Source organism: Elephas maximus, chromosome 11 (assembly GCF_024166365.1).
Source record: "Elephas maximus indicus isolate mEleMax1 chromosome 11, mEleMax1 primary haplotype, whole genome shotgun sequence".
In the NCBI taxonomy this organism is placed as follows: Eukaryota; Metazoa; Chordata; class Mammalia; order Proboscidea; family Elephantidae; genus Elephas; species Elephas maximus.
In genome coordinates this window covers 109,483,520-109,722,857 of record NC_064829.1, presented here as the reverse complement: position 1 = coordinate 109,722,857, position 239,338 = coordinate 109,483,520, and the positions used below count along the sequence as shown (strand labels likewise).

The 239,338-nt window shown below is 44.5% G+C and overlaps 1 long non-coding RNA gene and 1 pseudogene across 1 annotated transcript; one reads left to right on the top strand and one right to left on the bottom strand.

Annotated features, from left to right (window-relative positions):
* The first annotated feature begins 54,475 nt into the window (after positions 1-54,475).
* On the top strand, positions 54,476-192,847 carry LOC126084976 (uncharacterized). Its single transcript, XR_007519150.1, has 3 exons — positions 54,476-54,845; positions 185,706-186,229; positions 192,551-192,847. It is a non-coding gene; the product is annotated as an uncharacterized LOC126084976 (long non-coding RNA).
* Positions 192,848-228,387: 35,540 nt separating this feature from the next.
* Positions 228,388-239,338, bottom strand: part of LOC126086296 (serine/threonine-protein kinase ULK2-like) — a 13,900-nt pseudogene continuing 2,949 nt past the window's right edge.

The window sequence follows — 239,338 nt, the reverse complement described above, 5'->3', positions numbered from 1 at the left end:
TCTAGCCAGAGCAATTAAGCTAGACAAAGAAATAAAGTGCATCCAGATTGGCAAGGAAGAAGTAAAAGTATCTCTATTTGCAGATGACATGATCATGTACACAGAAAACCCTAAGGAATCCTACTGAAACTGATAGAAGAGTTCAGCAAAGCATCGGGATACAAGATAAACATACAAAAATCAGTTGGATTTCTCTACACCAACAAAAAGAACATTGAAGAGAAAATCACCAAATCAATGCCATTTACAGTAGCCCCTAAGGAATAAATCTTAGCAGAGATGTAAAAGACTTATACTAAGAAAACTACAGTACACTTCTGTAAGAAACCAAAAGAGACTTACATAAGTGGAAAAACATACCTTGCTTATGGATAGGAAGACTTAACATTATAAAAATGTCTATTCTACCAAAAGCGATCTATACATTTAATGCAATTCTAATCCAAATCCCAATGACATTCTTTAATGAGATGGAGAAACAAATCACCAACTTCATATGGAAGGGAAAGAGGCCCCGGATAAATAAGGCATTACTGAAAAAGAAGAACAAAGTGGGAGGCCTTACTTTACCTGATTTTAGAACATATTATACTGCCACAGCAGTCAAAACAGCCTGGTACTGGTACAACAACAGATACATAGACCAATGGAACAGACTTGAGAGTGTGTGGACTTGAGAATCCAGACATAAATCCATCCACATATGAGCAACTGATATTTGATAAAGGCCCCAAAACAGTTAAATGGGGAAAAGACAGTCTTTTTAACAATTGGTGCTGGCATAACTGTATAGCCATCTGCAAAAAAATGAAACAAGACCCATACCTCACTCCATGCACAAAAACTCACTCAAAATGGATCAAAGACCTAAATATAAAATCTAAAACGATAAAGATCATAGAAGAAAATTAGGGACAACGTTAGGACCCCTAATACATGGCATAAACAGTATGCAAAACATTATTAATAATGCAGAAGAAAAACTAGATAACTGGGAACTCCTAAAAATCAAACACCTATGTTCATCTAAAGACTTCACCAAAGACTAAAAAGACTATCTACAGACTGGGAAAAAGTTTTTAGCTATGACATTTCCGATCAGTGCCTGATCTCTAAAATCTACATGATACTGCAAAAACTCAGCTACAAAAAGACAAATAACCAATTAAAAAATGGGCAAAGATGTGAATAGACACTTCACTAAAGAAGACATTCAGGTAGCTAACAGATACATGAGGAAATGCTCACAATCATTAGGCATTAGAGAAATGCAAATCAAAAATACAACGAGTTTTCATCTCACTCCAACAAGGCTGGCATTAATCCAGAAAACACAAACTAATAAATGTTGGAGATGCTGTGGAGAGATTGGAACAGTTCTACACTGCTGGTGGGAATGTCAAATGGTACAACCACTTTGGAAATTGATTTGGTGCTTTCTTAAAAGGCTAGAAATAGAACTATCATACGATCCAGCAATCCCACTCCTCGGAATATATCCTAGAGAAATAAGAGCCTTTACATGAACAGATATATGCACACCCATGTTCACTGCAGCACTGTTTACAATAGCAAAAAGATGGAAGCAACCAAGGTGCCCATCAACAGATACATGGGTAAATAGATTATGGTATATTCACACAATGGAATACTACGCATCGATAAAGAACAGTGAGGAATCTGGGAAACATTTCATAACATGGAGGAACCTGGAAGACATTATACTGAGTGAAATTAGTCAGTTGCAAAAGGACAAATATTGTATAAGACCACTATTATAAGAACTTAAGAAATAGTCTAAACTGAGAAGAAAACATTCTTCTGTGGTTACAAGAGGAGGGAGGGAGGGAAGGTTGGAGAGGGGTATTCACTAATTAGACAGCAGATAAGAACTGTTTTTGGTGAAGGGGAAGACAACACATAATACAGGGGAGGTCAGCACAATTGGACTGAACCAAAAGCAAAGAAGTTTCCTGAACAAACTGAATGCTTCGAAAGCCAATGTAGCAGGGGCAGGGGTCTGGGGACCATGGTTTCAGGGGACATCTAAGCCAACTGGCATAATAATATCTATTAGGAAAACATTCTGCATCCCACTTTGAAGAGTGGCGTCTGGGGTCTTAAACACTAGCAAGCAGCCATCTAAGATGCATCAATTGGTCTCAACCCACCTGGAGCAAAGGAGAATGAAGAACACCAAGGACACAAGGTGATTACGAGCCCAAGATACAGAAAGGGCCACAAGAACCAGAGACTACATCATTCTGAGACCAGAAGAACTAGATGATGCCCAGCTACAACCGATGATTTCCCTGACAGGGAACACAACAGAGAACCCCCGCGGGAGCAGGAGAGCAGTGGGATGCAGACCCCAAATTCTCCTAAAAAGATGAGACTTAATGGTCTGACTGGGACTAGAAGGACCCTGGTGGTCATGGCCCCAGATCCTCTGTTGGCTCAGCACAGGAACCTTTCCTGAAGCCAACTTTTCAGACATGGATTGGACTGAACAATGGGTTGGAGAGGGATGCTGGTGAGGAGTGAGCTTCTTGGATCAGGTGGACACTTGAGACTGTGTTTGCACCTCCTGCCTGGAGGGTTGACAAGAGGATAGAGGGGGTTAGAAGCTGGCAAAATGGACACGAAATGAGAGAGTGGAGGGAGAGAGTGGGCTGTCTCATTAGAGGTAGAGCAATTGGGAGTATGTAGCAAGGTGTATATAAGTTTTTGTGTGAGAGACTGACTTGATTTGTAAACTTTCACTTAAAGCACAATAAAAATTATAAAAATAAAAAAACCGAAACTAAAAAAAAAAAAAGATGGAAGGAATACACAAAGTCACTTTACCAAAAAGAATTGGTTGATGCTCAACCATTTCAGGAGGTAACATATCATCAGAAACCAATGGTACTGAAGGAGGAAGTCCAAGCGGCACTGAAGGCATTGGCAAAAAACAAGGCGCCAGGAATTGTTGAACTATCATTTGAGATGTTTCAACAAATGGACTTCGTGCTGGGAGTGCTCACTTATCTATGCCAATAAATTTGGAAGACAGCTACCTGGCCAACCAACTGGAAGAGATCCATATTTATGCCTATTCCCAAGAAAGGTGATCCAACCGAACATGGAAATTATCGAACAATATTGTTAATATCACACACAAGTAAAATCAGTCAGTTGCAACTGAAGATCATTCAAAAGTGGCTACAGCAGTACATCAACAGGGAACTGCCAGAAACTCAAGCTGGGTTCAGGGGAGGATGTGGGACCGGGGATATCATTGCTGATGTCAGATGGATCAGAATATGAGAAGGATGTTTACCTGTGTTTTATTAACTATATAAAGGCATTGGACTGTGTGGATCACAACAAATTACGGATAACGTTGTGAAGGATGGGAATTCCAGAACACTTAATTGTGCTCATGAAGAACCTGCACATAGATCAAGAGGCAGTCGTTCTAACAGAACAAGGGAGTACCGTGTGTTTTAAAGTGAGGAAAGGTGTGCGTCAAGGTTGTATCCTTTCAGCACACTTATTCAATCTGCTTGATGAGTAAATAATTCAAGAAGCTGGACTATATGAAGAAGAACGGGGCATCAGGATTGGAGGAAGACTCATTAACAACCTGCGTTATGCAGATGACACAACCTTGCTTGCTGAAAGTGAAGAGGACTTGAAACACTTAATGATGAAGATCGAAGACCACAGCCTTCCTATGAATTATACCTCAACATAAAGAAAACAAAAATCCTCACAAGTGGACCAATAAGCAAAATCATTATAAATGGCGAAAAGATTGAAGTTGTCAAGGATTTAATTTTACTTGAATCCACAATCAACACCCATGGAAGCAGCAGTCAAGAAATCAAAAGGAGCATTGTTTTGGGCAAATCTGCTGCAAAGGACCTCTTTAAAGTGTTAAAAAGCAAAGATGTCACCTTGAAGACTAATGTGCACCTGACCCAAGCCACAATGTTTTCAATTGTCTTATATGCATTGGGAACCTGGACGATGAATGAAGAAGACTGAAAAGGAACTGATGCTTTTGAATTGTGGTGTTGGAGAAGAATGTTGAGTATATCATGGACTGACAAAAGAATGAACAAATTTGTCTTGGAAGAAGTACGATAAGAATGTTTCTTAGAAGCAAGGAGGGTGAGAATACGTCTCATATATTTTGGACATGTTGTCAGAAGGGATCAGTCCCCGGAGAAAGACATCATGCTTGGTAAAGTAGAAAGTGAGTGAAAAAGAAGACACTCAGTGAGTTGGATTGACTCAGTGGCTGAAACAATGGGCTAAAGCATAGCAACGATTGTGAGGCTGGTGCAGGACTGGGCAGTGCTTTTTTTGCATTGTACCTAGGGTCTCTATGAGTTGCAACTGACTAGATGGCCCCTGACAATAACAACAACATACGAGACCCATTCTAGCATGCTCACTTCTCTGAGCGTTTTGTTCCATTACTCCACAAGTTCCACAGAAATTCTGGTATCTCTACGTCATTTAGTAGGGGAGCTTGCTATCCAAGGAAGAACAATTGGCCTCTGTTCATCTGGAACAACACAGGAAGAAGGAGAGTCAGGATTAGGAAGAGGGTATGGAACGCATGGCTAATTGCCTCCATGAACAATTGCCTCCTTTGCCATGAGACCAAAAGAACTGGATGGTGCCTGGCTACCAGTATTGAACATTTTGATAAAAGGTTCCATAGAAGAATCCTGATCAAAAGGGGAAAAATGCAGAACAGAATTTCAAATTCTCATGGACTCCAGACTTTCTGGAGCCATGGAGGCTAGACGAACCCCTGAAATTATTGCCCTGAATTAATCTTTAAACCTTAACAAAAAAAAAATCCCATGAATTCTTCTTAAAACCGAATAATTGTTTAGCTTAGCTAGTAAAGAATGTCTGCCTCAAGTACTGTTCTCTTTCAAGATAGGATTAAACTGACAACAGCAATTCAAAAGACTAGATAAGAAATTTAGGGAGCAGTGAGTTTATGTTAATGGGGGAGGAACAATTCAAAAAAGGGAGTAAGAATGGTTGCACAACTCAAAGAATGTGATCAATGTCATTGAACTGTACATGTGGAAACTGTTGAATTGGTGCATGTTTTGTTGTGTGCATTTTCAATGTCAACAACAAAGTAAATTAAAAAAAATAGGGGCACTTATTTACTCTTAATTTCCAAGAACTTCAGCATTGTACTGCGCCTGCCTCCCATGGCCCTTGCCACAGGGGTAAATCCTGTGTGATAGGAGAGTGCCCTACATTGATGAACTCTCCTTTGTTTAGATTTGTGATTCATCATCCTCAGAATCTTTAGACTACTAGCTCCAGCATGGACCTGGTTCTGCATGTTAGCCAAATTCTGCAGCTCTTTTGAGGCATAGTCCCTCTTCTCTTTGGCAGACCCAGCAGTTCATCTGCATGGTTATGCTGAGATTTAATTGCGGGTCTGAGGACCTGGAGGGAAGGTGAGGTAGACCTTGCTGAGGAAAGCGCTGTCTTGTAAAGTACTTGCCTCACTTGGGGCCACTGCAGTCTTTCAGAAACCAGGGTGTATTAGTTTTCTACTGCTGCTGTAACAAACTACCAGACTTAAAACAACACAAATTTATTCTCTGACCGTTAGGGATGTCAGAAGTTGGAAATGAGTCTCACATGGCTAAAATCAAGGTGTTGCCAAGGCTGTATCCCTTTTGGCGGTTACAGGGGAGAATCCGTTTCCTTGCCTTTTCCAGATTCTAGAAGCTGACTATCCCTTCCTCCATCTTCAAAGTGTGTCACTCCAATCTCTACTTCTGTCACCACATTTTCTGACTTTGGTCCTCCTTCCTCCCTCTTATAAAGACCATTCTCATTACATTGGGCCCACCTGGGTAATCTAGGATAATATCTCTGCTGTGGATTGAAGTTTGTCCCCCTCTCGTCCAATATACGCTGTAGTCCTAACCGCTGTACCTGAGAATGTTACTGTGGTTGGAAAGAGTATGTTTGAAGATGTTATCAGTTAACATAAGGTCATACTGGAGTAAGGTGGGTCCTGATTTTATATGACTGGTGTCCTTGTAAAAGAGGAGAAGGTATGCAGAGACAGGAAGACAGCGGAAGGCCACCATGTGACACTGCAGCTGCAAGTTAAGGAATACCTGGAGCTACCAAAAGCTAGGAGAGAGGCATGGAAGAGATTATCCCTCAAGCTTCAGAAGGAATCAACACGACTGACATGCTGTTCTTGGACTCTCAGTCTTCAGAACTGTAAGACAATACATTTTTGTTTTGAAAGACACTCATTTTGTGGTATTTTGTTATGGCAGCCTTGGTGCAGTGTTATGGGTTTCTCTTTTTATATGGCCTTTCTGTCCTTGGGTTTATAGTTCTGCCAAAAATTATTGTCTAGGCCACGATCTTGCAAGGGAGTGGTTGATTACTATGAGATTCTTGTTCCCATTGCTGTGGAGTTGACTCTGACTCACAGTGACCATATAGAACGGAGCAGGACTGCCCCATAAGGTTTCCAAGGAGTGGCTGGTGGATTCTAATTGCCAACCTTTTGGTTAGCAGCCATAGCTAACCATAGCTCTTAATTACTGTGCCACCAGGGCTCCACTATGCAAATACCCAAAACCAGACCAAACCCGTTGCAGTCAAGTTAATTCCAACTCATAGTGACCCTATAGGACAGAGTAGAACTGCCCCATAGAGTTTCCAAAGAGCACCTGGTGGATTCAAATTGCCAATCTTTTGGTTAGCAGCTGTAGCTCTTAACCACTATGCCACCAGGGTTTCCACTATGCAAAAAAAAAAAAAAATGCAAATAGGGGCTTGAAAATTCACCCAGTAGGTCTGAGTCCCTTGCAGTCCAACTTGGAGATTGTTTGGTTTTGCCATACTGCTCAGCTTATATAAGGGGCAATTCCACAGAGGTTCCAGGGGGAGCTCACTACCATAAAGAAGAGTCTGGAGTGGAGTGTCTCCTTTGGACCCAGGGTCCCTGAGCTGAGAACCTCCTAGACCCAGAAGAGAGCCAAAACACTGAAGATGGCACAAGATAGTGGGAAACAGTGGCAAGCACAGCAGAGCCCAGCAACAGGGGCCAAAAGGGGCCCAGAGGCAGAGGCCGAGAGGGGGCTGGCCTGAGGGCATGGCTGAGAGAAGGGCCCAGCCTGCTGGCACAGCTGAGAGGGGCCATTGGCTAGCCTGTTGGAGAAGGAGTTGAATGCTATCCTGGTTGACGAATTTGATCCTGTCTCCTGAGTTGTATCCTGTTACTTCTAACTTGATCCTGATTCTGAGTTGTAGCCTGTTACTTCCGAGTTGATTCTAATTCCGAGTTGTAGCCTGTTATTTCCATAAGAAACCGCATAACTGTGAGTATGGTCTGTGAGTTCTGTGTGGCCTTTGCAACAAATTATCAAGCCTGGCAGAAAAATAGAGAGTGGGATGTGGTGGCTAGAGTGTCAGAAATGGTGAAAAAGTTGGAAAGTGGAAGTATGTTTGACCTCCACCTTATAGGAACCAGCTTTGTTCTGATTCTGGTTCTTATCCCTCTGGGATTTAGGCAAGTTCAGACTCTAGTAAGTTACACTTAGGAAACATACACTCTCCATCTCAAGATCCTTAACGTAATCACATCTGCAAAATTCCTTTTTGTCCAGCAAGTGACACTTGTTACCACCTCCAGGAGAGGAGTACCATCACATGGAGGATAGTAACTCCATAATTTGTTGGTGTTGCCAAGAAAGACATGACTCACACACAAGTATTAGATGGAACAATGCTTTACTCACACAGAGGAGAGACACAGTGAGTTAGCTTTAATAGTGTGCATTGGTCCCCCATGACCAGTGGGTCTCTCTCCATGGCTGATGTAGGGAGATGATCTGCATACTTGCCTCTTTTGTTGCAGGAGAAGGGCTCCACTCCTCCCCTGCCAGGGACAGATATAGAAGTGGGTTGACCAGGTGCTGTATGATGCACACGCTTAGCTAAGCAGTTCCTGAGATAGAACTCAGAGCAAGAGGGGAGGGATGTGCTGATAGGGTACCATCTGCTGTGGGATGTGTTTTGGGTCAAGATGGCCCAGAACAGGAGTCAGCTTACACTCACATCTTGTCCAAGAAGCCAGGCTGACACACCTGGTCCTTAGCATAAGGTTCATTCATGGGTCACAGGGAAAGGTGGCAGGCTGTGCTTGGACTGCACCTTTCCACACTTTTGTCATATAAGGTAACATATTTACATGTTCGGAAACCCTGGTGGTGTAGTGGCTAAGTACTAAGGCTGCTATCCAAGAGGTCAGCAGTTCAAATCCACCAGGCGCTCCTTGGAAACTCTATGGGGCAGTTCTACTCTGTCCCCTAGGGTCACTATGAGTTGGAATTGACTCGACGGCACTGGGTTTTTGGGTTTATTCATATGTTCTCTGGATTAGGACGTGGACATTTTTGGGGGGACCACTATTCTGCCTACCACAGTGTCTTCTCCCCCACTTGTCTGTCAGTGTGTCGTACTGTGGGGGCTTGTGTGTTGCTCTGATGCTGGAAGCTATACCACCGGTATTCAGATAACGGCAGGGTCACCCATGTATGACAGGCTTCAGCTGAGCTTCCATACTAAGACAGACTAGGAAGAAGGACCTGGCAGTCTATTTCTGAAAAGCATTAGCCAGTGAAAACCTTATGAATAGCAGCAGAACATTGTCTGATATAGGGCTGGAAGATGAGCCCCCCAGGTTGGAAGGCACTCAAAAGATGACTGGGGAAGAGCTGCCTCCTCAAATTAGAGTCAACCTTAATGATGTGGATGGAGTAAAGCTTTTGGGACCTTCATTTGCTGATGTGGCAAAACTCAAAATGAGAAGAAACAGCTGCAAACATCCATTAATAATTGGAACCTGGAATGTACGAAGTATGAATCTGGGAAAATTGGAAATAGTCAAAAATGAAATGGAACACATAAACATCGATATCCTAGGCATTAGTGAGCTGAAATGGACTGGTATTGGCCATTTTGCATTGGACAATCATATAGTCTACTACGCTGGGAATGACAACTCAAAGAGGAATGGTGTTGCATTCATTGCCAAAAAGAACATTTCAAGATCTATCCTGAAGTACAATGCTGTCAGTGATAGGATAATATCCATACGCCCACAAGGAAGACCAGTTAATATGACTATTATTCAAATTTACGCATCAGCCATTATGGCCAAAGATGAAGAAATAGAAGATTTTTATCAGCTGCTACAGTCTGAAATTGATTGAACATGCAATCAAGGTGCATTGATGATTACTGGCGATTGGAATGCAAAAGTTGGAAACAAAGAAGTAGGATTGGTAGTTGGAAAATACGGCCTTGGTGACAGAAACACTGCTAGAGATTGAATGACAGAATTTTGCAAGACCAATGACTTCTTCATTGCAAATACCTTCTTTCACCAACATAAACGGCAACTATACACATGGACCTCACCAGGTGGAACACACAGAAATCAAATTGACTACATCTATGGAAAGAGACGGTGGAAAAGCTCAATATCATCAGTCAGAACAAGGCTAGGGGACAACTGTAGAACAGACCATGAACTGCTCATATGCAAGTTCAAGCTGAAACTGAAGAAAATCAGAGCAAGTCCAAGAGAGTCAAAAAATGACCTTAAGTATATCCCACCTGTATTTAGAGACCATCTCAAGAATAGATTTGATGCAATGAACACTAGTGACTGCAGACCAGATGAGTCATGGAATGACATCAAGGACATCATCCACAAAGAAAGCAAGAGGTCATTGAAAACACAGAAAAGAAAGAAAAGATCAAGATGGATGTCAGAGGAGACTCTGAAACTTGCTCTCAAACGTCGAGCAGCTAAAGCAAAAGGAAGAATTGATGAAGTAAAAGAACTGAACAGAAGATTTCAAGGGGTGGCTCAAGAAGACAAAGTAAAGTATTATAATGACATGTGCAAAAAGCTGGAGAAGGAAAACCAAAAGGGAAGAACATGCTCGGCGTTTCTCAAGCTGAAAGAACTGAAGACAAAATTCAAGCCTCGGGTTGCAATAGTGAAGGATTCCATGGGGAAAATATTAAACGATGCAGGAAGCATCAAAACAAGATGGAAGGAATGCACAGTCATTATACCAAAAAGAATTAGTCGAAGTTCAACTATTTCAAGGGGTGGCATATAATCAGGAACCAGTGGTACTAAAGGAAGAAGTCCAAGCTGCTCTGAAGGCATTGGTGAAAACAAGGTTCCAGAAATTGATGGAATATTAATTGAGGTGCTTCAACAAATGGATGCAGGGCTGGAGGTGCTCGCTCATCTATGCCAAGAAACATGGAAGACAGATTCCTGGCCAAGTGACTGGAAGAGATCCATATTTATGCCTATTCCCAAGAAAGGTGACCCAACCGAATGCGGAAATTATAGAACAATATCATTAATATCACAAGCAAGCAAAATTTGGCTGAAGATCATTCAAGAATGGCTGCAGCAGTATATCAACAGGGAACTGCCAGAAATTCAGGCTGGTTTCAGAAGCGGACGTGGAACCAGGGATATCATTGTTGATGTCAGACGAATCCTGGCTGAAAGCAGAGAATACCAGAAAGATGTTTATCTGTATTTTATTGACTATGTAAAGGTATTCAACTGTGTGGATCATAACAAACTATGGACAACATTGCGAAGAATGGGAATTCTAGAACACTTAATTGTGCTCATGAAGAACGTTTACATAGATCATGAGGCAGTTGTTCAGAGAGAACGAGGTGATACTGATTGGCTTAAAGTCAGGAAAGGTGTGTTTCAGGCTTGTATTCTTTCACCATACCTATTCAATCTGTATGCTGAGCAAATAATATGAGAAGCTGGACTATATGAAGAAGAACAGGGCATCAGGATTGGAGGAAGACTCATTAACAACCTGTGTTATGCAGATGACACAATCTTGCTTGCTGAAAGTGAAGAGGACTTGAAGCACTTGCTAATGAAGATCAAAGACCACAGTCTTCAGTATGGATTGCACCTCAACATAAAGAAAACAAAAATCCTCACAACTGGACCAATGAGCAACATCATGATAAATGGAGAAAAGATCGAAGTTGTCAAGAATTTCATTTTTCTTGGATCCACAATCAACACCCATGGATGCAGCAGTCAAGAAATCAAAAGATGCACTGCATTGGGCAAATCTGCTGCAAAGGACCTCTTCAAAGTGTTGAAGGGCAAAGATGTCACCTTAGAGACTAAGGTGCACCTGACCCAAGCCATGGTATTTTCAATCGCATCATAAGCATGTGAAAGCTGGACAATGAATAAGGAAGACCAAAGAAGAATTGACGCCTTTGAATTGCGGTGTTGGCGAAGAACATCGACTACACCATGGACTGCCAAAAGAATTAACAAATCTGTCTTGGCAGAAGTACAGCCAGAATGCTCCTTAGAGGCAAGGATGCCGAGACTGCATCTTACGTACTTTGGACATGTTGTCAGGAGGGATCAGTCCCTGGAGAAGGACATCATGCTTGGCAGAGAACAGGGTCAGTGGAAAAGAGGAAGACCCTTAATGAGGTGGGTTGATACAGTGGCTGCAACAATGAGCTTAAGCATAACAACGATTGTAAGGATGGCTCAGGACCGGGCAGTGTTTCGTTATGTTGTACATGGGGTCGCTAGGAGTTGGAATCAACTTGAGGGCACCTAACAACAACGGTGTCTTCTATCTTCCAACAAGGGGAGTGGGCCACTTCTGCAAGCCCAGAGGTTTTGGGGAATCTGGATTCCAGAGTCTTAACAGCAGAGATGGGGGACGAGAGATGCCAAGCCACATGAAGATCGCCTAGGAGCAGAAGCTTAAAGAGACTAGGACCTTCCTCCATGGTCAACAGAGAGAGAAAGCCTTCCCCTCGAGCTGGCACTCCCAATTTGGACTTCTAGCCTCCTAAACTGTGAGAAAATAGATTTCTGTTTGTTAAAGCCACCCAACAGAATAGGTTTCTGTTACAGTAGCACTAGATAACCTCCCATGGAGTCCCACAGGCTCACCACCAGTCCCCATAGCAAAACCTGGGTCCAACCAGGGATTCCCCCTGAGAATTCTCTAGTAACAACCATCCCATGTTGATGACAGCCTAGCGGGTATCCTTATTCAGGCTCGTTGGTTTTAATTCTTGTATAACTTCTGCCAGCCCTGTGGGAGTTTGGGGGCTCTCCCCATCCTCTCCTGGCCTTCGCAAGCATCCAGTAGACTCACCACTGGTTCCCACATTGAAGTCTGGGGCCACCCAGGGATTTTCCCTTGAAGGTCCTCTTTTCCCCAGCCCATTTTTTTTCAGAATCCTACTCACACTGCCGTTTTCTGCACCCTACCAGACCAGCAATAGAAGTGGCTTTGAGGGGCATAGATCAGATTTCAAAAAAAAGAGGTCAAAAAGCCAGGTTGGTCAGACCCAGCTTTTATTAGGTGACTTACAGACAGAGGTTGGGGCCAAGATTTCCACATCAGACAGCAATGCACTGAGTCACCCAGGTAGAAGTCCACACACAATAGTGAGGGATGGGTATTTATATACCTAGAACTTATGTGCAAGGATACATGCAGGGGGACCAGGAAAACACATGTCTAATCTGTGATGAATGTGGTTGTTTTTGTACTCGTTGAAGTTACCATGAAGTCAGGTGTTTGGTATGTTTTTTCCTGGTCTAGGTCACTGCTCACTAAGGTACCCTGGTTCTCTTCTCAAGCCCTTTGCAGGCAGGATCCACCTTATATTGTTCAGGGTCCTCTTAGTATGTCTGTGTTTCTTCTTTTTCATAAAAGGTCCTTGAGAAGGGATTAAGTTTAAGGCCCACCCTACTCTGGTATGACCTCATTAACATAGAAGAAAGCTCCTATTTTCAAACAGGGTCATATTTAAAGGTACAAGGTTAAGACTTCAACATTACTTTTTGTGAGACACAATTTGACCCGTAACAGTTTCTTTGGTTTTGAATGCTGTAGAATGGAAGAGCATGTTTGGGGTGATGCAGAACCCACAGCTCACTACTGAATAATCACAGATGGCTAGTCATGATTCAGGCAGAGTGTGTGTTGTTCCTAAGGGGACAGGCACCTTGATGGACTGGATAAAAGCCACTGTAAAATTTGTTTACTCTGAGAAGGGGCGTTATCTTTTTCCCCCTATAAATACCAAGTGGAATTTACCAAATGAAGCGGGTGATATGCTGTATATGCAAGGCATGGTGGACTGGCTTTCTGATGATGAGGGTATTCATCCACTGAGTATGCCCCTGCCCTGGTCACATCAAATAATGTGATTAAGAGGGCCTCTTTTTCATGGACACCCCAAGTAACCAACCTTACTGCTGAAAAACTTGAACAGCATTCCAAGAATCCTTATTGGATTTGTTGTTTCAGTTCCCCTTATGGGCCTTAAGGAGACCAAGAAAATGGAGAGAGACAAAGGGGATAGTCAAAGGACTCATCTCAGCAGGGTGGAATTCTTTAGATGGTTGTTAAGAAATGGGCTGAATAAAGTGGACATTGATGAGGTTGAAACAAAGGTTTTAATGTAGCATTATCAGATGTTGGATGGACAAATGGGAGCCCCCGCTAGTCTCCCAACATTTAAAAGACCCTAAGAAAATGTGCCGTATTTATCTTAGCGTGGAGGAATATAAACATACACAGAAGGCAAAGATAACAATGAGAAACCTGGACTTGAATTACATGAGGTGACGGTCAAGCAGATTCATCGAGATGAGGATTGATGGAGGGGATAGGGTCTTCATCATGACTCTCAGCTGGGGGCCATATGCACGTATGGGTAAAATGGCCAGGGGGTGGAGAACAGATTTTTCTGGAACTATTTGACAGGGGAGCCTAACACGCCATGATTTTAGAATTTCGAAGCCTGTTGGAAAAGTCCTAACAGGGGCTACAGTCAGGTTGGGAGGAGATGGGAATACAATGAATGATGGGATTAAGCTGAAAGTTTGCATGAAAATTGAAATGTTTAAATGGAGTTTATGTGAAGGGGTTGCATCTTCTTTACCTGGACACATTATTGGGGTGGATGTTGTGTCTGACTGGGGAACATTTCTCCTACCAAGTATTGTAAAACTGAAGGCATGTAAGTTTACCCTCAGGCCGGTCTTGATTGAACATTCTACATGAAACCACTGGAACTTCCCAAGTTCACCACCAGTTGGCCTTGAATCTTTTTCAACTCATGGTGATTTGTCATACACACATGTCAGAGCAGAACTGTGCTCCACAGCGTTTTCAAAGGCTGAGTTTTTGAAAGTAGACTAGGCCTTTCTCCCGAGACACCTTTGGGTGGACTTGAACTTCCAGCCTTTTGGTTAGCAGCCAAGTGTGTAAATGGTTTTCAACACCCAGGATGGTGGAATTAACCTTATGGTTGTTAATTTGAAACTGTATAGGATACCTGGTGGAAAAAAGAGATTACAATTTTAAGTAATGACATATTAGAAGCTGGGGTGCTGGTACCAATTAACTCTTTGTATAATGGCCCTGTGTGGCCCAAGAAAAAAGCAGATGTCTCATCTAGACTAATAGTAGACTATCAAGACTTGAATAAAGCAGCGTCTCCCGGAACATCAGCAGTCCCTGATGTGGTTTGAACTGTACAAAAAATACATCAGGCTAAAGAAGACTGGTACTCAGTGATGGATCTTGCAAATGCTTTTTTTCTCTGTATCTCGGAGGAGAGCCAACCACAATTTGCTTCCAGGAGCCACCCATGACATTCCACAGAAGACTAAAAATAAACTACTATTTTTATCTACTTCTACTAAACAAGAAGCCCAGGTTTTGATTGATCTATCTGGATATTGGAGGATGCCTATTTCACATCTGGGAATATTGCTTTTTCCTATGCATAAAATGGCCCAAAAGAAGGTCATATTTGAATAGAGGCTTGAACAAAGGCAAGCCATTTTTCAGGTTTCGGGATTAATTTATGTCCTTAAGTCATAGGGGCAGTCTCAATTAAATGCCCAGTAACTATCTGGTAATTACCTCCCCAAAGGCATATATCATACCACGGCATTGGAAATTTTCTGGTCCAAATTTCCAGTGGCTGCCACTGGGTGGCACTCACAGGCTTTTGCCATAAGCTCCAGTCTGCATAAGTGTGTATTGTAGACACTTCCAAAGTCATGTTTGAGCTGGAGAACCACCCTAGCAAGGAAGCCAATCCCAGAAGATTTCCACAATAACATTGAAATGGTTTACGCTACTGGGGGCATGCAAGGAGATACTCATCGTATTCAAGGGCAAGTAGTCTCTTTTCCCCTAGGACTGACTTTGGAACCCCCTAAGAAGCTTCCAGATCCGACTGCCACCAGGACAGTGCCCTGTGAAAAGCTTTTACTGACCAAATAGGTGCTTGACTTACAGATGGCAGTTCCAAGGTAGACAGACAATGTCTTGTTTGGAAGGCCACTGTACTAAGACTGACAAATGGAAAGATTCTGATTGAGGAACGTAAAAACAAGTCAGCTCAATGGACTGAATCACATGTTGTTTTACCTGTAGTGGTGCAAGAATTGAACAATAATAAAAGAAGTATGGCCAGAATGCTTCTTAGAAGCAAGGATGGCAAGACTACATCTCACATACTTTGGACATGTTATCAGGAGGGATCAGTCCCTACAATGCTTGGTAAAGTAGAGGGTCAGCAGAAAAGAGGGAGACCCTCTATGAGATGGATTGACATGGCGGCTGCAGCAATGCGCTCAAGCATAACAAAGACTGTGAAGATGGCGCAGGATCAGGCAGTGGTTTCATCCTGTTGTACATAGGGGTTGCTATGAGTTGGAATCTACTCGATGGCATCTAACAACAGCAACAAAAGCCCCTATGTTGGGTTTTTTACTGACTCATGTATGAGTAGTGGCCGATGGCCTGGTCATGTGGTCAAGAAGATGGGTGATGGAAAATGGGACTATTGAAGAATGCCCGTATGTGGCATGGCCCTGTGCAAATCACCATGGAAATTTAAGGGAGGCCCTAAAGTAGGACATGGCAATACCCACCAGAAGAACGTCCTCCCCGTATTGGAATGTGATTGGAACCAGCAAGTGAATATCCTGGTGTGGTCACTTGAAATGGCCACGTAGGTTCATGAAATGAATGGGCGTAGGGTGCTGCAGCAATGCGGAGACGGGGTGAATTTATACATATTCCTCTTGCATCCTCTGAGGCACTGTTTCATAATCACATATTATTAGGTATGATTATAGGTTCTTTGAGGAGCCCTGATGCTGCAGTGGTTAAGCGCTTGGCTGCTAACCAAAAGGTGGCAGTTTGAACGCACCAGCTGCTCTGTGGGAAAAAATGCGGGAACCTGCTCCTGTAAAGATTTACAGCTTGGAAGCCCTATGGGGGTAGTTCTACTCTGTCCTATAGGGTCATTACGACTCAGAATTTACTCAACGGCAGATTTTTCTTTTTTTTAATAGCTTCTTTGATGATGGGACACAGCACAAAGACACTCAGATACATAAAAGGCAGAACTCTTTGTTACTTGCAGCTCCAAAGGAGAGAAGGCTACCATGCAGGGCCACACAGGAGGTTGTGCCCAAGGATAGGATAATAATGAGTTGGAACCGTAGGAAGCAGGTTAAGTGTGGCAAGGGAGGTTAGCTAGGTTTCTCAGGCTCCCTGTAGATTGGCTAATTTGAATAATTTTGTGAGTTCTGGGGCATAAGGGCTGCTCTTAGCTCTTCAGTGCCTGGCTCTGAGGCAATTAGGGTGGGTGCATGGTGGCCTCAGGATGTGAGAGCCCAACAATGGAAGAGGTTGGGGTATGGGTTTAATCATCTGCTCAAGAAGGGGAGCTGACTAGTCACTAGCCAGGGCCTCAAAACTGAGTCAAGAAACACTTAAAAAAAAAAAATCCAAACTATCTTATCTTTGACTGCTAGATGTCTTGACATTAGTTTTGAGCTTGATTACTTGGGGGGTTTGAGTGACCCAAATAGAAGGAAGCGTCCAGAGAGTAGGTCATAAGCCGCCCTGAACAATGTAGAAAATATTTTATTAAGAGAGGAACAAGAGGAAAACCAGTAGAAGTATAAGAAATCCTTGTAAGCTGACCCATAACCAAGTTCCTCATTTCTATGGCATTAGTCCAGACAGCAGATCTGAAATTTCCGGAGTTTCTAATAATATCTTGGTGGAGTTGTAAACTATGCTACAAGTGTGAGTTACATTTTTCTTGGCAATAGTATCTTGGTATATCTCTTGGGTCAAGGTGGCAGGTCTAGCAGTTTTGTTGTTGGACGGTATGAACTGAGTTCAGTAAGGTGTTTGTAAAAGTTAATGGTACTTGTCTGCAACCAAGGGGAAAGGGTAGTTGGTAGTCGTGGTCTGAGATGCAGGGTGGGAGGACATGACAGATAGCTGGACAGAGGAGAGCAGGAGAAGGTGCTGTGGATGGAAGGTCCTCTCCCCAGGGGGTAGAGGGGTGGACCAATACGAAGGGGCCTTGAATTAAGAGAGATGAAAGCCTGAAGTCCCTTTGTCATTTTGTAACTTAAATAGATTTTTTTTTTTAAAGTATACCTGTAGGCTTCTCATTTAAACCTGCTGCCTAGGACCTATCAGGGAGATGAAAATTCCACTGGATGTCTTTTCCAAAAGTCTAGCATTGCGTATTCTGAGAAGGGGTGTTTGTGCCTTGGTCACCATTAGTAATGCCTGTAACTCTGAAGAAGAGAAAGGAGTGTCCTGGTAAGGCCTTGTATTGTGGCCTTAATATATGTAGAGACATGTATTACCTTGGTTTACATTTTGGATATCTGAGAAACAAGAGATTCCCAGAGTTCTTTACCCTGAAGGAGACAACAATTCGGAAATGGACCAAGAGATTGTGAAAAAGTACAGATGGGGCTAGAACACACACAAAAAGCAACTAAAAGGTGTTAGGCCTGTATGTCCTTAATGAGTCTGTCACACAAATCTCAGAGGAGGGTGTCATTGGTGTAATGTCACCTCTGTGCTCCTGGAGAAGGGTGGATGCCGTTAAGGTGATGGTTTCAAAGACTGTGTGTGATGGCAAAGCTGTGGAGGCAAGCCAATCGAGTTGGTTCTGACTCATAGCAACCCTGTGTGCAAGAGAGCAGGCTGCCTCCGCAGTTTTGCTATCGCACACAATCTTTGCAGGCAACACCTTAACTGCATCCACCTTTCTCCAGGAGCACAGGTATGATATTCCATTGACGACACCTCCTCTGAGGAGATGGGCAGCCTAGTAAAGGTATAATGTGCCCTTTCGGAGGTGAAGACAAACTACAGCTGAAAAGCTGTTGAAATAGGCACTGAATAGAACGTATTAGCCAAATCTGTAATAGCAAAATATTTACTGGTTGTTAATCGGATGGAGTCAGTAATTTCAATAATATTGTATATTGGCTCTGGTGGGCCTTAATGGATGAAACCGCAGTATTAAGGTTGCAGTAATCCACCATGAGGTAACAGTCATCTTTTCCAGGTTTAAGAACAGGAAAACTTGGGCTGTGAAATGGATAAGCAGTGGGCATAAGCACTCGTTCACTTAGATTTTATATAATAAGTTTCAATCCTTGAATGCCATATTAACTATTTTAACTGGGGATCAGGGAGGTCCCATTTTGTCAAGCCAATTCATAAGTGCCAAAAACTTAATTTAATTTTAATATATTACTCATTGTGTTAAGGAGCCCTGGTGGGGCAAAGGGTAAGTGCTTGGCTGCTAACCAGAAATGCCGGCAGTTTGAATCCACTAGAAGCTCTTCAGGAGAAACGACTTGGTGATCTGCTCTTGTAAATGGTACAGCCTAGGAAACCCTGGTGGCGTAGTGATCAAGTGCTACAGCTGCTAACCAAAGGGTCGGCAGTTTGAATTCGCCAGGCGCTCCTTGGAAACTCTATGGGCAGTTCTACTCTGTCCTCTAGGGTCGCTATGAGTCGGAATCGACTCGACGGCACTGGGTTTGGTTTGAGGAAACCCTATGGGCACTTCTATTCTTGTCAGGTGGAGTCGCTAAGAGTCAGAATTGACTTGACAGCGTACAACAACAACTCATTGTGTCATAGCCTCCATGCCCAGTGTGGCTATTTTAGGGCAATTGTTATGATGACTGGGAAATTTAGGGAAGGCTTTTTTTTTTTTAAGGTGAGGCATGCCTATTGGCCCTCTATTTTATATTTAATTACTCTCCCAAGATTGTAAGGAGTACCACACTTAAATTTAGTGGGATCTTCAGATATAACTATGAATGAATCCCAGTATTGGTTAAATCTATAAGGGTTTGCCAGTTGAAGCATTTTGGCAGATGTTAAAGTTAATACAGAACTTACATTGTAGAAGCACAAAAGCCAATCAGTGTAGCTTTATCTTATTGCTGTATATATATTATTTTAGTAAATTTGCATTTCTAATTAAGTCAAATTATGGACTGTCTTAGTTATCTAGTGCTGTTATAACAGAAATAGCACAAGTGGATGAATTTAACAAACAGAAGTTTATTCTCTCACAGTCTAGTAGGCTAGAAGTCCAAATTCAGGGCGCCAGCTCCAGGGGAAGGCTTTCTTTTTCTGTTGGCTCAGGAGGAAGGCCCTTGTCATCAACCTTCCCTGGTCTAGGAGTTTCTCAGCGCAAGGATCCCGGGTCCAAAGGATGCCTCTGCTCCTGGAGCTGCTTTCTTGGTGGTGTGAGGTCCTCATGTCTCTCTGTTTGCTTCTCTCTTTTATATCTCAAGAGATTGACTTAAGACACAACCTAATCTTGTAGATTGAGTCCTGCCTCATTACATTCAAGAGCCACTTTCTTGAGATAAATCTCCCTGTCTCTGTGTATATATATAACACAAAACCAAACCAAGCCCGTTGCCGTCATAGAACAGAGTAGATCTGCCCCACAGGGTTTCCAAGGAATAGCTGGTGGATTTGAACTGCCAACCTTTTTGTTAGTAGCCAAGCTCTTAATCACTGTGCTACCAGGACTCTCTCTCTCTATATATATTCTTCACTAGTTTTGGTTCTCTAGAGAACCCAGACTAAGACATTTGGTACCAAGAGTGGTTCTAGAGAAACAAAATAGTAAGAATGAGTTTTCTAAATCGGTTCTCAAGTCTGATTAGTCTTAATGGGGGTGATGACTGCCTCCAGTAGTAAAGAGGGTGCTGCTAATCCATGACATAATGTGGCAATATTAATATGTAAAATATCACCACCAATAGATCAAGTATTGGTGAGAAGCGAGGCTCTGGGTGATTGTATGTTTGATGCTTTTCTACAATTTTGTCAGAACGAGAAGAATAAGGAAGCTGGCTGGTTGGTCCTACTTTCTCTAGACAAAGTGGTGAAAGAAAGACATGATCTCAGTGCTTCAGAGTCACAGCTCAAGCACTGCATAAAATACCTCAAAGTTGCTATTTGTGCCCTGAAAGAAAGCCTTACTTCTTATAGTAACAGCTGATATTGCTGAAAGCCAAACTCAGAGTGTTATCGTAAGAGTGACACAATTACAAAGCCAGCTGAATTTTCAACCTTGAATGGTGTCTGAACTTAAAGTTAGGGTACTGAAGAAGAAAATATTCCTTCATGGTTACAAGAGTGGGCAGGGAGGGAGAGGGATATTCACTAACTAGATAGAAGACAAAAATTTTTTTGAGGTGAAGGGAAGGGCAACACATAACACAGGGATAGTCAGTACAACTGGACTAACCAAAAGGTGAAGTACAAAGTGTGACACAGGAGGAAGTAAACTACACTCCAAAATAACTGCTTGACTTTTCTAATATGTACAAACAGAAACCTGGAAAATATGTGTAGGAAGGGTGGAGGATAATTGTACAAGGAAGATAAAGTTGATCAGCCTGAGCTTCTTGATGTGAGGCCACTAAGCACAGATTCTTTATTCAGTGTTTCAGCTCAAGAGGTTATAAAAGGATCTAATAGTCTTTTTGATTGGCTCACTGAAGCATGGATTAAATGGTGGCCTACACCAAATCAAGTTGAAGTACCAGACCTGCCTTTGTATACTTAAGAAGATGGTATCCAAAGGCTTAGGGAAATTGGCATGTTAGAATGGATTCATCAGGTTGGACACACAGACCCACCCATGGAGTGCTCAGAGGACATGTTTTTTACCACAACAGTGAGGAACAAATTTGTGAAGAGAGGCCAAGGATCCTTGAAGTCTGCTGTGATTGCTCCTTTATGTAAGTCAGATTTGACAGTGGGAACTGAATTAAGGCACCTAACTGCAATGGGGCTGATTGGACCTAGTGGTGTTAGGGGCTGAGTGATGGCACTCAATCAACAAGGACAAGGTGGGCATCGTTACCATAATGGACAGCAGAGTCAAGGCAGTAATTAGAATAGTCTGATTTGTATGGACCTATGGCATTGGCTACTTAGTCACGGTGTCTCTAGGAGTGAAGTAGGTAGGAAAGCTTCTAAATATTTACTTGTCTAACTCAAATCGCCAGAATAGAGAGTCAACACCCTGCAATCACATACTTTGGACATGTTATCAGGAGGTATCAATCCCTGGAGAAGGACTTCATGCTTGGTAAAGTAGAGGATCAGCGAAAAAGAGGAAGACCCTCGACGAGATGAATTGACATGGTGACTGCAACAATGGGCTCAAGCATAACAAAGATTGTGAGAATGGTAAAGAGCCAGGCAGTGTTTCGTTGTGTTGTACATAGGGTCACTATGAGTCAGAACTGACTCGACAGCACCTAACAACAGCACAACAGGAAACTTCTGCTTTTGCTTTGGTCCAGTTATGATGACGTACCCCATATTGTGTGTTGTCTTTCCCTTCACCCAAGTTGACACCTATCTACTATCTTGTTAGTGATTTCTCCTCCCTCTCCTTCCCCACCTTCATAACTAGCAAAGAATGCTTATTTCTGTGTGTAAACCTTTTCTTGAGTTTTTATAACAGTAGTCTCATATAATATTTGTTTTTTTGTGACTGACTTATTTCACTCAGCATTAATGCCTTCCAGATTCATCCATGTTATGAGATGTTTCATGGATTCATCATTGTTCTTTATCACTGCATAGTATTCCACTGTGTGTATGTATCACAATTTGTTTATACATTCTTCTGTTGATAGGCGCTTAGGTTGTTCCCATCTTTTTGCTACTGCGAACAATGCTGCAATGCACATGGGTGTGCATATGTCTATTCGTGTGACGGCTCTTATTACTCTAGGATATATTCCTAGGAGTGGGTTAGGTGGATCATATAGTATTTCTATTTCTATCTTTTCAAGGAAGCACCATATGTATCATTTTACATTCCCACAAGCAGTGCATAAGAGTTCCAGTCTCCCTGCACCCTCTCCAACATTTGTTATTTTCTGTTTTTAATTTGTGCCAATAATATTGGGGTGAGATGGTATCTCATTGTAGTTTTGATTTGCATTGGCATAGTGGTTAAGAGCTACTGTGTGCTACTGCTGCAAATCAAAAAGGTTGGCAGTTTGAACCCACCAGCCACTCCTTGGAAACCCTATGGAGCAGTTCTACTCTGTCCTATAGGGTCGCTATGAGTCGGAATTGATTCACTGGCAATACGTTTTTTTTTTTTTTTTGGAATGGCTAGTGATCGCAAGCATTTCCTCATGTGTCTGTCAACCAGCTGTCCGTCTTCTTTGGTGAAGTTTCTGTTCATATCTTTTGCCCATTTTTAAATTGGATTATTTGTCTTTTTGTTGTTGAAGCACTGCAGTATCTTGCATATTTTTTAGAGGTTAGATCCTTGTCAGATACGTTGTAGCCAAAATTTTTTTCCCAGTCTGTAGGTCCTATTTTTACTCTTTTGGTGAACTCTTTTGATGAGCATAAGTGTTTAATTTTTAGGAGCTTACAGTTATCTAGTTTCTCTTCTGGTGTTCATGCATTATTTATTTATTTATTTCTGTTTATGCAATGTATTAGGGGTTCTAGCATTGCCCCTCCTCCATGTTTTTGTCAGTTTGGTGTTCTGTGGGGGCTTGGGTGTTGCTGTGATGCTGGAAGCTATGCCACGGTATTCAAATACCAGCAGGGTCACCCATGATGAACAGGTCTCAGCTGAGCTTCCAGACTAAGACAGATGGGGAAGAAGGATCTGGCAGTCTACTGATGAAAAGAATTAGCCAGTGAAAACCTTATGAATAGCAGTGGAACATTGTCTGATATAGTGATGGAAGATGAGTCCCCCAGGTTGGAAGGCACTCAAAATACGACTGAGGAAGAACTGCCTCTTCAAAGTAGAGTTGAGCTTAATGATGTGGATGGAGTAAAGCTTTCGGGACCTTCATTTGCTGATATGGCATGACTCAAAATGAGAAGAAACAGCTGAAAACATCCATTAATAATCAGAACATGAAATGTATGAAGTATGAATCCAGGAAAATTGAAAATCATCAGAAATGAAATGGAACTCATACAGATTGATATCCTAGGCATTAGTGAGCTGAAATGGACTGGTATTTGTCATATTAAATCAGACAATCATATGGTCTACTATGCCAGGAATGACAACTTGAAGAGGAATGGCATTGCATTCATCATCAAAAGGAACATTTCAAGACCTGTCCTGAAGTACATGCTGTCAGTGATAGGGTACTATCTATATGCCTGCAAGGAAGACCAGTTAATACGGCTATTATTCAAATTTATGCACCAACCACTAAGGTCAAAGATGAAGAAATTGAAGTTTTTACGAACTTCTGCTGTCTGAAATTGATCAAACATGCAGTCAGAAAACACTGATGTTTGCTGGTGATTGGAATGTAAAAGTTGGAAACTAAGAAGAAGGACTGGTAGTTGGAAAATATGGCCTTGGTGATAGAAGCAATGCCGGAGATCGCATGACTGAATTTTGCAAGACCAACGACCCCTTCATTGCAAATACCTTTTTTCACCAACATAAACAGCTACTATATGTATGGACCTCACCTGATGGAATACTTAGGAATCAAATCGACTACATCTGCGGAAAGAGATGATGGAAAAGCTCAATATTATCAGTCAGAACAAGCCCAGGAGGTGACTGCAGATAAGACCATCAATTGCTCATGTGCAAGTTCAAGTTGAAACTGAAGAAAATTAGAAAAAGTCAAGGATAGCCAGAGTACAACCTTGAGTATGTTGTTGTTGTTAGGAACCGTTGAGTCGGTTCTGACTCATAGTGACTCTATACACAACAGAACGAAGCACTGCACCATCTTTACAATTGTTGTTATGCCTGAGCCCACCGTTGCAGCCACTGTGTCAATCCACCTCGTTGAGGGTCTTCCTCTTTTCCACTGACCCTGTACTTTACCAAGCATGATGTCCTTCTCCAGGGACTGACCCCTCCTGAAAACATGTCTAAAGTATGTAAGACACAGTCTCGCCATCCTTGCTTCTAAGAAGCATTCTGGTTGTACTTCCTCAAGACAGATTTGCTCTTTCTTTTGGCAGTCCATGGTATACTCAGTATTCTTTGTCAACACCACAATTCAAAGGCATCAATTCTTCTTCGGTCTTCCTTATTCATTGTCATGCTTTTACATGCGTATGATGTGATTGAAAATACCATGGCTTCAGTCAGACTCACCTTAGTCTTCAGGGTGACAAAAACCAAAAAGGAAGAACACACTCAGCACTTCTCAAGGTGAAAGAACTGAAGAAAAAATTCAAGTCTTGAGTTGCAACACTGAAGGATTTTACAGGAAAAATATTAAACAATGCAGGAAGCATCAAAAGAAGACGGAAGGAATACACAGGGTCACTACATCAAAAAGAATTGGTCGATGTTCAACCATTTCAGGAGATAACATATGATCAGGAATTGATGGTATTGAAGAAAGACATTCAAGGTGCACTGAACACATTGGCAAACACAGCCTCCAAGAGTTGATGGAATATCAATTGAGATGTTTCAACAAATGGATGCAGCACTGGAAATGCTCACATGTCTATGCCAAGAAATTTGGAAGATAGCTACCTGGCCAAGTGACTGGAGAAGATCCATATTTATGCCTATTCCCAAGAAAGGTGATCCAACGGAATGTGGAAACTAGTGAACAATATCATTAATATTACATGCAAGCAAAATTTTGCTAAAGATCATTCAAAAGTGGCTGCTGCAGTATATCAACAGGGAACTGCCAGAAACTCAGGTTGGATTTAGAAGAGGACTTAGAACCCAGGATATCATTGCTGATGTCAGATGGATTCTGACTGAAAGCAAAGAATACCAGGAAGATGTTTACCAGTGTTTTATTGACTATGCTAAGGCATTTGACTGTGTGGATCATAACAAATTATGGATAACATTGCTAAGAATGGGAATTCTGGAACAGTTAATTGTGCTCCTGAAGAATCTATATACATGGATGAAGAGGCAGTCGTTCAAACAGAACAAAAGGGTACTGCATGGTTTGAAGTCAGAAAAGGTGTGCATCAGGGTTGTATCCTTTTACCATACCTATTCAATTTGTACGCTAAGCAAATAATCCAAGAAGCTGGAGAAAATGGAGAAGAACGGGGCATCAGAATTGGAGGAAGACTCACTAACAAACTGGTTTATGCAGGTGACACAACCTTGCTTGCTGAAAGTGAAGAGAACTTGAAGAACTTTCTGATGAAGATCAAAGACCATGGCCTTCAGTATGGATTACACCTCAAAACAAAAATTCTCACAACTGGACCAATAAGCAATATTATGATAACTAGATAAAAGGTTGAGATTGTCAAAAATTTCATTTTTATTGGATCCACAATCAACACCCATGGAAGCAGCAGTTAAGAAATCAAAACACATTGCATTGGGCAAATTAGCTGCAAGAGATCTCTTTAAAGTGTTAAAAAGCGAAGATGTCACCTTGAGGACTAAAATGCGCTTGATTCAAGTCATGGTGTTTTCAATCATCTCATATGCATTTGAAACCTTGACAATGAATAAGGAAGACTGAAGAAGAATTGATGCCTTTGAATTGTGGCGTTGGTGAAGAATATTGAATATACCATGGACTGCCAAAGCAAGGAACAAATCTGTCTTGGAAGAAGTACAACTAGAATGCTCCTTGGAAGCAAGGATGGCGTGACTGCGTATCACATGCTTTGGACATGTTGTCAGGAAGGATCAGCCCCTAGAGAAGAACATCATGCTTGGTAAAGTATAGGGTCAGAGAAAAAGAGGAAGACCCTCCACGAGATGGATTGACAGAGTGGCTGCAACAATGGGCTCAAGCATAGCAACAATTGTGAGGATGGTGCAGGACCGGGCAGTGTTTCATTCTGCTGTGCGTAGGGTTCCTATGAGTCGGAACTGACTCAAGAGCACCTAACAACACCAACAGCATTGTCCCTATTTTTCCTTTCACGATCTTTATCGTTTTAGATGTTACATTCAGGTCTTTGGTCCATTTTGAGTTAGTTTTTGTGTATACTGTGAAGTATGGATCTTGTTTCTTTTTTTTTTTACAAATGGACATCTAGTTATGCCTACACCATTTGTTAAACAGACTGTCTCTTCTCTGTTTGATGGACTTTGGCCCTTTGTCACATATTAACTGCTCATAGAAGGATGGATTTATATCCGTGTTCTCAATTCTGTTCCATTGGTCTATGGCTCTGTTGTTGTTCCAGTACCAGGCTGTTTTTTACTACCATTGCTGTATAATAGGTTCCAAAACCAGGCAGTGTGACATCTCCCACTTTGCTCTTCTTCGGTAATGTTTTACTTATCTGGGGCCTCTTTCCTTTCCATGTAAAGTTGGCGATTTGTTTATCATGTTAAAGAATGCTGTTGGAATTTGTATTGGGATTGCATTGTATCTGTAGATTGCTTTAGGTAGAATTGACATTTTCACAATGTTGAGTCTTCCTGTGCATGAACATGTTATGTTTTTCCCCTTATGTAGATCTCTTTTGATTTCTTGCAGTGGTGTTTTGTAGTTTTCTTTGTATATGTCTTTTGCTTCCCTGGTTAGATTTATTCCTAGGTGTTTTATTTATTTATTTTTGTCCACAATTTTTTTTATTGTACTTTAGTTGAAGGTTTACAGAACAAAGTAGTTTCTCATCAAACAGTTAGTACACAGGTTGTCCAATGACATTGGTTAACAACCCCACAACATGTCAATACTCTCCCTTCTCAAACCTGGGTTCCCTATTACCGACTTTCCTGTTCCCTCCTGCCTACCAGTCCCAGCCCTAGGGCTGGTGTACCCCTTTAGTCTTGTTTTGTGCCATGGGCCTGTTCAATCTTTGGCTGAAAGGTGAGCCTCAGGAGTGACCTCATTACTGAACTGAAAGGGTTTCCGGGGACAATGCTCTCAGGCTTTCTCCAGTCTCTGTCAGGCCAGCAAGTGTGGTCTTTCTTTTTCAGTTAGAATTTTGTTCTACATTTTTCTCCAGCTCTGTCCAGGACCCTCTATTGTGATCCCTGTCAGAGCAGTCAGTGGTAGCCAGGCACCATCTAGTTATACTGGACTCAGTCTGGTGGAGGCCGTGGTAGATGTGGCCAGTTAATCCTTTGGACTAATTTTTTCCTTGTATCTTTTGTTTTCTTCATTCTTCTTGCTCCCAAAGGGGTGAGTCCAGTGGAGTATCCTGGATGGCTGCTCACAGATTTTTAAGATCCCAGCCGCTACTCGCCAGAGTAGGATGTAGAACATTTTCTTTATAAACTATGTTATGTCAATTGAGCTAGATGTTCCCCGAGACCGCGGTCTGCACAGCCTTCAGCCCAGCAATTCAGTCCCTCAGGGAGTTTGGAGGTGTCTATGGAGCTACCAGTGGAAACCCTGGTGGCGTAGTGGTTAAGTGCTATGGCTGCTAACCAAGGGGTCAGCAGTTCAAATCTGCCAGGCGGTCCTTGGAAACTCTATGCGGCAGTTCTACTCTGTCCTCTAGGGTCGCTATGAGTCGGAGTCAACTCGACGGCACTGGGTTTGGTTTTTTGTTTGATGCAGCTACCATGACCTTGCATTGTACAATTTGTGGTGGCTTCCCAAGTATCGTGTACTGTCTTACCCTTCACCAAAGTTTCCACTGATCTATTGTCTATTAAGTGTTTTGCCATCCCACCCCTCCCCTCCCTCGTAACCATCAAAGATTGTTTCTTTTTGTATGAAAACCTTTTCATGAGTTTTTTCAGTAGTGGTCTCATACAATATTTGTCTTTTTGTGATTGACTTATTTCACTCAGAATAATGCCCTCCAAATTCATCCATGCAATGCATGCTTCACAGATTCATCATTGTTTTTTAATCATTGAATAATACTGCATTGTGTGTATGTACCATGGTTTATCCATTCATCTGTTGATGGGCATCTAGGTTGTTTCCATCTTTTTGCTATTTCGAAAAATGCTACAATGTTCATGGGTGTGCATATATCCATTCTTGTGACGACTCTTATTTTTCTAGGATATATTCTTAGGAGTGGGATTGCTGGGTCATATGGTATTTCTATTTCCAGCTTTCTAAGGAAGCACCCTACCATTTTCCAAAATGGTTGTGTCATTTTGCATTCCCACTAGCAGTGCATAAGAGTTCTGATCTCCCTGCAGCCTCTCCAACATTTGTTATTTCCTCTTTTATTGATTCGTGCCAGTAGGACTCGGATGAGATGGTATGTTATTATGGGTTTGATTTCCATTTCGCTAATGGCTAGAGATTGTGAGCATTTTCTCATGTGTCTGTTGGCTGCTTGAATGCCTTCTTTTGTGGAAGTGTCTGGTCATTTCCTTTGCCCATTTTTTATTTGGATTATTTGTCTTTTTGTTTTAGAGGTGTTGGATTTTCTTGTAGAATTTAGAGATTAGGCTTTTGTCTGATTTGTAATAGCCAAAAAAATTTTCCCCAGTCTGTAGGTTCTCTTTTTACTCTTTTGGGGAAATATTTTGATGAGCATAAGTGTTTAATTTTTAAAAGACCCCGGTTATCTAGTTTAGTCTCTGGAGCTTGTGTGTTGTTGGTTGTGGTTTGTATCCTGTTAAAGCCATGTATTAGGGCCTCTAGCACTGATCCTATTTTTTCTTCTATGAATTTCATGATTTTTGGCTTTATATTTAGGTCTTTGATTCATTTTCAGTTAGTTTTTGTATATGGTGTGAGGTATGGGCCCTGTTTCATTTTTTTGCAGGTGGACATCCAGTTTTGCCAGCACCATTTGTTAAAAAGGCTGTCTTTTCCCCATTTGATGGACTTTGGGCCCTTGTTGAAGATCAGGCGACCATGGGTGGATGGATTTACATCTGGGTTCTCAATTTTGTTCCATTGGTCAATGTATCTGTCGTTGTACCAGTACCAGGCTGTTTTGACTGCCATAGCTGTATAGCAGGTTCTGAGGTCAGGTAGTGCAAATCCTTCTACTTTATTTTTCTTCTTCAATAGTGTTTTACTTATCCAGGGTCTCTTCCTTTTCCGTGTAAATGATAAGTTTTTCTATCTCTTTAAAGAATGTTTTTGGTACTTGGATCGGGATTGCATTGTATTTTTAAATAGTTTGGGTAGAATTGTCATTTTCACAATGTTAAGCCTACCTATCCATGCGCATGGTATATTTTTCCATTTATGTAGGTCTCTTTTGGTTTCTTGCAGTAGTGTTTTGTAGTTTTCTTTGTATAAGTCTTTTACATCACTGGTTAGGTTTATTCCCAAGTATTTTATTTTTTTAGGGGCTAATATAAATGGCATTGTTTTCCTGATTTCCTTTTCATCGTTCTTTTTGTTGGTGTATAGGGATCCAAATGACTTTTGTATGTTTGTCATGTATCTTGCTACTCTGGTGAATCTTTCTTTTAGTTCCAGTAATTTTCTCGTGGAGTCTTTTGGGTTTTCTATGTATAGTATCATATCATCTGCAAAAAGGGAGAGTTTAACTTCTTCATTACTAATTTGGATGCCCTTTATTTCTGTTTCTTGCCTTATTGGTCTAGCTAGGACTTCCAACATAATGTTAAATAGGCGTGGTGATAAAGGGCATCCTTGTCTTGTTCTCAAGGGAAATGTTTTCAGCCTCTGTCCATTAAGAATGATGTTGGCCATTGGTTTTGTATATATGCCCTTTATTATGTTGAGAAATTTTCCTCCTATACCTATTTTATTGAGGATTTTTATCAGGAATGGGTGTAGATTCTGTCAAATGCCTTTTCTGCATTGATTGAGATGATCATGTGATTCTTTTCTTTCTTTTTATTTATGTGGTGGATTACGATCATTGATTTTCTGATGTCGAAACATCCTTGCATACCTGGTATGAAACCTACTTGGTCATGGTGTGTTATTTTTTTTGATATGATGCTGCATTGTATTGGCTACAATTTTGTTGAGAATTTTTGCATCTATATTGTGAAAGGCTAAAATGTGTACATATCAAACTATTAAGTCACTACCCTCTGAGGAGGAAGACAGGGTGTGTATACTTTTGTAAAGAAGGACCCGCTCCTTTTTTTTCTGTTTATATTCAGTACATCAGCTCCAGGAAAAGGCTTTCTCTGTCTGTCGTCATTGGAAGAAGGTCCTTGTCCTCAATCTTCCCCTGGTCGAGGAGCCTCTCAGGCTCAGGGACCTCATGTCCAAAGGACACGCTCTGTTCCTGGTGCTGCTTTCTTTGTGGTATGAGGTCCCATTGTCTCTCTGCTTGCTTCTATCTTTTATATCTCAAGAGATTGCCTCAGGATACAATCTAATCCCATAGGTTGAGTCCTGCCTCACTAATGCAACTGCTGCCCTTCCTCTCTTATTAACATCATAGAGGCAGGATTTACAACGTATAGGAAAATAACACAATACCCGGGGAATCATGGCCTAGCCCAATTGATACACACATTTTTGGGGGGACATTACTCAATCTGTGACAGCTTACATCTGTTGTTGCGCGTTGTCTATTTTATCCATTAGAGCCCTTAACATTAAATTACTTATCCGGTAATTCCAAAATCTGTGTCTTACCTGACTCTGGATCTAATGCTTGCTTTGCTTTCTTCAGATTGCATTTCCTCATGCCTTTTAGCATATCTTGTTATTTTGTGGAATCCCTGGTGGCGTAGTGGTTAAGAGCTACAGCAGCTAACCAGAAAGTGGACAGTTTGAATCCACCAGGGGCTCCTTGGGAACTCTGTGGAGCAGTTCTACTCTGTCCTGTAGGGTGGCTAAGAGTCAGAATACACTCAACTGCAACTGGTTTTTTGGTTGTTGTAATTTTGTGTCAAAATCTGGACACAATGTATAGGAATTGAGGTAGTCTTTAATATGAGGCTTTATTTTAGTCTGGCTAGGAGTTGGGCTGTGTTTAAAGTTTGCTCCAGTTATACGTGCCAGAGTCTTCAGATTCCTCTAATGTCCTTGTTTTTGTCTCCCCTCTTAGCTTTAACTTTGGGTTTCCCTAAGTATGCTTCCTCAGAGAGAGATATTCGTCTGTAATTTTCTTTTCTTGTGGTACCTTTGCCTGGTTTTGGTATCGAGGTTATGCTGGCTTCATAGAATGAATTTGGAAGTATCCTTTCCTTTTCCATGTTCTGAAATAGTTTGAATAGTACTGGTGCAAACTCTTCTCTGTTTGTTAGAATTCACCAGTGAAGTCATCCAATCCGGGACCTTTTTTTTTTTTTTTTAAATTGGAAGTTCTTTTTTTTTTTTTAATTACGTTTTCAATCTCTTCTCTTGTTATGGGTCTGTTCAGGTTTTCGACCTTAGTTTGTGTTCGTTTAGCTAGGTAGTGTGTTTCTAGAAATGTTTCCATTTCCTCTAGGTTTCAAATTTGTTGGCGTATAGTTTTTCATAGTATTATATTATGATCCTTTTTATTTCAGTTGGGTCTGTTGTAATATTTCTCATTTCATTTCTTATTTGGGTTATTTGTGTTCTCTCCTGTTTTTCTTTTATCAGTTTGGCCAATGGTTTGTCAATTTTGATGATTCTTTCTCAAAGAACCAACTTTTGGTTTTGTCGATTCTGTATATTGTGTTTCTATTCTCTATTTCATTTATTTCTGCTCTAATCTTTATTATTTTCTTTCTTCTGGTGGCTGTGGTCTACTTTTGTTGCTCTCTTTCTATTTGTTCAAGTTGTATAGCTAATGCTTTAATTTTGTCCCTTTCTTCTTTTTTGATGTATGCATCTATTGCTATAAATTGACCTCTGAGGACTGCCTTTGCCATGTCCCAAAGGTTTTGGTATGATGTCTTTTCCTTATTGCTGGATTCTAGGAATTTTTTGATGCCATCTTTGACTTCTATTACCCAGTGATTTTCAATCAAAGTGTTATTCAGTTGCCATGTATTTTATTTTTTTCCTTGCTCTTCCTGTCATTAAATTTTACTTCTATGGAGTTGTGATCAGTGAAGATGCTTTGTATTATCTCAGTGTTTTGGATTTCCTTGAGGGCTGCTTTGTGGCCTAAGATGTGGCCTATTCTGGAGCACATCACATGTATGTTGGAAAAGAATATGCACTTTGCTGCTGTTGGGTGGAGTGTTCTGTATATGTCTATGAGGTCAAGTTGGTTGATTGTGGCCTTTAGATCTTCTGTATCTTTGCTGAGTTTCTTTATAGATATTCTGTTCTTGCATTTTACTTTGTGTATGTGTGTGTGGTATTGATGGTATCTTTTTTTCGTTTAATTTTCTGTGTTGAATTCTTTTTTTTATGCATTTTCTTTTCATGTCTTTCATTACTGTTGACTTTGTGTTTGCTGAGTCTTTATGTTTTTTCTGTTTTTTATTTTGATAGGTAGGTTTGTTAGGTTCCTTTGTGGTTACCTTGAAACTTATCTTTAGTTTTCTAAGTTTAAGCCAGTCTTTTCTTTCTCAATATTGCCTTAACTTCGTCTCCATATGGAAGTTCTATGACTACACCATTTATTCCCTCTTTTTTACTTTGGTGTTGTCATCACTTACATGTCGACCTCTCTGGTTCCCGATTTTCAGGCTTTTAGCTCTGTTTTGTTTTTGAGAATTCCCTATCTGGGTTTGTATCTAGTTGATATGTCCTGTGCCCTAGTCTTGGATTGTTGTCTTAAGTTGTTTGTTCTCTAACCAGAGGACTTCCTTTAATATTTCTTGTGATTTTGGTCTGTTTTTTACATATTCCCTTAATTTCTGTTCATCTGGAAATGACTTAATTTCATCATCATATTTGAGAGACATTTTTGCTGGATATATAATTCTTGGCTAGCAATTTTTTTCTTTCAAGGCTTTATATATGTCTTTCTATTTCCTTCTTGCCTGCATGGTTTCTGTTGAGTAATCAGAGTTTAGTCTTATTGCTTCTCCTTTGTAGGTGAATTTTTCTTTATCCCTAGCTGGTGTCAGGAATCTTTCTTTGTCTTTGGTTTTGGCAAGTTTGTTTATGATGTATCTTGGTGACTTTCTTTTGGGGCCTATCTTGTATGGGGTTCTCTGAGCTTCTTGGATAGATATCTCCTCATCTTTCATATTATGGAAGTTTTCTGCCATCAAATCTTCAACAATTCTCTCTGTGTTTTCTTTCATCCCCTGTTCTGGAACTCTGATCACTCAAAAGTTTTTCCTCTTGATGGCATCCTACATAATTCCTAGGCTTTCTTCATTCTTTTTTTCTGATTTTTTCTCAAACAAATTGGGATTTGTCTTCAATCTCACTAATTCTGACTTCCATTGTTTCAATTCTGCTCCTAAGACCTTGTATTGAGTTGTCTAATTCTGATATTTTCGTGTTAATGTTTTGGATTTCTAGCTGATGTTTTTATGGTTTCTATTAGCCTATTTATTCTGTCGTTTTGTTTTTGTATTGTTTTCCTGGATTCTTCTATTGCTTTGTCTATGTGTTCCTTGGTTCTGTCTGTGTTTTCCCTGATCTCCTTGATCTGTTTGAGAGCTCTATATATTAGTCTTTTGAATTCTTTATCAGTTAGCCCCATTGCTTTATCTTCCTCCAGGAGGGTTTTGGTTTGGTTCTTTATTTCGATCACTTGCTGGAACCATCTTGTCCTGCTACTTTATGTGATTTGACTGTTGTCTCCGAGGCCTCAAAAAGTTATCATATTTATTATTGTATGTTTACTGCATCCTGAATTTTTATTTTGTTTAGATACATCCAAATAAGTGTGTGCTACTCTTTTTTTTTTACTCTGGTCATTAATCTGGCCATGTTGAAGCTGTCAACTCCTGTCTCCAGGTAGGCAGAGGAGCTGCTAAGTGTGTGAGCTCAGGGTCCTATTCACTGTTCTTGTGGGGCTGCAGAGGATGTAGGTGGTGTTTCTGGTGAGGTGATATATCTGTCCTGCTGGTCACCTGGCTGTGGGTGTTGGTAGAAGGTGTTCTCCCTGGTTGTTGGATTGTGTGTTCTGTGTTTGCTCCACCATTTGCCAGATGGTAGGGGAGAAGGTGCCCGGGTCGTCAGTCACTGAGTATGCAGTGTGGAGACTCTCACCTACAGTCCTGGGTGGGCAGTGCTGTGTGGAGGTGTTCAGAGTAGGCACAGGTCTCTGGTTGCTGTGGGGGATGATGTAGGGGGTGAGACAGGGAGCTGTCGGCTGCCTCTGTGTGCCTGGATGGAGGGTGTGCCCCTGTCCACTAAAGCACATAATGGGGGGTAGTGTAGCCAGCACTTGGACGCCTGGTGCCATTTGCTGGAGGGATTGGAGGGTGCCACTCATTCTCAGGCCTGCATTGTGGGTGGCTGAAGGGAGTAGGTGGTACCACTGGCAGTTTAGGCCTCTTCTTAAGTGGTGGGGTGTTGTTGAATGCTATTGATCTGCAGCTCCCACTTGGTTGCCACTGTGCCAATGTGGGCATGCTGTGCTGACTCAGCCAGCAAGGCACTGGTATGGGTGATTGGAGGGGGTAGAGGGCGCTACATGCCTGTGGGACCCCCACTGCCAGTGGCTGGGTGAAGAGGCTTATGCTTCCGGACCGGGGCCATGAGTTCCTGGCTTAGGGGGTGTGGTAGTGTTGAATGCTCTGGAATGATGTTGAAGCTGTGAGGGGAATTGTTGAGGGGGAGAGAGTACTCCTTGGCCTGTGGAGCTCTGTTGGGGGAGGGCTGTGGTATGCATGATGGGTTGGGAGTGTGCACTTAATTTTGCAAGTCTAGTATCACGCCTGTTTGATTCTGGAGATGTGTGCAGTCACTCCTGCTTAACTGTTCCAGGTGGGGTAGGTTTTGCCTTGGGATGCTTCTTCTTGTCTCCGTATGTGCGCACTGTGCAGGTTCAGCTAGCAGGACACCAGTGATCTGGCAATCCGTAATTCCCCATTTCCGCTGTTTTTGAATGACCTCTCCTCCTACCTGTCACTCAGCCTGATTTTTCAGCTTTGTCTGATGCTTACAGTTCCTAGATTGTCGTATATATCCAACTCACTTGTTTTTTTTGAGTCTTTGTTGTAAGAGGGACAACATAAACCATCTGACTATTCTGCCATCTTGGCCCTGCCTCATTATTCTTTTGAGAAACAGCTTTTGGCTTGTTACTGTGCCTTAGTAGAGACTAAACCCCTAACCATGGGCCATCAAGTCATCATGCAGCCTGAGCTGCCCATCAAGAGCTGGGTTTGTCTGACCCACAGTGCCACAGAGTCAGATGTGTACAGCAGTACCCCATCATTAAGTGGGAATTGTATATACAAGATCGGGCCCAAGCAAGATGTGAAGGCACAAGTAAACTGCATGAGGAAGTGGCCCAAATGTCTATGGTCTCCACTCCAGTCACGTTACCTGCCCTCTTCCAGTCTGTACCTATGGCCACATGGGGAGCTCCTTCTGATCAGTTGACTGAGGAAGAGAAAACCCTTGCTCAGTTTACAGATGATTCTGCACGATATGCATGCCTCACTCAAAAGTGGACAGTGGCAGTACATCAGCCCATTCCTGGAACCTCCCTGAATGACAGTTGTGAAGGAAAATCCTCCCAACGGGCAAAATTTTGAGCAGTGCACCTGGTTATTCACTTTTCTTGGAAGGAGAAATGGCCAGATGTGTGATTACATGCTGATTCATGAGCTGTTGCCAATGGTTTGGCTGAAGATCAGGGACTTTGAAGGAATATGATTGGAAAATTGGAGACTAAGGAGGTATGTGAATAGATCTCTCTGAATGGACCAAAAAAGTGAAGATATTCGTGTCTCATGTGAATTCTCACTAAATGCTGAATTTGGCAGAGGACGATTTTAACAGTCAAGTGGATAGGATGACGTTCTGTGGGAACCAGTCATCCTCCTTCCCCAGGCTCTGCTGTCATTGCCCAATGGGCTCATAAGCAAAGTGGCCATGGTGGCAGGGATGGAGATTATTCATGGGCTCAGCAACATGGACTTCCACTCACCAAGGCTGACTTGTCCAACCTGTCAGCAGAGACCAACACTGAGTCCCCAATGTGGCATCATTCCTTGAGGTGATCAGCCAGCAACCTGGCAGCAGGTTGATTGTATTGTGCCACTTCGATCATGAAAAAGGCAGCATTGCATTCTTACTGGGATAGACATTTACTCTGCATGTGGATTTGCCTTCCCTGGGAGTGGCACCACTTACTGTTACCTCTAGTGACACACCGTACTCACAAAATTTTTGCTTCTTGTCCCCATAACCCTATCCTCTGTGGGTCTAGAGGTCTTAATTCCAAAGGGAGGAATGCTTTCACCTGGAGATACAACACTGATTCCATTGAAATGGAAGTTAACAACACCACCTAGGCACTTTGGGCTTCTCATGCCTCTGGATCAGCAGGCAAAGAAGGAAGTTACCATATTAGCTGCTGTGCTTGATCCTGACTACCAAGGTGATATTAAGTTGTTGCTGCATAATAGAGGTAAAGAAGAGTGTGTGTGGAATACAATCTATCCCTTAGGGCGTTTCTTAGTGCTACCATGACCTGTGATTAAGGGCAGTGAAAATTACAGGAACCCAATTCTGACATGACTACTAATGGCCCAGTTCCTTCAGGACTGAAGGTTTGGGTCACCCCATCAAAGAACCACAACCAGCTGAGGTGCTTGCTGAAGGCAAAGGGAATATGGAATGGGTGGTAGAATAGGGTAGTTCTAAACACCAGTTATGACCACGTGACTAGTTGCAGAAGTGAGAACTGTAACTGTTATGAGTATGTCTTCCTTGTAAGTGTGCATCAAATATTTTTGTTTTCTTATAAAATATAGGATGTAAATGGGGCTAGTGTGTTTTCAGTTGTATCATGTCAGATGCAGGTCTGATTTTATAATTGTCTTTATTTAGAGATAGTGTATGGTATAAGATGTGTACAGGTGCCAAGTTGACAAGGGATAGACTGTGATGGCTAAGGTTGTGTGTCAACTTGGCCGGACCATGATTCTCAGTTTTTTGGCAGTTACGTGATTATATAGTTTGACAGTTATGTAAAGATGCAGTTTAACAGCTATGTAATGATGTAGTTTGGTAGTTATGTAATTTCGTAGTTATCCTCAGTGATGTGATCTGATGTGATCAGCTAATAAGTTGTACAGGGAGTTTCCTCGGAGGCGTGGCCTGCAACCAATATATATATGGACATTCAGGCAAAGCTTGCTTGCTTGCTCTGGATCCTGCACCTGGGTCGTCATCATCGGACCTGTGGTTCTTGGGACTTAGCCAGCTGCCTGCCATACTCCTGGACAATGTTGGGATTTGTCAGCATTCACAGCCTGTAACCAAGCAGCCTGCTATCTGACCTGCTGATCTTGGGTTCATTAGCTATGTGAGTCAGGAGAAGCTTCCAGTCTGACACCTGGCCCATGAACTTGGGTCTTGCCAGCCTCTACGATCACATGAGCCATTTTCTTGAGATAAATCTCTCTCTCTATATATGTGTGTGTGTGTGTGTATTTACACTTCCTTGGTTTTGTTCCTCTAGAAAGCCTAGCCTAAAACAGCTGCCATGGGTATTTTCCTCTACAACACCAAGGATTAGGATTTTTGTTGCAATAGAACCATAAGTTGCAGTGTAGCACAGCTGAAGAGTACAAAGCTCACAACCTAGAGGATGGCAGATGGAATCCACCATCTGCTACCCCTGAGTGGAATTTTCAACTTTTTTTTTCCTGTTTGGATGTCTACCTCCTGTTGTGAGGGCTTCCCTACCTTTTTTATTTGCTTTGTTTTGGGTTTCTAGCTTTCTGAAGCCATTGTCTTTGTTTTTACTGTCTCCCTGTGATAATTTACAGTGTGCACCTTCTAAAAAAAAAAATCTTTTTTTTTACCTTCTAAGCAATTATGGGGAGGGGGTGGGATGAGGCCAATCTCACCTTCAAAGGCTTACCAGTCCACCTCCAAGGGGCCAAGGTTTGCCTCTCCCTGGGACCAGTGCAGTTAGGCCCCTTGCTCAAAGTATCAGTCTTTTGTTAATATGTGACAACACTTAATAAGACCCATGAACACCGGCTAGGGTTCATGCATTGTTTAGGCAATTGTGTAACATCAGCAGGAGTCCTGGGGGCATACAAGGATGAGATGATAGTCATTCCTTTGCCCCCTTTGGATTAAACATGGGATGTTGGTCTTCAAGGACACAGTTTGAGTCTTAATGCTTAAAACCTTACAATTTTTTTTTCTGCTGGCCTTATTGATATTTGTATTAGCTTCCCACAACAGCAAGCAAAAACAGCTAAAGCTTAAGTTCACCAAGAGGCAGCAGTTGCATTCCAAGCTGTTATCTTGATGTTCAGGAAACAATCAGTAAACCAAAGGCAATCTCTTCCAAGAAGCTATTTAAAAATCAGTGGTCATGGCCATGCAATTCTGCTCATCAACCATATGATATTACTCCAGACATGTCATTGATTTCTATGTTTGAAATATCCTTATCAGTGAGAAAAGCATCAATAAATTCTGATAGAAATTAAATTGCTTTGTTTTCTATAATAAATGAAGTCGGGGGCAAGGCCAAGACGGAAGAGTAGTCAGATGCTTCCCATGATCCCGCCCACAACAAAAACCTGAAAAAACAATTTAGAAGCCGTGAACATCAATGGTAAAGTTGAGGAATTGGACTGAGCAGCAGGAGGAGGGAGAGATGGTTCAGAAGCAGCAAGGGGTTGCCAGACCTGACCTGGCAAGAACTGGTACCTGGCAGGCCAGATTCACTGGTGAGAGCATGGTGAGACAAGCAGTGGTGTTTGGGATGAATTTTCCACATCAGAAGAGAACAAGCAGCAGAGAGCTCACTCACACATTTAGAATCAGCAAAAAGTGGTGCTCTCAGCATAAAATAAATACTTGAGTCTAATCTACCATGCAGACAAAAAAACACCTGTTTGGAAAAAACTCTCTCCCATTTAACTGATCCCTCCCCACTCTGCACCGGGTCCTGAGCCGGCTTCAGTTATAGCTGCTTTTCCTGGACTGGAAATAAGACCTGTCTAGAGCTCTGAGCCATCCTCCCAGCCTTGGAGAAGGAACAAATTAACAAACGGGGAAAAAAATAATCTGCCATCTCCTCTAAAATGGGAACTCAGGGCAGAAACAAGTCCTTTGCCTAGGCACAGGCACAAGTGGTCCATAGACTTTTAATGCCTTTCACCCCTGCATAGACCTGTGTGGGCCAGTTTCAACAGTGTAGGCCCTCATTAGCACAGTACAATAGGGTATATACCTGAAGTCTAATGTCAACTGTTTCAGCTATATGGTTGAGAGGTAGGTTCATGATGTCTGACACCATTCTGCCTATTGAGAAGGGTTCTCACCTACACACATCAGGGGCCTGAGGACTGGTGGCTTCACCTACGCCTCCTAGCTACTCTTGACAGGGGTCCAAGGATAAGTGGTGCCTCCCACTCCTTACAGCCAACAGCATTGGGTGCCCATAATCTAGCTGCAAAACCCACCCACCTAGGGGCTCTAGGGAACAGGAATATACTTTCCTCACAGAACTCAGGGGAGGATGTCAGTCACCTGCCTTGCTCAGAGTGTGACCCCCTAGTGCAGCCAGATACCTATACCTACACCAATCACCTCTGCTCTTCTTAGACTGTAGGTGAGAGCCTGCACCACACACTTGGTGACTGACTTTGTGGACACTTGAGCTAAATCCATACAAGAAAAGTAAATGGACTCCTGAGCTCATATTCCTAACAACAGCTCTAACCACCTGGTGACAGGATGTTAGAGATTCAAAGGTGCCAATAATCAAGCTAGCTTGCTGGAACAGCCTATTTTGGGCATATCAAAACAAAACAAGAAGCTAGGACACAGTAAGCAAACATAAAATAAATAAATACAATAACCCACTGTTGGCTTGGAGTCAACAGTCAATATCAAATCACATAAAGGGGCAGACCATGATGGCTTCAACAAGTTCCCAAAACAAAGAATCAAGAAATCTTCCAGATGAAAAGAATTTTCTAGAACTACCAGGGGTAGAATATAAAAGGTTAATATACAAAACTTTTTAAGAGATCAGGAAGAAGATCAGGCAAAATGCAGAACAAGCCAAGGAATGCACAGACATAGCATTAGAGGAGCTTAAGAAGATTAGAGAAGAACATAATGACAAATTTAATAGGCTTTAAGAATCCATAGAGCAACAGCAAACAGAAATTCAGAAGACTAACAATAAAATTTCAGAATTAGACAACTCAATAGAAAGTCAGAGGAGTAGAATTGAGGCAATGGAAGTCAGAATTAGTTGAAGATAAAGCACTTGACACTAATATATTTGAGGAAAAATCAGATAAAAGAATTAAAAAAAAGGGAGAAACCCTAAGAATTTTGTGGGACTGTATCAAGAGAAATAACCTACGAGTGACTGAAGTACCAGAACAGGGGGGTATAACAGAAAATACAGAGGGAATTGTCAAAGATTTGTTGGCAGAAAACTTTCCTGATATCATGAAAGATGAGAAGATACCTGTCCAAGATTCTCATTGAACCCCACACAAGGTGGATCCCAAAAGAAAGCCAACAAGACATATTATAGTCAAAACTGCCAAAGCCAAAGATAGAGAATTTTAAGAGCAGCTAGGGATAGATGAAAAGTCATCTACGGAAGTGTCAATAAGACTAAGCTCGGACTACTCAGCAGGAACCGTGCAGTTAAGAAGGCAATGGGATGACATATATAAAGCCTTGAAGGAAAAAAAAAAATTGCCAGACAAGAATTATATATCTAGCAAAACCGTTTCTCAAAAAGAAGGTGAAATTAGGACATTTCCTAATAAACAGAAGCAAAAAAAAAAAAAATTATTTTTAGGGAATTTATAGTAAATGAAATCATCAAATTCTTTTTTTCCCCAATTTTTATTGTGCTTTAAGTAAAAGTTTAGAGAACAAATTAGTTTCTCTTTCATTACTTAGTACATAAAGTGTCCCATGATATTGGCTATATTTCCCTCAGAATTAGTGAGATTGAAGATAAAACACTTGGCACCAATATATTTGAAGAAAAATCAGATAAAATAATTTTAAAAAATGAAGAAACCCTAAGAAGCATGTGGGAATCTATTAAGAGAAATAACCTACGAGTGATTGGAATACCAGAACAGGGAGGAATAACAGAAAATACAGAGAGAATCGTTGAAGATTTATTGGCAGAAAACTTCCCTGATATTGTGAAAGATGAGAAGATATCTATCTAAGATGCTCATTGAACCCCGCATCAGGTAGATCTCAAAAGAAAGTCACCAAGACATACTATAATCAAACTTGCCAAAAACAAAGATAAAGAGGGAATTTTCAGAGCAACTAGGGATAAATGAAAAGTCACCTACAAAGGAGAGTCAACAAGAATAAGCTCAGACTACTCTGCAGAAACCATGCTAACAAGAAGGCAATGGGATGACTTATATAAAGCATTGAAGGAAAAAAATTTCCAGCCGAGAATCATATATCGAGCAAAACTGTCTCTGAAATATGAAGGCGAAATTAGGACATTTCCAGATAAACAGAAGTTTAGAAAATGTGTAAAAAACAAACCAAAACTGCAAGAAATACCAAAGGGAGTTCTCTGGTTAGAAAATCAACAATATCAGATATCAACCCAAGACTAGAACACAGGACAGAGAAGACTGATACCAACCAAGATAGGGAAATCACAAAAATAAATCAAGATAAAAAATTCTCAAAACAGGGAAATAGCAATGTCATTATGTAAAAGATGACAACATTAAAATAATAAAGAGGTACTTAAAAAATGTAGTCATAGATCTTTCATATAGAGAGCAAATCAAGGTGATATAAAGAAATAAAAGTTAGGTTTAAACTTAGAAAAATAGGGGTAAATATTAAGGTAACTACAAAAGTGACTAACAATCCTACACATCAAAGTAAAATACAAGAAAAACATAAAGACTCAGCAAAAACAAATCAACAACAATGAATAAGAGGAAAAAACAATATATAAACTACTCTGCACAAAAAATTGAGTGGAAAAAAGAAATTGTTAACAACATTAAAAAAAAAGACATCAAAATGACAGCACCAAACTCTTATCTATTCATAATTACCTTGAATGTAAATGGGCTAAGTGCACCAATAAAGAGACAGGGAGTGGCAGAGTGGATTAAAAAACACGATCTGTCTATATGCTGCCTACAAGAGACACACCTTAGACTTAAAGATACAAACTAAAACCCAAAGGATGGGGAAAAAAAATGTATCAAGAAAACAGCAATCAAAAAAAAAGTAGGAGTGGCAATATTAATTTCTGACAAAATAGACCTTAAAGTTAAACCTACCACAAAGGATAAGGAAGGACACTATATAACGATTAAGGGGACAAGGAAAAAAAAATTTTTTTTTTATACCAGGAGGATATAACCATATTAAATATTTACACACCCATTGACAGGGTTTCAAGATCAATAAAACGAACTCTAACAGAATTGCAAAGTGAGAAAGACAGCTCAACAATAATAGTAGGAGACTTCAACTCACCACTTTTGGTGAAGGACAGAACCTCCAGGAAGAAACTCAATAAAGACGTGGAAGATCTAAATGCCACAATCAACCAACTTGACCTCATAGACATATACAGAACAGTCCACCCAACAGAAGCCACGTATACTTTCTTTTCCAATGCACATGGAACATTCTTTAGAATAGACCACATATTAGGTCACAAGGCAAGCCTTAACAGAATCTAAAACATGAAAATATTATAAAGCAATCTTCTCTGACCATACAGCCATAAAAGTAGAAATCAATTACAGAAAAAGCAGGGAAAAGAAATCAAACAGTTGGAAACTGAACAATATCCTGCTCAAAAATGACTGGATTATAGAAGACATTAAGAATGGAATAAAGGAATCATAAACTCCAATGAGAATGAAAACACTTCCTATCAGAACCTTTGGGACACAGCTAAAGCAGTGCTCAGAGGTCAATTTATAGCAATAAATTTGCACATATACAAAAAGAAAAAAGGGTCAAAATCAAAGAATTACGCCTACAACCTGAAAAATAGAGAGTAAAAAAAAAAAAGAAAGAAAGAAACTGCCAGGCATCAGAAGAAAACAAATAATAAAAACTAGAACAGAATTAAATGAAATAGAGAACAGAAAAACAATCGAAAGAATTAACAAGACCAAAAGCTGTTTTTCTGAAAAAATTGACAAAATTGATAAACCATTGGCCAAAGTGACAAAAGAAAAATAGGAAAGGAAGCAAATAACCAGAGTGAGAAATGAGATGGGCGATATCAAAACAGACCTAACTGATATTAAAAGAATCATATCAGATTACTAAGAAAAATTGTACTCTAACAAATTTGAAAACCTAGAAGAAATGGATGAATCTATAGAAACACAGTACCTACCTAAACTAACACAAACAGAGATAGAAGGACTAAATAAACCTATAACAAAAGAAGAGACTGAAAGAGTAATTTAAAAAACTCCCAACAAAAAAAAGCCCTGGCCTTGATTGCTTTACTGCAGAGTTCTACCAAACTTTCAGAGAAACACTAACATCATTACTGCTAAAGGTATTTCAAAGCATAGAAAAGGATGGAATTCTCCCAAACTCATTCTATAAAGCCAGCATATCCCTGATACCAAAACCAGGTAAAGACACCACACACAAAAAAAGAAAACTATAGACCTGTATCCCTCATGAACTTAGATGCAAAAATTCTCAACAAAATTCTATTATTGAAAAAATAATTCACCATGACCAAGTGGGATTCATACCAGGTATGCAAGGATGGTTCAACATTAGAAAAACAATCAATGTAACCCATCATATAAATAAAGCAAAGGACAAGAACCACATGATCTTATCAACTGATGCAGAAAAGGCATTTGACAGAGTCCAACACCCATTCATGATAAAAACTCTCAGCAAAATAGGAATAGAAGGAAAATTCCTCAACATCATAAAGGGCATTAACACAAAGCCAACAGCCAACATCATCCGAAATGGAGAGATTCTGAAAGCATTTCCCTTGAGAACGGGAACCAGACAAGGATGTCCTTTATCCCCACTCTTATTCAACACTGTGCTGAAGGTGCTAGCCAGAGCAATTAGGCTAGATAAAGAAATAAAGTGCATCCAGATTGGTAAGGAAGAAGTTAAAGTATCTCTGTTTGCAGATGACATGATCTTATACACAGAAAACCCTAAAGAATCCTCAAGAAAACTACTGAAACTAATAGAAGAGTTCAGCAGAGTATCAAGATACAAGATAAACATACAAACAACAGTTGGATTCCTCTACACCAATAAAGACAACGTCAAAGAGGAAATCACCAAATCAATACCACTTAAAATAGCCGCCAAGAATATAAAATGCTTAGGAATAAATCTTACTAGAGTTGTAAAAGACCTATACAAAGAAAACTACAAGACACTAGTGCAAGAAACCAAAAGAGACCTATATAAGTGGAAAAACATACCTTGCTCATGGATTGGAAGACTCAACATTGGGAAAATGTCTATTCTACCAAAAGCGATCTATAGATACAATGCAACTCTGAACCAAATTCCAATGACATTTTTTAATGAGATGGAAAAACAAATCACCAACTTCATATGGAAGGGAAAGAGGCCCCGGATAAGTAAAGCATTACTGAAAAAGAAGGACAGTGTGGGAGGCCTCACACTACCTGATTTTAGAACCTATTATACCACCACAGTAATCAAAACAGCCTGGTACTAGTAGAACAACAGACACATAGACCAATGGAACAGAATTGAGAATCCAGACATAAATCCATCCATACATAAGCAGCTGATATTTGAAAAAGGCCCAAAGTCAGTTAAATGGGGAAAAGACAGTGTCTTTAACAAATGGTGCTGGTATAACTGGATATCCATTTGAAAAAAATGAAACAAGACCTATACCTCACACCATGCACAAAAACTAACTCAAAATGGATCAAAGACCTAAATATAAAATCTAAAATGAAAAGATCATGGAAGAAAAAATAGAGACAATGCTAGGAGCCCTAATACATGGCATAAACAGTACATAAAACATTACTAACAATGCACAAACACCAAAAGAGAAACTAGGTAACTGGGAGCTTCTAAAAATCAAACACCTATGCTCACCCAAAAAAAAAAAAAATTTTTTTTTTTTTTTTTAGACTTCACCAAAAGAGCAAAAAGATTACCTATGGACTGTGAAAAAGTTTTTAACTGTGACATTTCCGATTAGCGCCTGATCTTTAAAATCTACGTTTTACTGCAAAAACTCAACCACAAAGAGACAAATGGCCCAACTGAAAAATGGGCAAAGGATGTAAACAGGCACTTCACCAAAAAAGACATTCGGGCAGCTAGCAGATACATGAGGAAATGCTCACGATCATCAGCCACTAGAGAAATGCAAATCAAAAATACAATGAGATACCATGTCACTCCAACAATACTGGCATTAACCCAAAAAACACAAAATAATAAATGTTAGGTTGTGGAGAGGCTGAAACACTTATACACTCCTGGTGGGAATGTAAAATTGTACAATCACTTTGGAAACCGATTTGGCACTTCCTTAAAAAGCTAGAAATAAAACTACCATATGATCCAGCACCCCCACGTGTCTGTCAGTTTGTCATACTGTGGGGGTTTGTGTGTTGCTGTGATGCTGGAAGCTATGCCACTGGTATTCAGATACCAGCAGGGTCACCCATGGAGGACAGGTTTCAGCTGAGCTTGTAGACTAAGACAGACTAGGAAGAAGGACCCGGCAGTCTGCTTCTGAAAAGCATTAGCAAGTGAAAACCTTATGAATAGCAGCAGAACATTGTCTGATATAGTGCTGGAAGACGAGCCCCCCCAGGTTGGAAGGCACTCAAAAGATGACTGAGGAAGAGCTGCCTCCTCAAAGTAGAGTCAACCTTAATGATGTGGATGGAGTAAAGCTTTTGAGACCTTCATTTGCTGATGTGGCAAAACTCAAAATGAGAAGAAACAGCTGCAAACATCCATTAATAATCGGAACCTGGAATGTACGAAGTATGAATCTAGGGAAATTGGAAATCATCAAAAATGAAATGGAATGCATAAACATCGATATCCTAGGCATTAGTGAGCTGAAATGGACTGGTATTGGCCATTTTGAATTGGACAATCATATAGTCTACTACGCAGGAATGACAACTTGAAGAGGAATGGTGTTGCATTCATCGTCAAAAAGAACATTTCAAAATCTATCCTGAAGTACAATGCTGTCAGTGATAGGATAATATCCATACGCCTACAAGGAAGACCAGTTAATACAACTATTTTTCAAATTTACGCACCAACCGCTAGGGCCAAAGATGAAGAAATAGAAGATTTTTATCAGCTGCTACAGTCTGAAATTGATTGAACATGAATCAAGATGTATTGATAATTACTGGTGATTGGAATGCAAAAGTTGGAAACAAAGAAGAAGGATCAGTAGTTGGAAAATACGGCCTTGGTGATAGAAACAATGCCGGAGATCGAACGATAGAATTTTGCAAGACCAAAGACTTCTTCATTGCAAATACCTTCTTTCACCAACATAAACGGCAACTATACACATGGACCTCGCCAGATGGAACACACAGAAATCAAGTTGACTACATCCGTGGAAAGAGACGGTGGAAAAGCTCAATATCATCAGTCAGAACAAGGCCAGGGGCCGACTGTGGAACAGACCATCAATTGCTCACATGCAAGTTCAAGCTGAAACTGAAGAAAATCAGAGCAAGTCCACGAGAGTCAAAAAATGACCTTGAGTATATCCCACCTGTATTTAGAGACCATCTCAAGAATAGATTTGATGCATTGAACACTAGTGACCACAGACCAGACGAGTTGTGGAATGACATCAAGGACACCATCCATGTAGAAAGCAAGAGGTCACTGAAAAGACAGGAAAGAAAGAAAAGACCAAGATGGATGTCAGAGGAGACTCCGAAACTTGCTCTTGAGCGTGGAGCAGCTAAAGCAAAAGGAAGAATTGATGAAGTAAAAGAACTGAACAGAAGATTTCAAAGGGCCTCTCGAGAAGACAAAGCATTATAATGACGTGCAAAAAGCTGGAGAAGGAAAACCAAAAGGGAAGAACATGCTCGGCATTTCTCAAGCTGAAAGAACTGAAGAAAAAATTTAAGCCTCAAGTTGCAATAGTGAAGGATTCTATGGGGAAAATATTAAATGATGCAGGAAGCATCAAAGAAGATGGAAGGAATACACAGAGTCATTATACCAAAAAGAATTAGTTGATATTCAACCATTTCAAGAGGTGGCATATGATCAGGAAGAAATGGTACTTAAGGAAGAAGTCCAAGCTGCTCTCAAGGCATTTGCAAAAAACAAGGCTCCAAGAATTGATAGAATATCAACTGATATGTTTCAACAAACAGATGCAGCGCTGGAGGTGCTCACTCATCTATGTCAAGAAATATGGAAGACAGATTCCTGGCCAACTGACTGGAAGAGATCCATATTTATGCCTATTCCCAAAAAAGGTGATCCAACCGAATGTGGAAATTATTGAACAATATCGTTAATATCACACACAAGCAAAATTTTGCTGAAGATCATTCAAAAACGGCTGCAGCAGTGTATCGACAGGGAACTGCCAGAAATTCAGGTTGGTTTCAGAAGAGGACGTGGAACCAGGGATATCATTGTTGATGTCAGATGGATCCTGGCTGAAAGCAGAGAATACCAGAAGGATGTTTACCTGTGTTTTATTGACTATGCAAAGGCATTCGACTCTGTGGGTCATAACAAACTATGGATAACACTGAGAAGAATGGGAATTCCAGAACACTTAATTGTGCTCATGAGGAACCTTTACATGGATCAAGAGGCAGTTGTTCGGAGAGAACAAGGGGGATACTGATTGGTTTAAAGTCAGGCAAGTTGTGTGTCAGGGTTGTATTCTTTCACCATACCTACTCAATCTGTATGCTGAGCAAATAATCCGAGAAGCTGGACTCTATGAAGAAGAACGGGGCATCAGGATTGAAGGAAGACTCATTAACAACCTGCATTATGCAGATGACAAAACCTTGCTTGCTGAAAGTGAAGAGGACTTGAAGCACTTACTAATGAAGATCAAAGACCACAGCCTTCAGTATGGATTACACCTCAACATAAAGAAAACAAAAATCCTCACAAGTGGACCAATGAGCAACATGATGATAAATGGAGAAAAGATTGAAGTTGTCAAGGATTTCATTTTTCTTGGATCCACAATCAACAGCCATGGAAGCAGCAGTCAAGAAATCAAAAGAATCATCGCATTGGGCAAATCTGCTGCAAAGGAACTCTTCAAAGCGTTGAAGAGCAAAGATGTCACCCTGAGGACTAAGGTGCGTCTGACTGAAGCCATGGTATTTTCATTCACATCATATGCATGTGAAAGCTTGACAATGAATAAGGAAGACTGAAGAAGAGTTGACACCTTTGAATTGTGGTGTTGGTGAAGAATATTGAATATATCATGAACTGCCGAAAGAATTAACAAATCTGTCTTGGCAGAAGTACAGCCAGAATGCTCCTTAGAGGCAAGGATGGCGAGACTGCGTCTTACATACTTTGGACATGTTGTGAGGAGGGATCAGTCCCTGGAGAAGGACATCATGCTTGGCAGAGTACAGGGTCAGCGGAAAAGAGGAAGACCCTCAATGAGGTGGATTGACACGGTGGCTGCAACAGTGAGCTCAAGCACAACAACGATTGTGAGGATGGCGCAGGACCAGGCAGTGTTTCGTTCTGTTGTGTATAGAGTCACTATGAGTCAGAACCGACTCGATGGCACCTAACAACAACAACAATGATCCAGCAATCCCACTCCTTGAAATACACCCTAGAGAAATAACGGCCTTTACACGAACAGATATATGCACACCCATGTTCGTTGCAGCACTGTTTACAATAGCAAAAAGACCGAAGCAACCAAGGTGCTAATCAACGGATGAATGGATAAATTAATTATGGTATATTCACACGATGTAATACTACCCATCAATAAAGAGCAGTGATGAGTCCCTGAAACCTTTCATAACATGGAGGAATCTGGAAGGCATTATACTGAGTGAAATTAATGAGTGGCAAAAGGACAAATATTGTATGAGACCACTATTGTAAGAACTCAAGAAACAGTTCAAACGGAGAAGAAAATATTCTTCGATCGTTATGAGGGTGGGGAGGGAGAGGGATATTCACTAATTAGGTAGTAGACAAGAACTATTTTAGGTGAAGGGAAAGACAACACACAATACAGGGGAGGTCAGCACAACTGGACTAAATGAAAAGCAAAGAAGTTTCCTGAATAAACTGAACGCTTTGAAGGCCAGCGTAGTAGGGGTGGGGGTCTTGGGGTCATGGTTTCAGGGGACATCTAAGTCAATTGGCGTAATAAAAGTCTATCAAGAAAACATTCTGCATCCCACTTTGGTGAGTGGTGTCTGGGGTCTTAAACACTAGCAAGTGGCTATCTAAGATGCACCAATTTGTCTCAACCTACCAGGAGCAAAGGAGAATGAAGAACTCCAAAGACACAAGATAATTATGAGCCCAAGAGACGGAAAGGGCCACATAAATCAGAGACTATATCAGCCTGAGACCAGAGGAACTAGATGGTACCTAGCTGCATCCAGTGACTGCCCTGACAGGGAACACAACAGAGAATCCCTGATGGAGCAGGAAAGCAGTGGGATGTGGACCTCAAATTCCATAAAAAGACCAGACTTAATGGTCTGACTCAGTCTAGAAGGACCCCAGAGGTCATAGTTCCCAGACCTTCTGTTAGCCCAAGACAGGAACCATTCCCAAAGCCAAATCTTCAGACAGGGATTGGAGTGGACTATAAGCTAGAACATGATGCTGGTGAGGAGTGAGCTTCTTGGCTCAAGCAGTCCTATGAGCCTATATGGACAGCTCCTGTCTGGAGGGGAGATGAGAAGGCGGAGGGGGACAGCAACTGGCTGAATGGACACAGGGAGTACAGGGTGAAGAGAAGGAGTGTGCTGTCTTGTTAGGGGGGGAGCAACTAGGAGTACATAATAAGGTGTATATAAATTTTTGTATGAGAGATTGACTTGATTTGTAAACTTTCACGTAAAGCAAAACAAAAAAATATTATACACGCAAAAAGGTGGCATGATGAGGAAGAAACAGCCTAAATATCCATCAGTAGATGAATGTGGTACATACAGTATTACTGGATCATAAAGAGAGATAAAGTCCTGATAACACACCACAACATGGATGAAACTTGAAAACTTTATGCTGAGTGAAATAAGTCAGTGACACAAGGACAAACACTACATGACCTCACTTACATAAAATATGGAAATATATAGAAACCAAAGGTTAGTAGTAATTATGGCGGTGAGGAGCAAGAGAATTTTTGCCTAGGAGGCATTGAGTTTATGCTAATGGTGGTGGAATAATTTGTAAAAGAGTAATGATAACAGTCGCGCAACACAAAGAATGTATTTAATGTCACTGAATTATGCATGTAGAAGTTGTTGAGTTGGCAAAAAAAAAAAGAGGATGATGTTGGCTGTTGGTTCTGCATAAAAAAAAAAGTTTTGCATAGATGCCCTTTATTATGTTGAGAAACTTCCTTTCTATACCTATTTTATTGAGAGTTTTTATCAGGAATGGGTATTGGACTTTGTCAAATGCCTTTTCTGTGTCGATTGTGATGATCATGTGATTCTTTTCTTTCCTTTTATTTATGTGGTGGATTACGTTGATTGATTTTCTAGTGTTGAACCATCCTTGCATACCTGGTATGGATCCTACTTGGTTGTGGTGAATTATTTTTTTTTTGATATGATGCTACATTATATTGGCTAGAATTTTGTTGAGAATTTTTGCATCTATATTCATGAGAGATATTGGTCTGCAATTTTTGTGTGTGTGTGTGGTGTTTTTGCCTGGTTTTGGTATCAGGGTTATGCTGGATTCATAGAATGAATTCAGAAGTATTGCTTCCTTTTCTATGTTCTGAAATAATTCGAATAGTGCTGGTGTGAGCTCTTCTCTGAATGTTTGGTAGAATTCTCCAGCGAAGACATCTGGGCCAGGGCTTTTTTTGGTTGGGAGTTTTTTTTAGTTACCTTTTCAATCTCTTCTCTTGTTATGGGTCTGTTCAGATTTTCCATGTCATTTTGTGTGAGTTCGGGTAGGTAGTGTGTCTCTGGAAATTTGTCCATTTCGTCTAGGTTTCAAATTTGTTGGAGTGTAGTTTTTCATAATACTCTGTTACGATCCTTTTTATTTCAGTTGGGTCTGTTTTAATGTCCCCCATTTCATTTCTTATCTGGGTTATTTGTGTCCTCTCCTGTTTTCCTTTTGTGAACTTGGCCAGTGGTTTGTCGATTTTGTTGATTCTTTCAAAGAATCAACTTCTGGTTTTGAGTCTTTCTATTGTTTTTCTATTCTCTATTTCATTTATTTCTGCTCTGATCTTTATTATTTCCTTTCCTCTGGTGGCTGGTGGGCCTCTTTTGCTGTTCTCTATTTGTTCAGGCTGTATAGTTAATGTTTTGATTTTATCCCTTTCTTCTTTTTTGATGTGTGCATCTATTGCTATAAGTTGACCTCTTATGACTGCCTTTCCCGTGTACCAAAGGTTTTGGTATGATCTATTTTCACTTTCATTTGATTCTAGGAATTTTTAAAATTCCATTTCTGATTTCTTCTATTACCCAGTGGTTGTTAAGCAGGGTGTTATTCAGTTTCCATGCAATCGATTTTTTTCCCCTTACTCTTCGTATTGTTTATTTCTGCTTTGATGGCTTCGTGCTCAGAGAAGATACTTTATAATATCTCAAAGTTTTGGATTTTGTTGAGGGTTGCTTTGTGGCCTAAGATGTGGTCTATCCTGGAGAATGTTCCATGTGTGTTGGAAAAGAATGTGTACTTTGCAGCTGTTGGGTAGAGTGTTCTATATGTGTCTCTGAGGTCAAGTTGGCTGATTATGCTCTTTAGCTCTTCTGTACCTTTGCTGAGTTTCTTTCTAGATGTTCTGTCCTTTACCAAGAGTGGTGTGTTGAATTCCCTTATTATTGTGGAACTGTCAATTTCTGTTTTCAGTGCTGTTAGAGTGTGTTTTATGTACTTTGGAGTCCGGTCATTGGGTGCATAGATGTTTATTATGGTTAAGTCTTCATGATGGATTGTCCCTTTAATCATTATATGGTGCCCTCCTTTGTCTTTTAAGGTGGGTTTTGTCTTTTTTGTAAATTTGGGTTTTTTTCCTACATTTCCCCCCACTCTGTTAGGGGCCCTCTGTTGTGATCCCAATCAGAGCATACAGTAATGGTAGCTGGGCACCATCTAGTTCTTTTGGTCTCATGACCTTGTAAGCTGTGGTTCCTGTGCTTCATTAGTCCTTTGGATAACTGCTCCTTGAGTCTTTGGTTTTCTTCACTATCCTTAGCTCTGGACGGGAAGAGACCAATAGCTATATCTTAGATGGCTACTCAACAAGGAAACCATCAAATTCTGGGAAAACATGGTAATAAATGTGCCTGTTGGCTTCAATCTCCAGCATGACTTCACTGATGATAGTAGTAACAGGAATGACTTAAGCTTGTCCCACACACAGGAAGAGGTCCTGGGTAGTAAGCAGAAGCCATGGTGTCGCTCACCATCATTTTCAATCCAGTGTCACCAACTTCTAGCCAGATAGGCAGCCAGGAGGTGTGATAGTGCAAAAGTCCAAAGGGCTAAGCATTGACTGAGAACCTCCTGAAGTGCTGGGGGAGCATCAAGATGCCAACGTTGTGGAAAACACTTTACCATGATCAAGCACATAGGACTTGAGCAGGATAGGTTTTAGAAAAGCCTTTTCATATAAATCTAGAACACTCTGAAGTTCTTTTCATATCCTGGGAGGCTGAATAATGACCTCAAAGATATCCAGAGCCTAATCTGTGAATCCGCCTTTCATATGACAAAACGGACTTTGCGGATGTGATGAAGGTAAAGGTCTGGAGATGGGGAGTTGATTTTGGAGCCTCTGGCTGGACCCTGAGTGGATTCACAAGTGTCCTTAAAAGGGAGGCAAAAGGACAGAGTGAGAAGGACATGTAAGGACAGAAGCAGAGGAGAAAAGTAGGTGTGATGCCTGGCCAGGAGCCAAAGAATGAAGACAGCCTCCCAGAAACTGGAAACGCAAGAAACTCTCCTGAAGGAACAAGGCCCAGTGATACCCATTTTGAACTTCAGGACTGTACAAGAAGAAATTTGTTTTGCTTTAAGCCACTAGTGATAATTTATTACAGAAACCACGGGAAGCTAATACAAGTACCAATAAAGCCAGCAAAAAATTTGAATCTGTACATTTTTAAGCATTAAGATTCAAATTGTTTTTTCTTTCAAAGCTTCTTGTTCCAGCAGGCATACAAGAGGATTTTCATTTTTTGGCAACAGGGCCTGAAAAGTAACTTCTGATACAATGAAAATAAGGACTCCTCTGAGACCCCGTATTAAATCGAGGTCAGTAACAGGAAGGAAAGAAACTGGGACCCAACCCAGAGGGAAGTGACCGAGTATTAAATCGCGGTCAGTAACAGGAAGGGAAGAAACCTGGACCCAACCCAGAGGGAAGTGACCAAGTATTAAATCGAGGTCAGTAACAGGAAGGGAAGAAACCTGGACCCAACCCAGAGGGAAGTGATTTCTCAGGGGGTCTCAATTAACTTTGGATGCACAATGCCAACGGGCTCTCCAAGTATGTAGTCAAGGGATCTCACCATCTCCAGCACTCTGGCATCTGGCAAGGGACAGAGGACAGGGAACTAGTCAAATGCCTGGGCATAAATCCGATGCCAGTGTGTTCTCAGTTGGGTAGCTTCTGGGGGAAGAGGGCGTGCATTCAAGAAGGGAGTGAGCCACAAGCGCAGACACAAATCTCAGGGGGGCAGAGGTGCGCTAATCTGTAGAGGGGGAGCAAGATGAGCGGACTCACAGGGCACGAGGCCCCGGGGACAAGGGCAAGAAAAAAAGGGCAAGAGGTCGATTGAAATCCATTGCGTGGGGCGGTGGGGCAGTGTAGACAATCAGGAGCGATTGAAGGGCGTCGGAACAGTGGAGGCAGGAAGCTTGAGCTCAGGGCATTACGCGAGCGATTCGAGAGAGGAAGGGAGTTTGCGCGCTCGCGGGCGTGCTAGCCTAACAAGGGGATCCGAAACTGCAACCTGGAACGGGTGGCGAAATCAGGGAGGAGACAAGAAGGGGGTCCAATTGAGGGGAGCAGTTTCCAGAGTGAGTGTCGGGGTTTTCCGGCGTCTAGCTCCGAACGCGGAGAGACGGGTGGAGCTGGCTCTCTAAACGTGACCTAGGAACCCACAGTTACGGTATCTTCTAATAGCGCCCTAGAAAAGCCAAATCTCGCCCTCATCCCCAAACCTACTTTGGCCAAGGCAGCAAGTTAAGAAGATCTTCAGCGGATTTTCAAGTGAGTGAAGGAGTCTGGGGCAGGTGTGGCGGGAGGGACCTATGTTTGTGGATTGAGAGCCGAGATGACCTCGGAGTGTGCCAGCCCAGAGGAACAGAGAAGGGTTGGGAGGATGCTAGTAGGTAAACTTAGGGATAAAGGTGACTTTCAACGGGTCGGGGCTACTTACACACAATTTGGTTTCTTCGTATACAAAACGGTTCTAGAGTACAGAATGATCAAGCACACTAAATATGGTTTTTGGACGCTTTTAGAATTGAAATTCACAACACTTTGCGAAGAGGGGCGAGTTTGCGACCTCTCGTGCTGTCAAGCGGTGGTGCCGGAGAAGCCCCGGGTACTGAAAGTGCAGCCTCTAGGAAGGGTGTGGGATAAGGGGCGGGGCCGGCAGGTGCCCAACGAAGGAGGGGCTGTATCCAGAGCGTGGGCCGCGGGGATTTCCACCGTGCAGCTTCGGGCCGCGGAGAGATGGGTGGAACTTGCGCTCAGAGCGTGGATTCAGGCCCGACAGATTTCCCAAGTCCTGGGAACGCTTTAGAAGCGCAAAATCTGCGTCCTGGTCTCCGGAAATCTCCGTCCCCGGAGCCTGCAAGGTGGCTAGAGCCCGCAGCCTTCGTTTGTAAATGACAGTTGCGGAGGCTGAGCGCAGTGGCAGAATAGGAACGTGGGGCGAGGAGAAGGGGCCAGGAACAGGCAGGCGGGGATTCGGAGCGGGAATGATCTGCCGGTAGAAAGAGCTCAGGGGATCCGAGAAGGGGAGTGAGTGCGCAGAGGGAGTTGAATGCGCGCTACCGTGAGCGTGGGCCACTTCCACACACTTTGGTTACTACTTAGAGCAAACAGACAAACAAGACCCCCAAAATGGCCTCTGTAGTATAATGCCAGGAGCTTTGGTGGTGCAGTGGTTAAGCGTCTGACTGCTAATGAAAGGGTCCGCCACTGTAACTCACCAGCCCCTCCGGGGAAGAAAGGTGTGGCAGTCGGTGTCCATAAAGATTACAGCTTTGGAGGCCCTATGGGGCAACTTCAGACTTCCCTCTAGGGTCGCTAAGAGTCGGAATCGACTGGACACCCTATCGATATAGTATAATGCTATGGCGACGGCATGTGTTACACAGCAGAACTGCTCCATGCGGTTTTCCTGGCTGTAATCTTTGCGGAGGGTCCCTTGCGGAGAAGTGGTTAACAAAAAGCTCAGCGGTTCAAACCAACCAGCCACGAATCTTCTGGGGAAATATATGGCAATTTCCTTCCATAAAGATTCACAGCCTTGGAAACCCTATGGGGCAGTCCTACTCTATCCTATAGGGTCACTAAGTGTTGGAATGGACTATAAGGCAAGAGTTTTTTGTTTGTTTGTTCGATTTTGGAGTATAACATGCTGTTTCAACTATAAACAAACATGGCCGTTCAGTAGGTCCCCCGCCCCACCCCCGCCACATAAAGTTCAGTTTTATGTGAAACCAACCAGAATTTTTAAATTGCACGTTGAAGCCAACTGGCAAGAATGAGTCCACCATTAAAGACATCTAAACATCAAGGAACTTGTCGGCACCCTGTTCTTCCAGCCATGTGACAGGAAAAGACAGTATTGTGAGAGGACCTACCTGTCACTGCTGAGTCACTGGGTGGTGTAAATGGTTGAAAGCTGGGCTGTAAACTGCAAGGTTGGAAGTTCATCCCCACCCAGAGGCAACTGGGAAGAAAGACCTGGGAATCTGCTTACGAAAAATAGGGCCTGGTAGTCTGTCTGTGCAGCTGAACACCCTGGAACAGAACGGCCCATCGAGTGTGGTTTTGAGTCAGGAGGGAAAAGAGCCAGAGCGCTGCAGGCTGTCAATGTCCAGAGATGTATAAGGGAGGGGTATCGATCACTTCCTCCATCCACCCAGATCTCTCTTTACTCATTCAGGGGTTCCTCTCACCCACAGACTTTATCACCTGCACAATTCTCTGCCTATCACATTTTCCTCTGGGATGTTTCCTCCCCCAGTAGACCCTCTCCTGTGCCCATTTCCCCACATTAGACCTCAGGGCTGACATCTCTCCTCTGGTCCTCTTTTTCCAACCTCCCCTCAAAGCAGGAAAATTGCCTTCAAACTGCCCACAGTTTGTATTATGCCCCCTCATACAGCTTCCCCTACTGAGACAGAAGTTCTCAAAGCTCCCCACAGGCTCTTAATTCCAGAGTTTGAAGCTCCCCCATTCATACTCAGGCCACTCAGCACACACTTCTTCCTTCAATAGAGGTCCTCCACCATCTTAGCCCTCTCCACTCCTCAGGGTCCAGAACAGAGACCCTGAGCCAAACCTGAGAAGGAAGTCAGCACAGAACCAGGCCAGGAGACTCCACGTCATGTACTAAAGAGAAATATGTGTACTTGCTCAGTTTCAAATCTGTATTCTGTGTCATGCATTCAGATTTGGCAAAATGAACAGAGCGAAGAGTTGAGAACAGAAATGCCCCCCCAGTTGTTGTTGATAGGAACGGGAGTAATTAGTGAGGAAGCAAAGACAGGAATCTCTCATCCACAAAAATATGGGTATTGTATCATGCTGGTTTAAACGTCATATTTCTGCATCAATCATTGCTGTTAGTCTCCAAAGCAGCATCTTTTAAAAAAGATATGCAATGCTATTTTGTAAAGGTTTCCCATTGATCTGCCTGTTTAGATATGTCCGCAGGCGATGATTCGTAATTAAACTGCAATCCCAAAAGCTGGTGGAGCACGTCATCTTCTTAACGAGATGTGTGATGCTATTTCCTGAAGGTGTCAAGACAAGTTGCTAATATAGGATGGGAGCAGTCTTGTAAAATATGTGGTGCCATTTTAGAATGATATTAGGACAATCCCGCAGTTAGATACCTGCACCATCCACAATACCAGCTGTTGTTTTCTATGCATTATCTTTTTCACAAAAAACGTGATAATGTTTCAGGAGGAACTGGTTGTATAGATTCACGGCCATCTTGCCCAGAACAAATATAAGAATCATCTCCATTAGTGATATAGACATCTGGTCTAAGAACAGCATGGACTGGTTCTTTGGACCTTGTCATTAATTTTTCAGTTAAAACGATCCTCATCTGATCCTCGAAAAATGCACTCATGATATCCCTTAGCATCCCCTTTCTCCATCCTATTCACATTATTGTCAGCTGAGTAGAGCAGTGTAGAGTACAGTAGAGTAGAGTAGAATAGCCTAAAGAATTGAGGACAGAAATATCCTCACCAGTGGACAGCAACACCAAAATCTCCTCTCCCACCAGAAGAGAGCGATCTCGCAGAGCTTATACTTAGCATTTAAGCACACTTGATGGCTAGTAGGATTCCAACCATCATCTTTTAAAAAAAAAAAAAGAAACTCTTTTGTAATGATATTGCAACAATTTACCTGTGTAGATACCTGCACCGTGGATATTAGTAATTGAACCATAGTCACATCTATTGGCTGACGACACATCCTCTTTTTCACAACATAGGTGATGACGTATTTGAATGGTGTCACAATAAACTTGTTGTGTAGAATGGGAGCAATCTTCTCCAGTACAAATGTAAGAAACTTCTCGTTAGAGGTGCAGGTATATGTTACAAGAACCCCATCCACTGGTTATCTCTGTCATTAACTGCTCTTGGAAAATGATCATTATCTTATCCGCAAGAAATTCACTCGTGATATCAAGGAGAACTGCAGTCACAATATCCCTTACTTTTTCCATTGTCCCATCTATTATAAATAAAATCCTTGGAGACCATAAAGCCTGTGTCAGTGGGCTTCAGTCCAGGATATGAAGCCAGCGAGAGTCAGCCTTTCTTAGATTTGCTGCTCCCCCTCCACAGGAAGTGAGCCTGGCCAGGGAGGAGAGCCACAGCGGCCTCCTGCCTTTTCCTCCCTCTTGGTTTTCTAACTCCAGGTATTTGCACATTTCATTAGGATACTTTGACTTCTCCTGCCACCTTTGAAATCTTCCGCTCAGCTCTTTTTATTCATCTTATCTTCCATTTGCTTTAGCTGCTCTATGTTCAAGAGCAAGTTTCAGAATCTCTTCTGACATCCATTTTGGTCTTTGTTATCTTCTTAATGACCTTTTGCTTTCTTCACGTATCATGTGCTTGAGGTCATCTCACAGCTTGTCTGGACTTCTGTCATAAGTGCTCACTGTGTTCAATCTATTCTTGAGATGGTCTCAAAATTCAGGTGGAATGTACCCAAGGTCTTATTTTTGGTACCCGTAGACTTGTTCTAATTTTCTTCAACTTGCACATGAGCAATTCATGGTTGGTTCTGCAGTTGGTCTCTGGCCTTGTTCTGACTGATGATATTGAGCTTTTCCAGCATCTCTTTCCACAAGTGTAGTCGATTAGATTCCTGTGGTTTCCCTTTGGTGAGGTCCATGTGTATAGTCACCGTTTGTGTTGTTGAAAAAGGGTATTTACAGAGAAGAAATTGTTGGTCTTGCAAAATTTATCAGGAGATCACCAATGTCCTTTCTGTAACAAGATCATATTTTCCAACTACACATTCTTCTTCTTTGTTTCCAGGTTTGTATCCTAGTCACCAGTCATTATCGATGCAACTTAATTGCATGTTGATCAATTTCAGACTGCACAAGTTGGTAAAAATCTTCAATTTCTTCAGCTTTGGCATTGGTGCTTGGTGTGTGAATTTGAATCACAGTCCTTTTAACTGGTCTTCCTTGTAGGTGTGTGGATATCTTCCTCTCACTAACAGTTATGCACATCAAGATAGATCTTGAATTGCCCCTTTTGGCAATGAAAGCAACGCCATTCCTCTTCAAGTTGTCATTCCTGGCATAGTAGAACACGTGATCGTCTGACTCAAAAAGGCCAACACTGGTCCACTGGATCTCATTGATGTGTAGGCCATCCACCTTTATGTGATCCTTTTCATTTCTGCCCAGTTCCAATTCTCCTAGATTCATACTCAATACATTCCAAGTTCTGATTATTAATGGCGGTTCACAGGTGTTATTTTCTTTTTGAGTTGTGCCACAAGAGCAAATGAAGCTCTTAAAAGCTTGACTCCATCTACATTATTAAGGTTGACTGTCTTTTGAGTGGAAACCCCGATGGCATAGTGGTTAAGTGCTATGGCTGCTAACCAAAAGGTCCTCAGTTTGAATCCACCAGGTGCTCCTTGGAACCCTCTGGGGCCATTCTACTCTGTCTTGTAGGGTTGCTATGAGTCAGACTCAACCGCAACGGGGATTCTTTGTTTGGTCCTTCGAGTAGGCAGCTCTTTCCCAGTCATATTTTCAGTGTCTTCCAAGCTGTTGGGTTCCTTTTCCTGCAACATATCAGACAATATTCCTCTGTTATTCATAAGGTTTTTACTGGCCAGTCTTCTCAGAAGTAGACTGCCACGTCTTTCTCTTTAGTCTATCTTAGTCTGGAAGCCCTGCTGAATCCTGTCCACCATGGATGATTCTTCTGGTATTTGAAATACCAGTGGTATAGCTTCCAGCATCACAGCAAAATCCAAGTCACCCCAGTGGCAAAAACCTTCAGATGCGTGGGGGCTAGTAGGCTAGGAGTCTGGATTCAGGGCACCTAGTCTAGGAGAAGGCTATCTGTCTGTATCTTCTCTGGGGGCAGGCCCTGGTTATCAGTCTTCTCCTGGTCGAAGGGCTTCACAGCCCAGGGACCTTGAGTGAAAAGGCTGTGCTTTGCTCCCGGTGCATCTTTCTTGGGGGTGGGATTAAAGTTTACAGACTTGAGAATCCTATGGGGGAGTTCTTCCCTATCCTATAGGGTTGCTATGAGTTGGAAATGACTCTAAGATATAGGCAGTTTTCTTTTTGAGAATTTAATGTGCTACTTCCAGAACTCACTAGATATTTGCCCCACCAGAGGTCTATTTTACGTTTAAAAAACTACAGGTTTCCATTTGTATATTGAAGCCACGGTGCACAGATGAGTCCAGTTTTGAAGATTTTTAACCTCCAAGGAACTTGTCAGTGCCCTGTTCTTCCAGCCACATGACAGGAAAAGACAGTATTGTGAGAGGAACTGCCTGTCTCTGCTGAGTGTCTGGTGGAGCAAAAGGCCGAAGGCTGAGCTGTAAACTGCAAGGCTGGAAGTTCATGTCCAGCCAGAGGCACCTGTGAAGAAAGGCCTGGGGATCTACTTCTAAAACATGGGGTCTCCAGGAGTCAGAGTCGGTTCTGTGGCAACTGGTGGTAGACTGGTGGTCTCTCTGTGCAGCTGAACGCCACTGAGAAAAAAGGGCCCATCAAGTGTGCTTCTCTCTCCATTTGTTCTCCACTGACAGGGTACAGTGGTTTCTGTCATAGGTGTTGGTAATGGGATGGTTTCTTTGAGTCAGGAGAGAAAAGAGCCAGAGCACTGCAGGCTGTCCATGTACACAGAGGTCCCTGGAAGAGGAGCTGTGTGCCTTCCACTTGGATTGATCTCAACCACTTTCACCTACCCCCGGTCAGGTCTCTCTTAACCCATCCAGTGGTTCCTCTTGCTACAGAATTTTTATCACCTGCAGCATCATCTGCCCGCAATGTTTACCTCTGCAATGTTGCCTCTCCTGTGCCTGTTTTCCCACGGAAGACATCAGGGATGCCATCGTTCCTCTAGTCCTCCTTTTCTAAACTCCCTTCAAAGCAGGAAATGCACCCTGTAACCGTCGAGCTTTCTTAAGAACCGCCCCCCAACCTTCGGCATCCCTTCCTGACACAACATGTTCTCAGTGCTCCCCCCAGGACTCTTAATTCCAGTCTGAAACTCCCCCATTCATGGTCAGCCCACTCCACACACACTTTCTCCCTCAACGGTGTACCCCCACAATCTCAGCCCCCTCCATCCCTAATGGTTCAGAAGAGAGACCCAGAGCCAAAGTGGAGAAGGAAATCAGCACAAAATCAGGCCAGGAGACTCCATGTCATGTACTAAAGATAAATCTGTGTATTTATTTGCTGCATTTCAAAACTCTATTCTTCGTCAGGCATTTAGATTTGGCAAAATGAGCATAGCAAAGGGTTGAGAACAGAAATGTCTCTCCAGTTGTTGCTGATAGGAGCGGGGAGTAACTGCTGAGGAAGCAAAGACAGGGCATCTCGTCCACCAATACATGGCTATCGTATCGTGCCGGTTTATACTTCATATTTCTGCGTCAATCATTGCTGTTAGTCTCCGAAGCATCATCTCTTAAAAAAGATATTCGATGCTGTTTTTTAAAGTTTTCTCGTTGATCTGCCCGTTTAGATATGTCCGCAAACGATAACTCGTAATTAAACTGCAACCCCACAAGCTGGCTGAGCACATCATCTTCTTAACGAGATGTGTGATGCTGTTTGTTGAAGGTGACATGACGAGCTGCTAATATAGGACGGGAGCAGTCTCCCAGAATATACGATGTTACTTTAGAACGATCTCTCGACGATCTGGCGGTTAAATGCCTGTGCGATACACAATCCCAACGGTTGGCTTCTACGCATCATCTTTTTCACAAAAAAAAAAAAAGTGATGATGTTTTGAAACGTTCCAGGAGGAACTGGTTGCCCAGAACTAATATAAGAATCATCTCCATTAGCGACATAGACATCTGGTCTCAGAACGACATCAACTGGTTCTGTGGACCTTGTCATTAACTTTTTCGTTAGAGCGACACCCATGTGATCCTCGAAAAATGCACTCACGATCCCCCTTAGCATCTCTCTTCTCCATCCTATTCACGGTTTTGTCAACAGACTAGACTACTGTAGAGGCGAGGACAATAGAGTACTGTAGGGTAGTGCAGTGTAGAGTAGAGTAGAGCAGAGCAGAGCCGAGCAGAGCCGAGCAGAGCCGAGCAGAGCCAAGAGCTGAGGACAGAAATATCCTCACCACTGGCCAGCCAGGTAGTCAGCGAACACCGAAATCTCCCCTTCCGCCAGAAAAAGGCCATCTTGCGGTGCTTTTACTTAGCGTTGAAGCCACGTGGATTGCTTGTAGTATTCCAAGCTTCGACTTTAAAAAAGAAAAAGAAAAAGAAAAAGTGAAGCTCTTTGGTAATACATTAGACACACACACACACACACACACATATGTATTACATGTAATATTATTTATATCACAATATCCCTTGTACATACCTGCGCCGTGGATAGTGGTAATTAAACTATCGTCACATGTATTGGTTCAGGATGCGTCCTCTTTTTCACAACGTAGGTGATGACGTATTTCCATAGTTTCACAATAAAGCTGTTGAATAGAACTGGAGCCGTCTTCTCCAGTACCAATTGAAAAACCTTCTTCATTAGAGGGGCAACCATGCGGTCCAAGAAACCCATCCGCTGGTCATCTGACTCTGCCCTTACTTGCTCTCTTATATTGATCTTTATCTTCTCCGCAAGAAATTCACTGAGGATCTCAAGGAGAAGGCGAGCCACGATATCCCTTAGTGTTTCCATGGCCTCGTCTAGTACAAACGCAATCCTTGGAGAGTGTAACGCCTGTGTCCGTGGGCTTTAGTCCAGGCAAGGGCGTCAGGCAGACAGCAAGTCTGACTTTCTTAGATCTGCTCCTCCCCCTCAACAGGAAGTGATGCTGGCCAGGCAGGAGAGCCACAGCGGCGCCCCGCGCCGCCCAGTGGCGCCTTCAATCCGGGGCTCACCACCCTCTGGGCCTCCAGGCAACCAGGAGGTGAGATGGCCTTTAATATCGCAGAGGCCAGAAGCAAGGAGGGTCCTCCCGCAGTGCTGGGGGAGCGTCCAGAGGTCCAACTTTGTGGAAACACTGTACAGTGATCAAGCACACTGAATATAGTTTTTCGGCGCTTTTAGAATTGAAATTCACAACACTTTGCGAAGAGAGGCGAGTTAGCGACCTCTCGCGCTGTCAAGCGGTGGTGTCGGAGAAGCCCGGGGTTCTGAAAGTGCAGCCTCTAGGAAGCGTGTGGGATAAGGGGCGGGGCCGGAAGGGGCCCAACCGAGGAGGGGCTGTTTCCAGAGCGAGGGCCGGCGGCGATTTCCACCGTGCAGCTTCGGGCCACGGAGAGATGGGTGGAACTTGCGCTCAGAGCGTGGATTCAGGCCCGACAGATGTCCCAAGTCCTGGGAACGCTTTAGAAGCGCAAAATCTGCGTCCTGGTCTCCGGAAATCTCCGTCCCCGGAGCCTGCAAGGTGGCTAGAGCCCGCAGCCTTCGTTTGTAAATGACAGTTGCGGAGGCTGAGCGCAGTGGCAGAATAGGAACGTGGGGCGAGGAGAAGGGGCCAGGAACAGGCAGGCGGGGATTCGGAGCGGGAATGATCTGCCGGTAGAAAGAGCCCAGGGGATCCGGGAAGGGGAGTGAGTGCGCAGGGGGAGTTGAATGCCCGCTACCGTGAGTGTGGGCCACTTCCACACACTTTGGTTGCTACTTAGAGCAAACAGACAAACCGAAACCCCCAAATGGCCTCTGTAGTATAAGGCCAGGAGCCCTGGTGGCGCAGTGGTTAAGTGCTTGGCTGCTGCTGGAAGGGCAGCAGTTGGAATCAACCAGCTGCCCCTTGACAAACCATGTGGGCCATTCCTACTCTGTCCTGTAGGGTCCCTATGAGTCTGGGACAGTACTGGAGGCAACTCCTTTTTTTGTTTGTTACTTTGTAACAACAGTACAGCGCGGGACCATGGTTTAAGGGGACATCAACGTCAATTGGCATAATAAAACCTATTAAGAAAACATTCTGCATCCCACTTTGGAGAGTGGCATCCGGGGTCTTAAATGCTAGCAAGTGGCCAGCTAAGATGCATCCATTGGTCTCAACCACCCGGATGGAGCAAGGAGAATGAAGAACACCAAAGACACACGGTAATTGTGAGCCCAAGAGACAGAAAGGGCCACATAAACCAGAGACTCCATCAGCCTGAGACCAAAAGAACTCGATGATGCCTGGCTAAAAACGGTGACTGTCCTGACAGGGAACAACAGAGAACCCCTGAGGGAGAAGGAGAGCAGTGGGATGCAGACCTCAAATTCCCCGAAAATGACCAGACGTAACGGTCCGACTGAGATTAGAAGGACCCCGGAGGTCATGGTCCCCAGACCTTCTGTTAGCCCCAGATTGGAACCATTCCCAAAGCCAAATCTTTAGAAACGGACTGGACTGGACTATGGAACAGAAAATGAAACTGGTGAAGAGTGAGCTTCTTGGATCAAGCAGACACACGAGGCAATGTGGGCAGCTCCTGTCTGGATGGGAGATGAGAGGGCAGAGTGGGTCAGAAGCTGGCCGAATGGAGCAGAAAATAGAGATTGGAGGGAAAGAGTGTGCTGTCTCATTAGGGGGAGAGCAACTAGGAATATATAGCAAGGTGTACAAATTTTTGTATGAGAGACTGACTTGGTTTGTAAGCTTTCACTTAAAGCACAATAAAAAAAGAAAAGAGGGGAAAAAAAGTAGTATTTTGCAAAGAGCCCCGGCGGTGGCAGTGGTTCAGCGATCGGAATCCACCAGGCCCGTCCACGGGAGAAAGATAGGACGGCGGGTTTCCGTAAGGATTTAGAGCCTGGGAAGCCCTATGGGGCACTTCTACTCTGTCCTCTTGGTCTCTATGAGGCGGAATCTACTGGATGGCAGCTGGTTATTGTATTGTGCCACGGAGACCCCATGAGTTACAGGGTAGGCATGCCCCATAGATCTTTCCTGGCTGTCATCTTTGTAGGGGAGCTCTTGTGGGAAAGTGGTTAACTGAAAGGTCCGTGGTTGGAGCCCACCAGCTGCTCTTCGGGGAAAGATGTTGCAGCCATCTTCCGTAGAGGCCGCTGCTGTTATTAGGGGCTGTCCAGTCAGTTGCAAAGCATCACAACCCTTGTACAACAGATCCAAACACTGTCCAGTCTTGCGCCATCCCACGGTCCTTGCTATGTTTGAGCTTATTGTGTAGCCACCGTGTCAATCCATCTCATGGAGGGCCTTCCTCTTTTTCGCTGACCCTCTACCTTACCAAGCGGGATGTCCTTTTCCAGTCCCTCCTGATAACATGTTCAAAGTATGTGAGACAAAGTCTCCTCCTCCTTGCTTCCAAGGAGCACACTGGCTCTGCTTCCTCCAAGGCGGACTGGTTGGTTCTTCTGGCCAGCCAAACCCATCGCTGCCCATGCATTCCCGCCTATGGCAAAACTATGAAAGGTCAGAGTAGAACCGACCCATAGAGTTTCCAAGGAGCAGCTGGTGGATTTCATCTGCCAATCTTTTGGGTAGCGGCACGTGCCAATCTTTTGGGTAGCAGCGAAGGCGTAAGCAGTGTACCAGCACGGTATATTCAGTATTGTTTGCCAGAATCGTAATTGAAAGGCGTCAATTCTTCTTCCGTCTTCGTTATTCATTCTCCAGGTTTGGCGTGCACAGGAGGCTATTGAAAAGATCATTCCTTGGGTGAGGTGCACCATTGTCCTCTAAGCGATGCCTTTGTTTTCAACACTTCAGAGAGGTCTTTTGCAGTAAATTTGCCTGGCGCAATACGTCCTTGGATTTCGTGATTACTGCTTCTGTGAGTGATGACCGCGCAGCCAAGTAAACAGAAATCCTGGACATCTTCAATATTTTCTCCGTTTGTCATCATGTTGCTTATTGGTCCTGTTGTGAGTTCTCTCTCTCTCTCTCTCTCTCTTTTTTATTATTGTCGCGGTGGAATCCATGCTGATGTTCACGAGTAATTGCTTCCAGTCTTTTTGATTTCAGCAAACAAGCTTGTGCCATCTACATATCGCAGGTTGGTAATGAATCTTCCACCGATCCTGATGCCAAGCTCTTCGTCATATCGTCCAGCTTCTGGGGTCATTTGCTCCGCATACAGATTGAATAAGTATGGTGAACCGATACAACCGTGGTACACACCTTGCCGGACGTCGAACCACAGAAGTATGCTGTTGTTGTGTTTGAATGACTGCCTCTTGTTGTAGGTGCAGGTTCTACAGGAGCAAAATTAAGTGTCCTGGAGTTCCCGTTCTTCGCAAGGTTAAGCATAATTTGTTATGATCCGCACACTCAAATGCATCTGCATAGCCAACGAAACACCCGCAAATACCTTTCTGATATTCTCTGCTTTCAGCCAAGATCCTCTGACATCAGCAATGATATCCCTCATTCCTCGTCCTCTTCTGAATCCAACTCCAACTTCTGGCAGTTCCTTGTCCCTGTGGTGCTGCAACTGTTTTATTAATTTTTTCAGCAAATTTTATTTGGATGAGATATTAATGATATCGATGGATAATTTCTGCATTCTGTTGGATCGCCTTTCTCTGGCACGGGCACAAATGTGGATCTCTTGCAGTTGGTTGGCCAGAGAGCTGTGTTCCAAGTTTCTTGGCAGAGATGAGGGAGCACCTCTAGCGCTGCATCCTTTCGTTGAAACATCTCAGTCGGTATTCTGTCAACTCATGGAGGCTTGGATTTCACCAATGGGTTCAGTGCAGCTTGGACTTCTTCCTTCAGTGCTTTCGGCTCATTATGATTCGCCACCTCCTGAAATGCTTGAAAGTCGACCAGTTCTTTTTGATACAGTGACTCTGTGTATCCCTTCCATCTTCTTTTAATGCTGTCTCTATCGTTCAACATCTTGCCCATAGAATCCTTCAAAATTGCAACTCGATGCTTGAATTTTTTCCTCAGCTCTTTCATCTGGAAAAAATGCCTGGTTTCTTCCTTTCTTTTGGTTTTCGTTCTTTCTCTTTCTATTTATTTCCTGTGCTTGAAGTGAAAGTTTACAATTCAAGTCAGTGTCTCATACAAAAATGTATGCACACCTTGCTGTGGAACCCTAGCCGCTCTCCCTCTAATGTGACAGCACACTCCTCCTCTCCTCCCTGTATTCCCCGCATGCATTCAACCAGCCCCTGTCCCCCTCTGTCTTTGCCCCAATAGTCTCCTGGGTCTACTTCAGCCAGGAAGCTCACTCCTCACCAGGATCATTTTCTGTCTTAGAGTCCAGTCCAATCCCTGCCTGAAGAGTTGGCTTTGGGAATGTTTCCTGTCTTGGGCTAACAGAGGGTCCTGGGGCCATGACATCTGGGGTCCCCCCAGTCTCAGCCAGACCATTAAGCCTGGTCTTTCTACGAGAGTTCGAGGTGTGCACCCCACTGTTCTCCTGCTCCATCAGGGATTCTCCGGTGTGTTCCCTCTCGGGGGAGTCCTCGGTGGTAGCCGGGCACCATCTAGTTCTTCCAGTCTCCGGCTGATGGAGTCTCTGGTTATGTGGTCCTCTCTGTCTCCTGGGCTCATATTTACCTTGTGTCTCCGCTTTCTTCGTCCTCCTTTGTTCCAGGTGGGTTGAGAACAATTGATGTATTTTAGACGTCCGATTGCCAGCGTTTAAGGCCCCAGACACCACTCACCAAAGTGAGATGGAGAAGTTTCCTTAACACGTATTTTGTTATGCCAATTGAGCTGTGCGTCCCCTGAAACCATGGTCCCCAGACCCCTGTCCCTGCGCTCTGGCCTTCCGAGCGTTTGGTTGTATTCGGGAAAATTCTTAGCTTTTGCTTTAGTCCAGTTGTGCTGACCTTCCCGGTACTGTGTGTTGTCTTTCCCTTCACCTAAAATATGTCTTGTGTACTATCTAATTAGTGAATACCCCTCTCCCTCCCTCCCCATCCTCATAACCATCAAGGAATATTTTCTTCGGTGTTCAGACTTTTTCTTGAGTTCTTGTATTAGTGGCCTCATACGACATTGCTCCTTTTGCAACTGACTAATTTCACTCAGCATAATGCCTTCCAGATTCCTCCACGTTATGAGATGTTTCACGGATTCCTCGTTCTTAGTCGTTGCATAGTATTCCATTATGTGAATATGCCATGATTTATTCACCCATTCATCCCTTGACGGGCACCTCCGCTGCTTCCATCTTTTTGCCGTTGTAAACAGAGCTGCAATGAACATGGGTATGCATATATCCATTCGTGCAAGGGCCCTTATTTCTCCTGGTTACATTCCAGGTTGTGGTATTGCAGGATGGTATGGTAGCGCTATTTGCAGCTTTTTATGGAAGTGCCAAATTGATTTCCGCAGTGCTTGGACCATTTTACATTCCCACCAGCAGTGTGTCAGTGTTCCGGTCTCTCCACAAGCTCGCCAACATTTATTATTTTATGTTTTTTGGGTTAATGTCAGACTCTTGGGGTGAGATGGTATCTCGTTGTAGTTTTGATTTGCATTTCTCTGATGGCTAATGATTGTGAGCATTTCCTCACGTATCTCTTAGCTGCCTGAATGTCTTCCTTGGTGAAGCGCCTGTTCCTATCCTTTGCCTATTTTTTCATTGGGTTATTTGTCTTTTTCTTGTCGAGTTTTGGCGGTATGGTGTAGATTTTAGAGATCATTCGCTGATTGGATTGGCCTTAGCCAAAAACTTCTTCCCAGTCTGTAGGTAGCCTTTTTACTCTTTTTGTGAAGTCTTTGGAGGAGCATAATTGTTTGATTTTTAGGAGCTCCCCATTATCTAGTGTCTCTTCTGGTGTTTGTGGGTTGTTAGTGATGTTTGTATACTGTTTATGCCAGGTATTAGGGCTCCTAGCGTCGTCCTTATTTTTTCTTCCATGATCTGTTTCGTTTTAGATTTTATGTTTAGGTCTTTGATCTATTTGGACTTAGTGTACGTGCATGGTGTTAGGTATGGGTCTTGCTTCCTTTTTCTGCTGATGGGTATCCAGTTATGCCAGCACCATTTGTTAAAGGGACTGTCTTTTCCCCATTTAACAGGCTTTGGGCCTTTGTCACCTTTTGGTTTTCTAACTGCAGATATTTGCACATTTCACTGACACTTTGTCTTCTCCTGCCGTCCTTTGAAATCTTCTGCTCAGCTCTTTTAGTTCGTCATGTCCTCTGCTCGCCTTAGCTACTCCGTGTTCAAGAGCAACTTTCAGAATCTCTTCTGACATCCGTTTTGTTCTTTTCTCTGTTTGCTGTGTTCTGAATGACCTTTTGCTTTCTTCACCTATGACGTGCTTGAGGTCATCCCAGAACTTGGCTGGTCCTCCGCTACTGGTGTCCAAGGCGTCGAATCTATTCTTGAGGTGGTCTTGAAATTCAGGTGGCATGTACTCAGGGTCCTAGCTTGGCTCTCCTAGACTTGTTTTAATCTTCTTCATCTTCAACTTGCGCATGAGCAATTGACGGTCTGATCTGCCTTTGGCCTCTGGCCTTGTTTGGGCTGATGGCATTGAGCTTTTCCGTGGTCTCTTTCCACAGGAAGAGTGGCTTTGATTCCTGTGATTTCCACGTGGTGAGGTCCACGTGTATAGTCGGCACTTATGTCAACCTCGAAAAAAGGTATTTGCAACGAGGAAGTCGTTGGTCTTGTCAAATTTTGTCAGGAGATCTCTGGAGTCCTTTCTACGGCAAGGGCATATTTTCCAACTACATATTCTTCTTCTTCTTTATTTCCAGCTTTGCATCCTAGCCACCAGTCATTACCGATGCATCTTAATTGCATGCTGATCAATTTCAGACTGCACAAGTTGGTAAAAAATCTTCAATTTCTTCAGCTTTGGCATTGGTGCTTGGTGTGTAAATTTGAATCACAGTCCTTTTAACTGGTCTTCCTTGTAAGCGTGTGGATATCTTCCTCTCCCTAACAGCTCTGCACTTCAGGATAGATCTTGAATTGCCCCTTTTGGCAATGAAAGCAACGCCATTCCTCTTCAAGTTGTCATTCCTGGCATAGTAGAACACGTGATCGTCTGACTCAAAACGGCCAACACTGGTCCATTGGATCTCATTGATGTGTAGGCTATCCACCTTTATGTGATCCTTTTCGTTTCTTCCCAGTTCCAATTTTCCTAGACTCATACTCAGTACATTCCCTACTCTGACTATTAAGGGGGTTTGCAGGGTTTTTTCTCATTTTGAGTTGTGCCACAAGAGCAAATGAAGCTCTTGAAATCTTGACCCCATCTACATCATTAACGTCGACTGTCCTTTGAGTGGAAACCCCGATGGCATAGTGGTTAAGTGCTATGGCTGCTAACCAAAAGGTCCTCAGTTTGAATCCACCAGGTGCTCCTTGGAAACCCTATGGGGTAGCTCTGCTGTGTCCTATAGGGTTGCTATGAATCACAACCGACCCCAAGGCAATGGGTTTTTTGTTTGTTTGGTTGGTTGGTTGGTTTGGTTCAATGATTAGGAAGCTCTTCCCCAGTCTTGTTTTGAGTGTCTTCCAACCCGATGGGTTCCTTTTATGGCAACATATCCGACAATGTTCCTCTGTTATTCACAAGATTTTTCCTGGCCAGTCTTCTCAGAATAAACTGCCAGGTCTTTCTTTTCAGCCTGTGTTAGTCTGGATGCCCCGCTGAATCCTGTCCACCATGGGTGAGTCCTCTGGTACTTGAAATAGTGGTGGCATAGCTTCCAGTATCACGAGAAAATGCAAGCCACCACAGTGGCACAAACGTTAAGATGCATGCTGGCTAGGAGTCTGGATTCAAGGCGCCAGATCCAGGAGAAGGCTTTCCGTCTGTATCATCGCTGGGGGCAGGTCCTTGTCAACAAACTGGCCCTGGTCTAGGGGCTTCACAGCCCAGGGACCTCGAGAGCACAGGCCGTGCTCTGCCGCCGGCACATCTTTCTTGACGGTGGAATTACAGTTCACAGCTTTGGAAATCCTATGGGGGAGTTCTTCTCTGTCCTATAGGGTCGCTATGAGTCGGAAATGACTCTAACGCTATAGGATTTTTTTTTCTTTCAGCATTTAATGTGCTACTTCGAGTATAAACCAAACATGGCTATTCAGTAGAGATTTGCCCCACCAGAGGTCGGTTCTGTGTTAAACCAACCACAGGTTTCTATTTGCATATTGAAGCCAGGGTGCACAGATGAATCCAGTTTCAAAGATTTTTAACCTCCAAGGAACTTGTCAGTGCCCTGTTCTTCCAGCCACATGACAGGAAAAGACAGTATTGTGAGAGGAACTGCCTGTCTCTGTCGAGCCCCTGGTGGTGCAAATGGCCGAAGGCTGGGCTGTAAACTGCAAGGCTGGAAGTTCATGTCCAGCCAGAGGCACCTGTGAAGAAAGGCCTGGGGATCTACTTCTAAAACATGGGGTCTCCAGGAGTCAGAGTCGGTTCTGTGGCAACTGGTGGTAGACTGGTGGTCTCTCTGTGCAGCTGAACGCCACTGAGAAAAAAGGGCCCATCAAGTGTGCTTCTCTCTCCATTTGTTCTCCACTGACAGGGTACAGTGGTTTCTGTCATAGGTGTTGGTAATGGGGTGGTTTCTTTGAGTCAGGAGAGAAAAGAGCCAGAGCACTGCAGGCTGTCCATGTACACAGAGGTCCCTGGAAGAGGAGCTGTGTGCCTTCCACTTGGATTGATCTCGACCACTTTCACCTACCCCCGGCCAGGTCTCTCCTAACCCATCCAGTGGTTCCTCTTGCTACAGAATTTTTATCACCTGCAGCATCATCTGCCCGCAATGTTTACCTCTGCAATGGTGCCTCTCCTGTGCCTGTTTTCCCACGGAAGACATCAGGGATGCCATCGTTCCTCTAGTCCTCCTTTTCTAAACTCCCTTCAAAGCAGGAAATGCACCCTGTAACCGTCGAGCTTTCTTAAGAACCGCCCCCCAACCTTCGGCATCCCTTCCTGACACAACAGGTTCTCAGTGCTCCCCCCAGGACTCTTAATTCCAGTCTGAAACTCCCCCATTCATGGTCAGCCCACTCCACACACACTTTCTCCCTCAACGGTGTACCCCCACAATCTCAGCCCCCTCCATCCCTAATGGTTCAGAAGAGAGACCCAGAGCCAAAGTGGAGAAGGAAATCAGCACAAAATCAGGCCAGGAGACTCCATGTCATGTACTAAAGATAAATCTGTGTATTTATTTGCTGCATTTCAAAACTCTATTCTTCGTCAGGCATTTAGATTTGGCAAAATGAGCATAGCAAAGGGTTGAGAACAGAAATGTCCCTCCAGTTGTTGCTGATAGGAGCGGGGAGTAACTGCTGAGGAAGCAAAGACAGGGCATCTCGTCCACCAATACATGGCTATCGTATCGTGCCGGTTTATACTTCATATTTCTGCGTCAATCATTGCTGTTAGTCTCCGAAGCATCATCTCTTAAAAAAGATATTCGATGCTGTTTTTTAAAGTTTTCTCGTTGATCTGCCCGTTTAGATATGTCCGCAAACGATAACTCGTAATTAAACTGCAACCCCACAAGCTGGCTGAGCACATCATCTTCTTAACGAGATGTGTGATGCTGTTTGTTGAAGGTGACATGACGAGCTGCTAATATAGGATGGGAGCAGTCTCCCAGAATATACGATGTTACTTTAGAACGATCTCTCGACGATCTGGCGGTTAAATGCCTGTGCGATACACAATCCCAACGGTTGGCTTCTACGCATCATCTTTTTCACAAAAAAAAAAAAGTGATGATGTTTTGAAACGTTCCAGGAGGAACTGGTTGCCCAGAACTAATATAAGAATCATCTCCATTAGCGACATAGACATCTGGTCTCAGAACGACATCAACTGGTTCTGTGGACCTTGTCATTAACTTTTTCGTTAGAGCGACACCCATGTGATCCTCGAAAAATGCACTCACGATCCCCCTTAGCATCTCTCTTCTCCATCCTATTCACGGTTTTGTCAACAGACTAGACTACTGTAGAGGCGAGGACAATAGAGTACTGTAGGGTAGTGCAGTGTAGACTAGAGTAGAGCAGAGCAGAGCCGAGCAGAGCCGAGCAGAGCCAAGAGGTGAGGACAGAAATATCCTCACCACTGGCCAGCCAGGTAGTCAGCGAACACCGAAATCTCCCCTTCCGCCAGAAAAAGGCCATCTTGCGGTGCTTTTACTTAGCGTTGAAGCCACGTGGATTGCTTGTAGTATTCCAAGCTTCGACTTTAAAAAAGAAAAAGAAAAAAAAAAGTGAAGCTCTTTGGTAATACATTAGACACACACACACACACACGTATTACATGTAATATTATTTATATCACAATATCCCTTGTACATACCTGCGCCGTGGATAGTGGTAATTAAACTATCGTCACATGTATTGGTTCAGGATGCGTCCTCTTTTTCACAACGTAGGTGATGACGTATTTCCATAGTTTCACAATAAAGCTGTTGAATAGAACTGGAGCCGTCTTCTCCAGTACCAATTGAAAAACCTTCTTCATTAGAGGGGCAACCATGCGGTCCAAGAAACCCATCCGCTGGTCATCTGACTCTGCCCTTACTTGCTCTCTTATATTGATCTTTATCTTCTCCGCAAGAAATTCACTGAGGATCTCAAGGAGAAGGCGAGCCACGATATCCCTTAGTGTTTCCATGGCCTCGTCTAGTATAAACGCAATCCTTGGAGAGTGTAACGCCTGTGTCCGTGGGCTTTAGTCCAGGCAAGGGCGTCAGGCAGACAGCAAGTCTGACTTTCTTAGATCTGCTCCTCCCCCTCAACAGGAAGTGATGCTGGCCAGGCAGGAGAGCCACAGCGGCGCCCCGCGCCGCCCAGTGGCGCCTTCAATCCCGGGCTCACCACCCTCTGGGCCTCCAGGCAACCAGGAAGTGAGATGGCCTTTAATATCGCAGAGGCCAGAAGCAAGGAGGGTCCTCCCGCAGTGCTGGGGGAGCGTCCAGAGGTCCAACTTTGTGGAAGCACTGTACAGTGATCAAGCACACTGAATATAGTTTTTCGGCGCTTTTAGAATTGAAATTCACAACACTTTGCGAAGAGAGGCGAGTTAGCGACCTCTCGCGCTGTCAAGCGGTGGTGTCGGAGAAGCCCGGGGTTCTGAAAGTGCAGCCTCTAGGAAGCGTGTGGGATAAGGGGCGGGGCCGGAAGGGGCCCAACCGAGGAGGGGCTGTTTCCAGAGCGAGGGCCGGCGGCGATTTCCACCGTGCAGCTTCGGGCCACGGAGAGATGGGTGGAACTTGCGCTCAGAGCGTGGATTCAGGCCCGACAGATGTCCCAAGTCCTGGGAACGCTTTAGAAGCGCAAAATCTGCGTCCTGGTCTCCGGAAATCTCCGTCCCCGGAGCCTGCAAGGTGGCTAGAGCCCGCAGCCTTCGTTTGTAAATGACAGTTGCGGAGGCTGAGCGCAGTGGCAGAATAGGAACGTGGGGCGAGGAGAAGGGGCCAGGAACAGGCAGGCGGGGATTCGGAGCGGGAATGATCTGCCGGTAGAAAGAGCCCAGGGGATCCGGGAAGGGGAGTGAGTGCGCAGGGGGAGTTGAATGCCCGCTACCGTGAGTGTGGGCCACTTCCACACACTTTGGTTGCTACTTAGAGCAAACAGACAAACCGAAACCCCCAAATGGCCTCTGTAGTATAAGGCCAGGAGCCCTGGTGGCGCAGTGGTTAAGTGCTTGGCTGCTGCTGGAAGGGCAGCAGTTGGAATCAACCAGCTGCCCCTTGACAAACCATGTGGGCCATTCCTACTCTGTCCTGTAGGGTCCCTATGAGTCTGGGACAGTACTGGAGGCAACTCCTTTTTTTGTTTGTTACTTTGTAACAACAGTACAGCGCGGGACCATGGTTTAAGGGGACATCAACGTCAATTGGCATAATAAAACCTATTAAGAAAACATTCTGCATCCCACTTTGGAGAGTGGCATCCGGGGTCTTAAATGCTAGCAAGTGGCCAGCTAAGATGCATCCATTGGTCTCAACCACCCGGATGGAGCAAGGAGAATGAAGAACACCAAAGACACACGGTAATTGTGAGCCCAAGAGAGAGAAAGGGCCACATAAACCAGAGACTCCATCAGCCTGAGACCAAAAGAACTCGATGATGCCTGGCTAAAAACGGTGACTGTCCTGACAGGGAACAACAGAGAACCCCTGAGGGAGAAGGAGAGCAGTGGGATGCAGACCTCAAATTCCCCGAAAATGACCAGACGTAACGGTCCGACTGAGATTAGAAGGACCCCGGAGGTCATGGTCCCCAGACCTTCTGTTAGCCCCAGATTGGAACCATTCCCAAAGCCAAATCTTTAGAAACGGACTGGACTGGACTATGGAACAGAAAATGAAACTGGTGAAGAGTGAGCTTCTTGGATCAAGCAGACACACGAGGCAATGTGGGCAGCTCCTGTCTGGATGGGAGATGAGAGGGCAGAGTGGGTCAGAAGCTGGCCGAATGGAGCAGAAAATAGAGATTGGAGGGAAAGAGTGTGCTGTCTCATTAGGGGGAGAGCAACTAGGAATATATAGCAAGGTGTACAAATTTTTGTATGAGAGACTGACTTGGTTTGTAAGCTTTCACTTAAAGCACAATAAAAAAAGAAAAGAGGGGAAAAAAGTAGTATTTTGCAAAGAGCCCCGGCGGTGGCAGTGGTTCAGCGATCGGAATCCACCAGGCCCGTCCACGGGAGAAAGATAGGACGGCGGGTTTCCGTAAGGATTTAGAGCCTGGGAAGCCCTATGGGGCACTTCTACTCTGTCCTCTTGGTCTCTATGAGGCGGAATCTACTGGATGGCAGCTGGTTATTGTATTGTGCCACGGAGACCCCATGAGTTACAGGGTAGGCATGCCCCATAGATCTTTCCTGGCTGTCATCTTTGTAGGGGAGCTCTTGTGGGAAAGTGGTTAACTGAAAGGTCCGTGGTTGGAGCCCACCAGCTGCTCTTCGGGGAAAGATGTTGCAGCCATCTTCCGTAGAGGCCGCTGCTGTTATTAGGGGCTGTCCAGTCAGTTGCAAAGCATCACAACCCTTGTACAACAGATCCAAACACTGTCCAGTCTTGCGCCATCCCACGGTCCTTGCTATGTTTGAGCTTATTGTGTAGCCACCGTGTCAATCCATCTCATGGAGGGCCTTCCTCTTTTTCGCTGACCCTCTACCTTACCAAGCGGGATGTCCTTTTCCAGTCCCTCCTGATAACATGTCCAAAGTATGTGAGACAAAGTCTCCTCCTCCTTGCTTCCAAGGAGCACACTGGCTCTGCTTCCTCCAAGGCGGACTGGTTGGTTCTTCTGGCCAGCCAAACCCATCGCTGCCCATGCATTCCCGCCTATGGCAAAACTATGAAAGGTCAGAGTAGAACCGACCCATAGAGTTTCCAAGGAGCAGCTGGTGGATTTCATCTGCCAATCTTTTGGGTAGCGGCACGTGCCAATCTTTTGGGTAGCAGCGAAGGCGTAAGCAGTGTACCAGCACGGTATATTCAGTATTGTTTGCCAGAATCGTAATTGAAAGGCGTCAATTCTTCTTCCGTCTTCGTTATTCATTCTCCAGGTTTGGCGTGCACAGGAGGCTATTGAAAAGATCATTCCTTGGGTGAGGTGCACCATTGTCCTCTAAGCGATGCCTTTGTTTTCAACACTTCAGAGAGGTCTTTTGCAGTAAATTTGCCTGGCGCAATACGTCCTTGGATTTCGTGATTACTGCTTCTGTGAGTGATGACCGCGCAGCCAAGTAAACAGAAATCCTGGACATCTTCAATATTTTCTCCGTTTGTCATCATGTTGCTTATTGGTCCTGTTGTGAGTTCTCTCTCTCTCTCTCTCTCTCTTTTTTATTATTGTCGCGGTGGAATCCATGCTGATGTTCACGAGTAATTGCTTCCAGTCTTTTTGATTTCAGCAAACAAGCTTGTGCCATCTACATATCGCAGGTTGGTAATGAATCTTCCACCGATCCTGATGCCAAGCTCTTCGTCATATCGTCCAGCTTCTGGGGTCATTTGCTCCGCATACAGATTGAATAAGTATGGTGAACCGATACAACCGTGGTACACACCTTGCCGGACGTCGAACCACAGAAGTATGCTGTTGTTGTGTTTGAATGACTGCCTCTTGTTGTAGGTGCAGGTTCTACAGGAGCAAAATTAAGTGTCCTGGAGTTCCCGTTCTTCGCAAGGTTAAGCATAATTTGTTATGATCCGCACACTCAAATGCATCTGCATAGCCAACGAAACACCCGCAAATACCTTTCTGATATTCTCTGCTTTCAGCCAAGATCCTCTGACATCAGCAATGATATCCCTCATTCCTCGTCCTCTTCTGAATCCAACTCCAACTTCTGGCAGTTCCTTGTCCCTGTGGTGCTGCAACTGTTTTATTAATTTTTTCAGCAAATTTTATTTGGATGAGATATTAATGATATCGATGGATAATTTCTGCATTCTGTTGGATCGCCTTTCTCTGGCACGGGCACAAATGTGGATCTCTTGCAGTTGGTTGGCCAGAGAGCTGTGTTCCAAGTTTCTTGGCAGAGATGAGGGAGCACCTCTAGCGCTGCATCCTTTCGTTGAAACATCTCAGTCGGTATTCTGTCAACTCATGGAGGCTTGGATTTCACCAATGGGTTCAGTGCAGCTTGGACTTCTTCCTTCAGTGCTTTCGGCTCATTATGATTCGCCACCTCCTGAAATGCTTGAAAGTCGACCAGTTCTTTTTGATACAGTGACTCTGTGTATCCCTTCCATCTTCTTTTAATGCTGTCTCTATCGTTCAACATCTTGCCCATAGAATCCTTCAAAATTGCAACTCGATGCTTGAATTTTTTCCTCAGCTCTTTCATCTGGAAAAAATGCCTGGTTTCTTCCTTTCTTTTGGTTTTCGTTCTTTCTCTTTCTATTTATTTCCTGTGCTTGAAGTGAAAGTTTACAATTCAAGTCAGTGTCTCATACAAAAATGTATGCACACCTTGCTGTGGAACCCTAGCCGCTCTCCCTCTAATGTGACAGCACACTCCTCCTCTCCTCCCTGTATTCCCCGCATGCATTCAACCAGCCCCTGTCCCCCTCTGTCTTTGCCCCAATAGTCTCCTGGGTCTACTTCAGCCAGGAAGCTCACTCCTCACCAGGATCATTTTCTGTCTTAGAGTCCAGTCCAATCCCTGCCTGAAGAGTTGGCTTTGGGAATGTTTCCTGTCTTGGGCTAACAGAGGGTCCTGGGGCCATGACATCTGGGGTCCCCCCAGTCTCAGCCAGACCATTAAGCCTGGTCTTTCTACGAGAGTTCGAGGTGTGCACCCCACTGTTCTCCTGCTCCATCAGGGATTCTCCGGTGTGTTCCCTCTCGGGGGAGTCCTCGGTGGTAGCCGGGCACCATCTAGTTCTTCCAGTCTCCGGCTGATGGAGTCTCTGGTTATGTGGTCCTCTCTGTCTCCTGGGCTCATATTTACCTTGTGTCTCCGCTTTCTTCGTCCTCCTTTGTTCCAGGTGGGTTGAGAACAATTGATGTATCTTAGACGTCCGATTGCCAGCATTTAAGGCCCCAGACACCACTCACCAAAGTGAGATGGAGAAGTTTCCTTAACACGTATTTTGTTATGCCAATTGAGCTGTGCGTCCCCTGAAACCATGGTCCCCAGACCCCTGTCCCTGCGCTCTGGCCTTCCGAGCGTTTGGTTGTATTCGGGAAAATTCTTAGCTTTTGCTTTAGTCCAGTTGTGCTGACCTTCCCGGTACTGTGTGTTGTCTTTCCCTTCACCTAAAATATGTCTTGTGTACTATCTAATTAGTGAATACCCCTCTCCCTCCCTCCCCATCCTCATAACCATCAAGGAATATTTTCTTCGGTGTTCAGACTTTTTCTTGAGTTCTTGTATTAGTGGCCTCATACGACATTGCTCCTTTTGCAACTGACTAATTTCACTCAGCATAATGCCTTCCAGATTCCTCCACGTTATGAGATGTTTCACGGATTCCTCGTTCTTAGTCGTTGCATAGTATTCCATTATGTGAATATGCCATGATTTATTCACCCATTCATCCCTTGACGGGCACCTCCGCTGCTTCCATCTTTTTGCCGTTGTAAACAGAGCTGCAATGAACATGGGTATGCATATATCCATTCGTGCAAGGGCCCTTATTTCTCCTGGTTACATTCCAGGTTGTGGTATTGCAGGATGGTATGGTAGCGCTATTTGCAGCTTTTTATGGAAGTGCCAAATTGATTTCCGCAGTGCTTGGACCATTTTACATTCCCACCAGCAGTGTGTCAGTGTTCCGGTCTCTCCACAAGCTCGCCAACATTTATTATTTTATGTTTTTTGGGTTAATGTCAGCCTCTTGGGGTGAGATGGTATCTCGTTGTAGTTTTGATTTGCATTTCTCTGATGGCTAATGATTGTGAGCATTTCCTCACGTATCTCTTAGCTGCCTGAATGTCTTCCTTGGTGAAGCGCCTGTTCCTATCCTTTGCCTATTTTTTCATTGGGTTATTTGTCTTTTTCTTGTCGAGTTTTGGCGGTATGGTGTAGATTTTAGAGATCATTCGCTGATTGGATTGGCCTTAGCCAAAAACTTCTTCCCAGTCTGTAGGTAGCCTTTTTACTCTTTTTGTGAAGTCTTTGGAGGAGCATAATTGTTTGATTTTTAGGAGCTCCCCGTTATCTAGTGTCTCTTCTGGTGTTTGTGGGTTGTTAGTGATGTTTGTATACTGTTTATGCCAGGTATTAGGGCTCCTAGCGTCGTCCTTATTTTTTCTTCCATGATCTGTTTCGTTTTAGATTTTATGTTTAGGTCTTTGATCTATTTGGACTTAGTGTACGTGCATGGTGTTAGGTATGGGTCTTGCTTCCTTTTTCTGCTGATGGGTATCCAGTTATGCCAGCACCATTTGTTAAAGGGACTGTCTTTTCCCCATTTAACAGGCTTTGGGCCTTTGTCACCTTTTGGTTTTCTAACTGCAGATATTTGTACATTTCACTGACACTTTGTCTTCTCCTGCCGTCCTTTGAAATCTTCTGCTCAGCTCTTTTAGTTCGTCATGTCCTCTGCTCGCCTTAGCTACTCCGTGTTCAAGAGCAACTTTCAGAATCTCTTCTGACATCCGTTTTGTTCTTTTCTCTGTTTGCTGTGTTCTGAATGACCTTTTGCTTTCTTCACCTATGACGTGCTTGAGGTCATCCCAGAACTTGGCTGGTCCTCCGCTACTGGTGTCCAAGGCGTCGAATCTATTCTTGAGGTGGTCTTGAAATTCAGGTGGCATGTACTCAGGGTCCTAGCTTGGCTCTCCTAGACTTGTTTTAATCTTCTTCATCTTCAACTTGCGCATGAGCAATTGACGGTCTGATCTGCCTTTGGCCTCTGGCCTTGTTTGGGCTGATGGCATTGAGCTTTTCCGTGGTCTCTTTCCACAGGAAGAGTGGCTTTGATTCCTGTGATTTCCACGTGGTGAGGTCCACGTGTATAGTCGGCACTTATGTCAACCTCGAAAAAAGGTATTTGCAACGAGGAAGTCGTTGGTCTTGTCAAATTTTGTCAGGAGATCTCTGGAGTCCTTTCTACGGCAAGGGCATATTTTCCAACTACATATTCTTCTTCTTCTTTATTTCCAGCTTTGCATCCTAGCCACCAGTCATTACCGATGCATCTTAATTGCATGCTGATCAATTTCAGACTGCACAAGTTGGTAAAAAATCTTCAATTTCTTCAGCTTTGGCATTGGTGCTTGGTGTGTAAATTTGAATCACAGTCCTTTTAACTGGTCTTCCTTGTAAGCGTGTGGATATCTTCCTCTCCCTAACAGCTCTGCACTTCAGGATAGATATTGAATTGCCCCTTTTGGCAATGAAAGCAACGCCATTCCTCTTCAAGTTGTCATTCCTGGCATAGTAGAACACGTGATCGTCTGACTCAAAACGGCCAACACTGGTCCATTGGATCTCATTGATGTGTAGGCTATCCACCTTTATGTGATCCTTTTCGTTTCTTCCCAGTTCCAATTTTCCTAGACTCATACTCAGTACATTCCCTACTCTGACTATTAAGGGGGTTTGCAGGGTTTTTTCTCATTTTGAGTTGTGCCACAAGAGCAAATGAAGCTCTTGAAATCTTGACCCCATCTACATCATTAACGTCGACTGTCCTTTGAGTGGAAACCCCGATGGCATAGTGGTTAAGTGCTATGGCTGCTAACCAAAAGGTCCTCAGTTTGAATCCACCAGGTGCTCCTTGGAAACCCTATGGGGTAGCTCTGCTGTGTCCTATAGGGTTGCTATGAATCACAACCGACCCCAAGGCAATGGGTTTTTTGTTTGTTTGGTTGGTTGGTTGGTTTGGTTCAATGATTAGGAAGCTCTTCCCCAGTCTTGTTTTGAGTGTCTTCCAACCCGATGGGTTCCTTTTATGGCAACATATCCGACAATGTTCCTCTGTTATTCACAAGATTTTTCCTGGCCAGTCTTCTCAGAATAAACTGCCAGGTCTTTCTTTTCAGCCTGTGTTAGTCTGGATGCCCCGCTGAATCCTGTCCACCATGGGTGAGTCCTCTGGTACTTGAAATAGTGGTGGCATAGCTTCCAGTATCACGAGAAAATGCAAGCCACCACAGTGGCACAAACGTTAAGATGCATGCTGGCTAGGAGTCTGGATTCAAGGCGCCAGATCCAGGAGAAGGCTTTCCGTCTGTATCATCGCTGGGGGCAGGTCCTTGTCAACAAACTGGCCCTGGTCTAGGGGCTTCACAGCCCAGGGACCTCGAGAGCACAGGCCGTGCTCTGCCGCCGGCACATCTTTCTTGACGGTGGAATTACAGTTCACAGCTTTGGAAATCCTATGGGGGAGTTCTTCTCTGTCCTATAGGGTCGCTATGAGTCGGAAATGACTCTAACGCTATAGGATTTTTTTTTCTTTCAGCATTTAATGTGCTACTTCGAGTATAAACCAAACATGGCTATTCAGTAGAGATTTGCCCCACCAGAGGTCGGTTCTGTGTTAAACCAACCACAGGTTTCTATTTGCATATTGAAGCCAGGGTGCACAGATGAATCCAGTTTCAAAGATTTTTAACCTCCAAGGAACTTGTCAGTGCCCTGTTCTTCCAGCCACATGACAGGAAAAGACAGTATTGTGAGAGGAACTGCCTGTCTCTGTCGAGCCCCTGGTGGTGCAAATGGCCGAAGGCTGGGCTGTAAACTGCAAGGCTGGAAGTTCATGTCCAGCCAGAGGCACCTGTGAAGAAAGGCCTGGGGATCTACTTCTAAAACATGGGGTCTCCAGGAGTCAGAGTCGGTTCTGTGGCAACTGGTGGTAGACTGGTGGTCTCTCTGTGCAGCTGAACGCCACTGAGAAAAAAGGGCCCATCAAGTGTGCTTCTCTCTCCATTTGTTCTCCACTGACAGGGTACAGTGGTTTCTGTCATAGGTGTTGGTAATGGGGTGGTTTCTTTGAGTCAGGAGAGAAAAGAGCCAGAGCACTGCAGGCTGTCCATGTACACAGAGGTCCCTGGAAGAGGAGCTGTGTGCCTTCCACTTGGATTGATCTCGACCACTTTCACCTACCCCCGGCCAGGTCTCTCCTAACCCATCCAGTGGTTCCTCTTGCTACAGAATTTTTATCACCTGCAGCATCATCTGCCTGCAATGTTTACCTCTGCAATGTTGCCTCTCCTGTGCCTGTTTTCCCACGGAAGACATCAGGGATGCCATCGTTCCTCTAGTCCTCCTTTTCTAAACTCCCTTCAAAGCAGGAAATGCACCCTGTAACCGTCGAGCTTTCTTAAGAACCGCCCCCCAACCTTCGGCATCCCTTCCTGACACAACAGGTTCTCAGTGCTCCCCCCAGGACTCTTAATTCCAGTCTGAAACTCCCCCATTCATGGTCAGCCCACTCCACACACACTTTCTCCCTCAACGGTGTACCCCCACAATCTCAGCCCCCTCCATCCCTAATGGTTCAGAAGAGAGACCCAGAGCCAAAGTGGAGAAGGAAATCAGCACAAAATCAGGCCAGGAGACTCCATGTCATGTACTAAAGATAAATCTGTGTATTTATTTGCTGCATTTCAAAACTCTATTCTTCGTCAGGCATTTAGATTTGGCAAAATGAGCATAGCAAAGGGTTGAGAACAGAAATGTCCCTCCAGTTGTTGCTGATAGGAGCGGGGAGTAACTGCTGAGGAAGCAAAGACAGGGCATCTCGTCCACCAATACATGGCTATCGTATCGTGCCGGTTTATACTTCATATTTCTGCGTCAATCATTGCTGTTAGTCTCCGAAGCATCATCTCTTAAAAAAGATATTCGATGCTGTTTTTTAAAGTTTTCTCGTTGATCTGCCCGTTTAGATATGTCCGCAAACGATAACTCGTAATTAAACTGCAACCCCACAAGCTGGCTGAGCACATCATCTTCTTAACGAGATGTGTGATGCTGTTTGTTGAAGGTGACATGACGAGCTGCTAATATAGGACGGGAGCAGTCTCCCAGAATATACGATGTTACTTTAGAACGATCTCTCGACGATCTGGCGGTTAAATGCCTGTGCGATACACAATCCCAACGGTTGGCTTCTACGCATCATCTTTTTCACACAAAAAAAAAAAAACGTGATGATGTTTTGAAACGTTCCAGGAGGAACTGGTTGCCCAGAACTAATATAAGAATCATCTCCATTAGCGACATAGACATCTGGTCTCAGAACGACATCAACTGGTTCTGTGGACCTTGTCATTAACTTTTTCGTTAGAGCGACACCCATGTGATCCTCGAAAAATGCACTCACGATCCCCCTTAGCATCTCTCTTCTCCATCCTATTCACGGTTTTGTCAACAGACTAGACTACTGTAGAGGCGAGGACAATAGAGTACTGTAGGGTAGTGCAGTGTAGAGTAGAGTAGAGCAGAGCAGAGCCGAGCAGAGCCGAGCAGAGCCAAGAGCTGAGGACAGAAATATCCTCACCACTGGCCAGCCAGGTAGTCAGCGAACACCGAAATCTCCCCTTCCGCCAGAAAAAGGCCATCTTGCGGTGCTTTTACTTAGCGTTGAAGCCACGTGGATTGCTTGTAGTATTCCAAGCTTCGACTTTAAAAAAGAAAAAGAAAAAAAAAAAGTGAAGCTCTTTGGTAATACATTAGACACACACACACACACACACACACACACACACACATATGTATTACATGTAATATTATTTATATCACAATATCCCTTGTACATACCTGCGCCGTGGATAGTGGTAATTAAACTATCGTCACATGTATTGGTTCAGGATGCGTCCTCTTTTTCACAACGTAGGTGATGACGTATTTCCATAGTTTCACAATAAAGCTGTTGAATAGAACTGGAGCCGTCTTCTCCAGTACCAACTGAAAAACCTTCTTCATTAGAGGGGCAACCATGCGGTCCAAGAAACCCATCCGCTGGTCATCTGACTCTGCCCTTACTTGCTCTCTTATATTGATCTTTATCTTCTCCGCAAGAAATTCACTGAGGATCTCAAGGAGAAGGCGAGCCACGATATCCCTTAGTGTTTCCATGGCCTCGTCTAGTATAAACGCAATCCTTGGAGAGTGTAACGCCTGTGTCCGTGGGCTTTAGTCCAGGCAAGGGCGTCAGGCAGACAGCAAGTCTGACTTTCTTAGATCTGCTCCTCCCCCTCAACAGGAAGTGATGCTGGCCAGGCAGGAGAGCCACAGCGGCGCCCCGCGCCGCCCAGTGGCGCCTTCAATCCCGGGCTCACCACCCTCTGGGCCTCCAGGCAACCAGGAAGTGAGATGGCCTTTAATATCGCAGAGGCCAGAAGCAAGGAGGGTCCTCCCGCAGTGCTGGGGGAGCGTCCAGAGGTCCAACTTTGTGGAAACACTGTACAGTGATCAAGCACACTGAATATAGTTTTTCGGCGCTTTTAGAATTGAAATTCACAACACTTTGCGAAGAGAGGCGAGTTAGCGACCTCTCGCGCTGTCAAGCGGTGGTGTCGGAGAAGCCCGGGGTTCTGAAAGTGCAGCCTCTAGGAAGCGTGTGGGATAAGGGGCGGGGCCGGAAGGGGCCCAACCGAGGAGGGGCTGTTTCCAGAGCGAGGGCCGGCGGCGATTTCCACCGTGCAGCTTCGGGCCACGGAGAGATGGGTGGAACTTGCGCTCAGAGCGTGGATTCAGGCCCGACAGATGTCCCAAGTCCTGGGAACGCTTTAGAAGCGCAAAATCTGCGTCCTGGTCTCCGGAAATCTCCGTCCCCGGAGCCTGCAAGGTGGCTAGAGCCCGCAGCCTTCGTTTGTAAATGACAGTTGCGGAGGCTGAGCGCAGTGGCAGAATAGGAACGTGGGGCGAGGAGAAGGGGCCAGGAACAGGCAGGCGGGGATTCGGAGCGGGAATGATCTGCCGGTAGAAAGAGCCCAGGGGATCCGGGAAGGGGAGTGAGTGCGCAGGGGGAGTTGGATGCCCGCTACCGTGAGTGTGGGCCACTTCCACACACTTTGGTTGCTACTTAGAGCAAACAGACAAACCGAAACCCCCAAATGGCCTCTGTAGTATAAGGCCAGGAGCCCTGGTGGCGCAGTGGTTAAGTGCTTGGCTGCTGCTGGAAGGGCAGCAGTTGGAATCAACCAGCTGCCCCTTGACAAACCATGTGGGCCATTCCTACTCTGTCCTGTAGGGTCCCTATGAGTCTGGGACAGTACTGGAGGCAACTCCTTTTTTTGTTTGTTACTTTGTAACAACAGTACAGCGCGGGACCATGGTTTAAGGGGACATCAACGTCAATTGGCATAATAAAACCTATTAAGAAAACATTCTGCATCCCACTTTGGAGAGTGGCATCCGGGGTCTTAAATGCTAGCAAGTGGCCAGCTAAGATGCATCCATTGGTCTCAACCACCCGGATGGAGCAAGGAGAATGAAGAACACCAAAGACACACGGTAATTGTGAGCCCAAGAGACAGAAAGGGCCACATAAACCAGAGACTCCATCAGCCTGAGACCAAAAGAACTCGATGATGCCTGGCTAAAAACGGTGACTGTCCTGACAGGGAACAACAGAGAACCCCTGAGGGAGAAGGAGAGCAGTGGGATGCAGACCTCAAATTCCCCGAAAATGACCAGACGTAACGGTCCGACTGAGATTAGAAGGACCCCGGAGGTCATGGTCCCCAGACCTTCTGTTAGCCCCAGATTGGAACCATTCCCAAAGCCAAATCTTTAGAAACGGACTGGACTGGACTATGGAACAGAAAATGAAACTGGTGAAGAGTGAGCTTCTTGGATCAAGCAGACACACGAGGCAATGTGGGCAGCTCCTGTCTGGATGGGAGATGAGAGGGCAGAGTGGGTCAGAAGCTGGCCGAATGGAGCAGAAAATAGAGATTGGAGGGAAAGAGTGTGCTGTCTCATTAGGGGGAGAGCAGCTAGGAATATATAGCAAGGTGTACAAATTTTTGTATGAGAGACTGACTTGGTTTGTAAGCTTTCACTTAAAGCACAATAAAAAAAGAAAAGAGGGGAAAAAAAGTAGTATTTTGCAAAGAGCCCCGGCGGTGGCAGTGGTTCAGCGATCGGAATCCACCAGGCCCGTCCACGGGAGAAAGATAGGACGGCGGGTTTCCGTAAGGATTTAGAGCCTGGGAAGCCCTATGGGGCACTTCTACTCTGTCCTCTTGGTCTCTATGAGGCGGAATCTACTGGATGGCAGCTGGTTATTGTATTGTGCCACGGAGACCCCATGAGTTACAGGGTAGGCATGCCCCATAGATCTTTCCTGGCTGTCATCTTTGTAGGGGAGCTCTTGTGGGAAAGTGGTTAACTGAAAGGTCCGTGGTTGGAGCCCACCAGCTGCTCTTCGGGGAAAGATGTTGCAGCCATCTTCCGTAGAGGCCGCTGCTGTTATTAGGGGCTGTCCAGTCAGTTGCAAAGCATCACAACCCTTGTACAACAGATCCAAACACTGTCCAGTCTTGCGCCATCCCACGGTCCTTGCTATGTTTGAGCTTATTGTGTAGCCACCGTGTCAATCCATCTCATGGAGGGCCTTCCTCTTTTTCGCTGACCCTCTACCTTACCAAGCGGGATGTCCTTTTCCAGTCCCTCCTGATAACATGTCCAAAGTATGTGAGACAAAGTCTCCTCCTCCTTGCTTCCAAGGAGCACACTGGCTCTGCTTCCTCCAAGGCGGACTGGTTGGTTCTTCTGGCCAGCCAAACCCATCGCTGCCCATGCATTCCCGCCTATGGCAAAACTATGAAAGGTCAGAGTAGAACCGACCCATAGAGTTTCCAAGGAGCAGCTGGTGGATTTCATCTGCCAATCTTTTGGGTAGCGGCACGTGCCAATCTTTTGGGTAGCAGCGAAGGCGTAAGCAGTGTACCAGCACGGTATATTCAGTATTGTTTGCCAGAATCGTAATTGAAAGGCGTCAATTCTTCTTCCGTCTTCGTTATTCATTCTCCAGGTTTGGCGTGCACAGGAGGCTATTGAAAAGATCATTCCTTGGGTGAGGTGCACCATTGTCCTCTAAGCGATGCCTTTGTTTTCAACACTTCAGAGAGGTCTTTTGCAGTAAATTTGCCTGGCGCAATACGTCCTTGGATTTCGTGATTACTGCTTCTGTGAGTGATGACCGCGCAGCCAAGTAAACAGAAATCCTGGACATCTTCAATATTTTCTCCGTTTGTCATCATGTTGCTTATTGGTCCTGTTGTGAGTTCTCTCTCTCTCTCTCTCTCTCTTTTTTATTATTGTCGCGGTGGAATCCATGCTGATGTTCACGAGTAATTGCTTCCAGTCTTTTTGATTTCAGCAAACAAGCTTGTGCCATCTACATATCGCAGGTTGGTAACGAATCTTCCACCGATCCTGATGCCAAGCTCTTCGTCATATCGTCCAGCTTCTGGGGTCATTTGCTCCGCATACAGATTGAATAAGTATGGTGAACCGATACAACCGTGGTACACACCTTGCCGGACGTCGAACCACAGAAGTATGCTGTTGTTGTGTTTGAATGACTGCCTCTTGTTGTAGGTGCAGGTTCTACAGGAGCAAAATTAAGTGTCCTGGAGTTCCCGTTCTTCGCAAGGTTAAGCATAATTTGTTATGATCCGCACACTCAAATGCATCTGCATAGCCAACGAAACACCCGCAAATACCTTTCTGATATTCTCTGCTTTCAGCCAAGATCCTCTGACATCAGCAATGATATCCCTCATTCCTCGTCCTCTTCTGAATCCAACTCCAACTTCTGGCAGTTCCTTGTCCCTGTGGTGCTGCAACTGTTTTATTAATTTTTTCAGCAAATTTTATTTGGATGAGATATTAATGATATCGATGGATAATTTCTGCATTCTGTTGGATCGCCTTTCTCTGGCACGGGCACAAATGTGGATCTCTTGCAGTTGGTTGGCCAGAGAGCTGTGTTCCAAGTTTCTTGGCAGAGATGAGGGAGCACCTCTAGCGCTGCATCCTTTCGTTGAAACATCTCAGTCGGTATTCTGTCAACTCATGGAGGCTTGGATTTCACCAATGGGTTCAGTGCAGCTTGGACTTCTTCCTTCAGTGCTTTCGGCTCATTATGATTCGCCACCTCCTGAAATGCTTGAAAGTCGACCAGTTCTTTTTGATACAGTGACTCTGTGTATCCCTTCCATCTTCTTTTAATGCTGTCTCTATCGTTCAACATCTTGCCCATAGAATCCTTCAAAATTGCAACTCGATGCTTGAATTTTTTCCTCAGCTCTTTCATCTGGAAAAAATGCCTGGTTTCTTCCTTTCTTTTGGTTTTCGTTCTTTCTCTTTCTATTTATTTCCTGTGCTTGAAGTGAAAGTTTACAATTCAAGTCAGTGTCTCATACAAAAATGTATGCACACCTTGCTGTGGAACCCTAGCCGCTCTCCCTCTAATGTGACAGCACACTCCTCCTCTCCTCCCTGTATTCCCCGCATGCATTCAACCAGCCCCTGTCCCCCTCTGTCTTTGCCCCAATAGTCTCCTGGGTCTACTTCAGCCAGGAAGCTCACTCCTCACCAGGATCATTTTCTGTCTTAGAGTCCAGTCCAATCCCTGCCTGAAGAGTTGGCTTTGGGAATGTTTCCTGTCTTGGGCTAACAGAGGGTCCTGGGGCCATGACATCTGGGGTCCCCCCAGTCTCAGCCAGACCATTAAGCCTGGTCTTTCTACGAGAGTTCGAGGTGTGCACCCCACTGTTCTCCTGCTCCATCAGGGATTCTCCGGTGTGTTCCCTCTCGGGGGAGTCCTCGGTGGTAGCCGGGCACCATCTAGTTCTTCCAGTCTCCGGCTGATGGAGTCTCTGGTTATGTGGTCCTCTCTGTCTCCTGGGCTCATATTTACCTTGTGTCTCCGCCGTTCTTCGTCCTCCTTTGTTCCAGGTGGGTTGAGAACAATTGATGTATCTTAGACGTCCGATTGCCAGCGTTTAAGGCCCCAGACACCACTCACCAAAGTGAGATGGAGAAGTTTCCTTAACACGTATTTTGTTATGCCAATTGAGCTGTGCGTCCCCTGAAACCATGGTCCCCAGACCCCTGTCCCTGCGCTCTGGCCTTCCGAGCGTTTGGTTGTATTCGGGAAACTTCTTAGCTTTTGCTTTAGTCCAGTTGTGCTGACCTTCCCGGTACTGTGTGTTGTCTTTCCCTTCACCTAAAATATGTCTTGTGTACTATCTAATTAGTGAATACCCCTCTCCCTCCCTCCCCATCCTCATAACCATCAAGGAATATTTTCTTCGGTGTTCAGACTTTTTCTTGAGTTCTTGTATTAGTGGCCTCATACGACATTGCTCCTTTTGCAACTGACTAATTTCACTCAGCATAATGCCTTCCAGATTCCTCCACGTTATGAGATGTTTCACGGATTCCTCGTTCTTAGTCGTTGCATAGTATTCCATTATGTGAATATGCCATGATTTATTCACCCATTCATCCCTTGACGGGCACCTCCGCTGCTTCCATCTTTTTGCCGTTGTAAACAGAGCTGCAATGAACATGGGTATGCATATATCCATTCGTGCAAGGGCCCTTATTTCTCCTGGTTACATTCCAGGTTGTGGTATTGCAGGATGGTATGGTAGCGCTATTTGCAGCTTTTTATGGAAGCGCCAAATTGATTTCCGCAGTGCTTGGACCATTTTACATTCCCACCAGCAGTGTGTCAGTGTTCCGGTCTCTCCACAAGCTCGCCAACATTTATTATTTTATGTTTTTTGGGTTAATGTCAGCCTCTTGGGGTGAGATGGTATCTCGTTGTAGTTTTGATTTGCATTTCTCTGATGGCTAATGATTGTGAGCATTTCCTCACGTATCTCTTAGCTGCCTGAATGTCTTCCTTGGTGAAGCGCCTGTTCCTATCCTTTGCCTATTTTTTCATTGGGTTATTTGTCTTTTTCTTGTCGAGTTTTGGCGGTATGGTGTAGATTTTAGAGATCATTCGCTGATTGGATTGGCCTTAGCCAAAAACTTCTTCCCAGTCTGTAGGTAGCCTTTTTACTCTTTTTGTGAAGTCTTTGGAGGAGCATAATTGTTTGATTTTTAGGAGCTCCCCGTTATCTAGTGTCTCTTCTGGTGTTTGTGGGTTGTTAGTGATGTTTGTATACTGTTTATGCCAGGTATTAGGGCTCCTAGCGTCGTCCTTATTTTTTCTTCCATGATCTGTTTCGTTTTAGATTTTATGTTTAGGTCTTTGATCTATTTGGACTTAGTGTACGTGCATGGTGTTAGGTATGGGTCTTGCTTCCTTTTTCTGCTGATGGGTATCCAGTTATGCCAGCACCATTTGTTAAAGGGACTGTCTTTTCCCCATTTAACAGGCTTTGGGCCTTTGTCACCTTTTGGTTTTCTAACTGCAGATATTTGCACATTTCACTGACACTTTGTCTTCTCCTGCCGTCCTTTGAAATCTTCTGCTCAGCTCTTTTAGTTCGTCATGTCCTCTGCTCGCCTTAGCTACTCCGTGTTCAAGAGCAACTTTCAGAATCTCTTCTGACATCCGTTTTGTTCTTTTCTCTGTTTGCTGTGTTCTGAATGACCTTTTGCTTTCTTCACCTATGACGTGCTTGAGGTCATCCCAGAACTTGGCTGGTCCTCCGCTACTGGTGTCCAAGGCGTCGAATCTATTCTTGAGGTGGTCTTGAAATTCAGGTGGCATGTACTCAGGGTCCTAGCTTGGCTCTCCTAGGCTTGTTTTAATCTTCTTCATCTTCAACTTGCGCATGAGCAATTGACGGTCTGATCTGCCTTTGGCCTCTGGCCTTGTTTGGGCTGATGGCATTGAGCTTTTCCGTGGTCTCTTTCCACAGGAAGAGTGGCTTTGATTCCTGTGATTTCCACGTGGTGAGGTCCACGTGTATAGTCGGCACTTATGTCAACCTCGAAAAAAGGTATTTGCAACGAGGAAGTCGTTGGTCTTGTCAAATTTTGTCAGGAGATCTCTGGAGTCCTTTCTACGGCAAGGGCATATTTTCCAACTACATATTCTTCTTCTTCTTTATTTCCAGCTTTGCATCCTAGCCACCAGTCATTACCGATGCATCTTAATTGCATGCTGATCAATTTCAGACTGCACAAGTTGGTAAAAAATCTTCAATTTCTTCAGCTTTGGCATTGGTGCTTGGTGTGTAAATTTGAATCACAGTCCTTTTAACTGGTCTTCCTTGTAAGCGTGTGGATATCTTCCTCTCCCTAACAGCTCTGCACTTCAGGATAGATCTTGAATTGCCCCTTTTGGCAATGAAAGCAACGCCATTCCTCTTCAAGTTGTCATTCCTGGCATAGTAGAACACGTGATCGTCTGACTCAAAACGGCCAACACTGGTCCATTGGATCTCATTGATGTGTAGGCTATCCACCTTTATGTGATCCTTTTCGTTTCTTCCCAGTTCCAATTTTCCTAGACTCATACTCAGTACATTCCCTACTCTGACTATTAAGGGGGTTTGCAGGGTTTTTTCTCATTTTGAGTTGTGCCACAAGAGCAAATGAAGCTCTTGAAATCTTGACCCCATCTACATCATTAACGTCGACTGTCCTTTGAGTGGAAACCCCGATGGCATAGTGGTTAAGTGCTATGGCTGCTAACCAAAAGGTCCTCAGTTTGAATCCACCAGGTGCTCCTTGGAAACCCTATGGGGTAGCTCTGCTGTGTCCTATAGGGTTGCTATGAATCACAACCGACCCCAAGGCAATGGGTTTTTTGTTTGTTTGGTTGGTTGGTTGGTTTGGTTCAATGATTAGGAAGCTCTTCCCCAGTCTTGTTTTGAGTGTCTTCCAACCCGATGGGTTCCTTTTATGGCAACATATCCGACAATGTTCCTCTGTTATTCACAAGATTTTTCCTGGCCAGTCTTCTCAGAATAAACTGCCAGGTCTTTCTTTTCAGCCTGTGTTAGTCTGGATGCCCCGCTGAATCCTGTCCACCATGGGTGAGTCCTCTGGTACTTGAAATAGTGGTGGCATAGCTTCCAGCATCACGAGAAAATGCAAGCCACCACAGTGGCACAAACGTTAAGATGCATGCTGGCTAGGAGTCTGGATTCAAGGCGCCAGATCCAGGAGAAGGCTTTCCGTCTGTATCATCGCTGGGGGCAGGTCCTTGTCAACAAACTGGCCCTGGTCTAGGGGCTTCACAGCCCAGGGACCTCGAGAGCACAGGCCGTGCTCTGCCGCCGGCACATCTTTCTTGACGGTGGAATTACAGTTCACAGCTTTGGAAATCCTATGGGGGAGTTCTTCTCTGTCCTATAGGGTCGCTATGAGTCGGAAATGACTCTAACGCTATAGGATTTTTTTTTTCTTTCAGCATTTAATGTGCTACTTCGAGTATAAACCAAACATGGCTATTCAGTAGAGATTTGCCCCACCAGAGGTCGGTTCTGTGTTAAACCAACCACAGGTTTCTATTTGCATATTGAAGCCAGGGTGCACAGATGAATCCAGTTTTAAAGATTTTTAACCTCCAAGGAACTTGTCAGTGCCCTGTTCTTCCAGCCACATGACAGGAAAAGACAGTATTGTGAGAGGAACTGCCTGTCTCTGTCGAGCCCCTGGTGGTGCAAATGGCCGAAGGCTGGGCTGTAAACTGCAAGGCTGGAAGTTCATGTCCAGCCAGAGGCGCCTGTGAAGAAAGGCCTGGGGATCTACTTCTAAAACATGGGGTCTCCAGGAGTCAGAGTCGGTTCTGTGGCAACTGGTGGTAGACTGGTGGTCTCTCTGTGCAGCTGAACGCCACTGAGAAAAAAGGGCCCATCAAGTGTGCTTCTCTCTCCATTTGTTCTCCACTGACAGGGTACAGTGGTTTCTGTCATAGGTGTTGGTAATGGGGTGGTTTCTTTGAGTCAGGAGAGAAAAGAGCCAGAGCACTGCAGGCTGTCCATGTACACAGAGGTCCCTGGAAGAGGAGCTGTGTGCCTTCCACTTGGATTGATCTCGACCACTTTCACCTACCCCCGGCCAGGTCTCTCCTAACCCATCCAGTGGTTCCTCTTGCTACAGAATTTTTATCACCTGCAGCATCATCTGCCCGCAATGTTTACCTCTGCAATGTTGCCTCTCCTGTGCCTGTTTTCCCACGGAAGACATCAGGGATGCCATCGTTCCTCTAGTCCTCCTTTTCTAAACTCCCTTCAAAGCAGGAAATGCACCCTGTAACCGTCGAGCTTTCTTAAGAACCGCCCCCCAACCTTCGGCATCCCTTCCTGACACAACAGGTTCTCAGTGCTCCCCCCAGGACTCTTAATTCCAGTCTGAAACTCCCCCATTCATGGTCAGCCCACTCCACACACACTTTCTCCCTCAACGGTGTACCCCCACAATCTCAGCCCCCTCCATCCCTAATGGTTCAGAAGAGAGACCCAGAGCCAAAGTGGAGAAGGAAATCAGCACAAAATCAGGCCAGGAGACTCCATGTCATGTACTAAAGATAAATCTGTGTATTTATTTGCTGCATTTCAAAACTCTATTCTTCGTCAGGCATTTAGATTTGGCAAAATGAGCATAGCAAAGGGTTGAGAACAGAAATGTCCCTCCAGTTGTTGCTGATAGGAGCGGGGAGTAACTGCTGAGGAAGCAAAGACAGGGCATCTCGTCCACCAATACATGGCTATCGTATCGTGCCGGTTTATACTTCATATTTCTGCGTCAATCATTGCTGTTAGTCTCCGAAGCATCATCTCTTAAAAAAGATATTCGATGCTGTTTTTTAAAGTTTTCTCGTTGATCTGCCCGTTTAGATATGTCCGCAAACGATAACTCGTAATTAAACTGCAACCCCACAAGCTGGCTGAGCACATCATCTTCTTAACGAGATGTGTGATGCTGTTTGTTGAAGGTGACATGACGAGCTGCTAATATAGGACGGGAGCAGTCTCCCAGAATATACGATGTTACTTTAGAACGATCTCTCGACGATCTGGCGGTTAAATGCCTGTGCGATACACAATCCCAACGGTTGGCTTCTACGCATCATCTTTTTCACACAAAAAAAAAAAAACGTGATGATGTTTTGAAACGTTCCAGGAGGAACTGGTTGCCCAGAACTAATATAAGAATCATCTCCATTAGCGACATAGACATCTGGTCTCAGAACGACATCAACTGGTTCTGTGGACCTTGTCATTAACTTTTTCGTTAGAGCGACACCCATGTGATCCTCGAAAAATGCACTCACGATCCCCCTTAGCATCTCTCTTCTCCATCCTATTCACGGTTTTGTCAACAGACTAGACTACTGTAGAGGCGAGGACAATAGAGTACTGTAGGGTAGTGCAGTGTAGAGTAGAGTAGAGCAGAGCAGAGCCGAGCAGAGCCGAGCAGAGCCAAGAGCTGAGGACAGAAATATCCTCACCACTGGCCAGCCAGGTAGTCAGCGAACACCGAAATCTCCCCTTCCGCCAGAAAAAGGCCATCTTGCGGTGCTTTTACTTAGCGTTGAAGCCACGTGGATTGCTTGTAGTATTCCAAGCTTCGACTTTAAAAAAGAAAAAGAAAAAAAAAAAGTGAAGCTCTTTGGTAATACATTAGACACACACACACACACACACACACACACACACACATATGTATTACATGTAATATTATTTATATCACAATATCCCTTGTACATACCTGCGCCGTGGATAGTGGTAATTAAACTATCGTCACATGTATTGGTTCAGGATGCGTCCTCTTTTTCACAACGTAGGTGATGACGTATTTCCATAGTTTCACAATAAAGCTGTTGAATAGAACTGGAGCCGTCTTCTCCAGTACCAACTGAAAAACCTTCTTCATTAGAGGGGCAACCATGCGGTCCAAGAAACCCATCCGCTGGTCATCTGACTCTGCCCTTACTTGCTCTCTTATATTGATCTTTATCTTCTCCGCAAGAAATTCACTGAGGATCTCAAGGAGAAGGCGAGCCACGATATCCCTTAGTGTTTCCATGGCCTCGTCTAGTATAAACGCAATCCTTGGAGAGTGTAACGCCTGTGTCCGTGGGCTTTAGTCCAGGCAAGGGCGTCAGGCAGACAGCAAGTCTGACTTTCTTAGATCTGCTCCTCCCCCTCAACAGGAAGTGATGCTGGCCAGGCAGGAGAGCCACAGCGGCGCCCCGCGCCGCCCAGTGGCGCCTTCAATCCCGGGCTCACCACCCTCTGGGCCTCCAGGCAACCAGGAAGTGAGATGGCCTTTAATATCGCAGAGGCCAGAAGCAAGGAGGGTCCTCCCGCAGTGCTGGGGGAGCGTCCAGAGGTCCAACTTTGTGGAAACACTGTACAGTGATCAAGCACACTGAATATAGTTTTTCGGCGCTTTTAGAATTGAAATTCACAACACTTTGCGAAGAGAGGCGAGTTAGCGACCTCTCGCGCTGTCAAGCGGTGGTGTCGGAGAAGCCCGGGGTTCTGAAAGTGCAGCCTCTAGGAAGCGTGTGGGATAAGGGGCGGGGCCGGAAGGGGCCCAACCGAGGAGGGGCTGTTTCCAGAGCGAGGGCCGGCGGCGATTTCCACCGTGCAGCTTCGGGCCACGGAGAGATGGGTGGAACTTGCGCTCAGAGCGTGGATTCAGGCCCGACAGATGTCCCAAGTCCTGGGAACGCTTTAGAAGCGCAAAATCTGCGTCCTGGTCTCCGGAAATCTCCGTCCCCGGAGCCTGCAAGGTGGCTAGAGCCCGCAGCCTTCGTTTGTAAATGACAGTTGCGGAGGCTGAGCGCAGTGGCAGAATAGGAACGTGGGGCGAGGAGAAGGGGCCAGGAACAGGCAGGCGGGGATTCGGAGCGGGAATGATCTGCCGGTAGAAAGAGCCCAGGGGATCCGGGAAGGGGAGTGAGTGCGCAGGGGGAGTTGGATGCCCGCTACCGTGAGTGTGGGCCACTTCCACACACTTTGGTTGCTACTTAGAGCAAACAGACAAACCGAAACCCCCAAATGGCCTCTGTAGTATAAGGCCAGGAGCCCTGGTGGCGCAGTGGTTAAGTGCTTGGCTGCTGCTGGAAGGGCAGCAGTTGGAATCAACCAGCTGCCCCTTGACAAACCATGTGGGCCATTCCTACTCTGTCCTGTAGGGTCCCTATGAGTCTGGGACAGTACTGGAGGCAACTCCTTTTTTTGTTTGTTACTTTGTAACAACAGTACAGCGCGGGACCATGGTTTAAGGGGACATCAACGTCAATTGGCATAATAAAACCTATTAAGAAAACATTCTGCATCCCACTTTGGAGAGTGGCATCCGGGGTCTTAAATGCTAGCAAGTGGCCAGCTAAGATGCATCCATTGGTCTCAACCACCCGGATGGAGCAAGGAGAATGAAGAACACCAAAGACACACGGTAATTGTGAGCCCAAGAGAGAGAAAGGGCCACATAAACCAGAGACTCCATCAGCCTGAGACCAAAAGAACTCGATGATGCCTGGCTAAAAACGGTGACTGTCCTGACAGGGAACAACAGAGAACCCCTGAGGGAGAAGGAGAGCAGTGGGATGCAGACCTCAAATTCCCCGAAAATGACCAGACGTAACGGTCCGACTGAGATTAGAAGGACCCCGGAGGTCATGGTCCCCAGACCTTCTGTTAGCCCCAGATTGGAACCATTCCCAAAGCCAAATCTTTAGAAACGGACTGGACTGGACTATGGAACAGAAAATGAAACTGGTGAAGAGTGAGCTTCTTGGATCAAGCAGACACACGAGGCAATGTGGGCAGCTCCTGTCTGGATGGGAGATGAGAGGGCAGAGTGGGTCAGAAGCTGGCCGAATGGAGCAGAAAATAGAGATTGGAGGGAAAGAGTGTGCTGTCTCATTAGGGGGAGAGCAGCTAGGAATATATAGCAAGGTGTACAAATTTTTGTATGAGAGACTGACTTGGTTTGTAAGCTTTCACTTAAAGCACAATAAAAAAAGAAAAGAGGGGAAAAAAAGTAGTATTTTGCAAAGAGCCCCGGCGGTGGCAGTGGTTCAGCGATCGGAATCCACCAGGCCCGTCCACGGGAGAAAGATAGGACGGCGGGTTTCCGTAAGGATTTAGAGCCTGGGAAGCCCTATGGGGCACTTCTACTCTGTCCTCTTGGTCTCTATGAGGCGGAATCTACTGGATGGCAGCTGGTTATTGTATTGTGCCACGGAGACCCCATGAGTTACAGGGTAGGCATGCCCCATAGATCTTTCCTGGCTGTCATCTTTGTAGGGGAGCTCTTGTGGGAAAGTGGTTAACTGAAAGGTCCGTGGTTGGAGCCCACCAGCTGCTCTTCGGGGAAAGATGTTGCAGCCATCTTCCGTAGAGGCCGCTGCTGTTATTAGGGGCTGTCCAGTCAGTTGCAAAGCATCACAACCCTTGTACAACAGATCCAAACACTGTCCAGTCTTGCGCCATCCCACGGTCCTTGCTATGTTTGAGCTTATTGTGTAGCCACCGTGTCAATCCATCTCATGGAGGGCCTTCCTCTTTTTCGCTGACCCTCTACCTTACCAAGCGGGATGTCCTTTTCCAGTCCCTCCTGATAACATGTCCAAAGTATGTGAGACAAAGTCTCCTCCTCCTTGCTTCCAAGGAGCACACTGGCTCTGCTTCCTCCAAGGCGGACTGGTTGGTTCTTCTGGCCAGCCAAACCCATCGCTGCCCATGCATTCCCGCCTATGGCAAAACTATGAAAGGTCAGAGTAGAACCGACCCATAGAGTTTCCAAGGAGCAGCTGGTGGATTTCATCTGCCAATCTTTTGGGTAGCGGCACGTGCCAATCTTTTGGGTAGCAGCGAAGGCGTAAGCAGTGTACCAGCACGGTATATTCAGTATTGTTTGCCAGAATCGTAATTGAAAGGCGTCAATTCTTCTTCCGTCTTCGTTATTCATTCTCCAGGTTTGGCGTGCACAGGAGGCTATTGAAAAGATCATTCCTTGGGTGAGGTGCACCATTGTCCTCTAAGCGATGCCTTTGTTTTCAACACTTCAGAGAGGTCTTTTGCAGTAAATTTGCCTGGCGCAATACGTCCTTGGATTTCGTGATTACTGCTTCTGTGAGTGATGACCGCGCAGCCAAGTAAACAGAAATCCTGGACATCTTCAATATTTTCTCCGTTTGTCATCATGTTGCTTATTGGTCCTGTTGTGAGTTCTCTCTCTCTCTCTCTCTCTCTTTTTTATTATTGTCGCGGTGGAATCCATGCTGATGTTCACGAGTAATTGCTTCCAGTCTTTTTGATTTCAGCAAACAAGCTTGTGCCATCTACATATCGCAGGTTGGTAATGAATCTTCCACCGATCCTGATGCCAAGCTCTTCGTCATATCGTCCAGCTTCTGGGGTCATTTGCTCCGCATACAGATTGAATAAGTATGGTGAACCGATACAACCGTGGTACACACCTTGCCGGACGTCGAACCACAGAAGTATGCTGTTGTTGTGTTTGAATGACTGCCTCTTGTTGTAGGTGCAGGTTCTACAGGAGCAAAATTAAGTGTCCTGGAGTTCCCGTTCTTCGCAAGGTTAAGCATAATTTGTTATGATCCGCACACTCAAATGCATCTGCATAGCCAACGAAACACCCGCAAATACCTTTCTGATATTCTCTGCTTTCAGCCAAGATCCTCTGACATCAGCAATGATATCCCTCATTCCTCGTCCTCTTCTGAATCCAACTCCAACTTCTGGCAGTTCCTTGTCCCTGTGGTGCTGCAACTGTTTTATTAATTTTTTCAGCAAATTTTATTTGGATGAGATATTAATGATATCGATGGATAATTTCTGCATTCTGTTGGATCGCCTTTCTCTGGCACGGGCACAAATGTGGATCTCTTGCAGTTGGTTGGCCAGAGAGCTGTGTTCCAAGTTTCTTGGCAGAGATGAGGGAGCACCTCTAGCGCTGCATCCTTTCGTTGAAACATCTCAGTCGGTATTCTGTCAACTCATGGAGGCTTGGATTTCACCAATGGGTTCAGTGCAGCTTGGACTTCTTCCTTCAGTGCTTTCGGCTCATTATGATTCGCCACCTCCTGAAATGCTTGAAAGTCGACCAGTTCTTTTTGATACAGTGACTCTGTGTATCCCTTCCATCTTCTTTTAATGCTGTCTCTATCGTTCAACATCTTGCCCATAGAATCCTTCAAAATTGCAACTCGATGCTTGAATTTTTTCCTCAGCTCTTTCATCTGGAAAAAATGCCTGGTTTCTTCCTTTCTTTTGGTTTTCGTTCTTTCTCTTTCTATTTATTTCCTGTGCTTGAAGTGAAAGTTTACAATTCAAGTCAGTGTCTCATACAAAAATGTATGCACACCTTGCTGTGGAACCCTAGCCGCTCTCCCTCTAATGTGACAGCACACTCCTCCTCTCCTCCCTGTATTCCCCGCATGCATTCAACCAGCCCCTGTCCCCCTCTGTCTTTGCCCCAATAGTCTCCTGGGTCTACTTCAGCCAGGAAGCTCACTCCTCACCAGGATCATTTTCTGTCTTAGAGTCCAGTCCAATCCCTGCCTGAAGAGTTGGCTTTGGGAATGTTTCCTGTCTTGGGCTAACAGAGGGTCCTGGGGCCATGACATCTGGGGTCCCCCCAGTCTCAGCCAGACCATTAAGCCTGGTCTTTCTACGAGAGTTCGAGGTGTGCACCCCACTGTTCTCCTGCTCCATCAGGGATTCTCCGGTGTGTTCCCTCTCGGGGGAGTCCTCGGTGGTAGCCGGGCACCATCTAGTTCTTCCAGTCTCCGGCTGATGGAGTCTCTGGTTATGTGGTCCTCTCTGTCTCCTGGGCTCATATTTACCTTGTGTCTCCGCCGTTCTTCGTCCTCCTTTGTTCCAGGTGGGTTGAGAACAATTGATGTATCTTAGACGTCCGATTGCCAGCGTTTAAGGCCCCAGACACCACTCACCAAAGTGAGATGGAGAAGTTTCCTTAACACGTATTTTGTTATGCCAATTGAGCTGTGCGTCCCCTGAAACCATGGTCCCCAGACCCCTGTCCCTGCGCTCTGGCCTTCCGAGCGTTTGGTTGTATTCGGGAAACTTCTTAGCTTTTGCTTTAGTCCAGTTGTGCTGACCTTCCCGGTACTGTGTGTTGTCTTTCCCTTCACCTAAAATATGTCTTGTGTACTATCTAATTAGTGAATACCCCTCTCCCTCCCTCCCCATCCTCATAACCATCAAGGAATATTTTCTTCGGTGTTCAGACTTTTTCTTGAGTTCTTGTATTAGTGGCCTCATACGACATTGCTCCTTTTGCAACTGACTAATTTCACTCAGCATAATGCCTTCCAGATTCCTCCACGTTATGAGATGTTTCACGGATTCCTCGTTCTTAGTCGTTGCATAGTATTCCATTATGTGAATATGCCATGATTTATTCACCCATTCATCCCTTGACGGGCACCTCCGCTGCTTCCATCTTTTTGCCGTTGTAAACAGAGCTGCAATGAACATGGGTATGCATATATCCATTCGTGCAAGGGCCCTTATTTCTCCTGGTTACATTCCAGGTTGTGGTATTGCAGGATGGTATGGTAGCGCTATTTGCAGCTTTTTATGGAAGCGCCAAATTGATTTCCGCAGTGCTTGGACCATTTTACATTCCCACCAGCAGTGTGTCAGTGTTCCGGTCTCTCCACAAGCTCGCCAACATTTATTATTTTATGTTTTTTGGGTTAATGTCAGCCTCTTGGGGTGAGATGGTATCTCGTTGTAGTTTTGATTTGCATTTCTCTGATGGCTAATGATTGTGAGCATTTCCTCACGTATCTCTTAGCTGCCTGAATGTCTTCCTTGGTGAAGCGCCTGTTCCTATCCTTTGCCTATTTTTTCATTGGGTTATTTGTCTTTTTCTTGTCGAGTTTTGGCGGTATGGTGTAGATTTTAGAGATCATTCGCTGATTGGATTGGCCTTAGCCAAAAACTTCTTCCCAGTCTGTAGGTAGCCTTTTTACTCTTTTTGTGAAGTCTTTGGAGGAGCATAATTGTTTGATTTTTAGGAGCTCCCCGTTATCTAGTGTCTCTTCTGGTGTTTGTGGGTTGTTAGTGATGTTTGTATACTGTTTATGCCAGGTATTAGGGCTCCTAGCGTCGTCCTTATTTTTTCTTCCATGATCTGTTTCGTTTTAGATTTTATGTTTAGGTCTTTGATCTATTTGGACTTAGTGTACGTGCATGGTGTTAGGTATGGGTCTTGCTTCCTTTTTCTGCTGATGGGTATCCAGTTATGCCAGCACCATTTGTTAAAGGGACTGTCTTTTCCCCATTTAACAGGCTTTGGGCCTTTGTCACCTTTTGGTTTTCTAACTGCAGATATTTGCACATTTCACTGACACTTTGTCTTCTCCTGCCGTCCTTTGAAATCTTCTGCTCAGCTCTTTTAGTTCGTCATGTCCTCTGCTCGCCTTAGCTACTCCGTGTTCAAGAGCAACTTTCAGAATCTCTTCTGACATCCGTTTTGTTCTTTTCTCTGTTTGCTGTGTTCTGAATGACCTTTTGCTTTCTTCACCTATGACGTGCTTGAGGTCATCCCAGAACTTGGCTGGTCCTCCGCTACTGGTGTCCAAGGCGTCGAATCTATTCTTGAGGTGGTCTTGAAATTCAGGTGGCATGTACTCAGGGTCCTAGCTTGGCTCTCCTAGGCTTGTTTTAATCTTCTTCATCTTCAACTTGCGCATGAGCAATTGACGGTCTGATCTGCCTTTGGCCTCTGGCCTTGTTTGGGCTGATGGCATTGAGCTTTTCCGTGGTCTCTTTCCACAGGAAGAGTGGCTTTGATTCCTGTGATTTCCACGTGGTGAGGTCCACGTGTATAGTCGGCACTTATGTCAACCTCGAAAAAAGGTATTTGCAACGAGGAAGTCGTTGGTCTTGTCAAATTTTGTCAGGAGATCTCTGGAGTCCTTTCTACGGCAAGGGCATATTTTCCAACTACATATTCTTCTTCTTCTTTATTTCCAGCTTTGCATCCTAGCCACCAGTCATTACCGATGCATCTTAATTGCATGCTGATCAATTTCAGACTGCACAAGTTGGTAAAAAATCTTCAATTTCTTCAGCTTTGGCATTGGTGCTTGGTGTGTAAATTTGAATCACAGTCCTTTTAACTGGTCTTCCTTGTAAGCGTGTGGATATCTTCCTCTCCCTAACAGCTCTGCACTTCAGGATAGATCTTGAATTGCCCCTTTTGGCAATGAAAGCAACGCCATTCCTCTTCAAGTTGTCATTCCTGGCATAGTAGAACACGTGATCGTCTGACTCAAAACGGCCAACACTGGTCCATTGGATCTCATTGATGTGTAGGCTATCCACCTTTATGTGATCCTTTTCGTTTCTTCCCAGTTCCAATTTTCCTAGACTCATACTCAGTACATTCCCTACTCTGACTATTAAGGGGGTTTGCAGGGTTTTTTCTCATTTTGAGTTGTGCCACAAGAGCAAATGAAGCTCTTGAAATCTTGACCCCATCTACATCATTAACGTCGACTGTCCTTTGAGTGGAAACCCCGATGGCATAGTGGTTAAGTGCTATGGCTGCTAACCAAAAGGTCCTCAGTTTGAATCCACCAGGTGCTCCTTGGAAACCCTATGGGGTAGCTCTGCTGTGTCCTATAGGGTTGCTATGAATCACAACCGACCCCAAGGCAATGGGTTTTTTGTTTGTTTGGTTGGTTGGTTGGTTTGGTTCAATGATTAGGAAGCTCTTCCCCAGTCTTGTTTTGAGTGTCTTCCAACCCGATGGGTTCCTTTTATGGCAACATATCCGACAATGTTCCTCTGTTATTCACAAGATTTTTCCTGGCCAGTCTTCTCAGAATAAACTGCCAGGTCTTTCTTTTCAGCCTGTGTTAGTCTGGATGCCCCGCTGAATCCTGTCCACCATGGGTGAGTCCTCTGGTACTTGAAATAGTGGTGGCATAGCTTCCAGCATCACGAGAAAATGCAAGCCACCACAGTGGCACAAACGTTAAGATGCATGCTGGCTAGGAGTCTGGATTCAAGGCGCCAGATCCAGGAGAAGGCTTTCCGTCTGTATCATCGCTGGGGGCAGGTCCTTGTCAACAAACTGGCCCTGGTCTAGGGGCTTCACAGCCCAGGGACCTCGAGAGCACAGGCCGTGCTCTGCCGCCGGCACATCTTTCTTGACGGTGGAATTACAGTTCACAGCTTTGGAAATCCTATGGGGGAGTTCTTCTCTGTCCTATAGGGTCGCTATGAGTCGGAAATGACTCTAACGCTATAGGATTTTTTTTTTCTTTCAGCATTTAATGTGCTACTTCGAGTATAAACCAAACATGGCTATTCAGTAGAGATTTGCCCCACCAGAGGTCGGTTCTGTGTTAAACCAACCACAGGTTTCTATTTGCATATTGAAGCCAGGGTGCACAGATGAATCCAGTTTTAAAGATTTTTAACCTCCAAGGAACTTGTCAGTGCCCTGTTCTTCCAGCCACATGACAGGAAAAGACAGTATTGTGAGAGGAACTGCCTGTCTCTGTCGAGCCCCTGGTGGTGCAAATGGCCGAAGGCTGGGCTGTAAACTGCAAGGCTGGAAGTTCATGTCCAGCCAGAGGCGCCTGTGAAGAAAGGCCTGGGGATCTACTTCTAAAACATGGGGTCTCCAGGAGTCAGAGTCGGTTCTGTGGCAACTGGTGGTAGACTGGTGGTCTCTCTGTGCAGCTGAACGCCACTGAGAAAAAAGGGCCCATCAAGTGTGCTTCTCTCTCCATTTGTTCTCCACTGACAGGGTACAGTGGTTTCTGTCATAGGTGTTGGTAATGGGGTGGTTTCTTTGAGTCAGGAGAGAAAAGAGCCAGAGCACTGCAGGCTGTCCATGTACACAGAGGTCCCTGGAAGAGGAGCTGTGTGCCTTCCACTTGGATTGATCTCGACCACTTTCACCTACCCCCGGCCAGGTCTCTCCTAACCCATCCAGTGGTTCCTCTTGCTACAGAATTTTTATCACCTGCAGCATCATCTGCCCGCAATGTTTACCTCTGCAATGGTGCCTCTCCTGTGCCTGTTTTCCCACGGAAGACATCAGGGATGCCATCGTTCCTCTAGTCCTCCTTTTCTAAACTCCCTTCAAAGCAGGAAATGCACCCTGTAACCGTCGAGCTTTCTTAAGAACCGCCCCCCAACCTTCGGCATCCCTTCCTGACACAACAGGTTCTCAGTGCTCCCCCCAGGACTCTTAATTCCAGTCTGAAACTCCCCCATTCATGGTCAGCCCACTCCACACACACTTTCTCCCTCAACGGTGTACCCCCACAATCTCAGCCCCCTCCATCCCTAATGGTTCAGAAGAGAGACCCAGAGCCAAAGTGGAGAAGGAAATCAGCACAAAATCAGGCCAGGAGACTCCATGTCATGTACTAAAGATAAATCTGTGTATTTATTTGCTGCATTTCAAAACTCTATTCTTCGTCAGGCATTTAGATTTGGCAAAATGAGCATAGCAAAGGGTTGAGAACAGAAATGTCCCTCCAGTTGTTGCTGATAGGAGCGGGGAGTAACTGCTGAGGAAGCAAAGACAGGGCATCTCGTCCACCAATACATGGCTATCGTATCGTGCCGGTTTATACTTCATATTTCTGCGTCAATCATTGCTGTTAGTCTCCGAAGCATCATCTCTTAAAAAAGATATTCGATGCTGTTTTTTAAAGTTTTCTCGTTGATCTGCCCGTTTAGATATGTCCGCAAACGATAACTCGTAATTAAACTGCAACCCCACAAGCTGGCTGAGCACATCATCTTCTTAACGAGATGTGTGATGCTGTTTGTTGAAGGTGACATGACGAGCTGCTAATATAGGACGGGAGCAGTCTCCCAGAATATACGATGTTACTTTAGAACGATCTCTCGACGATCTGGCGGTTAAATGCCTGTGCGATACACAATCCCAACGGTTGGCTTCTACGCATCATCTTTTTCACAAAAAAAAAAAAAACGTGATGATGTTTTGAAACGTTCCAGGAGGAACTGGTTGCCCAGAACTAATATAAGAATCATCTCCATTAGCGACATAGACATCTGGTCTCAGAACGACATCAACTGGTTCTGTGGACCTTGTCATTAACTTTTTCGTTAGAGCGACACCCATGTGATCCTCGAAAAATGCACTCACGATCCCCCTTAGCATCTCTCTTCTCCATCCTATTCACGGTTTTGTCAACAGACTAGACTACTGTAGAGGCGAGGACAATAGAGTACTGTAGGGTAGTGCAGTGTAGAGTAGAGTAGAGCAGAGCAGAGCCGAGCAGAGCCGAGCAGAGCCAAGAGCTGAGGACAGAAATATCCTCACCACTGGCCAGCCAGGTAGTCAGCGAACACCGAAATCTCCCCTTCCGCCAGAAAAAGGCCATCTTGCGGTGCTTTTACTTAGCGTTGAAGCCACGTGGATTGCTTGTAGTATTCCAAGCTTCGACTTTAAAAAAGAAAAAGAAAAAAAAAAAGTGAAGCTCTTTGGTAATACATTAGACACACACACACACACACACACACATATGTATTACATGTAATATTATTTATATCACAATATCCCTTGTACATACCTGCGCCGTGGATAGTGGTAATTAAACTATCGTCACATGTATTGGTTCAGGATGCGTCCTCTTTTTCACAACGTAGGTGATGACGTATTTCCATAGTTTCACAATAAAGCTGTTGAATAGAACTGGAGCCGTCTTCTCCAGTACCAACTGAAAAACCTTCTTCATTAGAGGGGCAACCATGCGGTCCAAGAAACCCATCCGCTGGTCATCTGACTCTGCCCTTACTTGCTCTCTTATATTGATCTTTATCTTCTCCGCAAGAAATTCACTGAGGATCTCAAGGAGAAGGCGAGCCACGATATCCCTTAGTGTTTCCATGGCCTCGTCTAGTATAAACGCAATCCTTGGAGAGTGTAACGCCTGTGTCCGTGGGCTTTAGTCCAGGCAAGGGCGTCAGGCAGACAGCAAGTCTGACTTTCTTAGATCTGCTCCTCCCCCTCAACAGGAAGTGATGCTGGCCAGGCAGGAGAGCCACAGCGGCGCCCCGCGCCGCCCAGTGGCGCCTTCAATCCCGGGCTCACCACCCTCTGGGCCTCCAGGCAACCAGGAAGTGAGATGGCCTTTAATATCGCAGAGGCCAGAAGCAAGGAGGGTCCTCCCGCAGTGCTGGGGGAGCGTCCAGAGGTCCAACTTTGTGGAAACACTGTACAGTGATCAAGCACACTGAATATAGTTTTTCGGCGCTTTTAGAATTGAAATTCACAACACTTTGCGAAGAGAGGCGAGTTAGCGACCTCTCGCGCTGTCAAGCGGTGGTGTCGGAGAAGCCCGGGGTTCTGAAAGTGCAGCCTCTAGGAAGCGTGTGGGATAAGGGGCGGGGCCGGAAGGGGCCCAACCGAGGAGGGGCTGTTTCCAGAGCGAGGGCCGGCGGCGATTTCCACCGTGCAGCTTCGGGCCACGGAGAGATGGGTGGAACTTGCGCTCAGAGCGTGGATTCAGGCCCGACAGATGTCCCAAGTCCTGGGAACGCTTTAGAAGCGCAAAATCTGCGTCCTGGTCTCCGGAAATCTCCGTCCCCGGAGCCTGCAAGGTGGCTAGAGCCCGCAGCCTTCGTTTGTAAATGACAGTTGCGGAGGCTGAGCGCAGTGGCAGAATAGGAACGTGGGGCGAGGAGAAGGGGCCAGGAACAGGCAGGCGGGGATTCGGAGCGGGAATGATCTGCCGGTAGAAAGAGCCCAGGGGATCCGGGAAGGGGAGTGAGTGCGCAGGGGGAGTTGGATGCCCGCTACCGTGAGTGTGGGCCACTTCCACACACTTTGGTTGCTACTTAGAGCAAACAGACAAACCGAAACCCCCAAATGGCCTCTGTAGTATAAGGCCAGGAGCCCTGGTGGCGCAGTGGTTAAGTGCTTGGCTGCTGCTGGAAGGGCAGCAGTTGGAATCAACCAGCTGCCCCTTGACAAACCATGTGGGCCATTCCTACTCTGTCCTGTAGGGTCCCTATGAGTCTGGGACAGTACTGGAGGCAACTCCTTTTTTTGTTTGTTACTTTGTAACAACAGTACAGCGCGGGACCATGGTTTAAGGGGACATCAACGTCAATTGGCATAATAAAACCTATTAAGAAAACATTCTGCATCCCACTTTGGAGAGTGGCATCCGGGGTCTTAAATGCTAGCAAGTGGCCAGCTAAGATGCATCCATTGGTCTCAACCACCCGGATGGAGCAAGGAGAATGAAGAACACCAAAGACACACGGTAATTGTGAGCCCAAGAGAGAGAAAGGGCCACATAAACCAGAGACTCCATCAGCCTGAGACCAAAAGAACTCGATGATGCCTGGCTAAAAACGGTGACTGTCCTGACAGGGAACAACAGAGAACCCCTGAGGGAGAAGGAGAGCAGTGGGATGCAGACCTCAAATTCCCCGAAAATGACCAGACGTAACGGTCCGACTGAGATTAGAAGGACCTCGGAGGTCATGGTCCCCAGACCTTCTGTTAGCCCCAGATTGGAACCATTCCCAAAGCCAAATCTTTAGAAACGGACTGGACTGGACTATGGAAGAGAAAATGAAACTGGTGAAGAGTGAGCTTCTTGGATCAAGCAGACACACGAGGCAATGTGGGCAGCTCCTGTCTGGATGGGAGATGAGAGGGCAGAGTGGGTCAGAAGCTGGCCGAATGGAGCAGAAAATAGAGATTGGAGGGAAAGAGTGTGCTGTCTCATTAGGGGGAGAGCAGCTAGGAATATATAGCAAGGTGTACAAATTTTTGTATGAGAGACTGACTTGGTTTGTAAGCTTTCACTTAAAGCACAATAAAAAAAGAAAAGAGGGGAAAAAAAGTAGTATTTTGCAAAGAGCCCCGGCGGTGGCAGTGGTTCAGCGATCGGAATCCACCAGGCCCGTCCACGGGAGAAAGATAGGACGGCGGGTTTCCGTAAGGATTTAGAGCCTGGGAAGCCCTATGGGGCACTTCTACTCTGTCCTCTTGGTCTCTATGAGGCGGAATCTACTGGATGGCAGCTGGTTATTGTATTGTGCCACGGAGACCCCATGAGTTACAGGGTAGGCATGCCCCATAGATCTTTCCTGGCTGTCATCTTTGTAGGGGAGCTCTTGTGGGAAAGTGGTTAACTGAAAGGTCCGTGGTTGGAGCCCACCAGCTGCTCTTCGGGGAAAGATGTTGCAGCCATCTTCCGTAGAGGCCGCTGCTGTTATTAGGGGCTGTCCAGTCAGTTGCAAAGCATCACAACCCTTGTACAACAGATCCAAACACTGTCCAGTCTTGCGCCATCCCACGGTCCTTGCTATGTTTGAGCTTATTGTGTAGCCACCGTGTCAATCCATCTCATGGAGGGCCTTCCTCTTTTTCGCTGACCCTCTACCTTACCAAGCGGGATGTCCTTTTCCAGTCCCTCCTGATAACATGTCCAAAGTATGTGAGACAAAGTCTCCTCCTCCTTGCTTCCAAGGAGCACACTGGCTCTGCTTCCTCCAAGGCGGACTGGTTGGTTCTTCTGGCCAGCCAAACCCATCGCTGCCCATGCATTCCCGCCTATGGCAAAACTATGAAAGGTCAGAGTAGAACCGACCCATAGAGTTTCCAAGGAGCAGCTGGTGGATTTCATCTGCCAATCTTTTGGGTAGCGGCACGTGCCAATCTTTTGGGTAGCAGCGAAGGCGTAAGCAGTGTACCAGCACGGTATATTCAGTATTGTTTGCCAGAATCGTAATTGAAAGGCGTCAATTCTTCTTCCGTCTTCGTTATTCATTCTCCAGGTTTGGCGTGCACAGGAGGCTATTGAAAAGATCATTCCTTGGGTGAGGTGCACCATTGTCCTCTAAGCGATGCCTTTGTTTTCAACACTTCAGAGAGGTCTTTTGCAGTAAATTTGCCTGGCGCAATACGTCCTTGGATTTCGTGATTACTGCTTCTGTGAGTGATGACCGCGCAGCCAAGTAAACAGAAATCCTGGACATCTTCAATATTTTCTCCGTTTGTCATCATGTTGCTTATTGGTCCTGTTGTGAGTTCTCTCTCTCTCTCTCTCTCTCTTTTTTATTATTGTCGCGGTGGAATCCATGCTGATGTTCACGAGTAATTGCTTCCAGTCTTTTTGATTTCAGCAAACAAGCTTGTGCCATCTACATATCGCAGGTTGGTAACGAATCTTCCACCGATCCTGATGCCAAGCTCTTCGTCATATCGTCCAGCTTCTGGGGTCATTTGCTCCGCATACAGATTGAATAAGTATGGTGAACCGATACAACCGTGGTACACACCTTGCCGGACGTCGAACCACAGAAGTATGCTGTTGTTGTGTTTGAATGACTGCCTCTTGTTGTAGGTGCAGGTTCTACAGGAGCAAAATTAAGTGTCCTGGAGTTCCCGTTCTTCGCAAGGTTAAGCATAATTTGTTATGATCCGCACACTCAAATGCATCTGCATAGCCAACGAAACACCCGCAAATACCTTTCTGATATTCTCTGCTTTCAGCCAAGATCCTCTGACATCAGCAATGATATCCCTCATTCCTCGTCCTCTTCTGAATCCAACTCCAACTTCTGGCAGTTCCTTGTCCCTGTGGTGCTGCAACTGTTTTATTAATTTTTTCAGCAAATTTTATTTGGATGAGATATTAATGATATCGATGGATAATTTCTGCATTCTGTTGGATCGCCTTTCTCTGGCACGGGCACAAATGTGGATCTCTTGCAGTTGGTTGGCCAGAGAGCTGTGTTCCAAGTTTCTTGGCAGAGATGAGGGAGCACCTCTAGCGCTGCATCCTTTCGTTGAAACATCTCAGTCGGTATTCTGTCAACTCATGGAGGCTTGGATTTCACCAATGGGTTCAGTGCAGCTTGGACTTCTTCCTTCAGTGCTTTCGGCTCATTATGATTCGCCACCTCCTGAAATGCTTGAAAGTCGACCAGTTCTTTTTGATACAGTGACTCTGTGTATCCCTTCCATCTTCTTTTAATGCTGTCTCTATCGTTCAACATCTTGCCCATAGAATCCTTCAAAATTGCAACTCGATGCTTGAATTTTTTCCTCAGCTCTTTCATCTGGAAAAAATGCCTGGTTTCTTCCTTTCTTTTGGTTTTCGTTCTTTCTCTTTCTATTTATTTCCTGTGCTTGAAGTGAAAGTTTACAATTCAAGTCAGTGTCTCATACAAAAATGTATGCACACCTTGCTGTGGAACCCTAGCCGCTCTCCCTCTAATGTGACAGCACACTCCTCCTCTCCTCCCTGTATTCCCCGCATGCATTCAACCAGCCCCTGTCCCCCTCTGTCTTTGCCCCAATAGTCTCCTGGGTCTACTTCAGCCAGGAAGCTCACTCCTCACCAGGATCATTTTCTGTCTTAGAGTCCAGTCCAATCCCTGCCTGAAGAGTTGGCTTTGGGAATGTTTCCTGTCTTGGGCTAACAGAGGGTCCTGGGGCCATGACATCTGGGGTCCCCCCAGTCTCAGCCAGACCATTAAGCCTGGTCTTTCTACGAGAGTTCGAGGTGTGCACCCCACTGTTCTCCTGCTCCATCAGGGATTCTCCGGTGTGTTCCCTCTCGGGGGAGTCCTCGGTGGTAGCCGGGCACCATCTAGTTCTTCCAGTCTCCGGCTGATGGAGTCTCTGGTTATGTGGTCCTCTCTGTCTCCTGGGCTCATATTTACCTTGTGTCTCCGCCGTTCTTCGTCCTCCTTTGTTCCAGGTGGGTTGAGAACAATTGATGTATCTTAGACGTCCGATTGCCAGCGTTTAAGGCCCCAGACACCACTCACCAAAGTGAGATGGAGAAGTTTCCTTAACACGTATTTTGTTATGCCAATTGAGCTGTGCGTCCCCTGAAACCATGGTCCCCAGACCCCTGTCCCTGCGCTCTGGCCTTCCGAGCGTTTGGTTGTATTCGGGAAACTTCTTAGCTTTTGCTTTAGTCCAGTTGTGCTGACCTTCCCGGTACTGTGTGTTGTCTTTCCCTTCACCTAAAATATGTCTTGTGTACTATCTAATTAGTGAATACCCCTCTCCCTCCCTCCCCATCCTCATAACCATCAAGGAATATTTTCTTCGGTGTTCAGACTTTTTCTTGAGTTCTTGTATTAGTGGCCTCATACGACATTGCTCCTTTTGCAACTGACTAATTTCACTCAGCATAATGCCTTCCAGATTCCTCCACGTTATGAGATGTTTCACGGATTCCTCGTTCTTAGTCGTTGCATAGTATTCCATTATGTGAATATGCCATGATTTATTCACCCATTCATCCCTTGACGGGCACCTCCGCTGCTTCCATCTTTTTGCCGTTGTAAACAGAGCTGCAATGAACATGGGTATGCATATATCCATTCGTGCAAGGGCCCTTATTTCTCCTGGTTACATTCCAGGTTGTGGTATTGCAGGATGGTATGGTAGCGCTATTTGCAGCTTTTTATGGAAGCGCCAAATTGATTTCCGCAGTGCTTGGACCATTTTACATTCCCACCAGCAGTGTGTCAGTGTTCCGGTCTCTCCACAAGCTCGCCAACATTTATTATTTTATGTTTTTTGGGTTAATGTCAGCCTCTTGGGGTGAGATGGTATCTCGTTGTAGTTTTGATTTGCATTTCTCTGATGGCTAATGATTGTGAGCATTTCCTCACGTATCTCTTAGCTGCCTGAATGTCTTCCTTGGTGAAGCGCCTGTTCCTATCCTTTGCCTATTTTTTCATTGGGTTATTTGTCTTTTTCTTGTCGAGTTTTGGCGGTATGGTGTAGATTTTAGAGATCATTCGCTGATTGGATTGGCCTTAGCCAAAAACTTCTTCCCAGTCTGTAGGTAGCCTTTTTACTCTTTTTGTGAAGTCTTTGGAGGAGCATAATTGTTTGATTTTTAGGAGCTCCCCGTTATCTAGTGTCTCTTCTGGTGTTTGTGGGTTGTTAGTGATGTTTGTATACTGTTTATGCCAGGTATTAGGGCTCCTAGCGTCGTCCTTATTTTTTCTTCCATGATCTGTTTCGTTTTAGATTTTATGTTTAGGTCTTTGATCTATTTGGACTTAGTGTACGTGCATGGTGTTAGGTATGGGTCTTGCTTCCTTTTTCTGCTGATGGGTATCCAGTTATGCCAGCACCATTTGTTAAAGGGACTGTCTTTTCCCCATTTAACAGGCTTTGGGCCTTTGTCACCTTTTGGTTTTCTAACTGCAGATATTTGCACATTTCACTGACACTTTGTCTTCTCCTGCCGTCCTTTGAAATCTTCTGCTCAGCTCTTTTAGTTCGTCATGTCCTCTGCTCGCCTTAGCTACTCCGTGTTCAAGAGCAACTTTCAGAATCTCTTCTGACATCCGTTTTGTTCTTTTCTCTGTTTGCTGTGTTCTGAATGACCTTTTGCTTTCTTCACCTATGACGTGCTTGAGGTCATCCCAGAACTTGGCTGGTCCTCCGCTACTGGTGTCCAAGGCGTCGAATCTATTCTTGAGGTGGTCTTGAAATTCAGGTGGCATGTACTCAGGGTCCTAGCTTGGCTCTCCTAGGCTTGTTTTAATCTTCTTCATCTTCAACTTGCGCATGAGCAATTGACGGTCTGATCTGCCTTTGGCCTCTGGCCTTGTTTGGGCTGATGGCATTGAGCTTTTCCGTGGTCTCTTTCCACAGGAAGAGTGGCTTTGATTCCTGTGATTTCCACGTGGTGAGGTCCACGTGTATAGTCGGCACTTATGTCAACCTCGAAAAAAGGTATTTGCAACGAGGAAGTCGTTGGTCTTGTCAAATTTTGTCAGGAGATCTCTGGAGTCCTTTCTACGGCAAGGGCATATTTTCCAACTACATATTCTTCTTCTTCTTTATTTCCAGCTTTGCATCCTAGCCACCAGTCATTACCGATGCATCTTAATTGCATGCTGATCAATTTCAGACTGCACAAGTTGGTAAAAAATCTTCAATTTCTTCAGCTTTGGCATTGGTGCTTGGTGTGTAAATTTGAATCACAGTCCTTTTAACTGGTCTTCCTTGTAAGCGTGTGGATATCTTCCTCTCCCTAACAGCTCTGCACTTCAGGATAGATCTTGAATTGCCCCTTTTGGCAATGAAAGCAACGCCATTCCTCTTCAAGTTGTCATTCCTGGCATAGTAGAACACGTGATCGTCTGACTCAAAACGGCCAACACTGGTCCATTGGATCTCATTGATGTGTAGGCTATCCACCTTTATGTGATCCTTTTCGTTTCTTCCCAGTTCCAATTTTCCTAGACTCATACTCAGTACATTCCCTACTCTGACTATTAAGGGGGTTTGCAGGGTTTTTTCTCATTTTGAGTTGTGCCACAAGAGCAAATGAAGCTCTTGAAATCTTGACCCCATCTACATCATTAACGTCGACTGTCCTTTGAGTGGAAACCCCGATGGCATAGTGGTTAAGTGCTATGGCTGCTAACCAAAAGGTCCTCAGTTTGAATCCACCAGGTGCTCCTTGGAAACCCTATGGGGTAGCTCTGCTGTGTCCTATAGGGTTGCTATGAATCACAACCGACCCCAAGGCAATGGGTTTTTTGTTTGTTTGGTTGGTTGGTTGGTTTGGTTCAATGATTAGGAAGCTCTTCCCCAGTCTTGTTTTGAGTGTCTTCCAACCCGATGGGTTCCTTTTATGGCAACATATCCGACAATGTTCCTCTGTTATTCACAAGATTTTTCCTGGCCAGTCTTCTCAGAATAAACTGCCAGGTCTTTCTTTTCAGCCTGTGTTAGTCTGGATGCCCCGCTGAATCCTGTCCACCATGGGTGAGTCCTCTGGTACTTGAAATAGTGGTGGCATAGCTTCCAGCATCACGAGAAAATGCAAGCCACCACAGTGGCACAAACGTTAAGATGCATGCTGGCTAGGAGTCTGGATTCAAGGCGCCAGATCCAGGAGAAGGCTTTCCGTCTGTATCATCGCTGGGGGCAGGTCCTTGTCAACAAACTGGCCCTGGTCTAGGGGCTTCACAGCCCAGGGACCTCGAGAGCACAGGCCGTGCTCTGCCGCCGGCACATCTTTCTTGACGGTGGAATTACAGTTCACAGCTTTGGAAATCCTATGGGGGAGTTCTTCTCTGTCCTATAGGGTCGCTATGAGTCGGAAATGACTCTAACGCTATAGGATTTTTTTTTTCTTTCAGCATTTAATGTGCTACTTCGAGTATAAACCAAACATGGCTATTCAGTAGAGATTTGCCCCACCAGAGGTCGGTTCTGTGTTAAACCAACCACAGGTTTCTATTTGCATATTGAAGCCAGGGTGCACAGATGAATCCAGTTTTAAAGATTTTTAACCTCCAAGGAACTTGTCAGTGCCCTGTTCTTCCAGCCACATGACAGGAAAAGACAGTATTGTGAGAGGAACTGCCTGTCTCTGTCGAGCCCCTGGTGGTGCAAATGGCCGAAGGCTGGGCTGTAAACTGCAAGGCTGGAAGTTCATGTCCAGCCAGAGGCGCCTGTGAAGAAAGGCCTGGGGATCTACTTCTAAAACATGGGGTCTCCAGGAGTCAGAGTCGGTTCTGTGGCAACTGGTGGTAGACTGGTGGTCTCTCTGTGCAGCTGAACGCCACTGAGAAAAAAGGGCCCATCAAGTGTGCTTCTCTCTCCATTTGTTCTCCACTGACAGGGTACAGTGGTTTCTGTCATAGGTGTTGGTAATGGGGTGGTTTCTTTGAGTCAGGAGAGAAAAGAGCCAGAGCACTGCAGGCTGTCCATGTACACAGAGGTCCCTGGAAGAGGAGCTGTGTGCCTTCCACTTGGATTGATCTCGACCACTTTCACCTACCCCCGGCCAGGTCTCTCCTAACCCATCCAGTGGTTCCTCTTGCTACAGAATTTTTATCACCTGCAGCATCATCTGCCCGCAATGTTTACCTCTGCAATGGTGCCTCTCCTGTGCCTGTTTTCCCACGGAAGACATCAGGGATGCCATCGTTCCTCTAGTCCTCCTTTTCTAAACTCCCTTCAAAGCAGGAAATGCACCCTGTAACCGTCGAGCTTTCTTAAGAACCGCCCCCCAACCTTCGGCATCCCTTCCTGACACAACAGGTTCTCAGTGCTCCCCCCAGGACTCTTAATTCCAGTCTGAAACTCCCCCATTCATGGTCAGCCCACTCCACACACACTTTCTCCCTCAACGGTGTACCCCCACAATCTCAGCCCCCTCCATCCCTAATGGTTCAGAAGAGAGACCCAGAGCCAAAGTGGAGAAGGAAATCAGCACAAAATCAGGCCAGGAGACTCCATGTCATGTACTAAAGATAAATCTGTGTATTTATTTGCTGCATTTCAAAACTCTATTCTTCGTCAGGCATTTAGATTTGGCAAAATGAGCATAGCAAAGGGTTGAGAACAGAAATGTCCCTCCAGTTGTTGCTGATAGGAGCGGGGAGTAACTGCTGAGGAAGCAAAGACAGGGCATCTCGTCCACCAATACATGGCTATCGTATCGTGCCGGTTTATACTTCATATTTCTGCGTCAATCATTGCTGTTAGTCTCCGAAGCATCATCTCTTAAAAAAGATATTCGATGCTGTTTTTTAAAGTTTTCTCGTTGATCTGCCCGTTTAGATATGTCCGCAAACGATAACTCGTAATTAAACTGCAACCCCACAAGCTGGCTGAGCACATCATCTTCTTAACGAGATGTGTGATGCTGTTTGTTGAAGGTGACATGACGAGCTGCTAATATAGGACGGGAGCAGTCTCCCAGAATATACGATGTTACTTTAGAACGATCTCTCGACGATCTGGCGGTTAAATGCCTGTGCGATACACAATCCCAACGGTTGGCTTCTACGCATCATCTTTTTCACAAAAAAAAAAAAACGTGATGATGTTTTGAAACGTTCCAGGAGGAACTGGTTGCCCAGAACTAATATAAGAATCATCTCCATTAGCGACATAGACATCTGGTCTCAGAACGACATCAACTGGTTCTGTGGACCTTGTCATTAACTTTTTCGTTAGAGCGACACCCATGTGATCCTCGAAAAATGCACTCACGATCCCCCTTAGCATCTCTCTTCTCCATCCTATTCACGGTTTTGTCAACAGACTAGACTACTGTAGAGGCGAGGACAATAGAGTACTGTAGGGTAGTGCAGTGTAGAGTAGAGTAGAGCAGAGCAGAGCCGAGCAGAGCCGAGCAGAGCCAAGAGCTGAGGACAGAAATATCCTCACCACTGGCCAGCCAGGTAGTCAGCGAACACCGAAATCTCCCCTTCCGCCAGAAAAAGGCCATCTTGCGGTGCTTTTACTTAGCGTTGAAGCCACGTGGATTGCTTGTAGTATTCCAAGCTTCGACTTTAAAAAAGAAAAAGAAAAAAAAAAAGTGAAGCTCTTTGGTAATACATTAGACACACACACACACACACACATATGTATTACATGTAATATTATTTATATCACAATATCCCTTGTACATACCTGCGCCGTGGATAGTGGTAATTAAACTATCGTCACATGTATTGGTTCAGGATGCGTCCTCTTTTTCACAACGTAGGTGATGACGTATTTCCATAGTTTCACAATAAAGCTGTTGAATAGAACTGGAGCCGTCTTCTCCAGTACCAACTGAAAAACCTTCTTCATTAGAGGGGCAACCATGCGGTCCAAGAAACCCATCCGCTGGTCATCTGACTCTGCCCTTACTTGCTCTCTTATATTGATCTTTATCTTCTCCGCAAGAAATTCACTGAGGATCTCAAGGAGAAGGCGAGCCACGATATCCCTTAGTGTTTCCATGGCCTCGTCTAGTATAAACGCAATCCTTGGAGAGTGTAACGCCTGTGTCCGTGGGCTTTAGTCCAGGCAAGGGCGTCAGGCAGACAGCAAGTCTGACTTTCTTAGATCTGCTCCTCCCCCTCAACAGGAAGTGATGCTGGCCAGGCAGGAGAGCCACAGCGGCGCCCCGCGCCGCCCAGTGGCGCCTTCAATCCCGGGCTCACCACCCTCTGGGCCTCCAGGCAACCAGGAAGTGAGATGGCCTTTAATATCGCAGAGGCCAGAAGCAAGGAGGGTCCTCCCGCAGTGCTGGGGGAGCGTCCAGAGGTCCAACTTTGTGGAAACACTGTACAGTGATCAAGCACACTGAATATAGTTTTTCGGCGCTTTTAGAATTGAAATTCACAACACTTTGCGAAGAGAGGCGAGTTAGCGACCTCTCGCGCTGTCAAGCGGTGGTGTCGGAGAAGCCCGGGGTTCTGAAAGTGCAGCCTCTAGGAAGCGTGTGGGATAAGGGGCGGGGCCGGAAGGGGCCCAACCGAGGAGGGGCTGTTTCCAGAGCGAGGGCCGGCGGCGATTTCCACCGTGCAGCTTCGGGCCACGGAGAGATGGGTGGAACTTGCGCTCAGAGCGTGGATTCAGGCCCGACAGATGTCCCAAGTCCTGGGAACGCTTTAGAAGCGCAAAATCTGCGTCCTGGTCTCCGGAAATCTCCGTCCCCGGAGCCTGCAAGGTGGCTAGAGCCCGCAGCCTTCGTTTGTAAATGACAGTTGCGGAGGCTGAGCGCAGTGGCAGAATAGGAACGTGGGGCGAGGAGAAGGGGCCAGGAACAGGCAGGCGGGGATTCGGAGCGGGAATGATCTGCCGGTAGAAAGAGCCCAGGGGATCCGGGAAGGGGAGTGAGTGCGCAGGGGGAGTTGGATGCCCGCTACCGTGAGTGTGGGCCACTTCCACACACTTTGGTTGCTACTTAGAGCAAACAGACAAACCGAAACCCCCAAATGGCCTCTGTAGTATAAGGCCAGGAGCCCTGGTGGCGCAGTGGTTAAGTGCTTGGCTGCTGCTGGAAGGGCAGCAGTTGGAATCAACCAGCTGCCCCTTGACAAACCATGTGGGCCATTCCTACTCTGTCCTGTAGGGTCCCTATGAGTCTGGGACAGTACTGGAGGCAACTCCTTTTTTTGTTTGTTACTTTGTAACAACAGTACAGCGCGGGACCATGGTTTAAGGGGACATCAACGTCAATTGGCATAATAAAACCTATTAAGAAAACATTCTGCATCCCACTTTGGAGAGTGGCATCCGGGGTCTTAAATGCTAGCAAGTGGCCAGCTAAGATGCATCCATTGGTCTCAACCACCCGGATGGAGCAAGGAGAATGAAGAACACCAAAGACACACGGTAATTGTGAGCCCAAGAGAGAGAAAGGGCCACATAAACCAGAGACTCCATCAGCCTGAGACCAAAAGAACTCGATGATGCCTGGCTAAAAACGGTGACTGTCCTGACAGGGAACAACAGAGAACCCCTGAGGGAGAAGGAGAGCAGTGGGATGCAGACCTCAAATTCCCCGAAAATGACCAGACGTAACGGTCCGACTGAGATTAGAAGGACCCCGGAGGTCATGGTCCCCAGACCTTCTGTTAGCCCCAGATTGGAACCATTCCCAAAGCCAAATCTTTAGAAACGGACTGGACTGGACTATGGAAGAGAAAATGAAACTGGTGAAGAGTGAGCTTCTTGGATCAAGCAGACACACGAGGCAATGTGGGCAGCTCCTGTCTGGATGGGAGATGAGAGGGCAGAGTGGGTCAGAAGCTGGCCGAATGGAGCAGAAAATAGAGATTGGAGGGAAAGAGTGTGCTGTCTCATTAGGGGGAGAGCAGCTAGGAATATATAGCAAGGTGTACAAATTTTTGTATGAGAGACTGACTTGGTTTGTAAGCTTTCACTTAAAGCACAATAAAAAAAGAAAAGAGGGGAAAAAAAGTAGTATTTTGCAAAGAGCCCCGGCGGTGGCAGTGGTTCAGCGATCGGAATCCACCAGGCCCGTCCACGGGAGAAAGATAGGACGGCGGGTTTCCGTAAGGATTTAGAGCCTGGGAAGCCCTATGGGGCACTTCTACTCTGTCCTCTTGGTCTCTATGAGGCGGAATCTACTGGATGGCAGCTGGTTATTGTATTGTGCCACGGAGACCCCATGAGTTACAGGGTAGGCATGCCCCATAGATCTTTCCTGGCTGTCATCTTTGTAGGGGAGCTCTTGTGGGAAAGTGGTTAACTGAAAGGTCCGTGGTTGGAGCCCACCAGCTGCTCTTCGGGGAAAGATGTTGCAGCCATCTTCCGTAGAGGCCGCTGCTGTTATTAGGGGCTGTCCAGTCAGTTGCAAAGCATCACAACCCTTGTACAACAGATCCAAACACTGTCCAGTCTTGCGCCATCCCACGGTCCTTGCTATGTTTGAGCTTATTGTGTAGCCACCGTGTCAATCCATCTCATGGAGGGCCTTCCTCTTTTTCGCTGACCCTCTACCTTACCAAGCGGGATGTCCTTTTCCAGTCCCTCCTGATAACATGTCCAAAGTATGTGAGACAAAGTCTCCTCCTCCTTGCTTCCAAGGAGCACACTGGCTCTGCTTCCTCCAAGGCAGACTGGTTGGTTCTTCTGGCCAGCCAAACCCATCGCTGCCCATGCATTCCTGCCTATGGCAAAACTATGAAAGGTCAGAGTAGAACCGACCCATAGAGTTTCCAAGGAGCAGCTGGTGGATTTCATCTGCCAATCTTTTGGGTAGCGGCACGTGCCAATCTTTTGGGTAGCAGCGAAGGCGTAAGCAGTGTACCAGCACGGTATATTCAGTATTGTTTGCCAGAATCGTAATTGAAAGGCGTCAATTCTTCTTCCGTCTTCGTTATTCATTCTCCAGGTTTGGCGTGCACAGGAGGCTATTGAAAAGATCATTCCTTGGGTGAGGTGCACCATTGTCCTCTAAGCGATGCCTTTGTTTTCAACACTTCAGAGAGGTCTTTTGCAGTAAATTTGCCTGGCGCAATACGTCCTTGGATTTCGTGATTACTGCTTCTGTGAGTGATGACCGCGCAGCCAAGTAAACAGAAATCCTGGACATCTTCAATATTTTCTCCGTTTGTCATCATGTTGCTTATTGGTCCTGTTGTGAGTTCTCTCTCTCTCTCTCTCTCTCTTTTTTATTATTGTCGCGGTGGAATCCATGCTGATGTTCACGAGTAATTGCTTCCAGTCTTTTTGATTTCAGCAAACAAGCTTGTGCCATCTACATATCGCAGGTTGGTAATGAATCTTCCACCGATCCTGATGCCAAGCTCTTCGTCATATCGTCCAGCTTCTGGGGTCATTTGCTCCGCATACAGATTGAATAAGTATGGTGAACCGATACAACCGTGGTACACACCTTGCCGGACGTCGAACCACAGAAGTATGCTGTTGTTGTGTTTGAATGACTGCCTCTTGTTGTAGGTGCAGGTTCTACAGGAGCAAAATTAAGTGTCCTGGAGTTCCCGTTCTTCGCAAGGTTAAGCATAATTTGTTATGATCCGCACACTCAAATGCATCTGCATAGCCAACGAAACACCCGCAAATACCTTTCTGATATTCTCTGCTTTCAGCCAAGATCCTCTGACATCAGCAATGATATCCCTCATTCCTCGTCCTCTTCTGAATCCAACTCCAACTTCTGGCAGTTCCTTGTCCCTGTGGTGCTGCAACTGTTTTATTAATTTTTTCAGCAAATTTTATTTGGATGAGATATTAATGATATCGATGGATAATTTCTGCATTCTGTTGGATCGCCTTTCTCTGGCACGGGCACAAATGTGGATCTCTTGCAGTTGGTTGGCCAGAGAGCTGTGTTCCAAGTTTCTTGGCAGAGATGAGGGAGCACCTCTAGCGCTGCATCCTTTCGTTGAAACATCTCAGTCGGTATTCTGTCAACTCATGGAGGCTTGGATTTCACCAATGGGTTCAGTGCAGCTTGGACTTCTTCCTTCAGTGCTTTCGGCTCATTATGATTCGCCACCTCCTGAAATGCTTGAAAGTCGACCAGTTCTTTTTGATACAGTGACTCTGTGTATCCCTTCCATCTTCTTTTAATGCTGTCTCTATCGTTCAACATCTTGCCCATAGAATCCTTCAAAATTGCAACTCGATGCTTGAATTTTTTCCTCAGCTCTTTCATCTGGAAAAAATGCCTGGTTTCTTCCTTTCTTTTGGTTTTCGTTCTTTCTCTTTCTATTTATTTCCTGTGCTTGAAGTGAAAGTTTACAATTCAAGTCAGTGTCTCATACAAAAATGTATGCACACCTTGCTGTGGAACCCTAGCCGCTCTCCCTCTAATGTGACAGCACACTCCTCCTCTCCTCCCTGTATTCCCCGCATGCATTCAACCAGCCCCTGTCCCCCTCTGTCTTTGCCCCAATAGTCTCCTGGGTCTACTTCAGCCAGGAAGCTCACTCCTCACCAGGATCATTTTCTGTCTTAGAGTCCAGTCCAATCCCTGCCTGAAGAGTTGGCTTTGGGAATGTTTCCTGTCTTGGGCTAACAGAGGGTCCTGGGGCCATGACATCTGGGGTCCCCCCAGTCTCAGCCAGACCATTAAGCCTGGTCTTTCTACGAGAGTTCGAGGTGTGCACCCCACTGTTCTCCTGCTCCATCAGGGATTCTCCGGTGTGTTCCCTCTCGGGGGAGTCCTCGGTGGTAGCCGGGCACCATCTAGTTCTTCCAGTCTCCGGCTGATGGAGTCTCTGGTTATGTGGTCCTCTCTGTCTCCTGGGCTCATATTTACCTTGTGTCTCCGCCGTTCTTCGTCCTCCTTTGTTCCAGGTGGGTTGAGAACAATTGATGTATCTTAGACGTCCGATTGCCAGCGTTTAAGGCCCCAGACACCACTCACCAAAGTGAGATGGAGAAGTTTCCTTAACACGTATTTTGTTATGCCAATTGAGCTGTGCGTCCCCTGAAACCATGGTCCCCAGACCCCTGTCCCTGCGCTCTGGCCTTCCGAGCGTTTGGTTGTATTCGGGAAACTTCTTAGCTTTTGCTTTAGTCCAGTTGTGCTGACCTTCCCGGTACTGTGTGTTGTCTTTCCCTTCACCTAAAATATGTCTTGTGTACTATCTAATTAGTGAATACCCCTCTCCCTCCCTCCCCATCCTCATAACCATCAAGGAATATTTTCTTCGGTGTTCAGACTTTTTCTTGAGTTCTTGTATTAGTGGCCTCATACGACATTGCTCCTTTTGCAACTGACTAATTTCACTCAGCATAATGCCTTCCAGATTCCTCCACGTTATGAGATGTTTCACGGATTCCTCGTTCTTAGTCGTTGCATAGTATTCCATTATGTGAATATGCCATGATTTATTCACCCATTCATCCCTTGACGGGCACCTCTGCTGCTTCCATCTTTTTGCCGTTGTAAACAGAGCTGCAATGAACATGGGTATGCATATATCCATTCGTGCAAGGGCCCTTATTTCTCCTGGTTACATTCCAGGTTGTGGTATTGCAGGATGGTATGGTAGCGCTATTTGCAGCTTTTTATGGAAGCGCCAAATTGATTTCCGCAGTGCTTGGACCATTTTACATTCCCACCAGCAGTGTGTCAGTGTTCCGGTCTCTCCACAAGCTCGCCAACATTTATTATTTTATGTTTTTTGGGTTAATGTCAGCCTCTTGGGGTGAGATGGTATCTCGTTGTAGTTTTGATTTGCATTTCTCTGATGGCTAATGATTGTGAGCATTTCCTCACGTATCTCTTAGCTGCCTGAATGTCTTCCTTGGTGAAGCGCCTGTTCCTATCCTTTGCCTATTTTTTCATTGGGTTATTTGTCTTTTTCTTGTCGAGTTTTGGCGGTATGGTGTAGATTTTAGAGATCATTCGCTGATTGGATTGGCCTTAGCCAAAAACTTCTTCCCAGTCTGTAGGTAGCCTTTTTACTCTTTTTGTGAAGTCTTTGGAGGAGCATAATTGTTTGATTTTTAGGAGCTCCCCGTTATCTAGTGTCTCTTCTGGTGTTTGTGGGTTGTTAGTGATGTTTGTATACTGTTTATGCCAGGTATTAGGGCTCCTAGCGTCGTCCTTATTTTTTCTTCCATGATCTGTTTCGTTTTAGATTTTATGTTTAGGTCTTTGATCTATTTGGACTTAGTGTACGTGCATGGTGTTAGGTATGGGTCTTGCTTCCTTTTTCTGCTGATGGGTATCCAGTTATGCCAGCACCATTTGTTAAAGGGACTGTCTTTTCCCCATTTAACAGGCTTTGGGCCTTTGTCACCTTTTGGTTTTCTAACTGCAGATATTTGCACATTTCACTGACACTTTGTCTTCTCCTGCCGTCCTTTGAAATCTTCTGCTCAGCTCTTTTAGTTCGTCATGTCCTCTGCTCGCCTTAGCTACTCCGTGTTCAAGAGCAACTTTCAGAATCTCTTCTGACATCCGTTTTGTTCTTTTCTCTGTTTGCTGTGTTCTGAATGACCTTTTGCTTTCTTCACCTATGACGTGCTTGAGGTCATCCCAGAACTTGGCTGGTCCTCCGCTACTGGTGTCCAAGGCGTCGAATCTATTCTTGAGGTGGTCTTGAAATTCAGGTGGCATGTACTCAGGGTCCTAGCTTGGCTCTCCTAGGCTTGTTTTAATCTTCTTCATCTTCAACTTGCGCATGAGCAATTGACGGTCTGATCTGCCTTTGGCCTCTGGCCTTGTTTGGGCTGATGGCATTGAGCTTTTCCGTGGTCTCTTTCCACAGGAAGAGTGGCTTTGATTCCTGTGATTTCCACGTGGTGAGGTCCACGTGTATAGTCGGCACTTATGTCAACCTCGAAAAAAGGTATTTGCAACGAGGAAGTCGTTGGTCTTGTCAAATTTTGTCAGGAGATCTCTGGAGTCCTTTCTACGGCAAGGGCATATTTTCCAACTACATATTCTTCTTCTTCTTTATTTCCAGCTTTGCATCCTAGCCACCAGTCATTACCGATGCATCTTAATTGCATGCTGATCAATTTCAGACTGCACAAGTTGGTAAAAAATCTTCAATTTCTTCAGCTTTGGCATTGGTGCTTGGTGTGTAAATTTGAATCACAGTCCTTTTAACTGGTCTTCCTTGTAAGCGTGTGGATATCTTCCTCTCCCTAACAGCTCTGCACTTCAGGATAGATCTTGAATTGCCCCTTTTGGCAATGAAAGCAACGCCATTCCTCTTCAAGTTGTCATTCCTGGCATAGTAGAACACGTGATCGTCTGACTCAAAACGGCCAACACTGGTCCATTGGATCTCATTGATGTGTAGGCTATCCACCTTTATGTGATCCTTTTCGTTTCTTCCCAGTTCCAATTTTCCTAGACTCATACTCAGTACATTCCCTACTCTGACTATTAAGGGGGTTTGCAGGGTTTTTTCTCATTTTGAGTTGTGCCACAAGAGCAAATGAAGCTCTTGAAATCTTGACCCCATCTACATCATTAACGTCGACTGTCCTTTGAGTGGAAACCCCGATGGCATAGTGGTTAAGTGCTATGGCTGCTAACCAAAAGGTCCTCAGTTTGAATCCACCAGGTGCTCCTTGGAAACCCTATGGGGTAGCTCTGCTGTGTCCTATAGGGTTGCTATGAATCACAACCGACCCCAAGGCAATGGGTTTTTTGTTTGTTTGGTTGGTTGGTTGGTTTGGTTCAATGATTAGGAAGCTCTTCCCCAGTCTTGTTTTGAGTGTCTTCCAACCCGATGGGTTCCTTTTATGGCAACATATCCGACAATGTTCCTCTGTTATTCACAAGATTTTTCCTGGCCAGTCTTCTCAGAATAAACTGCCAGGTCTTTCTTTTCAGCCTGTGTTAGTCTGGATGCCCCGCTGAATCCTGTCCACCATGGGTGAGTCCTCTGGTACTTGAAATAGTGGTGGCATAGCTTCCAGCATCACGAGAAAATGCAAGCCACCACAGTGGCACAAACGTTAAGATGCATGCTGGCTAGGAGTCTGGATTCAAGGCGCCAGATCCAGGAGAAGGCTTTCCGTCTGTATCATCGCTGGGGGCAGGTCCTTGTCAACAAACTGGCCCTGGTCTAGGGGCTTCACAGCCCAGGGACCTCGAGAGCACAGGCCGTGCTCTGCCGCCGGCACATCTTTCTTGACGGTGGAATTACAGTTCACAGCTTTGGAAATCCTATGGGGGAGTTCTTCTCTGTCCTATAGGGTCGCTATGAGTCGGAAATGACTCTAACGCTATAGGATTTTTTTTTTCTTTCAGCATTTAATGTGCTACTTCGAGTATAAACCAAACATGGCTATTCAGTAGAGATTTGCCCCACCAGAGGTCGGTTCTGTGTTAAACCAACCACAGGTTTCTATTTGCATATTGAAGCCAGGGTGCACAGATGAATCCAGTTTTAAAGATTTTTAACCTCCAAGGAACTTGTCAGTGCCCTGTTCTTCCAGCCACATGACAGGAAAAGACAGTATTGTGAGAGGAACTGCCTGTCTCTGTCGAGCCCCTGGTGGTGCAAATGGCCGAAGGCTGGGCTGTAAACTGCAAGGCTGGAAGTTCATGTCCAGCCAGAGGCGCCTGTGAAGAAAGGCCTGGGGATCTACTTCTAAAACATGGGGTCTCCAGGAGTCAGAGTCGGTTCTGTGGCAACTGGTGGTAGACTGGTGGTCTCTCTGTGCAGCTGAACGCCACTGAGAAAAAAGGGCCCATCAAGTGTGCTTCTCTCTCCATTTGTTCTCCACTGACAGGGTACAGTGGTTTCTGTCATAGGTGTTGGTAATGGGGTGGTTTCTTTGAGTCAGGAGAGAAAAGAGCCAGAGCACTGCAGGCTGTCCATGTACACAGAGGTCCCTGGAAGAGGAGCTGTGTGCCTTCCACTTGGATTGATCTCGACCACTTTCACCTACCCCCGGCCAGGTCTCTCCTAACCCATCCAGTGGTTCCTCTTGCTACAGAATTTTTATCACCTGCAGCATCATCTGCCCGCAATGTTTACCTCTGCAATGGTGCCTCTCCTGTGCCTGTTTTCCCACGGAAGACATCAGGGATGCCATCGTTCCTCTAGTCCTCCTTTTCTAAACTCCCTTCAAAGCAGGAAATGCACCCTGTAACCGTCGAGCTTTCTTAAGAACCGCCCCCCAACCTTCGGCATCCCTTCCTGACACAACAGGTTCTCAGTGCTCCCCCCAGGACTCTTAATTCCAGTCTGAAACTCCCCCATTCATGGTCAGCCCACTCCACACACACTTTCTCCCTCAACGGTGTACCCCCACAATCTCAGCCCCCTCCATCCCTAATGGTTCAGAAGAGAGACCCAGAGCCAAAGTGGAGAAGGAAATCAGCACAAAATCAGGCCAGGAGACTCCATGTCATGTACTAAAGATAAATCTGTGTATTTATTTGCTGCATTTCAAAACTCTATTCTTCGTCAGGCATTTAGATTTGGCAAAATGAGCATAGCAAAGGGTTGAGAACAGAAATGTCCCTCCAGTTGTTGCTGATAGGAGCGGGGAGTAACTGCTGAGGAAGCAAAGACAGGGCATCTCGTCCACCAATACATGGCTATCGTATCGTGCCGGTTTATACTTCATATTTCTGCGTCAATCATTGCTGTTAGTCTCCGAAGCATCATCTCTTAAAAAAGATATTCGATGCTGTTTTTTAAAGTTTTCTCGTTGATCTGCCCGTTTAGATATGTCCGCAAACGATAACTCGTAATTAAACTGCAACCCCACAAGCTGGCTGAGCACATCATCTTCTTAACGAGATGTGTGATGCTGTTTGTTGAAGGTGACATGACGAGCTGCTAATATAGGACGGGAGCAGTCTCCCAGAATATACGATGTTACTTTAGAACGATCTCTCGACGATCTGGCGGTTAAATGCCTGTGCGATACACAATCCCAACGGTTGGCTTCTACGCATCATCTTTTTCACAAAAAAAAAAAAACGTGATGATGTTTTGAAACGTTCCAGGAGGAACTGGTTGCCCAGAACTAATATAAGAATCATCTCCATTAGCGACATAGACATCTGGTCTCAGAACGACATCAACTGGTTCTGTGGACCTTGTCATTAACTTTTTCGTTAGAGCGACACCCATGTGATCCTCGAAAAATGCACTCACGATCCCCCTTAGCATCTCTCTTCTCCATCCTATTCACGGTTTTGTCAACAGACTAGACTACTGTAGAGGCGAGGACAATAGAGTACTGTAGGGTAGTGCAGTGTAGAGTAGAGTAGAGCAGAGCAGAGCCGAGCAGAGCCGAGCAGAGCCAAGAGCTGAGGACAGAAATATCCTCACCACTGGCCAGCCAGGTAGTCAGCGAACACCGAAATCTCCCCTTCCGCCAGAAAAAGGCCATCTTGCGGTGCTTTTACTTAGCGTTGAAGCCACGTGGATTGCTTGTAGTATTCCAAGCTTCGACTTTAAAAAAGAAAAAGAAAAAAAAAAAGTGAAGCTCTTTGGTAATACATTAGACACACACACACACACACACACACATATGTATTACATGTAATATTATTTATATCACAATATCCCTTGTACATACCTGCGCCGTGGATAGTGGTAATTAAACTATCGTCACATGTATTGGTTCAGGATGCGTCCTCTTTTTCACAACGTAGGTGATGACGTATTTCCATAGTTTCACAATAAAGCTGTTGAATAGAACTGGAGCCGTCTTCTCCAGTACCAACTGAAAAACCTTCTTCATTAGAGGGGCAACCATGCGGTCCAAGAAACCCATCCGCTGGTCATCTGACTCTGCCCTTACTTGCTCTCTTATATTGATCTTTATCTTCTCCGCAAGAAATTCACTGAGGATCTCAAGGAGAAGGCGAGCCACGATATCCCTTAGTGTTTCCATGGCCTCGTCTAGTATAAACGCAATCCTTGGAGAGTGTAACGCCTGTGTCCGTGGGCTTTAGTCCAGGCAAGGGCGTCAGGCAGACAGCAAGTCTGACTTTCTTAGATCTGCTCCTCCCCCTCAACAGGAAGTGATGCTGGCCAGGCAGGAGAGCCACAGCGGCGCCCCGCGCCGCCCAGTGGCGCCTTCAATCCCGGGCTCACCACCCTCTGGGCCTCCAGGCAACCAGGAAGTGAGATGGCCTTTAATATCGCAGAGGCCAGAAGCAAGGAGGGTCCTCCCGCAGTGCTGGGGGAGCGTCCAGAGGTCCAACTTTGTGGAAACACTGTACAGTGATCAAGCACACTGAATATAGTTTTTCGGCGCTTTTAGAATTGAAATTCACAACACTTTGCGAAGAGAGGCGAGTTAGCGACCTCTCGCGCTGTCAAGCGGTGGTGTCGGAGAAGCCCGGGGTTCTGAAAGTGCAGCCTCTAGGAAGCGTGTGGGATAAGGGGCGGGGCCGGAAGGGGCCCAACCGAGGAGGGGCTGTTTCCAGAGCGAGGGCCGGCGGCGATTTCCACCGTGCAGCTTCGGGCCACGGAGAGATGGGTGGAACTTGCGCTCAGAGCGTGGATTCAGGCCCGACAGATGTCCCAAGTCCTGGGAACGCTTTAGAAGCGCAAAATCTGCGTCCTGGTCTCCGGAAATCTCCGTCCCCGGAGCCTGCAAGGTGGCTAGAGCCCGCAGCCTTCGTTTGTAAATGACAGTTGCGGAGGCTGAGCGCAGTGGCAGAATAGGAACGTGGGGCGAGGAGAAGGGGCCAGGAACAGGCAGGCGGGGATTCGGAGCGGGAATGATCTGCCGGTAGAAAGAGCCCAGGGGATCCGGGAAGGGGAGTGAGTGCGCAGGGGGAGTTGGATGCCCGCTACCGTGAGTGTGGGCCACTTCCACACACTTTGGTTGCTACTTAGAGCAAACAGACAAACCGAAACCCCCAAATGGCCTCTGTAGTATAAGGCCAGGAGCCCTGGTGGCGCAGTGGTTAAGTGCTTGGCTGCTGCTGGAAGGGCAGCAGTTGGAATCAACCAGCTGCCCCTTGACAAACCATGTGGGCCATTCCTACTCTGTCCTGTAGGGTCCCTATGAGTCTGGGACAGTACTGGAGGCAACTCCTTTTTTTGTTTGTTACTTTGTAACAACAGTACAGCGCGGGACCATGGTTTAAGGGGACATCAACGTCAATTGGCATAATAAAACCTATTAAGAAAACATTCTGCATCCCACTTTGGAGAGTGGCATCCGGGGTCTTAAATGCTAGCAAGTGGCCAGCTAAGATGCATCCATTGGTCTCAACCACCCGGATGGAGCAAGGAGAATGAAGAACACCAAAGACACACGGTAATTGTGAGCCCAAGAGAGAGAAAGGGCCACATAAACCAGAGACTCCATCAGCCTGAGACCAAAAGAACTCGATGATGCCTGGCTAAAAACGGTGACTGTCCTGACAGGGAACAACAGAGAACCCCTGAGGGAGAAGGAGAGCAGTGGGATGCAGACCTCAAATTCCCCGAAAATGACCAGACGTAACGGTCCGACTGAGATTAGAAGGACCCCGGAGGTCATGGTCCCCAGACCTTCTGTTAGCCCCAGATTGGAACCATTCCCAAAGCCAAATCTTTAGAAACGGACTGGACTGGACTATGGAAGAGAAAATGAAACTGGTGAAGAGTGAGCTTCTTGGATCAAGCAGACACACGAGGCAATGTGGGCAGCTCCTGTCTGGATGGGAGATGAGAGGGCAGAGTGGGTCAGAAGCTGGCCGAATGGAGCAGAAAATAGAGATTGGAGGGAAAGAGTGTGCTGTCTCATTAGGGGGAGAGCAGCTAGGAATATATAGCAAGGTGTACAAATTTTTGTATGAGAGACTGACTTGGTTTGTAAGCTTTCACTTAAAGCACAATAAAAAAAGAAAAGAGGGGAAAAAAAGTAGTATTTTGCAAAGAGCCCCGGCGGTGGCAGTGGTTCAGCGATCGGAATCCACCAGGCCCGTCCACGGGAGAAAGATAGGACGGCGGGTTTCCGTAAGGATTTAGAGCCTGGGAAGCCCTATGGGGCACTTCTACTCTGTCCTCTTGGTCTCTATGAGGCGGAATCTACTGGATGGCAGCTGGTTATTGTATTGTGCCACGGAGACCCCATGAGTTACAGGGTAGGCATGCCCCATAGATCTTTCCTGGCTGTCATCTTTGTAGGGGAGCTCTTGTGGGAAAGTGGTTAACTGAAAGGTCCGTGGTTGGAGCCCACCAGCTGCTCTTCGGGGAAAGATGTTGCAGCCATCTTCCGTAGAGGCCGCTGCTGTTATTAGGGGCTGTCCAGTCAGTTGCAAAGCATCACAACCCTTGTACAACAGATCCAAACACTGTCCAGTCTTGCGCCATCCCACGGTCCTTGCTATGTTTGAGCTTATTGTGTAGCCACCGTGTCAATCCATCTCATGGAGGGCCTTCCTCTTTTTCGCTGACCCTCTACCTTACCAAGCGGGATGTCCTTTTCCAGTCCCTCCTGATAACATGTCCAAAGTATGTGAGACAAAGTCTCCTCCTCCTTGCTTCCAAGGAGCACACTGGCTCTGCTTCCTCCAAGGCGGACTGGTTGGTTCTTCTGGCCAGCCAAACCCATCGCTGCCCATGCATTCCTGCCTATGGCAAAACTATGAAAGGTCAGAGTAGAACCGACCCATAGAGTTTCCAAGGAGCAGCTGGTGGATTTCATCTGCCAATCTTTTGGGTAGCGGCACGTGCCAATCTTTTGGGTAGCAGCGAAGGCGTAAGCAGTGTACCAGCACGGTATATTCAGTATTGTTTGCCAGAATCGTAATTGAAAGGCGTCAATTCTTCTTCCGTCTTCGTTATTCATTCTCCAGGTTTGGCGTGCACAGGAGGCTATTGAAAAGATCATTCCTTGGGTGAGGTGCACCATTGTCCTCTAAGCGATGCCTTTGTTTTCAACACTTCAGAGAGGTCTTTTGCAGTAAATTTGCCTGGCGCAATACGTCCTTGGATTTCGTGATTACTGCTTCTGTGAGTGATGACCGCGCAGCCAAGTAAACAGAAATCCTGGACATCTTCAATATTTTCTCCGTTTGTCATCATGTTGCTTATTGGTCCTGTTGTGAGTTCTCTCTCTCTCTCTCTCTCTCTTTTTTATTATTGTCGCGGTGGAATCCATGCTGATGTTCACGAGTAATTGCTTCCAGTCTTTTTGATTTCAGCAAACAAGCTTGTGCCATCTACATATCGCAGGTTGGTAATGAATCTTCCACCGATCCTGATGCCAAGCTCTTCGTCATATCGTCCAGCTTCTGGGGTCATTTGCTCCGCATACAGATTGAATAAGTATGGTGAACCGATACAACCGTGGTACACACCTTGCCGGACGTCGAACCACAGAAGTATGCTGTTGTTGTGTTTGAATGACTGCCTCTTGTTGTAGGTGCAGGTTCTACAGGAGCAAAATTAAGTGTCCTGGAGTTCCCGTTCTTCGCAAGGTTAAGCATAATTTGTTATGATCCGCACACTCAAATGCATCTGCATAGCCAACGAAACACCCGCAAATACCTTTCTGATATTCTCTGCTTTCAGCCAAGATCCTCTGACATCAGCAATGATATCCCTCATTCCTCGTCCTCTTCTGAATCCAACTCCAACTTCTGGCAGTTCCTTGTCCCTGTGGTGCTGCAACTGTTTTATTAATTTTTTCAGCAAATTTTATTTGGATGAGATATTAATGATATCGATGGATAATTTCTGCATTCTGTTGGATCGCCTTTCTCTGGCACGGGCACAAATGTGGATCTCTTGCAGTTGGTTGGCCAGAGAGCTGTGTTCCAAGTTTCTTGGCAGAGATGAGGGAGCACCTCTAGCGCTGCATCCTTTCGTTGAAACATCTCAGTCGGTATTCTGTCAACTCATGGAGGCTTGGATTTCACCAATGGGTTCAGTGCAGCTTGGACTTCTTCCTTCAGTGCTTTCGGCTCATTATGATTCGCCACCTCCTGAAATGCTTGAAAGTCGACCAGTTCTTTTTGATACAGTGACTCTGTGTATCCCTTCCATCTTCTTTTAATGCTGTCTCTATCGTTCAACATCTTGCCCATAGAATCCTTCAAAATTGCAACTCGATGCTTGAATTTTTTCCTCAGCTCTTTCATCTGGAAAAAATGCCTGGTTTCTTCCTTTCTTTTGGTTTTCGTTCTTTCTCTTTCTATTTATTTCCTGTGCTTGAAGTGAAAGTTTACAATTCAAGTCAGTGTCTCATACAAAAATGTATGCACACCTTGCTGTGGAACCCTAGCCGCTCTCCCTCTAATGTGACAGCACACTCCTCCTCTCCTCCCTGTATTCCCCGCATGCATTCAACCAGCCCCTGTCCCCCTCTGTCTTTGCCCCAATAGTCTCCTGGGTCTACTTCAGCCAGGAAGCTCACTCCTCACCAGGATCATTTTCTGTCTTAGAGTCCAGTCCAATCCCTGCCTGAAGAGTTGGCTTTGGGAATGTTTCCTGTCTTGGGCTAACAGAGGGTCCTGGGGCCATGACATCTGGGGTCCCCCCAGTCTCAGCCAGACCATTAAGCCTGGTCTTTCTACGAGAGTTCGAGGTGTGCACCCCACTGTTCTCCTGCTCCATCAGGGATTCTCCGGTGTGTTCCCTCTCGGGGGAGTCCTCGGTGGTAGCCGGGCACCATCTAGTTCTTCCAGTCTCCGGCTGATGGAGTCTCTGGTTATGTGGTCCTCTCTGTCTCCTGGGCTCATATTTACCTTGTGTCTCCGCCGTTCTTCGTCCTCCTTTGTTCCAGGTGGGTTGAGAACAATTGATGTATCTTAGACGTCCGATTGCCAGCGTTTAAGGCCCCAGACACCACTCACCAAAGTGAGATGGAGAAGTTTCCTTAACACGTATTTTGTTATGCCAATTGAGCTGTGCGTCCCCTGAAACCATGGTCCCCAGACCCCTGTCCCTGCGCTCTGGCCTTCCGAGCGTTTGGTTGTATTCGGGAAACTTCTTAGCTTTTGCTTTAGTCCAGTTGTGCTGACCTTCCCGGTACTGTGTGTTGTCTTTCCCTTCACCTAAAATATGTCTTGTGTACTATCTAATTAGTGAATACCCCTCTCCCTCCCTCCCCATCCTCATAACCATCAAGGAATATTTTCTTCGGTGTTCAGACTTTTTCTTGAGTTCTTGTATTAGTGGCCTCATACGACATTGCTCCTTTTGCAACTGACTAATTTCACTCAGCATAATGCCTTCCAGATTCCTCCACGTTATGAGATGTTTCACGGATTCCTCGTTCTTAGTCGTTGCATAGTATTCCATTATGTGAATATGCCATGATTTATTCACCCATTCATCCCTTGACGGGCACCTCTGCTGCTTCCATCTTTTTGCCGTTGTAAACAGAGCTGCAATGAACATGGGTATGCATATATCCATTCGTGCAAGGGCCCTTATTTCTCCTGGTTACATTCCAGGTTGTGGTATTGCAGGATGGTATGGTAGCGCTATTTGCAGCTTTTTATGGAAGCGCCAAATTGATTTCCGCAGTGCTTGGACCATTTTACATTCCCACCAGCAGTGTGTCAGTGTTCCGGTCTCTCCACAAGCTCGCCAACATTTATTATTTTATGTTTTTTGGGTTAATGTCAGCCTCTTGGGGTGAGATGGTATCTCGTTGTAGTTTTGATTTGCATTTCTCTGATGGCTAATGATTGTGAGCATTTCCTCACGTATCTCTTAGCTGCCTGAATGTCTTCCTTGGTGAAGCGCCTGTTCCTATCCTTTGCCTATTTTTTCATTGGGTTATTTGTCTTTTTCTTGTCGAGTTTTGGCGGTATGGTGTAGATTTTAGAGATCATTCGCTGATTGGATTGGCCTTAGCCAAAAACTTCTTCCCAGTCTGTAGGTAGCCTTTTTACTCTTTTTGTGAAGTCTTTGGAGGAGCATAATTGTTTGATTTTTAGGAGCTCCCCGTTATCTAGTGTCTCTTCTGGTGTTTGTGGGTTGTTAGTGATGTTTGTATACTGTTTATGCCAGGTATTAGGGCTCCTAGCGTCGTCCTTATTTTTTCTTCCATGATCTGTTTCGTTTTAGATTTTATGTTTAGGTCTTTGATCTATTTGGACTTAGTGTACGTGCATGGTGTTAGGTATGGGTCTTGCTTCCTTTTTCTGCTGATGGGTATCCAGTTATGCCAGCACCATTTGTTAAAGGGACTGTCTTTTCCCCATTTAACAGGCTTTGGGCCTTTGTCACCTTTTGGTTTTCTAACTGCAGATATTTGCACATTTCACTGACACTTTGTCTTCTCCTGCCGTCCTTTGAAATCTTCTGCTCAGCTCTTTTAGTTCGTCATGTCCTCTGCTCGCCTTAGCTACTCCGTGTTCAAGAGCAACTTTCAGAATCTCTTCTGACATCCGTTTTGTTCTTTTCTCTGTTTGCTGTGTTCTGAATGACCTTTTGCTTTCTTCACCTATGACGTGCTTGAGGTCATCCCAGAACTTGGCTGGTCCTCCGCTACTGGTGTCCAAGGCGTCGAATCTATTCTTGAGGTGGTCTTGAAATTCAGGTGGCATGTACTCAGGGTCCTAGCTTGGCTCTCCTAGGCTTGTTTTAATCTTCTTCATCTTCAACTTGCGCATGAGCAATTGACGGTCTGATCTGCCTTTGGCCTCTGGCCTTGTTTGGGCTGATGGCATTGAGCTTTTCCGTGGTCTCTTTCCACAGGAAGAGTGGCTTTGATTCCTGTGATTTCCACGTGGTGAGGTCCACGTGTATAGTCGGCACTTATGTCAACCTCGAAAAAAGGTATTTGCAACGAGGAAGTCGTTGGTCTTGTCAAATTTTGTCAGGAGATCTCTGGAGTCCTTTCTACGGCAAGGGCATATTTTCCAACTACATATTCTTCTTCTTCTTTATTTCCAGCTTTGCATCCTAGCCACCAGTCATTACCGATGCATCTTAATTGCATGCTGATCAATTTCAGACTGCACAAGTTGGTAAAAAATCTTCAATTTCTTCAGCTTTGGCATTGGTGCTTGGTGTGTAAATTTGAATCACAGTCCTTTTAACTGGTCTTCCTTGTAAGCGTGTGGATATCTTCCTCTCCCTAACAGCTCTGCACTTCAGGATAGATCTTGAATTGCCCCTTTTGGCAATGAAAGCAACGCCATTCCTCTTCAAGTTGTCATTCCTGGCATAGTAGAACACGTGATCGTCTGACTCAAAACGGCCAACACTGGTCCATTGGATCTCATTGATGTGTAGGCTATCCACCTTTATGTGATCCTTTTCGTTTCTTCCCAGTTCCAATTTTCCTAGACTCATACTCAGTACATTCCCTACTCTGACTATTAAGGGGGTTTGCAGGGTTTTTTCTCATTTTGAGTTGTGCCACAAGAGCAAATGAAGCTCTTGAAATCTTGACCCCATCTACATCATTAACGTCGACTGTCCTTTGAGTGGAAACCCCGATGGCATAGTGGTTAAGTGCTATGGCTGCTAACCAAAAGGTCCTCAGTTTGAATCCACCAGGTGCTCCTTGGAAACCCTATGGGGTAGCTCTGCTGTGTCCTATAGGGTTGCTATGAATCACAACCGACCCCAAGGCAATGGGTTTTTTGTTTGTTTGGTTGGTTGGTTGGTTTGGTTCAATGATTAGGAAGCTCTTCCCCAGTCTTGTTTTGAGTGTCTTCCAACCCGATGGGTTCCTTTTATGGCAACATATCCGACAATGTTCCTCTGTTATTCACAAGATTTTTCCTGGCCAGTCTTCTCAGAATAAACTGCCAGGTCTTTCTTTTCAGCCTGTGTTAGTCTGGATGCCCCGCTGAATCCTGTCCACCATGGGTGAGTCCTCTGGTACTTGAAATAGTGGTGGCATAGCTTCCAGCATCACGAGAAAATGCAAGCCACCACAGTGGCACAAACGTTAAGATGCATGCTGGCTAGGAGTCTGGATTCAAGGCGCCAGATCCAGGAGAAGGCTTTCCGTCTGTATCATCGCTGGGGGCAGGTCCTTGTCAACAAACTGGCCCTGGTCTAGGGGCTTCACAGCCCAGGGACCTCGAGAGCACAGGCCGTGCTCTGCCGCCGGCACATCTTTCTTGACGGTGGAATTACAGTTCACAGCTTTGGAAATCCTATGGGGGAGTTCTTCTCTGTCCTATAGGGTCGCTATGAGTCGGAAATGACTCTAACGCTATAGGATTTTTTTTTTCTTTCAGCATTTAATGTGCTACTTCGAGTATAAACCAAACATGGCTATTCAGTAGAGATTTGCCCCACCAGAGGTCGGTTCTGTGTTAAACCAACCACAGGTTTCTATTTGCATATTGAAGCCAGGGTGCACAGATGAATCCAGTTTTAAAGATTTTTAACCTCCAAGGAACTTGTCAGTGCCCTGTTCTTCCAGCCACATGACAGGAAAAGACAGTATTGTGAGAGGAACTGCCTGTCTCTGTCGAGCCCCTGGTGGTGCAAATGGCCGAAGGCTGGGCTGTAAACTGCAAGGCTGGAAGTTCATGTCCAGCCAGAGGCGCCTGTGAAGAAAGGCCTGGGGATCTACTTCTAAAACATGGGGTCTCCAGGAGTCAGAGTCGGTTCTGTGGCAACTGGTGGTAGACTGGTGGTCTCTCTGTGCAGCTGAACGCCACTGAGAAAAAAGGGCCCATCAAGTGTGCTTCTCTCTCCATTTGTTCTCCACTGACAGGGTACAGTGGTTTCTGTCATAGGTGTTGGTAATGGGGTGGTTTCTTTGAGTCAGGAGAGAAAAGAGCCAGAGCACTGCAGGCTGTCCATGTACACAGAGGTCCCTGGAAGAGGAGCTGTGTGCCTTCCACTTGGATTGATCTCGACCACTTTCACCTACCCCCGGCCAGGTCTCTCCTAACCCATCCAGTGGTTCCTCTTGCTACAGAATTTTTATCACCTGCAGCATCATCTGCCCGCAATGTTTACCTCTGCAATGGTGCCTCTCCTGTGCCTGTTTTCCCACGGAAGACATCAGGGATGCCATCGTTCCTCTAGTCCTCCTTTTCTAAACTCCCTTCAAAGCAGGAAATGCACCCTGTAACCGTCGAGCTTTCTTAAGAACCGCCCCCCAACCTTCGGCATCCCTTCCTGACACAACAGGTTCTCAGTGCTCCCCCCAGGACTCTTAATTCCAGTCTGAAACTCCCCCATTCATGGTCAGCCCACTCCACACACACTTTCTCCCTCAACGGTGTACCCCCACAATCTCAGCCCCCTCCATCCCTAATGGTTCAGAAGAGAGACCCAGAGCCAAAGTGGAGAAGGAAATCAGCACAAAATCAGGCCAGGAGACTCCATGTCATGTACTAAAGATAAATCTGTGTATTTATTTGCTGCATTTCAAAACTCTATTCTTCGTCAGGCATTTAGATTTGGCAAAATGAGCATAGCAAAGGGTTGAGAACAGAAATGTCCCTCCAGTTGTTGCTGATAGGAGCGGGGAGTAACTGCTGAGGAAGCAAAGACAGGGCATCTCGTCCACCAATACATGGCTATCGTATCGTGCCGGTTTATACTTCATATTTCTGCGTCAATCATTGCTGTTAGTCTCCGAAGCATCATCTCTTAAAAAAGATATTCGATGCTGTTTTTTAAAGTTTTCTCGTTGATCTGCCCGTTTAGATATGTCCGCAAACGATAACTCGTAATTAAACTGCAACCCCACAAGCTGGCTGAGCACATCATCTTCTTAACGAGATGTGTGATGCTGTTTGTTGAAGGTGACATGACGAGCTGCTAATATAGGACGGGAGCAGTCTCCCAGAATATACGATGTTACTTTAGAACGATCTCTCGACGATCTGGCGGTTAAATGCCTGTGCGATACACAATCCCAACGGTTGGCTTCTACGCATCATCTTTTTCACAAAAAAAAAAAAACGTGATGATGTTTTGAAACGTTCCAGGAGGAACTGGTTGCCCAGAACTAATATAAGAATCATCTCCATTAGCGACATAGACATCTGGTCTCAGAACGACATCAACTGGTTCTGTGGACCTTGTCATTAACTTTTTCGTTAGAGCGACACCCATGTGATCCTCGAAAAATGCACTCACGATCCCCCTTAGCATCTCTCTTCTCCATCCTATTCACGGTTTTGTCAACAGACTAGACTACTGTAGAGGCGAGGACAATAGAGTACTGTAGGGTAGTGCAGTGTAGAGTAGAGTAGAGCAGAGCAGAGCCGAGCAGAGCCGAGCAGAGCCAAGAGCTGAGGACAGAAATATCCTCACCACTGGCCAGCCAGGTAGTCAGCGAACACCGAAATCTCCCCTTCCGCCAGAAAAAGGCCATCTTGCGGTGCTTTTACTTAGCGTTGAAGCCACGTGGATTGCTTGTAGTATTCCAAGCTTCGACTTTAAAAAAGAAAAAGAAAAAAAAAAAGTGAAGCTCTTTGGTAATACATTAGACACACACACACACACACACACACATATGTATTACATGTAATATTATTTATATCACAATATCCCTTGTACATACCTGCGCCGTGGATAGTGGTAATTAAACTATCGTCACATGTATTGGTTCAGGATGCGTCCTCTTTTTCACAACGTAGGTGATGACGTATTTCCATAGTTTCACAATAAAGCTGTTGAATAGAACTGGAGCCGTCTTCTCCAGTACCAACTGAAAAACCTTCTTCATTAGAGGGGCAACCATGCGGTCCAAGAAACCCATCCGCTGGTCATCTGACTCTGCCCTTACTTGCTCTCTTATATTGATCTTTATCTTCTCCGCAAGAAATTCACTGAGGATCTCAAGGAGAAGGCGAGCCACGATATCCCTTAGTGTTTCCATGGCCTCGTCTAGTATAAACGCAATCCTTGGAGAGTGTAACGCCTGTGTCCGTGGGCTTTAGTCCAGGCAAGGGCGTCAGGCAGACAGCAAGTCTGACTTTCTTAGATCTGCTCCTCCCCCTCAACAGGAAGTGATGCTGGCCAGGCAGGAGAGCCACAGCGGCGCCCCGCGCCGCCCAGTGGCGCCTTCAATCCCGGGCTCACCACCCTCTGGGCCTCCAGGCAACCAGGAAGTGAGATGGCCTTTAATATCGCAGAGGCCAGAAGCAAGGAGGGTCCTCCCGCAGTGCTGGGGGAGCGTCCAGAGGTCCAACTTTGTGGAAACACTGTACAGTGATCAAGCACACTGAATATAGTTTTTCGGCGCTTTTAGAATTGAAATTCACAACACTTTGCGAAGAGAGGCGAGTTAGCGACCTCTCGCGCTGTCAAGCGGTGGTGTCGGAGAAGCCCGGGGTTCTGAAAGTGCAGCCTCTAGGAAGCGTGTGGGATAAGGGGCGGGGCCGGAAGGGGCCCAACCGAGGAGGGGCTGTTTCCAGAGCGAGGGCCGGCGGCGATTTCCACCGTGCAGCTTCGGGCCACGGAGAGATGGGTGGAACTTGCGCTCAGAGCGTGGATTCAGGCCCGACAGATGTCCCAAGTCCTGGGAACGCTTTAGAAGCGCAAAATCTGCGTCCTGGTCTCCGGAAATCTCCGTCCCCGGAGCCTGCAAGGTGGCTAGAGCCCGCAGCCTTCGTTTGTAAATGACAGTTGCGGAGGCTGAGCGCAGTGGCAGAATAGGAACGTGGGGCGAGGAGAAGGGGCCAGGAACAGGCAGGCGGGGATTCGGAGCGGGAATGATCTGCCGGTAGAAAGAGCCCAGGGGATCCGGGAAGGGGAGTGAGTGCGCAGGGGGAGTTGGATGCCCGCTACCGTGAGTGTGGGCCACTTCCACACACTTTGGTTGCTACTTAGAGCAAACAGACAAACCGAAACCCCCAAATGGCCTCTGTAGTATAAGGCCAGGAGCCCTGGTGGCGCAGTGGTTAAGTGCTTGGCTGCTGCTGGAAGGGCAGCAGTTGGAATCAACCAGCTGCCCCTTGACAAACCATGTGGGCCATTCCTACTCTGTCCTGTAGGGTCCCTATGAGTCTGGGACAGTACTGGAGGCAACTCCTTTTTTTGTTTGTTACTTTGTAACAACAGTACAGCGCGGGACCATGGTTTAAGGGGACATCAACGTCAATTGGCATAATAAAACCTATTAAGAAAACATTCTGCATCCCACTTTGGAGAGTGGCATCCGGGGTCTTAAATGCTAGCAAGTGGCCAGCTAAGATGCATCCATTGGTCTCAACCACCCGGATGGAGCAAGGAGAATGAAGAACACCAAAGACACACGGTAATTGTGAGCCCAAGAGAGAGAAAGGGCCACATAAACCAGAGACTCCATCAGCCTGAGACCAAAAGAACTCGATGATGCCTGGCTAAAAACGGTGACTGTCCTGACAGGGAACAACAGAGAACCCCTGAGGGAGAAGGAGAGCAGTGGGATGCAGACCTCAAATTCCCCGAAAATGACCAGACGTAACGGTCCGACTGAGATTAGAAGGACCCCGGAGGTCATGGTCCCCAGACCTTCTGTTAGCCCCAGATTGGAACCATTCCCAAAGCCAAATCTTTAGAAACGGACTGGACTGGACTATGGAACAGAAAATGAAACTGGTGAAGAGTGAGCTTCTTGGATCAAGCAGACACACGAGGCAATGTGGGCAGCTCCTGTCTGGATGGGAGATGAGAGGGCAGAGTGGGTCAGAAGCTGGCCGAATGGAGCAGAAAATAGAGATTGGAGGGAAAGAGTGTGCTGTCTCATTAGGGGGAGAGCAGCTAGGAATATATAGCAAGGTGTACAAATTTTTGTATGAGAGACTGACTTGGTTTGTAAGCTTTCACTTAAAGCACAATAAAAAAAGAAAAGAGGGGAAAAAAGTAGTATTTTGCAAAGAGCCCCGGCGGTGGCAGTGGTTCAGCGATCGGAATCCACCAGGCCCGTCCACGGGAGAAAGATAGGACGGCGGGTTTCCGTAAGGATTTAGAGCCTGGGAAGCCCTATGGGGCACTTCTACTCTGTCCTCTTGGTCTCTATGAGGCGGAATCTACTGGATGGCAGCTGGTTATTGTATTGTGCCACGGAGACCCCATGAGTTACAGGGTAGGCATGCCCCATAGATCTTTCCTGGCTGTCATCTTTGTAGGGGAGCTCTTGTGGGAAAGTGGTTAACTGAAAGGTCCGTGGTTGGAGCCCACCAGCTGCTCTTCGGGGAAAGATGTTGCAGCCATCTTCCGTAGAGGCCGCTGCTGTTATTAGGGGCTGTCCAGTCAGTTGCAAAGCATCACAACCCTTGTACAACAGATCCAAACACTGTCCAGTCTTGCGCCATCCCACGGTCCTTGCTATGTTTGAGCTTATTGTGTAGCCACCGTGTCAATCCATCTCATGGAGGGCCTTCCTCTTTTTCGCTGACCCTCTACCTTACCAAGCGGGATGTCCTTTTCCAGTCCCTCCTGATAACATGTCCAAAGTATGTGAGACAAAGTCTCCTCCTCCTTGCTTCCAAGGAGCACACTGGCTCTGCTTCCTCCAAGGCGGACTGGTTGGTTCTTCTGGCCAGCCAAACCCATCGCTGCCCATGCATTCCCGCCTATGGCAAAACTATGAAAGGTCAGAGTAGAACCGACCCATAGAGTTTCCAAGGAGCAGCTGGTGGATTTCATCTGCCAATCTTTTGGGTAGCGGCACGTGCCAATCTTTTGGGTAGCAGCGAAGGCGTAAGCAGTGTACCAGCACGGTATATTCAGTATTGTTTGCCAGAATCGTAATTGAAAGGCGTCAATTCTTCTTCCGTCTTCGTTATTCATTCTCCAGGTTTGGCGTGCACAGGAGGCTATTGAAAAGATCATTCCTTGGGTGAGGTGCACCATTGTCCTCTAAGCGATGCCTTTGTTTTCAACACTTCAGAGAGGTCTTTTGCAGTAAATTTGCCTGGCGCAATACGTCCTTGGATTTCGTGATTACTGCTTCTGTGAGTGATGACCGCGCAGCCAAGTAAACAGAAATCCTGGACATCTTCAATATTTTCTCCGTTTGTCATCATGTTGCTTATTGGTCCTGTTGTGAGTTCTCTCTCTCTCTCTTTTTTATTATTGTCGCGGTGGAATCCATGCTGACGTTCACGAGTAATTGCTTCCAGTCTTTTTGATTTCAGCAAACAAGCTTGTGCCATCTACATATCGCAGGTTGGTAATGAATCTTCCACCGATCCTGATGCCAAGCTCTTCGTCATATCTTCCAGCTTCTGGGGTCATTTGCTCCGCATACAGATTGAATAAGTATGGTGAACCGATACAACCGTGGTACACACCTTGCCGGACGTCGAACCACAGAAGTATGCTGTTGTTGTGTTTGAATGACTGCCTCTTGTTGTAGGTGCAGGTTCTACAGGAGCAAAATTAAGTGTCCTGGAGTTCCCGTTCTTCGCAAGGTTAAGCATAATTTGTTATGATCCGCACACTCAAATGCATCTGCATAGCCAACGAAACACCCGCAAATACCTTTCTGATATTCTCTGCTTTCAGCCAAGATCCTCTGACATCAGCAATGATATCCCTCATTCCTCGTCCTCTTCTGAATCCAACTCCAACTTCTGGCAGTTCCTTGTCCCTGTGGTGCTGCAACTGTTTTATTAATTTTTTCAGCAAATTTTATTTGGATGAGATATTAATGATATCGATGGATAATTTCTGCATTCTGTTGGATCGCCTTTCTCTGGCACGGGCACAAATGTGGATCTCTTGCAGTTGGTTGGCCAGAGAGCTGTGTTCCAAGTTTCTTGGCAGAGATGAGGGAGCACCTCTAGCGCTGCATCCTTTCGTTGAAACATCTCAGTCGGTATTCTGTCAACTCATGGAGGCTTGGATTTCACCAATGGGTTCAGTGCAGCTTGGACTTCTTCCTTCAGTGCTTTCGGCTCATTATGATTCGCCACCTCCTGAAATGCTTGAAAGTCGACCAGTTCTTTTTGATACAGTGACTCTGTGTATCCCTTCCATCTTCTTTTAATGCTGTCTCTATCGTTCAACATCTTGCCCATAGAATCCTTCAAAATTGCAACTCGATGCTTGAATTTTTTCCTCAGCTCTTTCATCTGGAAAAAATGCCTGGTTTCTTCCTTTCTTTTGGTTTTCGTTCTTTCTCTTTCTATTTATTTCCTGTGCTTGAAGTGAAAGTTTACAATTCAAGTCAGTGTCTCATACAAAAATGTATGCACACCTTGCTGTGGAACCCTAGCCGCTCTCCCTCTAATGTGACAGCACACTCCTCCTCTCCTCCCTGTATTCCCCGCATGCATTCAACCAGCCCCTGTCCCCCTCTGTCTTTGCCCCAATAGTCTCCTGGGTCTACTTCAGCCAGGAAGCTCACTCCTCACCAGGATCATTTTCTGTCTTAGAGTCCAGTCCAATCCCTGCCTGAAGAGTTGGCTTTGGGAATGTTTCCTGTCTTGGGCTAACAGAGGGTCCTGGGGCCATGACATCTGGGGTCCCCCCAGTCTCAGCCAGACCATTAAGCCTGGTCTTTCTACGAGAGTTCGAGGTGTGCACCCCACTGTTCTCCTGCTCCATCAGGGATTCTCCGGTGTGTTCCCTCTCGGGGGAGTCCTCGGTGGTAGCCGGGCACCATCTAGTTCTTCCAGTCTCCGGCTGATGGAGTCTCTGGTTATGTGGTCCTCTCTGTCTCCTGGGCTCATATTTACCTTGTGTCTCCGCCGTTCTTCGTCCTCCTTTGTTCCAGGTGGGTTGAGAACAATTGATGTATCTTAGACGTCCGATTGCCAGCGTTTAAGGCCCCAGACACCACTCACCAAAGTGAGATGGAGAAGTTTCCTTAACACGTATTTTGTTATGCCAATTGAGCTGTGCGTCCCCTGAAACCATGGTCCCCAGACCCCTGTCCCTGCGCTCTGGCCTTCCGAGCGTTTGGTTGTATTCGGGAAACTTCTTAGCTTTTGCTTTAGTCCAGTTGTGCTGACCTTCCCGGTACTGTGTGTTGTCTTTCCCTTCACCTAAAATATGTCTTGTGTACTATCTAATTAGTGAATACCCCTCTCCCTCCCTCCCCATCCTCATAACCATCAAGGAATATTTTCTTCGGTGTTCAGACTTTTTCTTGAGTTCTTGTATTAGTGGCCTCATACGACATTGCTCCTTTTGCAACTGACTAATTTCACTCAGCATAATGCCTTCCAGATTCCTCCACGTTATGAGATGTTTCACGGATTCCTCGTTCTTAGTCGTTGCATAGTATTCCATTATGTGAATATGCCATGATTTATTCACCCATTCATCCCTTGACGGGCACCTCCGCTGCTTCCATCTTTTTGCCGTTGTAAACAGAGCTGCAATGAACATGGGTATGCATATATCCATTCGTGCAAGGGCCCTTATTTCTCCTGGTTACATTCCAGGTTGTGGTATTGCAGGATGGTATGGTAGCGCTATTTGCAGCTTTTTATGGAAGCGCCAAATTGATTTCCGCAGTGCTTGGACCATTTTACATTCCCACCAGCAGTGTGTCAGTGTTCCGGTCTCTCCACAAGCTCGCCAACATTTATTATTTTATGTTTTTTGGGTTAATGTCAGCCTCTTGGGGTGAGATGGTATCTCGTTGTAGTTTTGATTTGCATTTCTCTGATGGCTAATGATTGTGAGCATTTCCTCACGTATCTCTTAGCTGCCTGAATGTCTTCCTTGGTGAAGCGCCTGTTCCTATCCTTTGCCTATTTTTTCATTGGGTTATTTGTCTTTTTCTTGTCGAGTTTTGGCGGTATGGTGTAGATTTTAGAGATCATTCGCTGATTGGATTGGCCTTAGCCAAAAACTTCTTCCCAGTCTGTAGGTAGCCTTTTTACTCTTTTTGTGAAGTCTTTGGAGGAGCATAATTGTTTGATTTTTAGGAGCTCCCCGTTATCTAGTGTCTCTTCTGGTGTTTGTGGGTTGTTAGTGATGTTTGTATACTGTTTATGCCAGGTATTAGGGCTCCTAGCGTCGTCCTTATTTTTTCTTCCATGATCTGTTTCGTTTTAGATTTTATGTTTAGGTCTTTGATCTATTTGGACTTAGTGTATGTGCATGGTGTTAGGTATGGGTCTTGCTTCCTTTTTCTGCTGATGGGTATCCAGTTATGCCAGCACCATTTGTTAAAGGGACTGTCTTTTCCCCATTTAACAGGCTTTGGGCCTTTGTCACCTTTTGGTTTTCTAACTGCAGATATTTGCACATTTCACTGACACTTTGTCTTCTCCTGCCGTCCTTTGAAATCTTCTGCTCAGCTCTTTTAGTTCGTCATGTCCTCTGCTCGCCTTAGCTACTCCGTGTTCAAGAGCAACTTTCAGAATCTCTTCTGACATCCGTTTTGTTCTTTTCTCTGTTTGCTGTGTTCTGAATGACCTTTTGCTTTCTTCACCTATGACGTGCTTGAGGTCATCCCAGAACTTGGCTGGTCCTCCGCTACTGGTGTCCAAGGCGTCGAATCTATTCTTGAGGTGGTCTTGAAATTCAGGTGGCATGTACTCAGGGTCCTAGCTTGGCTCTCCTAGGCTTGTTTTAATCTTCTTCATCTTCAACTTGCGCATGAGCAATTGACGGTCTGATCTGCCTTTGGCCTCTGGCCTTGTTTGGGCTGATGGCATTGAGCTTTTCCGTGGTCTCTTTCCACAGGAAGAGTGGCTTTGATTCCTGTGATTTCCACGTGGTGAGGTCCACGTGTATAGTCGGCACTTATGTCAACCTCGAAAAAAGGTATTTGCAACGAGGAAGTCGTTGGTCTTGTCAAATTTTGTCAGGAGATCTCTGGAGTCCTTTCTACGGCAAGGGCATATTTTCCAACTACATATTCTTCTTCTTCTTTATTTCCAGCTTTGCATCCTAGCCACCAGTCATTACCGATGCATCTTAATTGCATGCTGATCAATTTCAGACTGCACAAGTTGGTAAAAAATCTTCAATTTCTTCAGCTTTGGCATTGGTGCTTGGTGTGTAAATTTGAATCACAGTCCTTTTAACTGGTCTTCCTTGTAAGCGTGTGGATATCTTCCTCTCCCTAACAGCTCTGCACTTCAGGATAGATCTTGAATTGCCCCTTTTGGCAATGAAAGCAACGCCATTCCTCTTCAAGTTGTCATTCCTGGCATAGTAGAACACGTGATCGTCTGACTCAAAACGGCCAACACTGGTCCATTGGATCTCATTGATGTGTAGGCTATCCACCTTTATGTGATCCTTTTCGTTTCTTCCCAGTTCCAATTTTCCTAGACTCATACTCAGTACATTCCCTACTCTGACTATTAAGGGGGTTTGCAGGGTTTTTTCTCATTTTGAGTTGTGCCACAAGAGCAAATGAAGCTCTTGAAATCTTGACCCCATCTACATCATTAACGTCGACTGTCCTTTGAGTGGAAACCCCGATGGCATAGTGGTTAAGTGCTATGGCTGCTAACCAAAAGGTCCTCAGTTTGAATCCACCAGGTGCTCCTTGGAAACCCTATGGGGTAGCTCTGCTGTGTCCTATAGGGTTGCTATGAATCACAACCGACCCCAAGGCAATGGGTTTTTTGTTTGTTTGGTTGGTTGGTTGGTTTGGTTCAATGATTAGGAAGCTCTTCCCCAGTCTTGTTTTGAGTGTCTTCCAACCCGATGGGTTCCTTTTATGGCAACATATCCGACAATGTTCCTCTGTTATTCACAAGATTTTTCCTGGCCAGTCTTCTCAGAATAAACTGCCAGGTCTTTCTTTTCAGCCTGTGTTAGTCTGGATGCCCCGCTGAATCCTGTCCACCATGGGTGAGTCCTCTGGTACTTGAAATAGTGGTGGCATAGCTTCCAGCATCACGAGAAAATGCAAGCCACCACAGTGGCACAAACGTTAAGATGCATGCTGGCTAGGAGTCTGGATTCAAGGCGCCAGATCCAGGAGAAGGCTTTCCGTCTGTATCATCGCTGGGGGCAGGTCCTTGTCAACAAACTGGCCCTGGTCTAGGGGCTTCACAGCCCAGGGACCTCGAGAGCACAGGCCGTGCTCTGCCGCCGGCACATCTTTCTTGACGGTGGAATTACAGTTCACAGCTTTGGAAATCCTATGGGGGAGTTCTTCTCTGTCCTATAGGGTCGCTATGAGTCGGAAATGACTCTAACGCTATAGGATTTTTTTTTTCTTTCAGCATTTAATGTGCTACTTCGAGTATAAACCAAACATGGCTATTCAGTAGAGATTTGCCCCACCAGAGGTCAGTTCTGTGTTAAACCAACCACAGGTTTCTATTTGCATATTGAAGCCAGGGTGCACAGATGAATCCAGTTTTAAAGATTTTTAACCTCCAAGGAACTTGTCAGTGCCCTGTTCTTCCAGCCACATGACAGGAAAAGACAGTATTGTGAGAGGAACTGCCTGTCTCTGTCGAGCCCCTGGTGGTGCAAATGGCCGAAGGCTGGGCTGTAAACTGCAAGGCTGGAAGTTCATGTCCAGCCAGAGGCGCCTGTGAAGAAAGGCCTGGGGATCTACTTCTAAAACATGGGGTCTCCAGGAGTCAGAGTCGGTTCTGTGGCAACTGGTGGTAGACTGGTGGTCTCTCTGTGCAGCTGAACGCCACTGAGAAAAAAGGGCCCATCAAGTGTGCTTCTCTCTCCATTTGTTCTCCACTGACAGGGTACAGTGGTTTCTGTCATAGGTGTTGGTAATGGGATGGTTTCTTTGAGTCAGGAGAGAAAAGAGCCAGAGCACTGCAGGCTGTCCATGTACACAGAGGTCCCTGGAAGAGGAGCTGTGTGCCTTCCACTTGGATTGATCTCGACCACTTTCACCTACCCCCGGCCAGGTCTCTCCTAACCCATCCAGTGGTTCCTCTTGCTACAGAATTTTTATCACCTGCAGCATCATCTGCCCGCAATGTTTACCTCTGCAATGGTGCCTCTCCTGTGCCTGTTTTCCCACGGAAGACATCAGGGATGCCATCGTTCCTCTAGTCCTCCTTTTCTAAACTCCCTTCAAAGCAGGAAATGCACCCTGTAACCGTCGAGCTTTCTTAAGAACCGCCCCCCAACCTTCGGCATCCCTTCCTGACACAACAGGTTCTCAGTGCTCCCCCCAGGACTCTTAATTCCAGTCTGAAACTCCCCCATTCATGGTCAGCCCACTCCACACACACTTTCTCCCTCAACGGTGTACCCCCACAATCTCAGCCCCCTCCATCCCTAATGGTTCAGAAGAGAGACCCAGAGCCAAAGTGGAGAAGGAAATCAGCACAAAATCAGGCCAGGAGACTCCATGTCATGTACTAAAGATAAATCTGTGTATTTATTTGCTGCATTTCAAAACTCTATTCTTCGTCAGGCATTTAGATTTGGCAAAATGAGCATAGCAAAGGGTTGAGAACAGAAATGTCCCTCCAGTTGTTGCTGATAGGAGCGGGGAGTAACTGCTGAGGAAGCAAAGACAGGGCATCTCGTCCACCAATACATGGCTATCGTATCGTGCCGGTTTATACTTCATATTTCTGCGTCAATCATTGCTGTTAGTCTCCGAAGCATCATCTCTTAAAAAAGATATTCGATGCTGTTTTTTAAAGTTTTCTCGTTGATCTGCCCGTTTAGATATGTCCGCAAACGATAACTCGTAATTAAACTGCAACCCCACAAGCTGGCTGAGCACATCATCTTCTTAACGAGATGTGTGATGCTGTTTGTTGAAGGTGACATGACGAGCTGCTAATATAGGACGGGAGCAGTCTCCCAGAATATACGATGTTACTTTAGAACGATCTCTCGACGATCTGGCGGTTAAATGCCTGTGCGATACACAATCCCAACGGTTGGCTTCTACGCATCATCTTTTTCACAAAAAAAAAAAAACGTGATGATGTTTTGAAACGTTCCAGGAGGAACTGGTTGCCCAGAACTAATATAAGAATCATCTCCATTAGCGACATAGACATCTGGTCTCAGAACGACATCAACTGGTTCTGTGGACCTTGTCATTAACTTTTTCGTTAGAGCGACACCCATGTGATCCTCGAAAAATGCACTCACGATCCCCCTTAGCATCTCTCTTCTCCATCCTATTCACGGTTTTGTCAACAGACTAGACTACTGTAGAGGCGAGGACAATAGAGTACTGTAGGGTAGTGCAGTGTAGAGTAGAGTAGAGCAGAGCAGAGCCGAGCAGAGCCAAGAGCTGAGGACAGAAATATCCTCACCACTGGCCAGCCAGGTAGTCAGCGAACACCGAAATCTCCCCTTCCGCCAGAAAAAGGCCATCTTGCGGTGCTTTTACTTAGCGTTGAAGCCACGTGGATTGCTTGTAGTATTCCAAGCTTCGACTTTAAAAAAGAAAAAGAAAAAAAAAAGTGAAGCTCTTTGGTAATACATTAGACACACACACACACACACACACATATGTATTATATGTAATATTATTTATATCACAATATCCCTTGTACATACCTGCGCCGTGGATAGTGGTAATTAAACTATCGTCACATGTATTGGTTCAGGATGCGTCCTCTTTTTCACAACGTAGGTGATGACGTATTTCCATAGTTTCACAATAAAGCTGTTGAATAGAACTGGAGCCGTCTTCTCCAGTACCAACTGAAAAACCTTCTTCATTAGAGGGGCAACCATGCGGTCCAAGAAACCCATCCGCTGGTCATCTGACTCTGCCCTTACTTGCTCTCTTATATTGATCTTTATCTTCTCCGCAAGAAATTCACTGAGGATCTCAAGGAGAAGGCGAGCCACGATATCCCTTAGTGTTTCCATGGCCTCGTCTAGTATAAACGCAATCCTTGGAGAGTGTAACGCCTGTGTCCGTGGGCTTTAGTCCAGGCAAGGGCGTCAGGCAGACAGCAAGTCTGACTTTCTTAGATCTGCTCCTCCCCCTCAACAGGAAGTGATGCTGGCCAGGCAGGAGAGCCACAGCGGCGCCCCGCGCCGCCCAGTGGCGCCTTCAATCCCGGGCTCACCACCCTCTGGGCCTCCAGGCAACCAGGAAGTGAGATGGCCTTTAATATCGCAGAGGCCAGAAGCAAGGAGGGTCCTCCCGCAGTGCTGGGGGAGCGTCCAGAGGTCCAACTTTGTGGAAACACTGTACAGTGATCAAGCACACTGAATATAGTTTTTCGGCGCTTTTAGAATTGAAATTCACAACACTTTGCGAAGAGAGGCGAGTTAGCGACCTCTCGCGCTGTCAAGCGGTGGTGTCGGAGAAGCCCGGGGTTCTGAAAGTGCAGCCTCTAGGAAGCGTGTGGGATAAGGGGCGGGGCCGGAAGGGGCCCAACCGAGGAGGGGCTGTTTCCAGAGCGAGGGCCGGCGGCGATTTCCACCGTGCAGCTTCGGGCCACGGAGAGATGGGTGGAACTTGCGCTCAGAGCGTGGATTCAGGCCCGACAGATGTCCCAAGTCCTGGGAACGCTTTAGAAGCGCAAAATCTGCGTCCTGGTCTCCGGAAATCTCCGTCCCCGGAGCCTGCAAGGTGGCTAGAGCCCGCAGCCTTCGTTTGTAAATGACAGTTGCGGAGGCTGAGCGCAGTGGCAGAATAGGAACGTGGGGCGAGGAGAAGGGGCCAGGAACAGGCAGGCGGGGATTCGGAGCGGGAATGATCTGCCGGTAGAAAGAGCCCAGGGGATCCGGGAAGGGGAGTGAGTGCGCAGGGGGAGTTGGATGCCCGCTACCGTGAGTGTGGGCCACTTCCACACACTTTGGTTGCTACTTAGAGCAAACAGACAAACCGAAACCCCCAAATGGCCTCTGTAGTATAAGGCCAGGAGCCCTGGTGGCGCAGTGGTTAAGTGCTTGGCTGCTGCTGGAAGGGCAGCAGTTGGAATCAACCAGCTGCCCCTTGACAAACCATGTGGGCCATTCCTACTCTGTCCTGTAGGGTCCCTATGAGTCTGGGACAGTACTGGAGGCAACTCCTTTTTTTGTTTGTTACTTTGTAACAACAGTACAGCGCGGGACCATGGTTTAAGGGGACATCAACGTCAATTGGCATAATAAAACCTATTAAGAAAACATTCTGCATCCCACTTTGGAGAGTGGCATCCGGGGTCTTAAATGCTAGCAAGTGGCCAGCTAAGATGCATCCATTGGTCTCAACCACCCGGATGGAGCAAGGAGAATGAAGAACACCAAAGACACACGGTAATTGTGAGCCCAAGAGAGAGAAAGGGCCACATAAACCAGAGACTCCATCAGCCTGAGACCAAAAGAACTCGATGATGCCTGGCTAAAAACGGTGACTGTCCTGACAGGGAACAACAGAGAACCCCTGAGGGAGAAGGAGAGCAGTGGGATGCAGACCTCAAATTCCCCGAAAATGACCAGACGTAACGGTCCGACTGAGATTAGAAGGACCCCGGAGGTCATGGTCCCCAGACCTTCTGTTAGCCCCAGATTGGAACCATTCCCAAAGCCAAATCTTTAGAAACGGACTGGACTGGACTATGGAAGAGAAAATGAAACTGGTGAAGAGTGAGCTTCTTGGATCAAGCAGACACACGAGGCAATGTGGGCAGCTCCTGTCTGGATGGGAGATGAGAGGGCAGAGTGGGTCAGAAGCTGGCCGAATGGAGCAGAAAATAGAGATTGGAGGGAAAGAGTGTGCTGTCTCATTAGGGGGAGAGCAGCTAGGAATATATAGCAAGGTGTACAAATTTTTGTATGAGAGACTGACTTGGTTTGTAAGCTTTCACTTAAAGCACAATAAAAAAAGAAAAGAGGGGAAAAAAAGTAGTATTTTGCAAAGAGCCCCGGCGGTGGCAGTGGTTCAGCGATCGGAATCCACCAGGCCCGTCCACGGGAGAAAGATAGGACGGCGGGTTTCCGTAAGGATTTAGAGCCTGGGAAGCCCTATGGGGCACTTCTACTCTGTCCTCTTGGTCTCTATGAGGCGGAATCTACTGGATGGCAGCTGGTTATTGTATTGTGCCACGGAGACCCCATGAGTTACAGGGTAGGCATGCCCCGTAGATCTTTCCTGGCTGTCATCTTTGTAGGGGAGCTCTTGTGGGAAAGTGGTTAACTGAAAGGTCCGTGGTTGGAGCCCACCAGCTGCTCTTCGGGGAAAGATGTTGCAGCCATCTTCCGTAGAGGCCGCTGCTGTTATTAGGGGCTGTCCAGTCAGTTGCAAAGCATCACAACCCTTGTACAACAGATCCAAACACTGTCCAGTCTTGCGCCATCCCACGGTCCTTGCTATGTTTGAGCTTATTGTGTAGCCACCGTGTCAATCCATCTCATGGAGGGCCTTCCTCTTTTTCGCTGACCCTCTACCTTACCAAGCGGGATGTCCTTTTCCAGTCCCTCCTGATAACATGTCCAAAGTATGTGAGACAAAGTCTCCTCCTCCTTGCTTCCAAGGAGCACACTGGCTCTGCTTCCTCCAAGGCGGACTGGTTGGTTCTTCTGGCCAGCCAAACCCATCGCTGCCCATGCATTCCCGCCTATGGCAAAACTATGAAAGGTCAGAGTAGAACCGACCCATAGAGTTTCCAAGGAGCAGCTGGTGGATTTCATCTGCCAATCTTTTGGGTAGCGGCACGTGCCAATCTTTTGGGTAGCAGCGAAGGCGTAAGCAGTGTACCAGCACGGTATATTCAGTATTGTTTGCCAGAATCGTAATTGAAAGGCGTCAATTCTTCTTCCGTCTTCGTTATTCATTCTCCAGGTTTGGCGTGCACAGGAGGCTATTGAAAAGATCATTCCTTGGGTGAGGTGCACCATTGTCCTCTAAGCGATGCCTTTGTTTTCAACACTTCAGAGAGGTCTTTTGCAGTAAATTTGCCTGGCGCAATACGTCCTTGGATTTCGTGATTACTGCTTCTGTGAGTGATGACCGCGCAGCCAAGTAAACAGAAATCCTGGACATCTTCAATATTTTCTCCGTTTGTCATCATGTTGCTTATTGGTCCTGTTGTGAGTTCTCTCTCTCTCTCTCTCTCTCTTTTTTATTATTGTCGCGGTGGAATCCATGCTGACGTTCACGAGTAATTGCTTCCAGTCTTTTTGATTTCAGCAAACAAGCTTGTGCCATCTACATATCGCAGGTTGGTAATGAATCTTCCACCGATCCTGATGCCAAGCTCTTCGTCATATCGTCCAGCTTCTGGGGTCATTTGCTCCGCATACAGATTGAATAAGTATGGTGAACCGATACAACCGTGGTACACACCTTGCCGGACGTCGAACCACAGAAGTATGCTGTTGTTGTGTTTGAATGACTGCCTCTTGTTGTAGGTGCAGGTTCTACAGGAGCAAAATTAAGTGTCCTGGAGTTCCCGTTCTTCGCAAGGTTAAGCATAATTTGTTATGATCCGCACACTCAAATGCATCTGCATAGCCAACGAAACACCCGCAAATACCTTTCTGATATTCTCTGCTTTCAGCCAAGATCCTCTGACATCAGCAATGATATCCCTCATTCCTCGTCCTCTTCTGAATCCAACTCCAACTTCTGGCAGTTCCTTGTCCCTGTGGTGCTGCAACTGTTTTATTAATTTTTTCAGCAAATTTTATTTGGATGAGATATTAATGATATCGATGGATAATTTCTGCATTCTGTTGGATCGCCTTTCTCTGGCACGGGCACAAATGTGGATCTCTTGCAGTTGGTTGGCCAGAGAGCTGTGTTCCAAGTTTCTTGGCAGAGATGAGGGAGCACCTCTAGCGCTGCATCCTTTCGTTGAAACATCTCAGTCGGTATTCTGTCAACTCATGGAGGCTTGGATTTCACCAATGGGTTCAGTGCAGCTTGGACTTCTTCCTTCAGTGCTTTCGGCTCATTATGATTCGCCACCTCCTGAAATGCTTGAAAGTCGACCAGTTCTTTTTGATACAGTGACTCTGTGTATCCCTTCCATCTTCTTTTAATGCTGTCTCTATCGTTCAACATCTTGCCCATAGAATCCTTCAAAATTGCAACTCGATGCTTGAATTTTTTCCTCAGCTCTTTCATCTGGAAAAAATGCCTGGTTTCTTCCTTTCTTTTGGTTTTCGTTCTTTCTCTTTCTATTTATTTCCTGTGCTTGAAGTGAAAGTTTACAATTCAAGTCAGTGTCTCATACAAAAATGTATGCACACCTTGCTGTGGAACCCTAGCCGCTCTCCCTCTAATGTGACAGCACACTCCTCCTCTCCTCCCTGTATTCCCCGCATGCATTCAACCAGCCCCTGTCCCCCTCTGTCTTTGCCCCAATAGTCTCCTGGGTCTACTTCAGCCAGGAAGCTCACTCCTCACCAGGATCATTTTCTGTCTTAGAGTCCAGTCCAATCCCTGCCTGAAGAGTTGGCTTTGGGAATGTTTCCTGTCTTGGGCTAACAGAGGGTCCTGGGGCCATGACATCTGGGGTCCCCCCAGTCTCAGCCAGACCATTAAGCCTGGTCTTTCTACGAGAGTTCGAGGTGTGCACCCCACTGTTCTCCTGCTCCATCAGGGATTCTCCGGTGTGTTCCCTCTCGGGGGAGTCCTCGGTGGTAGCCGGGCACCATCTAGTTCTTCCAGTCTCCGGCTGATGGAGTCTCTGGTTATGTGGTCCTCTCTGTCTCCTGGGCTCATATTTACCTTGTGTCTCCGCCGTTCTTCGTCCTCCTTTGTTCCAGGTGGGTTGAGAACAATTGATGTATCTTAGACGTCCGATTGCCAGCGTTTAAGGCCCCAGACACCACTCACCAAAGTGAGATGGAGAAGTTTCCTTAACACGTATTTTGTTATGCCAATTGAGCTGTGCGTCCCCTGAAACCATGGTCCCCAGACCCCTGTCCCTGCGCTCTGGCCTTCCGAGCGTTTGGTTGTATTCGGGAAACTTCTTAGCTTTTGCTTTAGTCCAGTTGTGCTGACCTTCCCGGTACTGTGTGTTGTCTTTCCCTTCACCTAAAATATGTCTTGTGTACTATCTAATTAGTGAATACCCCTCTCCCTCCCTCCCCATCCTCATAACCATCAAGGAATATTTTCTTCGGTGTTCAGACTTTTTCTTGAGTTCTTGTATTAGTGGCCTCATACGACATTGCTCCTTTTGCAACTGACTAATTTCACTCAGCATAATGCCTTCCAGATTCCTCCACGTTATGAGATGTTTCACGGATTCCTCGTTCTTAGTCGTTGCATAGTATTCCATTATGTGAATATGCCATGATTTATTCACCCATTCATCCCTTGACGGGCACCTCCGCTGCTTCCATCTTTTTGCCGTTGTAAACAGAGCTGCAATGAACATGGGTATGCATATATCCATTCGTGCAAGGGCCCTTATTTCTCCTGGTTACATTCCAGGTTGTGGTATTGCAGGATGGTATGGTAGCGCTATTTGCAGCTTTTTATGGAAGCGCCAAATTGATTTCCGCAGTGCTTGGACCATTTTACATTCCCACCAGCAGTGTGTCAGTGTTCCGGTCTCTCCACAAGCTCGCCAACATTTATTATTTTATGTTTTTTGGGTTAATGTCAGCCTCTTGGGGTGAGATGGTATCTCGTTGTAGTTTTGATTTGCATTTCTCTGATGGCTAATGATTGTGAGCATTTCCTCACGTATCTCTTAGCTGCCTGAATGTCTTCCTTGGTGAAGCGCCTGTTCCTATCCTTTGCCTATTTTTTCATTGGGTTATTTGTCTTTTTCTTGTCGAGTTTTGGCGGTATGGTGTAGATTTTAGAGATCATTCGCTGATTGGATTGGCCTTAGCCAAAAACTTCTTCCCAGTCTGTAGGTAGCCTTTTTACTCTTTTTGTGAAGTCTTTGGAGGAGCATAATTGTTTGATTTTTAGGAGCTCCCCGTTATCTAGTGTCTCTTCTGGTGTTTGTGGGTTGTTAGTGATGTTTGTATACTGTTTATGCCAGGTATTAGGGCTCCTAGCGTCGTCCTTATTTTTTCTTCCATGATCTGTTTCGTTTTAGATTTTATGTTTAGGTCTTTGATCTATTTGGACTTAGTGTACGTGCATGGTGTTAGGTATGGGTCTTGCTTCCTTTTTCTGCTGATGGGTATCCAGTTATGCCAGCACCATTTGTTAAAGGGACTGTCTTTTCCCCATTTAACAGGCTTTGGGCCTTTGTCACCTTTTGGTTTTCTAACTGCAGATATTTGCACATTTCACTGACACTTTGTCTTCTCCTGCCGTCCTTTGAAATCTTCTGCTCAGCTCTTTTAGTTCGTCATGTCCTCTGCTCGCCTTAGCTACTCCGTGTTCAAGAGCAACTTTCAGAATCTCTTCTGACATCCGTTTTGTTCTTTTCTCTGTTTGCTGTGTTCTGAATGACCTTTTGCTTTCTTCACCTATGACGTGCTTGAGGTCATCCCAGAACTTGGCTGGTCCTCCGCTACTGGTGTCCAAGGCGTCGAATCTATTCTTGAGGTGGTCTTGAAATTCAGGTGGCATGTACTCAGGGTCCTAGCTTGGCTCTCCTAGACTTGTTTTAATCTTCTTCATCTTCAACTTGCGCATGAGCAATTGACGGTCTGATCTGCCTTTGGCCTCTGGCCTTGTTTGGGCTGATGGCATTGAGCTTTTCCGTGGTCTCTTTCCACAGGAAGAGTGGCTTTGATTCCTGTGATTTCCACGTGGTGAGGTCCACGTGTATAGTCGGCACTTATGTCAACCTCGAAAAAAGGTATTTGCAACGAGGAAGTCGTTGGTCTTGTCAAATTTTGTCAGGAGATCTCTGGAGTCCTTTCTACGGCAAGGGCATATTTTCCAACTACATATTCTTCTTCTTCTTTATTTCCAGCTTTGCATCCTAGCCACCAGTCATTACCGATGCATCTTAATTGCATGCTGATCAATTTCAGACTGCACAAGTTGGTAAAAAATCTTCAATTTCTTCAGCTTTGGCATTGGTGCTTGGTGTGTAAATTTGAATCACAGTCCTTTTAACTGGTCTTCCTTGTAAGCGTGTGGATATCTTCCTCTCCCTAACAGCTCTGCACTTCAGGATAGATCTTGAATTGCCCCTTTTGGCAATGAAAGCAACGCCATTCCTCTTCAAGTTGTCATTCCTGGCATAGTAGAACACGTGATCGTCTGACTCAAAACGGCCAACACTGGTCCATTGGATCTCATTGATGTGTAGGCTATCCACCTTTATGTGATCCTTTTCGTTTCTTCCCAGTTCCAATTTTCCTAGACTCATACTCAGTACATTCCCTACTCTGACTATTAAGGGGGTTTGCAGGGTTTTTTCTCATTTTGAGTTGTGCCACAAGAGCAAATGAAGCTCTTGAAATCTTGACCCCATCTACATCATTAACGTCGACTGTCCTTTGAGTGGAAACCCCGATGGCATAGTGGTTAAGTGCTATGGCTGCTAACCAAAAGGTCCTCAGTTTGAATCCACCAGGTGCTCCTTGGAAACCCTATGGGGTAGCTCTGCTGTGTCCTATAGGGTTGCTATGAATCACAACCGACCCCAAGGCAATGGGTTTTTTGTTTGTTTGGTTGGTTGGTTGGTTTGGTTCAATGATTAGGAAGCTCTTCCCCAGTCTTGTTTTGAGTGTCTTCCAACCCGATGGGTTCCTTTTATGGCAACATATCCGACAATGTTCCTCTGTTATTCACAAGATTTTTCCTGGCCAGTCTTCTCAGAATAAACTGCCAGGTCTTTCTTTTCAGCCTGTGTTAGTCTGGATGCCCCGCTGAATCCTGTCCACCATGGGTGAGTCCTCTGGTACTTGAAATAGTGGTGGCATAGCTTCCAGCATCACGAGAAAATGCAAGCCACCACAGTGGCACAAACGTTAAGATGCATGCTGGCTAGGAGTCTGGATTCAAGGCGCCAGATCCAGGAGAAGGCTTTCCGTCTGTATCATCGCTGGGGGCAGGTCCTTGTCAACAAACTGGCCCTGGTCTAGGGGCTTCACAGCCCAGGGACCTCGAGAGCACAGGCCGTGCTCTGCCGCCGGCACATCTTTCTTGACGGTGGAATTACAGTTCACAGCTTTGGAAATCCTATGGGGGAGTTCTTCTCTGTCCTATAGGGTCGCTATGAGTCGGAAATGACTCTAACGCTATAGGATTTTTTTTTTCTTTCAGCATTTAATGTGCTACTTCGAGTATAAACCAAACATGGCTATTCAGTAGAGATTTGCCCCACCAGAGGTCGGTTCTGTGTTAAACCAACCACAGGTTTCTATTTGCATATTGAAGCCAGGGTGCACAGATGAATCCAGTTTTAAAGATTTTTAACCTCCAAGGAACTTGTCAGTGCCCTGTTCTTCCAGCCACATGACAGGAAAAGACAGTATTGTGAGAGGAACTGCCTGTCTCTGTCGAGCCCCTGGTGGTGCAAATGGCCGAAGGCTGGGCTGTAAACTGCAAGGCTGGAAGTTCATGTCCAGCCAGAGGCGCCTGTGAAGAAAGGCCTGGGGATCTACTTCTAAAACATGGGGTCTCCAGGAGTCAGAGTCGGTTCTGTGGCAACTGGTGGTAGACTGGTGGTCTCTCTGTGCAGCTGAACGCCACTGAGAAAAAAGGGCCCATCAAGTGTGCTTCTCTCTCCATTTGTTCTCCACTGACAGGGTACAGTGGTTTCTGTCATAGGTGTTGGTAATGGGATGGTTTCTTTGAGTCAGGAGAGAAAAGAGCCAGAGCACTGCAGGCTGTCCATGTACACAGAGGTCCCTGGAAGAGGAGCTGTGTGCCTTCCACTTGGATTGATCTCGACCACTTTCACCTACCCCCGGCCAGGTCTCTCCTAACCCATCCAGTGGTTCCTCTTGCTACAGAATTTTTATCACCTGCAGCATCATCTGCCCGCAATGTTTACCTCTGCAATGTTGCCTCTCCTGTGCCTGTTTTCCCACGGAAGACATCAGGGATGCCATCGTTCCTCTAGTCCTCCTTTTCTAAACTCCCTTCAAAGCAGGAAATGCACCCTGTAACCGTCGAGCTTTCTTAAGAACCGCCCCCCAACCTTCGGCATCCCTTCCTGACACAACAGGTTCTCAGTGCTCCCCCCAGGACTCTTAATTCCAGTCTGAAACTCCCCCATTCATGGTCAGCCCACTCCACACACACTTTCTCCCTCAACGGTGTACCCCCACAATCTCAGCCCCCTCCATCCCTAATGGTTCAGAAGAGAGACCCAGAGCCAAAGTGGAGAAGGAAATCAGCACAAAATCAGGCCAGGAGACTCCATGTCATGTACTAAAGATAAATCTGTGTATTTATTTGCTGCATTTCAAAACTCTATTCTTCGTCAGGCATTTAGATTTGGCAAAATGAGCATAGCAAAGGGTTGAGAACAGAAATGTCCCTCCAGTTGTTGCTGATAGGAGCGGGGAGTAACTGCTGAGGAAGCAAAGACAGGGCATCTCGTCCACCAATACATGGCTATCGTATCGTGCCGGTTTATACTTCATATTTCTGCGTCAATCATTGCTGTTAGTCTCCGAAGCATCATCTCTTAAAAAAGATATTCGATGCTGTTTTTTAAAGTTTTCTCGTTGATCTGCCCGTTTAGATATGTCCGCAAACGATAACTCGTAATTAAACTGCAACCCCACAAGCTGGCTGAGCACATCATCTTCTTAACGAGATGTGTGATGCTGTTTGTTGAAGGTGACATGACGAGCTGCTAATATAGGACGGGAGCAGTCTCCCAGAATATACGATGTTACTTTAGAACGATCTCTCGACGATCTGGCGGTTAAATGCCTGTGCGATACACAATCCCAACGGTTGGCTTCTACGCATCATCTTTTTCACAAAAAAAAAAAAACGTGATGATGTTTTGAAACGTTCCAGGAGGAACTGGTTGCCCAGAACTAATATAAGAATCATCTCCATTAGCGACATAGACATCTGGTCTCAGAACGACATCAACTGGTTCTGTGGACCTTGTCATTAACTTTTTCGTTAGAGCGACACCCATGTGATCCTCGAAAAATGCACTCACGATCCCCCTTAGCATCTCTCTTCTCCATCCTATTCACGGTTTTGTCAACAGACTAGACTACTGTAGAGGCGAGGACAATAGAGTACTGTAGGGTAGTGCAGTGTAGAGTAGAGTAGAGCAGAGCAGAGCCGAGCAGAGCCAAGAGCTGAGGACAGAAATATCCTCACCACTGGCCAGCCAGGTAGTCAGCGAACACCGAAATCTCCCCTTCCGCCAGAAAAAGGCCATCTTGCGGTGCTTTTACTTAGCGTTGAAGCCACGTGGATTGCTTGTAGTATTCCAAGCTTCGACTTTAAAAAAGAAAAAGAAAAAAAAAAGTGAAGCTCTTTGGTAATACATTAGACACACACACACACACACACACATATGTATTACATGTAATATTATTTAGATCACAATATCCCTTGTACATACCTGCGCCGTGGATAGTGGTAATTAAACTATCGTCACATGTATTGGTTCAGGATGCGTCCTCTTTTTCACAACGTAGGTGATGACGTATTTCCATAGTTTCACAATAAAGCTGTTGAATAGAACTGGAGCCGTCTTCTCCAGTACCAACTGAAAAACCTTCTTCATTAGAGGGGCAACCATGCGGTCCAAGAAACCCATCCGCTGGTCATCTGACTCTGCCCTTACTTGCTCTCTTATATTGATCTTTATCTTCTCCGCAAGAAATTCACTGAGGATCTCAAGGAGAAGGCGAGCCACGATATCCCTTAGTGTTTCCATGGCCTCGTCTAGTATAAACGCAATCCTTGGAGAGTGTAACGCCTGTGTCCGTGGGCTTTAGTCCAGGCAAGGGCGTCAGGCAGACAGCAAGTCTGACTTTCTTAGATCTGCTCCTCCCCCTCAACAGGAAGTGATGCTGGCCAGGCAGGAGAGCCACAGCGGCGCCCCGCGCCGCCCAGTGGCGCCTTCAATCCCGGGCTCACCACCCTCTGGGCCTCCAGGCAACCAGGAAGTGAGATGGCCTTTAATATCGCAGAGGCCAGAAGCAAGGAGGGTCCTCCCGCAGTGCTGGGGGAGCGTCCAGAGGTCCAACTTTGTGGAAACACTGTACAGTGATCAAGCACACTGAATATAGTTTTTCGGCGCTTTTAGAATTGAAATTCACAACACTTTGCGAAGAGAGGCGAGTTAGCGACCTCTCGCGCTGTCAAGCGGTGGTGTCGGAGAAGCCCGGGGTTCTGAAAGTGCAGCCTCTAGGAAGCGTGTGGGATAAGGGGCGGGGCCGGAAGGGGCCCAACCGAGGAGGGGCTGTTTCCAGAGCGAGGGCCGGCGGCGATTTCCACCGTGCAGCTTCGGGCCACGGAGAGATGGGTGGAACTTGCGCTCAGAGCGTGGATTCAGGCCCGACAGATGTCCCAAGTCCTGGGAACGCTTTAGAAGCGCAAAATCTGCGTCCTGGTCTCCGGAAATCTCCGTCCCCGGAGCCTGCAAGGTGGCTAGAGCCCGCAGCCTTCGTTTGTAAATGACAGTTGCGGAGGCTGAGCGCAGTGGCAGAATAGGAACGTGGGGCGAGGAGAAGGGGCCAGGAACAGGCAGGCGGGGATTCGGAGCGGGAATGATCTGCCGGTAGAAAGAGCCCAGGGGATCCGGGAAGGGGAGTGAGTGCGCAGGGGGAGTTGGATGCCCGCTACCGTGAGTGTGGGCCACTTCCACACACTTTGGTTGCTACTTAGAGCAAACAGACAAACCGAAACCCCCAAATGGCCTCTGTAGTATAAGGCCAGGAGCCCTGGTGGCGCAGTGGTTAAGTGCTTGGCTGCTGCTGGAAGGGCAGCAGTTGGAATCAACCAGCTGCCCCTTGACAAACCATGTGGGCCATTCCTACTCTGTCCTGTAGGGTCCCTATGAGTCTGGGACAGTACTGGAGGCAACTCCTTTTTTTGTTTGTTACTTTGTAACAACAGTACAGCGCGGGACCATGGTTTAAGGGGACATCAACGTCAATTGGCATAATAAAACCTATTAAGAAAACATTCTGCATCCCACTTTGGAGAGTGGCATCCGGGGTCTTAAATGCTAGCAAGTGGCCAGCTAAGATGCATCCATTGGTCTCAACCACCCGGATGGAGCAAGGAGAATGAAGAACACCAAAGACACACGGTAATTGTGAGCCCAAGAGAGAGAAAGGGCCACATAAACCAGAGACTCCATCAGCCTGAGACCAAAAGAACTCGATGATGCCTGGCTAAAAACGGTGACTGTCCTGACAGGGAACAACAGAGAACCCCTGAGGGAGAAGGAGAGCAGTGGGATGCAGACCTCAAATTCCCCGAAAATGACCAGACGTAACGGTCCGACTGAGATTAGAAGGACCCCGGAGGTCATGGTCCCCAGACCTTCTGTTAGCCCCAGATTGGAACCATTCCCAAAGCCAAATCTTTAGAAACGGACTGGACTGGACTATGGAAGAGAAAATGAAACTGGTGAAGAGTGAGCTTCTTGGATCAAGCAGACACACGAGGCAATGTGGGCAGCTCCTGTCTGGATGGGAGATGAGAGGGCAGAGTGGGTCAGAAGCTGGCCGAATGGAGCAGAAAATAGAGATTGGAGGGAAAGAGTGTGCTGTCTCATTAGGGGGAGAGCAGCTAGGAATATATAGCAAGGTGTACAAATTTTTGTATGAGAGACTGACTTGGTTTGTAAGCTTTCACTTAAAGCACAATAAAAAAAGAAAAGAGGGGAAAAAAAGTAGTATTTTGCAAAGAGCCCCGGCGGTGGCAGTGGTTCAGCGATCGGAATCCACCAGGCCCGTCCACGGGAGAAAGATAGGACGGCGGGTTTCCGTAAGGATTTAGAGCCTGGGAAGCCCTATGGGGCACTTCTACTCTGTCCTCTTGGTCTCTATGAGGCGGAATCTACTGGATGGCAGCTGGTTATTGTATTGTGCCACGGAGACCCCATGAGTTACAGGGTAGGCATGCCCCATAGATCTTTCCTGGCTGTCATCTTTGTAGGGGAGCTCTTGTGGGAAAGTGGTTAACTGAAAGGTCCGTGGTTGGAGCCCACCAGCTGCTCTTCGGGGAAAGATGTTGCAGCCATCTTCCGTAGAGGCCGCTGCTGTTATTAGGGGCTGTCCAGTCAGTTGCAAAGCATCACAACCCTTGTACAACAGATCCAAACACTGTCCAGTCTTGCGCCATCCCACGGTCCTTGCTATGTTTGAGCTTATTGTGTAGCCACCGTGTCAATCCATCTCATGGAGGGCCTTCCTCTTTTTCGCTGACCCTCTACCTTACCAAGCGGGATGTCCTTTTCCAGTCCCTCCTGATAACATGTCCAAAGTATGTGAGACAAAGTCTCCTCCTCCTTGCTTCCAAGGAGCACACTGGCTCTGCTTCCTCCAAGGCGGACTGGTTGGTTCTTCTGGCCAGCCAAACCCATCGCTGCCCATGCATTCCCGCCTATGGCAAAACTATGAAAGGTCAGAGTAGAACCGACCCATAGAGTTTCCAAGGAGCAGCTGGTGGATTTCATCTGCCAATCTTTTGGGTAGCGGCACGTGCCAATCTTTTGGGTAGCAGCGAAGGCGTAAGCAGTGTACCAGCACGGTATATTCAGTATTGTTTGCCAGAATCGTAATTGAAAGGCGTCAATTCTTCTTCCGTCTTCGTTATTCATTCTCCAGGTTTGGCGTGCACAGGAGGCTATTGAAAAGATCATTCCTTGGGTGAGGTGCACCATTGTCCTCTAAGCGATGCCTTTGTTTTCAACACTTCAGAGAGGTCTTTTGCAGTAAATTTGCCTGGCGCAATACGTCCTTGGATTTCGTGATTACTGCTTCTGTGAGTGATGACCGCGCAGCCAAGTAAACAGAAATCCTGGACATCTTCAATATTTTCTCCGTTTGTCATCATGTTGCTTATTGGTCCTGTTGTGAGTTCTCTCTCTCTCTCTCTCTCTCTTTTTTATTATTGTCGCGGTGGAATCCATGCTGATGTTCACGAGTAATTGCTTCCAGTCTTTTTGATTTCAGCAAACAAGCTTGTGCCATCTACATATCGCAGGTTGGTAATGAATCTTCCACCGATCCTGATGCCAAGCTCTTCGTCATATCTTCCAGCTTCTGGGGTCATTTGCTCCGCATACAGATTGAATAAGTATGGTGAACCGATACAACCGTGGTACACACCTTGCCGGACGTCGAACCACAGAAGTATGCTGTTGTTGTGTTTGAATGACTGCCTCTTGTTGTAGGTGCAGGTTCTACAGGAGCAAAATTAAGTGTCCTGGAGTTCCCGTTCTTCGCAAGGTTAAGCATAATTTGTTATGATCCGCACACTCAAATGCATCTGCATAGCCAACGAAACACCCGCAAATACCTTTCTGATATTCTCTGCTTTCAGCCAAGATCCTCTGACATCAGCAATGATATCCCTCATTCCTCGTCCTCTTCTGAATCCAACTCCAACTTCTGGCAGTTCCTTGTCCCTGTGGTGCTGCAACTGTTTTATTAATTTTTTCAGCAAATTTTATTTGGATGAGATATTAATGATATCGATGGATAATTTCTGCATTCTGTTGGATCGCCTTTCTCTGGCACGGGCACAAATGTGGATCTCTTGCAGTTGGTTGGCCAGAGAGCTGTGTTCCAAGTTTCTTGGCAGAGATGAGGGAGCACCTCTAGCGCTGCATCCTTTCGTTGAAACATCTCAGTCGGTATTCTGTCAACTCATGGAGGCTTGGATTTCACCAATGGGTTCAGTGCAGCTTGGACTTCTTCCTTCAGTGCTTTCGGCTCATTATGATTCGCCACCTCCTGAAATGCTTGAAAGTCGACCAGTTCTTTTTGATACAGTGACTCTGTGTATCCCTTCCATCTTCTTTTAATGCTGTCTCTATCGTTCAACATCTTGCCCATAGAATCCTTCAAAATTGCAACTCGATGCTTGAATTTTTTCCTCAGCTCTTTCATCTGGAAAAAATGCCTGGTTTCTTCCTTTCTTTTGGTTTTCGTTCTTTCTCTTTCTATTTATTTCCTGTGCTTGAAGTGAAAGTTTACAATTCAAGTCAGTGTCTCATACAAAAATGTATGCACACCTTGCTGTGGAACCCTAGCCGCTCTCCCTCTAATGTGACAGCACACTCCTCCTCTCCTCCCTGTATTCCCCGCATGCATTCAACCAGCCCCTGTCCCCCTCTGTCTTTGCCCCAATAGTCTCCTGGGTCTACTTCAGCCAGGAAGCTCACTCCTCACCAGGATCATTTTCTGTCTTAGAGTCCAGTCCAATCCCTGCCTGAAGAGTTGGCTTTGGGAATGTTTCCTGTCTTGGGCTAACAGAGGGTCCTGGGGCCATGACATCTGGGGTCCCCCCAGTCTCAGCCAGACCATTAAGCCTGGTCTTTCTACGAGAGTTCGAGGTGTGCACCCCACTGTTCTCCTGCTCCATCAGGGATTCTCCGGTGTGTTCCCTCTCGGGGGAGTCCTCGGTGGTAGCCGGGCACCATCTAGTTCTTCCAGTCTCCGGCTGATGGAGTCTCTGGTTATGTGGTCCTCTCTGTCTCCTGGGCTCATATTTACCTTGTGTCTCCGCCGTTCTTCGTCCTCCTTTGTTCCAGGTGGGTTGAGAACAATTGATGTATCTTAGACGTCCGATTGCCAGCGTTTAAGGCCCCAGACACCACTCACCAAAGTGAGATGGAGAAGTTTCCTTAACACGTATTTTGTTATGCCAATTGAGCTGTGCGTCCCCTGAAACCATGGTCCCCAGACCCCTGTCCCTGCGCTCTGGCCTTCCGAGCGTTTGGTTGTATTCGGGAAACTTCTTAGCTTTTGCTTTAGTCCAGTTGTGCTGACCTTCCCGGTACTGTGTGTTGTCTTTCCCTTCACCTAAAATATGTCTTGTGTACTATCTAATTAGTGAATACCCCTCTCCCTCCCTCCCCATCCTCATAACCATCAAGGAATATTTTCTTCGGTGTTCAGACTTTTTCTTGAGTTCTTGTATTAGTGGCCTCATACGACATTGCTCCTTTTGCAACTGACTAATTTCACTCAGCATAATGCCTTCCAGATTCCTCCACGTTATGAGATGTTTCACGGATTCCTCGTTCTTAGTCGTTGCATAGTATTCCATTATGTGAATATGCCATGATTTATTCACCCATTCATCCCTTGACGGGCACCTCCGCTGCTTCCATCTTTTTGCCGTTGTAAACAGAGCTGCAATGAACATGGGTATGCATATATCCATTCGTGCAAGGGCCCTTATTTCTCCTGGTTACATTCCAGGTTGTGGTATTGCAGGATGGTATGGTAGCGCTATTTGCAGCTTTTTATGGAAGCGCCAAATTGATTTCCGCAGTGCTTGGACCATTTTACATTCCCACCAGCAGTGTGTCAGTGTTCCGGTCTCTCCACAAGCTCGCCAACATTTATTATTTTATGTTTTTTGGGTTAATGTCAGCCTCTTGGGGTGAGATGGTATCTCGTTGTAGTTTTCATTTGCATTTCTCTGATGGCTAATGATTGTGAGCATTTCCTCACGTATCTCTTAGCTGCCTGAATGTCTTCCTTGGTGAAGCGCCTGTTCCTATCCTTTGCCTATTTTTTCATTGGGTTATTTGTCTTTTTCTTGTCGAGTTTTGGCGGTATGGTGTAGATTTTAGAGATCATTCGCTGATTGGATTGGCCTTAGCCAAAAACTTCTTCCCAGTCTGTAGGTAGCCTTTTTACTCTTTTTGTGAAGTCTTTGGAGGAGCATAATTGTTTGATTTTTAGGAGCTCCCCGTTATCTAGTGTCTCTTCTGGTGTTTGTGGGTTGTTAGTGATGTTTGTATACTGTTTATGCCAGGTATTAGGGCTCCTAGCGTCGTCCTTATTTTTTCTTCCATGATCTGTTTCGTTTTAGATTTTATGTTTAGGTCTTTGATCTATTTGGACTTAGTGTACGTGCATGGTGTTAGGTATGGGTCTTGCTTCCTTTTTCTGCTGATGGGTATCCAGTTATGCCAGCACCATTTGTTAAAGGGACTGTCTTTTCCCCATTTAACAGGCTTTGGGCCTTTGTCACCTTTTGGTTTTCTAACTGCAGATATTTGCACATTTCACTGACACTTTGTCTTCTCCTGCCGTCCTTTGAAATCTTCTGCTCAGCTCTTTTAGTTCGTCATGTCCTCTGCTCGCCTTAGCTACTCCGTGTTCAAGAGCAACTTTCAGAATCTCTTCTGACATCCGTTTTGTTCTTTTCTCTGTTTGCTGTGTTCTGAATGACCTTTTGCTTTCTTCACCTATGACGTGCTTGAGGTCATCCCAGAACTTGGCTGGTCCTCCGCTACTGGTGTCCAAGGCGTCGAATCTATTCTTGAGGTGGTCTTGAAATTCAGGTGGCATGTACTCAGGGTCCTAGCTTGGCTCTCCTAGGCTTGTTTTAATCTTCTTCATCTTCAACTTGCGCATGAGCAATTGACGGTCTGATCTGCCTTTGGCCTCTGGCCTTGTTTGGGCTGATGGCATTGAGCTTTTCCGTGGTCTCTTTCCACAGGAAGAGTGGCTTTGATTCCTGTGATTTCCACGTGGTGAGGTCCACGTGTATAGTCGGCACTTATGTCAACCTCGAAAAAAGGTATTTGCAACGAGGAAGTCGTTGGTCTTGTCAAATTTTGTCAGGAGATCTCTGGAGTCCTTTCTACGGCAAGGGCATATTTTCCAACTACATATTCTTCTTCTTCTTTATTTCCAGCTTTGCATCCTAGCCACCAGTCATTACCGATGCATCTTAATTGCATGCTGATCAATTTCAGACTGCACAAGTTGGTAAAAAATCTTCAATTTCTTCAGCTTTGGCATTGGTGCTTGGTGTGTAAATTTGAATCACAGTCCTTTTAACTGGTCTTCCTTGTAAGCGTGTGGATATCTTCCTCTCCCTAACAGCTCTGCACTTCAGGATAGATCTTGAATTGCCCCTTTTGGCAATGAAAGCAACGCCATTCCTCTTCAAGTTGTCATTCCTGGCATAGTAGAACACGTGATCGTCTGACTCAAAACGGCCAACACTGGTCCATTGGATCTCATTGATGTGTAGGCTATCCACCTTTATGTGATCCTTTTCGTTTCTTCCCAGTTCCAATTTTCCTAGACTCATACTCAGTACATTCCCTACTCTGACTATTAAGGGGGTTTGCAGGGTTTTTTCTCATTTTGAGTTGTGCCACAAGAGCAAATGAAGCTCTTGAAATCTTGACCCCATCTACATCATTAACGTCGACTGTCCTTTGAGTGGAAACCCCGATGGCATAGTGGTTAAGTGCTATGGCTGCTAACCAAAAGGTCCTCAGTTTGAATCCACCAGGTGCTCCTTGGAAACCCTATGGGGTAGCTCTGCTGTGTCCTATAGGGTTGCTATGAATCACAACCGACCCCAAGGCAATGGGTTTTTTGTTTGTTTGGTTGGTTGGTTGGTTTGGTTCAATGATTAGGAAGCTCTTCCCCAGTCTTGTTTTGAGTGTCTTCCAACCCGATGGGTTCCTTTTATGGCAACATATCCGACAATGTTCCTCTGTTATTCACAAGATTTTTCCTGGCCAGTCTTCTCAGAATAAACTGCCAGGTCTTTCTTTTCAGCCTGTGTTAGTCTGGATGCCCCGCTGAATCCTGTCCACCATGGGTGAGTCCTCTGGTACTTGAAATAGTGGTGGCATAGCTTCCAGCATCACGAGAAAATGCAAGCCACCACAGTGGCACAAACGTTAAGATGCATGCTGGCTAGGAGTCTGGATTCAAGGCGCCAGATCCAGGAGAAGGCTTTCCGTCTGTATCATCGCTGGGGGCAGGTCCTTGTCAACAAACTGGCCCTGGTCTAGGGGCTTCACAGCCCAGGGACCTCGAGAGCACAGGCCGTGCTCTGCCGCCGGCACATCTTTCTTGACGGTGGAATTACAGTTCACAGCTTTGGAAATCCTATGGGGGAGTTCTTCTCTGTCCTATAGGGTCGCTATGAGTCGGAAATGACTCTAACGCTATAGGATTTTTTTTTCTTTCAGCATTTAATGTGCTACTTCGAGTATAAACCAAACATGGCTATTCAGTAGAGATTTGCCCCACCAGAGGTCGGTTCTGTGTTAAACCAACCACAGGTTTCTATTTGCATATTGAAGCCAGGGTGCACAGATGAATCCAGTTTTAAAGATTTTTAACCTCCAAGGAACTTGTCAGTGCCCTGTTCTTCCAGCCACATGACAGGAAAAGACAGTATTGTGAGAGGAACTGCCTGTCTCTGTCGAGCCCCTGGTGGTGCAAATGGCTGAAGGCTGGGCTGTAAACTGCAAGGCTGGAAGTTCGTGTCCAGCCAGAGGCGCCTGTGAAGAAAGGCCTGGGGATCTACTTCTAAAACATGGGGTCTCCAGGAGTCAGAGTCGGTTCTGTGGCAACTGGTGGTAGACTGGTGGTCTCTCTGTGCAGCTGAACGCCACTGAGAAAAAAGGGCCCATCAAGTGTGCTTCTCTCTCCATTTGTTCTCCACTGACAGGGTACAGTGGTTTCTGTCATAGGTGTTGGTAATGGGGTGGTTTCTTTGAGTCAGGAGAGAAAAGAGCCAGAGCACTGCAGGCTGTCCATGTACACAGAGGTCCCTGGAAGAGGAGCTGTGTGCCTTCCACTTGGATTGATCTCGACCACTTTCACCTACCCCCGGCCAGGTCTCTCCTAACCCATCCAGTGGTTCCTCTTGCTACAGAATTTTTATCACCTGCAGCATCATCTGCCCGCAATGTTTACCTCTGCAATGTTGCCTCTCCTGTGCCTGTTTTCCCACGGAAGACATCAGGGATGCCATCGTTCCTCTAGTCCTCCTTTTCTAAACTCCCTTCAAAGCAGGAAATGCACCCTGTAACCGTCGAGCTTTCTTAAGAACCGCCCCCCAACCTTCGGCATCCCTTCCTGACACAACAGGTTCTCAGTGCTCCCCCCAGGACTCTTAATTCCAGTCTGAAACTCCCCCATTCATGGTCAGCCCACTCCACACACACTTTCTCCCTCAACGGTGTACCCCCACAATCTCAGCCCCCTCCATCCCTAATGGTTCAGAAGAGAGACCCAGAGCCAAAGTGGAGAAGGAAATCAGCACAAAATCAGGCCAGGAGACTCCATGTCATGTACTAAAGATAAATCTGTGTATTTATTTGCTGCATTTCAAAACTCTATTCTTCGTCAGGCATTTAGATTTGGCAAAATGAGCATAGCAAAGGGTTGAGAACAGAAATGTCCCTCCAGTTGTTGCTGATAGGAGCGGGGAGTAACTGCTGAGGAAGCAAAGACAGGGCATCTCGTCCACCAATACATGGCTATCGTATCGTGCCGGTTTATACTTCATATTTCTGCGTCAATCATTGCTGTTAGTCTCCGAAGCATCATCTCTTAAAAAAGATATTCGATGCTGTTTTTTAAAGTTTTCTCGTTGATCTGCCCGTTTAGATATGTCCGCAAACGATAACTCGTAATTAAACTGCAACCCCACAAGCTGGCTGAGCACATCATCTTCTTAACGAGATGTGTGATGCTGTTTGTTGAAGGTGACATGACGAGCTGCTAATATAGGACGGGAGCAGTCTCCCAGAATATACGATGTTACTTTAGAACGATCTCTCGACGATCTGGCGGTTAAATGCCTGTGCGATACACAATCCCAACGGTTGGCTTCTACGCATCATCTTTTTCACAAAAAAAAAAAAACGTGATGATGTTTTGAAACGTTCCAGGAGGAACTGGTTGCCCAGAACTAATATAAGAATCATCTCCATTAGCGACATAGACATCTGGTCTCAGAACGACATCAACTGGTTCTGTGGACCTTGTCATTAACTTTTTCGTTAGAGCGACACCCATGTGATCCTCGAAAAATGCACTCACGATCCCCCTTAGCATCTCTCTTCTCCATCCTATTCACGGTTTTGTCAACAGACTAGACTACTGTAGAGGCGAGGACAATAGAGTACTGTAGGGTAGTGCAGTGTAGAGTAGAGTAGAGCAGAGCAGAGCCGAGCAGAGCCGAGCAGAGCCAAGAGCTGAGGACAGAAATATCCTCACCACTGGCCAGCCAGGTAGTCAGCGAACACCGAAATCTCCCCTTCCGCCAGAAAAAGGCCATCTTGCGGTGCTTTTACTTAGCGTTGAAGCCACGTGGATTGCTTGTAGTATTCCAAGCTTCGACTTTAAAAAAGAAAAAGAAAAAAAAAAAGTGAAGCTCTTTGGTAATACATTAGACACACACACACACACACACACATATGTATTACATGTAATATTATTTAGATCACAATATCCCTTGTACATACCTGCGCCGTGGATAGTGGTAATTAAACTATCGTCACATGTATTGGTTCAGGATGCGTCCTCTTTTTCACAACGTAGGTGATGACGTATTTCCATAGTTTCACAATAAAGCTGTTGAATAGAACTGGAGCCGTCTTCTCCAGTACCAACTGAAAAACCTTCTTCATTAGAGGGGCAACCATGCGGTCCAAGAAACCCATCCGCTGGTCATCTGACTCTGCCCTTACTTGCTCTCTTATATTGATCTTTATCTTCTCCGCAAGAAATTCACTGAGGATCTCAAGGAGAAGGCGAGCCACGATATCCCTTAGTGTTTCCATGGCCTCGTCTAGTATAAACGCAATCCTTGGAGAGTGTAACGCCTGTGTCCGTGGGCTTTAGTCCAGGCAAGGGCGTCAGGCAGACAGCAAGTCTGACTTTCTTAGATCTGCTCCTCCCCCTCAACAGGAAGTGATGCTGGCCAGGCAGGAGAGCCACAGCGGCGCCCCGCGCCGCCCAGTGGCGCCTTCAGTCCCGGGCTCACCACCCTCTGGGCCTCCAGGCAACCAGGAGGTGAGATGGCCTTTAATATCGCAGAGGCCAGAAGCAAGGAGGGTCCTCCCGCAGTGCTGGGGGAGCGTCCAGAGGTCCAACTTTGTGGAAACACTGTACAGTGATCAAGCACACTGAATATAGTTTTTCGGCGCTTTTAGAATTGAAATTCACAACACTTTGCGAAGAGAGGCGAGTTAGCGACCTCTCGCGCTGTCAAGCGGTGGTGTCGGAGAAGCCCGGGGTTCTGAAAGTGCAGCCTCTAGGAAGCGTGTGGGATAAGGGGCGGGGCCGGAAGGGGCCCAACCGAGGAGGGGCTGTTTCCAGAGCGAGGGCCGGCGGCGATTTCCACCGTGCAGCTTCGGGCCACGGAGAGATGGGTGGAACTTGCGCTCAGAGCGTGGATTCAGGCCCGACAGATGTCCCAAGTCCTGGGAACGCTTTAGAAGCGCAAAATCTGCGTCCTGGTCTCCGGAAATCTCCGTCCCCGGAGCCTGCAAGGTGGCTAGAGCCCGCAGCCTTCGTTTGTAAATGACAGTTGCGGAGGCTGAGCGCAGTGGCAGAATAGGAACGTGGGGCGAGGAGAAGGGGCCAGGAACAGGCAGGCGGGGATTCGGAGCGGGAATGATCTGCCGGTAGAAAGAGCCCAGGGGATCCGGGAAGGGGAGTGAGTGCGCAGGGGGAGTTGGATGCCCGCTACCGTGAGTGTGGGCCACTTCCACACACTTTGGTTGCTACTTAGAGCAAACAGACAAACCGAAACCCCCAAATGGCCTCTGTAGTATAAGGCCAGGAGCCCTGGTGGCGCAGTGGTTAAGTGCTTGGCTGCTGCTGGAAGGGCAGCAGTTGGAATCAACCAGCTGCCCCTTGACAAACCATGTGGGCCATTCCTACTCTGTCCTGTAGGGTCCCTATGAGTCTGGGACAGTACTGGAGGCAACTCCTTTTTTTGTTTGTTACTTTGTAACAACAGTACAGCGCGGGACCATGGTTTAAGGGGACATCAACGTCAGTTGGCATAATAAAACCTATTAAGAAAACATTCTGCATCCCACTTTGGAGAGTGGCATCCGGGGTCTTAAATGCTAGCAAGTGGCCAGCTAAGATGCATCCATTGGTCTCAACCACCCGGATGGAGCAAGGAGAATGAAGAACACCAAAGACACACGGTAATTGTGAGCCCAAGAGAGAGAAAGGGCCACATAAACCAGAGACTCCATCAGCCTGAGACCAAAAGAACTCGATGATGCCTGGCTAAAAACGGTGACTGTCCTGACAGGGAACAACAGAGAACCCCTGAGGGAGAAGGAGAGCAGTGGGATGCAGACCTCAAATTCCCCGAAAATGACCAGACGTAACGGTCCGACTGAGATTAGAAGGACCCCGGAGGTCATGGTCCCCAGACCTTCTGTTAGCCCCAGATTGGAACCATTCCCAAAGCCAAATCTTTAGAAACGGACTGGACTGGACTATGGAAGAGAAAATGAAACTGGTGAAGAGTGAGCTTCTTGGATCAAGCAGACACACGAGGCAATGTGGGCAGCTCCTGTCTGGATGGGAGATGAGAGGGCAGAGTGGGTCAGAAGCTGGCCGAATGGAGCAGAAAATAGAGATTGGAGGGAAAGAGTGTGCTGTCTCATTAGGGGGAGAGCAGCTAGGAATATATAGCAAGGTGTACAAATTTTTGTATGAGAGACTGACTTGGTTTGTAAGCTTTCACTTAAAGCACAATAAAAAAAGAAAAGAGGGGAAAAAAAGTAGTATTTTGCAAAGAGCCCCGGCGGTGGCAGTGGTTCAGCGATCGGAATCCACCAGGCCCGTCCACGGGAGAAAGATAGGACGGCGGGTTTCCGTAAGGATTTAGAGCCTGGGAAGCCCTATGGGGCACTTCTACTCTGTCCTCTTGGTCTCTATGAGGCGGAATCTACTGGATGGCAGCTGGTTATTGTATTGTGCCACGGAGACCCCATGAGTTACAGGGTAGGCATGCCCCATAGATCTTTCCTGGCTGTCATCTTTGTAGGGGAGCTCTTGTGGGAAAGTGGTTAACTGAAAGGTCCGTGGTTGGAGCCCACCAGCTGCTCTTCGGGGAAAGATGTTGCAGCCATCTTCCGTAGAGGCCGCTGCTGTTATTAGGGGCTGTCCAGTCAGTTGCAAAGCATCACAACCCTTGTACAACAGATCCAAACACTGTCCAGTCTTGCGCCATCCCACGGTCCTTGCTATGTTTGAGCTTATTGTGTAGCCACCGTGTCAATCCATCTCATGGAGGGCCTTCCTCTTTTTCGCTGACCCTCTACCTTACCAAGCGGGATGTCCTTTTCCAGTCCCTCCTGATAACATGTCCAAAGTATGTGAGACAAAGTCTCCTCCTCCTTGCTTCCAAGGAGCACACTGGCTCTGCTTCCTCCAAGGCGGACTGGTTGGTTCTTCTGGCCAGCCAAACCCATCGCTGCCCATGCATTCCCGCCTATGGCAAAACTATGAAAGGTCAGAGTAGAACCGACCCATAGAGTTTCCAAGGAGCAGCTGGTGGATTTCATCTGCCAATCTTTTGGGTAGCGGCACGTGCCAATCTTTTGGGTAGCAGCGAAGGCGTAAGCAGTGTACCAGCACGGTATATTCAGTATTGTTTGCCAGAATCGTAATTGAAAGGCGTCAATTCTTCTTCCGTCTTCGTTATTCATTCTCCAGGTTTGGCGTGCACAGGAGGCTATTGAAAAGATCATTCCTTGGGTGAGGTGCACCATTGTCCTCTAAGCGATGCCTTTGTTTTCAACACTTCAGAGAGGTCTTTTGCAGTAAATTTGCCTGGCGCAATACGTCCTTGGATTTCGTGATTACTGCTTCTGTGAGTGATGACCGCGCAGCCAAGTAAACAGAAATCCTGGACATCTTCAATATTTTCTCCGTTTGTCATCATGTTGCTTATTGGTCCTGTTGTGAGTTCTCTCTCTCTCTCTCTCTCTCTTTTTTATTATTGTCGCGGTGGAATCCATGCTGATGTTCACGAGTAATTGCTTCCAGTCTTTTTGATTTCAGCAAACAAGCTTGTGCCATCTACATATCGCAGGTTGGTAACGAATCTTCCACCGATCCTGATGCCAAGCTCTTCGTCATATCGTCCAGCTTCTGGGGTCATTTGCTCCGCATACAGATTGAATAAGTATGGTGAACCGATACAACCGTGGTACACACCTTGCCGGACGTCGAACCACAGAAGTATGCTGTTGTTGTGTTTGAATGACTGCCTCTTGTTGTAGGTGCAGGTTCTACAGGAGCAAAATTAAGTGTCCTGGAGTTCCCGTTCTTCGCAAGGTTAAGCATAATTTGTTATGATCCGCACACTCAAATGCATCTGCATAGCCAACGAAACACCCGCAAATACCTTTCTGATATTCTCTGCTTTCAGCCAAGATCCTCTGACATCAGCAATGATATCCCTCATTCCTCGTCCTCTTCTGAATCCAACTCCAACTTCTGGCAGTTCCTTGTCCCTGTGGTGCTGCAACTGTTTTATTAATTTTTTCAGCAAATTTTATTTGGATGAGATATTAATGATATCGATGGATAATTTCTGCATTCTGTTGGATCGCCTTTCTCTGGCACGGGCACAAATGTGGATCTCTTGCAGTTGGTTGGCCAGAGAGCTGTGTTCCAAGTTTCTTGGCAGAGATGAGGGAGCACCTCTAGCGCTGCATCCTTTCGTTGAAACATCTCAGTCGGTATTCTGTCAACTCATGGAGGCTTGGATTTCACCAATGGGTTCAGTGCAGCTTGGACTTCTTCCTTCAGTGCTTTCGGCTCATTATGATTCGCCACCTCCTGAAATGCTTGAAAGTCGACCAGTTCTTTTTGATACAGTGACTCTGTGTATCCCTTCCATCTTCTTTTAATGCTGTCTCTATCGTTCAACATCTTGCCCATAGAATCCTTCAAAATTGCAACTCGATGCTTGAATTTTTTCCTCAGCTCTTTCATCTGGAAAAAATGCCTGGTTTCTTCCTTTCTTTTGGTTTTCGTTCTTTCTCTTTCTATTTATTTCCTGTGCTTGAAGTGAAAGTTTACAATTCAAGTCAGTGTCTCATACAAAAATGTATGCACACCTTGCTGTGGAACCCTAGCCGCTCTCCCTCTAATGTGACAGCACACTCCTCCTCTCCTCCCTGTATTCCCCGCATGCATTCAACCAGCCCCTGTCCCCCTCTGTCTTTGCCCCAATAGTCTCCTGGGTCTACTTCAGCCAGGAAGCTCACTCCTCACCAGGATCATTTTCTGTCTTAGAGTCCAGTCCAATCCCTGCCTGAAGAGTTGGCTTTGGGAATGTTTCCTGTCTTGGGCTAACAGAGGGTCCTGGGGCCATGACATCTGGGGTCCCCCCAGTCTCAGCCAGACCATTAAGCCTGGTCTTTCTACGAGAGTTCGAGGTGTGCACCCCACTGTTCTCCTGCTCCATCAGGGATTCTCCGGTGTGTTCCCTCTCGGGGGAGTCCTCGGTGGTAGCCGGGCACCATCTAGTTCTTCCAGTCTCCGGCTGATGGAGTCTCTGGTTATGTGGTCCTCTCTGTCTCCTGGGCTCATATTTACCTTGTGTCTCCGCCGTTCTTCGTCCTCCTTTGTTCCAGGTGGGTTGAGAACAATTGATGTATCTTAGACGTCCGATTGCCAGCGTTTAAGGCCCCAGACACCACTCACCAAAGTGAGATGGAGAAGTTTCCTTAACACGTATTTTGTTATGCCAATTGAGCTGTGCGTCCCCTGAAACCATGGTCCCCAGACCCCTGTCCCTGCGCTCTGGCCTTCCGAGCGTTTGGTTGTATTCGGGAAACTTCTTAGCTTTTGCTTTAGTCCAGTTGTGCTGACCTTCCCGGTACTGTGTGTTGTCTTTCCCTTCACCTAAAATATGTCTTGTGTACTATCTAATTAGTGAATACCCCTCTCCCTCCCTCCCCATCCTCATAACCATCAAGGAATATTTTCTTCGGTGTTCAGACTTTTTCTTGAGTTCTTGTATTAGTGGCCTCATACGACATTGCTCCTTTTGCAACTGACTAATTTCACTCAGCATAATGCCTTCCAGATTCCTCCACGTTATGAGATGTTTCACGGATTCCTCGTTCTTAGTCGTTGCATAGTATTCCATTATGTGAATATGCCATGATTTATTCACCCATTCATCCCTTGACGGGCACCTCCGCTGCTTCCATCTTTTTGCCGTTGTAAACAGAGCTGCAATGAACATGGGTATGCATATATCCATTCGTGCAAGGGCCCTTATTTCTCCTGGTTACATTCCAGGTTGTGGTATTGCAGGATGGTATGGTAGCGCTATTTGCAGCTTTTTATGGAAGCGCCAAATTGATTTCCGCAGTGCTTGGACCATTTTACATTCCCACCAGCAGTGTGTCAGTGTTCCGGTCTCTCCACAAGCTCGCCAACATTTATTATTTTATGTTTTTTGGGTTAATGTCAGCCTCTTGGGGTGAGATGGTATCTCGTTGTAGTTTTCATTTGCATTTCTCTGATGGCTAATGATTGTGAGCATTTCCTCACGTATCTCTTAGCTGCCTGAATGTCGTCCTTGGTGAAGCGCCTGTTCCTATCCTTTGCCTATTTTTTCATTGGGTTATTTGTCTTTTTCTTGTCGAGTTTTGGCGGTATGGTGTAGATTTTAGAGATCATTCGCTGATTGGATTGGCCTTAGCCAAAAACTTCTTCCCAGTCTGTAGGTAGCCTTTTTACTCTTTTTGTGAAGTCTTTGGAGGAGCATAATTGTTTGATTTTTAGGAGCTCCCCGTTATCTAGTGTCTCTTCTGGTGTTTGTGGGTTGTTAGTGATGTTTGTATACTGTTTATGCCAGGTATTAGGGCTCCTAGCGTCGTCCTTATTTTTTCTTCCATGATCTGTTTCGTTTTAGATTTTATGTTTAGGTCTTTGATCTATTTGGACTTAGTGTACGTGCATGGTGTTAGGTATGGGTCTTGCTTCCTTTTTCTGCTGATGGGTATCCAGTTATGCCAGCACCATTTGTTAAAGGGACTGTCTTTTCCCCATTTAACAGGCTTTGGGCCTTTGTCACCTTTTGGTTTTCTAACTGCAGATATTTGCACATTTCACTGACACTTTGTCTTCTCCTGCCGTCCTTTGAAATCTTCTGCTCAGCTCTTTTAGTTCGTCATGTCCTCTGCTCGCCTTAGCTACTCCGTGTTCAAGAGCAACTTTCAGAATCTCTTCTGACATCCGTTTTGTTCTTTTCTCTGTTTGCTGTGTTCTGAATGACCTTTTGCTTTCTTCACCTATGACGTGCTTGAGGTCATCCCAGAACTTGGCTGGTCCTCCGCTACTGGTGTCCAAGGCGTCGAATCTATTCTTGAGGTGGTCTTGAAATTCAGGTGGCATGTACTCAGGGTCCTAGCTTGGCTCTCCTAGACTTGTTTTAATCTTCTTCATCTTCAACTTGCGCATGAGCAATTGACGGTCTGATCTGCCTTTGGCCTCTGGCCTTGTTTGGGCTGATGGCATTGAGCTTTTCCGTGGTCTCTTTCCACAGGAAGAGTGGCTTTGATTCCTGTGATTTCCACGTGGTGAGGTCCACGTGTATAGTCGGCACTTATGTCAACCTCGAAAAAAGGTATTTGCAACGAGGAAGTCGTTGGTCTTGTCAAATTTTGTCAGGAGATCTCTGGAGTCCTTTCTACGGCAAGGGCATATTTTCCAACTACATATTCTTCTTCTTCTTTATTTCCAGCTTTGCATCCTAGCCACCAGTCATTACCGATGCATCTTAATTGCATGCTGATCAATTTCAGACTGCACAAGTTGGTAAAAAATCTTCAATTTCTTCAGCTTTGGCATTGGTGCTTGGTGTGTAAATTTGAATCACAGTCCTTTTAACTGGTCTTCCTTGTAAGCGTGTGGATATCTTCCTCTCCCTAACAGCTCTGCACTTCAGGATAGATCTTGAATTGCCCCTTTTGGCAATGAAAGCAACGCCATTCCTCTTCAAGTTGTCATTCCTGGCATAGTAGAACACGTGATCGTCTGACTCAAAACGGCCAACACTGGTCCATTGGATCTCATTGATGTGTAGGCTATCCACCTTTATGTGATCCTTTTCGTTTCTTCCCAGTTCCAATTTTCCTAGACTCATACTCAGTACATTCCCTACTCTGACTATTAAGGGGGTTTGCAGGGTTTTTTCTCATTTTGAGTTGTGCCACAAGAGCAAATGAAGCTCTTGAAATCTTGACCCCATCTACATCATTAACGTCGACTGTCCTTTGAGTGGAAACCCCGATGGCATAGTGGTTAAGTGCTATGGCTGCTAACCAAAAGGTCCTCAGTTTGAATCCACCAGGTGCTCCTTGGAAACCCTATGGGGTAGCTCTGCTGTGTCCTATAGGGTTGCTATGAATCACAACCGACCCCAAGGCAATGGGTTTTTTGTTTGTTTGGTTGGTTGGTTGGTTTGGTTCAATGATTAGGAAGCTCTTCCCCAGTCTTGTTTTGAGTGTCTTCCAACCCGATGGGTTCCTTTTATGGCAACATATCCGACAATGTTCCTCTGTTATTCACAAGATTTTTCCTGGCCAGTCTTCTCAGAATAAACTGCCAGGTCTTTCTTTTCAGCCTGTGTTAGTCTGGATGCCCCGCTGAATCCTGTCCACCATGGGTGAGTCCTCTGGTACTTGAAATAGTGGTGGCATAGCTTCCAGTATCATGAGAAAATGCAAGCCACCACAGTGGCACAAACGTTAAGATGCATGCTGGCTAGGAGTCTGGATTCAAGGCGCCAGATCCAGGAGAAGGCTTTCCGTCTGTATCATCGCTGGGGGCAGGTCCTTGTCAACAAACTGGCCCTGGTCTAGGGGCTTCACAGCCCAGGGACCTCGAGAGCACAGGCCGTGCTCTGCCGCCGGCACATCTTTCTTGACGGTGGAATTACAGTTCACAGCTTTGGAAATCCTATGGGGGAGTTCTTCTCTGTCCTATAGGGTCGCTATGAGTCGGAAATGACTCTAACGCTATAGGATTTTTTTTTTCTTTCAGCATTTAATGTGCTACTTCGAGTATAAACCAAACATGGCTATTCAGTAGAGATTTGCCCCACCAGAGGTCGGTTCTGTGTTAAACCAACCACAGGTTTCTATTTGCATATTGAAGCCAGGGTGCACAGATGAATCCAGTTTTAAAGATTTTTAACCTCCAAGGAACTTGTCAGTGCCCTGTTCTTCCAGCCACATGACAGGAAAAGACAGTATTGTGAGAGGAACTGCCTGTCTCTGTCGAGCCCCTGGTGGTGCAAATGGCCGAAGGCTGGGCTGTAAACTGCAAGGCTGGAAGTTCATGTCCAGCCAGAGGCGCCTGTGAAGAAAGGCCTGGGGATCTACTTCTAAAACATGGGGTCTCCAGGAGTCAGAGTCGGTTCTGTGGCAACTGGTGGTAGACTGGTGGTCTCTCTGTGCAGCTGAACGCCACTGAGAAAAAAGGGCCCATCAAGTGTGCTTCTCTCTCCATTTGTTCTCCACTGACAGGGTACAGTGGTTTCTGTCATAGGTGTTGGTAATGGGGTGGTTTCTTTGAGTCAGGAGAGAAAAGAGCCAGAGCACTGCAGGCTGTCCATGTACACAGAGGTCCCTGGAAGAGGAGCTGTGTGCCTTCCACTTGGATTGATCTCGACCACTTTCACCTACCCCCGGCCAGGTCTCTCCTAACCCATCCAGTGGTTCCTCTTGCTACAGAATTTTTATCACCTGCAGCATCATCTGCCCGCAATGTTTACCTCTGCAATGTTGCCTCTCCTGTGCCTGTTTTCCCACGGAAGACATCAGGGATGCCATCGTTCCTCTAGTCCTCCTTTTCTAAACTCCCTTCAAAGCAGGAAATGCACCCTGTAACCGTCGAGCTTTCTTAAGAACCGCCCCCCAACCTTCGGCATCCCTTCCTGACACAACAGGTTCTCAGTGCTCCCCCCAGGACTCTTAATTCCAGTCTGAAACTCCCCCATTCATGGTCAGCCCACTCCACACACACTTTCTCCCTCAACGGTGTACCCCCACAATCTCAGCCCCCTCCATCCCTAATGGTTCAGAAGAGAGACCCAGAGCCAAAGTGGAGAAGGAAATCAGCACAAAATCAGGCCAGGAGACTCCATGTCATGTACTAAAGATAAATCTGTGTATTTATTTGCTGCATTTCAAAACTCTATTCTTCGTCAGGCATTTAGATTTGGCAAAATGAGCATAGCAAAGGGTTGAGAACAGAAATGTCCCTCCAGTTGTTGCTGATAGGAGCGGGGAGTAACTGCTGAGGAAGCAAAGACAGGGCATCTCGTCCACCAATACATGGCTATCGTATCGTGCCGGTTTATACTTCATATTTCTGCGTCAATCATTGCTGTTAGTCTCCGAAGCATCATCTCTTAAAAAAGATATTCGATGCTGTTTTTTAAAGTTTTCTCGTTGATCTGCCCGTTTAGATATGTCCGCAAACGATAACTCGTAATTAAACTGCAACCCCACAAGCTGGCTGAGCACATCATCTTCTTAACGAGATGTGTGATGCTGTTTGTTGAAGGTGACATGACGAGCTGCTAATATAGGATGGGAGCAGTCTCCCAGAATATACGATGTTACTTTAGAACGATCTCTCGACGATCTGGCGGTTAAATGCCTGTGCGATACACAATCCCAACGGTTGGCTTCTACGCATCATCTTTTTCACAAAAAAAAAAAAAGTGATGATGTTTTGAAACGTTCCAGGAGGAACTGGTTGCCCAGAACTAATATAAGAATCATCTCCATTAGCGACATAGACATCTGGTCTCAGAACGACATCAACTGGCTCTGTGGACCTTGTCATTAACTTTTTCGTTAGAGCGACACCCATGTGATCCTCGAAAAATGCACTCACGATCCCCCTTAGCATCTCTCTTCTCCATCCTATTCACGGTTTTGTCAACAGACTAGACTACTGTAGAGGCGAGGACAATAGAGTACTGTAGGGTAGTGCAGTGTAGAGTAGAGTAGAGCAGAGCAGAGCCGAGCAGAGCCGAGCAGAGCCGAGCAGAGCCAAGAGCTGAGGACAGAAATATCCTCACCACTGGCCAGCCAGGTAGTCAGCGAACACCGAAATCTCCCCTTCCGCCAGAAAAAGGCCATCTTGCGGTGCTTTTACTTAGCGTTGAAGCCACGTGGATTGCTTGTAGTATTCCAAGCTTCGACTTTAAAAAAGAAAAAGAAAAAAAAAAGTGAAGCTCTTTGGTAATACATTAGACACACACACACACACACACACATATGTATTACATGTAATATTATTTAGATCACAATATCCCTTGTACATACCTGCGCCGTGGATAGTGGTAATTAAACTATCGTCACATGTATTGGTTCAGGATGCGTCCTCTTTTTCACAACGTAGGTGATGACGTATTTCCATAGTTTCACAATAAAGCTGTTGAATAGAACTGGAGCCGTCTTCTCCAGTACCAACTGAAAAACCTTCTTCATTAGAGGGGCAACCATGCGGTCCAAGAAACCCATCCGCTGGTCATCTGACTCTGCCCTTACTTGCTCTCTTATATTGATCTTTATCTTCTCCGCAAGAAATTCACTGAGGATCTCAAGGAGAAGGCGAGCCACGATATCCCTTAGTGTTTCCATGGCCTCGTCTAGTATAAACGCAATCCTTGGAGAGTGTAACGCCTGTGTCCGTGGGCTTTAGTCCAGGCAAGGGCGTCAGGCAGACAGCAAGTCTGACTTTCTTAGATCTGCTCCTCCCCCTCAACAGGAAGTGATGCTGGCCAGGCAGGAGAGCCACAGCGGCGCCCCGCGCCGCCCAGTGGCGCCTTCAATCCGGGGCTCACCACCCTCTGGGCCTCCAGGCAACCAGGAGGTGAGATGGCCTTTAATATCGCAGAGGCCAGAAGCAAGGAGGGTCCTCCCGCAGTGCTGGGGGAGCGTCCAGAGGTCCAACTTTGTGGAAACACTGTACAGTGATCAAGCACACTGAATATAGTTTTTCGGCGCTTTTAGAATTGAAATTCACAACACTTTGCGAAGAGAGGCGAGTTAGCGACCTCTCGCGCTGTCAAGCGGTGGTGTCGGAGAAGCCCGGGGTTCTGAAAGTGCAGCCTCTAGGAAGCGTGTGGGATAAGGGGCGGGGCCGGAAGGGGCCCAACCGAGGAGGGGCTGTTTCCAGAGCGAGGGCCGGCGGCGATTTCCACCGTGCAGCTTCGGGCCACGGAGAGATGGGTGGAACTTGCGCTCAGAGCGTGGATTCAGGCCCGACAGATGTCCCAAGTCCTGGGAACGCTTTAGAAGCGCAAAATCTGCGTCCTGGTCTCCGGAAATCTCCGTCCCCGGAGCCTGCAAGGTGGCTAGAGCCCGCAGCCTTCGTTTGTAAATGACAGTTGCGGAGGCTGAGCGCAGTGGCAGAATAGGAACGTGGGGCGAGGAGAAGGGGCCAGGAACAGGCAGGCGGGGATTCGGAGCGGGAATGATCTGCCGGTAGAAAGAGCCCAGGGGATCCGGGAAGGGGAGTGAGTGCGCAGGGGGAGTTGGATGCCCGCTACCGTGAGTGTGGGCCACTTCCACACACTTTGGTTGCTACTTAGAGCAAACAGACAAACCGAAACCCCCAAATGGCCTCTGTAGTATAAGGCCAGGAGCCCTGGTGGCGCAGTGGTTAAGTGCTTGGCTGCTGCTGGAAGGGCAGCAGTTGGAATCAACCAGCTGCCCCTTGACAAACCATGTGGGCCATTCCTACTCTGTCCTGTAGGGTCCCTATGAGTCTGGGACAGTACTGGAGGCAACTCCTTTTTTTGTTTGTTACTTTGTAACAACAGTACAGCGCGGGACCATGGTTTAAGGGGACATCAACGTCAATTGGCATAATAAAACCTATTAAGAAAACATTCTGCATCCCACTTTGGAGAGTGGCATCCGGGGTCTTAAATGCTAGCAAGTGGCCAGCTAAGATGCATCCATTGGTCTCAACCACCCGGATGGAGCAAGGAGAATGAAGAACACCAAAGACACACGGTAATTGTGAGCCCAAGAGAGAGAAAGGGCCACATAAACCAGAGACTCCATCAGCCTGAGACCAAAAGAACTCGATGATGCCTGGCTAAAAACGGTGACTGTCCTGACAGGGAACAACAGAGAACCCCTGAGGGAGAAGGAGAGCAGTGGGATGCAGACCTCAAATTCCCCGAAAATGACCAGACGTAACGGTCCGACTGAGATTAGAAGGACCCCGGAGGTCATGGTCCCCAGACCTTCTGTTAGCCCCAGATTGGAACCATTCCCAAAGCCAAATCTTTAGAAACGGACTGGACTGGACTATGGAACAGAAAATGAAACTGGTGAAGAGTGAGCTTCTTGGATCAAGCAGACACACGAGGCAATGTGGGCAGCTCCTGTCTGGATGGGAGATGAGAGGGCAGAGTGGGTCAGAAGCTGGCCGAATGGAGCGGAAAATAGAGATTGGAGGGAAAGAGTGTGCTGTCTCATTAGGGGGAGAGCAACTAGGAATATATAGCAAGGTGTACAAATTTTTGTATGAGAGACTGACTTGGTTTGTAAACTTTCACTTAAAGCACAATAAAAAAAGAAAAGAGGGGAAAAAAAGTAGTATTTTGCAAAGAGCCCCGGCGGTGGCAGTGGTTCAGTGATCGGAATCCACCAGGCCCGTCCACGGGAGAAAGATAGGATGGCGGGTTTCCGTAAGGATTTAGAGCCTGGGAAGCCCTATGGGGCACTTCTACTCTATCCTCTTGGTCTCTATGAGGCGGAATCTACTGGATGGCAGCTGGTTATTGTATTGTGCCACGGAGACCCCATGAGTTACAGGGTAGGCATGCCCCGTAGATCTTTCCTGGCTGTCATCTTTGTAGGGGAGCTCTTGTGGGAAAGTGGTTAACTGAAAGGTCCGTGGTTGGAGCCCACCAGCTGCTCTTCGGGGAAAGATGTTGCAGCCATCTTCCGTAGAGGCCGCTGCTGTTATTAGGGGCTGTCCAGTCAGTTGCAAAGCATCACAACCCTTGTACAACAGATCCAAACACTGTCCAGTCTTGCGCCATCCCACGGTCCTTGCTATGTTTGAGCTTATTGTGTAGCCACCGTGTCAATCCATCTCATGGAGGGCCTTCCTCTTTTTCGCTGACCCTCTACCTTACCAAGCGGGATGTCCTTTTCCAGTCCCTCCTGATAACATGTCCAAAGTATGTGAGACAAAGTCTCCTCCTCCTTGCTTCCAAGGAGCACACTGGCTCTGCTTCCTCCAAGGCGGACTGGTTGGTTCTTCTGGCCAACCAAACCCATCGCTGCCCATCCATTCCCGCCCATGGCAAAACTGTGAAAGGTCAGAGTAGAACCGACCCATAGGGTTTCCAAGGAGCAGCTGGTGGATTTCATCTGCCAATCTTTTGGGTAGCAGCACCTGCTAATCTTTTGGGTAGCAGCGAAGGCGTAAGCAGTGTACCAGCACGGTATATTCAGTATTGTTTGCCAGAATCGTAACTGAAAGGTGTCAATTCTTCTTCCGTCTTCGTTATTCATTCTCCAGGTTTGGCGTGCACAGGAGGCTATTGAAAAGATCATTCCTTGGGAGAGGTGCACCATTGTCGTCCAAGCGATGCCTTTGTTTTCAACACTTCAAAGAGGTCTTTTGCAGTAAATCTGACCGGTGCAATACATCCTTGGATTTCGTGATTACTGCTTCTGTGAGTGATGACCACGCAGCCAAGTAAACAGAAATCCTGGACATCTTCAATATTTTCTCCGTTTATCATAATGTTGCTTATTGGTCCTGTTGTGAGTTCTCTCTCTCTCTCTTTTTTTTTTATTATTGTTGCGGTGGAGTCCATACTGATGTTCATGAGTAATTGCTTCCAGTCTTTTTTGTTTGAGCAAACAAGGTTGTGCCATCTACATATCGCAGGTTGGTAATGAATCTTCCACCGATCCTGATGCCAAGCTCTTCGTCATATCTTCCAGCTTCTGGGGTCATTTGCTCCGCATACAGATTGAATAAGTATGGTGAACCGATACAACCATGGTACACACCTTGCCGGACGTCGAACCACAGAAGTATGCTGTTGTTGCGTTTGAATGACTGCCTCTTGTATGTGCAGGTTCTACAGGAGCAAAATTAAGTGTCCTGGAGTTCCCGTTCTTCGCAAGGTTAAGCATAAGTTGTCATGTAGAATAGAGCAGAGTAGAGTACAGTGGAGTATTGTAGAGTAGTGTAGTGTAAAGTAGTATAGAGCAGAGCAGAGCAGAGCCAAGGGTAAAAGACAGAAATACCCTCAGCAGTGGCCAGAGAAGTAGTCAGGAAACATGAAAATCTCCCCTTGCACCAGAGGACAGGGATTTTACAGTGCTTATTCTCTGTATCTAAGGGAAGTTGACTGCTTGGAATTGTAAAAGTTGACTGCTTCCAATTGGAAACCCTGGTGTTCTACTGGTTAAGTGGTATGGCTGCTATTTAAAAGGTCAGCAGTTGGAATCCACCAGGAGCTTCTTGGAAACTCTAGGGGGTAATTCTGCTTTGTCCTGTAGTGCACTATGAATCGAAACAGAGTCTACAGCAACAGGTTTGATTTATTTTTGGTTTTGGGCATTCCTCATATCATCTAAAAAAAAAAAGCAAAACTCTTCCATAACAATATTATAACAATTTACCTGTGTAGATACCTGGGCCATGGATATTAGTATTAATTAGTAATAAACCATAGTCTCATCTGTTTGTTGAGAACTCATCCTATTTTTCACAACATAGGTGACAACGTATTTCAATGTTTTCACAACAAACTTGTATAGAATTGGAAGAATCTTCTCAGTACAAATGTAAGAAACTTCTTCATTAGAGTGCAGGTATATAGCCCAAGAACCACATGCCCTGGTTATGTGACTCTGTCATTGATTGCTTTCTTAAAATGACCATTATCGTATCCACAAGAAATTAACTCATGATAGCCTGAAGAATTGGAATCAAGATATCCGTTAGTATTTCCATGGCCTCTTCTGTTATAAATGAAACCCTTGGAGTGCTTAACGCCTATGTCTGTAGCCTTCACTCCGGGCTATGGCTTCAGACAGCGAGAGTCGGACTTCCTTAAATCTGCTGCTCCCCCTCCGCAAGAGGTGCTGCAGGCCAATGAGCAGAGCCACAGTGTCGCCCGTCGCCACCTGGAGCCTTGTTCAATCCAAAGCTCACCACCCTCTGGGCAGATTTAAAAAAACCCAAACCCAGTGCCGTAGAGTGTAGAGTCGATTCCGACACATAGCGATTGGCAACCAGGAAACATGATGGGTTATATATCGCAGGGGTGAGAGGCTACGGGGGCGTTCCTGCAGTGCTGGGGGAGCGTCCAGAGGTCCAGCTTTGTGGAAACACTTCATAGTGATCAAGCACAGACGATATGGTTCCTAGAACCCTTTTATAATTTAAATTCACAACTTTTAGAAGAGAAGGGAGTTTTCGAGCGCGCGCGGTGGTGTCAAAGAAGCAGAGGGCTCGGAAGCTGCAAGCCTTGAAGACGGGTGTGGAGTAACGGGCGGGACCCCGAGAGGGGCCCAACCGAGGCGGAGCTATTTCCAGAGCGAGTGCCGCCGTTTTCCAGTGTGCAGCTTCGACCGCGGAGAGTTGGGTGGAACTTGCATTCAGAGCGTGGATTCAGGCCGGACAGATTCCCCAAGGCCTGGGAAAGCTTTAGAAAAGCAAAATCTGCCTCCTGTCTCCGGAAACCTTAGGCAGCAGGCCCTGCAAATTGTCAAGAGCCCCGGAACATTTGTGTGTAAATGACAGTTATGGAGGCTTAGTGCAGGGAGAGAGGTTCAGAGGGGCAGACTGACGGAGACAAGGAGCAGGGATGATCTAGTGATTAAGTAGCCTAGCGGACCCAAGAAGGAGAGCGCGCAGCGGGAGGAAGACGCGCGCTGTGTCTGGGCCACACATTTTGATTACTACTCACAGAAAACAAACAAGCGATCAAACATTCTGACTCTGTCATTAATTGCTCTCTTAAAATGATCATTATCTTATTTGAAAGAAATTCACTCAAAAGGGGGCCTCTATCGTATACTGCAAGAAGCCATGGTGGCGTACTGGTTAAGCACTTGGCTGCTAATCCAAGCGATAGTCGTTGGAAAAAAAATTTTTTTTTTTCTCCACAAGAGAAAGATGTGGCAGTCAGCTACGGTAAAGATTTACAGCCTTGGAAGTTCTATGGGGCAGTTTTACTGTGTCCAATAGGGTCCCTATGAGCTGGAATCCACTTGATGACAATTTTTTATTTTTATTTTTTTTTGCGTGTTGGGTTGCTGTGAGTCAGAATCGACTCAGTGGCAACTGATTATAGTATTGTGCCATGGAGATCCCATGAGTTACAGGGGAGACATGCTCCATAGGGTTTTCCTGGCTGTAATCTTAGGGGAGGAGCCGTTTTGGTGAAGTGGTACCGAAAGGTGCAGTTGGAACACACCAGGAGCTTATCCATAGAAAGACATGGCTTCTGTAAAGGTTATTGTTTTTTTTATATGCCCTTGAGTCAGTTTCAACTCATAGTGACCACCTGTAAAACAGAAGGAAACACTGCCCTGTCCCGTGTCATCTTCACAATCGTAGCTATGTTTGAGCCCATTGTTGCTGCCACTATGTCAATCCATCTCTGAAGGATCTTCATCTTTTTCACTCATCCTCTACCTTACCAAGCATATTGTCCTTCTCCAGGGACTGGTCCCTCCTGATAGCATGCTCAAAGTACGTGAGATGAAGTCTCACCATCCTCACTTTCAAGGAGCACACTGGTTGTACTTCTTCCAACACAGTCTTGTTCATTCTTCTGTCAGTCCATGGAATATTCAATATTCTTTCTCAATACCATAATTCAATTCTTCTTCGGTCTTCCTTATTCATTCTCCAGCTTTCCCATGCGTATGAAACGATTGAAAATATGATGACTTGGGTCAGGCACACTTCTCCTTGTCTGCAAAGTGACATCTTTGCTTTTTGACACTTTAAAGAGGTCCTTTGCAGGAGATTTGCCCAGTGCAACAGGTCTCTTGATTTCTTGACTGCAGCTTTCATGGGCGTTGATTGTGGATCCAGGTAAAATGAAATCCTGGACATCTTCAATGTTTTCTCCATTTACCATGATGTTGCTTATTGGTACAGTTGTGAAGATTTTTGTTTTCTTTATGTAGAGGTGGAATCCATACCGAAGGCTGTAGTCTTTGATCTGCATGAGTAAGTGCTTCAAGGTTCTTTGTTTTCAGCAAGCAAAGTTGTGTCATTTACATAACTCAGGTTGTTAATGAGTTTTCCTCCAATCCAGATGCCATGTTCATATAGTCCAGCTTCTCAGATTATTTGCTCAGCATACAGATTGAATAAGGATACAACCCAGACACACACCTTTCCTGACTTTAAACCTTGCAGTATCCCCTTGTTCTGTTCAAATGACTGCCTCTTGATCTATGTACAGGTTCCTCATGAACACAAGTGTTCTGGAATTCCCATTGTTTGCAATGTTATCCATAATTTGTTACAATTCACACAGTTGAATGCCTTTGCATAGTCAATACAACACAGGTAAACATCTTTTTGGTATTCTCTGCTTTCAGCCTAGATCCATCTCACATTATCAGTGATATCCCTCATTCCATGTGCTCTTCTGAATCCAGCTTGAATTTCTGGCAGTCCCCTGTGAAGGTACTGCTACAATCATTTTTGAATTATCTGCAGCAAAATTTCAGTTGCTGGTAATATTTATGATTATTGTTTGATAATTTATGCATCTGTTGGATCACCTTTCTTTGGCATGGGCACAAATATGGATCTCTTTCAGTTGGCTGGCCAGGTAGCTGTCTTACAAATTTCTTGGCACAAGTGAGTGAGCACCTCCAGCACTGCACCCATTGTTGAAACATCTCAATTAGTATTCTGTCAATTCCTGGACTCTTTTTCTTCCTTTTTTTTTTTTTAACCAATGCCTTAAGTGCGACTTGGACTTCTTCCTTCAATACCGTAGGTTCTTGATCATATGCTACCTCCTGAAATGTTGAATGTTGACCAGTTGTTTTTCATATAGTAACTGTGTGTGTTCCTTACATTTTCTTTTGACGCTTCTTGCGTCGTTCAACATTTTGCCTGTAGAATCCTTCAAAATTGCAACTCAAGGCTTGAGTTTTTTTTTTTTTTTTCAGTTCTTTCAGCTTGGAAATGCTGGGCTTGTTCTTCCCTGGTGGTTTTCTAACTCCAGGTCTTTGCACATTTCATTATAATACTTTGTCTTCTTGAGCCACCTTGTTCAGATCTTTTACTTCATCATTTCTTCCATTCACTTTAGCTACTTGACTTCAAGAACCAGTTTCAGGTCTCTTCTGACATCCATTTTGATCTTTCCTGTCTTTTTAATGACCTTTTGCTTTCTTCATGTATGATGCCCTTGATGTCATCCCACAACTCACCTGGTCTTTGGTCATTAGTGTTCAATGTGTCAAATCTATTCTTGAGATGATCTCCAATTTCAGGTGGCATATACTCAAAGTCATTTTTTGGTCCTTGTGGACTTGTTTTTTCTTCAACTTCAACTTGCATATGAGCAATCGATGGTCTGTTCCCCAGTTGGCCCCGGCCTTGTTCTGACTGATGATATTGAGCTTTTCCATCTTCTCTTTCCACAACAAAGTTTCAATACACTTAAAATGAAATTTAAGACAACATGACATTTTCAAGACACTGACCATGTTGAGCTTGACCTGAAACGCAGCACCCTTTATAGAAATTCCTTCTGGGCTTGAGAAAAAGAACTGCCATTTTGACCTAGAAGAGCCAAAGAGAAGTTTTTTTTTGTTTGTTTGTTTGTTTGCTCAAAAGAATTGAAGTCAAAGATCCCATATCTCATTTGCTGTGCTTTATGTTGACTTTTTCATGTCCTTTGTTAGTTAACAAAACTAAGTTAAGTCTTCTCACTTTTGATAGAGGTGAGGATTTTTAACTCTTGTGTGACTTCCAATGTTACCTTTTAAAATAATTTCCATGGCACCACCTACAAAAAAAAAAAAAAAAAAAACCACTACCGTGAAGTCTATTCCGATTCAGATTCACGGTGACCCTGTAGGGCAGAGTAAAACTGTCTCAGTAGGGTTTCCAAGGATTGGCTGGTCAGTTCTAACTCCTGACCTGTTGTTTAGCAGCTGTAGGTTTTAACCACTGTGCCACCTCCCAATTTCCCCTGAATTGCATTATTTTGGTCAGGAACTCCCATTGGATCTTTCATTTTGGAAAATGCTGGGACATAAGATATCCAAGGTCGTTTAAAGTTTTTGTCACACAATTAAGGTATTTGTTTTTCTCTGAGGCTTCCTGAAAGCTCTTGCAAATCAGCTTGTACAGCCCAGAGTGTTGTATCATCGATAAAACAGGATTGCTTAGAGACCCTTGGAAGAGTACTAGTCCGGGTACTCTGGGGCATAAGCTTTTGATGGCATCTCTCACGGCAATGGGTTTGGTTTTGGTTTTCTTCAATAACTTAGAGACCATGCCAGTGGACTTAGTCAGGATTTCAGATGGGGTCATGCAACTGCTTAACTCAAGATCAAGCAGAGTAAGAATAAAGTCCACAGCAGTGAAAGAACAGATGAGAGATAATAATGAGTTTTGTGTGGAATATTCCTGATATTTTAATGTTCTCATTTCTGGATATAGGGAATCCCTTTCTCTTTTCTTGGAGTATCTATAACTCATAACCATTCAGTAGTCTATGCCTTTGTAATGACACATGAAACATTGGTCTTCTTCTCCCCGCCTGATCTCTCCCACTTTTGTGAACTCTTTCTTTTGAGTATTCTTATGTTCATGGCAATACAGTTATTTGCGTTGGCTCCCCCCGTATAAGAAGGTGTGCCTCTGCTAACAGGACATAATTGGACGTCCTGGTTGTACCATCAAAGCATTGACAAGAATGTCCTATTTGATATAAATGCCCTTTGAACCCAATATGACCAGATGCTTTTTGGGAACTCGGGTTAACTTATTGTATATTTGGGGACCTCAAGAAGAGAGTCACCCAAACTTCTAGACACTGCAGTTGAGAGCTGGTGGTGCATTCTTGGCTTGGTTTCCTAGCCTGGAGAGGCTTTTCAAAGGCCAATATGAGATTCCTCAGGAAATCTTCTGGCCAAGCAAGCTACATGGTAAATGACTGCTATGGATAGAACTGTGTCCCCCCATAATGAAGAAGTATATTCTTTTAGTGCTTTAGTATAACTATATAACCTGGGATTAAATCTTTAGTCTTTGAAAATGTTGACTACTTGGTCTGGAATCTGTCTCAGGATTATTCCTTTGTAGAAAAACAAGGTAATCAAGATTTTTTTGTTGATTAAACCACGTTCCTCTCCCAGGGGGCAAAACAATGAGCGACACCATTGAGACCCAAGATAATTCAACAAAATGCAGACTCATCTTGTGACCAATGCCAGGATGGTGTCAAGAAACCTGCAATACATCAACAATAGGTCACTTTGTCATTATGTCCACCTCAAAGAAGAACCAACATTCCTGGAAATCTCTAAACCCTGACCTTCTCCCTGTAAAGCCCTCCAATTAGCCCTTCTGGGGAAGACAGAATTTGGGAGAAACCTATCGCCTCTGTCTCTTGGATACCGGTATTCAATAAAGCCCTCTTGCTGTTTACCTTCCTCCTGTCTCAGCACTGGATTTGTGCCAGGCAGCTTGAATCAGCGATTTGCAGTAACAAAAGTGTGTGCTGTAAATCCTAACCGTTATACCTGTGGTTAAGGAACCCTGGTGATCCAATGGTTAAGCACTAGGCTGCTAACCAAAAGATCAGCTGTTCAAACCCAGCAGCCATTCCGAGGGAGAAAAACACCTGGGGACCTGATCTTGAGATTACAGCCTAGGAAATCCTATGGGGCCATTATACTCTGTCCTATAAACCCTGGCAGCATAGTGGTGGAAACCCTGGTGGCCTAGTGGTTAAGTGCTACGGCTGCTAACCAAAGAGTCAGCAGTTTGAATCTGCCAGGCTCTCCTTGGAAACTCTGTAGGTCAGTTCTACTGTGTCTCATAGGGTCCCTATGAGTCAGAATTGACTCGATGGCACTGGGTTTGGTTTTTGTTTTTAGCATAGTGGTTAAAATCTATGTCAGCTAATCAAAAGGTCGGCAGTTTGAATCCAGGCAGTTCTTGGAAACTCTATGCGGCAGTTCTACTCTGTCCTGTAGGGTTGCTATGAGTCGGAATTGACTTGAAGGCACACAACAACATACTTGTAGTTATAATCCCATTTGGAACTGAGTTTTCTTTTTCATGTTAATGAGACAGTATTAGTGTAGTGTAGGGTGTGTCTTAAGTCAACCTCTTTTGAAGTACAATGAAACCTGTGAAAGCTGGAACTCTAAGGGGGGCGCCTTGTTTTTCTGGGTCTCCAAAGTTTTCTGCCTTTGGAAGGGGTCAGCCTTATCACTTCTCTATAGCTCTTTTTAGTGGAAAATATTTGAGTTTTCCCTCTCTGACAGGTTTCTGCCTTCCATAATTTCTGGCTTTCACCAAAAAGAGCAAATCTGGCACAGAAGAAGCAAGCAGAGTTGGGGGAAGATAGATACCATGCCAAGGGATAGAAGCTGAAAAGACACAAAGACCTTCCCCCAGAGCGAACAGAGAGACAGAAAGCGCTTTTCCCTAGAGCCCCAGTAACCCATCCCTAGAGCTGGCACCCTGAATTTGGGCTTCCAGTCTCCTAAACTGTGAGAAAATAAATTTCTGTTTGTTGAAGCCACCAACTTGTGGTATTTCTGTTATAGCAGAACTATATGACAAAGACAATGACTGTTCTTGCTCCATCTGTGTCAAGAATTAGGCCATGTCTAATGAGACCAGCCTGGTTTTCTGAGTTAGAATAATCCTCCTTCAAAATTATGTTTGATCCAAAAGGGTGTGATGGTACAGAGGAATTTGGTGTTTCCATGGAAACCTGGAGTACAGCCTTCTGAGTGCTCCAATTCTGGCCCTGTTCAGGGTCTTTCAGCTAGTTTGCACTTCCAGCTGGACGATGCAAACTCTGTCCTGGCTGGTAGAGATTTCGTTGGCTCCCCCTCCCACTGTTAACAAACCAGTTTTGTTACCTAACCTGCACACAGTGTCAATCCTTGTCACATTTTGAAAATTTCCTTCAAGATCTGGCCCAAATCCTCCCAAGGAATATTTTCCGTTTTCTTCCCTGCGTGCTGACTTGGCGTCACGGAGAGAACCTGACCGCCCAGATCCCTATTGGGACCCAGGTTGCCTCATCACATAGGGGACTTTGCCTCCAAGATCTGAAGAAGTGCAGCCAAGGAGACAGTAATCACTCGACCACGTGACACATCCCCGGAAGGGCTCCCTCCTCTCCGCTGCAGCCCCAAGCGCCAACATTATCGTAATTTCGTAAGTACCATAATTGCCCCCCGCCCCGCAAGGGAGCACTTACCACGGCGGTGCAGGAGGTGCAGAGACTCGAGTAGGAAATTCTGGCACTGTATTGAAATGCAAAACTCGTAGTCGCTACGGAGGGCCCAGAGCCTCCCAACAGCACCCTCTGGCTGTCTTGGTGCTAATGACGGTTGGGTTTCTGAGAAGATTGGGCTCTCCGGCGCAGCCCTCCGTGTAACACCTCAGGAATGAGGAAGCTCACTGGGCAGGATGAGAGACTATGCAATCGTCCGAGGCTCAGAGAAAAAGCCCAGTCTTGGTGAAAAGACTTTTAAAAGTAAAAACTGATGTGCCCTTTTTTTTCCCTTGAAGTTTTAAACACCTGGTCTGAATAATAAACTTAATTTTTCTTTTTTTTTTTACTGTGGCAAAACAGAGAAAATTTTCCATTTTAACTGTTTTTAAGTTTCCTATTCAGTGGCATTGAGTGCATTCCCAATGTTGTGCAACCATGGTTACTAACTATTTCCAGAAATTTTTCATCATCCCAAGCAGAAATTCCATGCCCGTTAAACAATCCGTGCACCTTCCCTTCCCTAAGGCCCTGGGAACCTCTATTCAGGATCGGAAGAAGCACTGCTGGGGAAAGACTGACCACTGATATATCCGTCCATGTAACGCATCCCTGGCGGCCTCCTCACTGCAGCAGCCCTAAGAGCCAACATTATTCTAATTCCACGTCAGTGTCCATTTCACATTTAAGGTACAAGGTCACATAGACTTAAAAACGATATTCTGTTTTCAAACTGCATCGGGGAGAAGGAAGAGAGGGAAATTAGAATCCCTTGGGAGTTTCAGTGTGATGAGGGTGTGCAAGGCGTCAAAGACTTGAGCCGAGAGCTTTACAGAATTCCAGAGAGGAAGAAGTTCAGACTCTCAGAAAGTTCTGGAAGGGACTCCAGCTAGGAGGAGGGGTAGTGAATACAAGACTAGGGTGGGAGTGAGTCCCAAATCGAGGGTGAGTTTTTTTTTTTCAGAATGAATGCCAACCAGGGAGAGATGTGTGGAGCTGGCTCTCAGAGAGCTGGATGGGGTGGGCAGTTTGGCACCCTCTGGGAGCACTGTACCTACGTCAAATCTCTCCTGCCTCTTGCAAGACCTACTTCAACCAAGGCAGCAAGTTAGAAAGATTCCCAGGGCATTTCTGTGTGAGAGAGATTTTCTGAGGCATTGGGTAAGGGCTGAATAAGAGTGTGGAAGCAGGGAGCAAGGGAGAGGGGATAGATGTGTTGAAGATTGACTCTTAGGCTGTGACAGGCAATGATGCTGGGGCTTATTAAAGCAAAAGCTGAAAGAATCCCCGGGACAGAGGTAGTTAACAGTCCTGGGGCTGGTGAGTTCACAGGGAGGAGGAGGGGAGTACTGTCCAGGGCTGAGTGTGAGGTTCAGAGATGGCGTTAAGAAATCAAGCCCCTTAATGTGAATCCAAATCATATACAGGTAGTACCTGATTTACGACATTACCTCAAACTGTGCTTACCACCGTCCTTTTTTTTTTTTGTACATCTTATCATTAGTAATATGTACTCTATACAATGTTGCAGTGTGTAATTTGCATTCCTTGCAAGGTTCTGCTGCTACTTGATAATGCCCCAAGACATCCTGCTCAAGCAGATGATCTAAATCAAGGTGTGAAAGTGACATGTCTACCTCCCAATAAGACAGCTGTGGTTCAGCCTATGGATCAAAGTGCAATCGCCTCCTTCAAGGCGTACTACCTATGGACTACCGTTGCTCAGGCAATAGCTGTAACAGATGGAGATACAGTAACATTATGTAATTTCTGGAAGAATTATAAAATTCTTCACTGTATCTGGAACATTGCATCTTCCTGGGAGGCAGTTACAGGAAAATGCATGCAGGGGATATGGAAAAAATTGCTGAGTTCTGTGACCACTCTCCAAGCATTTGACCAGGATAACATGATAGAAGAGATCAGTGGAAAAATTGTCCATATGGCAAGAACACGGAATTTAGAACTTGATATCATCAATGTGAAATAGGTCAATAGGTCATGGAGAAGGAGAATTGACAGAACAGGACTTAATGGATTTTGAAGAGGAAAGGTGCTGAAGAGGAAAGAAGTAATGAGGAAGGAGAGAAGTTGTCAAAGAATTTTACAGTGAAAAGATTAGCTAAAGTTTTTTTCTAAACTAAATTAGGGGCTTTAGTTGCTTGAAAACATGGACCCAAACGCTGATCGCTTTGCTAAAGTTGATAGGCAGATTCAGGAAGGAGGAAAAAAGAAAAGGATCATACAGACAACTCTCGCTAATTTTCTGACTAGTAACACCAACCCCACTCCCAAGTTTAAAAACAGTATGGGGGCATCACCAGACCTCCTCATCTAACTTGAGGAGGAGAGAGGAGAACCATTATCAGCATAAGCCCAAGGCTGATTCCTGTGACGTAAAGGTCAAACATACTTCTACCCTCCAAACTTTTTACCCATTCTGACACCACCTAGCCCTCTGAGAGCACTGTTTCCTTCTTTGCTGTGTTTGATACTTTGTTGCAACGGCCATACAGAGCTCACAGACCATATTCACAGTTGTGGGGTTTATTAGGGAAGAAACAGATTACAATTCAGGATCAAGAGCAAGTCAGGATACCGTTCTTCCATGAGGACAGCTTCTTCTTCGCCATGCCTGAAGGCAGGCCTCTCTCTCAACCCCCTGAGGACTGGCTTCTTTTGGCCCTCTCAGGATAGGCCTCCTCTCTCTGCCATTGGCCCTCGGCCCTCATACTGGTCTCTGCCCTGCTTGGGCAAGTGTTACAAAGCTCTTTTAGCTCTGCTGGTAGGTGCCCAGAGGCAACCCACTTTGCCAGGAAGCCTTCTGCCTGGAGGCACTCAGCTCTCTCACTCCATAGGTCAGCATACCCACTGTAGCTGCCTCGTTCCAGGACCAGAAAGCCCACCACCATCTTGCACCGGCCTCCTGATTCTGCTGCAGCTGATTCTCTGCTGTGATTGCCGCCTCTTCTCACTGTCTTGTGCCTTCTCTGGTGTTACAGTCCTCTCTCTCTGACTTCTGGGTCTAGGAGATACTCAGCGCAGGAACCCTGGTCCAAAAGACATGCTCCACTCCTGGCTCTTCTTCTTGATGGTAGTGAGGTTCCCCTCTTCTCTCAAATTGGTTTTCTTTTTCAGCCTAGTGGGATGGCAAAGGTAACCAACACCCTACAAGGGTCCCGCAAGCACCTTATTTGCATAGTCCAATCCAAACATTTTGTGGGAGTCACAAGACCATGAACGGCTAGAAGGGCCATATTAAGTAATTTACTGCACCACACCAGGGATAATTCAGATGACCCACAACCTTCCACAATTGAAGTTATTACTGCAGCTGACAAAATGCCAACATCATTCAAATTTTTTTTATTGTCAGAGTAAGTTTTTATGTTTTTTAGTGTATGTATGTATTAAAATATATCTGTAAGATCATATGTAATCTTATAACCCCCAAAGACAAAAAAAGTTGAGATTTATAAAGATAGTGATAATAAAAGGCAATAATAATGAAAACTAAAACAGAACAAAAAAAAATGAGGTATCCTACTTATGTCAGAACCAACTCATAACAGAGTCGTCAGAAGGGAACCTTGTCCTAAATCAGAGACTACCTGCAGTGCATTTACAGGGTTATGAGAGCCTCAGCAGCACTATCTGGAGGTTTTGATGCTAATGACTGCCCAGTTTCTGAGAAGTACTTTCTCTGGTTCCCTCTCCTAGGATCTTGCAGCTCTCACACCTTCCCAGCGCAGAGGGCTGGACAAGGTACTGTGTGTCTGTCCAAGACTCAGAGAAAAGCTCATGATCTTGATTGAAAAGCTTCTCTTTTTTAGAAGTTTTAATTAATTGCTCTGAATAATACCTTTTCAAACTATTCCCCCCCCACACACACAGGGAGTGAACTGCAAAGTGTTTTGTATTTTGAAGCCAAAGAAACCCATGGTACAGTTATTTTTATGCTGTTTCACCCAACATAACCAAACCACAGTCTTTAAACAAAATGTTGTTTAACCGTAAACTACAAATCAGGACACTCAAAATACAGTTTAAAACATGACATTTTCAAGACACTGACAATGTTGCATTTGTCATGAGCCCTATATCCCTGGAAAACGGGGACCTTGAATGAAACCTCCTTTGATCTGTGGCAAAGAATCACCCTTCCAACTTAGAAGGGCCAAAGAAAATTCTCTTGGCTGAAAAGAATCAAAAGCAAAGAGTCTGTGTCTCATAGAATAGTTTCTTGTGCACTATGTTGGCTTTCCCTTGTCCTTGGTTAGTTAAGAAAACAGTATTCTTGCTTTTGAAAGATTTCAGACTCTTCATAGTCATGTTGCTTTCAAGGTTGACTTATAAAATCTTGTACAATTTTGCACACCACCCTAACAATCAGATATCCTTGTTGAGGAAATCTTTCATTTTGACAGTTATCAGAAATAAGTAATTAGTTGTAGGGATTGGGGGAGGGATGTTATGTGTTGAATTGTGCCCCTCCAAAATATGTGTCAACTTGGCTAGGTCATGATTCCCAGCATTATGTGATTGTCTGCCGATTTGTCATCTGTTGTGATTTTCCTATGGGTTGTAAATCCTACCTCTAAGATGTTAATGAGGCAGGATTATAGGTACTTATGCTAATGAAGCTAGTGGACTCAATCTATAAGATTAGGTTGTGTTTTAAGCTAATCGCTTTTGAGATATAAAAGAAAGAAGTGAGCAGAGAAACCAGGGGACCTCATACCACCAAGAAGGTAGAGCCAGAAGCTCACATCCTTTGGACCCAGGGTCCCTGCACTGAGAAGCTTAAAGCAGGGTAAGAGTGATTACAAGGATCTTCCTCCAGAACCAACAGAGAGAAAGCCTTCCCCCAGAGCTGACACCCTGAATTTGGACTTCTAACCTACTAGACTGTGAGAGAATAAAATTCTCTTTGTTAAAGTCATCCACTTTTACTATTTCTGTTATAGCAACACTAGATAATAAAGACAAGGGGAATAGTTTGGGAGACTGGGGGAAATGATAGGATTCTTGAAGACTCAGATTACTGCTCTGACACTAGGTGAAAGAGACTGTTTTTGGAAAGTCCATTGTGGAACGGAGAGTGATAAGGATGAAGAAAATCCTCCAAGAAATAGGGGCAGGTGGGATGAGAAAAATGAGAAGGGCTTATTCCCAAGGCAGATTGATGGATGTGCAGATACTGAAGGCCCTATGGAAGTGCAGTTCTACTCAGAAACACACAGGGTCGCCATGAGTCAGAATCATTTCGACGGCAACTGGTTTTTAATTTTTTCAGACCTAACAGACTTGGGCTTGTGAATGAGGCTTGTGAATATAAGTGGTCAAATTGATGTGGAGTGTTTGGGTTAGACTTGTCCCAGGTACCTAGTGCTGCTTTAACAGAAATACTACAAGTGAGAGGCTTTAAGGAACAGAAATTTATTTTCTCACAGTTCAGGAGGCTCGAAGTCCAGATTTAGGGGGATTTGTTTTTTGCTCTAGGGAAACTCTCTTTCTGTCAGGCTGAGAAAAGACCCTTGTCCTTTCAGTTTCTGAGCTGGAGATAGAAAACCAAAAGGGAAGAACATGCTCGGCATTTCTCAAGTCGAAAGAACTGAAGAAAAAATTCAAGTCTCGGGTTGCAATAGTGAAGGGTTCTACAGAGAAAATATTAAACAATGCAGGAAGTATTAAAAGAAGGTGGAAGGAATACACAGAATCACTATACCAAAAAGAATTGGTCAATGTTCAACCATTTCAGGAGGTACCATATAAGAAGGAACCAATGGTACTGAAGGAAGAAGTCCAAGCTGCTCTGAAGGCATTGGAGAGAAACAAGTCTCCAGGAATTGACAGAATATCAATTGAGATGTTTCAACAAATGGATGCAGCACCGGAAGCACTCATCTATGCCAAGAAATTTGGAAGACAGCTACCTGGCCAATCAACTGGAAGAGATCTCTATTTATGCCTATTCCCAAAAAAGGTGATCCAAGTGAATGTGGAGATTATTGAACAATATCATTAATATCATATGGAAACAAAATTTTGCTGAAGATTATCCAAAAGAGGCTGCAGCAGTACATTGACAGGGAACTGCCAGAAATTCAAGCTGGATTCAGAATAGAATGGGGAACCAGGGATACCATTGCTGATGTCAGATGCATCCTGGCTGAAAGCAGAGAATACCAGAAAAATGTTTACCTGTGTTTTATTGGCTATGCAAAGGCATTCGACTGTGTGGATCATAACAAATTATGGATAACACTGTGAAGAATGGGAATTCCAGGACACTGAATGTGCTCATAAAGAACCTGTACATAGACCAAGACCAGTCATTTGAACAGAACAAGAGAAACTGCGCGGTTTAAAGTCAGGAAAGGTGTTCATCAGGGTTGTATCCTTTCACCATACTTATTCAATCTGCATACTAAGCAAATAATCCCAGAAGCTGGACTATATGAAGAAGAACACGGCTTCAGGATTGGAGGAAGACTCATTAACAATCTGCGATATGCAGTTAACACAACCTTGCTTGCTGAAAGTGAAGAGGACTTGAAGCACTTACTGATGAAGATCAAAGACCACAGCCTTCAGTATGGATTACACCTCAACATAAAGAAAGCAAAAATCCTCACAACTGGACCAATAAGCAACATCATGATAAATGAAGTTGTCAAGGATTTAATTTTACTTGGGTCCACAATCGACACCCATGGAAGCAGAAGTCAAGAAATCAAATGATACATAGCATTGGGTAAATCTGCTGCAAAAGACCTCTTTAAAATGTTAAAAAGCAAAGATGTCACCTTGAAGACTAAGGTGTGCCTGATCCAAGCCATGATGTTTTCAATTTCCTCATATGCCTGTGAAAGTTGGACGATGAATAAGGAAGACTGAAGAAGAATTGGTGCCTTTGAATTGTGGTGTTGATGAAGAATATTGAATATACCATGTACTGCCAAAAGAATGAACAAATCTGTCTTGGAAGACGTACAGTCAGAATGTTCCTTATAAGCATGGACGGCAAGACTAAGTCTCACATGCTTTGGACACGTTATCAGGAGGGATCAGTCCCTAGAGAGGGACATCATGCTCGGTAAGTAGAGGGTCAGCAAAAAAGAGGAAGGTCCTCAATAAGGTGGATTGACACAGTGGCTGCAGTGATGGGCTCAAGCATAACAACAATTGTGAGGACGGCACAGGACCAGGCAGAGTTTCATGCTGTTTCACATGGGGTCGCTATGAGTCGGAACTGACAGTACGGCACCTAACAACAACAACACCATCCTGTAGAGGAACAAAGATTGTGTATACTACTGAGATTAAGTTGGTTTCAATTCAAACTTGATTATTATAATTTAGGAGATTAACTGTTACCCCCAAGCCGATCGTTAAGAAAATAAAAATACAAAGAAGGAAATGAAAAGATACGGCGCAATCAGTTCCCTTGTGTGCTCCTTTGCCCTTTGTTAGGCGATGGTGGATGGCTCTCTGAGGTGCCCATCTGGAATCTGTACTGCCTGAGAGATAGCCATTTTCCTGGTTAAAGACTCCTGTTTGGTTGGAATGAACAACTGTTCTCTAGAGGATAAGTGTGTCCCTTTGAGATGCTGAGATTCTACGCTGGGACTCCCTCCTGGCCTTGCCCTAAGCATATGTTTAGTTGTATCCTGTTCTGTTATATTAAAATTGTTATCACAGGTATGGTGTTTTCGATGAGCTCTGTGAGTCATTTCAGTGAATAATTGGACCTAAAGGGAGTAGTGGAGCTAGCTGCTCTGACGAGGAGGGAAGAAGGCATAGTCTCAAGTTTAGACTGGGACCCTGAGGGTACACAAGAAAATCCCAAAGTTTGAGCTGGCTGGTCTGAAGAAAAGGAGGTCAGGTGGACTCCAAGCTTGTGGCTGGTATCCATAGACCTAGCCCCAGGTGGCTAGGGATGAGATGAACTAGCCCTGGGTGGTTGGGGATATATAGAAGGGCTGCATGGGCAGTGTCACGGATTGGATTGTGTCCCCTAAAAATATGTGTCAACTTGGTTAGGCCATTGTTCCCCGTATTGTGTGGTAGTCCTCCATTTTGTGATTGATGTAATTTTCTGATGTGTTGTAAATCCTAATCTCTGTCTGTGATTAATGGGGCAAGTTTAGATTATGTTAAAGATGATTAGTGTGGGATGTAACACCTTACCCAGGGCACATCCCTAATCCAATGTAAAGGGAGTTTCCCTGGGACGTGGCCTGCCACCTTTTATCTTACAAGAGCTAAAAGGAAAGGGAAGCAAGCAGAGAGTTGAGGACCTCATACTACCAATAAAGCAGTGCCAAGAGCAGGGTCCATCTTTGGACCTGAGGTTCCTTATTAACACCTGCAGCTACATCTTACTCAATGGCGAAGAACTGAAATCTTCCCACTTAAAGTTAGGAAGAAGACAAGGTTACTTGCTTGCACACTTCTATTTAACATTGTCCAAGAAGTTCTAGCCAGAGAATCAAGCAAGGAACAGAAATAAAAGGCATCCTGCTTGGAAAGGAAAAAGTAGGACTATCACCACTCACAGATGATATGATCTTATACATAAAAATCCTAAATAGTCAACAAAAAAAACTTTTAGATCTAATAAAAAATCAACAGTGTGTCAAGATACAAGATCAACAACCATAAATCAGTGTATTTCCTTACAATAGCAATGAACAGTCTGAAAAGTAAATTAAGAAAACTATCCCGTTTGCAATAACACAAAAAAGAATAACATACTCAGGAATAATTTAACTGAGGTATAAAACTTGTACAGTAAAATCTACAAAACATTGCTTAAAGAAAATGTAGATAAATGGGAAGATGCCTGCTCATGGATTAGATGACTTAATAATGTTAAAATGGGTATAATACCGAAGGGAATACACAGGTTCAATGCAATCCCTGTCAAAATATGAACAGCCTTTTTTACAGAAATGGAAAACCAATTCTAAAACTCATATTAAATTTCAAGACAACATGAATCACCAAAACAATCGTGAAAAAGAAGTTGGAAGACTCACACTTTCCAGTTACAGACAAAGCTACAATATTTATAACTGTGTATTACTGGCATAAAGGTAGACTGTAGATTAATGGAATACTATTCTGAGTCCCAAAATAAGCCCCCAGATCTATTGCCAACTGATTTTTGATGAGGATGCCAAGACCATTCAAGGTGAAGCAATAGTGTTTTCAACAAATGGTGCCTGAACAACATGAAATCCACAAGCAAGAAATAAGAGTTGGATCCCTATCTTACACAATATACAAAAAGCGACTTTAAATTAATTGAAGATATAAGAGACAAGGAAACTCTGGTGGTGCACTGGGTTGGCAGTCCAGATCCGCCAGGCACTCCTTGGAAACTCTATGGGGCAGTTCTACTCTGTCCTATAGGGTCTCTATACATCGGCATCGACTCGACGTCACTGGATTGTGCTGGCTATAAGAGATAAAACTATAAAACTCTTAGTAGAAAACATAAGGATAATTTCTCATGATCTTCGATTTAACAATGGTTTCTTAGCAACAAAAACATAAGTCCAAGATATATTGGATTTCTCAAAATTTAAAACATTTCTACATCAAATGACACTGTTAATAAAGTGAAAGGACAAGCTATCGAGTGAGAGAAATTACTTACAAAACTTATATCTGATAGGCATCTAGAATTATAATATGTATAGAACAACTCAGTAACAAAACTATAAACATCCAAAAGACATGAATAGATATTCCTCAAGGAAAGATTTATGAATGGTCAATATGCTCAACATCATTAGTCTGTAGGGAAATGAAAATCCAGACCTCAGTAAGATTCCATTTCACATCTACCAGAATGGATATAACAATTAAAATAAATAAATAAATAACAGATGTTGCTGAGGATGCAAAAAAAATGAGTCTCAAGCATTGCTGGTATGAATACGAGATGGTGTAGCCAACGTGAAAGAGTCTGGACATTCCTGAAAATGTTAAACATAGAATCACCACATGACCCAGTAACTCCACTCCTAGGTATATAAACAGTAAAATAGAAAACAAGTGTTAAAAAAAATTTTTTTTTAATACAAATGTTTATAAAAGTACTATTCACAATACCCAAAGTTATAAATAACTTAAATGTTCGTTAACTGATGAAGAATAAATAAAATGTGATATATCCATACAATGAAATACTATTTCGCTACAAAAAGGAATGAAGTACCGATACATGCTACAATGTGGGAGAATTTCAAAAACACTTTGCTAAGTGAAAAAAGCCAGAGGCAAAAGCCACATGTTGTGTGGTTCAATTTATGTGAAATATCCAGAATAGATAAATACATAGAGACAAAAAGCGGATTAGTGTTTGCCAATTTCTGCTGAAGGAGGGAATGGGGAGTGACTGTTTAATGGTTACAGTGTTTTTTTTTGGGGGGGGTGATAAAAATATGTTAGAACTAGGTAGAAGTGGTGGCTGCACAAATGATAAATATGTAAATCCCACTGAACTGTACATTTTAGGAAGGCTAATTTTATATCGAAGTCCTAGTGGCACAGTGGTTAAGAACTTGGCTGCTAAGCAAAAGGTTGGCAGTTTGAATCCACCAGCTGCTCCTTGAAAACTCTATGGGCTGATCCTACTCTGTCCTATAGAGTCGCTATGAGTTGGAATTGACTTGATGACAATGGCTTTTTTTTTTTTTGAATGTGCAATTTTATATGAATTTTACCTCTATATCCTTAAATAAAAATTTATTTCAAAACATACGATAAAGCCACAGTAATCAACAAGCCTGGGAATGGTATAATAACAGATGTGCAGACCAATGGAATAGAATTGAGAATCCAGAAATAAATCCATGCATTTATGGTCAGCTGATTTTCGACAAGGGTGTTAAGTCCATCCAATGGGAAAGGAAGAGTCTCTTCAATAAATGGTGCTGGGAAAACTGGATTTCCTTATACAGAAGGATGAATCAGGATCCAAGCCTCACATCATACACCAAAACCAATTCAAAATGGATCTAGGACTTAAATGTGAATGCTAAAATCATAAAATTCTTAGAAGAAATGTAGGGAAAAAGCTAGTTTATAGTGATATGCTATCAGATATGACAATCAAAGCATAAGCAGCAAAAACTAAAATAGATAAATGGGACCTCATAAAAATTAAATACTTTTGTTCATCAAAGGACTTCATAAAAAAAAAGTGAAAAGACAACCTACAGACTGGGAGAAATTTTTGGGGAACCATATATTCGATAAGGGTGTAATATTCAAAATATGTAGTGTTTCCACAACGTAGCAACAAAAAGACAAACAATACAATAAAAAATGTGGGCAAAGGACTTGAACAGACATTTCACAAACAGGATGTTCAAATGGCCAACAAGCACATGAAAAGATACTCAAAGTCGTTAGCTATTAAAAACCCAAGAAAATCCACTGCCGTCAAGCTGATTTCAATTCATAGTGACTCTATAGCCCCATAAGGTTTCCGAGGGGCACCTGGTGGATTTGAACTGTTGACCTTTAGCACTCCTAGCTCTGAACCACTACACCAGCAGGGTTTCCAATTAGACATCTCCCCAAAAAACCAAACCCATTGCTGACGAGCTGATTCCGACTCATAGCAGCCCTATACGGCAGGGTAGAACTGCCCCGTAGAGTTTCCAGGGAGCACCTGGTGGATTCGAGCTGCTGACCTTTTTGGTTAACAGCTGTAGCACGAAACTACTATGCCAACAGGGTTTCTAGTTAGCCATCAGGGAGCTGCAGATCAAAACCACAATGAGATACCATCTCATCCCATTAGAATGGCAATGATCAGAAAAACAGAAAACAATGGGTGTTGTCAAGGTTGTGGTGAAAAAGGAGCCTCACCCATTGCTGGTGCAAATGTACAATGGTACAGACACTGTGAAAAACACTTGGGCGATTCCTCAAAAAGTTGAACATAGAACTACCGTACTACCCAGCTATTCCACTCTTAGGTATATACTCAAGAGACTTGAAAGCAGTGACATGAACAGACACATATACACCAATGTTCATTGTAACACTATTCACAATAGCCAAAAGGTAGAAACAACTGAAATGCCCATCAACAGATAAATGGATAAACAAAATGTAGTATATATCTACAATAAAATATTTTTCAGCCATAAAGAGAAATAAAGCTCTGATACTTGCTACGACATGGACGAAATTTGAAAACATTATGATGAGAGAAATTTATCAGTTGCAGAAGGACAAATATTGTATGATCTCACTTACATGAAATAAGCAAATATATGGAAACCAAAAATTATTAGTAGTTATAAAGGGTGTGAAGGAAGGGAAGAAAGGGACTCTTTGCTTGGGGTGCAGTGAGTTTATGTTAATAATAGTGGAATACTTTGGAAAAGAAAAATGAGACTGGTTGCATAACTTGAAGATTGTAATCATAGCCACTGAATTATACATGTAGAAACTGTGAATTGATGTATGTTTTGCTGTGTATGCATTCCCCATAATAAAAAAAAGGAAAAAAAAAGAACATATTGGTCTTGTTTCAAATATTAAATATAGGACTGATGACATCAGAATATTACTTTTTAGAAACCACCATGGAAATAATAAATGTTTAAGATAAAATTTTATATTTCCCTGACATTTTCTTGTGATTATATAAAACAGCATCAAGTGTTCAGATTGAAGCTGAAGAAAATTAAAACAAGTCCGTGAGAATCAAAATATGACCTTGAGTATTTCCCACCTGAATTCAGAGACCATCTCAAGAAATAGATTTGATACATTGAATACTAATGACCGAAGACCAGACAAGCTGTGGGATGACATCAAGGACATCATACATAAACAAAGGAAAAGGTCATTAAGAAGACAGGAAAGAAAGAAAGACCAAAATAAATGTCAGAAGAGACTCATACTTGCTCTTGAATTTATAGCAGCCGAAGTGAATAGAAGAAATGAAACGAAAGAGCTGAACAAAAGATTTCAAAGGGTAGCTCGAGAAGACAAAGTAAAGTGTTATAATGAAATGTGCAAAGACCTGAGTTATAAAAACAAAAACAAAATGCTTGGCATTTCACAAACTGAAAGAACTAAAGAAAAAAATTCAAGCTTCAAGTTGCAATATTGAAGGACTCTATAGGCAAAACTGAGGAAGTTGAGGAAGACCCTCAACAAGGTGGACTGACACAGGGGCTGCAACAATGGGCTCAAGCATAACAACAGTTGTGAGGATGGCACAGGACTAGGCTCAACGACACCTAACAACAACAACAACAATGGGCAAAATATTGAACCACATAGGAATTATCAAAAGAAGATGGAAGGAATACACAGTCACTGTACCAAAAACAATTGGTCGATGTTCAACCATTTCAGGAGGTGGCATATGATCAAGAACTGATGGTGGTGAAGAAAGAAGTCCAAGCTGCGCTGAAGGCATTAACGAAAAACAAGGCTCCTGGAATTGACGGGATACCAATTGAGGTGTTTCAACAAATGGATGCAGTGCTGGAGATACTCGTCTATGCCAAGAAATTTGGAAGACAGCTTCCGGGCCAACTGACTGGAAGAGATCCATATTTGTGCCTATTCCCAAGAAAGATGATCCAACAGAATGCAGAAATTATCTAATAAACATTATTAATATCACACTCAAGTAAAATTTTGCTGAATATAATTCAAAATCGGTTGCAGCAGTACATTGACAGGGAACTATCTGGAATTCAAGCCAGCTTCAGAAGAGGACATGGAACGAGGGATATCATTGTCGACGTCAGATGGATCCTGGCTGAAAGCAGAGAATACCACAAAGATGTTTATCTGTGTCTTATTGACTATACGACAGCATTCAACTTTGTAGATCATAAGAAATTATGGATAACATTGTGTAGAATGGTAATTCCAGAACACTTAGCTGTGCTCATGAGGAACCTGTACATAGGCCAAGAGGCAGTCTTTCGAACAGAACAAGGGGATACTGTGTGATTATATAAAACAGCATCAAGTGTTCAGATTGAAGCTGAAGAAAATTAAAACAAGTCAGGAAAGGTGTGTGTCCTTTCACCATACCAATTCAATCTGTATGCTGAGCAAATAATCCAAGAAACCAGACTGTATGAAGAAGAATTTGGCATCAAGATTGGAGGAAGACTCATTAACAACCTGTAATATGCAGATGATGCAATCTTGCTTGCTGAAAATGAAGACTACTTGAAGCACTTACTGATGAAGATCAAAGACCACAGCATTCAGTATGGATTACACCTCAACATAAAGAAGACAAAAATCCTCATAACTGGCCAAAACCACGGTATTTGCAATTGCCTCATATGCACACAGAAGCGGGACAATGAATAAAGAAGACTGGAGAAGAATTGGTGTCTTTAAATTATGGTGTTGGCGATGAATACTGAATACTCCTAGGACTGCCAAAAGAAGGAACAAATCTGTTTGGGAACAAGTATAGCCAGGATGCTCCTTGGAAGGAGGTTGGCGAGACTTTGTCTCAATTGCTTTGGACACGTTATCAGGAGGGACCAGCCCCTGGAGAAGGACATCGTGCTTGGTAAAGTAGTGGGTCAGAGAAAAGAGGAAGATCCTCAGTGAGATGAATTGACGTAGTGGCTGCAATGATGGCCTAAAGCATAGACAACAATTGTGAGGATGGTGCAGGACTCAGCAGTGTTTCGTTCTGTTCTACATACCGTCGCTATGACATGGAACTGACTGGATGGCACCTAACCATGTATCTAACAGGGTCCTATATAGTTTAGCCCACAAAACTGATTTTGATTATATTTATTATTTTTTTAATTCTAAAGAAACTTCAAGGAAAGCTTACAATTGGTTCACTTGACCTAGGCAAACAAAAGTCTAAAGAAATGTCTGATACATACCTTGAGAAGGTAAAATTTTGTCTTTTCAATTCTGGAAATCATAGACTACCTATTGCTATGATTTACATATTACATATTATATGAGGTTTACCTTTCATTCACCAAGAAAAAAAATAACTGTTCCAGGAATACCCAATTTTTATTTAATTCATAATCTCTGTAAAATAGAATGTTAAGTGGTGGTGGTTACACAAATCTACACACATAATGAAAGTGCAGAGAACATACGGACACGCAAATGAGTGTGTATAAGCAGGTGAAATTTAAATAAGTTCTCTAGATAGTATCAATTTCATTTTGCTTGTTCTGATATTGTACTATACTTATGCTAGAATTGTGGAAACCCTGCTGGTGTAGTGGTTAAGAGCTTGGCTGCTAACCAAAAGGTCGGCAGTTCGAATTTACCAGGCGCTTCTTGGAAACACCGTGGGGCAGTTCTACTCTGTCCTATACGGTCACTATGAGTTGGAATCTACTCTATGGCAATAGGTTTTTTGGTTTTGGTTTTATGCTAGAATTATCACTTGTGGAAATTGGGTGAAAGGTACATCTGATCTCCATATATATATATATATATATATATATATATATATATATATTTGCAACTTCCTGTGAATGTATGTTTTTTTTTTTTTAAGTTATTTCAATGGTTTCCTCAAAAGTTATCTGAAAACAACTTGTTAAAAAAAATCCTCGGACTATCTTAAAAGAAATGAATAGAAAACATTTAAAATTAATAGATCTGCAAAATTTTCATGTGATTGTGCCAGGCAAAGCCTCTCTTGCTTTAGTCCACAATTTTGCTGGAACCAAAAGTCTTCCAATAAACATCTGATTCTTATGTTTAGGCAAGAATACTACAGATAATGAAAGCTCTAAAGGGATGCTTATACCGAGTTCATAGTTTCTGTGCCTGAAAAAAATTACTTTCAGAGTAATGAGCAATGCAGCAGACAATTGAACAATCTTCAACACTGTGAAAAGCAGAAAAGAGAATTGGGGGAAACAGAGACTGAGCATGTCAAATGTTATTATGATCAAAAATACAATGCTAATAGAACCCAAAGCACAGATGTTAATGTAGGTGAGCACAGATACAGTGAAATGTTAGGGAAATTATCCTCTTGGCAGCATGAAAAATCAGGAGAGAACATGGAGAAAATCAGACTGCTTATAAATCATGGAATAGTAATTATTCTCTGCCTACTTTTGGCCACATACTCTTTGTATTTCACGTGCAAAACTAAGGCCCCATTCCCAGCTCCAGAGTATGGTTGTTTTATTAAGGCAAGTAGACGATTAGGAATAAGGCAAGGATGCCCAGAGCCAGCCTTCCAATTCAACATTGTTCTGGAGTTCCTAGTCATTGAAAACAGGCAAGTAAAACATAGAACAATAAAAGTCACAAGGAAGAAATAACAGTGTCTTCATTAGCAAAAGACATGATTATCTACACACAAAATTGTAAAGCTGCTACAAAACCACTCACAGAACTAATATTGAATTTAGCAAAGCTTCAGAATACATTAATAAACAAAAATGGATTTTCTCTTGATTTACTAGCCATAAACATTTCAAAATGATATAAAACTAAATTCCATTTACAATAACAGCAGAAACATGGAACGCATTGAAGAAAATTTAACCAAAAATATGGAAGAACTCTATACTGAAAAGAAACAACATTCCTGGGAGAAATAAAAGTAACATAAATATACGGAGAGCTATACCATGATAGTGGATAGGCACATTTAATACTGCAATAATGTCACGTTTCTCTAGTTGATCTAAAACTTTGAAGGAAGCATAATTATTACTTCAGCAGTATTTTGTTAAAGTTTTTGTTGCTGCATTTGTTGAAAATTTGAGTTCATTCTAAAAATTGAATGAAATGCAAATGATATAGGATGGCCAAAGAAATCTTGGAGTGCCTACCCCAACTGACTTTCATTAAGGGCCACCTTAGCATGTCTTTTGTGAACTTTCTCTGAATGTTCTGTATTTACGATTTTTCCCAATTTTCTAATAGATTTTTTTACAACTTTTATTGTGGTAAAAATATATATATATCTGCCATTTTAACAATTTTAAGTGTATAATTGAGGACATTAATTATATTCTCCATCTTGTGTGTTTCCAAAAGTTTTTCATCATCCCCAAAAGAAACTCAATACCCCTTAAGCAATAACTCTACAATATCACCTTCCCTCAGCCCCTGATAACCACTAAGAAACTTTTGCCTCTATAAATTTGCCTCCTCTAGATATAAATCAGATCATATGATATTTTACTTTAAATATATATATGTATTCTATTGTGTTTCTGGTGTAAAATATTTGACTTTTTGTTTCTGACTTATTTCACCTAGGTTGATGTTTTCAAGGCTCATCCAATTTGTAGCATGTATCAGAGTTTCAATACTCTGTATCACTGAGTAATATTCCATTGAATGTATATACCACATTTTGTTTATCCATTCATTTACTGATGAACACTTGTATCGTTACCACTATTTAGCTTTTGTAAGTATTACTGCAGCGAACATCAGTAAACAAGTATTTCTATGAGTCCCTGTCTTCAATTCTTTTGGGTTTAGGCCTCGAAGTGGAATTGCTGGGTCATGTGGTAATACCATGTTTAATATTTTCATGAACCAAAAAACTGTTTCCACAGTGGCTGCACCATTTTACATTACCAAGAACAATGCACAAAGGCTCAAATTTCTCCATATTTGACAACATCTGGGTTTCTGTTGTTGTTTTGTTTTTCTGAAAATAGGCATTCTAGTAGGTGTAAAGTGGGATCCCACTGTTGTTTTGGTTTGTATTTCCCTAATGACTAAATTTTTAATGACTAATGATGTTGAGTATCTTTTCATGCACTTATTGGCCATTTATATCTCTTCCTTGGATAAATGTCTATTTAAGCCTTTTGTCCATTTTAAAATTGGGTTTTTTTTTCTCTTAGGTTGTTGGTATAATTTTCTCAGTTTTATACAATTCCAATATTAGCCCTGAGTCATATGTTTCAGTTTAGTAAGCCTTATCTTTGCATCCAGGAATGTTTCTTCCTAGTGCAACTCCTGAAGATTACAGTGGGACAACCTGGTGGTCCATGCAGAGACACAAGGACACAGGGCATTACAGCCGGCTTGGGAAACAAATCATGATATCACCGTGGAGCCATGGGGGAATTAAGGAGACCAAAGGGTTCTGAGGGCTTCAATTCCAGACTTTATTCCAGGAATTAAAAGACCATGGCCACAAGCAGCAAGAATTGTGGAGGTAAAGTACTGGGAGAGACCAGACTCCAGATCAAATGATGATGCTCAGTATGAACCAGCCATGGGGTCAGCATGATTTTGGAAATGTGAAAGGGCATTGAAGAGAATGCTCAATTAGAATAAAGTAAAGGGAGTACTTGACCCACCTTCAAGTTACCCTTCCACCCTTCATTGCAACTCTGATTCTGAATTTATATTCTTCCATAGGGAACACATAAAACTTTCTCTACCAGCAGTTTGGCTACTCGTTAGGATCTTCTTACTAATTGCCAGAAGTTCTCATTAATGAACAGAAGTGGCTGATGCTGATTAGACTAGGAATAAAAATTGCTCCTCATTGGAGATGTCCCAGACTCCCCATGCAGACACTGTCGCTTGTCCTACAGGTGACATGATAATGGAATCTTTGTGGGGAGATGAGGTCCATGAACCCTGAACCTATAACTATGGCCTCAGGTGTCCTGGACTCATCCTGAAATACAGTCACCTGCACAGAGCTCTGAAACAAGACCAGCGGGGTGTTTCTCTATGTTTAAGCTCAGGGCAAGAACAGGGAGAAGGGGTGTCCAACAGGGGAGGAACAGAGAGTGGTGGTTGTGTAGGATCATTGGGCAGGACAGTGGCTAACTCTACCTCGTTACGAGCAGCTCTGTCCACGCACTGACTGGGCTGGGTGAGGGAAGAGTGTGAGCTGTGGAGTCTCTCAGGCTGGGACCATAATGGAGAGGTTTACTGCAAATTCCTGTGCTCTAGACCCTGACCCTGAGAGAGAGAAGGATGCAGCTCTTTAGAATCTGTGCCCAGCCTTAGACAGCCAAAGCCACTGAGTTCTTCACTCATGCTAATTTTCTCAGTTTTAGGCTTGAGTGTGAATATAACTGGGTAAGTTGATGTGCAGTATTTGGATTAGGACTCAAATATCACAATATAAAACAAAATTCCATGAAACACACACGAACGCATGTATCTCTCTACGTGAATAGGAAGGAGTCTCTCCTTCTTTCCCCTGAGGCAGAAAGGGAGAGGAAAAAAATTGGTGAGATGGACTCTAGTTAATTTTTACCTCTGACAAAATAGTGTAATTATTGCAATATGTTATTGTTAGGTGCCATTGAGTTGGTTCTGACTCATAGAGACCCAGGACACAACACTGCCTGGTCCTGTGCCATCCTCACAATCATTGCTATGTTTGAGCTCATTTTTGTAATCACTGTGTCAATCCATCTCATTGAGGGTCTTCCTCTTTATCCCTGACCCTCACTTTACCAAGCTTGATGTCCTTCTCAGGGGACTGGTCCCTCCTGATAACAAGTCCAAAGCAAGCAAGATGAACTCTCGCCATCCTCTCTTTCAATGAGTATTCTGGCTGTACTTCTTCCAAGACAGATTGGTTCATTCTTCTGGCAGTCCATGATATATTCAATTTTCTTCTCCATCACCATAATTCAAAGGCATCAATTCTTCTTTAGCCTTCCTTATTCATTGTTCAGCTTTTGCATGCATATGAGGTGATTTAAAATACCATGGCCTGGGTCAGTCGCTCCTTAATCCTAAAAGTGACATCTTTGCTTTTTAACACTTTAAAGTGTTAAAGTTTGCCCACTGCAATGTTATTTGATTTCTTGACTGATGCTTCTATGGGTGTTGGTTGTGGATCCAAGCAAAATGAATTTCTTGACAACTATCTTTTTTCCGTTTATCATGATGTTGCTTATTGGTCCATTTGTGAGGATTTTTGTTTTTATTTTGAGGTGTAATCCATACTAAAAGTTTTAGTCTTTGATCTTCATCACTAAGTGCTTCAAGTCCTTTTCACTTTCAGCAAACAAGTTTGTGTCATGTGCATAATACAGGTTGTTAATGAGTCTTCCTTCAGTCCTCATGCCATGTTCTTCTTCATATAGTCCAGCTTCTCGGATTATTTGCACAGCATATAAATCGAATAAGTATGGTGAAAGGATACAATCCTGACACACACCTTTCCTGATTTTAAATCACACAGTATCTCTCTGTTCTGTTTGAATGACTGCCTCTTGTTCTATGTACAAATTCCTCATGAGCACAATTAAGTGTTCTGGAATTCCCTTTCTTCCCAATGTTGTCCTTAATTTCTTAAGTTCCACCCAGTTGAATACCTTTGCACAGTCAATAAAACACAGGGAAATATCTTTCTGGTGTTCTCTGCTTTCAGCCAGGATCCAACTGACGTCAACCATGGTATCTCTTGTTTCCCATCCTCTTCTGCATTTGGCTTGAATTTCTGCTAGTTCCCTGTCTATGTACTGCTGCAACCATTTTTAAATTATCTTAAGCAAAATTTGTTGGAATATAATTGATCTATTTTCCATTTTTACGTGTTATTATTTTTCCCTCACATACCTGGCTGTTGTAATTATTCAAAACAAGGAAACAAAGTATGTCTACAATAATAATACTTTCTACTTATACTAAATGAGAAATAACTTTGTTCCAGCCAATGTGATCAACAATTAACACAAAATGGCTGTTTTATATTTAAAACACTTTAAGATTTAAGCTCTATTTTAATTCATACTTTACTTTTGAAATGAGAAAGCAGTGGCACAGAGGGATTTTCTAGTAACCTAAAAAAAGGACGATCTTAAAGTAAATAAGAGCTTTTGGGCTCCAGAGGCTGGACTCTTCACAACTAGCTCTCCTGCCTTTTACCTAAAGTCCTGCTATTATCTCCATATTACAAATGATGTAACCAAGGTTCTGAGAGGTCAAGGGAATGTTATAATATCTCAGCACTGCTCAGTTGGAGTCTGGACTGGGACCCAGATCTGATGTATCCAGAGCTGTATGGCTATGTCTAGGAATCCTTTGTAACTGTGCCTCCTATGTGGTTTGTTATATATGTGGATATATACACAGCACACACAAATGTGTGTATACATATGCCTATAGATACACCTATACGTGCTCATGCATTTACTCTCCTCTACCCTCCTGTGTTGGTTAAGATTGTGTGTCGACTTGGCTGGGCCATGATTCTCAGTGTTTATATGTGATCACTTTCATGATAGAATCTGCTGTGATTATCCAATCAGTTGAAAGGGAGTTTCCTTAGGGGTGTGGACTGCATCCGAATATAAGCAGATGTTCTGGCTCTTTTGCTTGCTCTGGAACATGCAGCTGCCTTCTGTTCATCTATCCAGCTCTTGGGACTTGAGCTATCAACTTATATTACCTATCTTGGGGTTTGTTCATCTTCACAGCCTGAGAGTGGGAGCCCTGCTCTACGACCTGCCAATCTTGGGTTCACCAGGCCCTGCAGCTACGTGAATCAGGAGAAGCCTTGCGGTCTGGGCTGCCAATCTTGGGATTCATCGATCTTCACAGTCTGTCAACAAGAGCCCTGCTCCCCAAGACCTGCCGATCTTGGGTTTGCTAGCCACTGCAGCAACGTGAATCGAGAGAAGCCTCTATCCTGTTCCACAGACTTGAGTCATTCCAGCCTCTACAATCGTGTGAGCCGTTTCCTCGATATAAATCTCTCTCTATATATATTTATACACTTAACTGATTTTGCTTCTTTAGAGAACCCAGCCTAAGACATTTCCTATACACATATATGCATCTGTATCTACCTAGGTAACCACTTACATATTTTTGGTTGTTTTTACTGTTGTTGCAAAATTGTATATATTATAACGTTTACTGAAATTGTCCCTTTTTCTTATGCACTTCTTAGTGTCTTTATTTACCTTGGCCAAGTTGTGCTGACTTCAGCCATATTTGGGATTTCCATTTTCATCAGCAAAAGCAACAAGTGTACTATCTAGAAAGTGATTCTCCCTCCCATCCCTGATAACCATTAAAGAACTTTGCTTTCCATGTGTATATTTGTTCTTGGCTTTTTATGACAGTGGGACGGTACGGTATTTGTCTTTTTGTTATTGACTTATATTACTCAGCATACTGGCCCCCAAATTCATCCATGTTGGAAGATGTTTCACAGACTCTTCATTATTCTTTATAGTTGTGTAGTATTCCATGTATGTACCACAATTTGTTTATCTACTCATCCCTTGATGGGCAGTTAGTTTGTTTCCACCTTTTTGCTATTGTGAATAACGCTGCAATGAACACAGATGTATTCGTGTCACTGCTATTGTATCACCAGGGTATATAACTAGGAGTAGAATTGCTGGATCATAAAATATTTCTGTTTCTAGGTTTTTGAAGAAGCACCATACTATTTTCCGTAGTGGTTGTACCATTTTACAATCCCACCAGCAATGTATAAGAGTTCCCATTCCTCCACAACCTAGTCTGCATTTGTTGTTTTCTGTCTTATTTATTTATTTTTATCATTGCCATTTTTGAAGGATGAGATGGTGTCTCATTGTAGTTTTGAGTTGCATCTCTCTAGTGGCTAATGATCTTGAGCATCTATCTTTTCATGTATTTATTGGCTGCCTGTATGCCAATTTTGGTGAAGCATCTGTTCATATCCTCTGCTCATTTTTTGTCTTTTTTGTTGCGAGTTTTTGAAGTTTTCTGTATATTGTAGAGATTAGACTCTTCTTAGATATGTTGCTGCCAAAGATTTTTTTCCCAATCCGTAGGTTCTCTTTTTACTCTGTTGGTAAAGTCTTTTGATGAGACGTCCTCTTCTGAATCTGGCTTGAATTTCTGGCAGTTCCCTGTCGACATACTGGTGCAGCTGCTTTTGAATGATCTTCAACAAAATTATTGTTCAATAATTTCCACATTTGGTTGGATAACCTTTCTTGGGAATAAGCATAAATGCAGGTCTCTCCCAGTTTGTTGGCCAGGTAACCGTCTTCCAAATTTCTTGGCATACATGAGTGAGCACTTCCAGCTCTGCATTCATTTGTTGAAACATCTGAGTTGGTGTTCCGTTAATTCCTAGAGTCTTGTTTTTTACCAATGCTGCCAGGGCAGCTTGGACTTCTTCCTCCATTACCATTGGTTCATGATCATATGCTCCCTCCTGAAATGATTGAATGTCGACCAATTCTTTTGGTGTAGTGACTCTGTGTATTCCTTCCATTTTCTTTCGATGATTCCTTCATGCTTTAATATTTTCCTCATAGAATTCTTTGATACTGCACCTCAAGGCTTGAATTTTTTCTTCAGTTCTTTTGTCTTCAGAAATGCTGAGTGTGTTCTTCCTTTTTGGTTTTCTATCTCCAGGTCTTTACACATGTCATTATAATACTTTACTTTATCTTCTCGAGCCACCCTTTGAAATCTTCTGTTTAGGTCTTTTATTTCCTTGTTTCTTCCTTTTGCTTTAGCTACTCGATGTTCAAGAACAACTTTCAGAGTCTCTTCTGACATCCATTTTGGTCTTTTCCTTCTTTCCTGTCTTTTTAATGATCTCTTGCTTTCTTCATGTATGATGTCCTTGATGTCATTCCACAGCTCATCTGGTCTTCGGTCATTAGTGTTCAATGTGTCAAATCTATTCTCGAGATGGTGTCTAAATTCAGGTGGGATATACTCAAGGTAATCATCAATCATAACAAGGCCAGAATGCTGGGGTGTCCTGCAGGAAAGTAATGGTTTCCGATGAACCCCCTTCCCAGAATCTTGCAGATTTTCTTTACCTGGTTGGCCCCCAATAAACTTTATTGATGGGGTGGATAAGGAAATATTAGTGAGTTTGGAGAAGCTGCCATTCATGGGATTTGTCATTTGGATTTTTACTTTTCATCATTCAAGAACAGAAACCAGGGAGTTCACTTTTGATTTGCTCCATCTGCTTTTTACCCCTTTATCTCCTTTTGCCTTTCTTCAGGTTAGTCCGTTTTTTAAAAAAAAGTCTTTTCACTTTTATTTAATAACGTTAAGCTATAACAATTTTTTAATGGTTGTAATGCCTATTATAGTATGCATTCCTAACATATTAGTCTACTTAGATTTACTAATTTTAGATTTGCTAATTACCATTTCACAGACTATATCACGACCTTAAAAAGTATAATTTCATATACATTTTCCAATGCTTTATTCTATTACTTTCATATACTTTAAAACTATATATACTTTAACCCACAATGTTGTTGTTGTCATTAGGTGCTGTCAAGTCAGCTCCAACTCATAGCGACCCTATGTGCCACAGAACGAAACACTGCCACTGCCCTGTGCCATCCTCACAATCGTTGTTATGCTTGAGCCCATTGTTGCAACCACTGTGTCAATCCATCTCATTGGGCCTCCTTCCTCTTTTCTGCTGACCCCGTACTTTACCAAGCATGATGTCTTTCTCCAGGGACTGATCCCTTCTGACAACATGTCCAAAGTATGTAAGACACAGTCTCACCATCCTTGCTTCTAAGGAGCATTCTGATTGTACTTCTTCCAAGACAGATTTGTTTATTCTTTTGGCAGTCCAGGGTATATTCCATATTCTCTGCCAACACCACAGTTCAAAGGCATCAATTCTTCTTTGGTCTTCCTAATTCATTTTCCAGCTTTTGCATGCATTTGATGTGATTGAAAATACCAAGGCTTTGGTCAGGCACACCTTAGTCTTCAAGGTGACATTTATGCTCTTCAACACTTTAAAGAGATCCTTTGCAGCAGATTTGCCTGATGCAATGCGTCTTTTGATTTCTTGACTGCTGCTTCCATGAGTGTTGATTGTGGATCCCAGGAAATGAAATCCGTGACACCTTCAATCTTTTCTCGATTTATCATGATGCTGCTTATTGGTCCTGTTGTGAGGATTTTTGTTTTCTTTATGTTGAGGTGTAATCCATACTGAAGGCTGTGGTCTTTGATCTTCATCAGTAAGTGCTTTAAGTCCTCTTTACTTTCAGCAAGCAAGGTTGTGTTAACTGCATATCGCAGGTTGTTAATGAGTCTTCCTCCAATCCTGATGCCCTGTTCTTCTTCATATAGTCTAGCTTCTTGGATTATTTGCTCAGCATACAGATTGAATAGGTATGGTGAAAAGATACAACCCTGAAGCACACGTTTGCTGTCTTTAAACTGATCAGCATCCCCTTGTTCTGTCCAAAAAACTGCCTCTTGATCTATGTAAACGTTCCTCATGAGCACGATTAAGTGTTACAGAATTCCCAACCTTCCGAATGTTATCCATAAGTTGTTATGATCCACATAGTCGAATGCCTTTGTATAGTCAAGAAAACATAGGTAAACATCTTTCTGGTTTCAGCCAGGATCCATCTGACATCAGCCATGATATCCCTGGTTCCACGTCCTCTTCTGAATCTGGCTTGAATTTCTGGCAGTTTCCTGTCGATGTACTGCCGCAGCCCCTTTTGAATAATCTTCAGCAAAATTTTCCTTGCATATGATATTATTTGATAGTTTCTGCATTCAGTTGGATCACCTTTCTTGGGAATAGGCATAAATACGGATCTCTTCCATTTGCTTGGCCAGGTAGCTGCCTTCCAAATTTCTTAGCATAGACAAGTGAGCACTTCCAGGGCTGCATCCATTTGTTGAAACATCTCAATCAGTACTCCGTCAATTCCTGGAGCCTTGTTTTTTTGTCGATGCCTTCAGTGCAGCTTGGACTTTTTCCTTCAGTACCATCAGTTCCTGATCATATGCTACCTCTTGAAATGGTTGATGGTCGACCAATTCTTTTTGCTATAATGAACTATGTGTTCCTTCCATCATCTTTTGATGTGTCCCCATAGAATCCTTCACTATTGCAACTCAATGCTTGAATTTTTTCTTCAATTCTTTCAGCTCGAAAAATGCTGAGTGTGTTCTTCCCTTTTGATTTTCTACCTCCAGGTCTTTGCACATATCATTATAATACTTTACATTGTCTTCTCCAGCTACTCTTTCAAATCTTCAGTTCTGTTAATTCATCAATTCTTTCTTCTGTTTTAGCTGCTCGATGTTAAAGAGCAAGTTTCAGACTCTCTTCTGACATCCATTTTGTTCTTTTGTTTCTTTCCTTTCTTTTTTAATGACCTCTTGCTTTCTTCGTGTATGGTCTTTGCTGTCATTCCGCAACTCACCTGGTCTTTGGTTATTAGTGTTCAATGCATCAAATCTATTCTTGAGATGGTCTCTAAATTCAGGTGGGATATGGCTCCCCTCGACTTGTTCTAATTTTCTTCAGTTTCAACTTGAACTTGCGGAAGGGTGATTGATGGTCTGTTCTGCAGTTGGCCCCTGGATTTGTTCTGACTGATGATATTGAGCTTTTTAATCGTCTCTTCCCACAGATGTAGTCAATTTGATTCCTGTGTGTTCCATTTGGTGAGGTCCATGTGTATAGTCATCATTCAAGTTGGTGAAAAAATGTATTTGCAATGAAGAAGTCATTAGTCTTGCAAAATTCTATCATGCAATACTTGGCATTGTTTCTATTACCAAGGCCATGTTTTCCAACTACTGATCCTTTTCTTTGCTTTTAACCTTCTCATTTCAATCACGAGTAATTATCAATGCATCCTGATGCATGTTTGATCAATTTCAGACTGCAGAACCTGGTAAAAATCTGCAATTTCTTCACCTTTGGCTTCAGTGGTTGGTGGGTAAATTTGAATAATAGTAGTACTAACTCACCTTCCTTGTAAGTGTATGAATATTATCCTATCACTGACTGCGTTGCACTTCAGGATAGATCTTGAAATGTTCTTTTTGACGATGAATGCAGTGCCATTCCTCTTCAAGTTAGTTGTCATTCCCGGTGGAGAAGACCATATGATTGTCTGACTCAAAGTGGCCAATAGCAGTCCATTTCAGTTCACTAAATCTAGGATATTGATGTTTATGTGTTTCATTTCATTTTTGACAGGTTCCAATTTTCCTAGATTCATACTTCGTACATCCCATGTTCTGATTATTAATTGATGTTTGAAGCTGTTTCTTCTCATTCTGAGTCATGCCGCATCAGCAAATGAAGTTCCAAAAAGCTTGACACCATCCATGTCATTAAGGTCGACTCTACTTTGAGGAAGCAGCCCTTCCCCAGTCATCTTTTGAGTACCTTCCAAACTGGGGGCTCTTCTTATGGCACTATAACAGACAATGTTCTGCTGCTGTTCATAAGGTTTTCACTGGCTAATTGCGTTCAGAAATAGACTGCTGTGTTCTTCCTAGTCAGTCTTAGACTGGAAGCTCAGCTGACACCTGTCCACCATGGGTGACTCCTGGTATCTGAATACAGTGGCATAGCTTCCAACATCACAGCAACATAAAAGCACAACACACAACACCCACAATACATGCTATTAATTTTACTTTCGTGAGTCAGCTGTATTTACAGAAATTAAGAAATGAAAAGAAAATGTAGACTGCACACTTATTCACATGTTTGCCATTTCTAATGCTCATTATTATTTACTGCAAAAGTATATCCCTCTGGTATCATTTTCATTTGGACATCTTTTTTTTTTTTTTTTTCCTTGTAGTGCATGCCTCTGTTGTTGAATTATCTCAGTTGTTATTTATCTTAAAATAATTTCACTTGTATTTTTGGGGGAAAAATTGGACAAAAGATCTTTCTTTTTCAAAATGGTAATAAAATGATACAACATGATGACTCAATTCATATTAAAAAAAAAAAAAACCAAACCCATTGCTGTCAAGTTGATCCCAACTCATAGCTACCCTATAGGACAGAGTAGAACTGCCCTATAGAGTTTCCAAGGACTGCCTGGCAGATTTGAACTGCTGACCTTTAGATTAGCAGCCATAGCACTTAACCACTTCGCCATGAGGGTTGCCTCAATTCATATAGCTCATTTAAATTTTCCAAATGACTCAACAAAGTATCATTTTCCTTCTGGTCCAGGATCCCTATCAAGAACATGTGTTACATTTAGTTGTCATAGCATTCTCCAATCTCAAACTTTTCCTCCATCATTCCTTGTCTTTCAAGTTCTCAGCATTCTGTATTCTATACAATGAATCTCTTACAGATTCTATCTCGTATTTTCTTATGTCTGGACCTAGTTCATGCTTACTTGGCAAAATGACCCAAGAAGTGATGTTGTGCTCTTCTCAGAGAAGGATATTAGGGGTCATATTGTGTCTACTTATTTCATCACTGATGATGTTAATCTTGATAACCTGGTCTGTTTGGCATCTCCCAAGTCTCTATACCTTAAATTCACCATTTTGTCTTTCTGATTTATGAGTAGTTTATGGGAATATATTCTTAGATTATGCTAATATGTTATTCCTCATCACACAGCCACTAACCAAGTGTAACTTGATTTGGCAGCTCCCTTCTAAAATACCCATGATGGTTCCCTAATGGTAGCTTTTATTTTGTATTAGTTGGCTTCTAATGTAAAGAAGAGCTTTCCCTTTTCCTCATTTATTCATTCATTCTTATTTATAAATAAATACCTATATTATAAATGAGTTGCATTCTGAGACAATCATCATACATTTTCATGCTCAAGTTGTCCCAGATTTACCAGTGGGAGTCATGTTATTACACAACAAGAGGCACCAGGCTCATCTTGTATCATTTTAGATGCAGCCCTAGTTTTAGCCATTTTCCCAGGGAATACTGATTCCTTCTAATGGAGATTGGTATGTAGAAAGGAGGTAGTGCTGAAGAGGAAGGGAGAATTTAGTTTATGAGGATCTGAAATTCAGTTTTAGGCTTTTGGACTTCCATTCTGAGGTCAGAAGTCGCATAGACAAATGTACAAGGGGACAGACTGTGGAGGCAAATGAGTGTGGATGGACAGCTATAAATCAAAAGATCTGGGTCAAAAAGATTTCCCAGTTCCTATCTACAGAAACTTATGATTGCCATGTAGAAATGAGTCCTATGTGGTGAGACATTTTAAGTGTCAGAATCTAGGTAATTCACATATTGAGTGGAGAGGCAATCACAATGTTGGCTATTCTCAGCGTCTTCATGTGGGAGAAAGGTATATATTGTGTTTCCTACCTTGGTACTTCAGCACTCTTGGGTTCATCCAAAGATTTCAACATTCTACATTTACATACAAAAAAAAAAAAAAAAACCAAACACACTGCTGTCGAGTCGATTCCGACTCATAGCGACCCTAGAGGACATAGTAGAACTGCCCCATAGAGTTTCTAAGGAACGCCTGGTGGATTCGAACTGCCAACCTTTTGGTTAGCAGCCTTTGCACTTAACCAACATTTACATACAGCACATATTAATTCGTATAAGCAGGATAGGGATTCAGCCTGGGCTCCATCCATGTGACCCAGGAAACCATCTACCCCAGCTGACAGCCAGGCCTGATGTCATTTTTCAAAGGGAATATAGACTACTAGAGGGATGCTGAAGCTCACACTCACCCCCTGGGGCAACTTATCCAGCTCAGTGATGCAGTGGAGGTAGAAGATGTGTCTATATTTCATAGTTTGGCATACACTACTAGATGCTGAATTGATTCTCCCACTGACTTATTCAACTTCTCGCCTGCTGCTTTGGGTTTTTGCCACGGTTGGGCCAAGTGGGGAAGTTGGAGGGTCTTTGAATCTAGACTGGCACTGTCCAATATAATGGGACAAATATAAGTGTGGTAAAATGAGCTCCTACTACTACCCCCACCACTTTACAACTATAAATTTTCTAGTGGCAACATAAAGAAAGAAAAAACAAGCAACTCAATAATTTTAAGAGGCAAAGTGTTATCATTTCAACATGTCATCAACATTTAAAGGATCTTAAGGAGAATTTACGTTCTTTTCCTTATTGTTTCTTCAAAATACAATGTATATTCTATACCTACAGCACATATTAATTCACATAGGCCACATTTCAGGTGTTCAAAAGCCACTTGTGGTTGGAGGCTATCATACTGAACAGCACAGGTCTAGTCCCTTTCACCCCCTAAACTCAAAGTCAAATATGAATCATTCCTTCATTCCACCTGGCATTGTGAATATGAGAAGAGCAGCGCCAGGAGTTGTTTGTATTGGTATTTATATATTTTATCTTCATTATCTAGTACCAGAGATGGCACACAGTAGGTGAGGATATCTCTATGCATATAAAAATGAAAGAGTCTCAAGGACTTATAGTCACACAACTCATGGAAACACCATGTTCATGCACGTTTTTCTCTAGACAGTGGCCATGGCTGAATACTTAAAAAAAAAAAAAAAAAGGCAAATGGGTGTCTTATCTGCCTGTGCAGTCTTGAAAACCCAATGTACCTGAAATGTGGATATGTATGTTGCCTCCTCTGCCTCAATTTACTGCAGATAGGACCTGCTTCGTGGTCACTTAGAAGAAGGAGATCAAGACAAATGCATCTAGGAAAGCTGGTTTCCAAGATCAAGGAACTGGAGCATACCTGAGGACTATGGTACACCTGAAACCAAGGATGCTCAAGTTTTTTTTAATACGTTTTTAAAACTTTTTTATCAGACTTTAGATGAAGGTTTACAGAACAAACTAGCTTCTCATTAGGCAATTAGCACACATATTCTTCTGTGATATTGGTTACCAACCCCAGGACATGTCAACACTCTCCCCTTCTCAACCTTGGGTTCCCTGTTGCCAGCTTTCCTGTTCCCTCCTGCCTTCTAGTCCTTGTCCCTGGCTGATGTGACCCTTTAGTCTTGTTTTGTTTTATGGGCCTGTCTAACCTTCAGCTGAAGGATGAACCTCAGGAGTGACTTCATTACTGAGTTAAAAGAGTGTCCGGGGGCCATACTCTCGGGAAGTTTTTGTTTTTAATAATATTTTGCTTTCAGATACAAGTATTCAGGTTCATGGCTTCCTGATTATTTGTCTTGTGATGAATCTAGGTTCAGTGATTTCTCCAATATACTATATATATATACACACATATATGTATGTATGTATATACACACACACAGTATATATAGTGTGTGTGTATATATATATATTATATATATAGTCTATGTACATATATACACCAAACCAAACCTGTTCCCATCGAGTCGATTTCAACTCATAGCAACCCTACAGGATAGAGTAGAACTGCCCCATAGAGTTTCCAAGGAGTGCCTGGTGGATTCGAACTGCTGATCCTTTGGTTAACAGACATAGCACTTAGCCACTACGCCACCACAGTTTCCAGTATACATATATACTTGGAAAAAACTATATGCTTATGGTGAAGAAATATTCTGCAATATTGACACATTAAAATACTAGAGGAGAAAAATTGATGAAACCTTTATGAATCATAAACCTAGATTTAAAAAATCTAATGCTCATTAGGAAAGTTATTACATGTTAAATATTACATATTGACACAGAAATCTGCTTTGAAACTTGGGATTTGACTTTGTATCTCTTGAACTTTAAGAACAATTGACAGCCTTTTTCTTTTCTTTTAAGAAGTATGTAATAAATTTTAGAGATTTTAAATTTAAGGAAAACCTCTTAGGAAATCTAAGTACTGCATGATTCATTAACATAACAGTAAGACAAGAGCTCTTATAGACCAGTTGTTATGGATTGAATTGTGTCCCTCCTCTCCCAAATTAGGTATTAGATTCCTGGACCTTGTACCTGTGGATATGATCCTGTTTGGAAATAGTGTTTTTCCTTTTGTTATGTCAGTGAGGTAATACCATATTATGCTGGATCTTAAACCCAATCATTTCTCACTTATAAAAAAAACAGAATTGAAAGAGGTCCCGGGGAAGTAAAGCATTACTGAAAAAGAAGAACAAAGTGGGAGGCCTCACTGTACCTGATTTTAGGAACTCTTATACTGACACAGTAGTCAAAATAGCCTGGTACTGGTACAACAACAGATACATAGACCAATTGGACAGAATTGAGAATCCAGACATAAATCCATCCACATATGAGCAGCTGACATTTGACAAAGGCCCAAAGTCACTTAAATGGGGAAAAGACAGTCTCTTTAACAAATGGTGCTGACATAACTGGATACCCATCTGCAAAAAAATGAAACAAGACCCATACCTCACACTATGCCCCAAAACTAACTCAAAATGGATCAAAGACCTAAGTATAAAATCTAAAATGAAAAAGATCATGGAATAAAAAATAGAGATGATGCTAGGAGCCCTAATACATGACATAAACGGTATACAAAACATTACAAACAATGGAGAAACACCAGAAGAGAAACTAGATAACTGGGAGCTCCTGAGAATCAAACACCTATGCTCATCCAAAGACTTCACCAAAAAAGTAAAAAGATTACCTACAGACTGGGAAAAAGCTTTTAGCTATGACATTTCTGATCAGCATCTGATCTTTAAAATCTACATGATACTGCAAAACCTCAACAACAAAAAGAAAAATAGCCCAATTAAAAAATGGGCAAAGAATATGAACAGACACTTCACTAAAGAAGACATTCGGGTAGCTAACAGATACATGAGGAAATGCTCACGATTATTAGCTATTAGAGAACTGCAAATCAAACCTGCAATGAGATTCCATCTCACTCCAAAAAGGATGGCGTTAATCCAAAATACACAAAATAATAAATATTGGAGAGGTTGTGGAGAGACTGGAACACTTATGCACTGCTGGTGGGAATGTAAAATGGTACAACCACTTTGGAAATAGATTTGGCACTTCCTTAAAAAGCTAGAAATAGAACTACCACATGATCCAGCAATACCATTCCTTGGACTATATCCTAGAGAAATAAGAGCCCTTACACAAACAGACATATGCACACCCGAGTTCATTGCAGCTCTGTTTACAATAGGAAAAAGATGGAAGCAGAGGTAGGATCAACATGCCAGAGTAGTTAGACACTTCTGGTGATCCCTCTTACAACAAAGACCCTAAAAAACAAGTGAAACGATTATATTATGACAAGGTAGGAGCCCTGAATATCAAAGGCGAAGTTACAAAATGGACTGAGCAGCAGGGGGAGGGAGAGATGGTTCAGAAGCAGAGAGGAGCTACCTGACCTGAATCACCAGGAGCCCTCAGGCACTATTCCCAGGAGTGACTGTGGTGGGCTGACAGTAGCATTCAACCACAGTTTCCTCGGGGAGAAACAGCCAGCTGTACAGCCTACTCACACCTCCGGAACCAGAGAATAACAGTGCTTTCGGTAAAAGCTAAGTACTTGCTTATATTTTACTGTGCCCCCAGCCTCCAAGCCAGCTTCAGTGGCTGTCGATTTCCCAGGGCCTGAGATAGGTACTACTGAGCGTCCTGAGCCATTCCCCCAGCCTTGGAGAAGGAATAAATTCACAACTGGGAGAAAAGATAATCTGCCATCTCCACTAAGCTGGAGCGCTCAGGACAGAAGCAGCTCCTGTCCAGGCATAAATGGTCTGTGGACATTGACTACCTTTCCCCCCTGCATGGACATGTGTGGGCCTATTTCAGGAGAATAGGCCCTTGTTGGCAGATGCCAACTGTTTCATTTGTGCAGTGGAGAAATGGATGTTTGATATTTGACACAGCGTTGCCTATTAAACAGGGTACTCACCTACCTGCATCAGGGGCTTAAGGTCTGGTGGCTCCACTCATGTCACTCATCTATTTGTGACAGGGGTCCAAGGATAACTGGTACCTCCCAATCCTTACAACCAAAAGCATTGGGTGCCCATGGTCAATCTGCAGAATCCATCCACCTATGCTCTCTAGGGGACAGGGACAAGATTTCCTCACAGACACTCAGGAGATGGTTGTCAGCCCCCTGGCTTGTTCAGAGTGTGACTCCTTGCTGTAACCAGATACCGGTACCTACAGCAATCACCCTTGCCCCTCTAAGACTGTAGGACAGGGCCTGTACCACACACTTGATGACCAGCTACTTGGACACCTGAGCTGAGCCTATACAAGAAAAGTGAATAGACTCTTAGGCTCATGTACCTGATAACAGCTCTAGCCATTTGGTGACAGGACCTTAGACCTTCCAAGGTGAAAATAATCAAGCTAGCTCACTCAAGCAGCCTATTTGGGCCTACCAAAACAAAACAAAGCATGAACCTAGAATATAGTAAGCAAACACAAAATAAACTAATACAGTAACTTTTAGATGGCTCAGAGACAACAGTCAATATCAAATCACATAAAGCAGATCATGATCGCTTCAAAAATCTCTCGAAACAAAGACTCAAGGGATCTTCTTAATAAAGATACCTTCCTGGAATTACCAGATGCAGAATACAAAATTTTGATATACAGAACTCTTCAAGACATCAGGAAGAAGATTAGGCAATATGCAGAACAAGCCAAGGAACACACAGATAAAGCAGTTGAAGAAATTAAAAAGGTTATTCAAGAACATAATGAAAAATTTAATAAGCTGCAAGAATCCATAGAGAGAGAGAGAAATCAGAAATTCAGAAGATTAACAATAAAATTACAGAATTATACAACTGAATGGAAAATCAGAGGAGCAGAACTGAGCAAGTGGAAGGCAGAATTGGAGAGACTGAAGATAAAACACTTGGCACCAATATATTCCAAGAAAAATCAGATAAAAGAACTTTAAAAAATGAAGAAATCTTAAGAATCATGTGGGACTCTACCAAGAGAAATAACCTACGAGTGAATGGAGTACCAGAACAGGGAGGGATAACAGAAAATACAGAGAGAATTGTTGAAGATTTGTTGACAGAAAACTTCTCTGATATCGTGATAGATGAAAAGGTATCTATCCAAGATGCTCATCGAGCTCCATACAAGGTAGATCTCAAAAGAAAGTCACCAAGACATATTTAATCAAACTTGCCAAAACCAAAGACAAAGAGAGAATATTAAGAGCAAGCAGGGATTAAACAAAAAGTCACCTAGAAAGGAGAGTCAGTAAGAATAAGCTCAGACTACTCAGCAGAAACCATGCAGGCAAGAAGGAAATGGGATGACTTACATAAACCATTGATGGAAAAAAACTGCCAGCCAAGAATCATATATCCAGCAAAACTGTCTCTCAATATGAAGGTGAAAATAGGACATTTCCAGATAAACAGAAGTTTAGGGAATTCATAAAATCAAACCAAAATTACAAGAAATATTAAAGGGAGTTCTCTGGTTAGAAAATAAATAATATCAGATTTCAACCCAAGCCTAGACCACAGGACAGAGCAACCAGATGTCAACCCAGATAAGGAAATCACACAAATAAATTAAGATAAAAAATGATCAAAACAGGGAAACAACGATGTCATTAGTAAAAGAAGACAACATTAAAACAACAAAGAGGGAATGAGAAATGTAGTCATAGACGCTTCGTATGGAGAGGAAGGCAGGGCAATATAAAAAATAAAAGCTAGGATTAAACTTAGAAAAACAGGGGTAAATATTAAGGTAACCAAAAAGGAGACAAACAATCCTACTAATCAAAACAAAATACAAGAAAAAAAAGTCTCAGCAGAAACAAAATCTACAACAACAAATAGGAGGAAAAGACAATATATAAAGTACTCAGCATGAAAAATTAAGTGGGAAAAAGAAACAGTCAAAAAAACACAAAAAACGACGTCAAAATGACAGCACTAAACTCATACCTATCCATAATTAAGCTGAATGTAAATGGACTAAATGCACCAATAAAGAGACAGAGAATGGCAGAATGGATAAGAAAACATGATCCGTCTATATGCTGCCTACAAGAGACACACCTTAGACTTAGAGACACAAACAAACTAAAACTCAAAGGATGGAAAAAATATATCAAGCAAACGACAATCGAAAAAAGACCAGGAGTGGCAATATTAATTTCTGACAAAATAATCTTTAAAGTTAAATCCACCACAAAGGATAAGGAATGACACTACATAATGATTAAAGGAACTATATACCAGGAGGATAAAACCATATTAAATATTTATGCACCCAATGACAGGGATGCAAGATACATAAAACAAACTCTATCAGCATTGAAAAGTGAGATAGACAGCCCCACAATTATAGTGGGAGGCTTCAACACACCACTTTCTGGACAGAACATCCAGAAAGAAGCTCAGTAAAGACGGGGAAGACCTAAATGCTACAACCAACCAACCTGATCTTATAGGCATATACAGGACACTCCACCCAACAGCAGCCAAGTATACTTCCTATTCTAGTGCACATGAAACTTTCTCTGGAATAGACCACGTTTTAGGTCAGAAAGCAAGCCTTAGCAGAATCCAAAACATCAAAATATTACAAAGCATCTTCTCTGACCATAAGGCCATAAAAGAAATCAATAACAGAAAAAGCAGGGAAAAGAAGTCAAACACTTGGAAACTGAACAATAACCCACTAAAAAAAAAAGACTGGCTTATAGAAGATGTTAAGGATGGAATAAAGAAATTCAGAGAATCCAAGGAAAATGAAAACACTTCCTATCAGGACCTTTGGGACACAGCAAAAGCAGTGCTCAGAGGTCAATTTATATCAACAAATGCACACATACAAAAGGAAGAAAGGGACGAAATCAAATAATTATCCTTACAACTTGAACTAATAAAAAGAGAGCAACAAAAGAAACCCTCAGACACCAGAAGAAAACAAATAATAAAAACTAGAGCAGAATTAAATGAAATACAGAACAGAAAAACTGTTGAGTTAACAAGACCAAAAGCTGGTTCTTTGAAAAAATTAACAAAATTGATAAACCACTGGCCAAACTGACAAAACAAAAACGGGAGAGGAAGCAAATAACCCAAACAAGAAATTAAATGGGTGATACCACAACAGACCCAACTGAAATTAAAAGATTACTATGAAAAATTGTACTCTAACAAATTTGAAAACGTAGGAGAAAAGGATGAATTTCTAGAAACACACTACTTACCTAAACTAACAGGTAGAACAACCAAATAAATCCATAACAAAAGAAGAGCTTGAAAAGGAATTGAAAAACTCTCAAAAAAAAAAAAAAAAAAAAAAAAAAAAGCCAGCCTGAAAGGATTCGCTGCAGAGTTCTATCAAACTTTCAAAGAGTTAAGAGCACTAATAATAAAGGCATTTCAGTGCATAGAAAAGGATGGAATACTACCAAATTCATTCTATGAAGCCAACATATTCCCGATACAAAAATCAGGTAAAGATGCCACAAAAAAAGAAAATTACAGAACTATATCCCTCACAAACTTACATGCAAAAGTCCTCAACAAAATTCTACCCAATAGAATTCAACAACATATCAAAAAAATAATTCACCATGATCAAGTGGGATTCATACCAGGTATGCAGGGATGGTTTGACATTAGAAAAACAATTAATGTATTTTTTTAATCCATCATACAAATAACACAAAAGACAAGAACCACATGATCTTATCAACTGATGCAGAAAAGGCATTTGACAAAATTCAACACCCGTTCATGATAAAAAACTCTCAGCAAAATATGAATAGAAGGAAAATTCCTGAACATAATAATGAGCATTTACACAAAGCCAACAGCCAACATCACCCTAAATGGAGAGAGCCTGAAAGCATTCCCCTTGAGAACAGGAACCAGATAAGGATGCCCTTTATCACCACTCTTATTCAACATTGTGCTGGAAGTCCTAGCCAGAGCAACAAGGCTAGATAAAGAAATAAAGGGCATCCAGATTGGTAAGAAAGCAGTCAAAGTTTCTCTACTTGCAGATGACATGATCTTATACAAAGAAAACCCTAAGGAATCCTCAAGAAAACTACTGAAACTAATAAAAGAGTTCCACAGAGTATCGGGGTACAAGATAAACATACAAAAATCAGCTGAATTCGTCTACACCAACAGAAAGAACATCGAGGAGGAAATCACCAAATCAGTGCCATTTACAGTAGCCCCCAAGAAGATAAAATACTTAAGAATAAATCTTACCAAAGATGTAAAAGACCTATACAAAGAAAACTACAAGGTACTACTGCAAGAAACTAAGAGGGACCTAAAAAAGTGGAAATACATACTTTGCTCATGGATAGGAAGATGTAACACTGTAAAAGTGTCTATTCTACCAAAAGTGATCTGTATGTACAATGTAATTCCGATCTAAATTCCAAAGACTTTTTTAATGAGATGGAAAAACAAATCACCAACTTCATATGGAAGGGCAAGAGGCCCTGGATAAGCAAAGCATTACTGAAAAAGAACAAAGTGGAGGCCTCACTGTACATGATTTTAGAACCTATTATACAGCCACAGTAGTCAAAACAGCCTGGTACTGGTACAACAACAGGTACATGGACCAATGGAACAGAATTGAGAATCCAGACATAAATCTATCCACATATGAGCAGCTGATGTTTGACAAAGGCCCAAAGTCACTTAAATGGGGAAAAGACAGTCTGTTCAACAAATGTTGCTGACATAACTGGATATCCATCTGCAAAAAAGTGAAACAAGGCCCATACCTCACACCATGTACAAAAACTAACTCAAAATGAATCAAAGACCTAAATATAAAACCTAAAATAATAAAGGTCATGGAAGAAAAAATAGTGACAATGCTAGGAGCCCTAATACATGGTATAAACAGTATACAAAACATTATGAGTAATGCAGAAGAGAAACTAGATAACTGGGAGCTCCTAAAAACCAAAGACCTATGCTCATCTAAAGACTTCATCAAAAGAATAAAAAGATTACCGAAAGACTGGGAAAAAGTTTTTGGCGATGAAATTTCTGATTGGCATCTGATCTCTAAAATCTACGTGATACTGCAAAACCTAACCAACAAAAAGACAAATAAACCAATTAAAAAATGGGCAAAGGATATGAACAAGTACTTCACCAAAGAAGACATTCAGATAGCTAACAGACACATAAGGAAATGCTCACGATCATTAGCCAATAGAGAAATGCAAATCAAAACTACAATGAGATTACATCTCACTCCAATAAGGCTGGCATCAATCCAAAAAACACAAAATAATAAACGTTGGAGAGGTTGTGGAGAGAACACCTATACACTGCTGGTGGGAATGTAAAATGGTAAAACCACTTCTGAAATCAATTTGGCACTTCTTTAAAAAGCTAGAAATAGAACCACCATATGATCCAGCAATCCTTCTCCTTGGAATATATCCCAGAGAAATCAGAGCCTTTACATGAACAGATATATCATATCCATGTTCACTGCAGCACTGTTTACAATAGCAAAAAGATGGAAGCAACCAAAGTGCCCATCAAAGGATGAATGGATAAATAAAGTATGGTGTATTCACACAGTGGAATACTACACATCGGTAAAGAACAATGATGTATACGTGAAACATTTCATAACATGGAGGAATCTGGAAGGCATTATACTAAGTGAAATTACTCAGTTGCAAAAGGAAAAATATTGTACAAGACCACTATTGCAAGAACTCAAGAAATAACTCAAACAGAGAAGAAAATATTCTTTGATAGTTATGACAGTGGGGAGGAAGGAAGGGAGAGGGGTATTCACTAATTATATAGTAGGCAAGGAATATTTTAGGTGAAGGGAAAGACAGCACACAATACAGGAGAGGTCAGCACAACTGGACTAAACCAAAGCAAAGCAGTTTCCTGAATAAACCGAACACTTAGAAGGCCATAGTAGCAGGGGCAGGGGTTTGGGAACCCTGGTTTCAGGGGACATCTAAGTCAATTGGCATAATAAAATCTATTAAGAAAACATTCTGCATCCCACTTTGGAGAGTGGCGTCTGGGGTCTTAAGTGCTAGCAAGCAGCCATCTAAGATGCATCAACTCGTCTCAACCTACTGGAGCAAAGAATGAAGAACACCAAAGACACAAGGTAATTATGAGCCCAAGAGACAGGAAGGACCACATAAATTAGAGACTACATCAGCCTGAGACCAGAAGAACTAGATGGTGCCTAGCTACAACTCATGACTGGCCTGACAGGGAATAAAACAGAGGATCCCTGATGGAGCAGGAGAACAGTGGGTTGCAGACCTCAAATTCTCATAAAAAGACCAGGCTTAATGGTCTGACTGAGACTAGAAGGGCCACAGAGATTATGGTCCGCACACCTTCTGTTAGCCTAAGACTGGAACCATTCCCAAGGCCAACTCTTCAGACAGGACTCGGACTGGACTGTAAGATAGAAAATGATGCTGGTGAGGAGTGAGCTTCTTGGCTCAAGTAGACACATAAGACTATGTGGGCAGCTCCTGTCTGGAGGGGAGATGAGAAGGCAGAGGGAGACAGAAGCTGGCTGAATGAACAAGGGGAATACAGGGTGGAGAGAAGGAGTGTGCGGTCTCATTAAAAAAAAAAAAAATTTTTTTTAATTGGGGGAGAGCAACTAGGAGCATATAACAAGGCATATATAAATTTTTTATGAGAGACTGACTTCATTTGTAAACTTTCACTTAAAGTACGAAAAAGAAAAAACTGGAATAGACTAAGACAAACACCCAGGGGAACACAGACACCATGTGAGGATTGTCTAGAAACCAAGGAACACCAAGAAACCAAGAAACACCCTGGGTTCCGGCAAGGCCCAAACCTTGATTTGGATTTTAGCCTGCTGAACTGTGAGAAAATAAATTTTTGTTCTTTAATGCCATCTGTCACGGATTGAATTGTGCCCCCGCAAAATAGGTCAACTTGGCTAGGCCATGATTCTAAGTATTTTGTGATTGCCCACCATTTTGTCATCTGATGAGATTTTCACATGTTGTAAATTCTACTTCTATGATGTTGTTGAGCCAGGATTAAAGGCAGTTATGTTAATGAGGCAGGACTCAATCTAAAAGATTTGGTTGTGTTTTTGCCAATCTCTTTTGAGATATAAAAGAAAGAAGGGAGCAGAATGACACGGGGATCTCACACCACCAAGAAATAAGAGTCAGGACAATAGAGCGTACTTTTGACCCCGAGTCCCTGTGCTGAGAAGCTCCTCGACCAGGGCAGATTGATCACAAGGACCTTCCCCCAGAACTGACAGAGACAGAAAGCCTTCGCCTGGAGCTGGCACACTGAATTTGGATTTCTAGCCTCCTAGACTTTGAAAGAATAAATTTTTCTTTGTTAAAGCCATCCATTTGCAGTATTTCTGTTATAGCAGCACTAGATAACTAAGATCCCCCACATGTCTGTCAGTTTGTTGTACTGTGGGGGCTTGCGTGCTCCTGTGACGCTGGAAGCTTTGCTACCGGTATTCAGATACCAGCAGGGTCACCCATGGAGGACAGGTTTCAGCTGAGCTTCCAGACTAAGACAGACTAGGAAGAAGGACCCGGCAGTCTGCTTCTGAAAAGTATTAGCCTATGAAAACTTATGAATAGCAGCGGAACACTGTCTGATGTAGTGCTGGAAGATGAGCCCCCCAGGTTGGAAAGCACTCAGAAGATGACTGGGGAAGAGCGGCCTCCTCAAAGTAGAGTCAACCTTAATGACGTGGATGGAGTAATGCTTTCGGGACCTTCATTTGCTGATGTGGCCCTACTCAAAATGAGAAGAAACATCTGCAAACATCCATTAATACTTGGAATGTGGAATGTACGAAGTATGAATCTAGGAAAATTGGGAATCCTCAAAAATGAAATGAAATGCACAAGCATCGATATCCTAGGCATTAGTGAGCTGAAATGGACTGGTATTGGCCATTTTGAATAGGACAATCATATAGTCTGCAATGCTGGAAATGACAACTTGAAGAGGAATGGTGTTGCATTCATCGCCAAAAAGAACATTTCAAGATCTACCCTGAAGTACAATGCTGTCAGTGATAGGATAATATCCATACGTCTACAAGGTTTTTTTTATAAGGAAGACCAGATAATACGACTATTTTTCAAATTTATGCACCAACCACTAGAGGCAAAGATGAAGAAATAGAAGATTCTTATCAGCTGCTGCAGATTGAAATTGATCGAACATGCAATCAAGATGCATTGATAATTACTGGCGATTGGAATGTGAAAGTTGGAAACAAAGAAGAAGGATCAGTAGTTGGAAAATATGGCCCTGGTGATAGAAACAATGCCAGAGGTCGAATGATAGACCTTTGCAAGACCAACAACTTCGTCATTGCAAATATCTTCTTTCACCAACATTAACGGCGACTATACATATTTTTTTTTTTTATACACATGGACCTCGCCAGATGGAACACACAGGAAGCAAATTGACTACATCTGTGGAAAGAGATGATGGAAAAGCTCGATATCATCAGTCAGAACAAGGCCAGGAGCCGACTACGGAACAGACTATCAATCGCCCATATGCAAGTTCAAGCTGAAACTGAAGAAAATCAGAGCAAGTCCATGAGAGCCAAAATATGACCTTGAGTATATCCCACCTGAATTTAGAGACCATCTGAAGAATAGATTTGACGCATTGAGCACTAGTGACTGAAGGCCAGATGAGTTGTGGAATGACGTCAAGGACATCATTAATGAAGAAAACAAGAGGTCATTAAAAAAGACAGGAAAGAAAGAAAAGATCAAAATCGATGTCAGAGGAGACTCTGAAACTTGCTTTTGAATGTCAAGCAGCTAAAGCAAAAGGAAGAATTGATGAAGTAAAAGAACTGAACAGAAGATTTCAAAGGGTGGCTCGAGAAGACAAAGTAAAGTATTATAATGACATGTGCAAAGTGCTGAAGATGGAAAACCAAAAGGGAAGAACATGCTCGGCGTTTCTCAAGCTAAAACTACTGAAGAAAAAATTCAGCCTCGAGTTGCGATAGTGAAAGATTCTATGGGGAAAATATTAAATGATGCAGGGAGCATCAAAAGAAGATGGAAGAAATACACAGAATCATTATACCAAAAAAATTAGTCAATGTTCAACCATTTCAAGCGGTAGCATATGATCAGGAACTGATAGTACTGAAGGAAGAAGTCCAAGCTGCTCTGAAGGCATTGGCGAAAAACAAGGCTCCAGGAATTGATGGAATGTCAACTGAGATGTTTCAACAAACAGATGCAGCGCTAGAGGTGCTCACTCGTCTATGCCAAGAAATATGGAAGACAGCTTCCTGGCCAACTGAGTGGAAGAGGTCCATATTTATGACTATTCCCAAGAAAGGTGATCCAACCGACTGTGGAAATTATAGAACAATATCATTAATATCACATGCAAGTAAAATTTTGCTGAATATCATTCAAATATGGCTACAGCAGTATATGGACAGGGAACTGCCAGAAATTCAGGCCGGTTTCAGAAGAGGACGTGGAACCAGGGATATCATTGCTGATGTCAGACGGATCCTGGCTGAAAGCACAGAATACCAGAAGGATGTTTACCTGTGTTTTATTGACTATGCAAAGGCATTCAACTGTGTGGATCATAACAAACTATGGGTAACACTGCGAAGAGTGGGAATTCCAGAACACTTAATTGTGCTCATGAGGAACCTTTACATAGATCAAGAGGCAGTTGTTCGGACAGAACAGGGGATACTGATTGCTTTAGAGTCAGGAAAGGTGTGTGTCAGGGTTGTATTCTCTCACCATACCTCTTCAATCTGTATGCTGAGCAAATAATACGAAAAGCTGGACTATATGAAGAACAGGGCATCAGGATTGGAGGAAAGAAGACTCATTAACAACCTGCGTTATGGAGATGACACAACCTTGCTGGCTGAAAGTGAAGAGGACTTCAAGCACTTACTAATGAAGATCAAAGACCACAGCCTTCAGTATGGATTACACCTCAACATAAAGAAAACAAAAATCCTCACAACTGGACCAATGAGCAACATCCTGATAAATGGAGAAAAGATTGAAGTTGTCAAGGATTTCATTTTACTTGGATCCACAATCAACAGCCATAGAAGCAGCAGTCAAGAAATCAAAAGAAGCATCGCATTGGGTAGATCTGCTGGAAAGGACCTCTTTGAAGTGTTGAAGGGCAAAGATGTCACCTTGAAGACTAAGGTGCGCCTGACCCAAGCCATGGTATTTTTAACTGCATCATATGCATGTGAAAGCTGGAAAATGAATAAGGAAGACCAAAGAATTGACACCTTTGAATTGTGGTGTTGGTGAAGAATATTGAGTATACCATGGACTGCCAAAACAATGAACAAATCTATCTTGGAGGAAGTACAACCAGAATGCTCCTTAGAAGCAAGGATGGCAAGACTGCATCTTACATACTTTGGACATGCTGTCAGAAGGGATCAGTCCCTGGAGAAGGACATCGTGCTTGGCAGAGTACAGGGTCAGCGGAAAAGAGGAAGACCCTCAATGAGGCGGATTGACACAGTGGCTGCCACAATAAGCTCAAGCATAACAACGATTGTAAGGATGGCTCATGACTGGGCAGGATCCCAGCTGGAGAAAGCCCACTGGGCTGGTGTTAGGCCTTCATACAACTGCAGATCTTGGAGAACCATGGAGATTTATGCCAGAGCTGGCAGTAGATGTCAGATTCTGTTCTATGCGCTGATAATTCCTTATCTGAATAGGAACTGAAATTGGTGCTGTTTCACTGTGATGTAGGGTAGGCTGACACAGCCCTCCACACACCAAGAACTTGTTTGAAGCACATTCTATCATATGTGTAATCTGATGATATGTCATGTGGAACCAAAATAAAGTCATCTGTGTCACAAGAAGAGTTCTTGCTACTAGTACTGGCAGAATCTTTGGACGCTTGTAGATAGTTGGGAGGACCCAATTTCGGGGAAGATAAGTTTTCTTCCTGAATATAC